General features: G+C 46.1%; 1 protein-coding gene and 1 pseudogene across 50 annotated transcripts; one reads left to right on the top strand and one right to left on the bottom strand.

Moving 5' to 3' along the window:
• Positions 1–41632: 41632 nt before the first annotated feature.
• On the bottom strand, positions 41633–43149 carry LOC111187513 (geranylgeranyl transferase type-2 subunit beta pseudogene; annotated as a pseudogene).
• Positions 43150–84175: 41026 nt separating this feature from the next.
• On the top strand, positions 84176–259963 carry MAP4K4 (mitogen-activated protein kinase kinase kinase kinase 4). 50 transcript variants are annotated; one of them, XM_089922579.1, is made up of 32 exons: positions 84176–84755; positions 85102–85167; positions 166502–166558; positions 197014–197139; positions 198409–198519; positions 202304–202394; positions 202822–202952; positions 205343–205397; positions 206823–206901; positions 210259–210434; positions 211656–211728; positions 213300–213510; positions 224811–224972; positions 227233–227319; positions 227785–227979; positions 228804–228965; positions 231225–231458; positions 232398–232504; positions 233867–234015; positions 234934–235031; positions 237081–237256; positions 237643–237763; positions 238782–238973; positions 241058–241175; positions 241490–241660; positions 245953–246096; positions 248886–249020; positions 251548–251648; positions 253082–253255; positions 253791–253950; positions 254750–254889; positions 256494–259963. In XM_089922579.1, the coding sequence occupies exons 1-32, from the start codon at positions 84699–84701 to the stop codon at positions 256575–256577; spliced, it is 4143 nt and encodes a 1380-aa protein (XP_089778705.1). In that variant the 5' UTR covers positions 84176–84698; the 3' UTR covers positions 256578–259963. The 50 variants fall into 50 exon arrangements, with proteins under 50 accessions (XP_089778705.1, XP_089778707.1, XP_089778717.1 ...); XM_089922581.1 differs by having other exon boundaries at positions 84177–84755; positions 227878–227979; positions 233864–234015; XM_022598966.3 differs by having other exon boundaries at positions 84178–84755; positions 233864–234015.
• The last annotated feature ends 27719 nt before the right edge of the window (positions 259964–287682 follow it).

Below are 287682 nucleotides of genomic sequence, written 5' to 3'. Positions count from 1 at the left end.
CTGCAACTGAAATGTTTTCTGGGACTGCCAAAGTTTTCACGATTCATGGACTAAAACCCAGAGGTAAAGTTATTGCATAATATCTTTCAGATTTGGTAAAAACTATTTTTATCAAGTATTATAAAATATTACTGAAATTATGTGACTCTTTAACTTTATTTTATAAAATTATTACATTTTTAACCTCCTAATAGCAAGAAATGAGCAATATGATAGCTCTTGGCGTAGTTTACCTTTCATTAAATGCCTAGGAGATGTTTGATCCTGATGTATCTGACTTTATATGCCTTTTATGCTTCATTACGTTTTAAAATTGATGATATATTTATGTTGTTTTGTTCAGTCATGTTCTAGGATAGTAATTATAATGAAAACTCATCCTGGAAGAAAAGTTAATGTGTAGACTATTATGATCATACTGAAATGTAAAATTTCAATTTCCATATGTTTGTTTTGTTTAGTGGGATAACCAATAAGTCACTTTCAAGCAAAATGATATAGTACGAGGGTAAGAATTGTGGGGAAAGTGAATTGGAAGTACAGGTTCAAGAGGAAAAAACTACCTTAGTTCATTTTTTTAATGGATGTTGATGAATATCAAATGGTCATGGTTTTGAAATTCTATTGTAAACTTACTGAAGATGGATAAGTTTTATTTTTGATGTTCAATATTTGCATCAATGCAACTATCTAAACTTATGTGAAAATTTTGTGTGTTACACTTTTTAATTAGAAAAAATTTTTTAATTGAAGTACAGTTGATTTGCAATATTTCAGGTGTATAGCAAAGTGATTTGTGCATATAAGTATACACACACACACCCCCATATATATATACACACACAAAATATATATATTCTTTTTCAGATTCTTTTCCATTATAGGCTGTTAAAAGATATTGAATATAGTTCCATTTTCCATTATAGGTTGTTAAAAGATATTGAATATAGTTCCCTGTGCTATACAGTAGGCCCTATTGTTTATCTATTTTATATATCGTAGTGTGTATCTCTTAATCCCAAATTCCTGATTTTTCCCTCCCCGCCACACCACCCCCTGTTCCTGCTTTCCCCTCTGGTAACCATGTTTGTTTTCTATGTCTATTTCTGAGTCTATTTCTGTTTTGTAAATAAGTTCATTTGTATCATTTTCTCAGATTCCACACATAAGTGATATCCTATGATATTTGTCTTTGTCTGACTTACTTTGCTTATGACAATCTCTAGGTCCATCCATGTTGCAGCAAATGGCATTATTTCTTTCTTGTTTATGGGTGAGTAATAGTCCATTGTATATATGGCCTCCTGGCCACCTGTATGTCTTCTTTGGAGAAATGTCTGTTTAGGTCTTCTGCCCATTTTTTTTATTGGGTTGTTTGTTTTTTTGTTATTGAGTTGTATGACCTGTTTGCGTACTTTGGAAATTAATCCCTTGTCGGTCCCATAATTTGCAAATATTTTCTCCCATTCCATAGGTTTTTTCGTTTTGTTTATGGTTTCCTTTGCTGTGCAAATAAACTTATGTGAAATTTTAAAATATCGGCTTAAAACAGGCAATGGAGTGAACAGTTTCAAAATTCTTTTAAGGAGTATGTAACAAAAATCTTTGCAGACTACTGTTTTTTCAAAGGTAGCCCTCTAGAAATGCCTCACAAAAAAAGAGTATCTTGATCAAATAAATTTGAGGAATGCTTCAAATCCCCATTTTGAAAACTTACCACGCATATCGAATACCCTGAGAAATCCTATGTAAAGAAGCATGTTTAACTTGGTTGAATTCAGTGTCTCCCAAACTTACTTGCTCATTGAGGCATAGTTTCTCAAATATCCCTTTTAATATCCATAGGATAGTTTTGGGGAAAGCTGCCCTGTCACATCCCCCCAGTAAAGTAAATGAATGTCCTGATAAAAAAAATTGTGAATGAAAAGAAAAATTTGTGAATGAAATAGTGAGGACCGTAGGACAAAATAAGCCACGCATTACCACTATGCGATACTGTTTACTGGTTGAAACAATTTTGGGATCAATGTAAACAGCTTAGCACTTCCTGTTCTGTTATAAAGTTGTTTAAGACAAAGACGATAAGTAGGAAGAGAAAGCAGGGAGGGAGGGAGAGCCTGCCTGGATTGGAATGGTAGCCGGTTGACTGACGGATTCAGAAGAATGTCCTGAGAACAAAATAGGGTTCTGGGCCCCAAGGGTCATATGGGTCCTGGAAGATGTACTGGATCCACACCAAACACCAGTCTCTGGGGAACTGTCTCAACAAGCAAGGAGGTTGTTTTAACCTGTAGAGCTCAGCTCTTGAGAATAATTACTCAGCGCAAGCTGGCGGACACGGCAAGCTTTACGTTGCGCAAGCTTCAAATTTGGATGTGACCATTTTATGCCACTTGGATAAACCATCTCCAGTTCATGCCATTTCTCTAAGAAAACGTGTTGGGAAGAACTGGAGCAGCTGGCTGGGTTGGATGCTTTCCGGGGGATCTATGTTGCTTCTTCCCAGAGAATTTATCTCTTGCAGGTACTGGCACTTCTGCGGCAGACTCGGCTTGTCACATCTTAGGGACAACATCGAAGCTTCTGTAAAACAAAGCTTCCCAGCTTTAAAAGGAAGAAGGGATCTTGGGGGAACAATGCCATGGAAAATCCAACATGAGGCCCTTTGACACCCACGGGGTGGGAGCCCATCTGGCAGAGAGCCACGTGTCCCAGTCTTCCAAATGGACCAGTCTCCCAGATGAGGACGGTCCTACTGACAGAGGACCATGTTCACTCTAAGAATTGGTCCGCTTAGCTCCCAAAGAAAGCTGTGACTCCTTAAATGACAAAGTCGGAAGTAATCTACACTCGACTATCTGAGGGTTTATCTAATTGCAGAGTATCTATATCAATCGTGTGTGTGTGTGTGTGTGTGGATTCTGAAAATAGCCACAATTATCTACTATCCTAGATTTATATTTTTATTGAGGTGAGATTTACATAACATACAATTAACCACGTTAAAGTGTACAGTTCAGCGGTATTTAGGATATTCACAAAGTTGCGGAAGCATCAGCTCCAGTTAGTTTCAAAATTTTTCTCATTATCCTGTTAAAAACACCTCATAGCCGTTAAGGAATCACTCCCCACTTCCCCCTTGCCTCAAAGCCTGGTAACCTCTAATTTGCTTTCTGTCTCTGTGGATTTGCCTATGCTGGATTTCTTTTTTTAGTCTAAAATCATAAAGAACATTGGCCTGTAGTTTTCTTATGGTGTCTGTGTCTGGCTTTGGCATCAGGATAACTCTGGCATCATAGACTGTAGAAAGCGTTCCCTTTTCTTCTAGTTTTTTTGGAAGATTAAGATTGGTGTTAATTCTTTTTGAAATGTTTAGTAGAATTCAGCAGGGAAGCTATGCGGTTCTGGATTTTTCTTTGTTGGGAGGTTTCTGATTACTGATTCAATCTCCCTACGTGTTATAAATCTGCTGAGATTTTCTGTTTCTTCTTGAGTCGGTTTTGGTCATTTGTGTGTTTCTAGGTATTTGTCTATTTCCTCTAGGTTATCTAATTTGTTGGCATACAGCTGTTCACAGTGCTCTCTTTTCGTTCTTTTAATTTCTGTAAGGTCAGTAGTAATGTCTCAATTTCTTCTCTGATTTTAGTTTTGTCTTCTCTCTTTTTTTTCTTAGTTTAGCTAAAGGTTTGTCGATTTTGTCAGTCTTTTCAAATAACTCACCCTTGGTTTTGCTGGTTCTTTCTATTGTTTTTCTACTCCCTGTTTCATTTGTCTCTGTACTCGCCTTTATTATTTTGTTCCTTCTGTTGGCTTAAGGTTTAGTTTGTTTTGTTTTTCTAGTTCTTTAATAAGTTCATGTTCTGTGCAATGAGCATCACTGTCCCTTCATCAAGATGCGGGGTCTGTTCCTTCTCATCTTGCATCTGGGTAGGCTGTGCTAGTGAGTCATAGAAGTTCAGAAGTGAGAAAGCTGCCTCTGTCCTGTGTCTGCCATGCTCTCAGCATACAACCTTTATAGCAGCTGTCACTGGGGTGCCAGCACAGCTCACAATAGTTCTGTCCCTTTTTGTGGACTATTCCCTTCTCCTCCCATTGCCACATGCAGCCAAGCTTCTGTTGCAGGAGGCCCTGCCCAACAGCTACAGCTAATTCTACTAAGTTGGATAACTGACCCACAGTGGACCAATCAGATTCTTTCCCCCAGAAACTTGGATTAGGGATCGGAGATAGCCAGCCAATTTCTTCATAAGACTGGGATCGGAATGTGAGTGCGTGTACTCTCTGAGCAGCAGAGAACCAGGGCCCCGAACACCAAGCAAACACTAAGAAATGGTGCAAAGAAAGAATTCCTGAGCTCTCCATAAAGCCTGATATCTAGCCCAGCTCTATCTTTCCCTTTGGATTCCATGGAATATCCCTGAATCCATATAATAAATTCAATTTATTTGTCTGTTTGTGGAAGTAACTGAGATCGGTTGCTGCTTCTAACCAAGCATTTCTTCCTAGGCCCTCTTGGACAGGTCACTTACGTTCACTATGGTTCCATTTCTTCACCTACAAAACAAGGAAATTTGACCAGATACCTTCCTAGCTTTAATTTGCATTAGATGGCATCTTCCTGGAGCCTGGCTCCAAGATGAGGCTAGGGTTTTGCTTACCCTTGGCAGAGAGACGGGAAAGTACCACAGCAATCTTCTACTATGTAAGTCAGCTCTCTAGAAGTTACACAAAGGTAGAATCTCACTTCTTCCAGAGCATGCCAGCTCCAGAGAGTTCATCTTTACATGTATCAGATAAGGGCTAAACTCACCAATAGCAATAAAAAGGTCGGGACTTCCCTGGTGGCGCAGTGGTTAAGGATCCGCCTGCCAATGCAGGGGACACGGGTTCTAACACTGGTCAGGGAAGATCCCACATGCCACGGAGCAACTCAGCCCGGGTGCCACAACTACTGAGCCTGAGCTCTAGAGCCCAGAAGCCACAACTACTGGAGCCCACGTGCCTAGAGCCCGTGCTCCACAACAAGAGAAGCCACCACAATGAGAGACCCGCGCACTGCAGCCCGCTCACTGCCACTAGAGAAAACCCGCACACAGCAATGAAGACCCAATGCAGCCAAAAATAAAAATAATAAAATAAAAAGAAATTAAAATGTCTGAGTAGGCAGGAGTCTTTGCAAACAGATCTGGATAGAATTTTTTTTTTCCAGATGGGAATTTGGGGTTTGACCCCATAAACATGGAAACACTCTGATCTCTAGGTCCATTCTCTATGTTTAGTCAGTCCCATAAGTTATATATTACATCCTGAATTGTATACATTCTTATATTACTAAGTATGGTTTAGTGATCATAAATCTTGTCTTCCTAATTAGATTAAATATTCCTCCAGAGTAGAGGTCAAAATCGTATACTGCCTGTTCTGAATCCCTACTGTGCCCAGCCCCACTTTTGGTATGCGGTAATTATTCTTGAAAAACGTGCAGTTAAATTACATTCAGCATCCAAACAGAGCATTGCTTACAGATGTTCTTACCTCATCAAGATGCTTAAGAGAGGTGTATGCCGTTTCCCGGCTGAAGGGATAATTGATTGAATAAATGAACGATGCCAACAAGTATCCACCGAATTCTTGCTGAGCACCAGAAAAAGTGCACCCACCCCTACGTACCCACAGGTCAGCTCTCCATGAGCGAGGAGCAAGGAGACAGGTGGGTGGTTCTTCCATTCCCACTGACAGAGGTTTATCGAATGTGTCACAGAAGAATACTTGGCTTGCAAAGCAGAAATAGAGACATGGATGTAGAGAACAAATGTATGGACACCAAGGGGGAAAGGGGGTGGTGGTGGGATGAATTGGGAGATGGGGACTGACGTATATACACTACTATGTATACAATAGGTAACTAATGAGAACCTGCTGTATAGCACAGGGAACTCTACTCAGTGCTCTGTGGTGACCTAAAAGGGAAGGAAATCCAAAAGAGAGGGGCTATATGGATACGTATAGCTGATTTTGCCATATAGTAGAAACTAACACAACATTGTAAAGCAACTGTACTCCAATAAAAATTAATTTTTTAAAAAATTTAAAAAAAGAATACTTTGCACACAGTAGATGCTGAGTTAATCCAGGTCATTGGAGAAACAGATGGGGTTAAATGTGCAAGGATATATTGGGGGAAATGCCTGTGTGAGAGAAAATAGGAAAGAAGCTGAAGACGGCTCGAGAGTGATCCTGGTTTGACTTCAAGTGGGGGAAACATTGGGTGAGAGTCTCCTGGGCTGCCGTGCAGGGAGGATGCTCCCAAGAAGCCAGAGGAGTCCTGTGGCTCTGAGGCACAGACCTGCCTTAATATTCCGTCCAGCTCAGTCACTGACCCAGAGCAGCCCATGGGACTCGTGGTCCTGATGCAAACATGGATGATGGATATCGGTGGAGCAGCTGGGTCCCTGATCAATCACACCTCCTGTACTTGGCAATCTGCAAGGCATGACCATCACAGATGTTTGTATTTTTGCTTCATTGAATTGATGATTTTACCTGAAAGAGCCACACGCCTCTTCTCTTACCATGTCCGTTCTCACCATGACAGAAGGGGCTACAGATCTTGGGATGTAAGCGGCCTTAGCCATTGTACACGTTGGGCAAATCCCCGTTAGGAAGTCCATGAGGAAGTTTGCAGGATCCATGCTTTCTTCCTTTATTTTTTATTGAAATATAGTTGATTTACAATGTTTCAGGTGTACAGCAAAGTGATTCAGTCATATATATATTTATATATATACATATATATGTATATATATATATTTCTTCTTCAGGTTCTTTTCCATTATAGGTTATTACAATATATTGAATATAGTTCCCTTAGTTCCCTGTGCTATACAGTAGGTCCTTGTTGTTTATCTATTTTATATACAGTAGTGTGTGTCTGTTAACATGCTTTTTTCAATAGCAGAGAGTTCAGATCCCCTGATAAACATCTTATTTCTTTGGTATAGCCCAAGATTTGGTCTCCAAAAAATATAGGGTGCAATAGGAGTATATGTATGTGAGAGACAGACGGATGGCAGACACCTGGCCTGTTCAAAATTTGTTCCAGCTAAGCTTTGAATCTGAATATTTCAGTACTTACCCTCCTTTGACTAAAATGATAAAGTAGAGATAATGCAGCCAAATCCACTTAATATCAAGTCATTAATAAAGAATCTGTTTCATGGATTTTTTTCTTTCTTCAGACTCCAGGCAATTTGGCAAAATTGCAAACCAACTAGCCAAATACTCACTGACGTCAAAACACCCTCAAGGTTAGTATTAAGTAAAAAACATTGCTTTCTGGGACTAAAACTTACTTGCCATCAACCAAAGCAAAAAAACAATTATTTTAATGGATTAAAACTTGCCATTTTGTTCCTCCTCTATAGGTGTTCTGGTTACACACAACAGAACCATTTGAGCAGACCAGAGTAATTTCAATTGTGTAGAATTAAAAGGCTGAGAACTTACCCCTGCTTTGATGATATCGTTTTCTTCCACTTTTACTTTTAGAAAACCTTATTTACATCGCTCTGGGAGAAGGAATCTAATCACATTAGAATCACGTTTTCTAGTAGTTCCTAGCAGATTAAACCAGACTTGCAAATGGTCTAGAAATAAAAGTTTAATAATATTTGCAAAAGACCTATCTTTGACTGGAAAGCTAGACTCATTTTGTGTTCATGTCTAATCTTCCTACATAGCCATGGCAAGAAAAATAAATTTTGCTCAGGAAAAAGTCACTTGGCTATCTTCCATGGACCCCCATGCTCAGGTCAAACTTGGTCGAAACCAAAGGCCACAGGAAACCAAAGGTAAATTTATACATAGCACCTGGATCAGCTTCAAAAATGACCTTTTGTTCAGAATTCTCACTGAAAACAGGGAAATACCTTCTACCAAGTTGTATGATTGTTCTCCTATTAGCATTTTGTTCTAGGAACATATTCTTTCATTCAGCTGTTCCTTCCAACATTTGCTGGTTGGTATGTGCCTATCATTCTATTAGGGTCTAACAGGAAGATATAAAATATATGAAACACATCTTTACTATCACAAGACTTTCAATTTAGTTGGAGAAATAAGACATGTATAAATTCCTACAGCATGTGACCATAGGCAATCAGTGAAATGGAAGTTTAAGGTTGAGAGATAGAAATTTTGATCCAGTTCTTAGGTGGCATTAGAGATGGAGGCTGTGTAAGATGTGTCTGAGATGAAAGGAGGCAAAGAATACACCAGATGATGAGAAAACTACGGGGAGAGACAGAGAGGAAAGACAACATAAAGCTCGATCAGTTTTGTTGAAGGCGAGGCCATGTTAGAGGAGCAGTGAGTCATTGGACTGGAAAGGTAGGCAGGGCCTGACTGTGGAGCATTTTAAATTTCAGCTGGAGAGTTTAGCCCTTAGTAGGAAGGCAGCAAGGAACCATTAATGGCTTTTAACAGAGGAGTGAGATAAAGAAATGTGTAGGAAGATTTTAAACCAGTGGTAATGTGCAAATTCCTGGAAGAGGCAAAAATAAGAGGAAGGAAACTAGGATGGTAGCACAAGAATCAGAGCATGACAAAAGGGGACCAATTAAGATTGTGGTGGTGGAAATGGAAAAGTAGCGTCAGAAGGAAAAGCCAGTAGAAAAGAATTGACAGGAAGTGGCCACCCAAAGAGATGATGATGGCAAGACAGATGAACCCAAAGGTGATCCCAATCTAAGCCCGGGTGATGGAAATGGCTGTGCAACCAGCACAAATAAAAATAGTAAAGACAGGGAGATGCTGGTATGGCCGGAAAGGATGTACGGGTGTTCCTCACTATGGTGTCACGACATCCCAATAAACCCATCTTAAGTTGAAAATATCCTAAGTTGAAATGCATTTAATTCACCTATCGGACATCATAGCGTAGCCTCGCCCACCTTAAATGTGCTCAGAACACTCATATTAGCCTACAGTCGGGCAAAGTCATCTAACACAAAGCCTGTTTTATCATAAAGTGTTGAATAGCTCACGTAATTGATGGAATACTGTACCGAAAGCGAAAAACAGAATGATCGTCTGGGAGAATGGCTGTTAAGTGTGTCAGTTGTTTACCCTCGCGATCGCCTGTCTCACCTGGAGCTGCGGCCCACTGCCCAGCATCACTGAGAGAGGACTGTTCTGCATATCACTAGCCCAGGACGAGATCAAAATTCAAAATTCAAAGCACGGTTTCTACTGAATGCATATGGCTTCCACACCATCGTAAAGTCAAAAACTCGTAAGTCAAACCATCTTAAGTCAGGGACCAGGTATAGAGGAAGAGTGAAGACAGGAAGTTTAACCTTCATCACGTGCGTTTGCAGAGTGAACAGTAGTCCCTTGGCAGGAAATATGGGAGTAAAATTCAGGAGAGAAGCTATGGGCTTGTGGTTAAAACTTAGGGGTGAAAAGACTGAGGGGGAGGTTGAATCCATAGATGTATAATCAGCCCAAGGAAGTAGGTAACTCGGCGAGAAGAGCACAGGAGTCTGGGGGTGAGGGCAGCGGGGAGCGAGAGAAGGACAGAAAAGAGACTTTAAGGTAGAACGTTGCGAAGTCTGCCTCCGCCCTGACCCGTGCGGGTGTACCTTCCTCTGATTTCTTTGGGGGAGGGAGTGCGTGAGGCGCGGCTGGCCCTCGATCGTCCTATGTCCCCCTGACCCCCTCTCAGCACCGCCTTGGGCTGCTCACGCCACTCTTCCTCACCTGGACTCTGGGTCCTGTCCTCCCTCAAGGGATACACCTGAGTGGGGTGGGACAGTGCAGGGCTGTCAGCGTGTCTCCTTCCTGGGCCGCCCCTTATTTATCCAAGAACCACTCAAGCGAGGCTCTGGGGCATGCTGAAACCTTTTTTAAAGCTTTGGAAATAACTACAGGAAATGGCAATGTAGGAAAGAAGAAAACTTAAGTCTGTTTGCAAAGTAGATGATTATAGCCCAGAATCCTAGAGAAAAGGAAAGACGTCACCCCTTCCCCAGGGCCTGTTTGCTTCCTAATCTTGCTTCATGACGTGAAGCCCATCCTTCTCTCTCTCTCTCTCTCTCCTTAAAGAAAAGCCCATCTTACCTTTTTTTTAATTTCTGTGCAAATCTCCATACCTCTACTCTGGACCCAGTGGATTATCTAACACTGCTCCACACTGACACAACCCAGGGCACACAGGAAGCTGCTGGGACATTCCCCAGAACGTGAGCTGATCAGTTTAGAATGACAGTGCAGGTGGCTTCGGAACAGCCCACAGAGGGCTTTCCTATTCCGAGTTCCGTCCCTTTTCAAACATATTTAGGGGGAGGCGAGAAGCCCTCTGAATTGTCTCGCAGGTAACATGAAAACACAGTCTCACACACCCTTTTCAAGGACAAACAATAATTCCCAGAGACCATGTAGTAGTCTAAATACACGTTAAGGAAGAGAAATATTTTCCTGAAGGCAATATAGCCTATAAAAATTTCCCCAGTCTATCACTGAAACTGCTCTTTACAGCACAACAATTTTTCCCCCTTTTTTTATTCTCCTGTTCTAGGATGTGCCTAGGGCCCACCTGTGAGACGCTCGACTTTCCAACAACAGAACCATTCATCTGCCCCAAAGACCCTGCAGAAACTCTAAAATTATAGTTGTTTTATAAGGAACGTGAGAAAGGCCGCCAGCTGCAGCGGCAGAGACATAATGGTCAGAAAGGTAGAATAATAAGGGGAATAGAGTTACGCTTTAGGTCTAGGAAAAAAGAAATTTAAGAAAAAGTAGGTCACAGTTTCATGTGCTCCAAAGAAATCAACATAGAAGAAAATGACAAAAATTCATTGCCTACTTAGATGTCATTGGTGACCGTCTAACAAAGGAGCGTCCATAGAACAGGGTGAAGGTGGAATAGAAACCAGAGTGGTTTTCTCTTCAGGGAAGGATATCCATGTCAAGAAGAGAAAGGAGGAGCTGACAGCCTGAGATGGTAGGAAATTTGAGGTAAGGTTTTATTTCGGCTTTATTTGGGGGTAACGTTCCTAGAGATGGTTGGAAGCAGCTGGACGAGAGAGATTGAAGACAGACTGTCCTTAGATGGTGAAGCAAGATGAGATAGGACAGAGAAAGCTGAGACCACGCTAACAAGAGTCCAACCATTTTATTTTGAGAAAGGGAGAAAGTAGACAAAAACATAGGAAGGTACAGAAACACACAATCAAATAATAATTTCAAAACCAATACCGAGGCAGAGAGGAGGGCTTTGAGAAAGATTTGCCTCCGCAGTTGAGCGAAAAGCTAAACATTGAGACAGAAGAACGGACGTTGACTTAGAAGCTTGAAGGTTGTGGTGAAGGACACTGGCTCCCATGTGGAACCTGAGAGGCGGCAACAAAAAGGGCAGAATTAAAAAACCCATGGAAAAGAATATGAAAAAGAATATATATGTGTGTGTAACTGAGTCATTTCGCTGTACAGCAGAAATTAACACAATATTGGAAATCAACTATACTTCAATAAAATTAGAAAACAAGCAAACAAAAACAAAAAGAAACTCACTCAGCTTCCTTTCCAGATAGTTCAGACCAAACCTCACAATGAATACAACTAGAAAAGCAATCAAAATAGAAGAAGCAACTATGTGAAGGTGGTAAAAGTCTGTAAGAATTACTCAGCTAGAGTCAGGAGATAATAATCCAGACAGGTGAGCCTGGCATTTGGATTCCTTTCCCCTTGAGGGTGTTTGCTAATTCCTGCAGAGGCGTCCGAGCAGTGCTTTGGGCCTCATGGAGTTAGAAGGCAGACATAAACTCAAGTAGTCAAATGCCCTAGGAGGATGTAAGGCTGCAGGACCAAAGACCACAGTGAGGGAGAAGGGTGGGTTCATGGTTGTGAGAGTCTGGAAGAAGTAAGCGGTGTTACACACCAAGGAGAGCACTAATATACACTCCAATGCAATGCAGTGTATTGATAATACCACGAACACAAAACAAGCATCTTTTAGCCTAGTATTCACTCATTCATTCAACAAGTATTTACAGTAAGTCCCTTACATACGAACGAGTGCCTTTCCGAGAGCACATAACTCCAATTTGTTCGTAAGTCCAAGAAAGTTAGCCTACGCACCCAACTAACACAATCGGCTGTATAGTACTGTACTGTAATAGGTTTATAATACTTTTCACACAAATAATACATAAAAAGCAAACAAAACACAAAAATAAAGAAAACATTTTTAATCTTATAGTACAGTATGACAATGGTATACAGGGGCTAGCATCGAGTGAACAGGCAAGAAATAAAGATACTGAACTACTGTCCTCGATACAGTCCTGTACAGTAAAGTACACAAAAGCACACCACTTGTAGAGGATGCACGCACGTGACATGTACGCCAGACACGTGAACTAACTTACGCGATTGGACAAATGAACACGTGTTTGCATATTTGAAAGTTTGCAGCTTGAAAGTTTGTATGTAGGGGACTTACCGTAATGAGTATCAGGAACGGTTCTAGGTGCTGTAGAGGATTCAAAACAGGTATAAGACAATTCTTCTCTTTTAACTAAGATAAAACATACTCTCATGAACATTTTAGTAATAATTTGAGATTCCAATGCCCAAAAGATAAAACTCAAACTCAATCCCGCTCATAGTATATAAACTCCACCCTATTTGGACCCCATCCAGTGGTATTGTTGCCGACCCAGGCCCTTGGATTCTTTAATCAATAGAAATTGACAAGAGGCCAGACGAGAAATTCAAGCAAGGCTTTACTGGGACTCGTGCTGCAGCAGGGGGGAGCGAAAACAAGGAACAGGTACCCTTGCTTTCTCTTCAAGGAGGGTGACCTGGTTCCTTAAAGGGGTGAGGGTAGGGGCAGATGGGTAAGTCAGGCCGGAGGGGGCGCTGAGGTGGTCTGCCCGCCCCCTTGGTGGTGCCGTGTGCAGGGATCATGCGTAGTTCCCTGCTTTTGCTCCTGGCACCTCAGAAATGGCAACTGGTTTGTGGCCTTTTGTATAATATCTTATTGTTCATAATTGCCCTGACTGCTCTTGCATGCAGTTATTTTTAGCCCCTTATAGTTTCTTTGTATTCTGCTGCTCCGAGAGACCTTTGCCCAGATGCATGCGCAAGCACTCCGATAGAGGGTCCCAGGTCCCAGCCTGTCTCCCTATTTCTCCCTGGGCATCTGCTCTTCCCCAGAGTGGTTCATTTTCACTGAGCCTGTGACCACCCGGCAGGCACAGTTCTATGCACTTTACATCTATTCACCTCACTTTGGGAGGTACGTCCTGCTGTTATTCACTGTCTGAGTGAGGTAACAGGCCCAGAGAAGTTAAGTAACTTGTTCATGGTCACACAGCTTGTAGGTGCTGGGGCCAGGACTCCAACCCTGGGAGTCTGGCTCCAGTGGATGTGCTCTTAACAACCACGATTGAACCACAGCCATCCTTCTCTTCCCTGACAAGTCCAAACCCTTTCATCGCACTGTGGCTTTGGGTTGCTCCCTGCTGGTTTCTCCACGGAGAGAAGTCTGTTCACCTCCCCAAACCCAGCTTGAAGGCTGCCTTCCCGTGTAGCCTTCCACGGCCTTCTCCTCAGGGTCAGGCTCTCCCTTGATCTTTCATGGGCCTCTCCTAACTCTGAACAAGTCCCTGGATGTCCTCAAGGGCAGAAACTTTGACTTCTTTGTCTATCCATCTTCTCCAGAATCTGTCATACCTGAGATCACTGGCAATGTTGAATTGGATCTGAAGAAGACTGTAAACCCTAAATAAGTGTTGTCAACATTGACAGTCGTTAACGTTAGAAGAGAGCGGCTTCTGAACCTTAAGGAATGAGCAAAACATGAGTAGCTAAGGGTGATGGAGAGAGTGACCAAGACAGGAAAGGCTGTGTACACAGGCCTGGAGGCTGCAACGCACAGCTGTCTCTAGAGGTCGGTCTTCAAACGAAACCCACCAGAGCAGAGGCTGCTGGCAAAGCAATCAGGGTTCTGGAAGCAAGCAACTCCTGATACAAATACCTACCCCGGGAACCCTCAAAAAGTTCTGCTCCTTAAGTAAATCCAGAAAGCTGGACTACTTCTAAGTACAAGAGACCTGGGGCACGGCGGGGGGTGGGGCGGGGACAGATTCCAATTTAATCAGATTTAGATTTTTTGGATACTTTTTATTGGATAATATGGTACACAATTAACTGCAGGGTTGGAACTGCCCTGAATTAGGCACTGTGTTAAGTAAATCAATGCCAGTGTGTGGAGATTTTACTGCAACCTGGCAGGCTGAGCTGTTGCCATCAATCAGGGTTCAGCCCGAGATGCACACGGCGCCCACGTGATGCCCACCCAAGCCGAGAGCAAGCTTCACGTAGTCGTGGTACAAACAGTCCTGCCATATACAGGCTCCAGCCAGGTAAGGGGGCACTGGCCATTCAAAAGGGGTATTTCTTTTTTTTTTTTTTGCGTTACGTGGGCCTCTCACTGTTGTGGGCTCTCCCGTTGCGGAGCACAGGCTCCGGACGCGCACGCTCAGTGGCCATGGCTCACGGGCCCAGCTGCTCCGCGGCATGTGGGATCTTCCCGGACCGGGGCACGAACCCGCGTCCCCTGCATCGGCAGGCGGACTCTCAACCACTGCGCCACCAGGGAAGCCCCAAAAGGGGTATTTCTTGAGAGGGACTTGGTGTGGACTTCTTGTGGTTTCTTTTGAGGGGCCTGGAAAATACATGCCACTGGGTTTGGGTATGTGTTTACTGAGGGATAGCTCTGCAAAGCAGACTGAATGGACTGGGAGAGTTGATCTCTACTAGATGGATGGTACCTCCTGTCCTGTTTAGCCCTTGCTCTTATGATCACCTTTCTTCTAGGTGAAAGTTAGGAACATAAGGAATATATTAATATTATTTTCAGCAGATGTCTAAAAAAGAAAAGCTCTCTGCTATTCCACAGAAGACCCCAGACCCATCACAACTTCCTTAAAGTATGTGAGAGAAGCCCCGGTCCCCAACTAAATGAGGATCAAATAGATTCAGTAAGGTTATCATCACATGAGAAAATCTCTCCTTTTACTTCTACATATTTGCCTGAGATCCTTCACAAATCGTAACAATACATTTCACTGGCTCTCCTACATCTACGAATTATCTCAATGACCTTGATCTCATTTAAACTCATTGTGCAAACAAGCAAAAGTTTTATTGGTTGCCTAAGACTGCCAAGTTACCAAGCCATGGAGTCAGGCCCAAGCCTAGGACCTGTGTCCAACTCTGTTTCACTTGAGAGTAAACACATTACAACATATTCCCATCCCACAGAATACATAAATTTTTGCTGTATAATTTTTATAATTCCAATTTGGAGTTTTCTTATAACATAAATGTTTTCTCATGATTCAAATGCTTCCATTTTTAGGTAATCACACAGGGTTTGAGTTGAGTAGCAGCTGACACTGATATCACGTTACATTTCACAGACTCCTAATTAAATATTTATTCCAATTTCAACGTTCTATTTTCATGTTCAGGAGCCAGTACATTATTTCCAGGTCTGAAATATCGCCGTGGGTCCTGGAAAGGTCACAGGGCACCCAGCCAAGAATGCCTCATGGCAGAAAGAGCCCTACTCTGGCTGCCACACCACCCGGCCCCCAGCACGGGGGTGTGATGGGAGCAAAGGCTTTGGAGGCTGGGATATAGAAGGCAGGAAAAGGTGGCTGTCACAGCCTCAGCGGGCAGCTGCAGAAAGGACAGGCTCCAGTCACAGGCTGACCTTCTAACAGCAGTGTCTCTCTCTGTGGATCTTCTGGGACAGTCTGCTGCCTACCATCAGGGACAGGCTGTGCCCTTATGTTAACCAGGCTATTAACCCACAGAGTTAAGCCAGCACCCAGAAAAACTTCAAACGTGATCAAAGGGAGAGTTTATTCTAGATGTAGAGTTCTCCCTACAGCAAACCGCAAGGGATTCAGGGATGCTAGTCTAGACTGACCTTGTCACCCAGAACCCCCAACCCCAGAGAGCGCTGGGATTGGAGAGGAACCCAGAGCAGGAGGGAGCCCCTTCTTCTATTGCCATGGAGACACGCAGACCCCTCCCACCGAGCCGGGGAATTAAAGCTGTTTCCACTGCACCTCCCATGGCCCCGGCCTTGCTCTATAGGCAGCACATTCCCAATAATTCTGAGTAAGCTGAGATTTTGTAAGATCCATTTTAAAGGCACAGGCCAGGGAAACCTAACTATTTAAAGGTATACTGCTCCAAATTTGTTTAGGAAAAAAAAAACCCAGAAATCTTGGATAGCGTAAGCCATCACTCCCTGAATTCTCTCTTTGGATGTCCATATTGTTATGTTCTGCAGAGCTTCAATAAATTAGAACACATGACCACAGTACTTGCTAAAAACCTATTGCGTCAGGCCCTGGAATTTAGAAAGAGAAGCGAGTTGTTGTTTATGCCGCTTCTCTTCAGTAACTGAAACAAATTTGAAGATAGAGAGAAACCTGGGGATTTGGGCAAAGCTCTGTACTCATCTATGCTTCTAGTTGCCATGGAGAATAACAGTTTTAAAGGCATCTTTAAATAAAGTCAGCCCCGAGCTGAAACCTCTCTTCTTGAGTGAGGTAGGCAGGGGGAGACAAGGGTCTTTGTGCTCCGAACAGCAAAATTATCCCAGGAAGACACTCCTGAAACTTACACTTATTCAGAAGAGGAATTCATGTGAAAGACAAAGCCTGCTCCCGGGGCAGTGCACCAGTCAGAACTTTCCAGTGCCACCCTCTCACCTTCAGTATCCAGTTTCTGTTCCTCAGAGCTACAGGCTTCCTTCTGAGAGCTGGTTCTCCCCACGTTCACGAGGCTTCATTTACCAAACCTTCTGTTTCTGCGGCCCGTTGTCCTGGGACTCCCGAGAACACGGTCCACCCCATCGCCTTGCCTACAGATAACTTTCTTTGCCCATCTTCCAAACTCTCCCCCTCCTCCTTCAAATTTCCCCTCCGATCCTTCATTCCCGGGGGGGCCTCTTTTGTTCTGTTTACCTTAAGGAAGGAGGGGGCTAGCTAACCATAATCACAATTATAATAATAGACATTGATTAAGCGCCTATGAAGACCTTAACGTGGATTTTTATTTTATTTATTTATTTCACTGTGTCACATGGCATGTGGGATCTTACTTCCTTGACCAGGGATCGAACCCATACCCCCTGCAGTGGAAGCACCGAGTCCTAACCATTGGACCACCAGGGAATTCCCTGGATTTTTAAGCCATGGATTTTTCTTGATGGATTTAAATTTTTTTACCTCATTTTAATCTTCCAGCAATCTTAAAATAGGTCCTAATTCTACCCCATTTTACAGAAGAGGAAACAGTTTTAGGAAGCGTGACCAGCTTGGCCACACTGTTGGCAGGCAGCAGAGCTGGGGTTCAGCCCAGACTGTCCAACTGCAAAGTCTCCACTCGTATTTTCTCTCCATCGAATCATTCATTCATTTATGCACCCAAAATTGATCAAGCCCTCACTGTGGGCCAGACGCTGGTCGGGGTATATACAGCAGTGATCAAGGCAAAAGAGGATTCCAGCCTCATTAGGGTTCTTTGATTCTAGTAAGGGGAAACAGACAAGAAATGAACAAATAAATAATTTCAGAGTGATAGGAGCTGTGGGGAAAATACTTGAAGGAATGGGACAGAGCAGTGGTCCTCAAACTTGAGCGTGCATGAGCTCCCCCAGGGGGCTTTGCTGAATCGCAAATTGCTGGGCCAGCCTCTCAGAGTTCCTGGTCCAGGTTGGCGGTGGGGCCTGGGAACTTGCATTTCTAACAAGCTCCCAGCTGAGGCTGATAGCGCTGTTCTGGGTCCAAGCTTGGAGAATCACTGGGATAGAGAGTCACTAGGGTTGGAGTGGAGAGTGGGGAAAGCCCTCTACGGGTGTGTGCTTCTCAGCTGAGACCTGACTGAGGAAGATGAGGAAGCCACCTGGAGACGTGAGGAAGGGTTCCAAGCAGAGGGTCCAGGAAGTACAATAAAGTCCTCATGGTGGAAATGAGCCCGGGCATTGGAGAGACAAAACCAAGATTTGCGGGGAGTTGAATGAGAGAAAGAAGAGAGACAGACGAGGGCCAGCTTAGGCCCAACACAGCTTCATTGTTTCTTTTCCTTCGAGGCTGTGTTCTCGTAACATGAAAACCAGACCGTCTTTTTGTTTTTTCTTTTTGGCTGCATTGGGTCTTCGTTGCTGTGCGTGGGCTTTCTCTAGTTGTGGCAAGCGGGGGCTACTCTTCGTTGCGGTGCGCGGGCTTCTCACTGTGGTGGCTTCTCGTGTTGCGGAGCACGGGCTCTAGGTGCGCGGGCTTCAGTAGTTGTGGCACGTGGGCTCCGTATTTGTGGCTCACGGGCTCTGGAGTGCAGGCTCAGTAGTTGTGGAGCACGGGCTTAGTTGCTCTGCGGCATGTGGAATCTTCCCAGTCCAGGGCTCATACCCGTGTCCCCTGCATTGGCAGGTGGATTCTTAACCACTGCACCACCAGGGAAGCCCAAGCAGACCATCTTTAACCCACGAAATAGTTGCAGTTAGGTGACTTAAAATATAAAGATCCCAGGTAAGATTACTTTAAGTGGGCTCCCCCTATGGCATGTTTAAAATATGATTTAAGGGCTTCCCTGGTGGTGCAGTGGTTGAGGGTCCGCCTGCCGATGCGGAGGACGTGAGTTCGTGCCCCGGCCTGGGGGGGTCCCGCGTGCCGCGGAGCGGCTGGGCCCGTGGGCCATGGCTGCTGGGCCTGCGCGTCCGGAGCCTGTGCTTCGCGGCAGGAGAGGCCACGGCAGTGAGAGGCCCGCGTACCGCAAAAAAAAAAAAAAAAAAAAAAGGAAAAAAAAAAAATATGATTTCAGTTGCTCTCCACTCCAGTGCCATTTTCAATTGTAATTTTTCAAGTAAAAATAATCTATCATGTTCTATGCAATGTACACCAGCATTATATATATTTTAATTTTATTTTAAAAATCTGGGCCATTTGTCAAATCTGCAAGTTGTTGCAAAAGATCAAAGAGGGATCCATGCCTTTTTTTCCCCTCACTCTTCCACCTTAGTGCTTTCCAAACACAAATATACCTAGAATTGAACTCACCTACCCGGCGCCCTGGAAAGGGGCGTTTAGGAAGGAAAAGTGACCTGGGTGAAGCTCGCTCTTCCCAGAGCCCCTTGTCTCCAGACCCTCCCCCTACCCGCCCCTGAGGTGCAGGAGCGCATAGCTGGGAAAGGGTGAGGTCCCGGCTTCCGCTGGGGTCTCAGCCAGGGTGAGCCTGCCTGCATCAGGATCTCTGTCTCTGCTCTCTCAGCAAACACACCTGAGGCTCCTTCTGCAGCCAGGGCTTTATTAACTTCCTTTGCTTTGATCTGTTCTGATGAAGCAATGATGTTCTGCATGATTGATAAAGAGAGCCTGTTTGTCTCATTCCTGAAAGAAATCGGGGCAATCTATCCAGCATTGGGAATTTCCCAAACATGGCGCAATGGATGGTTGGAGCTCCCAGAAGTTTACTGTTGGTGAGTGCAATGGGCTGAAATGGGCTGAATTGTGCCCTAAGCCCTAGGACCTCAGAATGTGACTGTATTTGGAGGCTTTAAGGTTAAATGAGGTCAGGGGGTTGGGCCCTCTGTATGACCGTGTGACTGGGGTCCTTATAAGAAGAGGAGATTAGGACGCAGACACTCACAGAGGTAAAACCACGTGAACATGCAGTAAGAAGAAGTCTATCCACAAGCCAAGGACAGAGGCCTTAGAAGAAGCCAACCCTGCTGACACTTTGATCTTGGACTTCTGACCTCCAGAACGATGAGAAAATACACTCCTGTTGTTTAAGCCCCCCAGTCTATGGTACTTTGTTATGACAGCCAGAGCAAACTAATATAGTGAGTGTTTGTGTCTTAGGTTTTTATAAAAACTTTGTTATCTTTTTCATTCCGTGCTGTAAATTGTTTTGCCTTTTATAAAATAAAAGTTAAGAAAACCAGGCCCCTCCTCTGAGCGTATCTTGAAGGTTTCAGTTCAGCAGGAAGCCTGTGGACCAGAATTAGCGGGAGAAACTCCCCTCCCTGGTCCTCCCCTCCCTGGGGCAGGGGGGTGGGTCTCTTGCCTCTGCTACAGCCCACAGTGTTCATCTCTTTAGCCCTAAGACAGCACCATCCCTTGCCCTCAGTTTTACTGACAGGCCTAGCCAGCAGACAGGGCATTTCTGGGGTATTGCTTCTGCTTCGTATTTCACATTTGGTTGAAATATAGCCTGACCAGATTAGCCCACTTAGTTCAGGAGAAACACCCAGGAGGGGCTGAGGAGGGCCTTTGCCTCTGAGGGTTGGGGAGTGCTGACAATGCGTAGCCCTTCTCTATGCTGACAATGACAGAGTGTTGGGGATCTGGGAGAGGAGGGGCAGCCAGGGTGTGGAGGGGACACCAAAGTTAGCCCCAGGGTCCTGTTGGGGGAACTTCCTGTCTGGATAAGTCAGGTGACAGAAAACCAACTCAAAGTAGCTTAAAACAGAAAAGGGTTGTGGGTGGATTTAGGCCTGTACAACTGGGATGTTCAAGACATGATTGTTTCGGGTACAGTTTGCTCCTGGGTTCACATTCTGTCATCAGGAAGCTGTCTACCTCTCTCTAACTGGAGACTCTGCTTCCCTATGTTGAGATCTATCCTTAGGCAAGAACTCCTGGTGTGTTAGCAAGGATGGCACAGGCTTATTAGCCATAGAGACAGTGATCACAAAGAAAAGAACATGTCTCTTTCCCCAGAATTAGAGCAAAATTCTAGGGGAGGCTCCCGCGCGGTCCAGCTTGGGTGGTCGGCTAGTTTCTAAATCCATCATTGTAGCCGGGATGGTAGAGGACTCTGGGCCACATGACCCTCGTTTTGGGACTGAGAAGCGGGGTGGAGGTGGTTGGCCCCCACTGAGCCACTGAGAATTCGGAGGGTTGGTTCTTCGGAGAGGTGCCAGGAAGAGAAAGTAAACCTACAAAACATTAATCTAGCGCTACATTAGGCTGGCTTATATAAAGTGCTTAAGGGACAAATTAATTTAAAAAAAGGGAAGTGTGCTGTTTCAAAAATCTGGAAGATTCCACCGTCACGTGGAAGAGAGTGGAGTGGAAAGAGGATGAGGCTCAAAATTACACGTGAAAGTTATACAAGAGGCAGATTTCAGCCCAATGCAAGGAAAAGCCCTTGTAGAAGTGAGGACAACAGAAAGGGGTGCTCAGGAAGTGGTGGGCTCCCCTTTTCTGGACGATCCCAATGGGGATGAACGGCCATCCACCAGTGAGGCAGAAGAGGGGGTTCGAAGTCAGGTGCGTTGGGGAACAAATGATCCCCAAGACCTCACCCAACCTCGAGGTCCAGTGATGCTCGAACTACTTGGGCATCAAGTAGCAAACACTGAAGCAGTGAGGAAGGTGCAGCCCAGGGCGCACAGCAAGCAGCCCTGAGGTTTGGGGATATTTTTAAAGTTAACATTTGCTGAGGCCTCACTGGGTACCAGGCACTGGCTATGTGCTTGCATCCCTCACCCCATTTCATCCTCGCAGCCAATCTTGAAATAAGTTTTAGTGACCCCCATTAAATGAATGAAGAAACTGGGGTACGGAGAGGTTGAGTAACTTGCCAAAAATGACACAGTAAGTAGTGGAGCCCAGGTCCAATTTAATTTAATTTAAGCCCAAGCTCTTACCCTCTTTGGTCTTGGGGCACAGGCAGGCCTGCTCCTTTCCAGAGCATCATACCCCTCCCTCCGTTCACCTACTCCCTCCTGCCCGCTCGGGATCAAGGTCGACAGGATCCAGATGGCAGCAGGCGGGTCTAATGAGCTGTGAAGGGTATACTCACTGGGAGCCAGGAGTGGTTGGGAGAGAATCCCAGATTCCCGTCTCCCCACTTGAGATGTCAGGAACACATGTTACAGCCATGCATTAAAAATGAGCCCAGCTACAGAGCCAGCATCGTCGCGGAACCCTTTCCAGCTCCCGTCCCTCTGGTCGCTGTGGTAGGTGCATCAGGTAAGCCAGGCCCCTCAACTCCATCACCCTTCTGGGTTTTCAGAGCAAGTAATTTAGTTTTTCAACACTTTCTCCTTTCTCCACCCCTTTAAAAAAATTGATTTCAGTGCAAACTTAAAGAGCTATCGGGAAAAAAAAAAAGGTATCAGGAAGGGAGCAGATTATTTTCTGTTTTCATTGACCTCTTTGCTTACCAAGCAAGTATTTATTTGGCACCTACTGTGTGCCAGACCCTGGGTTTTGCAGCAAAGACAGATCATTGTTTCACTTAGCAGTTGAAAACACACGTTTTCTTGAGTAAATAATAAAAGAATCCATAATCAAAAGCAACATTATCTACCTTGACAACTCCTGGTGGCATCAGTAGTTGAACTATGAGAATTCACATGAAAAGCTGTGATGGATGGCCTGCGCTGTTGGAAGGAGCCTTCCCAGGAAATACTCAGCTGGGAACTGGACAACTGCTTCCTCAAACTGCAGACAGAGATGAAGGGTCTTGTGCTGCCTCAGACCTCACGACATTCCAGATTTCTATGAGATTCTTCTACACACTCTCCACACAGGTCGGTAGCTTGCTGTAGAGAAAAACAGAGCAAGCAAGACAGCCTCCACGTTCAACACTCAAGCGGCTCCAGTCCAGGCTTTCCCTAGAGAGCGCGAGAATGAAGCTCTCAGACCCAGACGGCGGCTGAGGAGGGTCGAGTCCACCTGGACCCTCACTCCCGTCTCACACCCCCTGTGCCTGAGCCCCAGTGCCTATTAGGTCCTTTCCCTTTGTGGCCGCAGGATTACTGACCAGCCAAACTCTTTAAAAACATCATTTCATACACCAAAAGTAAGAGAGATGAAGAAGTAAATAGACAAAGAAAATACACGAAGCATAAAAGCGTCCAAGCTTAGAGAGAGCCACTTCCTGTCCTACTGCGAGGACCTACACTCATGGACCAGGTTCAGAAGCTCTATCCCAATCGTTCTCAACCCTGGATGCAGGTTAGGAGTACCTGGAGAGTTGTGTGTGTGTGTGAGAGAGAGAGAGAGAGAGAGAGATACCAGTCTCCTGGGTCTTACTCTCCAGTGGTTTGGGAACTTGGTTGGCTGCCCTACAGACTTGTGGACCTCCCACAGACTCTGATTTGCTTGTTCAGGTATGACCTCACCACAGGCTTTTTTTTTTTTTTTTTTTCTTTTTTGTGGTATGAGGGCCTCTCACTGTTGTGGCCTCTCCCATTGCGGAGCACAGGCTCCGGACGCGCAGGCTCAGCGGCCATGGCTCACGGGCCCAGCCGCTCCGCGGTATGTGCGATCTTCCTAGACCCGGGCACGAACCTGTGTCCCCTGCATCGGCAGGTGGACTCTCAACCACTGCGCCACCAGGGAAGCCCCTCACCACAGGTATTTTTAAAAGCTCCCAGGTGATCTAGCATCCTGCCAGGTTGGAAACCCTGCCTTAGACCGAATGAAACAGAATGAACTGGACACTTAAAAAGCTCCCCAGGCATAGCTGACTGTCCTTCTAAAGATGGTGTAACCTTTCCTCCTGGCTCTTCTACACTGTGCCCTTGATACTGCTCTCCTTTAAAGGAGGAGTCTAATCCCCACCCCCCCTTCCCTCGGCCGGGTTGTGAGCTTCAGCCTATAGAGTGCGTGCGGCACAGGTAAGGCTGTGCGCCTTCCAAGGCTGGAGCATAAGGACCACGCGCTCCCACCTGCTTTGCCTGGGACGCTGACTGCCCTGCTGGAGACTCCAATTCCTCATGGGGTAACATAGTAAAAACAGAAACTAGATCTTCTCAAGCCTGAGCCCTCCGTGACGCTCACCCTTCAGCTCCTCGAGGCCCGTTTGGAATAGTTTTACCCATTCTTTAGAGCCTTTTTCTGGATAGCACTTGTCATTTCCTCTCAAACTGGTGGGAAATCTCTGCTAGGAGACCCACCTGGGAATTACTATTGCCCTTTCTAAGAGAAGGCAAATCTAGAAATAAGACAGAGACAATATGACGGCCTCAAGGAGTGTGGTCCCAAGTGTGTATTGTTAGTCAGTAGGGATTGAAAAGAGCTGGAGGTAAACAGTTCACACCCAGGCTGCGCTCTGGGAGGCCCAGGTGTTGGTTTTCCCCACCCCTCCTGTGTCTCTTCCCCTCTGGGCCTGACGCTCATAACCAGGTTTCCAGGTTGGCCGCAGCTCCAGAAGTTTCGCTGAGACATGGGGGGATCTGAGCTTGTGGCCTTTGTTCTTTCTTCATCGGAAAGCTCTGAAGTCAACGACGAACAATCTAGCGGCCACCTCGTCAGGTCCTTGCTTCTGAAAGGCCACCCGTGACTGAAAGGAGAGCTCAGCAGAGGCCAAGGCCACGGACTTCTTACGGTAAGCGTGGGGCGGCTTTATCAGGAGTATGTTCTGAGTGGTTAACATTGCACCAAAGACAGAGACGGACAGGTCTTAACTCAGGCCCACCAGCTTGGCGACCTGAATTTGACAAAAGGCAAAGTGAGTTTTGATCTAACAAGAGCCATTGAAACATTCTTCTTCCTGTAAATGCGAAAGCCTTAAAGGGAGGGTTCTGAAGAGAAAACATCCCAGTACTGTGTTGGGGAAAATTATGCAGGTGCATTATTAGAATACATCAATTAAATGTAATCACATCAAAACTAGATTTAAAATGAAATTCAAGTTTCTTGTTGGTAACAATGGCAATGACTCATCTTCTATGTCTTGAATAAGAGTTCTATTTCAGGAACACTTTACTTTAAAATCACAGATTTGAGGATTTGACTTCCACTCAGTCACCTAAACAGTACACACTGCCCAGAAAGAATGAAATTGCATCTCAGAGACCTACATGATACGGTTAGAGCCGGTAAGGGGAGGGTGTGGGTTTTAATGGCTTCTTCTGGTTTGTTCTTTCCTCAAAGCTGTTCCCAATAAGCTACTCCTGGGGGACACAGAAAGGCCCTTTTCCATTTTGAAAAAAACTAACACTTTTATAAAGAATTATTGTGAATATTTGAAGGAAACTTTACTGCAGCCTCTCCATCTTTTTTCCCCTCATTTTTCCCAGGGGGAAAAAGGAATTTCTGTTATTCAAAATCTAGTCACAAGAAAGGACGCACCTAAGATCGATCTGGTGGTTCCAGCAATCAGGCACATAGATATAACGCTCTTTCGATTTCCTAAGGTTGGTTCAATTAAAGAATAAAACTGTCAGGTAACATTCACAGGACCCCTAAGGTGTGAACAAGGTGTGATCCCTAAGTGAGTCTAACGTTTTAAAGATTTAAAAAAAAAAGATAAAATAATTCCTAGGTTCTTTCTCCAGCGATTACTCTGCCTTAGAAGAAACAGCTGTGTATCTTCATAGGTTAAATAGAGCCAAGAAATGGAGGTATCAGAATGCACCTGGACAAAGCCAGCTCCATCAGTTCTGGCTTAAAAAAATGTTTTTTTCATTGAAGATAACATACATACCGAAAAGTGCCCATACACTATGTGTCCAGCTGAGCGAATTTTCACAAACTGAACACATGTGTTTAACCAGCACTCAGATGTAAGAAACAGAATATAACTAGAAGTGCCCTCATTCTCCCGCTCCAGGGGGAACCGGCATCCTACTTCTGAAACCATTGATGAGTTTCGCCTGTGTTTGTGCTTTTCATACGTGGAATCCCATGGTGTGTCCTCTTTTGTGCCTGCTTTCCTTCACACATTTCATGGCTGTGACAGTTATCCAAGTAGTTAGAGGTGGTTGACTCTCTTTGTTGGCGGGTATTCCATCGTGTGAATACGCTGCAGTTTATTTCTCCATTCTACAGCTGATGGACATTTGGGTAGCTTCCAATCTGGGGCTGTTATAATGAGGCAGCTGCGTGGGTTTTTACACTGGTTGCAATGTGCTGGCGTCCAGGCCGCTGCCTCAAGTGAATGCTTCGTGAGGCCATTTGGAAACAGCACTGGCCCCCGAGCCCTGGACGGCATTGTCAGTTGGGTCCTTCTGCTAGCAGATGCAGACCTGAGAAGAGAAAGGCCGCAGCTCTCCACCTGTGAAAACTGCTTCTTGTTTTCACGGAAAAAAGGTTTTAAAAGAGATCAGCAGCTGAGAACAGAAGTAAGCATTGTTTGCATTATCGTAGAGACTCAAGCAGCTGGCCACGGGGAATTTGGATCAGAGATAATAAGGTAACTTATCTTATTGAAACAGGATACAGCCTAACAATCTTGAACAAGGACCGGGGCATGCCCAGGGAACTGGGGGATCGTATAAGCTGGGAGGGGAAATGTTGCCAAGAAAACTTAACTGAACCATCTCCTCTCAATGGGTTATGGGTTTAAAATGAGGGCCAAAAGCCAAGATTCTTCATATGCAAAATCAAGAGCTTAAGTCTTCCCTGAGAGAGGAGAGTTCACGTCGCCACTCTGGACCGCCCAGGGGATGTTGCCCGAACTTTCCATAAAGCTCTGCTTCTCATCTCCAAAATGGGGGTGATAAGAGCACACTTGCGGGACTTTAGGGTCAAAGAGACACCAAAGGTGGAAGTACAGGGAACAACGAATAGAGGCTGGTCAAATGCTGTGTCCTCCACAAGGGTCGTGATTTAGGTGGAACAGAAACCCATTTGTTTCAATGGGCTATAATGTGGGAATTAGAGGAAAGTCAGAAGATCGACTGCTTGTTCCTTTTGAAAATGCGAAAGAAAATATGTGAAAAGACCTCATTGGTGCCAGCCCAGGGCAGAAGGGTGGGCGGGGAGGGGATCTCAGTTCTCCAAAGGGAGCAAATGGTAGCTGGGGAGGCACGATGGGGGCGGGAGAGGGCCGTGCATGGAGCTGCCCGCCTGTCCGTCCTGCTGGGCTCTGCTCTCTGCCAGTCAGACTCTGGTTGCCAAGAGAGAAGCCTCTATTGTTATTTGCATCTTCAAGTATTCTCGCCTGTCAGGACAAACCCTTCTTAAGCACTCCACCACCTGGCTTGGTTAACAGAGGGAGGCCTGAGGTCTCAGGATTTAGGTGGCGCCTCCCCAGAGCTTCTCTGTGTGGTCCCCAAGGCGGTGGATCCAAGACAGTCCTCTATTTTTCTGCTGCAGGTGGTGATGACAAGTTTGGCTTTTATGCAAAAGACAGTATTAGCTTTGGAAATAAATGGCAGGCAACACAATGATGCTGAGGTCCTGCAGCCTGAAGCATCTCTATTGCAGCTCTAGCTGAGCACTGGTTTCCACTGGGCCTGGAGATGCTTCACTGAGGTTTGCAGCTGGGCGTCAGCCCTGCCCTGTGAAGAGGCTACAGCAAACAGAAAGAGCTAGAGCTCTGCAATCGGTTGGGGAAATCACTCCAGCTCAGCTGAGGAGCCTGAGGTTGGAATCCCAGCCGCAGTCATAACAATACTTCACACTCACTCAATGGATGGGATGTTTTCTGGTCCTCAAAGCTACTAATTGTATCCCAACGTGAAAGATAAGGTGCATCTCATTACAACCCATTTTACAAATAAGCTCATGCAAACCCAGAGAGAGTAGATGATTGGCTCTTGTAGGAAGAGCCAGAGGCCGTAGGTCCAGGTTTCCTGGCCGTGCCCACCAGACCACACCTTCCAGAAGGACAGACGTGAGTCTCTGACACAGGCGGTGCGGCCACCTTTCAGGTTCCGCATGATCAGACCCCAGATTTAGGGGTCAGACGGTGGCGACTGACGCCCGTGTGGGGAAGATTAGCTAGTTACTTCCTATCTAAGAAAGTGAGGGGAACGGATTTGAGGGATGCTCGCGTGGCAGAGCAAACAAGAGTCAGTGACAAACTGCTGGGGAGGCGGGAAGTCGAGATGGCCCTAGGTTTCCAGTCTGGCTCTGCACAGTCAGGGCACCCGCCGGCGCTGGGGGTCACCCTTGATCGTAGCGAATAACCAACTGGATCTCGGCAGCCATCTTTCGTCTATTTCACGACAGACCTCAAGAGCTCTAAGTGGCAAGCCCTCTATCCGAGGCAGAATCACATGGGGCTGGAGGAATTGGTATCAGGAACCATTCCCCCGAGAGCTGACAGATGTGCTCAGAAGTCATCCCTGGCTGCCCGCTGCATTTACGTAAAACTGGGGCTCCTCCCCCAAGTCCCCCAAACCACACGGGAACCAGCCTCTGCAGACCGTCCCACCTCCTCTCCCTATTCTCCCTCTGACCTCCAGCCTGGGGTCACCTCCAACCCTGGAACCCTTTGAGCTTGTTCCCATCTCTGGGCCTGTGGATGTGAGGCAGGCCTGGAATCTTCTTCGACATCCTCAAATATCACCTCCTCAGAGAGGCACACCCACCCCCCCACCTCCCTCTTGGATCACCCTCTAGCCGGTTTCTCTGGTAGGCTTTTCTTCATAGCACTCAACAGTCTAAGAAACTTCCTAATTTATTTGTCAGCCTGCCTGTTAACTACTTCCCCAACCAGGTGGTTTTGTTTTTTTAATTGAAGTATAGTTGATTTACAATGTGTTAGTTTCAGGTGTACAGCAAAGTCATTCAGTTATACATACATATGTATCCATTCTTTTTCAGATTCTTTCCCCATATAGGTTATTACAGAGTACTGAGCAGAGTTCCCTGTGCTCTACAGCAGGTCCTTGTTGGTTATCCGTTTTGCATAAAGCAGTGTGTCCCAGCCATGCTTCATGTTGCATGTCAGAAGACAGCAGTAGAGCAAGGTTATGGGCCCATGGTCACCCTGGCAGAGATGGAGAGAAGTGAGCAGGGTCATTGAGGTGACGTGTGGAGGCACAGCTGACGGGGTCTGTGGGCCAACCTTTGAGGTCTGCGTGGATGACGGTACCCGTCACTCACCGGCTTGCCGCAGCAGGGGATGAGGTGTGGGTTTCAAAAGGTCTGAGTCAGGCTTTCCGCTTACTGATCCTGCAGCACTTGAGGCATCCGGGGGGGCCTGCCAGGTATGCAGGGGCTCCCTGGGTCTGGAGCTCAGCGGAGAGCTCTGGGCTGGAGTGTAATTGTGTGAGTTGCTGTGTACGGCTGCGGATGGGCACAGGGACCGTGGATGACGGGGCTGTGTGAGGGCAGGAGAGGGAGCGGGTGGCGGGGACGGCCCTTGGGCTTGAAAAGGGATCGGGGAGGTAGAGGAAGAAAAGCAGGCACGATGGCCAAAGACAGAAGAGTGTACTGGGGTGTGGACGGACTCTTGGGGCTCCCAAGTTGGGCCCCTCAGGAAGGTCATCTCCAGCCCTGACAGCGGGGCACTGGGGCTTTCCAAGGGATGGATGACATGGCCTTTACAAGTGCTAACTCACTAAGGCCTCACAAGGACCCTGCCCATTACTTTCCCCTAGTCTTCAGGGGGGAAAGCCAAAGCACACGGAGAGTGAAAGACTTGCCCAAGTCACCAGCCAGTGAGTAGAGGTCTCAGGATTCAGCCCAGACTCCACAGTCTTTGTCACCACACTTGCTAACATCCCACCCCCCCTTTTTGCAGGCTCCCCGTTTGACTGGGCTGATCCAATATCAGACAATTTACAATTGCCGAACTTCATCTTAGTCATCAGAAGAGCTCTGACTGCAAACACAAGGTATGAGCCAATCTTCTCTTAAGCCTTTGGTTAAGACTATGATGCAATCTTGGTCCCCCTTTTTTTTTTTTTTTTTGAATTGCTTTGTCACCATCTGGGATCGTTCCTGAGCTCTGGGAGGCTTTGAAGAAGCTTCTGAGGACCCTGCACAAGGACCCTGGGTCCTCCTTTCCCTCCCAGGTGGTGACAGGAACACCAGAGCCAGACCCACTGGCGCTATTCATGGTGAAAGTGGCTGCCCTGTGCTGGCCACCCCTGCACACGGAAGCTGGGCTTCTTGACCAGCCTCATTGGACTTGTTTCAGTAACGGCCTGGGTGAAAAGGCATTAACTCAGGGAGCACCTCTGATTTTGTATGACTCTTCTTAACAAGCTGTCCTTCAGCATTCTTCAAAGAATTCTCCTTTCATGTGACATTGATGACCAACCTCTCTTTGCTGCCACTCCCCTCACAATTTCAAGAGAGTGTCTTTGAAAGTTTGAAAACTTTGCATTGTAAACGAAAAAAAAATCCCGATGGGCAACCAATCTTGTCTTTCACCAGAGTAAACAGGAGTTTCCCTTTGGCTTCACCATATCCCAGAACAGCCAACCTTCGGGTATATTTTAGTCCCTTTGTATCCAAATAACACTGTGTGATTTGGCGAAAAGCTGTGTGTTTATTATCATGAAACATAAATGTGTTGAAAACATCAAGTTGCTATTGTGCAGGCTCTCCTAATAGCCTATTAGAACCTCCTTCACTTCAGAAATGACACACTTTGGGGTAGAACTTCCCTTTTTAAAAACCACATAAATTCCCCGCCCGTTCCCCTTCCAACACTTCAGCAGTCAGATTATGTAGTATTTTTCTTTCCCACTTCAATTGACGCTTTACATCAAACATTACCAAGCTCTGCAAAATGCACAGGGATGCAGTCACATTACGGTAGAGTCACTTTGGTGTTTTTTTTGTTTTTTGCTCTTAAGGTCACCTATTCACTATTTCCACCATTCGGCACAAAAGTCAGGATCTGTCTGGAAAATGTGTTACTGCCCCATGACCAGAACCCAGAGAGAAACATGTTTGTCTTTAGATGGATGCGATGATTATGTGGATTGTGTTGTTTAAAAAGAAAGCAACTCGGGCTTCCCTGGTGACGCAGTGGTTGAGAGGCCGCCTGCCGATGCAGGGGACACGGGTTCGTGCCCCGGTCCGGGAGGATCCCACATGCCGCGGAGCGGCTGGGCCCGTGAGCCATGGCCGCTGAGCCTGTGCGTCCGGAGCCTGTGCTCTGCAACGGGAGAGGCCACAACAGTGAGAGGCCCGCGTACCGCAAAAAAAAAAAAAAAAAAGAAAGCAACTCAATTTTGCAACTGCATTCTTTGTAGAAATCTGGCCTTTGGTTGACTAATCTCATCAACCAATTCATCCCACACTGATTACCCTGCTCATTCATTCTCAGCAACAAAATGTAAGCAAAACTCCCCTGAAGTCTCACCTGGGCCCTGTCTGGCTTCTGACACTTCCTCTGGATTTATGTTCATCATGGTGATTCTCAACCACAAGTGATTGGCTGGCCCCTCCTCTCGTGGTATCAGTCTCAAGGGCTGTGGAAGCAGAGGACCTGAGTGCACATTCTTGCTATACAGTCAACCGTCTAAGCCAGAAACCTGTGGCAGGTCTTCCTTGACCTATCCCTCCCCCTCCTCCCTCCACAGCCGGTCAGTCACCAAGTCCTGTCCATTCTGTATCTTGAATCACTTGCCTCCCCTGCTTCTCTCCACGGCCACATCCTGGCTCAGCCGCCATCACCCATAGCCTCATACTAGCCTCCCAAGGGGTCTCCCTGCCTCCATATATGGGGTCAATCCATATACAGTAAGTCCCTTACATACAAACCTTCAAGTTGTGAACTTTCAAAGATGCGAACATGCCTTTGAACGTCCAATCGTGTAAGTTAGTTCATGCGTCTGCGTACATTGTCACGTGCGTGCATCCTTTACGAGTGGTTGTGCTTTTGTGTACTTTATTGTATAGCGTGCAGTAGTACCGTATCTTTATTTCAAGCCCAGGATGTCCGGAAGCAAGCGTAAAAGCAGCAGTGAGGGCTTCCCTGGTGGCGCAGTGGTTGAGAGTCCGCCTGCCGAGGCGGGGGACATGGGTTCGTGCCCCGGTCTGGGAAGATCCCACATGCCGCGGAGCGGCTGGGCCCGTGAGCCATGGCTGCTGAGGCTGCGCGTCCGGAGCCTGTGCTCTGCAACGGGAGAGGCCACAACATTGAGAGGCCCGCGTACCGCCAAAAAAAAAAAAAAAAAAAAGCAGCAGTGATGTAGCTGGTGTGCACTACTGTACTTTTCAAGGTACTGTGCTGTGAGATTAAAAATGTTTTCTTTATTTTTTGTTTGTTTTTTATGTATTATTTGTGTGAAAGGTATTAGAAACCTATTACAGCACAGTACTATATAGCCGATTGTGTTGGTTGGGTACCTAGGCTAACTTTGTGGGACTTGCGGACGTGCTGTCCGAACAGAACTCATTCAGAGGTAGGGAACTTACTGTAAGGGCTCCTTTGAAACTGCAGATTTGACTATACAGCCCTCCTGTTTAACACTCCACAAGGCCTTCCATCACCTGTAGGTTATAGCAGAGGCCCCTCTTCATCACCCTGCAGCCACCTCCATGACGTAACCTGGTTATCCCAGCTCAGAGCTTATGGCCTCTAGAAACCTGCTCTGCATCCTTGCTCTGCAATCCACCCCAGCCCCACTCACTCCTCCAGGCCCCCCGAGCGCCTGTCTCCCGAGCTTCCTGGATACCCCTCAGTTGATGGAATTTCTCTCTAGGTCTACCTCATCTTCCAGGCTGACCTCGTTGTGGATGAGGGCAAGCTCTGGTTTTTTTCCTTTATTTCCAGCCCAGGACAGAATCTGTCACAAAACAGGCATTCACTAAATGCTTGTTCCTTGGTGACATGGCTGGGGCTCAAGGTGGTTCTAAGGGTACTGGACTTCCATCTATGCCCCATAAAAAGCTCCATTTAGGTTTCCGTAAGTATCTGATTCAGATTTCATGCTTTAAGGATTGTTAAATTATTTTGCTTATTGTAGTGTAGAATAGATTCAAATGTGTTGCTGACAAACGTGACACACTGCCGATCGGCAAGCTAAGTGTGTGGCAAAGAAAAATTATCTTCGTGAAGACTCTGAGTAAATCTGTCATTTGTTGGTTCCTTAAATCCCAAGGTTATAAGGCTGGTTATTTTTAAAAATTGTTACAGTGTACTGCCATTTATCTGTGTGAATTAGGAATTTCTTATTACAATATGACCAAAGCAAACGGCGGAAATAAACTAGGCTGAGACTGACTTCAGATGGCAGTGGTTTCCCACAGCTACAGTTCCGATATTTTCTCATTTATTAAAACGGCCTGTAATCCTCGCTGGCTGGTGTGTGAGTACCAGAGGTCTGAGGTTATGGTGGAAATGTATACCGATGAAATGTACCGTCAGCCCCGGGATATTTTAGGGCTTCCTCTAAGGTGTTGTTTGAAAGATGGGCTTAGCCATTTTTTTTAAAGTTTGGAAACTACTGGCCAAGGGGAAGCAGGGTGCTGGGCTGAGGCTGCTCAGAGATTCAGCTCTCAGTTCCCAAGGAAATGAGGCGCCTGCCCAGGACTGGGCCGGGAGGGCAATGTAAGAGCTGAGGGAACTGGGAAGAACTTAGAGATCTGCGGAGGATCGGGGAAGATCGGGGAGCAGCTCTGCGTCCCCTCTAGGGGATCCCTAACCTCCTCCAGCACCCTTAACCTCGAAGGTCTGTAGGTCGGCTCAGTGCCTGCTTCACAGCGCCGGCTGCTCTGCTGGAGGGCAAGTGATGGGGGAACAGATGCTCACAACCTGTGTGCTGCCTGCTGGGAGGCCAGTCCCCGTCCCTCCAAATCTGCAAGGGGACTTCTGAAGGGACGGGGGGAGAGGAAGCCAGGCCTCAGGCTCTTTACGGGAACCTGTTGGAGCTAAGTGGAGTTCAGTGGCTGCCAGCACTTGGAAGAGCCCTTCCTCCCTAGACGTCAGGCCAAGCCACTGCTGTGGGCTAGCTGTCCACCTGGGCTTGGTGCCCTTCCCCCGGTCCCGGGAGTTCCCTTCTCACTCATTTAACAAATGGAGATTTGTTCCCTGTCTGGGGTTTCTACAGCCATGCTCGTCCAGGACTCCCTACATACCACCCTAAAAAAGGCCTTCCCTTGGTTCTGGTTCCCCTCAAGCTACTGTCCTATCTGTCCCTGCCCTTCATACTGAAACTTCTTGAAAATAAGGATTCTCCATCCCTCCATCGTGTCACCTTCCCCCCAACCTAACTGCGCCTGGTTTTCCCCTGCTGCACCAACGACATTTTCCTCAAAGGTCACCAGTGACTTCCTGGTGTTAAAGCCCAGCAGCTTTCCGTAAGCCCTGCATCCCCACTGACAACTGGCATCCACCGCCCACCGCCATCGCGCAGACACTGTTTATGTTGTGACCTGTCCTCCTGCTTCCCCCTCTTCCTCCCTGACCACTTCTAGCCAGTCTCCAAGGACTTTTCTGCCTCTTGTTCTTCTCAGGGAAGGTGGCTGTTTGCTAGGACCTGCTGGAAGGAGGTACCACAGGCCAGGGGCTTAAACAGCAGAAGTTTATGTTCTCAGACCTGGAGGCTGGAAGTCTGAGGCCACAGTGGCAGCAGGGTGGGTTTCTCCTGAGACCTCCCTCCTTGGTGTGTAGACGGCCATCTTCTCCCTGTGTCTTCACATGGTCTCTCCTATGTGTGTCTGTGTCCTGATCTCGTCCTCTTATAAGGACCCTAGTCTTATTGGATTGGGTCTCCCCTTCATGACCTCATTTTAACTTAATTACCTCTGTAAAGGCCTTATTTCCAAATACAGTCACAGTTTGAGGTTCTGAGGGTTAAGACTTCAACATAGAGCATTTGGGGCGGGGGACATAATTGAGACAGTGACAGTGATCTTGCAGATTAGCTTCTTGACCCTTTATAACGTTACTTCCTACACCCATTTCTGAAGCGCGTGTATTATTATTGACTAAATGCTTTTGTCAATTTCATTTTTTTAAATTTGTTTTGCAATTTCTTTTTTTTTTTTTTTTGCGGTACGCAGGCCTCTCACTGCTGTGGCCTCTCCCGTTGCAGAGCACAGGCTCCGGAAGCGCAGGCCCAGCAGCCATGGCTCACAGGCCCAGCTGCTCCGCGGCATGTGGGATCTTCCCGGACCGGGGCACGAACCCGTGTCCCCTGCATCAGCAGGCAGACTCTCAACCACTGCGCCACCAGGGAAGCCCTGCAATTTCATTTTTTAAATTACGAAAGTAATGCCTCTCGTGAAAATAAAGTGGAGCAATTCTCGAGTGTTTGAAGAAAATGTTAATCAGAGGATATGATTTCCACGTAAATAACTATGTCTCAAAGTTCTTTTCTGAGCTTTAGGGTCAAATTCCCAACTTGTTTTCAAGCGCCTCCCTGGGACGGCTGGACCGTCACACATACAAGCACCATCGTACTCCCCATCTCTTCACCCAAATCCCCAACTCTTTCAATCACTTCTCCCCTCAGCCCCACTCCCTGTCCAAACACTTTCTGGAGCCCAAATGTCTGCCTCTCAAGCATATTTTGTGAGACTCAGTTCAAAATCGGTGGGGCTCTTTGTCAAAAGCTATTAAGAATTTCAAGACAGTGACAGCAGAGCACTTGTTTTTTATTGACATAGAGTTGATTTGCAAAGTTTCAGGTGTACAGCAAAGTAATTTGGTTATATATATATATATTCTTTTTCAGATTCTTTTCCATTATAGGTTATTAAAAGATATTGAATAGAGTTCCCCGTGCTATACAGTAGGACCTTGTTGTTTATCTGTTTTATATACAGTAGTTTATATCTGCTAATCCCAAACCCCTAATTTATCCCTCCCCCACTCCCTTTCCCCTCTGGTAACCATAAATTTGTTTTCTATGTCTGTGAGTCTGTTTTGTAAATAAGTTCATTTGTATCATTTTTTTCCCAGTTTCCACATATAATTGATATTATATTGTCTTTCTCTGTCTGACTTACTTCACTCAGTATGATCATCTCTAGGTCCATCCATGTTGCTGCAGATGGCATTATTTCATTCATTTTTATGGCTGAGTAATATTTAAAACCGAGCCCAGGGCCCCTCAGAGAAGGTCACATATCCTAAAGGGGGCCAGCCCCCCTCCATTATCCCCTCCATATCCCGCTGAGCCCCACCCCCATCAATGCCCTGGGTTTCCACCAGGGCCTCCTGGGACCTCACATCCATCCCCCTTCCCCTCCCACCCATCTGCCCGGTGACGCCTACTGTCACGGTCTGCATATGGTATACTTTGCTCAAAGCCTTTGGCGTGTCCTCACCTCCACACTGGGCACAGCTCTCCAGGACAGCACTTTAGGCCCTGATTTCCTGACTTAACTCCTTCTCATGCCTCATCCGGACACACAGCGTGGCGTGAACGTTCTGGTCTCTCCCCTGACTGTCCTCTGTGCAGCTCGCCCTCCAAGCCCTGTCTCTCTGAAATCTTACCCTCACCATCTGTGTCAGTGGAAACTCTCCAAACGCCAGGGCCTCCCTCTTCCAAGTGTTTCCTGGCCTCTGACCTCGGTCTGATGGCTTCTTTCTGGTCAGCCCACACGTCCTGCAAGGGCTGGTGTGCCTTCATCCTTTAAACCTCCCACTCGCCCAGGGCCAGGCTCTATTTCTGTCGCCTGAGGCTCAGCGGGGCTGGTAACCTCGCACAGGGTTACTTGCACTGGCAAGCGGTGGCCTAGGGCTGCACCCGCTCCACCTCCACAGTCTGGCTCAGAGGCCGTGCCTGTCCCTTGCCTTGTGCTGCCCCTGGTCCTCTTGCGTTTCTCCTGAACCCACACTAGACAACGAGCTCTTTGAAGAAAATGCATTTTTCTCATCTTCGTTTTCTTTGAGGTGCTTTGTGTGTCTCTACCTTCAGCCCGTATGTTGCTGTGACGGAACAGGAAGTTTTGGAACACTGGGTTAGCTCAGGAAGATGCAGTGACCAGATATATTAGCTTACATTTCCGAAAACTCAAGCAGTTAGGGATTCTTTGGTGTGACAACAGCCCTTTTCGAAAGCAATGTCCTTTGGGGACCATTTAGGGAATGTGAATTCGTCAGTCACACCTAGGAATCAGTAGATTCAACTCTGTGCTGGTTGCCGGCCTTCCTTCCAAATGAGAGCCCTGCCGGGGGGATCTCTGGTCCGGGTCCCGCCACTCTTACCCTTTTGTTGGGTTTTGCGTTAAGCACTGTCTGTACCTCACACTCCCCCTCCCCCGAGGCTAGGCTCTCAAGGCTGAGGGAGAAAGCCAGCTTCTTAGTCTCCTGATACTTCCTTTCTTCTCCCTGGATCCGGGGCAGCCAGCTTCTTCCAGAGCTTCTGTGAGGCCCAGAGGGGAGTGGTTCTCATCTCTCTTCCTTTGTCCCTTAGGACCAGTGATGCAGAGTGAAAACTGAGGGGGGTGAGACAGAGGGCAAGTGGTCAACAGGAATTTAGAGGGTATGGGACTTTCCTGGTGGTCTAGTGGTTAAGACTCCACGCTTCCAATGCAGAGGACACGGGTTCGATACCCGATGGGAGAGCTAAGGTCCCACATGCCGCGCAGCCAAAAAAAAAAAAAAAAAAAAAAAAGAGATGTGCAACAATTAAATACATTGTAAAATAATATTTAATGACATGGAAGATGTTCATCATATATTATTGAGCGAGGGAAAAAATGGATTACAAAGCAGAATGTGTAATAGAGTTCCGTTCTTATATTTTTATATTTAGATAAATATGTGAGTACTGTACTTTACCCATAGACATTTGGGAAAATACTTATTGTGAAAAGGACAACAAACTTTCCAGAGATATTCACCAAAATGTTTTCAGTATCTGGGTAGCAAGTTTTGAATGAAACTGTCTTCCCTTTTTAAAAATTTTCTCCGCTTACGGTGTGTTACTTTGGGACATGCGTGTTTTGCATGGAGCTGGAAACTTACAAGCAAATCTGCATCTGACACACGGGCTTCCTCGGCTGGCATCCTCTCCTCACCTCACCGCTCACAATCCCCACCCCCCATGCTGTCCAGAGAAAGAAGAGGAAGTAGGTGCCACCAAAGGCCCTTCCCTGTGGTCTGCAGGCATGTGATTGCCTTGCAGGCGGGAGCTTAGTCAGGAGTGCACCACCTCCCCTCCTGGCGGGAATTCCAGGGCTGAGGTGGTGATGTGATTTGACCTGTGAGGGTGTGACCACCGGGAGGAAAAGGGAACTGAGCTGAGCTGTCCTGATCCCCCCGTCTGGTGTGGTCACCGCAGTGCCCTACTTACTGGAGTTGCCTTTTGCCATGCTTGGGGCTGGATGACAGCCCAGGGCTTCCTGGCGGTTCCCTTCCTGGGACCCTGTGAGGTAGGGGCAGGGAGTGATGGCTCGGGGGGGGGCCCACCACCCTGCCAGCCAAGGCTCCTCCCTGGCCCTCTAGCTCTCCTACTCCAAAAGTCCACCAGCCACCCTGCTCCCTACCTCTTCTCTGCCCACCCGGAGCTAGCCCACGGTGAGCATTCTAGAAATGCTGGCTCCAAGCTCCACCCTGATTCCACACTGCTCATCACACCTCTGCTGGGACAGAGATCTCTCCCTAACTCCGGCCCTCTCCCTCCCGCCTTGCTGGAAATCCAGCCTAAGGGACAAGAAGGGAGCTCACTTCAAAGAACACCCCATCCTCACATCTCCACATACCCCAGCTTCAGATAAAAGGAATGGGGAGAGAAAGCATGAACACGATGAAACCAAACCCAGAGCATCTGAGGAGGTGGACACTGCGTCCTACTTGCCCCTGACGGGCCCATCGGAACTGAGACCTGCCCGGGTCCGTGCTTGTGCCCCTCATCCTGCCTGGACGGCCACCCCCCTGACTTCCTCTGTCCCCTTTCTGCACAAAGCTTCCCAGCCCACGTCAACTCATGATAGCTGGGCTTATACTACGATTTCACTGTTCATCTGTTTATATCTCCTCTCCTCCCAGATGTAAAGCACTTGGAGGATTGAAAGCAATTTCTGGACGCAGTGAAATGCACTGGTCTTGGGACTGAGACTGGGGCAAACGCCTGGCTCAGCCCCGTGGTGGTTCTAAGACCCTGGGTAAGTCGCTGCGTCCAGGCTTGGTTACCTCATCTGTCAATCAGGCAGCAATCATCTCTACCTGGTGGAAAGATGAAATGAGACAACAGGTGTAAGCGTTCTGGTCATTTAGTTATTTCCTGAACGTCTGACACCTTGCCATCCTTCCCAATACCTTCCCTAGTGCGGGGCCTTTCATGTCGTAAATGTTCAATACGTGTTTGCTGATTGAGTGACAGATCATGAATTCCACTCCATTCCTCCCTGCATCTTATCTGCATATCTCAGAGAGTTGGCCCTTAGGACTGTGTCACAGAAGGGTTTGGATGTATACCTCGATAGCCACCAGAAATTGGAGTTAAATATTACTGATTTTTACTTAATCCATCTATAAAGTGGTCTAAGGGTTTTTTGTTCCATAAGTTTATTACACCCAGAGAAAAATATCATGAAAATAACATGTTCGAGAGAAACTCTATACCATCCAGTCCTAATGGAGTAGGACTTGTATGACCGACCAGTAGTCTCTTCCACAAAAGAGATTTAAGACAATGGGATCTATTCAATGGAAAGTAGTGTGCGGGTCAGGGGGTTGTCCAGAAACAGATGGCATACCCAAAAGGGGTACCTGGAAAAGAGTTTGTTAAAACGCTTTTTATTTACAAAGGGTAGTGAGAGACTAAAAAGCAATGTGAACTACTCTGTTACAATGATGGGGAGTTTTAGCTCTCCCAGACCTGAAGGGGCCAAGGAAAGGAGTGATTTGTACCCAGCAGGACCTGTGCCTGCCAGAGGGCCACCGACATGAGCTGCTCTCTCCATCAGAGGAACGCAGACCTGCAGAGAGGGAGCTGGTGGAACCGATGGCCCGACTTTCCTCTCCACTTGTCCTCCAGTACCTGCTGGGGTTTCCATTGGCTCGATGCAGCCAAAAGCCGAAAGGAAGTGGGCTACGTTGGTAATCCACGGAGGTTAGTCCCTAGGGCACAAGAGTTGGGTGGACATTGAATCTGAAAGGCAAAGCAAGAATATCCAGCATGATAGGAAAAGAGAAAGAAAAGTCAAAAGAAATTATAGTAAATAAGAAAACCGCCACAAAATAGATGCTAGAAATGAATCCAAGTATTTTAGTAATCATAATATAAGTAAACAGATTAAAGAGACGCTCAGATTGAAAAAAACAAAATCACAGACTATCACAATGTCCATTTAAAGGAGATAAGCCTCCAGCATAGAGATATCAATAGGAGGAAAATAACTAGAAAAAGGTATAGCATGTAAATATTAACAAAAGGAAGGCTTCTCTTGTAATATTAGTATCAAACCTGAGAGAATTGAAGGTGGAAATTTTTCATGTAAATGAAGAAACAAATACACCAAAAAGATATAAAAATCATGAAATCATACCTATTTAATAGTATAATCTTAAAATTACAAAGCTAAAATTGATGGATTTACATGGGAAAATTGACAAATCTATAATCACAGCAGGAGGTTTTAAAGCATATCTCTCAGAAACTGAACAGATAAAGCAGACCCGAAATTAAGGCCCTCCAAATTTGAAAAAAACAAACAAACATTTAAAACAGACTAACTCTAGGGGGTAACATTTAGGCTCCTGCACTTGTCAAATAGATGACACACATTTTTTCCAAGCACAGATGGAACATTGTCACAACTTGATCACGCTACAGGCCACAAAGGAAGTCTCAACAAATTTAACGATTCAATATCATAAAGGCCCATGTTCTCTGAAAGCAATGCAGGATTAGTGATTAGTAGAAATCACCAATAAAAAGATAGCCAAACCACTTCTCCCATGTATATTGAAACTAAATGGCACAGTTCTAAATATGTCCTAATTTAAAGAGAAAATTCAATGGAAATTATAAAACATTTAAAACTAGTAGTTATGAAAATTCAACATATAACTCTTGGAACGCAGCTAAAGAAGCGGTTATGGGGAAAATCAGAGCCTTTAACATGTATATTAGAAAACAAAAAAACTAAATTAATGAGCTGGGAGTTAAGCTCACAGAGCTAGGAAACAACAATAGTGAATTTAGGATTTGTCTTAAGGAGTGTTACATTTCAATGGGATGACATGTATATACGTATGTTTTTCTATCCAACACGCAGCAAATTTATAAGGTGCTCTTTTCTGTTGCTGTAGCTGTTATGCTTACTTTGACTTAGCACATAATAGATGCTCAATACATTCCTTTTTTTTTTTTTAGCATCTTGATTGGAGTATAATTGCTTTACAATGGTGTGTTATCTTCTGCTTTATAACAAAGTGAATCAGCTAAACATATACATATATCGCCATATCTCCTCCCTCTTGCGTCTCCCTCCCACCCTCCCCATCCCACCCCTCTAGGTGGTCGCAAAGCACGGAGCTGATCTCCCTGTGCTATGCAGCTGCTTCCCACTAGCTAGCTATTTTATGTTTGGTAGTGTATATATGTCCATGCCACTCTCTCACTTCGTCCCAGCTTACCCTTCCCCCCTCCCCGTGTCCTCAAGTCCGTTCTCTACGTCTGCGTCTTTATTCCTGTCCTGCCCCTAGGTTCTTCAGAACCTTTTTTTTTTTTTAGATTCCATATATATGTGTTAGCATACGGTATTTATTTTTCTCTTTCCTTTTTTTTTCATCTTTTAATTCCTATGGGGTTGATCAATTCTTTATCAGTTAACATTCTCACTGACAAAAATCAATTTATATTAACTATAGTTATATATAACATATCAAGGGAGTACATGGGAAAGTCAGAACACAAGACTTCATCAGCTAAATAGAGTTCAACTCAGTTTGCTGTTATGGGGACAAATAAGATAACAAATACACTGAAGTATAAACAAAATATTACACTCAGAATAACAGCATTCCAGAAGAAAACAGAAAGCTGAGATACAATAAAGGTCTTTAATTCACAATATGTATAATTATATAATTTATTAAAATCAACATAATTCATGTACAAAATATTAACATGGCAGTCATGAAGTTTGTTAAGCGCTTCAAATACTGAAATGTTAAAACAGTAAAACTACACTAAATGACTTTTGCGTCAAGGGGTGTAATCTAGCTCACTAGCTCAGGCCGAACATTCACTCAGGCATCAGGCATGCAAAACACAGGGCTAACAGGTTTAATCTGTTCTTCACCCAAAAGTGACAATCCAGCAATTCCAAATAGAGTATGAAAAGGAACTACCATATCTCCTGGCCTGTCCGCAGATCCTCCCGTTTCTTCATCTTGACATGCTAAAATGAAACTGGGCAGTTTCTCTCTGTCAATCCAATGAAGCCTTCCAATTATCTTTAGGGAAGCCAACGCCCGCCAAGAATAGCACGCACCTGGTAACTTCTCTGGCCTTCCGTTGAGTCCACCTGATGGAAGCTGTCATTCACAAAGCCACCAACCAAGTAAGTCAGAATTTACTCGCTGCAACTGACTAGTAATAGCCAGGAATCCTGCCCAGCATGGGATTCAGAACCTGGCCTGCAGCCAAATCCACCATCAAAGTTCATACGTGATAAAACAAATTCGATTGCCTTTTCCACATGAATAGCATCCAGCTTCCCCAATAGAGCCAAAGTTGCCACCGCACAAAAAGAGAATCTTGTATCAATTTCTCCCCAAAAACTCCAGCAAAAGAACCATCTTCTTTCTGTAGACTCTGAATATATTCTACAACTTTATTTACATCAATAACATTAATACTATCATAGAGAGTAAGAATCTGGACAGCACTAAGAGTGTACAAAAGATGAGGATCGTGTCCAATACTAGCACTTATTCCACCACACTCGTGTTGACAAGACTTAATAAATGTCAGAATTTCTTCTCTATTCATGCAGTGTGGCTGTCCCATGAGATCCATTACAGTCAGACCCCAATAGATGCCACTCATTCTCAAATATTCAGATATACAGTATTCGTAATCATCTTTCTTTGAGCCATAGGGTGCTATATAATCTGGATGCTTCTGCACTAAAAATAGGGTGTCGGGTGCATCTGACTTGATAATAACATCCTTCTGTGGTGTGCCCATGTCTGAGAGTGAAAAGAGCTATTTTTCTCTTTCTGATTTACTTCATTCTGTATGACAGTCTCTAGGTCCATCCACCTCACTACAAATAATTCAATTTCATTTCTTTTATGGCTGAGTAATATTCCATTGTATATATGTGTCACATCTTCTTTATCCATTCATCTGTTGATGGACACTTAGGTTGGTTCCATGTCCTGGCTATTGTAAACAGACCTGCAATGAACATTGTGGTGCATGACTCTTTCTGAATTATGGTTTTCTCAGGGTATATGTCCAGTAGTGGGATTGCTGGGACGTATGGTACTTCTACTTTTAGTTTTTTGGGTTTTCTTTTTTGCGGTATGTTGGCCTCTCACTGTTGTGGCCTCTCCCGTTGCGGAGCACAGGCTCCGGACGCGCAGGCTCAACGGCCATGGCTCACGGGCCCAGCCGCTCCGCAACATGTGGGATCTTCCCGGACTGGGGCACGAACCCGTGTCCCCTGCATCGGCAGGTGGACTCTCAACCACTGCACCACCAGGGAAGCCCTATTTTTAGTTTTTAAAGGAACCTCCATACTGTTCTCCATAGTGGCTGTATCAATTTACATTCCCACCAGCAGTGCAAAAGGGTTCCCTTTTCTCCACAGCCTCTCCAATATTTATTGTTTGTAGATTTTTTGATGATGGCCATTCTGACTGGTGTGAGGTGTTACCTCATTGTAGTTTCATTTCTCTAATGATTTTCATTTCTCTAATGATTAGTGATGTTGAGCATCCTTTCATGTGTTTGTTGGCAATCTGTATATCTTCTTTGGAGAAATGTCTATTTAGGTCTTTTACCCATTTTTGGATTGGGTTGTTTGTTTTTTTGATATTGAGCTGCATGAGTTGCTTGTAAATTTTGGAGGTTAATCCTTTGTCAGCTGCTTCATTTGCAAATATTTTCTCTTATTCTGAGGGTTGTCTTTTCGTCTTGTTTATGGTTTCCTTTGCTGTGCAAAAGCTTTGAAGTTTCATTAGGTCCCATTTGTTTATTTTTGTTTTTATTTCCATTTCTCTAGGAGGTGGGTCAAAAAGGATCTTGCTGTGATTTATGTCATAGAGTGTTCTGCCTATGGTTTCCTCTAAGAGTTTTATAGTGTCTGGACTTACATTTAGGTCTTTAATCCATTTTGAGTTTATTTTTGTGTATGGTGTTAGAGAGTGTTCTAATTTCATTCTTTTACATGTAGCTGTCCAGTTTTCCCAGCACCACTTATTGAAGAGGCTGTCTTTTCTTCATTGTATATTCTTGCCTCCCTTATCAAAAATAAGGTGACCATATGTGCGTGGGTTTATCTCTGGGCTTTCTATCCTGTTCCATTGATCTATATTTCTGTTTTTGTGCCAGTACCATACTGTCCTTATTACTGTAGCTTTGTAGTATAGTCTGAAGTCAGGGAGCCCAATTCCTCCAGCTCTGTTTTTCTTTCTTAAGATTGCTTTGGCTATGCGGGGTCTTTTGTGTTTCCATACAAATTTTTTGTTCTAGCTCTGTAAAAAGTGCCATTGGTAGTTTGATAGGGATTGCATTGAATCTGTAGATTGCTTTGGGTAGTATAGTCATTTTCACAATGTTGATTCTTCCAATCCAAGAACATGGTATATCTCTCCATATGTTTGTGTCATCTTTGATTTTTTTCATCAGTATCTTATAGTTTTCTGCATACAGGTCTTTTGTCTCCTTAGGTAGGTTTATTCCTAGATATTTTATTCTTTTTGTTGCAGTGGTAAATGGGAGTGTTTCCTTAATTTTTCTTTCAGATTTTTCATCATTAGTGTATAGGAATGCAAGAGATTTCTGTGCATTAATTTTGTATCCTGCTACTTTACCAAACTCATTGATTGGCTCTAGTAGTTTTCTGGTAGCATCTTTAGGATTCTCTATGTATAGTATCATGTCATCTGCAAACAGTGACAGCTTTACTTCTTCTTTTCTGATTTGGATTCCTTTTATTTCTTTTTCTTCTCTGATTGCTGTGGCTAAAACTTCCAAAACTGTGTTGAATAATAGTGGTGAGAGTGGACAACCTTGTCTTAGTAAATACTTTCTTTTTTTTTTTTTGTGGTACGTGGGCCTCTCACTGTTGTGGCCTCTCCCATTGTGGAGCACAGGCTCCGGACGCACAGGCTCAGCGGCCATGGCTCATGGGCCTAGCCGCTCCGCGGCATGTGGGACCTTCCCGGACTGGGGCACGAACCCGTGTCCCCTGCATCGGCAGGCAGACTCTCAACCACTGTGCCACCAGGGAAGCCCCTAAATACATTCTTGATGCATTAACGAATGGGTGAATGCCCAAGAAATTTCCTATTTTCTAGCAGCCATGTTAAAAAAAATGTAAAAACAAAAAACAGGTAAAATTAATTTTAATATTATATTTTATTTAATTCACTATTTCCAACATATGATCACTTCAACATATAATCCATATAAAAAAATCATGGAGACATTTTATGTTCTCTTTTTCATACTAAGCCTTAGAAAGCCAGTGTGTATTTCATGCTTAAAACCTACCTCAGTTCAGGTGCTAAATTTTCATCAGAAACACTTGACTGGTTTTTAGATTTCATAAAATTTACCATTGAAAAGTATTTTCACATGCCCAAGTTGTTTAAAAATGACTTCAAAATTTTCTAGTAACTGAATTGTCAGTTTTTAAATTTAAATACTAAAACTAAATCAAATTAAAAATTCAGTCCTTGACTCATACTGGGCACATTTTACATACTCAGTAGCCACAGGTGCCAGAGGCTACGCTACTGAACAGTGTAGGTCTAGTCCACATAGACATTCATGCAGCTAGGAATTGCCCTTTCCAAAGATTGCCACCTTCCCTTGTCCACTGTCCTATGTTGGGATCTGGAACTTTCCATTCCAACTTCAATATAAAGAAACTTTCCTGCCTAAGCTACTATGTAGAAGTGAGGTATCCTGGGACTATCAAAGCCCTTCCTCCCCCAATAGCCAGTGAAAATTTCTGTTTAACAATAGCACTGATTGATGCTATTTTCTTTCTTTGCCAAGGATCAGTGGACTACACTTCCAAAAAATATTAAAAACCTTAACTAAGGGAAGCAGAAAGCAGTGAGAATTCCCTGGGTCAGCTCTCTCCCCAGCCTCTAAATTGAGAGCTTCTGAGAATGACATAGAAGGAGAGCTCCACACACCCCTCCTCCCAGAGCCAGGCCACCTGTCTCCTCCTCCCTCTGCTAGGCTCAGTCAGAAAAGAGGATTTATTTCAGCTAAGAAACTGAACACCACAATCAGGGCATTCTTTACACTTTGGCATAAACTCAAGACTTGCAGAAGCCTTGGAGTCTCCTCACCTCCAGGCCATGCCCTCCTAGCCTCTCAAGGCTGGTCCTTCCAGCTTGTGGGAAGAGAAACAGGATCAGTTCCAGGGCTCTGCCTCAGGGAGACCACTGCCTTGCAGTGAACCCAGGGCCAGTCTTTTTGGCTGAGATTCTAAAACAGGAATCAGAAGGGAATCGGGTCTTCCCTACTTATATCATGGACTCCTGTGAAGGTCAAAGGAGAATACATATTCCATGTAAAAATACCTGGAAAAATGTAGAGTATTTTGTGCACCTAAAGTATCATTTTTTTTGAATTTTATGTTATTTAGTTATTTTTTATACAGCAGGTACTTATTAGCTATCTATTTTATGCATATTAGTGTATATATGTCAATCCCAGTCTCCCTAAATTATCATTTTAAAATCATATTGGGGTTTCCCTGGTGGTGCAGTGGTTAAGAGTCCACCTGCCAACGCAGGAGACATGGGTTTGAGCCCTCGTCCAGGAGGATTCCACATGCTGTGGAGCAACTAAGCCCGTGCACCACAGCTACTGAGCCTGTGTGCCACAACTACTGAAGCCCGCGCACCTACAGCCCATGTTCCGCAACATGTCACCTCAATGAGAAGCCCGTGCACTGCAATGAAGAGTAGCCCCCGCTCACCGCAACTAGAGAAAAGCCTGCGCACAGCAACAAAGACCCAATGCAGCCAAAATTGAATGAATAAATAAATAAATTAATTAATTAATAATAATAATAAAAATATCATGTTGGCTGCAAGTTTTCCAACATACGCCCAGGAAAGACTTAAAAGCTAAGCCCAACAGGTTTTCTCAGTTCTCGTTGGGGATATAAATTGGAAAAAAAAACTTTTTGGAGGGAAATTTGTCGGTATCTACCAAAATGTTAAATGTCCATACCCTGGGAACCATAAATCCCACATTTGCGGGTAACCAGAGAAAGACTCTGTTGAAAAAGATGTATATACAAGGGTTTTACTGCAGCGTAGTTTGTAATAGCAAAAATGAAAACCTGCCTCAATTTCCAACTGTAAAACAGTTAATAAAGAAATCTATGGAATGACGGAGACCTGTGTGTTCCGTGCAAATGAGGCCATAACATTTTGATGGTTTATAAAAGCAGATTACAGATAGAATGAATAAATATGTTATTCATATTGCACTAAAACTGTGGGCAACGTCAGTAAATAACCTCTTAGGTGATGGACCTAGTTAGACCTTTCACTTTTTACTTTTTGTTTCTATATTGTTTAAATTTTACTTTGAGCGTATGCCACGTTTTGATAAGCAAAAGAAGTAAAGATGTTTCCACCGTTAAAACAACGAAAGAGAAAAAATTAGGCCAAAATTGTGCTAGCCAGTGGGGATTCAAAATGATTTTAAAATATGGTCCGTTCCTTGAGGGAGTCACAAATTAGCCAGGCATATTTAAAGAAAAGAACACTTCTGACCTTCCAAAATCATTATCTCGGCTTTCCAAATCACTTTGTAAATTTTATTTTTAAATGATTACATGAGACCTTCCTTCCACAATTTTTTAAGCTGTTGATGTTTCAAGATATACTTTACTTCAGTTTTTCCTTTGTTATTCATTCAGGAAATATTTATCATACACCTCACAGCCAGCTACAGCCAAGGCACTGTCCTGTGTGCCATGGTAGAACCAAAGGATTTCATCTTCTGATGTTGGGGAGTTTGCAGTCTGATGGGAAACACAGAGATTTATGTACAGAATAATAATGCAAGTCAGAAAAGGATAAGTACCCAAAGAGATGAACCAGGTTAAGAATTCCAGGGCCTCAGAGAGCATGTCCCGGGGACTGTAACAGGCAGGAGGATGGCCAAGGCTTTGAGAAAGGGGGTGGGAAGGAGTGGTAGGATCTGCAAAAGCCAACAGCACTTTCCAGATTTAGAGCTGAACTGAGAAATGTATAGTAGTTACAGCAAGTGCTGAAGCTTACTGCTGTTGTTTTCATTTCTAGTGACTAAACCCGACCATCCTGCACACACCCACTCCTCTGTGTCGTTAACCAAAACCGGAGCACAGGGACTGGGTGCCACTGTTGGTCTACACTCCCCTGCCTCCAGGAGCATGACCCAGGGGTGGGCTCGGGGAGCCGTGGCTGAGTTTTGGCAGTGCTGTTTCAGTGTTACCACCCGTCGTACCATAAAAGCGGCTCTTGGATAGACTTTTCTGGTAATTGGAAACCCCTCAGCAAACCTGATCTCTGAACTGAGTCAAAAGTCACATGTGTGTGAAACCCACACTCCACCTCCTGCACATCTGAAAAGAGCTCAAGTTCACCGGGGCCCTGACACCAGCAGCATGAGTGGAACCAGGCCCTTGCGCAAACGTCTCTCTGTGAAACAGCAACTCTAACAATTTCCTTCTAAATCCTTATTTCAACATTCTAGAATGTCCCTCAGTAAAGATGCTTATTGTCTCCTTTTTAATTTGTTCTCACCGTGGTTTAAGGAAAGCTTGCATGAAGGTCACCCCTTCCTCTCCCTATAACCAAGGGGAGCTGAGACATGCAGCTGGTGGCTGTGATGGAATAGACACTCTAGCAAACATCTGGGAGCCACTGAGACTCTCAGCACAGATGTTCCAGGGCACAGTTGCCAGGATGGTTCCCTTGCATCCTGTTCTGTAGACATTTGTTAAGCGGTGAACATGTACCAGGCACGGGGGATGCAAAAATGATTGACCTGGTCCTTAACCTCCAGGCAGCTGTGGGCTGGTGACAGAGACATGGCACATCAGATTAACAACTGCCATTACCTGGGGCTTCCTCTGGGTCAGATGCTGTGCCAGTGTGGGCTCAGTCCTACTCTACAACCCTGCAAGGTTGGTTTTGTTAGATTCTTTCCACCAGTGAAGCAGTAGAGGGCTCACGGGGCCCAGGGCAGGTGAGCAGAGCACGGGAGCGCGAGGTAGAGGCTGGGGGAGAAGGGGTCTGTCCCACAGACAGCAGAGGGGCACCCAAGGCCTGCAGTGAACAGCAGGAGAGCACACAGAGCCTGGGGATTCTGATAAAGCAGACAGGACTGTATGAGGCAGGTGGACAGGTGCGCAAGCAGCCCTGAGACCAGCGAGGTCTACAGGGACACAGTCCCAAATCCAGGAGGCTGGGGAGAAATGGCCACGCTCGTGACCAGGAAACATGCAAGGGCCCTGCCTCCAGAGCAGAAGTGGCTTGAGCTCTGTCTTCTTTTCATCCAAGAATTTTCTTCCCCTCGGTAGCCTGCTTACCTCGCGCATTGTGTGTTCGCCACAGACCAGATTCTCCAGTGGGAAGGAGTGGACCCTTGGGCTGGTCGGCTGTGCCCTGGTCCCAGAGGTTTATTTACCTTTTCCCCCATCTCCCAAAAGCTCTGCTGGTAGTGGTCAAACTCGACCTGTGACACCGGGCAAGACACACTTCCTGTAGAGGCTTGTTGACTCATTTGTATAATGTTCAGGGTTGGACTCAATGATTTCCAAGGTCCCTCCCTGCTGTCAATATCCACAGGCCTCAGTCAGCATTTTGAGACGCAAGATGCATTCTCACACATCTTCACCGCTATTTGATGAGCTATTTTATTGCAATAATCAAACCTTACACATGAAAAAAAGGTATCCTAAGCCCTAGTGTATTGACAGAATATGGAAATGTAATTTTTGAAGATTTTAAACGTAGCTGGTAGGACTTCCCTGGTGGTCCAGTGGTTAAGACTCCACGCTCCCAATGCAGGGGGCCCGGGGTTCAATCCCTGGTCAGGGAACTAGATCCCAAATGCCGCAACGAAGATCCCACATGCTGCAATTAAGACCTGGTGCAGCCAAATAAATAAATTTAAAAATATTAAAAAAAAAAAAAAAAGAAAAGTAACTGGTGTCAGAGAATGCAGGTTTTAATCTAGGTCCTATCACCTATTGGCTACTGAACTTTAGACTCTGCCCGAACCCCAGTTTCTATATCTTTCAGTTCTAGGAAAGCATCTTACCGTGTAGAGCTGTTGCAAAGATGAGATAAGATGATGGATAGAGAAGAGTTTTTGGAAAGATAAGAATCTAGACAAGTGTGTGTTAGGAATGGAATTTCCGGCATTAAATTCTTGATGGCCCATGATTTGGCTGGCACGCAAACAACAAGAGGAAATGTACTATGGGTGAACACAGGCAATTATGGATCAGGACCTAGTAAAGCGGGGGAAAGCTTTCTGACAACGTGAGAATTGGGAAAAGGTGATTGGATTTCAGCTGAGGAGAAGGATGGAAGCACTGGTGAGCGTACGGAGAATTTTAGAGGAAAGATAGGAATTCATGAAGCAGGTGCTTCTTTATGTAAACATATCTCCTGCTACGGGAAACCAAGCACGGGGGTCAGAGAGTGCTGGAGTTCGCGGTGCTTCTCAGATTGCTCTCCTTGGGATCATATGACCACCCCAATCACAGCGTTTAAGGATGAGGAAACAGACCAGGGAAGGTGAGGTGACTTACCCGGGGTCACAGGAGTGGGAGCAAACTCAAGGGACCCAGGAAAGGAAACATGGAAGAGTGAGGGGGGCAGTCAGCACTTGAGCCGGCATCTGGGGTTAGACAGAGGGCAGATCTCACCTCATTCCAAGGGGTTGTCCAGGATCCCACCAGGAAAGGATTCTGACATCACATATTAAACTTAGGAGGCGACCTCCTCCGGTGTAAGAAGCAGGCTAGACCCAACAGGACACAGGTGTATGCCTTAAGCTCTATCAAACTAGGTTCCATGACGAAAATGTAAGCTTATACATTACCCACCTCTATACAGCATCAATAGATTCCTCACATCACGGCGAAGTAACTTCGCACGCTGTGTGGCTTCCCTGGGCACAGGATGTGTAAATGAACCACTGACAATTGGTTTGTTGTGGTCATGGTCATCCCCATTAAAATGGTGGAAATTGGGACTTCCCTGGTGGCGCAGCGGCTAAGACCCTGCGCTCCCAATGCAGGGGGCCGGAGTTTGATCCCTGGCCAGGGAACTAGATCCCACACGCGTGCCGCAACTAAGAGTTCACATGCCGCAACTAGGGAGCCCACATGCAGCAACTAAGACCCGGCACAACCAAATAAATAAATAAATATTTTTAAAAATCATGAAGAAAAAGAGAGGAGCTTAAATACGAATTGAGAGGGGGAAAAATGGTGGAAATGATTATTGGGTTATAACTATTATGTACTCAGGGCCTTCGATGTGCCATGTGCTGCACTATTATCTATATATAACCCCTAGTCTGCACAGGGACCCGTTGACATAGATATTTGCAGACGAGGAAACTGATGCTCAGAAAAGTTAGGTAATTTGCCTGAGGTCACACAGCTGTTAAGTGGCAGAGCCCAGGTTTAAACCCAGTCATGCCTGGTTCCAAAGCCCAGCCACTGTTCCTCCCACCAGTGCCTGATGCTCTAGGTCATGGTGATGGCCGAGCCGCAAATGCAAGGGCCAAAACTCTGGACGGTCCTTGTATCAAAATCATTAAACCGATCAAATGTTTCAACTTAAATCAGCAATGAAAATCATCATTTCCTGGACTGGGAGTTTGGGATTAGCAGATGCAAACATATATAAGATGGATAAACAACAAGGTCCTACTGTAGAGCACAGGGAACTACATTCAATTTCCTGTGATAAACCATAATGGAAAAGAATATGTATAACTGAATCACTCTGCTGTACAGCAGAAATTAACACAACATTGTAAATCAACTAGACTTCAATAAAATAAATTTTTTAACAATCACTATTTCCACACTGTATCTAACTACTGTTCTGTTTCTTTCAGGACATTACTTCCTAAGTTTGGTGTCGAGAGCAAGTGCCAAGGTAGCAAGTAGTCCATTAACATAGGACCTCAACGTAGATGAGGACCCATTTTGGGGGGTACTGTTCGTTGGACAGGAAAATATTTATCCTCAGATAACATTAGCCGAGTAATTCAACAGACACTTTTTGAGCATCAGCAATTCCTAAATCCCATGTACACTGCCTGGGAAGGAGTGGTTTCTTCATAAGACCTACAGGTGACACTTAAGAAGACAGCACCAGTATATTTGACTAATGTCTACGAAGTGTCTTGGGACTCTTTTTAGAGATCATCTGTATTAGCTGACTCAATAATTTCATCCAGCTGGGCCATGGAAGAGGACCGATGAAAAGATGCCCTATTTTCGTAGCATGATTTAGAAGTCTAGAAGAAAAATAAACAAAGAATTAAATCCAAAGCGATAAGTTTGGAGACAAGAATAAGTGTCTTAGGCAAGATGAAGGGAAGTGTCCCCAAGTTGCTACTGTGCGGATGGCCAGAGGCGCTGGCCATGGAAGTGCCCGCATCCCTGGCTGCTCCAAGGCCACTCTTGTTATCCTTTCACAAATGTCAGGGACCTGGAAAGAGAGGGGCAGCAAACCAAGCTGGAAACATTCTTGTGAGGGTAGTACTGGGTCTTAGGGGTCCCTGACGTTATTTCAGGAAACTCCCCCTTTTAAAATATCCATCAATAAAAATAATTACATTTATTAAATATCTACTAAGAGCTAGCCCCTACAGCAATGTCCTCAGATGCTATTTCCTTTTTTTACCCACTACCTTGTGAAGTAGGTTTTGATATCTGATTTTTGGACATGAAGAAAACAAATTCAGTGAGGCTAACTTGACCAAGTTTACATATCCAGGATTTTCACCCTTGCTTTTCCAAATCTAGGACCCAAGCATTTCCCTCCGTTTCATGCAAACTTCCTCTCTTTAAGCCAACCAACATTTACTGAAAGTTCTCTCTGAGTAGTCGCAAACTGTTGTGGAATTCAAGAAAGCAAAAAACATACTTCTGGACAGCAGGGAGCTTAAAATCTAGAAGAGCAGATTTTAAGATTATAAGACAATACCTAACACTATTAGAGGCAATAAAGAGAATTAAATGAATGAATGATATTGGCCTATAATTTTCTTTTTTTTGTAGTATCTTTGTCTGGTTTTGGTATCAGGGTGATGGTGGCTTCATAGAATGAGTTCGGGAGTATTCCTTCCTCTGCAATTTTTTGGAATAGTTTCAGAAGGATGCGACCGACAAGGGATTAGCCTGTAAAATTTACAAGCAGCTCATGTGGCTCAATATCAAAAAAACAAACAACCCAACCCCAAAATGGGCAGAAGACCTAAATAGACATTTCTCCAAGGAAGACATACAGATGGCCAAGAGGCACATGAAAAAATGCTCAACATTGCTAATTATTAGAGAAATGCAAATCAAAACTACAGTGAGGTATCACCTCACACCAGTCAGAACGGCCATCATCAAAAAATCTACAAACAGAAAGTGCTGGAGAGGGTGTGGAGAAAAGGGAACCCTCCTGCACTGTTGGTGGGAATGTAAACTGGTGCAGCCACTATGGAGAACAGCATGGAGGTTCCTTAAAAAACTAAAAATAGAACTACCATATGACCCAGCAATCCCACTACTGGGCAAATATCGGGAGAAAAACATGGTTTGAAAGGATACATGCACCCCAATGTTCATTGTAGCACTGTTTACAATAGCCAAGATGTGTAAGCAACCTAAACATCCATCGACAAACGAATGGATAAAGAAGATGTAGTAGATACACACAATGGAATATTACTCAGCCGTAAAAAAGAATGAAATAATGCCATTTGCAGCAACATGGATGGACCTAGAGATGATCATACTAGGTGAAGTAAGTCAGACAGAGAAAGACAAATCTCATGTGATATTGCTTATATGCAGAATCTAAAAAAAAATGATACAAATGAACTTATTTACAAAACTGAAACAGACTCACAAACTTATGGTTACCGGGGGGAAGGGTGGGGGTCAGGGATAAATTAGGAGTTTGGGATTGACATGTACACACTGCTATATTTAAAATAGATAACAAACAAGGACCTACTATATGGCACAGGGAACTCTGCTCAATATTCTGTAGTAACCTAAATGGGAAAAGAATCTGAGAAAGAATAGATACGTGTATGTGTAGAACTGAATCACTTTGCTGTACACCTGAAACTAACAACATTGTTAATCCACTATGCTCGAATACAAAATATAAATTTAAATAAGTAAGTGCATGAAAAGAGGGGTTGGCAGCTTACAGATGAGCAGTGTCGCCCCACACAGAGGAGGAGTTGGGCAGGTCCCGGAATTGGTCTTTGAGGAATGAGTGGAAATTAGATAGGAACAGGAACAGAGGCGGGCTTGTATGTTCTAGCAGGAAATACCTCCACAGTGAGCTTCCCTGCTTCAAAGGAAGCAAGGGCTAAAATCTTGGTACTTTTGAAAGTTTTTGCTCATAGCATGAGCATTCTGAAGATACTTTTGAAAGTCTTGCTAATTTTCTTTTTTTCAGTTAAAAAGACTATGGAGGGGGCTTCCCTGGTGGCACAGTGGTTGAGAGTCCGCCTGCCGATGCAGGGGACACGGGTTCGTGTCCCGGTGCGGGAAGATCCCACATGCCGCGGAGTGGCTGGGCCCGTGAGCCATGGCCGCTGAGCCTGCGCGTCCGGAGCCTGCGCTCCGCAACGGGAGAGACCACAGCAGTGAGAGGCCCGCAAAAAAAAAAAAAAAGACTATGGAGGATAAAATTCACATAGAGTGAAATGCATAGATCTTAAGTATAAATAAATTCTATGATTTTGATAAAAGTACATACACTTGCGTAATCACCACTCCAATAAGATTTAGAACACGTGTGTTACCCTAGAAAGTTCCTTCCTACCCCTTCTCAGCCAATCCTCACTACCTCATCACCACCCACAACAGGCAACCATTGTTCTGATTTCTTTTTTTTTTTTTTTTTTTTTGCGGTACGCGGGCCTCTCACTGCTGTGGCCTCTCCCGTTGTGGAGCACAGGCTCCGGACGCGCAGGCTCAGCGGCCATGGCTCACGGGTCCAACCACTCCGCGGCACGTGGGGTCTTCCCGGACCGGGGCACGAACCCACGTCCCCTGCATCGGCAGGCGGACTCTCAACCACTGCGCCACCAGGGAAGCCCAGTCCTGATTTCTATATCCATAGATTAGAACTTAAATGAAAAGAGTCACATAGTCTGCGTTATTTTGTGTCTGGCTTCTTTTGTGCTGCACAGTGCTTTTGAGGTTAGCTCGTGTTGTTGCATGTATTAGCAGTTCATTTCTTTTTATTTCTGAGTAGTGTTCCATTGTATGGATGCTTTCTTTATTCATTGTTCTTCTGTTGATGGACATTTGTGTTGTTTCCAGTTTGGGCTACTGTGAATGATGTTGCTATGAACATGGTTTCCCCTAGTATCATTTTAAAATCCATGTTCTAGACTCTTCTTTTTCCCTCCTTTATTTTCCGAGAATTCAGATGACGTCCTGCGTAGACACCAAAAGATCTGGAGCTGAAGCCCCTTTCCTGTTAAGAGTAATTACACCCATGAAAGCCTTTATGTCCAGACCTATCCATACAAAATAAGAAAAATCAATAATTTATATGTACTTTATTGTTTTTGTAATGAGTTTTGATGAACTTGGAGGAAATTATTTGCAAGTTTTGGAAGAGTAGATCAGAGTCCTTTATAGGGACATTCGAAACTAGAAGGCCTTCAAAATTCTAGGGGAAATTATTTCAAAACCAAAATTCTACCAAACGCCAGTTGAGGGTGAGGGTAGAAGGAAATTTCTGAAACTTAACCTCACCTGTCACCTCCCATGTTTTTTCTTAAAGAATGCTGTGCTATGCCAAAATGAGGGAGCGATCCAAGCTGAGGATCCAGGAATAGGCACCCTGACCCAGGTGAGAGGGAGGGGCGGCCCCATACTGACAGTGGGGTTGCCCTGCTTGCTGTAGCCATGGAGCAGCAGGCCGGCAGGCCACCAGTGCCAGTAGGAACAGGAGGACAGAGGGTTGCAGAAGGGCTGGCCTCAAGGGAAAAAATGATATTGGTAAATGACCTGCTGTATTTGAACATATTGAGGGGCAATGTACATATTGGGAGATTTATAAGAATTGAGATAAATTAGTCATTGGCACAGCGAAATCTAAAGAGAAAAATTAAAACTGCCATTATTCTCTTAAGAAAGCAAAAGCAAAAAAAAAAAAAGTCGGACAAGAAAGAAAATGTAGTTAATTTTAGTTAATTATAGTACACCACATGGCTAAGCTTTGAGTAATATTTCCATAGCCGTAGTAATATAAATACAAGATACTGATTTCTACTTAGAATATATTTATTGTTATTGGGAGGGAAAGTATAACGTATGAGACCTAATTCTTTTCTTCTACAGAAGGAAGACAAAGGATAGTATCAAAGCAGAAAAAAAATCAAGAAATAGCAGCATAAGCAAGTTATTTTCAACATATGGAGGCAAAAGTCAAAATAAACAACTAAACTAGTTGGAACTAGGAACCTCTTGAAATGAGAATCCAGGGTGGGCAGGCTGGCATGTGGGCTGCTGCTTTTGTTACAAGCTTATACAGCGATTTCCCTTTCTGGGACTTCCCTTGGCGGTCCAGTGGTTAAGACTGTGTGCTTCCAATGTAGGGGACACAGGTTTGATCCCTGGTCAGAGAACTAAGATCCCACGTGCTGTGCAGCGTAGCGAAAAAAAATAAATAAATAAAGATTTCGCTTTCTAATGTATGTGTATAACTTTAAAAATTAGAATTTTCTAAAGAAAAGGTAAAAGATAGGTTTCCAGGCATCTTTAAGTGTCTAGAGGCACGAGCACATTAAATGATGCAGGATATGACACATTTCAAAACCCCTGTCCTGCAGGACTCAGCCACTCACAAGTCCTCAGGGTGACATCCCAGCCTATTCAGACCCTCCTCTGGTTCCTCCTTCCAAGCTGGTCTTTAGGTCACTAAAGACGGATGGATTTGTCTTTGGAGGTTTATACCCAGTGACCAGGATGCATGCTCTAGCGACAGTCCTCTGTTTATTTTTAGCATGAGAAAGAAATGCATAGGTTGCCGGCGAATGAACTAAATGTTATATTTAGCTGGGAAGATAACATATCCCTAACGTCTGGATTTATCAAAACAAATTCCAGATGGCAGGCAAGCCATAGAGAGGGGCCATCTGCTAAGTTACAGCAGGGCTCATTTTTTTTAAAGGTGATAAGTAGTAAATGTCAAAACTTCTGGTGGTGAAAATATATCTATCTATTGCTACTACTAGAGTAGCCATCCTGAGCCATGCACCCTATATGTGCTAATTTAAATATCTGTCACATTATGCTCTGTCAAATAACTGAATGATGAATTATGTTTTTAAAAAAAACAAAAAAACAAAAAACACAGTGGGGACTTCCCTGGTGGTGCAGTGGTTAAGACTCCACCTGCCAATGCAGGGTACCCGGGTTCTAACCCTGGCCCGGGAAGGTCCCACATGCCGAGGAGCAACTAAGCCTGTGCGTCACAACTACTGAGCCTGCGCTCTAGAGCCTGCGAGCCACAACTACTGAGCCCACGTGCCACAACTACTGAAGCCCACGCGCCTAGAGCCCGTGCTCCTCAACAAGAGAAGTCACCGCAATGAGAAGCCGCGCACCGCAACGAAGAGTAGCCCCCGCTCGCCACAACTAGAGGAAGCCCGCACGCAGCAACGAAGACCCAACGCAGCCAAAAATACATTAAAAAAACCCAAAACCACACAGTGAACATAGTAAGGTCTTAATGTATACCTGCTAAACATATATTGTATGGCGACAGCCATCACCATTTCACAGGCTACAATTACACAAATTGAGAGTAGAAACCAGTAAAAACCAAAATTTTTTCCAAAATGATTTAAGATGTTGCTGCCATTTTTGATGTAGTGGAGCAGTGCTATTTTTAGTGCATTTTCTGTTTGACAGGATGTCTCTTGCACATGTTTTCTGCTCTCCCCACTCCTACTGCTCCCTCTGAAACTGATCATTACGTGCCTGTGTTTATTCACCCCCTCACCCCCAGCCCCCGGCCCTGCTTGCGCACAACTGCTAGCTTAATCTTCTTTAAACACCGCCCTGTTTATATAACTTCCCAGCTCGGAAAAGTCAATACCTCCCCAACGTCCCGAAGATAATGTGCAGGCTTCTACTCACTGACACCCCACTTTCCCACCCTGCGCCTCATGTAAATCCCCCATCTCCCCAGGCTGCGGCCAGGCTCTCCTCCCCAAGAACTGGATGGAGCTCTGTCTCCAACCTCAGGGCGTTTGGCAGGGACCCTGATTCTCTCTGATGGGCCCAGCAGCCTTCTCTCCAAGGAGTTTGGATGTTGGTCCCTCTACCATGAGCTGAATCCAACACGCCATATCTAGCATGAAGTCAAGAATTCCTCCAACACAGAGGCTTCTGTGGCTGAGGCCACCTCCAGGTCAGCTTCCAAGGGTGATGTCAATATCCCAGATTTAATGTGATGGAAAATGTTGGTCACCCCCACTGGTAGCCTCAGTAATGGCCTCCCAAAGAGGTCTATGTCCTAATTCCTGGAACCTGTGGACATGTTACCTTACACGGAAAAAGAGCCTTTGCTGGTGTGATTAAATTAAGGATCTTAGGACGAGGAGATGATCCTGGGTTATCTCAGGTGGACCCAATGTAATCACATGGGTCTTTATAAGAGGGAGTCAGGAGGGTCAGAGTCAGAGAAGGTGGTGTGATGACAGAGGCACAGGTCAGAGAGAAAGAGAAATTTTGAAGAGGCTAAACTGTTGGCTTTGATGATGAAAGGAAGGGACCACAAACCAAGGAATGGAGGCACCTCTCGAAGTTGGAAAAGGCAAGGAATTGATTCTCCCCTAGATCCTCTGGAAGGAGCCACTCCTGCCTACACCTTAACTTTAGCCTAATAAGACCGACTTGGACTTCTGACTTCCAGAACTGTAAGGTAATAACTCTGTGTTGTTTCAGGCCATTAAGTTTGCGGTCATTTGTTTTGGCATCAATAGGAAGTTAACACAGCCTCTGCTGGCTCTCCTTCTTCCAGCCCTAATAATCCTGGCCTGTGCTCATCTCTCTGCGGCCCTAGTGAGGTCCCAGCAGGCTTAGGTTGAGATTGGTTAAAAGCTGCCTGGGCGCTTCCCTGCTGGTCCAGTGGTTAAGACTCTGCCCTTCCACTGCAGGGTGCACAGGTTTGATCCCTGGTCCTTGGTCGGGGAACTAAGATCCCACCTGCTGCACAGCCCAAAAAAAAACCCAAAAACCAAAAAAATCTGCCTGGTCCAGATACAGTAACCGCTAGTCTCATGTGGCTCTTTATATTTAAATCTCACTTAATTAAAATAAAATAAGACATTCAGTTCCTCAGTTATACTAGCTACATTTTAAAGTGTTCAATAATAGCATGTGGCTAGTGGCTCCTGGATAGTGAAGACACAGAATGATTCCTTCACCACAGCAAGATCTACGGGACAGTGCTGGTTACAATGGTGCCCTGTGCGCCACTAGTTTTTCATAAGCCACGGAACCCTTTAACCAATCTGGTTTTATCTTTCTCCCAGTGGGCTATGGGGTACATGGTGTAAGTTTCCTGGGGGACATTCCAGGCTGGGGAAACAGGTCTTAGAAGTGGCTGAAGGGAGCACACCTGGGTGAGTGCACCTCCTGAAATGCTCAAGCCCACCCGCCTACCCCCCACTGCTGGGGGGTGGGGTCTTGAACAAAGCTGAGGAGGTCCCTCCAGGGCATCTCCCAGTGCTGGGTCTTGGCCAGGGGCCTGCCACCTGCCTCCAGGGACCCCATCTGGTTTTTTGAATTGCTTAGGAAATCCGTCCTCATTGTTAAGATGATAAAAACATTCGTCACTATTTCCTTCTAATAAGCTCAGAAGTTTTTACTTTAAAACATTTTTTAATTCATCTGAAATTTATGTGTGTATGATATCAGATAGTGGATCTCTAAGTTATTTTCCCCCTTGGAGAGCAAATGTCTTATCATTCTTTCCCCACAATTTGAAATGCCACTTTGGTGGTGTAATAAATTCCCACGGATAAACAGATGTTTTTCTACTTATCTGCCCCTGCGTGACTAGCATCCCACTTTACCTGCAAGAGCTTTGCAGTTTATTTTGTCACCTAACAGGGCAATTCCCTCTCATTGTCCTTGTCCTTCAATATTTTATTTGTTCTTGTTGGTTCCTCTTCCTGAGGCACTTCAGAGTCAATTTGCCAAGTTTCACCTAAATATCCTAAATATCACCTAAAATTTTAGCATCATTTTGGATTTAGACTCATGAGCTCATTGACATCTTAAGAGCATTGAGCCTCTCAGTTTAAGAACAAGATCTGCTGTTCATTTATTTAGGTGTTTCTTTTGGTACTTCTTGAAGGTTTTGTATGTGTCTCCATTTCACTGGAAGTCAACTTAACAATGCAATAATAAGGTGTTTGTTGTTGCTAATGTGAAAGGGCTTTTTCCCCCGTGGGTTTTTTAATTACTTATTATTAGTGTGTAGGAACTGCTGATTTTTGTGTATGGCTCACTTACTGAACCCTTTTTCCATTTTCATAGTGTTTCTGTTGATTCTCTGGGGTTTTCTAGATAGATTATCATCCCATCTACAAACCAAGGCAGTTTTCCAACTTTTGTCCCTGCAATCTTTATCTCTCACTTCTTTTTCTTGGCTTGACTTATAGGAATATCCAGTGTGCTGTTGAATAGGAATGGTAACAGTTAGAGTTCCTGTATCTTCCTGGCTTTCTAACTGGAATATTTTTATTATCTCACCACTAAATGTAATGTTGATTGAAGAAAATTTCTTTCTTTCTTTTTCTAATTTGCTCAGAAAGAGATGTTGAAATTTAACCAGGAGAAAAGGGAACCCTCTTACACTGTTGGTGGGAATGTAAATTGATACAGCCACTAAGGAGAACTGTATGGAGGTTCCTTAAAAAACTACAAATAGAACTACCTTATAACCCAGCAATACTACTACTGGGCATATACCTGGAGATACATGCGCCCCAGTGTTCACTGTGGCTCTATTTACAATAGCCAGGACATGGAAGCAACCTAAATGCCCATCTACAGTGGAATGGTTAAAGAAGATGTGGTACATATATACAATGGAATATTACTCAGCTGTAAAAAGGAATGAAACTGTGTTATTTGCAGAGATGTGGATGGACCTAGAGACTGTCATACAGAGTGAAGTAAGTCAGAAAGAAAAACAAATATCGTATATTAACACATATATGTGGAATCTACAAAAACGGTACAGATGAACTTATTTGCAGGGCAGGAGTAAGATGTAGACATAGAGGACAAACGTATGGGCACCAAGGGGGAAAGGGGGGAGTGGGATGAATTGGGAGATTGGGATTGACATATATACACTACTATGTATGAAATAGGTAACTAATGAGAACCTACTGTATAGCACAGGGAACCCTACTCGGTGCTCTGTGGTGACCTAAATGGGAAGGAAGTCCAAAAAAGAGGGTATATGTGCATACATATGACTGATTCACTTTGTTGTACAGCGGAAACTGACATAGCAGTGTAAAGCAACTATACTCCAATAAAAAGAAAAGAAATTTAACCAAAATATTATTTTACATTTGAGATGATTACATGGTTTTTTCTCCTTTAAACTGTAAATGTTGAATTACAATAACAGATTTCCTAATATCGAACTAGCCTTATATTTCTGGAATAAACCCTATTTGGCCAATCACATTAGAATTAGCCTTTAAAGACACATAAACTTCTTTGAGTTTTGTCCAGTCCAGTTTATCTTAGCCTTGTACAATGATTTGGGAAAGTTCCACTTTTTTCTAGCCTCCAGAACCTTTATATGTCCTAAACTTCTGGGAGAACTTTGCTGTAATTGTCTGGGACAAATAGCTTTTTAAAGGTAAAGCTTTCACCAGTTTAACTTCCATAGTGATTGGTCTATTCTGTTTTCCTGCTTCTTTAAAAGTCACTTTGACTCTCGTGTTCATTGTACCATTATTCCCAGTAGCCAAAATGTAGAAACAACTCACGTGTCTACCAACAAATGAATGGATAAACGAAATGTGGTCTATACATACAATGGGATATTATTCACCCAGGAAAAGGAATACGTTTGTGATATATGCTGCAACATGGATGAACTTGAAAACGTGCTATGTGAATAAGGCAGTGACAAAAAGACAAATATTGTATGCTTCTATTTATATGAAATATCTAGATAGGCAAATTCATAGAGACAGAAAGTATAGTAGAGGTTCCCAGTGGCTGGGAGAAGAGGGCAATGGGAGATACTGTCTAATATTTACAGTCTCTTTTTGGAGTAAAATGGAAAAGATTTGGAAACACAGAGCAGTGACTGTTGTACAGCAGTGTGAGTGTAATTAATACACTGAAATGTACACTGAAAATGATCACAATGACATATTTTATGTCATATATATTTTATCACAATAAAAAATTTTAACCCACATAAAGTGCTTTTTTTTTAGCCCCCAGGAAACAGCTTTTTGTTTTATTGATGAAAAACATACTGTTTCTTTTTCTTTTCAATTACTTCTTCCTATTATCTTTATAAATTTCTTTTTTAGGAGTAATTTCATTGTCTTTTTTAGCTTCCTATTTTGTTTTTTTTGTTTTTTTGCGGTACGCGGGCCTCTCACCGTTGTGGCCTCTCCCGCCGCGGAGCACAGGCTCCGGACGTGCAGGCTCAGCGGCCGTGGCTCACGGGTGCAGCCGCTCCACGGCATGTGGGATCCTCCCGGACCGGGGCAAGAACCCGTGTCCCCTGCATCGGCAGGCGGACTCCCAACCACTGCGCCACCAGGGAAGCCCTAGCTTCCTATTTTGGAAGCTAGTCCCTCACTGTCCTTTATTTCAAAATAACTCACAATTTTAGTTAAAATTTCTTTTTTTACCCTAGGGGTTAAACATTTTCAAAAATTTATAAGCAAATTGATTTTTTTTTTCTACCTTTTTGTTGTTGCGTATTTCTAATTTTACTGCCTTATGGCCAGATGATGTATCCTGATTATATACTTTGAATTTTTGAACTATATTGAGATTTTCTGTGTAGTCTAATTCATAGTGGCTTTTATGAGTGTTCTGAGGTCAACTGAAAAGAATATATGTGAATATATGTATGTATGTATTTGTAAATATATGTACGTATGCGTGTGTGTGATTCAGTAGTTAATTATATTATTCAAATATTCCACGTACATTCAGAAGTAATTTTTTTGCCTGTTTAATCTTTCAATTTGGGGGGAAAGTATGTTAAAATGCCCCCCTAAGATTTTTGATTGTCATCTCTTTGTGTATTTGCATATATATTAAAGCTATGTCGTTAAGAGGGCAGCAGTTCACGACAATGTGTTTTCTTGGCAGATAGTAGCTTTTACAATTACGAAATATCTTTTCTCATTCTATCTCATACTTTACTCTTAAATCCTGCTTTGTCTGATATTAATATTGCCATACTTACTCTTTAAATTATTTTTTAATCTCCAGAAATTTTAATTTATATGGGTGCATGGTTTTAAAAATAATTTTACAAAACATGTAACGAAATGAACTTCTTGCCTCACCCCTCCCACTCTGATTTTTCTCTCCCTAGAGACAACCACTTACTACCCTTTTCATTGTTTCTTCGATTAATTGCTTCCACATTTCTAAGTAATAATCTTCCTGCTGCGATCTCTTGATTTTTCCGTTTTAGGTTTTACCCATTTCCTGTGATGGAACATTAGTATTTAGCTCTCTTAAATGAGTCCATTCCCCTTTCCGTTCCCAAATCCTCCCCAAATAGTTATAATTTGGGGTTAGATCGGTATTCAATATTCATTATTATATTTATGAAAATATGATTCACAGCCGAGTTCTTTACTGTATTATGATTATATATCATTTTAGGTATAACTTTCTATTTTCCCTGGAGTTAATATATCTCCCCCTTCGTGTGGTTGTTTTAAGTATCTATCATTATTTCATCCTCAATTTTTCAGCAGAAGTTAAACCTGTGTCCGCATTACACAGTCTGTTCTCTGCCCTCTTGTGACGTTGGTGGGTCTCGAGGCCCGTTGCATTGCTGGTCTCCTGAGACTCTCTGTACCCTCACCTCTGGCATTCCCTTGATCAGTCTCCTGTGTCTCCACTCCCTAACCCCATGGTGGACCCTCTCCAAAGCCTCTTAGGACAGGGTACATGAGGGTGGCCTGTCTGAACTGTTTTTATTGTACGCTTACATTTGGTTGATTGTTTGGGGGTCATGTGTAGGAATTCTAGGTTGGAAATCATTTTGCCCTCGAGATTTTGAAGACATCGCTAGTTTCTAGTCTTGCTGTTGGGATGTGTTGCCAATCTGATTCCCGCTCCTTTGTCTGTGGCCTGTTTTGTGTCCTGGAAGCTTTTGGGATCTTTCCTCTGTCCCGAGTGCTCTGAAATTTCACAAGGAGTTGCCTTGGTCTGCATTTCTTTTCATCCACGGTGCTAGGCACTAGTCGGTGCTTTCCTTCTAGAAACTCATGTCTCTTAATTCTGGGATTTTTCTTGAGTTGATGACTTGATAGCTTCTCTTCTCATTGATTTTCTCCCTGGAACTCCAATTTCTCAGGATTATGAGCCTGTTAGACAGATGCACTGATTCCCTGTATTTTTAAATCCATTTTCACTCTCTTTCTTATGCTCTCCATTTCTTAATTTTTGGGAAGCTTTCTCAAATTTAACTTCTTATCCTTTCTTTGAATTTGTCGTATGTGCTATTGTTTTTTATTTCCAAGGCAACTTTTGAATGTTCCTTTGTTTGTAGCCTACTGGTCTCTTTTTTCGTAGATACAATTATGTACAAATTCTACTGCTCTGAAAATATTCCTTTGTTTGGCTTTCTAAGTTTCTTATACTTCTGCTTTGTTTCTGTCTCCCCCAGATTTCGTTTTTCTCTTTTGTTGAGTTTTTGTTTTGTTTTCTGCCTTTGTGTGGAAGCTTTCTTCAAATATCTGGTGGTCCTGAGACGATTTTTCAAGGTCAAGAGGGAGTCACTTAAAAGCTTATTGGAAACTCTCTGAGTGGGTGTGGCTTGTTTCCTAGTGGGTCCACTTTAAGGACATCTGGCTGGGCAGTGTAGCTAGAGAACCCTAACCACCAATATTTGAAGGTCTTTTCGCTTAGGTTAATCAGATTCCTGGGAGAGATTATCTCTAATGCCTGGGAGTAAAAGTTCACACTACCAGCATTTTTGGATCCAGATGGAGGAGGGAGACTAGGGGTTTTACACTTTATACTATGTGGCATTTCCTTTACCCCTGCTGTGTTCAGTATGGTCCCTCATTCTTCACCTAAGCCCTGAGTCAGTGTAACTCTAGTTCATTATCTTTCTAGTGTTCTGTAGAGGTGGGGAGGATGGTTGGAGATCTAAGTACATCCTATATGGACTTCAGTCAATAATCCCATCTTTAGCCGCACATAGACCCCAACGACCATATTCAGTGCTACCTCCTACTCGTGAGACTTTCTGATAATTTGTGGCACAAAGCTGCCTACTTCTGGGTTTCCCATGGCCCAACAGGCGTTAGCTTTTTCTGTTTTGTTTTGTTTTTTCTATCATTTACTAATTGGTTGTCTAACCGCTTTCCTTTTCCAAGACGTTGTTGCATCTCTTGGTCCTTATTGGTCTATTCCTATATAAGACCGTTCCTCTTACGGCATCTTCAGTGGGTTTTCAGATGGGAGTGGGAGCTCCTTCAATCTATCATACTTAACTCAGTGCTCCCTGTTTATTTTCATTAGTAGTTGCTTGCTCTATCGTTTCTGTATTTTCAAACTTTAAACCTGTCATTCTGTTTCAGGTGCCTCTTACAGCAACAAGATGTGACATTTATTGACACTATTTGCTAGGCACTTTACATGTACTGTACATGCATGATCTCATTTATGACTCATGACAACACTCTGAAGTAAGTACTCCATACGACTCTTATTCTCACTTTACGTGCACCTAGTAAACAGTGGTGTGCTCAAGGTGGGAGCCCAGAGCTGGCACCACTGTACTAATCAGTGCTGTAACAGTAACGGCACCTGGATTTCTTTTTTAATACATTAGAGTCTTTGTCCTTTAATAGGGGAATTTCAACCCCTCACATTTATTGGGCTAAATGATATGTATGAGTGTATTCTTATTATCTGTGGTGAATTATGTCATTACTAGTAATTATTCTCTCTCTTTTCCATCTGAGAGATGATTATACTTCAGTAAGCCCTCTGATGTTGGGTTTAGATGTCTTTGTTTTAGTCAACTGAATGTAGGTGTGACTCTCCTTTCCCCTCTGCCTTGAACACAGGCGTATCTCAGATAAGGATGCTCCTTCGTTCCCAGAGTAAGAAAACAAAGGAAGAGACCCATAGCCTGAAGCGGAGCCATAGCCAAGCCATGGGTATCATGCATTGTGAGCTGGAAATAAGTATTTACTGTCATAAGGTACTGAACTTTTTGAATTATTTAATATGGCATCTCATCTTCTAATTTCTATAAAAACTTCTTTTCTTTTGCTGAAGTACACTCTTGAATAGTATCTTTCTAAGAGGTCCTATGGAATATAAACTTTCTTAATCTTTGAATGTCTAAAAGCGTCTTTGTTTTGACCTCCCACTTGAATGTTAATTTGGCTGGGTATAAAATTTGAAGTTTGAAGTAATTCTCACTTGGGATTTTGATGTTATTTTTTTTCTTTTTTCTTTTTTCAAGTCTATTGTTTCTAATGCCACCTGAATATCATTCCTTTCTGGATAACCTGTTTTTGTCTTCTGGAAGTTTTAGGAATTTCTCTTTATCCTTACAGCTTTAACATTTTAAGAAGACATTTCTGGATCATTTTTCCTTTCTTTCTTGCTCAACACACAGTGGACTCTTGAATCTGAAAATTCATATTGTCCATCAGTTCTGGGAAATTTTCTTCAATTATTTATTTGAATATTTCTTCCCTTCTTTTGTCTCTCTTACTTTAGAATTCCTGTAGGAAAAAATGTTCAATTCTCTCTCTTCCATGTCTTGTATTTTCTATCTCATAATTGATAATTATCATTACTTCAGCACTATATTGAGGGAGAATTTCTTGGGTTGATCAGATATTTTCAGCTGAATTTCAGGATTTCAGCTGAATCCATCCATTTAAGTTTTTAGTTCATAAATCATTAGTAAGTGTTAGAGCCAGGATTCAAATTCAGAGCCTGTGTTATTAATTACTACACTATTAGTAAATGGTATAAAGACTTTTATTTAGCCCAAATAGAGTTTTTGTCCTTTAATAAAGAAATTTTAACCCACCTACATTTATTGGAATAATTGATATTTATGAATGTACTTTTACCGTCTTGATTTAAGGACATGAAAACCTTTAAAATTTCTCTGAGGATATCATTTATAAAGATTTTCTCCCTTTCCTCTATTGAGGCTGTTTACTCAGGGTTTTAATTTTTTTTCCAATGGGATGATTTTGATGCATTTCTTTTCTCAGGGTTGCTTTTCCACAAATACTAGAGTGTTCATATTTGAGATTACCTCTTCATCTGTCATTTTTTAAAAATTTATTTATTTTATTTTTGGCTGTATTGGGTCTTTGTTGCTGTGTGCAGGCTTTCTCTAGTTGTGGTGAGCAGGGGCTACTCTCTGTTGTGGTGCGCGGGCTTCTCATTGCGGTGGCTTCTCTTGTTGTGGAGCACAGGCTCTAGGTGTGTGGGCTTCAGAAGTTGTGGCTCGCAGGCTCTAGAGCACAGGCTCAGTAGTTGTGGTGCACGGGCTTAGCTGCTCTGTGGCACGTGGGATCTTCCTGGGCCAGGGCTCGAATCCGTGTCCCCTGCATTGGCAGGTGGATTCTTAACCACTGCGCCACCAGGGAAGCCCTCATTGAGTGTTTTGATTAAGATAGTCTGCCTCCTTCTGATTGCAGAGAAGGATCAGGATTTGGGATTCACTGGGTGTGGGAAGCTTGTCTTCTGGGTTCTCCCTCCCTCCTATAGTTTGCTAATTCTCTGGAGCCTTAGCCCCATTACCTATTCTGTGGGTCTCCTGTGCCAGATTGCCCACTTAGTAGAAGTACTCTTGTACTTTGGAAACAAATACTGAGTCAGCATTTTCCATCTCTTTCTTCTGTCCTCCAATGTTCCTGTGAGGATCTGGAGGTCCATCAGAGTCCACCTGTATCCTTCCTTAATTAACCCCAACATAATAAACATTTCTCTTTTGAAAACGGTTCTAAGGGCTTTAACCTGGGGACACATGGTGCACTGGATGTGCACAGTGAAAGAAGGGGAAGAGAAAGGACTGCTCCAATTAAATTTAACGAATTGCCCTGCCAATTGCTGGAGAGTCCAGGCCTGTTCATTGTAATCATTTATGCTGAGTGTGGAGAAATTTCAGAATTGCTTTTGTGGCCCTGAGTTTTAAACAAGATTTTCCTGTTCTTGGTTTGCCACCAATGCAGCCTTATTCATCCTTTGTCCACTAGGAATTCCTAAAATTTCTGGACTACGGAAATTTCTTTCTTGTGTTTTCTTGTGCTGCTGTTGTTCTATTTTAGTTACTTCTTTAATGGAGAGAGGGATAAAACATGTCTTCTGTTCTTCTGTTGGCCGACTTGATTCAGTACTCTCCACTTCATTTTAAAAACACATTCTTTGTCTCCGAAACAAAGTAAATAGGGAATGGGAAAGAGGGTACATTTGTGGGTAAATTGCCTCCTCATGGCCACTCCCAACAGGCTTAACTGAGGGCCCTTTTTCATTAGCCTCATAGCCCACACCCAGTGGAGACTCTGGTGCTTGGTCAAACCAGTTAACTAGCTTTCTGATCACTTAGCATATGCTCCCTTTTTGTTTGAACTTTTAACTCGCTCTCCTCTGTCCACCTGCCTCTCACTTAACTTGAACATCAGAGTTGTCAAGTAGCTTACCTTCTCCTGTACAGAAAATCAACCAGGACACTAATTTGCATTAAAATGTTAGGAATTTAATATATTTTCCCTACTTTAAAACTGGTGAAAGAAGGAAAGCAGTGCTCACCCTAAGGGGTTGCTATGGACTGAATGTTTGTGTCCCTGCAAAATTCACATGTTGAAATCCTAACGCCAGAGTGATGGTTTTGGGGGGCAATACCTTTGGAAGGCAACTAGGTCACAAAGGTGGAGCCTCGTGGATAGGGTTAGCGCCCTAATGAAAAGACATGAGAGCCCTTGCTTCTGCTCTCTCTGCTCTTTCTGCCTTGGGGACACAGTAAGTCAGCAGTTTGCAACCTGGAAAGAGGCCCTCATCAGAACCTTGATCTGACTTCCAGCCTCCAGCACCGTAAGAAATAAATTTCTGCTGGTTATAAGCTATCCAACCTATGGTATTCGGTTATAGCCGCAGAGGTAAGACAGGGATAAATAGGTAATAGTGGCACTAGAGATCATCAATGCATAATTTTCAGGCCACTGTCCCTTTGCCTGTTCATAAAGGTAGCCCTGCCTTCTAGAAATGGGATCCGCCTCTGTGTTAGCCATACTTTATTACCTGCCCCGCCCCCCCCAGCCCCACTGTCCTGTCAGAATCAGAGGCAGTGTCAGGGGTCAACACGCACTTTTCCCCTCCTGGGTGCCACCACAGTTACTTCAGAGGCACCAAAACCCAAGCAGCATCCAAGTCCCTGCAGAGCTGCGGCTACAACTCACTTCTTTTATCAACTGTCTCTTGCACTTTAATACCGTGTAAGGGAAGCAGGTGTTTGGTAAAGTTTGGATCATGTGGGGTGTGTGTGTGTGTGTGTGTGTGTGTGTGTGTGTGTAACATATTAAATACATCTGAAATGAGCAGGCAAATCTGGGAATACTCTCCAAGGTTTTCTTTTTCTTCGTCTTGAATGAATTTAAGTGCACATCACACACAATGATCCCTGACATTCCAAAATGGCGCACAGAGTCACACTTGGGGTTGAGCCTGTTTGCCTTTGTTTGGACCAACAAACTGGGCATTGTCTTTGCAAAGGCGGTCAGAGCTCTAAATAGCCGTCAAGAATGTGTAACCAGACATGTAATTACCCAAAGTGCCCCTTTTTCAGACAGCATTGTAACTGAGTGCATTCCCCTCATTTCTCATGTTTGCCGGGCTTGTTGGCTTCTCAAGATTGAAAGCCCAAAGATCTAGAACCATCTGTATCTAGGACAGCACCTATTATGTGGCTGGAATTCAGCAAATGTTGATAATTACGCGCACAGCAAGTTCAATGCTTCCTTACGATAATGCCGAGTATTTCACCTGTCAACTGACAGAGTCGCTGACATTGAGGCTTTCTTCTTGAGGAGAGGCAGCCTGATGGAGCAGAGCAGGACAAGCCAGCTGTGGTCCAGGTGCCTCTGCAGAGAGAGGTGTGATGTGTTTTTTTAATTTTTATTTTTTTATTGAAGTATAGTTGATTTACAATATTTTGGACAAACAGCAAAGTGATTCAGTGATATGTATACATTATATGCTTTTTCATATCCTTTTCCATTTTGGTTTATTACAGGATATTGAATATAGTCCCCTGTGCTATACAGTAGGACCTTGTTTTTTATCCATCCTATATATAATATTTTGCATCTGCTAACCCCAAACTCCCAGTCCAGGAAATGATGATTTTCATTGCCGATTTAAGTTGAAATGTTTGATTGGTTTAACGATTTTGATACGAGCACTGTCCAGAGTTTTGGCCCTTGCATTGGCTTTCTGCTGTCCCTGTGGCCTAGAGCAGCATGCACCGGTCGGGGGAAGAGCGGCCAGGCTTTGGAACCAGGCGTGACTGGATTTAAACCTGGGCTCTGCCACTGAGCAGCTGTGTGACCTCAGGCAAATTACCTAACTTTTCTGAGCATCAGTTACTTCACCTGCATATATCTATATATTAATACAGTCTTTTTCAGGTTCTTTTCCATTATAGGTTATTACAAGATATTGAATAAGTTCCCTGTGCTATACAGCAGGTCCCTGTTGTTTATCTATCTTATATACATACAGTAGTACATGTATGTTAATCCCAAACTCCTAATTTACCCCTCCCCTGCCCCTTTCCCCTTTGGTAGCCATAAGTTTGTTTTCTGTGTCTGTGAGTCTACTTCTATTTTGTAAATAAGTTCATTTGTATCAGTTTTTAAGATTCCACATATTAGTGATACATATGATATCGGCCTTTCTCTGTCTGACTTACAGAGAGGTGTGATCTAAGTCAGTCATGTACCTCACCTAAATCTGACCATCATTCTCTGCAAAATGTCAATGGTCATAAAGCTGCATGGACAGCTGCAGCTTCCGGGGCTGCAATGAGGACCAGTGGAAACAGTGGGCAGGAAAACCCCCTGTAAATGAGTAAATGTCCCGCCATCTTCACTCACTGAGGAGCAGCCGTCCCAGGCTTCTCAGGGACCACTGAACTCACAGCCGTGAGCTGGGTGGGCAGTGCAGAGCCCTGGTATAACACCCTTTGTTCCAACTCTTCTCCACTGGACCAAGGGTCCTTATTGGACCCCACTGGGAGACATCAGGTGGCTGCCCATAAGGTACTGAGAAGTGGTGGATGATCTACATTCCCCATGGTGTTATGGAGTCCAAACTCGTTCAGCTCACCGCAGGAGAGGCCGATAAATTGGGAGACAGAGGTGCTGGGACAAGGAAAAGAGACTTTAGTCGGAACGGCTGGAGTCTGAGAAGGTGGAGGACTAATGTCCTAGAGAACCATCTTACCTGAGTTAGAATTCAGGCTTCTTTTATATTAAAAGGGGAGGGTGTGTGACTGGTTGTCGCAGACTTCTTGTTGCTGGAATCCTTTGTTCTTGCAGTCATCCACGTGGGTCAGGTGATGATATTCCTGTAAACCTCCAACAAAAAAAAGTTATTCTCTGTTCTGCAACTTTTTTATCTCTATATGAATGGAAAAGTGTCATACCCTGAAAGTTCAGAGCCTTGAGAATGGGCTCTCCTATATATTTCAGGCTATAGGCAACATTCTGAACTTGAAGCAACAGCAATTGAATACAAAGGTTAAGGTAAAAGAAACAGATCTAATAGGAACACGGATTTGTTCTTCCCTGTTACAATGATATCTCCCTGGAAAGCCTGTACTAGAACTTGAAACACCCATCTTTAAACCTCCCCCTCTCTTAAATCGGCAGAGCCATTTTGGAGGGAGTTTGACAAAATATACCAAGAACCTTACAAATGCTCATAGACTTTGATTTTGTAATTCCACTTCTAGGAATTTGTCTTAAGGAAATTACTAGCATATGTGGTATTTAAAACAGTGACTGATTAGACACAACCGAACTATCCAACACCATAAGATTGGTTAAATAAATTACATGGTAGTAAATACTGCCATCAAAAATTAGCTTGTAACACGATATTTAATGACGGTAAATATTTGTAACACATGAAGTGAAAAGAAGGAGGTAACCATACAATTCTGATTACATTAAACACACACAGGCTTAAGAAAAAGGACAAAGGAACTATATCAAGAATTAATGATTGTTGGTGAGGACTATAGGTGAAGTTTTTATTCTTCTCTGTATTTTCTTTATACTCTGTATTCTTTTATACTTCTCTCTTTTCTTCAATGAATATGCATTATATTTACCATCAGAAGAATGTAATTTTTCTTTAAAAGTCCCTCTGTTGTGTTTGGAAATTGGCTTTTCCAAGACTTGGTTAAAATGCATCAGTTGGGGCTTCCCTGGTGGCGCAGTGGTTGAGAATCAGCCTGCCAACGCAGGGGACACAGGTTCGAGCCCTGGTCCGGGAAGACCTCACATGCAGTGGAGCAACTAAGCCCGTGCGCCCACAACTACTGAACCTGCGCTCTAGAGCCCGCGAGCCACAACTACTGATCCCATGTGCCACAACTACTGAAGCCCGCGCACCTAGAGCCCGTGCTCCACAACAAGAGAAGCCACGGCAATGAGAAGCCCGCGCACCGCAACGAAGAGTAGCCACCGCTCACCGCAACCAGAGAAAAGCCTGCGCGCAGCAACGAAGACCCAACGCAGCCAAAAATAAAATAAATTAAAGAATAATTTAAAAAATGCATCAGTTACCTAAAATTTACTGGTCAGAAGTAGGGGTTGTCCACGTGAATCTGGCTTTTAAACCTGGATTTGCTACTTTCTGAAGGTGCAATCATGGCCAAATGACTTCATGCCTCTAGGTCTTGGTTTTCTCGCCTGTGAAATTAGGAAAACGGGAGGGCTGGCTACATGGGGTTGCATGAGGCTTAAATGAAATAAGTCAGCGAAAGTGCTGAGCAGAGCACGTGGCCCAGCACCCAACAAGGGGGGTAGCACATAGGAACGGTGCCAGTGCTGGGAGAGCCACCCTCGTCCCAGTAGCACACAGGTAGTTTGTCAGTTTAACCGTGGCCCTTCTTGCAGAGCCGAGAAGGGTTAGGAGTGGAAGAGGCTGAGGACCCGGGAGATCCTGAGCTGGTGGTAGATCCCGAGCTAATCCTGGCCCCATAGTCCTGTGCACAGAGTGGGAAGAACGGATATTCTTTGTATCCCAACAGAATTCCTTTGAGGAAAACTGCCCCACATTAACTTTTCTGGACATATCATGTTCAGAGTAGCCAAACACCAGCTGCTGGGAGAACAAATCCTAATTTCCTGATGTGTACAGTGAAGTTACATTGTACTGACATAGTTTTGCATTTAATTTCCTTAGCGTTTTAGACACAAAGCATTCACCACAGGAAAATAGAAATAAAAGGGAATAACTGCACAATGGGGTACACGTGCTGATCTGAAGATGTCACTGAGAGTCTCATAAATACTCTATATAAATGCGTGTGTGTAACAAGTGAAATAAGTATTTTTGCTTCCTAAGGCGTGCATCAGCAGTGTAATTGTCATTAGAAAATATAAAGCGCTTTATCCATGCCACACTATAGTCCCTTATTTATATTTTTATGTCAAGCAATTCTGCCAACCTTAGCAAAAGATGGCATTCTTTCAAAAAATTAAATAAGCATGGTTAAATTTCTATTTAAAACAATGAACATATTTCCAGCCACGCTGGGGGTAAAAGTCCCAAAGAATAGTTCAAAGCCAGTAAGACAATATTTTAAAACATTTAGCTAATTCCTAAATATCCCAACCAAACCAGAGATTACTGAATGCTGAAAAAATAGTCTTTCTGTCTTTAGAACAAGCAAAATTAATTTCTCTTTGGACCTATTTCTACTTTAGTTTTCTTCCTTCTTTTTCCCATATCATCCCATATTTGTAAGAAGGTCCAAGAAATTTTTTTTTACAAGTCTAACCTGAAGGTAATTCTTTATAGTGATTTGCAGACTGAAGTCATTGATTATAAAGTCAGTCTGTTTTCAAATTACAGTGTGGATGAAAGCAGCTTGTTAGAAAAGAGTTTTGTGTGATTTTTTTTATTTTGATAGATCAACACAGTGCTATGAACTCAGTATGTGCCTAATAAATACGTGTTAGAAAATGAGAGGGGTGACAAGAAAGAAGGTGAGGAAGTCTTAGCAAAAACTATCAAAGTGACCATGTTCCTACACTTACCCATGTGCTAAAATGTGGAAACCGTTACATCAGAATGAGGAAGAATAACGGTCTTCAACTTCTGTAAAAACATCAAAGTTGTTAAATTACTGTTATAGATTGAATGGTGCCACCCTCACCAAAAAAAATGGCATATTGAATTCCTAACCCCTAGTATCTCAGAATGAGCCCTTATTTGGAAATAAAGTCATTGCAGGTGTAATTAGTTAAGTATAGACAGCGTGGAGTAGGCTGGGCCCTTAATCCAGTACGACTGGGGTCCTTATAAGAAGACTTAACACACAAGGAGAAAGCCCTGGGACTGGAACTAAGTAGCTGTCAGCCAAGGAACACTGAAGATGGGCAGCCACCATTAATTACCTAGAGGAGGCGAGGAAGGCGCGACTCCCCTCCAGGTTTCAGAGGAAGTGTGGCCTGCCAACACCTGATTCCAGACTTCCGGCCTCCAGAACCGCGGGACGGTACACTTCTGTTGTCTTAAGCCACCCAGATTGTGGTCCTTTGTTAGGTCAGTCCTCGGAAACGAATGCGATTAGTTTTACTTATTTAAATAGTAGTTTCTTTTATTTATTTAAAATTTCATTTTATTTTAAAATTTATGTTTATATTCTTTTTTTTTTTTTTTTTTTTGCGGTACGCGGGCCTCTCACTGTCGTGGCCTCTCCCGTTGCGGAGCACAGGCTCTGGACGCGCAGGCTCAGCGGCCATGGCTCACGGGCCCAGCCGCTCCGCGGCATGTGGGGTCCTCCCAGACGGGGGCACGAACCCATGTCGCCTGCATCGGCAGGCGGACTCTCAACCACTGCGCTACCAGGGAAGCCCCTATATCCTTTTTAAAAAATTTTTATTGAAGTATAGTTGACTTACAATGTTGTATTAATTTCTTCTGTTGTATCAACTTCTTTCTTTTCCACGATGGTTTATCCCAGGATATTGAATAGAGCTCCCCGTGCTCTACAGTAGGGCCTTGTTGTTTATGCATCCTATATATAATAGTTTGCTTCTGCTTATATTCTTTGTCATAAAATATCACATGCTCATAGAAGAAATCTGTACGATCACATGTCCCGAAAGAAGGAAAAAAAAAATCACTCACTGTTTCCATCCATTGAAAACGACTAAAATTTGATGTATTTCTTCCCAGTGTTTCTTATGCATAGTTTTAAATTTTTATGCAGCTATGACTATAATGTCTCACCAGTTTTGTATAGTGATATTTCCGATTAACATGACAACATACATTTCTACATTACTACAAACTTTTTGTGAGTATCCTTTAAGTTTTTCGATATAAGCAATGCTGCCCAGGTTATTGTTGGGCAACCCTACTATCTCCATCATTTCGGTCAGTCTTTTGGTGTTCATGAATGAAAAATGTTTTTGATTATCTCATCAATTCTCTCTAGAGTGTGCTGTGTGAGAGACAGGAGGTAGGTTATTTCATAAAAAAACAGGTCATCAAATAGACCCTAAAAGGCCGTGGTCACACTCACATAGTCGGGAACGGGGACACAGGTGTTCCTCACATCTGTGTATGAGATCTTCTTTGAGAGTGAAGCTTGTGCTACTTAATGAACGAGCAGCTCGTGAATACTTGGTCCCATGACATCAGGCTGGGTGTTCTAACCACCGTGACAGTGGAGATTCCGGTAGAACACATCCAGGGCCTAGGTTCCTAATTTCTCCTCCTGTATCTTCTCTACTGCTCTGCTCAGGTCATGGCAATGATTTAGAGAGTGCCTCAAGTGCTTAGTTTTGAACTCAGCAGAACTAGATCTCCTAGATACCTGCCATGTGATCATGGAAATCTTGGTGCCAAGTATACTTTAGCTTGTGATTTGCAAACTTTTCTTAGCAGTGAAAATCTTGTCTTAATAAACGATTACTCATATTCCCAATGTCTAAAACCTATAAAGGCGGAACTGGGGTGGTGGAAGGAGGAAGGGCCGGGCAGTGCGAGCTCAGGGGTCCCCTTACAAACTCCTCCACCTCCCTTGGGAAATCCAGGGAGACCCTGGGAACACAGTTTGCAGAACAGAATGCATACTCCAGCTCTTTATCCACTCTGCGTGGAATGGCCACACAGAAAGGGACTTTCTTAAGGTCCAAGGTATGTAAAGAATTACTAGTTATCAAACATCGCTTTTCAATTTTTCCGAGGCCACTGGTTCCCTCTTCTGAGTGACTGCCTCATTCCCAGTTCCTGGAAATTTCAAAAGTGGGTGTATGTTGAGTCCATACCCAGATCACTCCCTTTTCAATTCCTCTTGCCAGTTGCTGGCATCCCACATCCTCTACATTTTCTCCTCTCTGTAGAGCTAAAAAGCTAAGCTGTGATTTTAAAGGCCACTTTTGTGTAGCACTTCTCCGTGAGTACTGTTTGAACGCTGAATACATTTTTTACAAGCAAGGCGGCTAATAATAATAAGTTCTAAAGCAATAAAAGATGCAATTCTATAAGAATAAGTGGTCTTTCCTTTTTGTGACTCTGAGGTGCATTTCCAGGAGACCTCAAGACTCCATGCTGATCCAGACATATTTTCTTGTTCAACTCTTCCCCTCCCCCGCCCCTCAACCTCCATCTAACCTCAAGGAGTTGTCTGCAGTCGAGAATTAGGACAAACCCAGGTGATCCAAGTCAGTCAGTCATGGCTGGCCTCTTGACCTGGCCCTGACTACATTTTCTAAACTAGCTGGCCACCGAATATGGAATGCAGACAGGGAAAAGGAGATGAAGGTGATAATTACGTTTATTTAAGAGAACAGGACAGGCCTCACATTTTGTAATTCATCCATGGCCTTTGCAGTTCATAGTTTCTCACTGGCATGTCACCACTTAATCTTTTATCATAGGGCGTATTTTAGGAGATTTTGAGGCTGGAGTCACTATAATTAACTTAGAACTACAAATCAATAGGCTGGACCAGCTTGCAGGATCCCTAATGGAGACTTGTGGTTCATTCGTTGTTTTTTTAAAAATTTTATTTATTTATTTTATACATTTTTATTGGAATATAATTGCTTCACAATACTGTGTTAGTTTCTGTTGTACAACGAAGCGAATCAGCCATAAGCACACACATGTCCCCATATCCCCTCCCTCTGGAGCCTCCCTCCCACCCTCCCTATCCCACCCCTCTAGGTCATCACAAAGCACCGAGCTGATCTCCCTGTGCTATGTGGCTGCTTCCCACTAGCTACTTATTTTACATCTGGTAGTGTATATATGTCCATGCTACTCTCACTTCGCCCCAGCTTCCCCCTCCCACCCCGTGTCCTCAAGTCCATTCTCTATGTCTACGTCTTTATTCCTGCCCCTAGGTTCATCAGTACTATTTTTTTTTTTTAGATTCTATATATATATGCGTTAGCATACGGTGTTTGTTTTTCTCTTTCTGACGTACTTCAATCTGTATGACAGACTCTAGGTCCATCCACCTCACTACAAATAACTCAATTTCATTTCTTCTTATGGCTGATAACATTCCATTGTATATATGTGCCACATCTTCTTTATCCATTCATCTGTCGATGGACACTTCGGTTGCTTCCATGTCCTGGCTATTGTGATGCTACAAAGGGATAAACTTGATTATGACTGACTCCTTTCTAATGGCGCTTCTGATACACGTTGATGCACCTTGGCCAGAATCTGATACATCATATTCAGACTCCAGATTCTAACATTTCAGTTGTGACCTATTCAATGGGTGAGCATCAGAGAAGCCTGCTGCTCTGGTCACTTTCTAAGATTTAGCTGCAGAGGCTCAGGACACAAGTATGGGCTCAGGTATAAATAAGCCTGTTGTCTCTTCAGCTAGCAGGCCTGGCTTGTCCTTCCCTCAAAGCCCCTGATTCCTGTTGCCGGACCACCTATCAAAACCCGACATACCTGATAACTGTTTAATGTCCCCATCTGGCTTCTCCCAACCACTTCCTATGGCTCCCATCTTGATTTCTAAAGCTGTCAGGCTACCTCTGACCTCATTTTTGAGGTCCCTTGTGGAGTTTTGCAGGTTAAGGACTTTTCGTGGCTGAACTTGATTTAAACAATCCTTACATATAAAATATAAATTTACAAAAAGAATAAGTTAAGGGAAGTAATTCTTTTTATAAAAGATTTCAAATAGGTCTCTAAATAGCAAGTTCGTCTGCATTTAAAATATTACTTTTTAAAAAATGTTGACAGGGCTTCCCTGGTGGCGCAGCGGTCGAGAGTCCGCCTGCCGATGCAGGGGACGTGGGTTCGTGCCCCGGTCCGGGAGGATCCCACATGCAGTGGAGCGGCTGGGCCCGTGAGCCATGGCTGCGAGCCTGCACGTCCGGAGCCTGTGCTCCGCAACGGGAGAGGCCACAAAAGTGAGAGGCCCGTGTACCGCAAAAAAAAAAAAAAATGTTGACAAAAACCTTTACTGTGATCACAGGTACACATAAAGTAAGGTCAGTCTGCATTGTCTAATTTCCCTACCATCTAGGTACATCTGGCCCAGCTGCCCAGTGAACACTCTGCTCACTGGCACATCTCCATCCCACGTTCCTTTTTTCGTTTTGTTTTGAGGGTCTTTTTTGGCCGCACCCTGCGGCATGCAGGATCGACCAGGGATTGAATCTGTGCCCCCCTGCATTGAGAGCACGGAGTCCTAACCACTGGACCGCCAGGGAAGTCCCATCCCATGTTTCTTTTTCCCTTTTCGTTCACTTGTGATTCCCGGGACCATCTCCCAAATAAACTACCGGCACCCAAACCTTTGTCTCCAGATCTGCTTTTGGGAGAGATCTGAGCTCACACAACTTCCTCATCACAGCAGTGGCAACTGCACGGCCCTGGTAGCTGGGGTACAATGTCTGTCTCGCCTCTGGTCTGCTTCATCTTCTTCTTCTTCCTTTTTTTTTTTTTAATTAATTAATTTTATTTATTTATTTTTGGCTGCGCTGGGTCTTCGTTGCTGTGCACGGGCTTTCTCTAGTTGTGGTGAGCAGGGGCTACTCTTTGCTGAGGTGTCAGGGCTTCTCATTGCGGTGGCTTCTCTTGTTGCGGAGCACAGGCTCTAGGCGCACAGGCTTTGGTAGCTGTGGTGCACGGGCGCAGTAGTTGTGGCTCGCAGGCTCTAGAGCGCAGGCTCAGTAGTTGTGGCACACGGGCTTAGTTGCTCCGCGGCATGTGGGATCTTCCTGGACCAGGGCTTGGACTTGTGTCCCCTGCATCGGCAGGCGGATTCTTAACCACTGCACCACCAGGGAAGCCCTGCTTCTTCTTCTTTTGTTGCCCTTTGATCTGCTTCTGCACCCCAAGCCCTCCATCCTGTTGTGCACTAGAGGAGTTACCTCCTTTTAATTCAACTGATAGACTAGTTTAAAAAGATTCTCTCCCAGTGCTCAAAGATGGCCTTTAAAGGGCTGAGCTTGGCTGCTGAATCTCCAGCATGCCACATGTTCTACTAACTTCCATTGCTCATGTCAACCCTCTTCTACTCGGCTAGGAGGTGTGAACAGTTCCAGGGCTGAGGCCAGGTTTCTATAAATCTGAGTCTCTAACATCCCAGGAGGACTTTTCAATCATTTCCACCCAATCCCGGGTGTTAGGAAACTGAGGGGCAGGGAGGGTGAGCATTTGAACACTTTGTCCATCAGAACTCAGATCTCTGACTCCCAAACCTCTGCTTTTCCCTTTCTGAGCTTCTGAACATACCTCACCCTCGCTTCCTTGTTCGACTCAATTCCCCTTGCTGATCACTACTTCCATCGTTTATTTCCAGTTGCTCTAAGTCTTCAATGACCCTGAACCCTTGAATTACATTCACGCAGTCCAGTTTCATGGCTCTGCGGCCCCCCCCCTTCCCGTGCCCCATTCTGAGGTTGAAAATCAACTTCTACCAACGTTTTTGCAACAAAGAAAACCGAGGAAATAAGTAAAGTGATGTCTGGGGGACTGTCAGTGTCCGCCTCTTGCATAATTAAGCTTCCTCTGGAATTTCTGTGACTGGAGGGGAGATGACTGCCAGTGTACACTGGGAAGATGCATATTTGTATCCATGGCTTGCTGAACTCAAGAGCCTCTCACCTGCCATCTGAGCTCTCAAAGGCCAAGGCTTTACACATTTCCTAATGTGTAAAGTTCTTGACTTGACTGATAATCCGGGTTCTGCCCAGGCCTCGGTTTTGTCCTCTGGTCCTACCTAACCTGCCTGGCTTTCTCCGAACTGAGTCCTCTTGCCCAGTGTGGCCGGTTTCCTCATTCTCTCAACTCCTCATTCTTTGACCAAGCAAGCTATTTTTTCCTCCAGCCTAAAATGACAGATTGGTATTTATTTTCCAAATTATGAACTTGATAATCTTTTTGGGTGGTGGATGCTGGGGGACAAGGCCCTGACAAATCTGCTTCCCGGCGTCACGTAGGACACATGGCTTGTTATGGACTGAATGTGTCTCCCCCTCCTCCAACCCTGTATGTTGAAACCCTAACCTCCAGTGTGGCTGTATTTGGAGATGGGGCCACTAGGGAAATAATTAAGGTTAAATTCATAAGGTCATAGGGGTGGGACCCTGATCTGATAGGATGGATGTCCTTATGAGAAGAAATACCAGAGAGCTTAGCGTTCTGTCTGTGACACTAGCACTGAGGACATAGCTGGAAGGCAGTCTTCTGCAAGCCAGGAAGAGAGCTCTCACCGGGAACCAAATCAGCTGGAACCTTGATCTTGGACTTCTAGTCTTCAGAACTATGAGAAAAGAAATTTCTGTTATTTAAGCCACCCCATCTGTGTAATTTGTTATGGCGGCCTGAACTAATATATGGCTGTTGACTGAGAACATGGTCCCCAGCCTCCGAGCTGGGCAGGTGTACACTGCTTCTGCATGAAAAGTTAATGATCTTTGCAGAGTCCAAAACCAAACCTTCCTTTGCTACCACGATTCAGGAACTCCCATCCTTTCCTCTGTTTGTGACAGCATCCTCACAAGCGTGAACAAGGCTCTGAACCACAAGCAAATCTTTTAACTCTTCGTCTATTTTGCCTCTGGCCTTCCATTAGATGCCAAGTCTTAAGAGCATCTCCTGGCCGAACACTTCTTGTATCTCCTCTCTCCAGGCCTTAGTACCCTGGCCTGTGCTCTTGAGATGGCCTTCTAACTGTCCTTACCCCTGTCTTTATCTAGTGTACAGAAGAGGAAACGACGGAGGCTCAGAACTTAAGTAACAGGTGCCAGCTTGCATAACTGGTAAATAACAGAACTAGGTTCGGTTTTGCCCCCAATACAGCATACTTTCCACTAGACCTGTTTGGTGCTCTTTCCAGCTAGCTAGAATTTATAATGTTCCAACTTTAACAACAGCGATTTATGAAACTGTCCTACGCCAATTAGCAGATTGTAAGCTCTGTCCTGATCTTCCTGATATCCCGGGCAAGGGCTAAGCCAGTGCCTTGCCCTGGGTAGGGACTTAAGAAAAGGTACTAAATTGAAAGTAAGAAATTATTGTCACAATGGTAATATGGGAAAGAGCAGCTTAGGAGAGAGATTTAGAGAAAGCTGGTAGAAAGAGGAGTTGGTTTCTGAATTGAGCTTGAGGTGATGAAGAGAATTTGGCTAGGCAAAGAAGGGGCTGGTCTGGGGTTGGTCTCAGTGTCATGAAGTTAGAGTTGAGGCTGTGAACGCGTGGAAGGAGGCTGGCTTGGAGGGTCCTGGCGTTTCTGCATCGGGTTCAGCTGTAAACACCGAGCAAGTCAATTAATTTCTTTAGACGTTGGTTTCCTAATGTGTAAACTGGGAAAAGTAAGAGTACCTACCGTCTGGGGTTAATGTGAAGAATAAGGAGATAGTATATGTAAAGGATTTAGCACATTGTTTGGACCCAATACCTGTTACCTATTATTAATAATAAATACTACTAAAATATTATTACTAGCACTGTGGTCTGAAAGTTCACACGTGCACCAATCTAACTCTCTGAGTAAATTATTTACTTTATACTCATAGATAATTCCATTGCTGTTGGTAGATTAAAAACAGAATTATTTAAAGGTACCACTAAATCCATAGGAACGCTTTGGTTACTATGACTTTCCTAATCAATGGACTTCAGGAGTCCATGAATATATTTTAGCCTTATGAGAGATTCCCACAGTCGAAAATTTTGGAGGGACTTCCCTGGTGGTCCAGTGGTTAAGGCTTTGCCTTCCAGTTCAGGGGGTGCGGGTTCAATCCCTGGTTGGGGAGCTAAGATCCCACATGCCTTGGGGCCAAACAACCAAAACGTAAAACAGAAGCAATATAGTAACAAATTCAATAAAGTCTTTAAAAATGGTCCACATCAAAAAAAAAAAAAAAAAAAGAAGAAAATCTTGGAAACCAAACTTTCGGGAGGCAGGAGAGTGCTAAACATATTCTGGGTAGAAGACTTAACTTGGCCGAATCAGAGACTTGGATTTTGGGACTAGGCTGACCTGGTGAGAATCCCTCCTCCACTTCCAGGCTATGCCTTTAAAGAATTTAGGAAAATTCCTCAGCTTTCAGTACTTTGGTTTCCTCATCCCTAAAATGAGGATAACATCACCCTAAGGCTAAAGGAGGGGTTAAATTGATACTGTAAGTAAACCAAGAATTGGTAGACAATGATGATGGTGTTTGTGAAGCCCAACTAGAAGGGCCTTGGATTTTCATGAGGCCCCTGTTCTCAAAGTGTGATCCCTGTAACAGCAACTCAGCATCGTCTGAGAACTTGTTAGAAATTCAAGTTCTCAGGCCTACCCAACACTTGCTGAATCACAAAGTCTGGAGGTGGGGTCGGCAATCCATGCTTTTACAATCTCTCTCGGTGATTCCCTAGCGGGCACTCACATTTGGGAACCCGCTGTGAGGGAATAGGGAGCCATTGAAAGTTTTGGACAGTGGAGTGATAGCGATAACAATGACTGTTGTGCAGACCATATATTCTTGTTTAACAGGATGAAGCTACCTAACTGCTGACTAGCTTCCAGAGTTGCCGTAAGAAGCCCGTCTGTAGGTCCTCAGGGATCTCTAGGCACAAAACTCGGGTTAGGACTCCTGGCCCCTGACACAGTGCGCAGCTACTGAGTGAGGTGCTCCTCGGCACAAGGCGGTTGGAGGAGCTGCTCTGGATTCAGTTTCCGCTGAAAGTCTCGGGCGGGACCCGGCAGCCGAGTGATGCTCAGCGAAGCCCCAACCTAATCAGGCCACCGGTTTAGCCCGGAAAAGAAGAGAAAGGACAAGAAAACCAGGTAGGGAAACCGGAAGCGAGGGTCTTAAGGGGCCAGAATCTGGCGATGGGGGATGGGACGGGATGGGAAGAGCGGGGGCGGGGGCGGGGCCGGGAGGACCCTCCTCCTCGGGGATGCTGGCGGAGCCGGGCGCGGCGGGCGGGGCGGGGCTCCGGGAGGGAGGGGTCGGCCCGCCCCTCCGCCCGGGGGTCCGGCCCGGTTTCCCTTTGTCGCGGGCGCTCCCCACGCTCCCCCCGCTGCCCCTCCCCGCGCACCCGGCCCCGCGCGCGGCCGCCGTCCGGGCCCCCCCCCTGCTGAATATTCACGCCGCGCCGCGCCCCTCGCCCCCAGCCCGGGCCGGCTCCGGGCGCGAGCGCGCTTCCGCCCGCTTTTCCTGCCGGAGGAGGAAAGGGGGAGCTGTTTGCTCTCCTCAGAATACATTTTCGGTGTCCCGTGTCTCCTCCTCCCGCGCCGCCGCCCCCCGCCGCGCGCCCGCCTCCGCCTCCGCCTCCCGGTCATCTTTGTCTGGCGGCCTCGCGCTCCGGGCTCCACTCTCGGTGGCGCCGCGGCCCCTGCTCCGGGCCGCTCGTGCAGGCGCGCGGCGGGGCGCGGGGCCGGGGCCTGAGGCACGGGCAACGCCCGGGGTCCTGCCGGCCGCCCCGGCCATGGAGTGAGCGCCGCCGCCCGCCCGACCGCCGCCCCCCGGCCTCGCCCGCGGGCCCGCGCCGCCCTCCGGGCCTCCGACTCCCAGAAACACACCAGAGACCGATTGATTGTGGCCGGGTTTTGGGTGGCAAAGAGGGAAAATGGCGAACGACTCCCCTGCAAAAAGTCTGGTGGACATCGACCTGTCTTCCCTGCGGGTAAGTGGCGGCCGCGGGGCGCGGGGAGCCGGGAGCGGGGAGCCGGGGCCGCGCCCTGGCCGGCCGGGTGCTTGGGCGCCGCCGCGGGCAGAGCCGCGGGCGCGGCGGTCCCTTTGTCTGCCCGCGTCCGCGGGTGCGGGGCCCGGGGCGCGACCCTCCGCCGGAGCCGCCGCCCGGGACCCCGACCCCGCGTGCCCCGACCCCCATCGCGGCTCTCGGGCGCCGGCGACCGCGCCAGGCGAAGCCCACCTCTGTGGTCGCCGCCCTTTCTCTCCAGCTGCCCCGCTTCTTTTATTCATTGTTGTGCTGCTTTCCGATGCTCACCCCTCCCCTCCTTCTCCTCCAGGATCCGGCTGGGATTTTCGAGCTGGTGGAAGTGGTGGGAAATGGCACCTACGGACAAGTCTATAAGGTCGGTGTGGGCGCCTCCTTTGTTTCCCGGGGACGGGTTGAAACTTCTGGTCCGGGGGCGACGGGGAGGCTGATGGATACGCCGCCGCCCGGCGGCCACGCCGCTCGGCTGAAGTTGGGAGAGGGGTCTCGCCTCGCTGTCCCGCTGTTTTTCAGCAGAGTTTATATGCACACTGGCCTGAAAAGACCTCATTTCCTGGCTCTCAGTTAAGGAAATAAGCTCCACTCTTAGGCATGCACTTTTCTCCCATAAAACGGACAAGCATTTTTGCATCAGACAACCTACATTTTTCCCCGTCTTTCCCAGATCTGGCCTTCGGAGTTGGTGTGTTAATTAAAATTCAGTAGAGGCAGGCCTTGCTTGTGATTATCCCAAAACACTGCCTTGGCTTCCTTGAGAATTGTCTTCGTGTTCCCTCGTTTGAATGCTCGCCAGGCGCCCAGGGAGCGTAGTTCGGTGCTACTTGCTTCTCCTTTATAAGCAGCGTGCATTCTACTGATGGGTACATGTTTTGGGGAACCGGGGAACGGTGTGTGTTTGGGCAACAGGAGCAGGAAGAATTACAGTGTGACGATTATACGGTCTGAATTCCAGGAATAACCTGTTTGACAGGTGTGTAATTGAAACAGAAATGAGGCAAAGCCCAGGAGTGGAGAGGGTGCCCAGATTTTACACCCACCCCAGGTCTTTCTCTTTTTTTTAATACCTGCCCCCTCGCCCCCAACAGTAAATGAAACTAACAAATCTGGAGACTCTGAGTCGGCTCTGAGTAGCTGACACCTCGTGAGACTAACCCGTGCTGCGCATTTTATCCAGTGCACATTCTAGAGTTTATGAGCAGCTCTAGGTAATGGAGGCGCAGGCCTTGAACGTTTGAAACAGAATGTGAAATTCTCCCTCTCCTGATTTGTTTCTTATTACTGAATGCTTTCTCAAAGTTATCTGCACCGGGGGTGTTTGGTAGCTGTTAGTGTTTTCTAGCTGGGTACAAGGTTGGGATAGAATAAAAAAAAAAAAAAATCTTATGAAGCAGGGCTTTGTGGTTCGCTGTGAAGCATTGTTATTGTCTCATTAAAAATGGAGGGGGGGGTTGGAAGCTGACTGTAGACATTTTCTTCGCCCAAATTAAGTGTGGATCCCATTGTCTGTTTTCTGCTCTGAGAATAGGGTTTATCTATCTCTTGAAAGCCTCTCCCCAGCCCTGACTTCCCCTGGCCTGGGCTGTGTCCCGGCCTGTGGCCTGAACTGGATGGAGTCAGTATTCTGAGGTGATCTCAAGTGAATCAGCATGTGTTTTGTTGGTTAACTGTTGGGGCCAGGGCCAGATTTTTGAATTTGAAAGAGAGCCCTGTGAGCTCAGCCTGCCGGGCTCCACTGAATTTGGAAGCTTTTGGAAAGTTTTGGAGAAGATTGTGTTGCAACTCCCTGAGTGGCCTGCTAACTGGCTGAAAGATGTTCTTTCCCGAGCCCCAGTGTTTGTTTAAGCACCAGTCGGTTTTTTCTAACCCAGTTTTTCTGGCCAGATTCGAGTAGTGAGTGTGCCCTCGTCCAAGTGAACTAGCCAGAGCTTGTTTTTGACCTGGTTACACAGTAGTTGGATTGTTTGCATCTTCTTTGGTCAGCGTGGATGTGAAGGCTGGTGAAGTAAACCGGAAGCCAGTGAAACCTGAACGGGTCTTAAAGGGTTTAAGAGCTGGGGGTTCTTTATAGGAGCAGGTGGGGCCGGTTCACTGCTGAGGGTTTCCCCTCCTCCTTCCCCCTTTGGTTCCATCCCCTCTTACCCCAATCTTTTGAGATAGATTTGCTGAGCACAACATTTGGGGGAAGTTGGGATCCCCAGCATTTGGGGATCGTGGCAGTGACCCGGCTCTCTGGCTCTCTCCCTATAAAGTCAGTACAGTTGAGGAGAAATTCTCAAATTATGCAAACCCGAGGAATTAAGCAATCTGTGCAACCGTGCCATACAATCACGAGCAAGAGTGCTTGAGATTTTGCTCGCCTGCCGTTGTTTTATTATTATGGAGAATTTGAACCAGACACTAGGGAGAGAGAGAGCACCAGTTTAACAGTTACCAGCACGTGACTAATCTGGTTTTGTCTGTAGTCTTCCCTCCATCCGTTATCTTCACATAAAACCCAGATGCCATTTCACCCATAAATGCTTCAGTATGTATCTTTTTTTGTTTTTTAGATAGTCTCAGTGCTGTTCTCACACCAAAAAACCTAATTCCTTCCTGTCAAATATTCAGTTTTTTTAAAAAATTGAAGTATAGTTGACTTACAATGTGTTAGCAAGGTGTACAGCAAAGTGATTCAGTTATATATATATATAGACACATATGTATGTGTGTGTGTATATATATATATTTATATATATGTATATGTTTTTCAGAGTCTTTTCCCTTACATGTTATTACAGAATATTGAGTAGTGTTCCCTGTGCTACACAGTAGGCCCTTGTTGGTTATCTATTTTATGTAGAGTCGTTTGTATATGTTCATCCCGAACTCCTAATTCATCCCCCCCACTTCCCCCTTCGGTGACCATAAGCTTGCTTCAGATGTTCAGTGTGAACATTTTCCTGATTATCTCATACATATTCTCTTACTATCACGAGAAGCTCTTTCATATTTATGAACTGATCCTGGGAAGTTTAGTCTTAGAGATGGTGGAAATAGCAGAGACAGTCAACGTTTCCATTCTCTCTTCTCTTTAAATGTGTACTTTCTAGAACCGTTTACATCATGCCTAGGAGTTTAGCAATTTTGTTGGTACGATTTGCATATGGTGGTTTTGGGATTAGATTATTGACACTGTAGCAGTTGTTTACCGTTGCTAAACATCCATTAGTGTGACTAGCATCAGAGTTTGGAAAGTACTTGTGTCTAATTTGTTTTTTATAGAGAAGCTTTTTTTTTTTTAAACATAACTTTAGGTGAAACACCTGTAAGCTGAACAACCTGTAGTCCTAATTTATTTCATTGTTATATTTTCTATTTTTTGTTTTTTCTGTGAACTTTTTTAGTGATAATGGTTGCTTGTTTTTAGAAGACTATGTTTACATGAAGTGAATGAGTCGAGAGGGAGTTTTCGGAGCTTTGATATGTTCTATGAAAATGGCTTTCTTGGGGATAGTTTATAATTTTCTCTATCTGACAAAAATGGTAAATAGTCTGGGTATAGTTGAACAGTATGTAACTTTACCTTTAAAAAAGGAGCTGAGACACAGGCTGTATTCTATTTAGAGAAATTTATTTTTTGCTTTAGGTTTCTGAGAGATCATAGGGAAGGATACTCATAAAATGTGAAAAAAATTGTGAATTTCTGTTCACAGGGTTTCATTCAGAGTACCATATATTTATAAAAGAAGTGTCTGTAAGGTGATCTTGTGCATGTTGAGTAGATACAGTGAATTTTAATTATTTTCATCAAAGGGAGAAACGATAATGTGAAAAGTCCAAACCAGAAATGATAGATCAAAGTTTGTTTTTGTGTTTTTGGAGTTTGTTATTTTTAATGTTTATTTGGCCATTTTTGTTTTTTTCTTGGGGTGGCTACTGTTATTTTGCATCTTGCAAGCGTCCAGTGGCCATTGTTCCAAAATGTCTTGGCTAAAGGCAGGAAAATCCTGCATCTGGAATGGCATGGTAGGGGCCCAAGGGGAAGTTAGGGAGTTGAGAATCCAGCAGGCTCACTGCCTGGAGTCAGGGCTTACTCACAGGCCAGATGGAGAGAGCATCTTGACTCTGACCCTGTCTGACCCTGTCCTTGGAGGAGAGGGCCTTGGTGGACTGGACACCTTGAAGGTTGAGGACGAGGCTACGCTAGGCCCGAAGATGGTAAGCAGAGCTAACCTGAGAGTCGGCCACCTGTTAGGCGCTGTGCTAATGCTGTCCCCCTCTTTTATTGAAGAAAGGGGGGTATGTGTGGCCAAAGGGCTGAGGGTGACCTTTGGGAATGGTAGTAGGGCTTGGGGGTAGTGGGCATCTCGGGGAGGGGTTATTCGTGTTGGCATTGAGGAGGTCCATCATTCCCTGGCATTGAGGTGCCATTGAAAGTTTTGTTGGGATTGGGGATGCCTGGGAGTAGGAGCCTTGGTCAGGTGAACTTTGGGGAAGGAGCAGGTACGGTGGTTGGCCTGGGGCAGTGGTCTAGGAGAGAGGAGGGGAAGGAAGGCCAGGGCAGGGCAGTAGAGAGAAGAGTGTTGGGGTGAATTCTTGGGCTTTGCTCCTTGCTAAATCCACTCCTTCTCTGCAGGCTTTGGTGTGACCCTTTAAACGGGTCCACTGTTTGCCTGCTAGATTAGGAGGAGCCTTGGGATTTGTGAAAGTGCTAAAATTGCTTTCGATTGCTCAGCAATAAAGTGCCATGTAAATTGTGTAGCTTTTAAAGATCATCTTCGTAACGTTTTGGAGCAAGCACTTAAACTTTAGGGAGGGGCGTTCCGCAAATGTTGCTTTGTCAGGGTGACATCTCTTGTTCTTAAATGGAGGTAAAGACATCCACTGGGGCAAAATAAATTTTGTAGAACTAGATGTTTTCCCTAGGAGGAGGGTTGATCGGCCTCTGAGTGGCATGTACGGACTTGTTCTGAGACACAGAGTCCCTTCGCGCTGGAAGGATTCTGGCCCTGGGTTAAGGGAGGGGGGATGAACCAACCCTGTTGAACACACATAGGTGTGTGGCTCTCTTAAAAAATATCAACCCAAACTTCCAAAAACTGTTTTGGCCCTAAACTAAATCAGGAACGTCAGAAGCCTTGCAGAAAAACCAACCAGCAGATAAAACCCTGCTCGTGATAGTTTTTTAACTCCTTATTGCTTGAAACTCTGTAATACAGTGTTTATTTGCATAGCTTGCAAGCCTGTATTTTGCCTTTTTTCTTGACCAATTTTGGATCTATGTCTGTTTCTACATATTGACATTATCTGGGGGCACTTTTGGTACAGTGTGTGTGTTCATAGATTTTTTGTGGATTGGCCTTTGAAAAGCAAAGATGATTTCTGAAAAAATATATCCTACTCTGGAGATAATGAATCCCTGAGCAGGTGTGCTAAGCCAAGGAATAATCTAAGGAGTTTCATTCCCAGGGAACTAAAAATATTATAAACTAAAATACATTTTAACCTAGAGATGGGTGCTTTGACACATGCATTTCATACATGGTCTTTTGTTTCTTTGCTGTTTTAGTAAGTAAATACTTGCACCTGGTTGTGAACAGCGTCTTGAGCCAAGACATTGCCCACCCTCAGAGCATCAGGTGCTTTCCATCTCTCAGCGGCACTAAGTTTAGATGCCTGTGCTTCTTATCATTAGTAACAGTGCTTTCACTTTTCCTCTATTCTAATGATTTAAATTGGCAGACAGCAGTGCATGTAAATGATCGTGTAAGTGCACTGCTTTCAGACCCAGGTGGTTCCGGTGCCGAAGCAGGACTGTTGCCCAGAGGGCAGCACTGATACGTGATACCCTGGAAACTTCACTCTCATCTTATAAAGGAAAATGTACAAAAGTTGACTGTGTGGCCATTCACTGTATTGGAGTCAAGAACTTAATTTACAGTGAGTTCTCAGGATCAAACACTACCTATTTAGAATTTGTGATAATTTTACGGGTCAAAACAATATTAGGTCACCACCTCACCTTTTAAAAATCACTGTTTTAAAAACTTTGTTTCTCGCACAAGTAGCTAGATATATAGCTAGCGGCTTGTGGGTCATCCTGTAAAGTACTTGCAAATAATTTCTTTGAATATTTACTACAAACAGATTTTTTGTGAATTCAAGTTGGCTTTAATACTACTCTGAATTACCAGTGTTAAAATATTAAGATATATTTAGTATGTAATTTGGGACCTGATTACATAGTCACTGGGACGTGATTATCAGAGGGTAGAGATTACCTAGTACTTTTGGAAGATTTGATTGACAGTTATTTTGCTGTAATAATATGGTAACACAAGAATTGAATCAGGATACATTTTTTGGACTTAGGGAGGGATGGCCAGGAAGAGAACGGAGACCAGGGCAATGTTATATTACCAGTGACCAGCGTGGCAGCCAAAGTCTTAGGTTTTTATGATATTCTGTTAGGAGGCTGGCTCAGTGATAGAAGTCCGCTGGCATCATTCAGAAGAGAAGTGAGTGATGTGTTGGCAGGGATAGAGTTGCGAGGCCCTGTTTTCTGTCAGAATTTCAAAGGGAGGACAGAATGATAAGTTTTAGGACTTCTCAAAAGTTTGAAAAACTGGGATCTTAGAAACTCTGACATCTGCTAGCATTGTGAGGAACTTAGAACTAATTTGGGGACACCAGTTAACCATACAGGGCTGGTTTCCTGCCACTTACAGTACTCACTGTGCTGCTACCGGAGCTGGGCCCTGCCTGCCTGGTCACACAACGGTGCGGGAAGCAGGCAGTGTGTTTACCCTCCAGGAGTGCAGGGAAGACGGGGTGGACACAGCGTGCCAGATGTGTACCACCCTTTGAAGGCGCTGTCTCCCCAGGCCCTCCACCCAGACGCAGCCCATGTGCCCGACCCCAGAGAGCTTTCCAGCCTCCGCAGGGCTGAAATAGTTCAAACACGTGACCAGAAAAGGGAGGTGAAAAAATAGACACAGAAAATGCCAGCCTGAATCTTTTTTTTTAATATTTATTTTATTGAAGTGCAGTTGACCTACAATGTTGTGTTAATTTCTGCTGTACAGCAAAGTGATTCAGTTATATATATTACATTCTTTTCATATTATATACACATTCTTTTTCATATTCTCTTCCATTACGGTTTATCACAGGTTATTGAATGTAGTTCCCTGAGCCATACAGTAGGACCTTGTGGGGTTTTTTTTCTTTTTTTTGGCCGCATCGCGTGGCATGCGGGATCTTCGATTCCTGACCAGGGATTGAACCCGGGCCCCCTGCAGTGGAAGCTTGGAGTCCTAACCACTGGACTGGCAGGGAATTCCCAGGACCTTGTTGTTTATCCATTTCTATGTACAGCATCTTTTTGTTATTAGAATCAAAGGACATCATGTCACCCTGTCAACTTGATATAAAAGTTTTTCCGCAGTCGTCAGTTTCTGAATTTACCTGGTCGTACCCCAGTCAGCAGAGCAGACCTGCGGGAGACCTGAACTGGCAGGGTCGAGTCTGCACAGGGCTCTCTGTGAGCCCTTGGGCTGATGTGTTGCATTAGCAAGAGAACTGGGGGCCTCCTCCACGAGGAGGAGGGAGCTGGAGCCCAGGCTGCTTCCCTCTTTCTGCGGAATTGGCCTTCCGTCCCTGGGACATTGCAAGTATCTCAGATATGGCCAAGTGTTGACAGGTTTTGCTATTCAATTTTTAATCTTAACTAATTATTAAATTATTAGAAAGGAAAAAGCCCCCACTTTTGTGCTATGACTTAAAAACTTTCTTTTCATTATATGGCAGATAGGACCTTCAAACACTTGCCAAAGTTAGGAATGCACATAGTTGCAATCAGGTGACAAACTAAAGTTCTCTTATCAAAACTTGGAGTTGTCCTATTCCCAAGGGACATCTATTTTCTTTTTTTAATGTCTTTTTAAAAAAAAATAATTAATTAATTTATGGCTGTGTTGGGTCTTCCTTTCTGTGCAAGGGCTTTCTCTAGTTGTGGCAAGCGGGGGACACTCTTCGTCGCGGGGCGTGGGCCTCTCACTATCGCGGCCTCTCTTGTTGCGGAGCACAGGCCCCAGACGCGCAGGCTCAGTAGTTGTGGCTCACGGGCCCAGTTGCTCTGCGGCATGTGGGATCTTCCCAGACCAGGGCTCGAATCCGTGCCGCCTGCATTGGCAGGCAGATTCTGAACCACTGCGTCACCAGGGAAGCCCGACATCTATTTTCAGTGCTTTTAGTTGCTCCATTTGAAATTGACTGCTGTATTTCTAAATTATACGCTTACATGGCTTTTTCTTGATTTATCAGTTTTGTACACTTACTGACTTCTTGGGACGGTGGTTACAGTTCTTGAACTACTGGTGTGGTCCCACGTGAAGAATCAGTTATTATACTTGTCCCCCTCCCTTAAATGAGTATATCATAATTTGGGGTTAAAATGATAATTGTTTGTATTATACTGTTTATCTCTGAGCCAAGCAATCTAATATGATGACATTTTCTTTTTTAAACACTCCTTCCCCCTTGCGTTGCCATTTTCGTTTGCTTAGTTTTCCATGTACTTGTCATTACCTTCCACCTCAAACGCCCTGAAAGTTAGTATCAAGTACCTAGCAAAGTTCAGCCTTTATCAACAGTTTTTCTAAACACTTAAACACGTTAGATGACTCATTGTTTCAGATAACCTGTAGATTCTGCTTTTTTCTCCCTGGAGGGGAGCTGGCCAGGTATGCTTGGCCTCCCACCTTGGTGCATAGCTCTGCTCCTGGACCATCTGTTTCCTGGATGCCACAGTCTTTTTTTTTTTTTTGGTGTACTGCCTTTCTTGCCTGAAGCACATCCTCCAGTTGGTTTGTAAGTAAGGGTGCCTGGGGTGTAAAGGTTTTAAGTCTTTGGATGACCCAGAATGCTTTTGTTCTTCCTTTACGTGGGATTTATATGTTAGCAGGTGGAAAATATTCTAGGGTGAATATTCATTTTTCTCTTGGAATTTTGAAGTCATTGGACTTTTGAGTGTGACCTGTTTTAAACTTCTTTGGGGAAGCTTTTAGGATATTCTCTTTATTCCTGGTGTTCTTAGATTTTATGAGTGTCTTGTGTTGTCATTCGCTGTTCCAGGTGCTTGGTTAATTCTTTTTCTTAGGAGCTGCCCTTTTTTTCTGGGAAATTTTTTTTTCTTCCCCCCCAAATTCCCTGCCTTCTCTTTCTGAAAGTCTTGTGAGTCACCTCTTTGATTTATTTTCTTATCTTTTCCTCTATTTTTGTCTTTTTGTTCTACTGTTATGAAATGTCTTTGACTTTCCATTTCAATATTTCTATTGAATTTTTAGCTTTGTCATATTTTTAATTTATAAGAGAAGCCCTCTTTCTCAGTTTTTTTATTAAAAAAACGTGTCTATTCTTTCCTGAATTTATCTAATCTCTCTGAGGATACTGAGTGTAGATACAGGTATTTTCTTTTGGTTAGTATTCTTGTGTCTCCGGCATTCCCCGCCCCCCCCCCATTTCCTCCAGATTTCAGTTTTCCTGTTTGTTTATTTGGGTTATTTATTTTTTTATTATTTGGCCATGCCATGTGGCATGCGGGATCTTAGTTTCCCAGCCAGGGATTGAACCTGGGCCCTCGGCAGTGAAAGCCTGGAATCCTAACCACTGGACCGCCAGGGAAGTCCTGGGTCTTTGTCTTTAACGCTGAAGATTGTCCTTAAATACTTGGAGATGGGTGACTCTGCTCGTATTTGACTGAGGCACTAGCAGTGACTTGGAGGCTGCTGACTGCTGGTAATTCAGTTTAGGGAGTGCAGATGGGCCCAGTATATTCTCGTGGATGGGGAGCCCCAGTGCTGAACATCTGAAGGGCTTTTCTTTGGGGTTTCTCTAAGAAGAACACCCAGAAGCTTTTCCTGCTTGGGGGCCGTGCATGTGTTTATTGGCCTGTGGGGCTCAGGTGGAGGAAGGAGGCTGGAGATGTACCGTCTGATATCTTAGCTTTGCAGCCCTGTGGCTTGCTGCTTTCCCTCCTGTCCTCACATCTGGAGCATTTCTCCTTCAGCTTCTTCAGGGCCTGAACCTCTGGTTTCCTAGTGGTGTGGAGTGACGTGGGGCAGCCACCAGACTGTGAGGTAGAGAAAGGGGGCCTGGGGCGCTGTGCCACTAAGTGTCCCCTCTCCTCATTTTAGCCTCATACTTCGTTTGGTATCAGTTGCTTCCAAATGAGGATCTCCTCAGGGTTCTGTGCAAGTTGCCTCACTTTTGGTGTCCCCTCAGTGGGCACTTAGATGACAACTTTTTTCTCTTTGCTCCATCCATTAAAAAAAATCTTTTATTTATTTATTTATTTATTTGGTTGCACCGCGTCTTAGTTGCGTCAGGTCGGCTCCTTAGTTGAGGCACATGGGCTCCTTAGTTGGGGCATGCAAACTCTTAGTTGCGGCACGCATGTGGGATCTAGTTCCCTTACCAGGGATCGAACCCGGGGCCCCTGCATTGGGAGTGCGGAGTCTTAACCACTGAGCCACCAGGGAAGTCCCTCCATTTTTTTTTTAAGTCGTTTGTTTTCTTGCATTTTATTTTATTATTTATTTTCTTTTGACCGCACCTTGGTGCGTGCAGGATCTTAGTTCCCCGACCAGGACCGAACCCGTGCCCGCTGCAGTGGAAGCATGGAGTCTTAACTGCTGGACCACCAGGGAAGTCCCTGCTCCATCCATATTTTAGCGGTCAAAACCTGATAGTAACAATCTGCGCTGTCATCTCTTCCCCTTGATCTCTTTATGCTTCTTATAATCAGTTTTATGGGAATAAACCCCTGTGACTCATGTGATCAGTCCCCCAGACCAGCAGTCAATTAGAAGTTGCATCTTTGATTTCACACCTGTGGTTTTGTTCAGGTGTGGGCTACTTTTCATCCGGAGCAGTAACCACAAAAACAGCAATGCCAACAACAAAAACGAAAACAGGAGTGGAGCAGCGCCTTAGTGCTGATACTTAAAGTGGGAGATGCAACCCAGGGATGGGTGCCGTGTGGGCGCGCTGGGTGGGCATCCCCAGGCTCACTGCTGTCCCACACCAGCCTCCAGGAGACACGGAAGTTTGTTCAACGGGTTTGTTTTTTTAAACAGCTTTATTGAGGTGTATTTTATATATCACGGAATTCACCCGCCTCAAGCCTGCATTTCAAGGGTTTTTAGTAGATGTACTGAGTGGCACAGCTGTCCCCACAGATCAGTGTCCAGCACTTCCATCACCCCAGCAAGATCCCTCCTACCCTTTCACAGTGAACCCCTGTTCCATCCCAGAGCTTCAGACAACCGCTGTCTATTTTCTGTCCCTATAAATTCGCCTTTTTGAACATTGCATATAAATAAAATCATGCCACGTGTGGTTGCTGGTGTGTGATTCCTCTCACTTTGCATAATGCTTCTGAGGTTTGTCCATGCCGCTGAGCCTGGTAGTTTGTTCCTTTTTATGTCTGGATGGTGTCCAGGGTATGGACGGGCTGTGTTTTGTCCACCAGTTCGCCAGCTGACGGACGTCACAGTTGTTCCTAGATTTTGGCTGTTGGGAGGAGTGCCTTCAGCAGGTGTTTGGGCCTCGCATCTCAGATGCTTTCAGAAGAGTTGCACCTGGGAGCCTTACATAGAAGGAGAAAAGAGGGGGCATGTGTCTGCTCGGGTCTACCCCTTTCTCGGCAGCATAACTCCACACCTCCCGGTTCTGATGACACGGCCGCCTGTCTCTGCTTCCCTGAAACCTTTACCTTCCCCACTCTTAGTATTAGTCATCACTGCATTTAGGTCATTTCTTGAAACATGAAAACAGTTTCTTATCGCCATAAAGACAAACTGTTCACTATCAGTGAGGTCATTGGTATCAGGAACTAGACCAAACCGGTTTTTCCTTCTCACATTTTATTGGGGGATTCCATTGTCAATAGTCAGCCCTTTGCCATGTGATGCTAAAGACTGGAGTTTTCCTTTATCTCAGACAGAAGCTATTGACTCACCGGGATTTGAAAAAACATAACAAAATCTAGTATCTTTGGTCAGAAGGACATATACCAAGTTAAATAAATGATTTGTTGTGTTACATGGGGGAATACAGTTGCTCATTTGATTTTTCTTCAGGTGTACCTTTTAGAGTATTTTTTTCATCTTACATTCTAAAGAAAATTTTTTTTGAATTTTATTTTATTTATTTTTTATACAGCACGTTCTTATTAGTTATCCATTTTATACATGTTAGGGTATATATGTCAATCCCAATCTCCCAGTTCATCATATCTTTTATTGGGGGCTTCAGTGCATTCAGATCAAATCTAAATTTAATGTTAGTATACTTCTGGAAAACTCTTATACTTAGAGCTATATTCTAACCTGTTTATGATACTAACTGAATACTGTTGACAGCCAGAACCGTTGCCCCAGCAGTAACTCTGGGACCCTCTATGTAGTTGCCGTGTAGTTTTGCTGACTATTCAGTTTGGAGATCTCAAGTCAAAGACTGAATATTACCCAAGTCAGGGTCGTGCATCCCAGGGACACACGGGTTATTCGGATCCGAGTCAGGCAGTGAGCGTGGCTCAGGTGGCACAGGATTCACTGAGTGTGTTCGTTCACCCGCGGGGCCTGCCTGCAGTGCTAGGGCCTCTCCTGTTTGAACTTGGCATCTCCGTGTGTCCACATGCTCCTCATACGCTCTTGTTGCCCCTTCCCTTAGTTGCCAGAAAAGACTTGTGAATGTTCAGCTCTTTACTCTTCAGTGACTTGGGGGCTTAGTATCTGGTTTGTGTGTCGCTGTTTGTGAGATATCTCAGCCTGCTCTGCTAGGCAGCTCTCCTCTCAGTCCTGTTACTCCAGAGCTCGCTGCGGACGTGCTGTGTGCCAGGCATCCCTCGAGGCTCCTTGTTGGTGGCAGTGGACAAGAAGAGCGGTCAGCGCGTGCCTTGTGCAGCGCGTAGCTTGAGGAGGAGGATATTGCAGATGGGGAAGAGCGGCCCGTGGGAGTGGATAGCTAAGCTGGACGTGATACAGTAGGCACGTGGTACACAGTGAAGCTTTATGGTTTAAATTCAGAGTCTCTGGTTGAGGCTGAGATGGGTGAGGAGCGTGGAGCTGATGGCTCATCATCTTGGTTAATAGAACTCTGAATAGAGATAGGAGGGGTGTGTTCCATTGATTATGGTAATTGCCTGCCCCTTTCAGTTGCCTGGAGCATCTGTCTCTTGGCAGGCCTTGCATCCTTTGTCTGCTGCTGGCGTGGTGCCCGGACTGTCCTGAGTTAGGAGTTAGCAGCTCTTGGTCGAGCACCCTCAGCATCCCCATAGAGAGTAGGGTGGGGAGTGCGCTCTCATCAAACCTCAGGGCGTCCTGTGAGCAACACCATCCCCATAGAGAGTAGGGTGGGGAGTGCGCTCTCACCAAACCTCAGGGCGTCCTGTGAGCAACACGTGGTGCTCATACTTGGAGACGGATGGCCTAGAGAGGGGGGAACACGTGGTGGGATGGTTACCCGCCGGACCCCCGACCTTAGGGCTGCAAGCGACCTCTGTGAAATGGGAACGCTGGTGTACAGACAGCCTTATGATACTCAGATAGCTTTTAATAAGTTTCTGGAGTTAGGTTATACAAGGAAATGATTTCAAAGATGAGGTTTTGCATTTCTTTTTAGGTGCTATGTATTTGCTTTTTGATAATACAGATAAAAGATAATTTTCTTTTCCTGAGCTTACTGAGTAAAATGGTCTTGTGGGCTTTTTTGAAAAAAATTTAATATCGAGTGAAATATTTCTAACCTTTCTCTAATCACACTGGAAAAGACCTTTTTAATTGCTAATGCCAGCCATCAAAATGTGAAAAAAAGTTTGTTTTATTTTGTTTAAACAAGGCCTCTGTCAGTCATCAACCCCAAGGTTGAATTAGACATTTCATCAGTTTGCTACTCAATTAGCTGAAAATATATATTCTCTTTTTTACTTATTATATGAAAAAAGTGATTTAAAATGTGCTAAATTTTACATAGGATGTTGATTTTTTTTCCCTTGACCTACCTTCTTTCATTTCTTTCTTTCTGGCTCTTTCTACAGAAGACTTTGTCTCTTTGGTAGTTTGTCTTTTTCCCTTTTTTCTTTCTTTTGAATTAAATAATTGAGCATTTTTTGTGATTCCATTTTCTGGCTTATTAGCTGTAACTTCTACTTTATTGTTTCATACATTACTTTAGGGTTTATAGTACATACTTGTAACCTATCACAGTTTAACTTCAAATCGTAAATACTTCATATGTAATATAACGACATTACAGTAGTATCACTTCTGTTTCTCCCTACCTCGCCTTATAGTATTTTGTTATATATTTTACTTTTATATATGTTATAAATCTCAAAATATATTGGTGCTATTTTTGCTCAGTCAGCTATCTTTAGCTGACCGCGATGCGGTACGCGGGCCTCTCACTGCTGTGGTCTCTCCCATTGCGGAGCACAGGCTCCGGACGCACATCCTCAGCGGCCATGGCCCATGAGCCCAACCGCTCCGCGGCATGTGGGATCCTCCCGGACAGGGGCACAGACCCGCGTCCCCTGCATTGGCAGGCGGACTCTCAACCACTTGCGCCACCAGGGAAGCCCAGTTAGCTATCTTTTAAAAAGATATAAATAGTAAGAAAAAACCCTAATACGTGTACCCATGTGGTTGTTAGCATTTCTGGTGCTTTTCATTCCTGGGTGTAAATCCATATTTCTATCAGGTACCATTTTCCTTCTGCCTGAAGGACTTATGTTATCATTTTTTGTAGTACAGGTCTGCTGGGTGATGAATTCTTTCCGTTTTCGTATGTCTGAAAATTTTTGTGCTTTTGTTTTTGAAAGATATTTTTGCTGAGTATAGAATTCTAGGTTGCTATTTTTTTCCCTTGTCTTAGAGATGTTACTCCACTGTTGTCTCACTTGAATTGTTTCTGCTGAGAAATTTGCTGTTCTTATTTTGTTCCTTTTTACGTCTTTTTTTTTTCCTTCTCCTGACTGCTTTTACGAGTCTCCGTTTATCCCTGGTGTTGAGCAATTTGATTATGGTGTGCCCTGGTGTACTTCTCCTCACGTTTCTTGTGCTTGGGGTTTGGGAGCTTGGATCTGTGCCTTTAGAAGTTTCAAAAAATTTGGAAGATTTTTGGCCACTGTTTCTTCAGTTCTTTTTTTTCTTCCCCCCTCACTTCTCTTCCCTCTTCTTGGTCTTGGGGACTCCCATTGAATGTTTTATTAAGCCACTTGAAGTTGTCTCGCAGCTCACTGATGTATCTTTTTTTTTTCTTTTTGTGCTTCATTTTGGTTAGTTTCTTTTGCTATGCATTCATGTTAACTTTCTTTTTCATTGTTGACTCTGCCCTTAATTCCATCCCATGTATTTTTCATCTCTGATGTTGTATTTGCATCTCTAGAAGATTTGGGTGTTTTAAAAATATTTTCTAGATCTCTGCTTTTGAACATATGAATACAGTTATAATAGCTGGTTTAGTGTCCTTGCCTATAATTTTAATATCTATGCCAGTATTGGGTTGGTTTCGATGGACTGTCGTCACTGTTGGTTATGTTTTCCTGTCTGGTAATCTTTGCGTGGATGTTAGACATGAATTTTACCTTGTTGGGTGCTTCCTATAAGTATTCTGGAGCTTTGTTCTGGGGTGCAGTTAAGTTACATGGAAATAACTTGATCCTTTTGTGTCTTGCTTTTATGGTTTTTGTTAAGGAGATCTGGATCAGTGCTCAGTCTAATGCTAGTTATATCCCACTGCTCAGGCAAGACCTCTCTGAGTTCTCAATTCCCCATGATTTATGAGTTTTTCCATTTGTTTAGTGGGAACAGGCACTATTTCCATCCGTGTGAGCACTTGCACTGTTCCTTCTAATCCTTTTGAATGTTTTTTCCCCCCAGCCTTGGTAGTTTCCTTTGCATGTGCTGATCGTTACTTGGTTGAACATACAGGGGACGCTTTGCAGAGCCTGGCGGTTCTTCTCTTTGTGTAGCTCTCATTTCTGGTATTCTCACCGGAGCTCTAGCTGTCTAGGTTTACCTGGACTCTTAGCTCCTGCTCCTTAACTAAGGGAGTCTGCTGAGCTCTGCTTGGGTTTCCTCTCCCTGTGCCGTGCCCAAAAACTTTGTAAAGGGAGTAAGTTCAGGCAGTCGTATGACTCGCTTCATTTGTTTCTTATCTCAGGGATCACTGTTCTTTATTGCTCGATGTCTAGTTTCTTATCTCAGGGATCACTGTTCTTCGTTGCTTGATGTCCAGTTTCTTGAAAACCTTTGTTTTGTAAATTTTGTATGGGTTTGTTTTGGTTGTTTCAAGTGCAAAGGTATATCCAGTCCCCGTTAACACCACCTTGGGCAGAAGTAGATGTTCAGCGGCATGTCCGCTCTGTCTCTGTATTCACCATTCATTCATTAGGAGGCATCAGCAACACGACAAACTGAAAACAACCCCCCCCCCCACTTCTTTGATGGGAATAGTAGTGAGTAGGAGGACAACCTTGGATTTCAAAAACACCACTTAAAAAAAAAAGATTTATTGAGACGTAATTCAAACACCACACTGTTCACCTATTTAAGGTGTCGAGTTCAGTGGCTTTTAGTATATTCCCAGAATCATGCAGTCGTAGCCACATTTTAGAACATATTTGTTGCTGCAGAGAAGAAACTGCATATCCCAGTCCTACCACTACCTTCCTCCCTTCCCCCACCTCAGCCCCAGGCTACTACTAATCTACTTTCTATCTCTATAGATTTACCAGTTCTGGACATTTCATATAAATGGAATCAAACAACTTGCGTTCTGTGAACACTTAGCATGTGTTCTGGGTTCTTCCATGTTGTAGTATGTATTGGTGCTTCATTTCTTTTTGTTGCAGAATAATATTGCATTGAATGGATATACTGATTTTACCTGTTACTCAGTTGATGGGCAGGTCGATTGTTTCTACTTTTGGACTATTAGGAATGATGCTGCTGTGAACATTTGTGTACAAGTTTTTGTATAGACTGTATTTTCATTTCTCTAGGATGTATATCTAGGCGTAGAATTACTTCTGTCATGTGGTAATGACAGAGGAACTCAGTTCCTTTGGAGGAACTGCTAAACTGTTTTCCAAAGCAGCTGGACCATTTTACATTCCCACCAGCAGTATATGAAGGATTTGGTTTCTCCACCTTCTTTTGCCAATACTTGTAATTATCTGTCTTTTTAAAATTACTGCCAACCTAGTCGTATCTCATTTTAGTGGTTTTCATTGCTTTTCTCTGATGACTAATGATGTTGAGTATCTTTTCATATGCTTGCTGGTTATTTGAATATCTTTGGAGAAATGGTGTTCAGATCCTTTGTACATTTTTAATTGTGTTATTTGTTTTTCAAACTTTTTGGTTTGTAAAAGTTCTTTATGTATTCTAGATCCAAGTCTTCTGCCAGATGTATGACTTGCAAAAATTTTCTCCCATTCTTTTGAGTTGACTTTTCACTTTCTTGATGGTGTACTTAGAGCACAGAAGTTTTTAATTTTGATAAAGTTCAATTTATTTCTTTTGTTGCTTGTGCTTTTGGTGTCATATCTAAGAAACTACTGCCTAAGCCAAGATTATGAAGATATAAAATTTAAAAGAAGATTTCTTTTAAATTTTAAAGTTTTAGCTCTTATGTTTAGCTCTTTGATCCACTTTGAGTTAATTTTTGTGTAAAATGTGAAGTAGGAGTGCAGCTCCATTCATTTGCATGTGGATATCCAGTGGCCCAGCACTGTTTGTTGAAAGGACCATTCCGTTCCCACTTAGTTGTTTTGGTACGCTTGCTTTGGTACACTTGTTTTGGTTTTCTTTTGCTTTCTTAAATTTCTGGACTCTAAATTCTATTCCATTGATCTCAGTATTTATCCTATGCTGCGTGTGGGCTTTCTCTGTTGTGGCGAGCAGGGGCTACTCTTCACGGTGGTGCACGGGCTTCTCATCGCGGTGGCTTCTCTTGTTGCGGAGCATGGGCTCTAGGCACGTGGGCTTCAGTAGTTGTGGCATGCGGACTCAGTAGTTATGGCGCATGGGCTTAGTTGCTCCACGGCATGTGCGATCTTCCTGGACCAGGGCTTGAACCTGTGTCCCCTGCATTGGCAGGCTCTCAACAACTGTGCCACCAGAGAAGCCCATACACTGTCTTGATTACTATAGATTTGCGGGAAGTTTGGAAATTGGGAAGAGCGAGTTCTCCAAATTTGTTCTTCAAAAGGACCTGCTGGGCTTCCCTGGTGGCGCAGTGGTTGAGAGTCCGCCTGCCGATGCAGCGGACACGGGTTCGTGCCCCGGTCCGGGAAGATCCCACATGCCGCGGAGCGGCTGCGCCCGTGAGCCATGGCCGCTGAGCCTGCGCGTCCAGAGCCTGTGCTGCGCAACAGGAGAGGCCACAGCAGTGAGAGGCCCGCATACCGCAAAAAAAAAAAAAAAAAGACCTGCTGATTTTGCTAATCTTTTTACTAATGACTGACCCTGGCACATACTTTCAAGACACTTTTTTGGCACTTGACACAAGCTTTGTGAATTGAGACTTACTCCTCTCATGATGAAAGATTTACTGTTTTGCAGACTAATGTCTTCATACGCATGTCCGTATCACACAGATGGTAGACCCCCCCCCCCGACTGCCCCCCTGCTATGTTTGTGAGAGAACAAATCTAGAGTGTCTCGATTCCTCTTCCTCTTGCAAATGCATTAAGGAATAATTTGATAATGTCACTGAATTCTTTCAAAATCTTTATAAATTAAGTACCATATAGCATAGAAGAGGAAAATATAAACCATGTAAGGAAATGGAACCAAGTCAAGCTATCTAGATATGAAACAACTCTACCTAGATTATTTTATCATTTCTTATGAAATTTTCACTGTAAAAAGTCTATTCCAGAATACGTACAAATGACATACCTAGATAACATACCGTCAGTATCAGAAAAGTATAAAGAAGTATGTTTCTTAAGGAAGATCAAAGACCCTGGCTCCGAACCACTAAGAAATAGTTTGCCTTGAACCTCAAGTGTTGATTAATCAAAAATTTCTGTTAAACCAAAGTCTTTGGTATGCTGAAAGTATTTCATCTAGGAGGAAAAATGTGCATCGTGAGCCCAGTATTTCAGTCTGACAACGATAAATGAAAAAGTTCCTACCTCTATCACCAGAAGTGACAAATACCCAAGGAGCTTTTCATTGCAATGACATTGAAACTCAGCTGGCCTTGGGACAGAGCAGTTGTTGAATATCTTTAGCAGCCTCACTCATACGATGCAGATGAATCTCAAATCCATCCCAGGGTGATGCTCTTAGAAACCATAGTGACTTCAAGGCACTTTGGAAATCTGATGGGGCTATGTGAACGTTAAATAATGGTCTTGTCAGATTTAGTTTAACACTTATTATTTGTATACTCTTAAAACATAGTTTTTATTTAACTTTTTAAACTGCTTGTTTATAAATATTAGCAAAAGAGGAACTACCCAGAACACAGGTTTCACCTGAGCAACTTGCTCAGAGTAAATTACAGGGAAGGAAGCTTTTGCTAAAATGCATTTCCTCTACTTGTGAAGAAACTGTTGAGAAATAAACTTTAACTCTGAGAAAATTATGCCATCTCTCTGCAACGTGTTTATACTTAAGGGACATAATTATCTTGTTTCAAATGAGGTTCTTTGAAGAAAGAACCCCCTCAAGAAAGCCCCTCTCCCCGCAAAAGACTGTAAGAAATATATTCCACAGCTGTCTTCTGTAGCTAATTGTAAGAGCTCTGATTTCATCAGCAAACTGTGGGAAAACTATGCTTCCTGTGAAGTTCATCACTGATATCAACCAACCCTGAATAAGAATGGGAATTAAAACTTTAAAAAATTTAATTAATTAATTATCGGCTGCATTGGGTCTTCATTGCTGTGCACGGGCTTCCTCTAGTTGCAGCGAGCGGGGGCTACTCTTTGTTGTGGTGTGCGGGCTTCTCATTGCGTTGGCTTCTCTTGTTGCGGAGCACGGGCTCTAGGCATGCGGGCTTCAGTAGCTGTGGCACGCGGGCTCAGTAGTTGTGGCTCGCGGGCTCTAGAGCGCAGGCTCCGTAGTTGCGGTGCGTGGGCTTAGTTGCTCTGCGGTATGTGGGGTCGTCCCAGACCAGGGATCGAACCTGTGTCCCCTGCACTGGCAGGCAGATTATTAACCACTGCGCCACCAGGGAAGTCTCAAAACTCCTTTTAAAAATCATTCGTGGAGTTCGTTTGACCATTCTGACAATTATTTCCACACGTACTTGTTGAATGTTAGGGCTCTAAGGAGGCTTGAAGATGATCTATTTCAAACTTTGGTAAAAGAATGGGTCTAAGATTTGTCCTAAGAGACTCCAGACCCCTCCCCAAATCAGAGGCCTCGTCAGTCACAGAGATGGGACCAGAACCCCTCCTCCCAGCTAAAAATCAGTTTGAAAAATTACTTGCCATCCAACGTTTCTTCTATAGGAATTCCTCAATAAGTTTTTCGTTTTTCGGAGAATGTGGTAAGAATATGGGGCCATGAGAACCATAAGAAGAAATGTAAGTGAACCCCATACCTGTACCTGTTTGCTTGGGGTCCCACATGAAAAGGCCATGGACTTGGTAGCTTAAACAACAGACATTTGTTTTCTCATGGTTCTAGAGTCTAGAAGTCCAAGATCATGGTGTTGGTAGGTTTGGTTTCTGCTGTCTGGCTCTGCCCTCACATGGTCTTTCCTCGTGTGGGTGCCTCCCTGGTGCCTCTTTGTGTGTCCACACCTCCTCTTAGAAGGAAGTAACTTTGTGCTCCTAAGTACTAATGGTTTATTAACTAATAAATTAGGAATTTCATTTTTTAAAACTAAGAAATACATGTGGTCTTCTATTCCGTTACGTAGCATATCCAACCCCCAGATCACTACAGACTCTGTTCTAGAGCATGGAGATACAGAATTGGCAAAAAAGACACAGTCCATGCTTCCATGGAGTTTAAGAAGACACAAAATAAATATATCAGGTGGTGAAAAATGCCTCTTTCAGTTGCCTTTACTGGGTAACAGGCCACCCCTGAAACTTAGTGGCTTAAAGCAACCATCATTCTATTTGCTTAGGATTCTGAGGGTCAGCACTTGGGGCTTGACCAGGCTCTGCACGGTGGTTCTTCTGCTGGTCTCTCCTCCAGCCCCTTAGGCCCCCAGGCAGCTGCGGTCAGCTCACCAGGGGCTGTGGAGTGTGAGTCCAGGGCTGGCAAACTTCTTAAGTGCCCTGTTGTTTTCTCTGTCGTGTCAATTCTCTCTCTCTTCCCTTTGTCCTTCATTAAGGAAGAGTCAAAAGGTTTTGGATATTGTGGAAGATTCCATTTTTCGGCATTGAGATGGAGAGATAACGCTGACCTTTTTAATATCTTCGTTTTACAGAAAAGTCTCATCGGGTGGGAGAGAGGGAGACGCAAGAGGGAAGAGATATGGGAACATATGTATATGTATAACTGATTCACTTTGTTATAAAGCAGAAACTAACCATTGTAAAGCAATTATACCCCAATAAAGATGTTAAAAAAAAAGTCTCATCACCCATTAATTGCAGTGTTACCACATGTCTTGTTCTACAGCTGGGAGTTAGGATTTTTTATCTGTGTGTTTGGATGGGATGATAATAGGAAAGGGATAAGTCCTATGTTGGCTATGGTTTTAGGAGCTCAAATGCCTCGATTCATGTGTGGCAACACTAGACCTGCTTTTCTTAGCTCAACAGGAAATGAGAGTCGGGCCCGGAGGAAGTCATGCATCCCCACCTTGTAGTTGGCAGGCTTCCCATTGGCTGTTTAGGAGAGTAAGTGAAGTTTACTTCCTTCCCCAAAATGCCGATTATGCGGGGGAAGTGCGATCCATCTACAGGTAAACGAACCAGATTGTGTCTGATGTGTTTACGTGTCAGAAGATGAAGTTTGAAGATGAGTTCAGTTCTTAGGAAGAATAAAACAAATGGTGGGATTTGAGGGTTAAGTGCCTGAGGTTAAGACTCTCTTACTATGATGCTTAATTTCTTTGCGTGAATTGATTTTTCACTTCAGTGGGTCAGACGTGGGGAGTGTCTGGGGTACGCCTTCTGCAGTGTTTGAGAGTTGATGGTATTCCGCAGACTGATTTTGGTGGCTTTAGAAAAGAATCAGGATGTGCTAAGCTCAGTGAGGGCTCATTAGCCTTTGATACAGTATACATTAATGGAAATGGACAGGTGGAGACTCACAAGAGAAGAAATGCTGACATTGCAGGCTGGACGGATTCGTGGGAGTTTTGGAACCAAAATGATTTATTTGAATTAGTAAAGAGGGGCCATCTTGACAGTGTGTTCAAAAAATAATAGCTATCTTGAGTACTGACTCCACGAGATTTTTGTGTATATGTTTCCTCATTTTTATCCTTATGTCACATACGAGTAATTTGTGAGGTTGAGTAACTTGCCTATAGTGACATAGCTAGTGGGCAGTGGGGAAACTGGGCTTTAAGGCCTTTCAGTCTTGACTTAAGTCTAGCACTTACCCGTTTGCTAGACTGTTTCCCAGGGTATTGGCAGGTTGGGTCCATAGGTGTGACCAGGCGGGAGGGCTTGGGGCCCTGGGTGATGCTGGGAAGAGGGGTGGGTGGGAGTAGGGGTGGGATCGAGGGGCAGAGGAGGGCAGACGTTACTGCCCTGAAAGTTTCCTTTCCCCCCGGTTTTCTGTGCCTCATTTGGTGCTTCTCAGCCTTCACTGTGCACTTGAGTCAACTGGGGAGCTTGTTAACATGTAGATGGTCGTTCCGCGGGTCTGTGATGGGGCCTGAGAGTCTACGTTTCTAATACGCTTCCTGGTGATGCTACAGCAGCTTCACACTTTGGATAGTTAGGACCTAGTACGAGGTTCCAGGAAGTGGTGGTGGTTGGCAGCTGATTTAGACATTACGTTGGAGCACAGCTGTTAGGGTGGCTTAGTCAGGCCAGGATTATGTTGGATCTGTGTGGTGTCAGGTGTTACTTGGGTCGATGATTCTGTGAAGGGACCGTAACATTCCGTTGGGATCCTAGTTGCTCTGAGCCACCACCACAGGATGTGGATGTAGGGAAGGCTTCTGGAGATTCCGTAGCCTGACCCTGTAGGTGACAGGGGAGCAGTGAGGGGCCTTGTGGCCTGGTCTGGACTAGGGTCCCAGAGAGCTGGGGTCTCCCCTGCCCCTATTCCCCCCGCCCCCCGCGCCCCCCCACCCCAGGTGCTTTCTTGCTCTCTGTCTGGATTGAAAGCAGTGCAGTGGGGCGCTCTCCCTCCCCCCTCCCCCCGTTTGGTGATATGGTGACGTGATAAAAGTCAGAATAGGAAGCCGATTACGATTCTCATTCCGTTTCAGTTTGCAGTGCCCTTCGTGGTACAACAGGAAGTGTCTCAGAGGATAAAGGAATGAGCGGAGTTCCTGGGTGAGGCGCTTGCGGAGTGGCTGGGGGCTGGGCACTGTGGCTGAGCCCCGGTGCAAGTTTCCAGTGAAGTAGACCCCGCCGGCGCGGTGCCCTGGGGGGCTGCAGACCGCTGCCGGAAGGCAGGTGGGCTTTGAGTTGGGGTTGGAGGGCGGGGAGGCAGGTGTGAATCTCATCAAGTGGAGAACTCCGGAGAGACTCGCCTTTTGGTTCTTGATCACCTGTTGTCTTGCAAAATTGGGAAGCAGGCAGTAGACAGTGTCACTGTTGAAATAGGAACATTCAAAGCCCTGGCTGCGAGCGAGCAGAGGGCAGCTCTGGAAGCGGGGCCACTGCATGGAGGGTGGGTACAGCCTGCAGATGTAGAGTCAGGGCTGTGGAGGAAGAAACGAGGGAAGAAATGGGTGTGGGCGGAGAGATGTGAGGCACAGTTGTCCTTAAGTGTGTGTCTTTTGTGGGGATAGTGGGTGAGGCCAGTGGTTTTTATGTTGATGTCTCAGAAACATAGGATGGTCGTTCTGGAAAGAACTGGAGAGAACCTCTAGTTCCCCCTCCCTCATTTGCCCAGAAAACCCCCAAAGGACCCAGAGAGCTGGAGGGAACAGTGGCTTACTTACGAGGTGAACCAGCCTTGGAGGAGATTGCCAAAAGGGCTTTGACGTTTTTGCCTAAAATGACCTGTTGACACTCTCGCTTTCTCTCATCTTACTCGTTAAAAGAAATACGCTTTTGCCCCGTGACTGTTACATGCAGGCACTGTGATAAACATGGTGCTTTCTGTCATGTTCCTTTGACTTTCCAGTGCTGCTTCCTGAAGGTTCAGCTGTTCGAGCTAATTACCTCGGTCACCTTTTGTCACTGCTTGCTTAATGTGAGAATAATTACCAGGCTTGTCTGTCTTGGGCTTTAATTGGGAAGGCAAGTGGAATTATTGCGGAATTTCTGGTTTTGGCAGAATTAATACGCTGTTTTGCAGTTTGTTGCATCAGGCCGGTCTTTAGAGAACAGCATTTTTAATACTCGATTTTTCTATGCGTCACATTAATAAAAACCATATTTAAAATTCCGTTCTTTGAAAGCTCTGTACTGTAGCTGGATTGCCTTTAGCACTAATCATTGGAGCTTTCCTACTAGGAATTCAGCTCTCCCAGCCATCTAAACAGTAGACAAGTAACACTCCCATCTTACAGATATGCTTTTGAAATTTAATTTCCACCTTAGAGCATGTCAGTAGGCTCTATGGTTAAAAAACAAAAAAGAGGAAAACCTAAATTGTCAATATTTCATGGGAGGCCCTGAGAGAAAGGTAACCCCTAAAGCAGCCTTGAGAATCCAGACCCTGCGTCTGAGCGGTGGCGTGGGAGAGGTGCGTTGTTTTCCTTCATGTCGGCGCAGGAGAGGGAGGCTGCCTGGACTCCGTGCGCGGGGCGGGGGTGGGGTGGGGGTGGGGCTGGGGCTGACTGCGTGAGAAGGCGCCGGGAGGCAATGTGTAGGGGAATGTCTTTGGTGTGTTAAGGATGGTGGAGGCAGGTTGTGTTAAGGATGGTGGAGGCAGGTTGTGTTAAGGATGGTGGAGGCAGGTTGCTTTTGTTTTTTTGTGATAATTCACATAGAGTAGGGTTGTTGTGAAGCTGCGGGATGCTTTCCTCCAATTTTCCCTGGCAGGTGCCCAGCGGGCAGAGCCCCTCTGCTCTTCTCCTCTTCCCTCAAAACTCAGTCAAAGTCAGCAAGACAGTAGGTCTAACTCCAGCTCACGGCAGCTTCTCTGGCTGGTTCATTCCCTAACTCCAGCTGTACCTGCTAAACAGAGGTCCTAACGAGACCACCTTCTTTTCTTTACTTTTAATTAAGGTATTTTTATGTATTTATTTATTAAAAAAACCTTTTTATTGGCGCATAGTTGATTTACAATGTTGTGTTCGTTTCAGGTGTCCGGTAAAGTGAATCAGTTATACGTATACAAATATCCAGTCTTTTTTCTTTTTAGATTCTTCTCCCATATAGGCCATTAGAGTACTGAGGAGGGTTCCCTGTGCTCTACAACAGGTGCTTATTAGTTAACCATTTTATGTATAGTAGTGTGTGTATGTCAGTCCCAATCTCCCAATTTATCCCCCCTCCCGCCTCCCCCATCCCCTGGTAACCGTAAGTTTGTTTTCTACATCCTAACGAGACCTCCTTGCCATGAAGCCCTGACCCTGGTTTTCCGCAGGGCGAGGCCGCCGCTGGGGAGTCTGAAGCAAAGGCTGTGGGCTCATGTTCTCACCCTCGCGCTCCTTGGGATTACGTTGCGCAGCTTCTGATCCTTGCTGTGAAGCAGCGGGTCCCGGCCTGGCCTGCGCAGTGCAGTCACCGGGAGCCTACACACCTGATAACTGTGCCGAATCCCCAGGGACTCAAGCTGGACTGTCCTGGGGATGCCCCCTGGGCGGGGTGGTCTGTCAGCGCTCCTAGGTTACCCTGAGGAGCGCCCGGTTCTAAGCTGAGGATCTGGGTCCACACCGGCTGCGGGGATTGGTCAGTTTCCGCCCCGGGCTCGCTCTGCTGGCTGTTGGATTTGGAAGTCCTTTGTGCCTTTTCCTCCCTTTACTAAGCATCGTTGTTCATAACTCAGTTTGGGGGAACACAGGTTCAGTTGATTGTGGAAATATGCTGCTTCGCTAGTTTGAAAGAAAAAGGTAAATCAAAGTCTGCTTTTTCCTTCCTTAAACCACCCCCACGCCCCCAGTCCCCTGGATGGCAAGATCATGAATTACTGTTAATTTTCTGACTGGTTTCACGTTTTCAACTCCGTGTTACATTGGACTTTCTTCCTTTGGGAGTTTGTTGTTAATTTTCGTGGTTTGTACGGACTTCTCATAGATGCGACTTTATATATACCTTTATCAGAGGGCATTTCCCAGGGGATGCCTGTACTGGTTTTGGAGGAAGAGGCTATGGAAGCTCAGGACTCAAAGGGTTTCAGAATCACCTTTTTCCTGCCCACCTCCTTCGCGATCTGCAGAATCATTCTTGGTGGAGTTGACCTTGCGAGTACTAAACACTGACACTGTGGTGGAAGTATACACGTCTTATTTGAGGATGTTTCCCCACATATTTTGCATGTAATGCAAACATCTTGTATAAACTAATACACTAGTAGTGTTTTCTTGTAAATACTTGTAGTAAACATAGGAGAGAATTACTGAAGGTGTCTGGTTGTATACAGCAGAGGTAAGAAAATAGGCTTTGGATAAGCACAGAATGTGGATCAGGCGGATTACGATCTGCTTTTTGCACAGCCTCTGAGGACTCCTGGAATCACCGTTTCTGTTTCACGAGGTTACGCCTGAGGCGGCCTCTGCCCCGTGTAGCTGGTGTGGCTTCTGTGCCGGGCCCCTCTCCCGGCGGGTCAAGGCTGCAGGCTTCCCATTACGAAATTTAAAAATGATCTTTCTTTGAAGGTTCACAGCATTAACGACTTACTTACTTTTAAATTCTTTGTTGCCAGCCTTGTTTTGTCCTCTCAACTTTGTTGGGAGGGGTCGAGAAGAAACCATAAATTGCCGTGGTGGTGTCAGGTAAGTTTGGTGGTGGAATGGAAGGAACTGGGCTAGTCTGTGCTTCCTCCTGCTGCCTTCAGGAAGCCCCTCCCCCAGCACAGCGTCTGGCCGGTCCTTGTCCTTGTCCCTTGCAGACTCGGGGACCAGAGCTCATGGCCGCCATCATTTATGTCGCTCACGGTTGGAGATGTCAGCCAATACTTTCGGCAGCTTCTGCCCCGGCAGGTGATGACTGGCCAGGTGATGGAGGCCTCACTCCTGTATCCCGAGGGCTCCTTAGCATTGGACCAGGCATCTTCAGTCCTTCCGATGGTCTTTGTATGTCTGACACGTCCCTTGTGTTTGAGATGATACCTCCGGATGTGTTCCAGTCGATCATGACCTCTGTGACAGCCGTGGTGCTCGGGAATGGACCCGTGTCGGTGCCGTGCCTCTGGTGTGCAGTGCAGGCTCTGGATGCCGGGGCGGTCCTGGAGGACTCGGGTAACAGGCAAAGCCCTGAGGTCAGAGAGTGACAGGGCCTCAAAGTCGGATTTCCTTCAGTGCTGCTGTGATAGGATCAGTGTCTTGAGCTGGTCATGTCACCTCTTTGGGCTTCAGGTTCCTTTTCTACGAAAGGAAGGGGTGGGCCAGCGTCGGGGCCCATTTTTCTCTAACATTTGGCGTGCTTTCAAAAGGCAGCCCTTTTGGAAACCTCTAGTACTAGCAGGCGAGACTTAGGGCACCTGGTTCCACTTTGCAGGAGGGCTGTGGGTAGTGTTTTAGGTCTGAGTTGGTTTCTTGGTTTGGTATTTTTGCCACGTTTTCTACATTCCAAAGATTCTCTCTTTGGAGGGAATGAAACAGAAATCGGCTTTGGGTCTAGAACTTAAGGAATGGTTCTCTCCCAGCTGTGGGAGATTGACCCTGAGCGATTACGAAACAGATTCCAGGACCCCACCCAGACCTGCTGATGCATTGGGGCCCAGAAGTGGGTATTTTTTATAAAGCTCTGTAAATGACTGCACAGCCAGGTTTGGGAAATACTAGCTTCAGAAGCGTTTGCTTCTTACAGATAGTGAAGTATTTGCATATGAAACGAAACATGTCTAGGATTGACTTCAGAATAGCCCATTGCAAGGAGGAGGTGGGTCAGAGTAAAGATGAAGCCAGCTTGGGTGCGTCTTGATGATTTTTAAAGCTGGAGGCACGGGGCTTTATTCTCCTACTCTCTCTACTTCTGTGGTGAGTTTGAAGTTTCCCAGGCTAAAAGGTAAGCTAAAAGAAAAGTGTTACTTTCTGGAACCATTTATACTCGCCTGTTGTGTTTATTCCGTAGTCACAAAAGGTAAGTGGTAAGGTGGGCCCCGGGCTCACCTCACCTGAGATGGACTTGAGTCAGATTCTGTGGGTCCAGGCCTTTCCCTCGGCCTCTGCGCACACACCTGGGATCTGTTAACCACTGCCAGGATGGGCCGGCCCATCGCCGTGCGGCTTCCGGTCTCCAAGATAGCAGGAGGAGAGACATCCTCTCACATGGGGCTCCTGTGCCGATGTCAGCATCGCAACACTGCTGGGTGTGAAAGGAGGGCGGGTGGGTGGCATGTGTGGTGGATGCCCTGGGGCGGGGCCAGGACACCTGCGGTCGCGTGACATTCACGCAGGGGCGTTTGGCGTCCTGTGGGACTCGGCTCGTCCCTCTCAAGCTTGTCTGCTCCTCGGAGCCCGTTTCTCGGTGGCCACCTCCTGTTTCTGTTGGTGGAAGCCTGGATAAAAGCCAAGTGTCTTCACGAGTCCCCTGCGTGTCCGGGGACCCACATGGGGAGTCATTGCCCTGCTGTTTCAGCTTCACAGCTTCCTTGGGTTTGGGTGCTGCTGCGGGAATGAACTTGGACTTGGCTGGGGTGACGCTTTCATCTCTTACACTTTGTGGAGAGAAGCCAGGCAGATCGATTTATATGTTAGAGTTGCAAACTTCAGAGTTTTGAAACAGCTTTATTATCTCTGAGTGAGGATTCAGAATTATAAAGGGTCTTTGGGGCTTGCGTTGTTTTCTGGTGATTCAAGGACTTTGGAGGAATTGCCATGGAAATTGCCTTTGAGTAAGAGCAGGTTTTTGTTTTTGGTTTTTTTTGCCGTATGCGGGCCTCTCACTGCTGTGGCCTCTCCCGTTGCGGAGCACAGGCTCCGGACGCGCAGGTTCAGCGGCCATGGCTCACGGGCCCAGCCGCTCCGCGGCACGTGGGATCTTCCCGGACCGGGGCACGAACCCGCGTCCCTTGCATCGGCAGGCGGACTCTCAACCACTGCGCCACCAGGGAAGCCCAAGAGCAGGTTTGAAACCATCACTTGGCCATCACAGGTCAGTCGGTCTGTGTTAGGTAGGCAGGTAGACATGCGTGCTGTGCCACAGAGAAGTGCCAGTAATTAGCTAATTTATGAGCCATTCTCTTTTGCATTTAGTTTTGATTTTATTGTTGACTGAAAATCCATTAGCTTTATTAGCCGAGCATCTTGGAGTTAACTGTGGGGTTTTACCGGTTGTTGGTAAATAGTTTTCTGTTCAGTTTTCTACTCTGCAGTTGGCCTGGCTGATGCTTTCATACACCATTATCAAGGCTTCAAGTCTTACTTAGAACATAAATAACTTTATTTTGGAATGAAAGGGCCTTCGTTGATAGGATTATAGAACATGTTCCTTAAACCAGATAGGAAAGAGCAGGATGTTCTCGTGATTTGTTTGGCCAGCTCTACGTGAGATAGAGGAGGAATTCAGTTCCACCCTCTCGTAACTTTCTCATGCTATCTGTTTCAATAGTCTGCATATGATCTATAGAAACACAAGTAGAACGCTTAGCATTTACTCATGTAGCTGCCATTTTCCAAAAGGAAAGGATTTATTTCTCTCAAACTCTGGAGTGTACTTTAAAGGTCCTCTGAGAATTTAGGGAAAAAAATATTATTTCAACAAACACTGTTATCTCAAAATATCCAGCAGTATAAAGAACCTTGTATAGTCAGCGAGATTGTCTTTTGATTGTAATTGCGGAACTCCTTAAAGATAAAGCCAGTTTTATTTATTTTATCTGAAAGAAAACCCATTTTTTGTCAGATGTAGCTTTTTACCAAATAACTGGCCTCCATCTTAGACCCTGTAAGCTCTCTTCTGCAAGTACAGATTAATATGGAATGAAAGAGAAATAAGAAGCACGCACTTGTTTGTTGATTTGGCAGTTTGCTCTTGTGTTGAAAATTGTAAAACAGAATGACAGTGGGGAGACCACAAAAGGAGCACATTTAGGACTCCACGTAGGAAACGTGTGGAACCAAAGAGCTAGGAGATTATCGGTTCAGTCTGCTGTCATGAAATAACTGAGGAAACACCCAGAGTTGGTGACATTAAGATTACGGCCCCCATCATTTCCCCGTCTAGACATTGCTGGGGTTTGGATGGAGCCTGGTCTGTGTAGCACGCCGGCACCGTCTCCACCGCTGCCCCCCTTCCCTGGGTGCTTGTTGGACACAGATGGCTGGGTCCCGCCTCACAGATCCTGGTGCAGTCAGCCTGGAGTGGGACGGAGAATCTGAGTTTCTAACAAGTTACTGGGTGCCGTGGAAGGGGCTGGTCTGGGGACTACACTTAGAGGAAGTGTCTGAGCATAATCGTCTGGGGGAGCTTTCTTCCCAACAGTTTATTAAGAAAAAATGGAAACCTACATAAAAGTTAATAACTATAAAGTGAATACCCATACCTATCTACCTCCTAGATTTTATAACTAATGTTTTATTACATTTGCTTTCTCACAGTTATCCACCTGTCCATCCATCAGTCTATCCTTTTTTGTTTTTTTAAAGACTTAATTTTCTTACAGCAGTTTCAGGTTCACAGCAGAATTAAAAGAGGGCGCAGAGATTTCCCGTATAGCTCCTGCCTCACCCCACCACATCCAGAGCCTCCCCCATTATCAGCACCCTCTCCCAGATGGTACCTTTGTCACAATTGATGAACCGGCATGGATGCGTTACTGTCACCCGGAGTCCAGCGTTTACATTAGGGTTCACTCTTGGTGGTGTGCATTCTGTGGGTTTAGAAAAATGTATAAGACGCGCATCCACCATTAGGGCATCATACAGAGTGGTTTTACTGCCCTGAAAAGTCTTCTGTGCTGCACCTGTTCCCCGCCCCCCACCACAAAGCCCTGACAGCCACTGATCTGTTCACTTTTTTCAGGTTTTGCCTCTTCCAGAATGTCATATAGTGGGAATCCTACAGTATGAGCTATTTCTTTCTTTCTTTTTTTAAAATTAATTAATTAATTTATTTTTGGCTGCGTTGGCTCTTCGTTGATGCCTGGGGGCTTTCTCCAGTTGCGGCGAGCGGGGGCTGCTCTTAGTTGCGGTGCGCGGGCTTCTCACTGCGGTGGTCTCCCCTGCTGCGGAGCATGGGCTGTAGGTGCGCGGGCCTCAGTAGTTGTGGCGCACAGGCTTAGTTGCTCCGCAGCACGTGGGATCTTCCCCGACCAGGGCTCAAACCCATGTTCCCTGCATTGGCAGGTGGATTCTTAACCACTGTGCCACCAAGGGAAGTCCTGAGCTATTTCTTTAAAGGCATTTCAAAATAACTTGCTGAAATCAGTAGCTTTACTCTGAAACATTTCAGCTTGCATATCATTACATGGAGTGCAGTGTTTATATACAGTTTTTCTTAATGAAATGCGCAGATCTTAATGAGTTTTGAGGACAGTGCAAGCAGTAGTTTAACCCAGCCTCCCCATCAAAATATAGAGCATCACCATCACAGCAGGAGGCTTTAAAATCTTAGCTGGTCCATGGCCCCGTTGACTAATCCGGGATGGGGCCCAGGGTGATATTTTTACAAACAAATCCCCCAGTTGATTTTACTGTGCAGCCCCGTTTGGAGACCACTGCTCTGGAGTCTTCTATTTCTTGTAGTCTGTGAAAGAAATTGGTTTATATTTGGAAATCTGGCAAAGTTAAGAAGTCAGTCTGTGACATGAAGAAAACAGGTAAGTGTTGCACAGATGTTCAGTCCTCAGGAATCTGTGAAGGTGCTAAAAACGAAACAACAGATGAAGGCAGAAGCAGCCGAGTTACGGCTCAGAAAGTGATTGGGTGCTTGTGTGTCGCGGCCCTTCCGCCCCGTCCTTTTTTCTTTAGGATTGCCTCTGAAAACAGTCCGCTTGACGTTGCACTCAGACAATGGAATTCTTGTTTAATATTAGGCGTATAATCTCTTGTCCTCGATTTTTGCCTGCTTTTCATAAAGTGACAAAGTAGGACCGTGTTTCTCTGGTTGGGGGTGCAGTCCATTAGTGGGTAGTGCAGCCAGATAGTTGGTCAGAACTATCATCTTTCTCTTAACTGAGTAGAAAATAGAGTGTATCAGATGTACGCAGGGTGGGTGTTTTGCAGAACTTTCAGAAATGCTCATTTTGCTGAAAAATATGTATTATATGTGTATTGGGTGGTGGTTTGAAATGTATTTTTTATTAGGTTGCACTCCAGATAGTTTGAAAGCAAATGAACTGAGAGATGCTAGGTTTCTTTTAGCAAAAGGAAGGAATGATTAAAAAGGATACACTTTTATTAACTGAGTAGACATTTCTTCTGGATTGAAACCAGCCACGTAGCCCACCGTTCGCTGCACTTCGGTCCTCGTTCTGTTTTGTCCCCTCTGGCCTGGGGCTTCACCGTGAGGACACCTACCAAGAGAATCCCTCCACTCGCCCTCCGGGAGCAGCGCTCACTCTAGGGCCCTCATGAAGTCCTGCTCCGTCTCTGCCTCGCCTCGCTCTCTTTTGGAACTCGAGGCGTTTCCTGGCTCGAGGGTGGTCCTAACTAGTGCGGGGATGACTCAGATGCCCAGCTGTCCTGTTTCTCCTCCCACAGCCCCCCGGGACCTCGTGGAGGTCCCGCACGAGACGTCACATCTTCCCTGAGAGATGCAGACTGGGAGCTCGAGTGGGTCCAGGGGACAGAGGAAAGGCTTATTTGCTTTGGGTTCTGTTTTTTTCATGTATTTTGTATCTGAAACAATTTTTTTCACATTTCTAACCAGCCTTCCTAATCATTGGAAATGGCTCATGGCTTTCTTCAGAGTTCTACTGTTGTGACATCATAGGACAGTTTGCTACATGGTTTATTTGCAGGTTATAGTCACAGCCTGAAGCTACTTTTCCGCTTTTCCTCTGGCGGTGGGAGCTTTTGTGGGGATGTAGCGTCGAGTCTGGGGTGGGGGAGGTGTGTGAAGCTGGGTGGGAGGCCCGCCCTCCGTGACCGAGGGGCCCACTCTTCTCGCGCACCCCCTTTCTGATGGCGGGGGGGGGGCAGTTGTTCAGATCATGTGTTGGTTATAGCAGAAGAGAGCAGAGGTTACCCTCTGGCGAGTTGGTTTAACTGCAGAGAAGCCTGCTGAAGCAGGTTGGGTGGGAGGAGCTGGTCCTGCCAGCTCGTCCCCTGTGGTCCCAGGGGTCATGGTCACGTGTCACACACACCGGATCACTGACTCCGGGGCTCTCGTGGGATGAACGCCCGTGAGCTCTGGACGTGTCTTCTGCAGGGGCTGTTCCAGTAACATCCAGAATGACGTGAACTGGTTTTAGCATGGTTGAGGGTACTTTTTTCTTGAGGATATCACAGCTTCTTAACGTCTAATTCTCGTCCGTCCCTTCAACTCGGAAATATGTCAGAGAGAACATTTATGGCGGTGATTTGAATGGGACAGTACATCTTAAAAAATTACAAAGCCAAGAGCAGGAAATCATCTCTTTTACAAATGAAGTGATGTGTGGAACCTGAAGGAAAGGAGAGGATTTTGAGCAGGAACCTGACATCACACCCTGTTTTTTATCCACTCGAGATTCCTTTTATTTATTTATTTATTTTTAAAATATTTCTTTTTTGATGAGAACTGTCTTAGCAGCTTACAAATGTATGATACAGTGCTATCGACTGTAGTCACCATGCTGTACATTACATTTCTAGGACTTATTTATTTTATAACTGGAAGTTCGTACCTCCCCCTCCAACCCCCGCCGAGCGGCATGCAGAATCTTAGTTCCCCGACCAGGGATCGAACCTGGGCCCCTGCAGTGAAAGCTTGGAGTCCTAACCACTGGACTGCCAGGGAATTCCCAAGGTTTCTTTTATTTATTTATTTATTTATTTATGGCTGTGCTGGGTCTTCGTTTCTGTGCGAGGGCTTTCTCTAGTTGTGGCAAGCGGGGGCCACTCTTCATCACGGTGTGCGGGCCTCTCACTATTGCGGCCTCTCTTGTAGCGGAGCACAGGCTCCAGACGCGCAGGCTCAGTAGTTGTGGCTCACGGGCCCCGTTGCTCCGCGGCATGTGGTATCTTCCCAGACCAGGGCTCGAACCCGTGTCCCCTGCGTTGGCAGGCAGATTCTCAACCACTGCGCCACCAGGGAAGCCCCCAAGATTCCTTTTAAATGAATTAAGTTTTGCTTCCTGTTGGTGGATTTTTCCCTTTCTTCTCACCCTCCAGAAATGACTAGGAAAATTATTAAAAGTCCCATAATCTTGTGTGGACTTACCCGATATAGTGACTGCTTCCCTTAATTTTGAATTCTTCTTCAGAATTGGGGAAGGGAAGCTGGTTCCGCAAGTTTCTGTGGTAACGTGTATAGTCAGCCCAGCACTGAGGAGTAGGTGTGGATTTTAATATAATTTATGATTCATTTTAAAGTCAGTGGGAGATGAAATGGGCTCAGAACGCCCACACAAGTAGCTGGTGTGTGACTTCCTGGGGTCCTGGGCTGAGGTAGCCCACACGCCCTCGCGTCATAAGCTTTCCGGAACGGACTGATTTTACTCCTTTGGGAATTGCTTACCCCTCGGGTGCGTCATCACTTGCGGGGGGCCGGGCCGGAGAGAAATGGCAGTAACCAGCTCAGAAAAAGTGCTTTTACCATCTTGCGATTAGTACTGTTTGAAGGCTAGCTCCTCCGAAATGGGGAGTGACAGGGTCCAGGGGGTGTGCTGTCTCTCCCACCCCCCTGGCCTCCTCGCCCCTCGGGGCTGCCGGCTGGGAGGAGGGGGGTGATTCCCACCAGCTGGCAGCAGGATCGCCGTCCCGACCCCAGCTGTGTGCTGGTGAACTTGGACAGTCCACAGCGTGGTCTCTCGGAGCTGCTGCCCTTGTCCTGGGCTGGGCCTCGGATCCCTCGGCCTCTGAGCCAGAGCTCCAGCTTCCCCGGGGGAGCTTTTTGGGTAACTTTGGGGCTCTGGCTTGAAGCTGATGGGATCCCGAATTTGAACGAAACACCCCACCTGGTGATCTTGAAGCCAGACTGCCGTCCGCAGGCTTTCCCGATGCCCGTGGCCCTGGGCGGGGTCCTCACGTCTGCAGGAGCACGGAAGCCCGGACCTGACCCTGTGTGATTGGTGAGGAGGTGACAACTCAGGGACCTTCGGTCAGGGATTCTCCAGGGCAGGGACGAAGGGGAGGTCAGGAGACACTGAGCACAGGGCTTGTGCAGGCTTGCATGCCCTCTGGCCCGCTAACCTCGTGGGGCCCAGAGAAGTTCAGCTCCTTTCACGAGGTCACCCAGCAAGTTGGTGTCAAGTCTAGAACTGAGAACTTGGGTCTCTGAAAGCTGGAGGTGGGGAGGTGAGGGGGTGCGTGTGACGTGTGGTGGCTGATGCAGGAGCAGCCGCAGATGCTCTGGTGTGGAGGGGACGGGAGGTGCAGGTGGCGGGCCTGTGCTCTCCCCTGGTCAGGCCGCAGGGCAGAAGGTTTGGTGAGCGCGTGGGGCCGTGGGAAGAACAGGAGTTGTGGAGCCAGACAGACTGAGGCTTTAAACACTCCTTCCACCGCTTGCTAGCTTGCAAACCTCGGCCTGGCTGACGTATACTCTCCTTGGAGTCTACTTTTTCTTACCTGAGAAACAGGGGTCGTGTCACCTGCCCGTCAAGCTTCACCCTGCCGGTGAAACGCCCTGAGCGCGTTCTTTATCTTTTTTCCTTCCGTTATCGGGTCTGTTGATGGAAAGAGATCCCATGCGCGAGTTGATTCATTATCCGTTATACAGGGAATCATACTACAGTTTCTTTAATAATAGAGAAATTTAACGTTTTGAAATGACTTTTGTTTGAAAATCTGTGTGAAATCAAACATTATGAAAATATAACGAAAACAGTGACCTGGTAAACGCGGTGCCCACTCGCACCCCCTTAATTTTTCTTTTATGTTCTAGCAGCTGATTGCGACACGCACAGAGTTTACTATTGTATTTAAACAAAAAAAGACCCGAAAACTCACAAGATGAGTCTGAAGCACGTAATTATCTATATGATGGCTACTATACTGAGTGGTAATTTAGTACAACTATCAGGTAGTTTACTTAAAACATTATAATTAACCTTATTACACAGTAAAGCAAAATTTATAAATACACACACACATATATATATTTTTTCCTTCGCATTTCCATTCCGTTGTGTCTGCGCTCACACACCAGCTCAGCCATCACTAGTTTGCCTGATGCACAGAGTGTGAGGAACTCGGGGGCCTGGGCGTTGCCGTCAGGACTGGCCTGCCTCCCCCACGCTCCCGTGGCCTCGCCTGCAGAGGGTCAGCTGCTTGGACCCGGGCAGCCTTCTCCCCTGCTTCCTGGCCTGCCTTCTGGGGCTGCTTAGGGAGCGCGGTTCTGGGTCTGTGCACCGGTCACGCTGTCCAGGGGACAGAATGGTCACCACGCTGTGTCTGGCCGGAGCCGAATGAAGCCTGGGGTGGCTGTGGAGGAGAGAAGCCTCCTGAGAAATGGGCTTGGGGGGGGTCCTCGGCATCCGAGACTCTTAGGGTGTTGCTGGTGAGACTTGAGCATCTGTGGACCTGCGGGAAAGGGATGGGGGTCAGAAGGGTCCAGGCCCAGTCAGCTTAGGTTTTGACTTGTGTTTGTGGCCAGGATGGTGTCTAGAGACAGAGAGAAGGCATCAGACTAAAACGCCACCTCCCCTGTCACTGGCCAGAACCAGAATTTCTTTGTCCAGCACTGAAGCCCTCTGTTTTCCCTTTATATACAGTAAAAGGCTTACCATGCAGATGTACGATGTAGTGGCTGAGTTTCAGTTGCTGTATAAACGAGATCCCTGTTAAGGTGGCAAGGGGGGGTTAGGCTGGAAAGCAGGAAGGTTGTAGGGTCATTCTTGCAGGCACAAGTGGGATCATCCGTGGCAAACTTCCAGACTAATCGTTTTGCCAAGGCTGGCCCTGTTTATCTTCATCTCTGTGTCAGACCAGGGAAAGTCGTCAGTGGGCAAGAGTCTTTATCTCGAAGACAGTGGCCCAGCAGGAGGCTTCCTGCATAGCCCGGCCAGGGCACCGCCTAGGCACCACCTGCATTATTTTTGTACTAGAGTTTCCTGCTGAGAGCAAATGAAGAATCTGTAGTTTTTGGAGTAAGCACTTCCCAGATTACCCTAAGTCACTCTTCTTAGGCATTTGTTGGCGGGTGGGGCAGGGCCGTGGCAGAGAGGCAGACAGGGGCCAGCTGGCCCACGGGAGGCCCTGTGCGTTCAGCCGGGGAGCTGGGCTTCATCCTGAAGTTGAAGGCTGAAGGGTTTGAAGCAGGAGAGAGGGCAGTCAGGTTTGTACTTGGAAGGAGCGCTCCATCGGCAGTGGGGAGGGTGGCGTGGAGCGGAGCGCGGCTCAAGGCAGGGACACCAGTTTGCACGCTGTTGGAACAGGTGCTGGAGACGGACCAGAGATGGGGTGGGTGGAAGGGTGTAAATTCCGGAGTTGCGTGAACGCGGTGGGGGAGTTCTGGCTGACAGCTCGCCTCATGAGAGCGACACAGAATTCTCAGAAAGCGCCACTTTAGATGGCTGCCTACAGATGCTCTCGGGATGAGTGATGCTTTCTCTGCAGGCGGGAAGTTCACTTCTCCAGCCGCCCCCTTACTAATGCTGCTCTTCCGGTTGCACCTTCTGGAAGTCTACTGTTGGCAGCCGTGTGATTCCCCCAAAAGCAAGTTGATATCAACTGCTTTCAAAGCTGAAAATCCTGGCGCCGCTTTTTTTTTTTTTTTTACATCTTTATTGGAGTGTAATTGCTTTACAATGGTGTGTTAGTTTCTGCTTTATAACAAAGTGAATCAGTTATACATATACATATGTTCCCATATCTCTTCCCTCCCTAGAGCCGCTCTTGCTGACGAGGTCAGAATTCCTTCCCGCTTGTTTTCACACAGTTGCCGGCTACGGGAGCCTTCATCCGCGCTGGCCTCTCCGCATCTGACCTGTTCCCTGCCGCTCAGCTGTAAGCATCTATTCCAGACAAGACCTGGATGGTGTCGCCCTCTTTCAGTGGCTGCCCATCGCTCATAGGATAAAGGCCAGACTCTAATGTGACTCCTGGCCCAGGCTGGTCCAGGCCCCGGCCGGACGCCGTGGTCCCTCTTCATCTTTGTGCTGCCACCGCACTGGCCTTTCGTCCCGCTCCCGCCTGTCTGCCAGGCACTTAGGAGTGCTGCCAGGCGGCCCCCGATGCCCGCAGCTGGGTCCTGCTCACAGACCTGGCGCTTCGAGAGCCGCCTCTTGCTGTCACAGCACTTGGCTCAGTTGCCTTTTCACATTTGTCCGTGGAATCATTGATTAGTGTTAGAGAGGGATCACTGCCCCTTGCCAGTCACATAACTGGTCCTTATGTATTTTGAATTCAGCTCTGGCACATTAGCTAACTCATTCTGTTCATTGCAGGCCCTCAGTTATTCAGAAAGCTTACGTTAAGTAACTTCTTTCTGGTTGAAACTCCTTTGCAGTGTGTCCCCTCGTGCCTGGCCTAACTTGGTACCACTCCTCACGCTGTACTGCATTGTTGATCCCTCCCGCCAAGGTGTAAGGTCGCTGAGGGCCTCAGAGTTGGTGCTGGACACTTGCAGTACTCGGTCTCTGGTGGGGACTTAATAAAGGTTTGTTGGCTGAAAGAGCACTTTAGAATGATATCCAATAAAATGAAAGGAAGGAGAGCTCTGGCATCAAAAAGGTTAATCAGTCCCTCTCTCCCTCCCCCCTCCCTCCCCCTCCCTCCCCCTCCCTCCCTCCCCCTCCCTCCCCCTCCCCCCTCCCTCCCCCTCCCTCCCCCTCCCTCCCCCTCCCTCCTCCCTCCCCCTCCCTCCCCCCTCCCTCCCCCCTCCCTCCCCCCTCCCTCCCCCCTCCCTCCCCCCTCCCTCCCCCTCCCTCCCCCCTCCCCCCTCCCTCCCCCTCCCTCCCCCCTCCCCCCTCCCTCCCCCCTCCCTCCCCCTCCCTCCCCCCTCCCTCCCCCCTCCCTCCCCCCTCCTTCTCTCTGACAGCTCATTTTTACTATCACAGTTCTGCGTGCTTGGCTGTGCTATCATGAGCTGTCCACGCTCGGGAAGAAGGGTCTGTTGGGCAATTTGGAGTCTTGATTATGAGAAGTTAGTCATTGTGACAAACCCGTGAAACACAGATGATAAAGCCACTAATAAAATTTAATCTTGTGAAATTTATGTGTCACCTGGAAGGTACTCGGGGCCTTTTCTTTCCGTGGAGGTGTGTGTTTCCGTTGGTCGTGAACGGTGTTCGGCTCCCGGGAGACGTGAAGTGGGACAGGGCTGGGCGTTACTGTGACGAGCTGCCGCCCTCCCTGGAATGGTGAGCACCAGGCCTCTGTTTAATTCCTGGATTAAGTTAAGTTGGTTACGTGGTTCCAGAGAATTTACAGATACACCTTATTGCTCCAAACGACCTAAGTTGGCTAGGACTTAATGTGAGCGGTCCCCCGCCGCCATTACGAATATTTTCTATATTTCCTGTTACTCATATGTCTCTCTGATGGATCTGAGTGTGGGACTGTAAAGTGTTCAGGAGTAGTCTCTGACAGGGCTGCTTGGTGTGCCATGAAGCACGCTGGTGAGTGCGCACATTGAAGACCACGGGCGAGCCTTTTCCCTTCTCTGCCGCTCCTTTGGAACTGCTCAAGGCCGGGAGCCTGTGTCTCAGACAGGTGACTCAGATGAAAGAAAGTTTGAAAAGGAAAAAAGGTTTTATTTTCTGGTTACTCACTGTCATCGTTCAGGCCCCAGTTAGGCCTTTTCTCTCTCCTCTCTCCGCCCTTGCTCCTTCATTTAGGTTCCTGTCTCCTTGAACCTTCTCTGCACTTTTGTAAAAGTTTGCCAGGAATGAATGGAAATGGAAAGGAATGCCGTGAATTCGTATTTGTTGATCCCCTGCTCATTGGCTGGCTCTGGAAACACGAAATTCAGAGAGGTCACCCGCCACGCCAGTGTCACACAGCTTGTAGGTGGCCGAGGGAGCTGGCCGGGACTGGGGTTGGCTCAGAGCTCACCTCTGGACCATGTGCCGGGGAAAATCCATCCACTTACAAGTCAACAGTGACCACTGCCCGCCCCGCTCCTTTTTACTGCTACTTCTCTGAAGTCACTAAAATACATTCCCAGATAAAGACTGGGATACTTCAGACACCGAGGAATATCTGCGTAAACCTGGACCCTCTCTTAATCCACTGAACCAAAGGAATTAGGACATCAGCTTCTGACCAGAAACTCACTTGGACTCCTAATAAACACAGGCCAGCATCCTGTGAGGAATAAAAACATCCTAGGCACAGAATTCTGGGAAAGAAGTGCCTTCGGTCTGTAATAGAAGTAACATATGCAGACTGAAAAAAAGCAGTAGGATGTCTTCTTTTTATACAGGGCAGTTAAAGTCAGCTTCAGTTGAACAAAATTGGTAGTAGTTGCCTCTGGGAAGCGATTTAGTGCTTTGAGGTTCATGGAGTGAAAGAAATAGGGTAAGGATCTACAGAAGATTTTTTCAGCTCAGTGATTTTTTTTCTAGACGTCTCGAATCTATCTTACCCCCACATCCTTCTGTGCTGTTGGAGTGTGTTAGGGACCTAGATCCCATGCCCCATGTCTTTTGCAGAGTCTGAGGACCTTCTTTCCTGGCTCGGCCCCTCTCGCTCTGCTCTGCTCCCTGTCCTTGGGCTGATAATAGTTTAAAGGACCAGTGGTGGAAAGGTCAGCCTGGGCTGCCACCAAACAGGCGGTGACCTAGGGAAAGTGAGTGAACCCAAGAACCGCTCTTTCAGCTGTAAATTAGGGCTCATCACAGTAGTGCCTGTTTTATGAGGTGGTGGTGAGGACTGTGAAGGATGGATGGAACCAGACGCCGAAGTGGTCAGGACAGACTCTGATCTGTAATAACCGTTACAGACCTTCAGTTTGTACAGAGGTGACCAGGCGTTTTAAAGGGAGAGTGAGGATGTAGGGAGGGGTGAGTGGGTCCCCTGTCGTGTCCAGCAGGTGGGGGTAGGTCCATGTGAAGTCCGTCTGGGGCTGCTGACCAGCGCTTTCTGAACTCGGCTCCCAGCCCCCCTCCCCTAGCCCCCCCGCCATGGAGACTGAGATGGGCCTGATCTCCAGGCATTGGCTGAACAGTCAGTTCTTCTGGCAGCTGGAGTTTTCTGAGGCAGCAGCTTTTAGCGGGGGCCAGGGTCCTCCTAGGGATGCGACCTTGAGCCGTGAGAAACGATGCTAAGTGTTTGTTCACGTCTCGATAGGTCTAGTCGAGAAGAGGCTCAGAGGAGGCTGGCTGCAGTTCAGTCCAGGAGGGGATCTTTGTCAGCATAGATGAGGGCATGTCCAGATGTGCGACGCATGTCCGTGTGGTGGCCACCGGCCGTCGTGTCTGGGAGGACGTCTGCCTTGCTGTGCTTTTCTCATGGTTGTGTCCAGGTGCGCTGTGACTCCTCATGGGCAGATTCCATGGCTTAGAAGATGGTGCATGGCCTGGGGGGAGGCAAGAGGGGAAGCTGCTCTCGTGGCCCCGTGACGGGTTCCACCAGTGACTCTGCAGTTGACTCTCAAATCAGCTGGCAGTCCGCACAGGATTTCCTTCCCTGCACGTAGCTGGCATTCAATAAACAGAAATATTCAGTCAGGACTGTGGGCCTCTCAGTGCATAGATTTCTGTGTGGCCCCAGATTCCTGCTGTACATGAGCTCCAGCCCCCAGAACTGTGTCCCCTTGTGTCTCGGTGCTGCTGGCTCTGTTGGGAAGGTGCTACTTCTGTCACCTTTGGTTGACAGCATGGACGACCCAAAGGGAAATGCATTTATGAAGACATTTTATATAGGCTATAAATGAACATATTTATCTTCTTCATTGGAGGAGTCCTAATGATTTTTCCCCTGAAATAGCATTTGATTCTGAAGGTTTTTTTTTTTTCTCCTGGTTTTTGGTCTTTCGCTATTTACTTTTGTAATAATTCAGTACAATTTAAGAAACGTAAAGCAGAGGATACTTCTGTAATAGTGGGTGCACTGAGCTTCGGGGTCTCAGTCGTTGAAATTTAAGTTCCCTGGAGGGTGCCAGCTACTTTCTCAGTCTGAACACCCTGTGCTTTACTGAATTCGGGTTTATTATGTAGATTTACTTTTCATAAGCTCTGTTGACTAAAGGTTAAAAAAATAACTAAATAAACCTGACTCTGAAAACTTGTTTGCTTTGCAACATGGCAGATAAGAGAATTTCCAGTGAATCTCTAAACTCCAGAAATGAATTCAGAATGCACTCAGACAGATAATAAGAGTTGCTAATTACTTCCAGCTTTATTGGAGAAGTCAGCTGTAGAAGTGTTGGGGGACCAGCCTTGGGACTATCAGAGTGGCTGCTGCCTCTTACCCTGTAAATGAAGAGGGCCCCGTAAATCTCTGTTAGCAAAGGTCTTCCCCCTCCATGTGCCTGAGCCTCTGACCCGCCCTGTGCTCTCTGTGGATGCCCGGCCCCGGGACATCGAGCGGCCTGAGTGCTCAGCCTTCAACAGAGTGTGTCCCATGTTTTTGGCTTCGAGTGATTTATATCATCACCTTGATTTACTTTCCCCTGGCCGTCCTAATCAGAATGCCAACCTGTTGTCTTGAGCCTCTAATTTCTTCCATAAATCGGAGCCCCACACAGTCAAGGTCCTTTGCGACGTCCAGCAGCCCGGGACTTGAAGCAGCGCGGGACTCTTTGACCGCGATGCCTGCAGTAAATGCTCTTTCCAGGCTTGCTGCGAAAACGGGAAGGAGTGTTGACATCAAATGGGAAAATAAATATTTGCAGATAAGGGTTACTTTTTCTCCCTTTGCACTGTCAGCATAAGCAAAGCCCCATCCCTTATTTCCTTTGAAAAGAACCTTATTTTTAGAGGAAGGGGAAGGAAACACGTCTGTTGAGAAAACCTTGCTGTTTTGTGGAAGTGGACAATTCTGTCCTTAGCCCGTCTCTCCTTTCCTATGGCTGATAACCATAGCAGTGATTACAGTCAGCATCTGAGTGTCTATGAGCCAGAGGCTGTGGTGAGAGTTCTGCCCCGAAAATACGCCATTAGCTGTTATTCCCATAGTACAGATGAGGAGACTGCGGCCTGTGGAGGTTATTGCTCTCACCTAAGGCCATAAAGAGTCTAAGGGAAAACGGAAGAGTGAGAGTCAAATCCAACTTTGTGATGCTCATGGACTCTTAACACTGTTTTAGTGTAAACTTTGCAGTTTCGACTCTTTCGTTTTATATGGGGCGGTGCGGCGGGCGATAGATCTTTCCCCTTGGGCATGTCACAGACTCCATGTTAATAGGGATTCCTTATCAAGGGAGTTTTGCTCTGGTTCCCCCCTTTAATTACTGATTTTTAATTTCTAATGTGGTAGATATTGATATAACCCACCTAAACGAAAAGCTCTTTGGAATTTTCTTGAGTGTACGGAGATCCTGAGACTAAAAGGTTTGAGAACCACTGGCCTAGTGGTTAAGGGTAGGCTTTGGGCTCAGCTGTCCCTGTTCTAGCATTTTCTAGCCATGGGCTGTTGAACCTCAGTGTCCTTAGTTGAAAGATGGGGCCCATGGTAGTAGTGGATCAGGCCGTGAGGATTCAGTGCAGTGACGCCTGCCACGGGGGTCTGTCTTGGGGGGGTTACCGGCTTCTGAGACAGACAGGGCACATGTGTCGGTGGGTGGGAGGGTGGTGGCCCTCAGGGGAGAGCGTGCTGTCTGTGCTCGTCCGGGGCTTGGGGGAGAGATGGTGGCCGTAGGCCTGGGAGGGGCCTCGCTGCCTGGGGGCCGTCCGTGTGGCAGCGGGGAGAGAGGGAAGGATCCTCTGGAGTCCCGCAGCCCGGGCTGGGGCCGCTGGCCTGAAGAGGGAATGTGGATTCCGGGATGCAGGATCGCAGGCCGGCCCCCCGGGCAGATGGAGGAAGAGCTGGGGAGCCTGGGGCCCTGGGCCCTGCTGTGGTCCCTTTGGACCAGCTGTCTCCTTAAGCCTTTGGAGTGGAGTGCTTCTCTCCTGCCCCCGCCCCCTGCCCCTCTCTGTCTGTCTCTTTGTCTGCTGCCTCCCCTGGAGGTTTGTGGTGGAGAGGGAAGCCCCCTTTGCTCGAGCACCAGCTTGGCCTGACTGAAAGGAATGAGCCAGGCTAAGCTGTTTTGCCCTGCGTCCCCCTCCCCCGCCCGATCTTCTTAAGGAAAGAGTAGTTGTTCAGCAGCCTCCTCCCCACTGGGGCTCTGACTGGCGCCTGAGGGAATGCTCTGAGCACCGGGACGCGGGCCAGGAGGAGGCTGGTGGGTCATCGCTGCCTCCACGGGCGGGGTGGGGCACCAGCCTCACCTCTCCCCGTGTATGTGTGCTGTAATCTAGAAGCCTGAAAGAACGAGCCCATTTGTCTCCAGGTTTTAAATCTGAAATGAAATGAGATGCTTTCATCTGGTCCAACACCCACCCCGACTTTTTAAAAAGGGTTTACTGACTTAAATAGATCTTAAAACCAGGAATCTGTTTCCATTCAGTTCTAACTTGGAGTCAAGCGTTCTGCTCGAGGGGGCTGGTGAGCCTAGAGCAAGGTGAACCCAGACTCTCTGAAGACAGAATCGGAGTCGTGTGTGAGAGGGATCCCTGCTCTCCCCGCCTTAGGGTGTCTTGGGGGCAGCTGTGAAGGGGAGGCGGCCTTAAGCTTTAGGGCTGTAACATCCAGTGCTTCCAAAACGCACAGGGCTTGCATTTGGTCCCTGAGGTGGGGAAAGTGACAAAGCAGAGCTCTTCCTAGCAGAGCTGTGACCCGGCTGTGTCTCAGGCGGCGACTCTGAGGAGGGGCAGGCTGACTGGGTCGTCTCTGCACCGAACGTGTCAAGGCCAGCTCTGAATGGCGGCGACCCTCCCCGATGTGCCGTCTGCACCCCTCCCCCAGGTCGCGGGGAGCTCCCGACAGGGTGCTGCTTCCCTTCATCTCCGCTCCACCCTCCCACCCAGACCGCACCGCCGATTTTACCAGGCGTAAAAACACCCCACACTGTAAACCACTCTCAGAATCAGGTAGCATTTGAAAGAGGAAACCCATGAGGGTCGTGGACTGCCTGATTTTCTAAGGGTGTTTCTGGCACTATTTTCTTTGCTGCTCTGAGAACAGTGGGCATCTGGCTGGTAAAGACAGTGTGATATTTATCAGTGGGATTTGTTGTAACATGTTTAAAACCCAAGAACACGGAGGACTTGAAGGGGCTCCTGAAAACGGACAGGGCAGATTTAGAGAACTCCATCTCTTTATTACTCAGTTCCCCTGCAGAGCCTCCCCTCTGACCACCAGCACAGGGTTCTGACACTCCTGAGCTTTCTGTGGGGTTGTAAGGAGGCCTGAGCCGACCGGCGGCCTTTCCCTTGGGCCCCCGTGCACCTCGCGGCTGATCCTGGCCCCCGGGGCTCCGGCCTCACCCGAGGACACAGGGGTGCAGGCAGTGTCTTCTGACCATCTGCTCTTTGCGGACCTCTTGTTCCTAAGAACAAAGTTGGGTGTCTTGAAACTGCAGTGCAGTTAGCATATGGTTCTGAATCTCTGAAACCTCTGTTATTTGAAAAAGGCAGGAAATGAGTTATTCTGAGTAGTCAGTTTCCCGGAGAGCAGCAGGTTTATTTAGTAACTTTTATGGTAGGAAGAGTTCTAGGTTCTTTTGTCACCTATAATGGGGTAGAAGATTTTAATTTCACTACTTTTAAATACTTGTAAAATTGTCTAGTATTTTTAAATAGTCTAGTATTTAAATAGTCTAGTATTTCACCAGATGAGTAGCTAGTATAGCAGATTTAAATAGTGGGGACTTGCTTTGTGAAAAAAGTGTTTGATGGTGTGTTCCTTTAGTTTATTTGCATCTTTTTCGAATATGAAGCGTAGCATACGCAGCCTGGGAAGATACGTGGTTTCAGATTCGGTGTCGCAAGATTTTTCCTGTAATAAGATTTCATGTCATAAAATAGGTTGAGTTGGAGGAATAGTAAAAGATGGAAAAAAGTGGAAATATACCCCCCTCCCCAATAATACTGCTCCCCTCTCCCCTCCCAAACAGACAGTGCTGCTAAGCAGATTGCCGGTTTCTTGTTTCTCACACATGATGCCCAGTGTGGTGTCATTCGCCCCCAGGTAAAATCAAAAGTAATAGAACCTGTAACTATGAATCCTGAATTTCTGCTGTGTTAACATAGCTACCTTTAGGCTGTTGTGTATGTAACTCTCTGATGCGTCTATATTTGAAGTGCCAGACACACACACACACACACACATTCTCTCTCTCTCTCTCTCTCTCTCTCTCTCACTCACTCACTCACTCACTCACTCACTCATAGGGGCTTCTTAGAGCCTTGGTCTGAAGCACATTCCAGATGGGAGCGTGGGGTGTGTGCAGACCTGAGCACCCATGTGTGAGGGTGGTTAGAACTGCCTTTCCGGTTGTGAGCTACTTACTACTTGATTTCTGGAGCCGTTAGCTTGGGAAACAGAGCCCTAGGGTGTAAGCGCACCCCCTGTCCACTTTTGTTGCCGGCCCTTTTCCTTCTAAGTGGGTCTATTCCTCAGATTCTTAACCTGTGATGCCCCCAGGAAGCCGGCTTCCCTGCTGTTGCTGCTGCCTGACATTCATACTCATGCCAAATTAGTTGAAATACTATTTTCATGTGTCCTTTGATTTTTTGGAATAAAATATGCTGGTATTTTTACTGTTGGTATGATGAATGAATAGTACTTTCATCGTGAGAAACATATTAAACTTCATATTTTCTAAGTTTAAGAAGTGGCTTTACTTGTGGCTTTATTCTCATTGAGCTGCCACAATAATGGATATTATATTCAAGAGGATTGACTGCTTCTCACAGCTAAATCACGGGCAAGGAGCTGATTTCTACATCCTGTCCTTTGGAATTTAATTTTGTGGGATAGCTTTTCTTATTGCAAGATGAGAGCTTACTATAAAAATGCTGTTTTGGGGGTCTTGTATTATACATTTCAGACTATGCCTTTAACTATAAATGTTTATTTAAGGAAATTTAAACTTTAACCTACATTTCACTTCTGAGGACAGGACAGACCTTTGGAAAAAAAATGTTTTTAGGCCAGATGTGGACCAGTTGCCTTAACTTCCCCCCTTCTCTCAATTTAGCTAGTTTCAATTTTTAGATCCATCCTTTCTTCTTTAACTTTTTTTTTCCTTTCCTGAATTCTTTACAGGATGTACTGTTGCTAAAACATAGGCAATATTGAAGAACCCGGGTTTTACTTGAAGGGTTAATACCTAAACATTTTGTCCTTATGTCGCCACCCTTTTCTCTTGAACACATTTTGACGTTAGCATCTGAAGATCCAGTTACTGTGAGCGTTTAGGATGAGGCCAGGAGAGTAGTCTGAAGGCCCGTCCCAGGGCTGTTTTTGTGCACACACCCTTGCTCAGCATCGGTGTCTGCTTCTGCTGGGTTTGAGAAGGGAGAGCCAGGAGTTAGGTGCCCGTAGCAGGAGTAGACATTTCAAGGGTGGCCTAATTAAAGACTTCTGTAAAGGAACAGTTAGTCCCACCTTCTAATTAGGGATGGTCTGCACCGCAGGGGCTCACAGATGAACACAGCTCAGTTGGGACAGGAGTTTGGATGCTGTCTTCCAGCAACCTTGTCCACCTCGTCTTCCTTCCAGGAGAGTTTTTTTTTTTCCTTCTAAGCCTCGATAAGGGACTGGAAAAGTTGTCTGAGGAAGCGAACAAATTAAACAACAAACAAAAAAAGTCCCTGAATGTCATTTCATTACTAGATGTGTCCGATTTGGAACAAGAAGTGGTCTTGGTTGCTCTCTGCAGCAGCCTTTGGAAATGACTGGAAACACTAAGGAGGGACTTGCTTGCACAGTGGGCCCTCGTCTTGTGGCTCTAGCGGGAAATGCTTTGGGGGCACCTGGAAACCGGAGGGGATCATAGCTCTGTTCAACTCAGGGTGGAGTTAGTTCCTTTGGAGAAGAGGAGGGACTTTTGATGTCTTTCTAGCACGTTGATATGTTGGGTGTTTTGTGGTATGTTTTTTACATCATATAGTTCAAAGGAGCAGCCACAAACCGAGTCTGTGGTGTGAAGCAGAGCGTCTTAGTGTTCTGTGGGGTTTTCCAGAGAAAGCTGGTGGTACTATATGTAAATAACACACGTATCTTGCTTTTTGGCTTCTGAAGAAGAGAGTCTAGAGTCCACCAAGTGAAGCTGTTCAAAGCAGGGCAGCCCGAGGAGTAGATTCCCATTTGCACACCCACCTTAAAGAGCTTGTGCTCACAGGAGCGCGCCTGTGTGTGCACCTGTGTGCCTGTGTGTGCATGGGAGTGACGCACGCTCTGGTGTTTGCCTCGTAAAAGTACGCAAGCATAACAGCGAAAACCATTCACCACTGTTGTGCTTTGGGATTGAAATCAGAGTTGTTTACTGTCAGATGAGGAATTTATGGAAGAGCTTTCCTGGGTCCGCTTTATGTTTACCATTTCTTGATGCTGAACTTGGACTGTGAATTGGGGGCTGCTTTTAGAAACGAGGAGTGAGGGCAACTGTCCTGGGTCTGCAGGATGACCTCACAAAGGGGGTTGGATCTGCTGGCAGCCCCTGCCCTCCTATCCTTTCAAATCACTTCCTCAGGGCCCTCCCCTCGGCAGCTGCCCCCATGGGCCGCCCCTGCTCCCGGGCGAAGTGTGCTCTCCTGTCGTGTTTGTGTGCCACTTCCACTGCCCTGCTGGTGTGTTGGCAAGTGTGGCAGGGTTTTAATAACAGCTTTTCTGCAGGGAATTCTGTCTTCCACAGGAGCACGAAGTCACATTCTCATCAGGTGACAGAGCGTGAAGTCAGCAGGAAAGGAGAGGAGACAGCAGACTTTAGGAGTTAGTAGATTTCAGTAGAATATATTAAAACGGATACCAGCTTTGTATAAAAGGAGGGCTCCCCCCTTTTATTTTTATAAATAAACTGGGAGGCAGAATACCTGGACAAGAGACTGGCGCTCTCCATGTGGCCAGTGCTGCATCCCAGTCCCAGCCTGGGGATCGGGAGACCGCGTGGGTTAGCGCGAGTCTAAGTGTCTCATCTGCAGAATGGGGCTCGGACCAAAGACCAGAGCAGGTGATTCCTTAAGTCCCTTTGGTCATTCAGCAGGAATTTATCGGGTCCCTGCCGAGTGAGGCACTGCGTCTCCAGGTGTTCAGATCTCAGGAGATAAAGGGAGCAGGTAGTGGGAAGTGGGCATTAAACAGTCAGTGGTGATGTGAGGTCGGCGCGGGGCTGCTCGGAGGTCCTGGAACTGCCCCGGGACTGGCTTGTATTATTACAAGACAGGCGACCCCTCCTTAGTGAGGGAGGGGCCTGACCACAGGCAGCTGCATGTGGAGTAGAAGCCGAGTCTGGATTTGCGGAGCATCAGTTCCCTTGGGACATGTGCGATCCTGGTTGGCCGCCCGGGGTTTGCCTGCTTCTGAAGTGTCCATGTGTGCTGCTGTCACGACAGAAGTGTTGGGGGACTCTCAGGGTAGGTCAGCCCTGGTCAGTCTGTCACTTCTATCCAGGTCACTTCGGAAGGTCCCTCTTTTCCTGAGTGGCAGGCCTGCTAGTTTGTAGCTGATGGGGTGTGTGTTTCTTTTGGTTTGCTTTTGTTTTTGAATTTGAGGCTTGACATACTGCTTGGGGAAAAACATTCACAGCTTCAAGCATAGTTCTACCCAGAGAGAATGATCTGGAGGTCTTAAAAGTGGAGGTGCTTGTATTGAAATTTGCTTTGCAGTGAAAATGGCACAATCTCTGCATCCTCATGGGTTAAAGGGACAGGTCTGCAGACAGCGGTGTGAAGTGTGGCCTGTGTTGGTGACCTGTGGGCAGGCCCCATAGTGAGACAGGGCTGGAGCAGGCGCCTGCAGGCCAGGGCCTGTCTTGGGAGTTTTTGGTAAGTGACCACCTCTTACGTTTCTGCATCGGATGCAGTGAAGATGAAGCACTTGACCTGCGCCCTCCTGGGAGGAGGGCCTTTGTGAGCAGTGTCTGTGGTGTCCGGATGGTGGTCTCGTCATTGCCCTCATGGTCATCAAAGCACAGCCATGTCTGGGTCTCTTGAGGTCCATGTGTGACTGATTTTAAGTCTTTAGATAGCACAGGCTCAAAGCATATTTCTGGGGGATAACCTGTGGTTTGGTGGGGCTGGGGGCAGATGCCTTTTGTCAGGTTTGAGTGGCCTGTGGTTGGGACACCAGAGCACTGTCCTCCTGGCTCCTGTCCCTGTAGACCAGCTCCCTGGCCTGGTGTTTCTGTGATGGACACTCTTCAGAGCACCTGCCTTTCTCTTGTCCCTGCTTGGACAACAAGGGAGGGATGGGCAAAGGAGTAGGCAAGGCATCTCTTTCCTCCCAGAGTCTTTTGTTTTTCAAATCTTCTTTCTTATGTAGCTTCCCCAGAATGGGGTAGGAGGGACTTGGGTGCAGTTTGGGCAATGAGCGGGTAGAGTGGAGTGGGGGGGGGCACACGCATAACTGATTCAACAGGTGCCCTTTAAACTGCCTTTTGTACACCTTGAGCGCCCGCAGTCCGACCTGTGGAGCACGCTCACTTACGCACTTTCCACGTGCGCCGGCCTCCACCTCCGTGTGGTCTCGGGGGCTGGCGGGGCAGGTGTCAGCTGTCCTTACCAGGGTGGTGGCTCCTGCCCTCTCCCAGGACAAGGGACCTGGGGTCTGGAAAGCCAGCCCGCGTCTGTCCCCGAAGAGAATAGCACTTCCCAGACTCTGCAGTGTGCAGTTCCCTATTTGTTTTTTGTTATCTTTTTATTCTGAACCTCCCTCCTTTCCAGGGTTATAAAGTGGATTAAAATTAATTTTCTCTTGGAATTGAAAGTTTTATGACACGCCCTAAGATAAATGCGGTCACCCCAAGGTATCGAAAGCCTGGTCTGTGAACGAAAGATTACTCGACTGTCATTGATAATAAAACAGCCCTGGAACCACATGGCTGCACAGGTTTAAAGTTCTCGGGCTGTGTTCACAGTGCGCCAGCTCAGCTGTTATTGAACAGTTAGTTTCTCAGTGATTCATGTTCTTATCTGACAGGTGGCTTTATCTCCTTCGACCGTGTTGGTTCATTCTTGGCTCAGGAGAGAATGCCACGCCCTACATCAACCTGCGTTTTCTCAGGTCCTTTTCATATAACAACACCCAGCCCATGTTCTGATTATCACGGTGGACGAGCTCATGCCTTATGCCAGAGGCACTTTGCATCAGGAAGTTTCAGGGAGAAGGAGGAGGAGGAAAGAGGAAAGAAAGAGGATGCTGTGCTGGTGCTGTCACCTGGGGGGATTCGCTTAAATCAGTGGTCTCCAACCTTTCTGGCACCAGGCACGGGTTTTGTGGAAGACGGTTTTTTCATGGCCGGGGGCGGCAGGGTTGGGGGAGACGGTCCAGGCGGTAACGCGAGCTCCAGGCAGTAACGCGAGCGACGGGGAGCCGCAGACGAAGCTTCCCTCGCGCACCACCACTCACCTCCTGCTGTGCGGCCCCGTCCCTAACAGGCCTCGGACCGGTACTGGGGGTCGGGGACCCCTGGCTTAGATGATGTGATAAGTATCCCCATGTAGCCGAAGAGAAGACCGGAGGCTTAGCCAGGTTAAGTTAGCTGTTTGTGGTCACGGAGCTTGAAGGTTCAGAGGTGGCGTTCAAGTTCATCCCCTAAGCTGCACCAAGAGTTTTACGTAGTTATCGCTGCCCTGCTTCCGACCGTGAAGCCACGTGAATCCCAGTCCTCTTTCAGTGGGTTCCAGGCCCCCGCTGCAGGGTACATCAGCAGACACTCCAGCTCTGTGCCTGCTGCTGGGTAAATGATGCCAGTGACCAGCATTTACTGCACGTGTTGTGCCTGCCAGCGGTTACTTAGCTCCAGAAGTGGAGCGTCCTTGTACACATGCTATCTGATCTGATGCTTCCAGCCAACACCAGGAGGCGGACACCGTATCTCCATCTTTTAGATGATGGAACTGAGGCTTGGAGAAGTTTTTGCGATTTGCCTGAGATTCTGTAGAGCCGGTCAGTGGCAGAGCTATGATTTGACTTGCTTGTTAAGCTTAAACAAGCCTTCCCAAATTGGCCTTTGATTGAAACAGTTTCTACAGCGCACACTCCCCCCAGCACCCCATGGTTTTTCAGAGAAAGTCTTTGTTTGAAATAAACGGTTTTGAAATGTGCCTTTGGCATTTTGAACGGAAACATTCTCACTGTGCTGTTCACAGAAGACCGTGGAAACACATTCCCTGAGGACTTGGCAAAATAGGGTAGATAGCCATCTTTTCTGTTGAGGTCCTGGATCCTGGGAAATCAAGTCATTGGCATCCTGGGGTTAACAAAGCAGGAATGTAGATTTTAACAAGTAGGTGTGTCACTTTTAGCATTTTTATGTGTTATACTTCCAGAGAGTTTCGTCTGCAAGGATCCACTGAGGTTTGTTTAATCTAAACTTGCAACTGTAGGACACCCGGTGAAAACATTTCCAAGGTCCAGTCTAGAAGGCAATTCATTTGTTTCAAGCAGTACTCGTTATAGAAATTGCCAACACATTAAGGGATTTTGGTGATTGCTTTGGATTTAATCAGTTATGCACCTTTTAGACAGTTGCTGCAACCTTTTGTGGTTTAAAGAGTTAAGGGCCAGTCACACCAAGATGCTTAAACTCTTTTTTTTTTTGCGGTATGCGGGCCTCTCACTGCTGTGGCCTCCCCCGTTGCGGAGCACAGGCTCCGGATGCGCAGGCTCAGCAGCCATGGCTCATGGGCCCAGCCGCTCCGCGGCACGTGGGATCTTCCCGGACCAGGGCACGAACCCATGTCCCCTGCATCGGCAGGCGGACTCTCAACCACTGCGCCACCAGGGAAGCCCAGATGCTTTCACTCTTTAAACCACAGAAGGTTGAGGCAGTAGTGGCTCGTGGGCATCTTAGCTCCTGCTGCTTGGGGATTTCTCTGTGGACCTTGTAGGAGCCACTGAAGTACAGCCCCCAGGAGGGAGGACGGCCAGCCTTGGGAGGCGCAGGGGCAGGGGTGGGCTTTTATTGTTGGTCCCTATTTTTCCGGTGAAACGAAGGGAGGGATGATTGACCAGCCAGGTGTGTTTGGCACTTTGTTTTCTTTCTGTTAGTTGCAGAGATTCAGTCAGAGAATTGCTTTTGTTTTCCAGTGTTAGATTAACATCCGACGCCATCTGCATCTTCTGTTGGTGTGAATGTGAGATGCTCTCAAGGGTGGAGAGAATCTGCAGGTCGACTGTCAGATTCAGGCACTGGCCACTGCCCAGCTCTGTGGGAAATCGCTTTCAAGTGTGGGTTCTGACGTTGTCCTGCTCACAGTGTAAAATTGGAGGCTCCGAGTTGGGGAAAGCATTGTTGTTTTCACTAAGCAGAGTGAGTAAAACCAAGCCCTAGAGTGTATGGGGGCCTGCTGGCTGGTCCCAAAGGGAGCAGCATCTCCTCAGTCCTCACCAGCTCATCGCTGGGGAGGTTGAGCCTGATGACTTTGGTTTCTGATGGTTTGGCAGGGAAAAGTGTGGAGATGGAAGGCGGGGTGGTGGTTTGACAACGGGGTGGGGCGGGGGTCCAGGGCAGCGTTTGTAACGGCTGCAGAGACCCGGCTTGGATGCTGCCTCCAGACAGTGAGCAGATGTGCGGTGGTTAAGTGTGTTTCTCTTTATTTATTGACGCCTTGCTCCGGAAGGAATTAAAGGTGACCATTAGCTGTCCAGAGAACCTGTTCAGGTGAAACATTCGTGGATGGGAACCGCTGCTTCCTTAGGAATATTACGTTTGCCAGGAAAACCCAGTGAGGTGTGGACCTTGTTGGCTAGATTTGGTAATCACTAACGAGTAAGGCAGTGACATGGTTTGTCAGAAGCTTTTTTAAATTTTAATTTGCTGTTTTGATGTCTTTTTTTTTTTAAGCAGACCGAAAAATTCTCTATTCTAGGCTAACATTCTTAAAGCTTCCCTTGTGGACTTCCTAGTAAAGGCCCTTTGTGTGTCACGCAGACTCTGAGTTCACATGACCGGTGCTGGGAATGAATAACCCTCAGAGGCAGGGAAGGGAGAGGCTGGCCCGTCTTCTGCTCCTTTCATACTTGTTTACTCCCATCAGCACCCGGCGCACATCTCCCATTATCCCTGTCCCCAGGGGAGATGCTTCTGGAAGAAAACCCTTACTGAGAATCTAGGCGCCTGGGACAGCTGTCGAAGGAACAGAAACTCCAGAAGATGACACTTGGCGTACCATCCCTGTGTCTGCACAGATGACAAGTTTTTGGTCTCTGTTTTTCTCTCCCTGCTTCCCACTTTTTGTTGCTGCATGAATCCTTTCTTCCTCGGCGTGTTCCCATCTGCCTGTTAACATTTCCTAATTAAACAGAGGCGCCTGTTCAGTGGCGAGCACCCTGCCTTGGTGCAGAGTCCTGCAGAGTGGTCTTCTGCCTTGAAGGGGGAGCCCATGGGGGCTGGGCTCGGGCTCCTGCGGGTGCTGGACAAGGCGGTTTGCTGCCCGCCTTCTCGTTGCCTGGTGACGTTACTAAGGGCACATCTGTCTGTAGTAACTTCCTCCTGTTTCTGTGTGTGGCAGGGCAGCTTTATTCATAGTGTGATTCTCACATTTCAGGTGCTCTGAGTCGGTTTCCTATTGGCCCTTCTTCTGACCAGTTTATCCAGGTTGTCGATTAGCAAAGTCAGTTGCTCCGGGACCAGAAATTTCAGCCTAGGAATTCTCCGCATCACCCTTCTGCTTTTCCTTCTCAAAAGTTTTAAAGTGCTTTCTTCTAAATAGGAAGTAAAGCGTTTATTTCTAATTTAGACCTTCTTATAGATCAGTTTGCATTTTTTGAGGGGGATTCTTTAAATTTATCATGAGAATTCCGTGAAAGGACTTAAAACTTAATTGTGTACCTTAAATCAGGTAGTGAATCTCTGAGCCTTGTCACTGATCTCTGAGAAGGATTTGATTGCAGCACGCTCTTACTGAGGCCCCTTTTCTTTAGCAAGAAAGCAGTATTGATGTACAATTCAACGTGTTTTGTTGGAGGGGAACATTTGCCCTTAAGAACACTTCGGTGCTTTGAGCCATAGGCACAGGCGTGAGGCGACGGCTCCTGGCCCCTTTCCTTAGTTCACCGCCCGGGGTGGACCTGAGCGGGTCCACACGGTGTGGTGCTGCCTCCTCCTTGCTTCACAGGGCTCGGGGGGCAGCTGAGGGCCGCCTTGCTTTCAGTGCTGGACCTACACGGTGGGACTTGCTGAGCTGGGATTTTGTGCCCAGGCTTTCTGGGCACGTAAAAGTAATTTCCTGGGCTCTGCTTGCCTGGGAGACTTGGTTTCGTTTTGTCTTTGGTTGAGATGAGGTGAGGAGAGGTCGTTTCATTGTGTTGACGAGGTTTAAAGTAAGCTCACTACAGTGAAGAATTTGGAGTAGAAATGTCCGCTCACTTGCAGTTTAAGTTAAAGGCAGAATCAAGTGCATCACCTCTGCCTTTTCCTGGGTCAGCTGTGTTTCAGGAAGTCATGAAGACACCTTGACCATAATGAACTCATGGGGTCTCAGTGCTCCTTCTTAGACTTGCTGTAAAATTTTAGTGTGAGCCTTAACACAGACCTGCTTAAGCTGAGCCGGAATCTGGACGCTGACGCCATCTTGTCCAGACTCTTCTTGTCTTGCTGCCGGGAGCACCAGCACCTGCCTTCTAGCAGTTGAGAAATACTGTTGAAGTAGTGTTGAAAGTCAGGGGTAAAGTGGTCGGTGGTGATGGCCTGGAGTCTAACCCGTGTCACTTTTACCACGTGCGTTTGATCATCGCACGGCCTCCCTCACTTACAGACTATTCTGCTGTGCTCTGAAGAATGTTCACGTTAATATTTACTTGGTGGGTTGTTTTGGGGGAAGATCCTTAACGCTGTTGCTGTTCTTCCGTTGTACTTCATGCAGAGTGCAGTGGGTTTGTTGGACTTCTAAAAAGTATCTGTGTGTCCTTTTGGGGTCAGGAGTAATAACAGGAGGGAAACTTCTTTCATGTAAAAAGCTTGGCACATAAAGAGCCTTGGGACTTTGCTTTATATAATTACAGAGCTATAAGAAAGTCATTGAAATAATTACAGTTTGACAAGTGCTTTTGCAAATAATGATATATTAACTTAATTTTTTTAGATCATCCTCTGCTGATAGCCTCCGAATACTTTGTACAGGATGTAGAAAGTACTGTGTATATAATCTCTCTTTCTGTCTCTCTGTCTCTCTATAAAATTCGAGAATGCCTTCCTGGTCAATAATAACAGTAAGTGAATAGATTGGATCTATAGAAAAGTAATCGGTAGTCTGCTAGCGGTGAAAATCAAGACTCGAACACAGTCCAAATTCTTTTTTTTCAGTAAACATAGTAGTGATAGGTCATTTAATAGAGCCTCCATGGAAAAACAAAACTTTTAAAATAGTTTTTATAGTAATGAATGTAGTCATGGAACCCTCTATTCTTGGAAGATGATAAATCAGAGATATCTGTGTGTCAGAACTGTTGTAACAGTAGCTATTTCACATCCTTTCTCTGAAAAGAGGTGCCACAGAGGGGTTTGAGGACGCGCTGGATGCTGTCAGGGTTGTGCCGTTCTGCATTTATTTATGGTTCGGATCAGGTCGGTATCAAGGGTGATAAGTTTCATTATTTACTCAAGTTCTCCCAGGACTGGGGTTTTCCACCCACTCTCCTGTGATCACCTTCACCCTGCCTGATGCCACAGCTTTGCTGTAGACACTCGTCCTCTTAAGATGAAACGTGTGACCTGAAGGAAGGAGAGAAAACACTTGGGAAACCTGGCAGAGGTCGGCAATATAGACGTTAGAGATGATCGCGCTCACACCTCAGGAGGTACGCTCTCTTGGGGTTAGATTGATCTCCTGGGAGTTGGACACTATGAACGTGGATTTGCCGTTTTAACTTCACATATTTTAGCGTTCTGGTTTTCCTTGTCATTAGCCTGCAGAGGCTCATTAAGTCAGGCTAGACTTTGCTCTATTTGAATAAAGTTTGCTTCCTTGGGTTTCCTTGGGCATTTTTCTCCTAGAAAGAGGTCTTATCTATTTCCCTTTTCCGTAAGGAGTCTTGTGTGACACCATCTCCTCGGCATTTCCTCCGAGTTTGCTGTCCGGAATTCTCCAACCTAGAGGAAGGCGGTTGGTTTGTGAAGGGGAGCGGTAATAATACAAATGAAAATTAACCGAGCTTTTCCTTTAATTCCTGAAAAAAATTTTTTTAGCCTCTATTTCACTTAAGCCTTTAAAATATTTCTGGGTTTTCAGTGCTCTCTAGTTTCTTAAAGAGTTGGCTCCCAGACCCACTGAGACATCTGTATACGAACTAGATGAAAAAGAAAAAAAAAAAGCAGTGGAGAGGCAGCCGTTAAATACTGTTGGTTAGAATAATACAGTTTTTTTTTTTTAAAAATAGCTCAAAACTGAGCCTTTTAACTTGTTGGCACTTAGATAAAGAAAGACTAGATTGAGTCCAAAGAATCACCTTTAAATCTTTGGAATTGTAAGAACTCTGGGAACAAAGTCATGTTTAAGCAATAGTAACTAGAGTTTTAAAGGGAAGCATTTGTTTTACGAACTTGCTATAGAAGGTAGGATACCATTGTGACAATACGGGTTTCTTTTCACTTGGTCTGGGTGTAGATGTGGTACTTGAAGACGATGTAAAGTAAGGTTTGGGGGGTTTGTTGTCATTAGGCCTTTCTTCTCGTAATTTTTTATGGTTGTGTAGATCTTGGAGCTGGTGGCGCTTGATCGTTTGCAGTGATTCGCCTGAGGGGTGACATCCAGCAGAATGGCTGCAGCATCTCTGTGTGGCTGTCGCCTGGGTGCCGGCGTACAGGCGTGAGTGGGAGAGTCAGCCCCTCTTCCCGAGACTTCTCACCTTGTAGTCAGGCAGTTAGATTCCAGTGAGGGTGGGAGCTCGGAGGAGAAAGGGACACTGAACCCCTCTTCAGCCGCCGCTTCCCCGTCGCGGCACCTGGACAGAGGTAGAGGTAGGTGACCACACCTGGGCTGACTCCTGGTGGGTCTGTCAGAGTGGGCGAGTTAACTAACCCTCTCCATCTGCTCATTTGTCTGGAAAACTAGGGCTGGGGGTTCCCTGCCAAATAGGGTTGTTTTTAGGACTAGAAGGTGTGTGGAAGGTGAGTTGACTTTTAGTTTAGTGTCCAGTAAATGGTGTCATGATTCAGGTGATGACCTTTGGCATCAGGAACTGTGAATCCCACATTCTGAGGGATTAAAAATCTGGAAGAAGTCCTCATGGAGAGAAGGTGGAATCTGGGAATTGCCACCCCTTGATAAAAGTCTGCGTGTGGCCTGGCCTCGCTGTGTGTGTTGGGTGCACGGCCAGCCCAGGTAGCACAGGGGTTGTGTCCCCTGCCCCGTCCCCTCTGGGCAGAGAAGGCCCCCCCCTGGCAGTGACTCGAGTTCCTGGGGTTTGGAAGGCCAGGGGAGCTGTCAAAGGCGGTCCTTCTGAATAGAACCTCTGTCCGGCCCTGGGCCTTCATACTCCCGTTCAGGCCTGAGTACAGAAGCACTTTTGATACCATCTGCTGAGTTGTCAGCTCTTGTGGAGGTAAAATGGCTAGAGTGGCACAGGGGGAGACTAGGAGGGGCACGGCCGTCTAAATGGGAGCCCTTTAACAAAAGTCTGGCAGTAGACGGGATTTCCTCATTCCAGATCGCTGTGAAGAGCCCCCCGAGCATGTGGTGGACAGAGCTGCTCTGTGGTCCACTGGGGGCTGGCAGAGGGCTGGATGCCTCTGAGTTGACACGCTACCCCCCTGAGCACTGGCCCTCCCTGGGTGGGTGTGCGTGGAGCTGGGGGAAGAGAGGGTGATGGGAAGCCGAGGTCTGCTTCCTGCTAGTTTGCAGCTGCTGGTGGGGGCCGGGCTGTCGTGCTGCCTGCGGTGGAAATGTGACTTCTGCAGCACCCGCTAGGCAGCTCCTGGGGATGCTGACCAGAGTAGGGTGGTGGCCGAGCACCCCGTGCTGGGTTCCCCACTCCGTCACTGCCTGGTTGTGTCGCCGGGGCTGCCTGCAGTGCAGGCAGCAGTAGGGCCTCAGACTCGGTTCCCGCAGAGCTCCAGGGAGAGGCCCATCCAGAGGGGCTGCAGAAGGAGGCCCTCGGGGACCCCCGTTCTTACCTTCCTGTTCTCACCCGCCAGCGGGCGAAGGCTCCGCTCTCAGGCTGCCAGGGGCTGGACCGGAGCGGGTTCCCAGCCGAGCCACTGGGCACCGCCGGGTATTAGTACAAGTCTTGACACGGTTGGACGACTTTGGGTGCTGTGTTTATATCATTTTCTCTGGATTTTCTCTTGATGGTTGTGATTTTCCTAGGGTTTTGGTGGCCAAGTCGGTAGGCTTAGAAAATCAAATTTCAATTCGTTTCTTCCCAATTGAAGTATGACCATAGTTGTTAACAAGAATGGCAAACAAAGCGGGGAAGTCCTTCTTTGCATCTTCTAGCTAAAGAAACCGTGAGCAGAGTAGTGGTTTTCAGAAGATACTAAATCCACCCATAGTTCTGGCAAAGAAGCCCCAGAGTTTGTGGATTTGAGACTCCACAGCAGCGCAGTGAGATGAGTAACTGGGAAATTCAAAAGAACTCTCCTGGTGCATTTAAAACAGGACCTGACTTGAATAGGTCAGTGCCGGGCACAGGGCGCCTACGCGGGACTGTGGGTGGAGAGAGGTGGACCCGGAGGCCAGTCACACACGGTGGGGCGCTGAGAGCTCCTGCCTGAGCACACAGGCACTGATGGCAGCAGTGCTGTCACATCTGTCATCGCCACAGCTTTACTTAGGTGGGAAGTCTGTGTGGGATTGATGTTCCTGAAGGAGGATTTATTTAACATACTTATAAATATTGTTTACTCAGAGGAACAGTGAGATTAAAAGACCTATGTATTGCATATGTATATTTGTGCATGCATAAAACCGTCCCTTACGGAAATAAAATATGAACGCCACACCCATATAGCTTTGTACTGCACTACCACACATAAAGGTGTCTCTGGAGAACTGTATCCACATTGCACCTTGCCGTGAAATCATGACTCATTTTATTGGAAAAGTCGTTACCCTGAGCGTCAGGTGACTTGGAATCTAACCTCCTTTTGACGCTGTGATCTTGTCTGATCCTGCCTTCCGGCTCAGATTCCCATTGGTCAGACGAGGACAAGGACATCCTTGCCCTGCTTGCCTCCCGGGGGTTGTTGGCATGGCCCATTTTGTGAATATCCAGATGGGAAGGCATGTTTGGGAAGTAGGTAATGACTTGGAAGATGGTGTGCCGTGCGTGCTGCATGCAAACATGTTTTAATGGTACCTGGGGAATGAGTTAGTTCTGTGGTGTTATTAACCACCTAGCAGGTGTGTGTGCGCTAAAGTGCTGAGATTTTTGTGAAGCTGATTATGCCTGAATACTACAGACCCCTGACCTCCTGGTCATACTTGTTGCTCAGAATTTGGCTAATTTAGTTGACGCAAACCAGGACCCTGACTTCTTCCGTATTTTGGCTCGTTTGCTTCCCTTATTAATTATTCCTCTTTTCTTTCTCCTGCATTCTCCCTTCTTTATAAACATCCCTAGAAATCCTAAATGCTTTTAATTGAAATAATATCAGATTGAAATGTTTATTTCACTTAAGTGACCAACTTTAGGATCACGGATAGTCGGGCAGGCTGACATGGTGTATAATCTCTTTCAATGCTGTAGAAATATGCGGTGTTATCCATGAAATACCGTTCCAAAAGTGTTAACCAGAATCTAAGGTGAAATTGGGGCTAGAGGAACAGGTTAACAACACAAGTGATATAAAGGAATCATCAGATAAATCCAAAACGTGAGCCCTCCTATGAGGCAGCTGGCCCTGTTTCTTCAAAAAGTCAGCACCGTGGCTTCAGAGGTGCTGGGGGGATTGACATGGAAACAAGCTCAAAGCGGCGTAGGGGCGTCGGGTACATTTGAACGTGGGCCGGGTGTTGGATAATCTGGGGATTGTTGTTTTTCTTCGCTGTGACAATGGTCTGTGGTGCTGGCACGAGGATACTCTCCTCTGTGCTTAGGATTGAGGTCTCTTGATGTTTATGGCCTATTTTGAAATGGTTCAGTGGGGAAATCTATCTTGTTAAGAGAAATGGATAACTATGTGAAAATGTTAATAAATGTTGACTGTAGGTATTCAATAATTGGATATTCATTATATTTAGGATCATTCCTTCCACTTTTCTGTGTGTTTAGAAATCTCACAATGAAAAGTTAAGCAGTATTTCCATTTTGGAGGCGGTTACTCTGCAGGTTGTATTTTAAAATGTAGACTCAACATGAATTCTTCTAAAGGTCTTTCTTTGCCACCCTGACGTTCGGCCTCTTTTCAGCTTACTTGTTTAATCTTTAACAGTTAAAGATTGTACCCCTTACTCCAAGGTGTGGGTGGTAGGGGGATGCTCTGAACAGCCCCCCTGACCCCCCATGGCTCTCTTCACCTGGGGCCATGGACCCTTCTTATCCTCCACTGCTGCTGGGAAAACTTCCTCCTTTACCCCATAAATTAGGGTGAGCCTCTATGCTATAGAAGTCTTTGGAATGAAAAAAAACTGAGGTTATTGGCCTTGACCGTCCCTTCTCTTTCTGAGTGGCGGGGTGGTGGATGGCAGGGAAGCTGGTGGCTGTACAAGGGGTCCTGGGAGGGAGGATGAGGGGTTTGTGAATCAGGGAACTTGATTTGATTTTTGTGCGAGGGGAGCATCACCACGTCTTAAGGGTGGGCTGTGAGGGCTCTCAGTCTTTGTGGTGTCACCCAGGTCTCTCTAAAGTGACTTCTCAGCAGTAGAAACAAGCAGTGATTTGAATCGAGTGGGTAGTTTTTTTTTTTTTTTTTTTTTTTTGCGGTACGCGGGCCTCTCACTACTGTGGCCTCTCCCATTGTGGAGCACAGGCTCCCGCCGCGCAGGCTCAGCGGCCATGGCTCACGGGCCCAGCCCCTCCGCGGCATGTGGGATCTTCCAGGACCGGGGCACGAACCCGCGTCCCCTACATCGGCAGGCGGACTCTCAACCGCTGCGCCACCAGGGAAGCCCCGAGTGGGTAGTTTTGAAGGAGATTAATCTTAAGCCTTTGATCTCCAGCCCCGACCAGATTTAGAGCTTTATCGTCTAAGAGTTGGGTGTTTCTTTTTCATTTTAAAGTTTTCTTAAAACTAAAACGTTGTGTGTTTTTTCCTAACGTGTTTCCGGCTTCAGGATCTCCAAGCTCATTTCCCTTTGTGTTTCCTGTGCTCGGAAATAATTCTTGCAAAGCTCTGTCTGGTTGCAGAGGTTGAGGCGACTTCTTTCCCCTGGAGAGATTTTGTTGATGGTCAGTCAGAGGGGATGGCTGGGTGGGACCATGGGCAGGGGACCCCGTCTGGTGAGGAAAACCTCAGGGACGTGTTTGAGACTCTTCTTCAGGAAGAGTAAACCAACAGCAAACGTGAACCCTCACTGGAGGTTGGTTGGAGAGGTCCTATAATTTACCCTGGTTTTTATTAGAAATTAAAAAGAAATTAAATTGTAAAGAGCTTCTCTCTTCTCCCACAAGTAAGGCTTTTCAGAAGCTCTTCAGTTTGGAGTTTAGGAAGGTTCTCCTCGTGGCAGCCTGCGTTGGCGTTTCTTTGGCTTTGGTTGTGCTGAAATCTGTTGTCTCCAGCTTGGCCTTGTCCTTGAACTCTCAGACCCCAGGAAAGAACACCAATACTGAGCATTTGGTGTGAACAAATGTCTCAGCCTTCGGAGATGCTTCTGCCTGTTTTTTTCCAAACCAGAGTTCTTGGGCTGTGGCTCCAGACGGGTCTCCTAGACAGAGATGTCCCCTCTAAGGGACACTCGCTGTATGCGGGCTGTATGGCAGGAGATGTGCTTTAATAAGTGCTGTGACAGCTTGACTTACTGATAACCAGGCTAGAATGAGCTGTAATATTCTGTTGCTTGTCCTCAGACCTGTTATTTTTCTTTCCCTTTTTCTTACTTTCCCACAAATAAAACTGGCTTTTGGATTTGGTGCCTTACTAGAAAGCGGTACTCTTGTTCCAATAAAAGATTGGCTTTCAGACATTTTTGGAGGAGCTAACTGAAACACAGATTTTCTTTCTTTTTTTCTTAATTGTTACTTATTTGTATGTTTCCTCTTTACACGTGGCTTATTACTGCAGTTACTTAAGCTGCCTTTCTAAGTATATGATTATCTTGCATCATAATCACAGTAATATTTTAATATCATAACGATTTGGGGGCAGTGAAGTGACTTTGTGTTTCCACATCCAGTTAGGGGGTACACGTTCTCCTTTTCAGTAAGATTTCGACCTGTTTCCTCTGTAACTGACCAGTGGGCTTAGGAGATAGAGAACATTATTTAGTACAGGCTGCTTTCCTTTTAAGAGTTGAAACTGCTTTAACAAAGGATAAAGTGTCGGATTAGAAAAGACAAAGCTAGCTTCTCAAGGAGCCAAATTTGTGCTTGTGTTGTGACCGGCCACGCAGTGGCCAGGTTTTGGCTTAGCCTTGGTGCTTCTGGTTAAAGGCCCCATTTTAGACATTGCCTGCTTTCCTTAGCGTTAGTCTGCGTGTGTCTAGAGATAATGTGGCGACGCCTCTGTCCCCCGCGCCCCAGACCCTGTGTGTGTCTTCCCTGGTGGAGGAGGTGAGGGCCGGTGGAAGAGGTGTTTGCGGCCAGTGGCAGTCTAAACTGAGGGTTTTAGGAGCGGCTGGGTTGAGTGTGTGACACAAGACGCCCTCTCCCGGCCTGTCCGCATTGCTGCTGCTTCTCAGCAGAAGGCACAGAAGCCTTTTGTTTGCTCTGTGGTGAGAAATGCTCCCTTCTCGGGGAGGCACAGGGCGCCAGTGCCACAGCTGGTGGCAGCCTGTCCAGACCCTTCCAGTTAAAAACTGTGGCGGTGTTTGGTTAGAAAGCTAAAAGGAGAAGAAGCTGGAATTTTATTTATTATGTGCTAGTTTTGTAATTTTAGATGAGAAAGAACATCTTTGCTTTTTGCTTTTGCCAGAATCTTGTGCCTATGTTTGCTACATGGCTTCTTGGAAATAACTGTAGTTCACTGAATCTTAAGTGGTGTTATTTGACTTGGTTTTTTCCTTTTTCTTAAAAAATATTTTTTTTTTAAATTGCAGTATAGTTGGTTTACAGTGTTTCAGGTGTACAGCAAAGTGATTCAGTTTTACATATATTCTTTTTTGGATTCTTTTAAAAAATTTTATTGGAGTATAGTTGATTTACAGTGTGTTAGTTTCAGGTGTACAGCAAAGTGATTCAGTTATACATATACACATATTCATTCTTTTTCAGATTTTTTTCTCAGGCTCTTTTTACTGGGAAATTTTTTTTTTTTTTAACATCTTTATTGGAGTATAATTGCTTTACAGTGGTGTGGTAGTTTCTGCTGTATAACAAAGTGAGTCAGCTATACATATACATAAATCCCCATATCCTCTCCCTCTTGCGTCTCCCTCCCACCCTCCCTATCCCACCCCTCTAGGTGGTGGACACAAAGCACCGAGCTGATCTCCCTGTGCTATGCGGCTGCTTTACTGGGAAATTTTTAAACTGCTTGATTAATTTAGTCTCATTTGTTCTTGTGTGATCATTTAAACAAAAAAGTAGAGTGAGTTTCAGCTCCTCGTAACAAATATGTACCATCAGCTCGGTGCTAGAGTTGTGATGGTGAAAAGCCAGCAGGGTAAGGTCCCTGCCCTCTGCTTCCAGACATGCGAGTTTGTTCTTAATTGGAGGGAAGGGTCGTCATGGTGGATGGAATTTTGAGAAGAAATAAGTTAATGGGAGTAGGGTTTTTGTGGTATGTACTTCTGCATTATATTAGAAATGAATTGAGTTCTCATGTTTGCATATTAATGATATAATAAGATTGTGGTATTGTGACGCTCATCCAGAAATGTCTTGAGATTTTGAGTCATGATTTTGAGCCATTTGTTGGGGGTTGTATATTTAAAAGAATATCTGAAGGAAATAGGGGTGACTGACAACTCTAACAGCTAATTGATGTCAGTGAGATAGTTCTCTGGCTTTTATTAATTTGTTATAAGCAAAATTATATTTGTAAAAAAATGTCCTAAGAGGATGAGCTAGCTTCATTCACATCTCTTGGTTACTGTTGATTTATCATATTCCCCCTTCAGTAAATAAGCTCTGTTCTTTAGAAAGTTGCTGGTAGTTTATTTCCTGTTAACAACATGGTAACACAGTGTAGTCGGAGCCCTCAAAGGGGATCTTTTAAAAACATGTTTTTGGTCTACATTACACAAAACGTTATATTTTTGTTGTAATTTTTGTAGAATAACAATATTATACTGTAAAACTCAGTGGTCATGCAGATTTAATTCGATTAGTAGCAACTGCTCGTCTTCTTTCCGGCCTCATTTCTAAGTGGAGGGTGGGTCTTCACGCCCCCGTGGTCCTCCTGGCCCAGTCTCCATGGATTCGACTAAGGTGCCCAAGCTGGGCTTCCCAGCATTGCCTGGCCGCCAGCCACAGGACCCAGAGCAGACAGCTGTGGTCAGGTCCTGCCAAATGGTGGCGGTGACACAGGTAGCCCCTCTCCCCGCCAGGGAGGAGATGCTGGTGCTTCATGGAGGGAGCAGCGCAGGGGAAGGAGCCAGAGCAGACCTTCCTGCACCTTCCCGAGGTCATGATTCACTTATGGGGAGAACTCTTCCTAGAGCAGAGGCTGCAGCGGGACGAGAGGATGGCCTGGCCATCCTGGAGAGTCCCGGCCCCTTCGCTGTATCCCTTACACTCAGGCCCCCGTCTTCCTGAAGCCTGTGGGCCCCGCCCCTTCGTCTAGTCCCCTTTCGAGGCGTCCTCTTCTTAGGCTCCTCTCAGTACCTGCTGGAAGGAAGGGGAGCATTTCCCCACTGAACGTGGCTTCTGGCGCGCCCCCCTCCCCCCCATGGCTGAACTTCATTCCTCCCATTGTATCCGGAACTGCACGGAGGCCGTGCAGACGGCAGACGAGCAGTGTTGCTCTGCCGGGGCCCCAGTAAATGAGGCCAGACCCTGGGTCACACGATGGTCTGATGCACGGTGCTCCAGGGTGGGCGCCGTTGCCTGAAGACTTGGAAACTGCAGTGAGAAGATGTCCAGTTGCCCAGCGCACGGTCAACCTTTAAATAGAAGCAAAACCCCTCCATCATCTACTAGAGGCCTAAGAGTGACACACGGTGTCTGGAGGCCTTGTGATTGATTGATGGTTTGGAAACCTGATTGCTGGTGGTCCTGACGCTGCAGTCCATGAGGGGTCACAGGACTCTCTCTGGGCCTCTCGGGTATCCCTCACGTGGTGAGACCTGCCGTCCTTGTGCTATGCGATTGCTGTGCTAGAGTTCAGAATTCTGTTGGCCGAGAGTGTGTTGAACGGACATTGTCCAAATAACATTGCTGCCCTTGGCCTCTACTTGGGTGTGGCCCCCGACGGGGAGGACTGGGGAAGAGCCCCACAGATCTGTACCCAGCATCTCAGCCGCCTGAAAATCACTCACACAGGTTCCTTGTTTGTTTGTTTGTTTTTTATCCCCTAAAAGGGCAAATTGTCTCCCCAGGGCGTACAGTCAGGTGTCCCGATCCATTTTAAACAAACCCTATATGTGAAGTTGTAGCTCACATCCCCAAATTTCTTCAAACTTGGACTTTGATGACTATTGCAAAAAAATTCTAAGTCCTGCTTTAGGGAATGCACCTACTCATTGAGAGGAGGCATAACTGTAGAAATATTTGTCTCTATACAAGTTTTGTTCCTTGTGAGTTGTTGTGACTCCCTTTCTAGAGATCCAGATGAGACTATTCTGTCCAGGAAAGGATGAGAAAGAGAAGTTGCTGTGGTGTTTTCTTAGTTATCCCCCAGTCTGGAGGAATCGCATGAGATGGGAAAAGTAGGGCAGAGAGCAAAACTCAGTGAGTGAAGGCCTCTGGCATTCGTGTTGCAGTGTTTCATCAGTTTCATACAAAGTAAGGAATTACTTGTGCGTTTCCGTATGGTGACCTGTGCTGGGCTTTCCACAGGCATCCTTGGAGGTGCAGGTGCCCGCAGGGGGACTGTACCGCTGCATCTGGTTGGCACCATTCAGTTTCGTTGCCTTGGGTTTTCATAAAGTGGGCACCCCTCAGATGGCGTAAATGCTGCACAATCTCTGGGCCCTAAGGGGCCCTCGGGGGCCAGCGCTTCCCCCTCGAAGGTAGCGCCTGGGGCAGGAGTTAGACCTGCCCTGGCTTCCCTGTTTTACCCGGAAGTGTAACTTTGTTGCATGGCGATGTCATTAGAATAGGAAGAAAAGTGAGAGGCAGGAGGGGAGAGGAAGTGAGGACTTTTGCTAACAAAGCAAAAGCCTTCAGCGGATGTGTCTGTCTGCCCGCCTGCCCCCCTGCCAGCGGGCGGCCCCCTGAGTAAACAGGAAAGAGGCCCGAGGTCCGGAGGTGCCCTGGGTTTTGAACTATTCCTGCTTCCCTTTAGCATTTAAATTTTATTTCACACCTTGTCATAAAGTAAAGTTGACTTTTGTTTTCTTTTGGTGTGTGCGCCACTGTGAGTTGATTCTCGTGACCATGGGCAGGACACAGGACTGGCCCTCAGCAGAACCCTTGTGATGTTCCCTTGGGTTCAGAGTTGTAGGCACTTGGGGATTTACAGGACTCCCTCCCCCACCAGGCTCCCCCTCGAGCTTCCTGCACAGGCCACGCCAGAGGCAGGTGGCCAGAGCCCTGCAGCTTGCAGTGGGTCAGCTCATGGTCACGTTGGCCCCCGCCCCCCCCCCCCCCCAATTGTATGTCCTGTGAAGGGCTTGTATCTCACGGTTTATCCCTGGAGGGTCTGTTGAGGTGGGGACAGCCATGGTGGACTTGCCGGGAAGCTCTCAGAGGACATAGCCTGAGGGACTCCAAGGATGTACACCCCCCCACCACCACCCCCCCCCCCCCGTTGGAGGCGGTGGTTTGTGAAGGTCGTGTCTGTGCATCACCAAGTGAGCCATCACACAGGTGTCCACCGCCCACGACGCTTCCTTGGCCACTGGCTGGGGCTGGCGGTGTGCAGGCCCTGGGCGAGGGCCAGGCAGGGGATGGTTTATGTTCCTGGTCTCTGACTTAGTGATTCACCATCTGGGTGCCTCCTTTTCCCCCTTAAAACAAAACTTCTTGAAGCACGTCGGGGAGGGTGTGCAGACTGTCTGCCGGCCCGAGGCGGTCCTGGGCAGTGCCATGCTCCTCTCCCAGGGTCCTGTTGGATTGATGAATCAGGTGGTGGCCCCGGCAGAGGGGGACAGGGGGCAGGCGCTGCCCGGTGGTCAGCAGCCGGTGTTTCTGCCTGACTGTTCTTGTGTGGTATCTGGGGCTGGTGCTTCCCCCGCTGTCACGCTGTCACGCTGTGTGTTTCCCACGTCCGGGAGGTGACAGCCATGCATTCACGAGCTACGGCGTGAGGCTGAACCTATTATAGCACGTGATCCAGGGTGAGGGGGGTTTTGGGGGCCTTTTAATTTTTTATTGAGAACGTGGGTTTTGGTGGTGCCTGCTGGCGTCTTTCTGACATTATTCCTGCCGTCATGAGGCCACGGTTGCAGTGATTCTGAATTATTTAGGGGAGATTACAAGGTACAGATGCTCAGGCCCTACTCCTTAGGGACTTTGATCCAATAGATGTGGATGAGGCCCAAGCATGTACAATTACAAGCAAAACAGAAAACATGCAGCAGCAGCAACAGAACTCTCCCCTGGTGACCAGTTGTCAGCTAGGGGTCTGCTGCTGTAGCCTCTGACGGAGGGCACTTGGTCCGCGGTGCACGCTCGTACATGCATGAGGGTCCGGGTGGGTGGGAGCTGTGGGAATGGCTGGAGAGCCGCTGCTGGCCCAAGGGGGCTGCCTCAGCCCAGCCTAGCTCTGCACATCATCTCCCTGGGCCTCGGGACCCAGCTTTAACGTATCTGATTTTCAAGAGAAACTGAAAATCTGGGTTTTAGAAATGTGCAGCCTCTTAACTTTTGGGACGTTCAGTTAAAAAACACAAAAAGCAGCCATATCCAACCCCATCCCATCCCCCAAACCCACTAAGAGAAATGTGATGCCCACTTTAGTCATGAATTATCAGGGAGAACCTGCTGTTAGCGTCTGGGGAGCGGTTTCTGGCTGTAGACCCCCAAAGAATTGCCTTCGTAAGTTGCCAGGATAGTCTGAAATGGTAGAAGTGCAGCCATAATAAGACAGCACGCAGGCTGTGTTTCATGTGACTGTGTTCATTGGCTTTTGTTACTGTTCAGTAATTAAATTTTTAACCTCACAGCCCAGGCAGCCACATACCAAATATTAACATGCAGTGATGTGCACCGTAAATTTAGGGATTTATTTTTCAATCCGAAACATGATTCTCTGACTGTTGTCCTTAGAGAAAGAAGGGAGACTTTGCTTTCGATGTTTGGTTGGAGAATCATAGCCAGGCTCTGCCAGTAGAGGCCTCGCACCTCAACCTTGAGGCTGAGTTTTGCTGAAGAGAAGCGGTGTAGTCAGGTGGTCAGTGGAGAAATCTTGAAGCTTCTTTTGGCCGGAGCCTGTGGTCCTGCCTCTCGCCGCCCTCTCTCCATAGTCCAGGCTCAGCTTTGCAGGGGGGAGTGGCAGTGCTGGTCTGGCTTGGCTTGCCCGGAGAGGGTCCTGCCCTCCTGTGTGCTGGGCGGGCCCGTTTCACAGGCACGCTGCCGTGGGACGTCCTTGGGGCTGTGTGTGCTGCTGACGAGAGGGAGCCGAGGGTGTCACCACTGTGGCAGCTGGCATAGGACCTGCACGTCGCCTGCAAGCCACCGAGGACGCCGCCTTGGTCGAGGGAGGGCTGGCGGCCCAGCCTGCGCGCCTGTGTGGTTGTTTTCTTTGTGTAGGTTAGTTCTGGCTCTCGAGGTCCTGCAGGGCAAGTCATTCATCACCAAATGACAGGGTACCGGAGGGAGAGGCCTCCCTGCCCACCAGCTATGAAATAGCACTCCTTCCCACCCCCCACCCCCCACTGCCCTGGGCACGCCCTCTCCTCACTCGGCTAGGTTTTCCCCTAGAGCCCTTTTTTTTTTTGGTCCAAGGGGACTGCCATCATCGGATTCACTTTTGTATGGCTTGTGTCCCCTCTTAGAATGAGGGCACAGACCTCACCTGCTTGGTTCATGGTGTGTCTCTGGTGTGTAACCCAGTGCCTGGTGAACCATAGTGTCGGCCTGGGGAGCAGCTCAGAGCCATCGACATTTCATGGTGAGATGGCCATGCTTCTGGGAAGTTAAGGGACTCATTCAAGGTCATAAATCTGTTTAGTGCCTGAGCGAGCAGTTGGCTCAGGTGATCAAAATTTCTTTTTACTTTTAAGGTCATGGGTTTAAAGCAAAACTTGGTGTATTTGTGGGTTGAAGAGTTTCAGTTCAGCGTTCCCTTTCAGTTCTGTAGGTTAATTTTGGATGCTTGTGGCTGTAGGTTGAAGACAGAACCAGCTCTGGAGCAGCAGGCCCTTTCACGGGGGTCTCACCAAGGGGTTGATGAAAGGGAAGGTGGGCTTGGGCTGAACCACGGGCAGAGCTCTGTATCCCAGGGAGGAAAGAGTGGCGCTTGAGTTGATGGCGTGGGTGCATCATTTCTGGTGAGGGATCCTGTCAAGTGGAACCTCAAAGGGAAACTTTATAAAGGTGGGTTTTCTCTTTTACCTCTTTTTAAAGGAGGAACAGGGGAATTAGGAATAATGAATGAAGTATCTAATGCATATTCAGTGCAGGCAAATTAGGAGTTGTGTGTAGAACAAACCTTTATCTCTTTTTAGGAAGAATAGTGGAGTTATGAATATGTATGAAATATCATGAATTTTTAGCACAAGCAAATTAAGTTGTATACAGACTTTGAAAACCAGAAGGAAAACAAACACTGCCCTTAGAGACCACATGCCAGGGAAGAATTATGCCTTCTAACTGTGCCAGTGCCGAAGACACAGCAGCGGAAGTGGTTCAGGTTCAGAAACCAGGTTATTCTTGTATTTAGAAGTTGTTCAGTGAGACACAAAGCTGCATATAGTCTGACTTTATATAAATACTGGAAATATATCCAGATTCAAGGGCAGTGTTATTTTAGAGTCAGCTTCTTGAAGGGCTGAGAAGAAGTAAGGCACAATTTGAAAACCTTAATTGCAGGTTGGGTTGGTGATGACTAGGAAGGGCCGTGGGTGGGTCGGGAGCCCAGAAGGGAACAGGACCCCTCGCATCACTTAACCTCTTGCCTTCCGACTTGTGTCCGAAACCTTTAACCTTTTACTCAGCCAGTGAGAAGAGTTCAGTTTGAGTGCCTTAACGATGCTTGAAGTGATATTTCAATATTGAAGTTACCCTGTGGGGATAATTCTAAACATTGAGTGTGTTGTGAAGTCACGGGGAGAAATGTAGGAAAGCTTCTTGAAGTGGGAGGAGCGTAGCCCTGGGAAGAGGAGGAAGGTGGCACCCAGAATTCTGTGCCTCGTCTTTTGTTCTGGGTAAATGGTCAGCCGCTGTGACGAGCAGACTTCTCATTAAAAGTCCACCGTCTTGTGTATGCTTCCTCCTGGAACCCTGGCGCTGTGTCTGCTCTGGCCTCACCCTGGTTGGGGCCCGTTCAGCCCCCATTGGTTATGTTTCGGTGTAACACGTGCTTCCCCAGCTGGTCAGACATGCGGCCCAGCTCCTTTCCCTGATTCTTACCTCCTCATTTGAGCAATTCAAGAATTAAAACTATATAAAACAGTAAAGACAGGATTCCCTAGTTTGAAATAGGGGACTGTGGTCACCCTGCCTGTTGCCGAGGGGAGGCTGAAGAGAGAGGAGTTCAGACTGAGAATTATATTATAGATAAACATGGATCGTTACTTTTGCAATAATTAAAGTAATGGGACGTGGTATGTGACTTGAAGTGAGTAAGAAAATATATCAATATCTAATTTTATATGTGTATACATACTTGATATACATATATATCAAGTGCTATTAATTTTTATGGGTCTCAAGAGAAAAATTCTGGTTATATATTTTGTTTGAAGTCTGAACGAATAAACACATGTAGTATTTTGTGGTAGAGTCTGTATAGCTAGGTTTGTCTTTTCCGCCCTGGAAGGTATCTCACATTGGAGGGAAACATCTAGCGACCTGTGGTTCTTTAGAGGACTCTCCTGCTTTTAAAGCTGGTCTCTCAGATGCTGTGACAGGTGATGCTGGTCCCTTCTGTGGTCCCATTGCAGTCCCTCCACTCCAGTCACGGTGCTGTCCACCAGGACCAGGCCTGCTACCAGGTGTTCATTTTTTATAGTTAACAGGCCCTCCTGCAGAAAGTTGTCTTTACCCCCGTTTTACAGAGGAAGACAGCGGTGTCCAGAAAAGGTTGAGGAACTGGCCTGAGGTCACCCTTGGTGTGCGCTGGAGTGAGTGGCACTTCCCTCCTGGGCTGCTGACTCCAATGTCTGCTTTGGGCACTATTATGCAGTGTTTACACATCTTAATATGTGATATAAAGGAACTAATGAAAAAAATAGTTTCTTATTTTTCTCCTTGAAAAGTATTAACAGAAGTTTTAATCGTAAAAATATTGATAACATAGAAAAGAAAAAGGTGAACTCATTATTTTTAGTAGGTTCAGATAGTCAGCAAATATGAAAAGAATGTATTTTATGCGCAGCTCTTGCTGTGAGAGCCCGTGAGTAGGTAGTGTGTGTTTTGCGGGTCGTGTGTGTGTCTCCCTTGGTCAGCTTTCCTTTATCCAGTGCTGAATCACATCGCCTTCAGGAGGACAGTGTTCGAATTTATCTTGTCCTCATCACATTGTTGGTTTCAGGTCTAGACTGCTCAGCTGTGGAATGTGGTGCCTTATCTCTTAGTGCCTAAGGTAGAATAGCTTCACACATAGGTTTACCTCTGGTAGAGGGTTTGGAGGTTTTTTCGTGCTGTTAAACCTTCTTTTGTTATTTTAAACTAAAATTGCTCAATCTGAGGTCAGTTGGGTTTTTCTGGTGAGTAGAGGAGAAGGCAATTGCAAGTGTGTAATAAGTGTTAGCAATAGATGCTTGCAGAATCCAAGATCTCCATTGTTTTTCCATGCTTTGATAGGAAGACTTGCCAGTGCCTTTTCTTTTACTATCAGTGTGAGAATGGATATGCTAAGTTTTTGTCCTTCCTTGTGTTTGTGGGCCCTTTACTATTGGTGCTTTTTAATTTGCTGGTCTCCCTCTTACAACGTAATTCCTCACACTTGACGCCATAGCCCAGACACTGGCTCGCATCTGTGCTGCACTGCAGGGCTGCTCCCTCCTTGGAAGGGGCACTGTCTCTTTTAATGCAGCTGCACCAGGTGTTTTTATAAAGCAGCTGCCCACCCACTGCCCAGGCGTGCGGGCGCGCGCGCGCGCTCACACACAGACACACACACACAACTTTGAGGGAATCACTCCTAAGCGCTCGCGGTAGTGCCTCTTCCTCAGGCCCTTTCATTCACGCGCCCATCCAGGTTGTCTCCACTCTGCAACAGGAGGGGGTGTTTGCTGCAGTGATCGCTCACCTAACTGGAACTTAGCTTGCTGTCTGGTCAGCCTACCTGGCGGCCCCCCCCCCCCATATCTGTTCTAGAACACAACCGAAAGTGACAGAACAGGCATGCGGAGCCCAGATGACTGGGCGCTTTCTTTGTTGGAGTCAGAATGTTGCTGCCTGACGTAATGTTCCCTGCGGCTGTCACTTAATTGCAAGGACAGGATGGTAGTTGATGTTCATGATGTTTTCCCTGAGCCATTAAGAAAAGCATCTTTAATGTCCTCAAGATTTCAGGCTTTAGAAAGATTTCCATCCAGATTGGTCTCTTAAAGAAAAAAAAAGATGTATTGCATAAATTATTTCACTTTTACTACCTACTAACTCAGCTGTGCAACAAAAAAGACTCGTTCACTGGGGGTGGGCGCGGGGTAGTGGGGGTCTTAACCCTGCTATTGGTTTTGGCTGTTTCGTTCTTCGTAGAAGTTAAAAGTCTGCACATTCTCTGCTACTGAGGCATAAATTTCTTTAAAGGGAGTGTTGGTGTAGGGTGAGGCAGCTCCAACCTAAGAAAGGCAGAATTCTACACGGAGGTCTTAGTTTTAAACACTTCAGGGAATAGAAGCGTGGTTCTCTGACTAAATCACGAGTCTTGATCTCATAACACTCACATATTCCTGTGGTTTCTCTCTCTCCCTGCTCATCCACAGCCCTGAACGTGGAACGGAGGGAGAGGCAGATGAACAGATCTTGATTATAATAATAAATAGTAGTTACAAGGATAAAGTGCCTGCCTCGCACTGGGTCTGGGCTTGGGAGGAGGAGTGTGATCAGAAAGTGTGTCACTGGTATCCTGTCGCCCTTATTCCTACTCTGGCGTCAGGAGGTGGTTAGGAGACCGAGTTCCTTCCCGAAGTGCTCTAAGCTGTCTCTCTCCCGCGTTAATTACATGGCTCGTGGGGTGCTGTCTGGGTAACACACCCTCTCCCTCTGGTTACATTTTGGATTTTTTTGCGGACATTTCCTGGAAAAGAACACTCATGAGTGGGGTCCGTGGTCTTGGGATTTACAGTGCAGAACCAGATAAGCTGGTCTTTGCCGTTGGGGTGGATGGACGTGGAGCCTTAGAAAGTGGTCAGTGCATCTCCTGGTGCTGAGCTCATGCTGTCCCTCACGTGGTCAGGTCGGTTTCATGTTTGCCCTTTAAAACAAGGACATTATAAGGGGGAATTATAATTGGAATTAAAACATTTTTAAAGACTTAATTTGTAAAGAGCAGTTTTAGGTTCCCAGCAAAATTGAGAGGAAGGTACAGAGATTTCCTCTACAGCCCTGTTCCCACATTTGCATAACCCTCCCCCATTATTAGCACCCCTCCCCCCCACGGTACAGGTGTTGAAGCTGATGAACCTGCACTGACGCGTCGTATTCATTCGCTTTACATTAGGGTTCACTCTCGGTGTTGTACGTTCTGTGAGTTTGGACAACATATGATGACGTAAATCCATCATTGTAGTATTGTATGGAGCATTTTCACTGCCCTGAAAATCCTTTGTGCTCTGTCATCTCCCTTCCCCACTGGAATTTTTAAGTTAAACTGTCAGTGATGTGAGTGAGCCATCTGGGGAGAGAATCGACAGACCAGGTTTGGCTGAGCCACTAAATGGTCTCCTTTCTGCTCCCTGGGTTTACTTTCTCATCTGGAAAATCAACCATTTCGATGAACTGGGCTTGCCTGTTCTTTGAGCTTTCGGACATTTCAGAACATAGCTACATGTTTTTGTGACACACATAATTGACATTTGTTAGAACATGTTTGTTACGAGCCTGACCTTTGCACACCGAAACCCCAGCTAAGACAATGAGTGCATATCTTCATGGTAACAAATACTATGTAGTCCAGAAACGATATGAGAACTTGAATTTGGGCTTTCTCATACAAGCGTGGAGAAGCGGTTTTCAAAATTCAGAATGCATAGGAATCACTAGAGATGGGATTAAAAAGTCATGGATTCCTGCACTCCACTTACAGAAGTCTCACGTTTGGGTCTGAATCATTGGGTTCCCCCCTTCCCCTGGCCTGGCGACGCCTGCACACGTGTCCCTTTCTGGGATTTGGTGAGGATGCTTTCCAGTTCAGATCTCAAGGGGTCCACCTCCTGCCCCCTGCAGTCTCTGGGGCTACCGGGCAGTCCTTGCAGACCCCCTGCGGCCCTCACAGTGGTGTCTTTCTGACGACACCTTTAAAGGCACCTCGTGTCACCCAGAGCCGTTGGCTTCACCCTGTCCTGTTTCCTGAGTGTCCTGCTACAGAGTAGTGTTTTTCTGTCACCATGTAACGCTCCTTCTCGTGGACTGTTTTGCAACCTTCAGCCACCAGCTCCCTGAAGGCAGGGGCGGGGGGGGGGGGTGGGCTCTCCCTTCACCGGTTAAGTGCAGCCCGCCCTCTGCTTACTGAGGTTGGCCTTGATGGGCTTTGCTCTTAAGCAAATAGAAAGCCAACTTCAGGCAGCTAATCTGAAAAGTTTTCTTTCAGATTAAACTCAGCAGAGAGCAAAGGCATTGTGATCACCAATGCTGTGCTCACATACCTTCAGATTCCCTAGAGAATTCCCTTCGGGATGTTCTTTCATTGGCTTTTACTGGTTTCTCATGAGAGAGAAAGGCCAGGGATTGAAAATCAGTTTTTATTATTGGCTACTGCATTGCCATGTTTGGTTATAATCACTTAAGGTATTTAAGCTGCAGAACACTAGCCTTGGCAGCCCCCTCTGGAAGTTGGTTCAGTAGGACACTTGCGGTCCTTTCTCTCTGAAGGTCTACAGCCTGGTGTAGGGAACAGGTCTGCGTGTGAGTCCTGAGCTGGTTAACTTAATCCTCTCCAAGCCTCACTTTTTCCATCTGTAAAACGGGGATAACGGTACCCATGCTGGGTTGTGTGAGGAGTAAAGGATAACGCACACAAAGCTCTTTGTTCACTAAATGTTGCAAGAGTGGGGACATCTTGGTGCCCCGTGTCCTGTCCTCACGGCCTGTCTCCAGGTGTCCTTGCTGGAGTTCAGGCTGTGAGTGCACACACACAAGTTCAGGCTTGTGGAGGCAAGAAAATACCTGTCATCCCTAAGGTGTGTTTCCCTACCGCTCATAGTGTCACAGACTCAAGAGATCCCCTTCTTTGACTTTCCTGCCTGAGTTTCCTCTTGTGGATGAGACCCCGGAATATTTGCCTCCCAGTGAGCATACTTTTTTTTTTTTTTTTTGGTCCAGCAAAGCGCTTGCAACGTTAACAGTTATTCAATAAATATTTGTGGAACAAAGGAAGTTCCAAGAACTGTAGTAAGAAAAGATGAATCATGATCCCTGACCAGAAGAAAATGAAATTAATATTTGCAAACCAGTTAGACACCATGATAATTGAGAAGTGCTGGGTCTGAATTTCAGTTTCCCTAACCTAGACTTTTATGCACTACAAAATATCAAAAATAGTTTTTCTTTCAGGACCAATATTAGGCATATTTTAAGTTTTAGGGGCAATAAGAATGTACCGCTGAACTCTTTGCAAAAGGTTTCTCCCTTCTCAGTTGTTTTCTGGAAAAAAATTTTTTTTAAGGAGTTCACAATTTCAGTCATAGAGATAAAGAGCTTAAATGCTTTGTTTTGCTAATTGGAAGAGTTAAGATAAAAAAGGTTTACTAGTTCCTTTCTTGTTTCTCTGGGTCAGGGATAGGAGGGCTCTGGGTGCCTAAAGGAAGTAACATAAATATCACTGAAATAATGCAAGAGTACAGAAAGGGTACATTACATTGTAGACTTCTTCTGCGTGAAAAAGTAAACATAGAAGTTGTGTTCAGTCATTTCAAACAATCACGAGCACCATCGCAGCGAGCATACTTATTCATCAAATGCATTTTAATGGAGTTATTGGGGTTCTAGGTAAAGATTATGCAGCGTGAGGTAGCTTCCTAGTACTTGGCGATAGTGGAAAATTAGGAAGATAGGAACCTCACCATCTTTTTCGCTTGGGATTTAAAAGCTTCCCTTGAATGCTGTTCCTTCTGCCGTTGGCTCCTCTCTGTGGCTTACAGACAGACTTCATTAGAGGCAGACAGACAGGCTGCCACAGTGTCCGCATCTTAAAACCATGTGGTGGTGTGTGTTTTCCTTTCTTTTCCTTCTTGGAACTTGTGTCATAAATGTAATACGTATTTGCAAATGCAAGGTGGCAGTTTCGACTCAGGAACATGCAGGAGAGTTGACAATTAGGGCATTTTCCTCAGCTTGGACGCCTGCTGAGGGTAGTTTGAGTTTTCCTTTTAGAAAGAGAAACACGCGTTTTCCTCATTTTAAAGACTAGAAAGGAATCAGGTGCCACGAAGTTTGTTCCTTTGCACATGATCACACACATATTAACACTCGGTGCATTCGGCTGGAGCTTTCCTCCTCAGGCTATTTTGTTGGCCCTTTTGGTTCCTTGACCCAAAGATGGCCCAACTCAGCACATAGGCTATGACTTCTGTTAGTTTCACATTTGGAGGTATTCTTTTTTTCTTCTTCTTTAAAAAAAAAATAAAAACAATTAGAGAAGTGCATTATTTTAGCACCCCACTGTATTGGCCAGCCTTTTGAAAATAGAAATGGGCCGACATTGGCTGGGTTTGAGATGGTTGCAGGTGTAACTAGGGAGCAGGGTCAGGGACTCGGCGTGGCTCTCTGGTTGTGGGGAGAGGAAGGCCGTCCCCTGGGTGCTCCCTGGGTGCCAGGGGTGATGTCTGGGTGGAGACGCCGTGCACTTTATTTATAGCCTGCCTTATTCTAGAAGGGGCTTTAGGTCCCTTAGCACACTGGATCCCACAGGAAGCTTGTAGAAGTTATAAGCAGCTTTTCCAAGGAAATTACAGCAGTTGAGGTAGCAGAGGAATGAGAGTCCAAGGCTGCCTAGTCCCAGATTTGTTTCTTCCAGCATGTTGTCTTGATTCTTGGGAGGGAAGCAGAATTCTTAGTTTCCTGATTTAAATTTAAACTCAAATGGACCTAATTCTGAAAGACCTGGTGTGTGTTAGCGAAGGCTACTGCCTTTGCGTGGGCTGTCCTTCAACACAAAAATAATGGTTTGCTGTTAGGTCCTAATTCCATCCTCCCTCGGTGAGGGAGTCTCATTCTACGTGAACAAATAGAGTGAACCCACGACCCTCAGCTGTCACACCATCGTCATACTGCTGAGGCTGAAGGATACACGGTGGCTTTGAGTTCAGGCGTTGAGGGAGAAAAGGAAGATGCCTCTAATTTAGAAACATCTGGGGAGGTTTTTCTATCGGCCTGTGGGTTTTCCTGAGGATCAGATGCTCAGAAGGCCCTCCTTCCTCCCCATCTCACCGACACACTTCTGTCTCACCACCTGCCCTCTTGAAAAGCGGGGAAGCTGGACAACTCTCTGGGCGTTCCCTCTCATCGCTTGGTTCCATCCGCGAGAAGTCTGCTGCGGTAATTTGGACATGACCCCACTGCAGGAAGAGTAACGGGCATTTGTTTTCAGATGTGAGGGCTGACCAGGGGTGAAGGAACTGGTCTTCGTGTCCCTTACGTGGAAAGGCCTGAAGGGTTACTTTGTTCTCTTAAGTTCTCCTCTTTGTTCGTGGATTCTTGGAAGCTATACCTTGGCTTCAGGACTGTGTTGCCCGTCTGTGCTAATAAATCCACCTCCTGCCATCGATGGAGGGAAACAAGGTGCAGCCTTATTTTATCACCAGGGTTGCACTTGACCCTGTGCCATGTGCTGTCCTTTGCCCCTCGGTTGTTCTTACTGACACCCCTGTGACGTGGACAGTGCTGTCACCCCACTGACAGGGGACGAAGGTCCCCGAGTGGAGGAGATGCCGGGTGGGCACAGCCGTGGTGCCCGAGCCGGGCCGGGAGCTCTGTCCTGCAGCTGCAGAGGGTCATCGGCTCCGTGTGTCCGTGTGAGCACAGCTGTGGGTACCGCGCTCAGGACGGTGAGCTTCCAGAGCCTGGAACCCACGGGTGGAAACTTGAAACGAGCGAGTCAGAGGTGGACACATCCACGGACGCTGGCTGTTAGACGGACAGGGAGTAAGTAAACCGTGGCCGTTCGAGTCGGACATGTGGGCCCGGGTGCCGTGAGCAGATGGCTATTTCCTGACACAGCGTTGGTCTCCCCCCCGCCGTCTCCACGGTGGGGCTGTTCCCCGTGCCAGGTGGCCCCTCGGGCCACGTCATGTGCCGAGTGAGGACCGACAGACAGGGTGACGTTCCTTTCAGGATCGTGAGTCACCCAGCTGTGAACAGAGCCGCGGTGCAGGCTGTGCCCTGGGCTCTGGGGATGCAGGGGAGTGTGACGTGGGCTCGAGGGCCAGTGGGCCTGGGGACGCTGGGTGGCTGGAAGGGCATTTGGGGACTGGCATTGGGGCCGGTGACCAGGCAGGAGGCGGGGCTCCTGGGACGGGCCCGCGTGGGACCCCGCACCGCCTGCTGCAGAGGCAGAGCTTCTTCAGATGTCTGACTGTGGATGCCGGGATGGGGCCACCCTTCTGAGCCCGAGGACGGGGGCTCTGCAGGTGGGTGATGCTGGAACGAGGTTCCGGGCCTGTGGGCTTTATTTGCCCTGCTTTCCCCTGTCTAGGCTGTCGCCCAACCCTGCTTGGTGAGCTCCTGGGCCGGCGCTGGACCCCATCCCGCTGTGACCGCAGAGAGTTGAGAGAGAGTTGTAATTCAGTGTCATTTTCATGGAACTGTTTTGTCCAAGTTGTGATTTGAGTCCCTGCCCCAAGCTTTCCAGAATAAGTGGAGAGCTTTCCTCAGGTTTCAGGTTCTAAAGTTCACAGCTCTTTCCATCACGAGGCCACAAGTGAGGCCGGCTCTCGGAGACTGTGGGGACGTGCCTGCTGTTTCACGTTGGCGGCAGCAGGAGCGTATTCCCCAAAGCCCTTGAGGAGCCGGTGCTCACGATGTCAGGGTAGCTCTTTGTTGCTCTCCTGAGATATGCCCAGCAGAGCGTTGCAAGATGGGTAGGGATTAAGTCCCTCCCTCCTGGTCTGGGGGAGGGGACAGGAGAGCTGCATCAGGCTTGTTTGAAATGCTCGTGATATAAATGGATAACAAACGTTTAGGTTCTAGACTGGGAATTACGACACAGCTGTAAGACCGCGCTCTCTCTGTGCCCCCCATCTCTTTGTGTACCCGCTTTATTCCGAGTAATTATGCTCCAGCCTCCCTGCATTGGGATCACAGGAAAGCTTCGAAGAAGACTCTCAGTATAACTTGTAAAATCAAGTAATGGGTATTGGGGGTATATACGAGCGGAAAATGACTGTTACCCATTTTTGACAATAAATGATATCCAGACTTTTTTGGTCATTTCCTTCATGTGGAATGTTGAGAAGGGAAGGCTGGTCAACCTGATGTATGGAAGAAAACATTATTTAAGTTGTTCAGATTGAGAAGTAATGATGCGTAAATGAAGCCCGGGAAAGAAAGAGGGAAGTGATTCTTTATCAAAACTCCTTTGTTCTACTGATGGTTTGGTTTATTAAGTGGGGTTCACGAGTCTTACAAACCAACAGAACCATCCTGTTCTATTGGAGAGCATAGGACTCCCATCATCAGTTTTGGGGAAAAAGTACAGAAGAGGTGACTTGCCGAAACGTCAGCCATTCTGTACTAATGACTGTGCAGAACAGCCGTGCCCATTCTCTTTTCTTTTTTCTGTTTTTCAGGGTCGACATGTTAAAACAGGTCAGCTGGCAGCCATCAAAGTTATGGATGTTACTGAGGTAAGCTTGGGTCACAAGTGTTTTTAAAGAAATCGTTAGATAAAAAACAAGGATCCCCCTGTCTCTCCAGCCCACCATTTAAAAGGAATTGTTGTGTTTGGAGAATCGATCTTAAGCAAATTGCATTCATGTGACACCATGGGTTCAGAAGGGCCAGCAGATGAGCTGGCTGGGGTTGTTGCAGATGGGTCCCAAGTAACTAAGAATCAGTAGCATTTTCTTTAAAAAAAAAAAAAAAAAAAAAAGCACATCTGAGTGATGTCATCCTTGACAATATAATGGACCATAATTGGAAACATCTTCTCTAATGGCAAAGAAAAGATTTGAGAAGGGATCACAGAGGTCACCTGAGTAGGGAGGTTGAGGTTGGTCGGTGGGAAAAGCTTCTCTGGGGTATTAGGGCCACATTTGGGCCATTTCTTTTATTTTTAACATGGGGAAGGAAAACAGATACAGCCAAGTTCCCAGAGGTTTGAAAACAGAAACATCTGCTAGAATGCTGAGCAGATTATTGGCAAAATTTAGTAGCAAAAAATAGTCCTTGAAATGGTCACATGAGGATTTACTGTGTAGCTTTAGATGGGAAAGAGGAGAAATTAACTCTAATGAAAGGTAAGTGTGTGTGAGCCCGTGTGTGTGCGTGTACCTATACTCATGGGTACACATTTAATTAAAAAAAAAATAGCCATGGGTTATAATGAGCCAAATCCATCTTACTTTAAATTATTTTCATCTGAAACTTTATCCGCTCATGGTTGCTTCTAACTTGCCTAATTATGAATAAGATTTACATCATATATCACAGATTCTAGAGTGGGTTAACCAGAAACCGTGAGGATTTGGGATGCCTTTAAATCAAGCCCTGATCTCCTAAGCCTGGGGTCCATGGAGGGCGAAAATGGCTAAACCGGTCTCAGGTGTGCGATTGATCATCTCGAGGGGCGGCTCCCCCACCCTCTTCTCCCCTCGGTCTCTAGTAACACGCTCATCACCAGCATGCATATTGTTTTAGTAAGAGTTAGAAATGTTGTCTCTGGACCACGGGGCAACTGCTAGAAGCTTATACAGATATTTGAAGATGTGACATTTTATGCCGTGACTGCTCTCTTTCCTCTGTCATTTTTTAATAATGGAAAAGTACCATTGCTTGGCTGGCCAGAAGATTCTTGTAACCTCCTGGGCTATTCTGTTGCGTGCTAGTGATCCTGTTGGATTCTTTCCAGTGAAATGCTAATTTTAAGATTACAGAGCAGTGAAGGAGCCGCCAATTCTGACTTCCTGTGACTTAAATACCACAGTCAGTTATTGATAAGTGCCCTGTGCGTGTACCGATCGGGGCCTTTCCCACCGGGCCTCTGTTCACGCTTCCGTACAGGTGGCCGGTGGTATAGTTGGAGCCTGTGTCGTCTGACAGTTATCCGCACCCTCCTGACTCGGTTACTGCCAGACTTGGGGTACTATTTTTAACGTAATCTTTGGGAATTCTATGACGCATTTGCCAGCCCTGAGAGTTGAGGTTCTTTCCTGGCTTCAGCCCATGCTGCCCTGGCTGACACGCTCCTGACATCTCCAAGGGCATCGAAGTGAGCTTGTCAGCTCTGTGGATGTCCTGTGCAACGTATGATCATTGCTTTAAAGTAAAAAGGCACGTTAAATCCTCATTCTTCCCCCACTTAGAGTCATCACTGTTGGTGCCCTGGTGCGTTTCCTCACCATCATCTCTCTGTGAGCACGGCTGTAAAACACGTACCCGTGTGTGTAATAGACACTTTTGGTGAGCTGCATACAAGAGGTGTTTCCTTGCCTGAAAAAAATCAGGCAGTGTTGGACAAGTGCATTTTCAAGATTCCTTTAAAAATAATTACGCAGAACCCCTGTGTTCAGGTAAAATGAAAACCAGACGGTGAGTCTTCAGAACAAAATACAAACCCAATCAGCCATTTACTGTGTTGGCCTCTCAGTACTGTTTCTTGTGTGCCATTTTCATGCAGTGACCTCACTAGAGAGTGACCTTGGTGCTGTAGCTTGGGGCACACTCAGCGCCCCGAGCAAGTGTGATTGCGGGTGGAGAGCTTGTGTAGCCGGGCTCCTGGAGAGCAGGCCTCCCACCCTCCACATCAAGGGCCTGCCCCTCGGCTCTTCTTGCAGAGTTGAGGGCAGTGGCCGGCGTGGGACCTGGGAGCAGGCGGCAGGAGGGAGGATTTGCAGCTGATGTTTCTTGTTGCAGCTCCAGCAGGGGGCGCTGTTGCAGAGGGTTCTGTGGCTGAGAGCGGGGTCCTGCGTGGGTTCAGACTCGACTCAGTTTCATCTCGGGAGCAAAAAGGTGTGGATGCGTATCCTTAGGAAGCATCACAGACTCGTCCTGCTGGTTGAGCCTATTCCTTAGGTGAAATTGAGAGGCAGTTCCCAGGCTACCGGTTATTCCTCAGGTTCCGAAGGCCAGAGGGGAGCAGGTGTGGGGAGGGAGGTGGCCCGGCTGCTCTGCCCCCAGCTGTGAGCTCTCTGCAGCCCTGAATAAACGCACTCCAGGCCGGCTGCCCCGAGTCCGCAGTCACCTGCCGCGCTTGATTATGTGACCCTGGAAAACAAAGCAGACCGAGAATTCACGTTTCACCCTGGGGTGAGGTGCCAGGGGCTGTCTGGGAAACTGAGGGGTCTGGAAAGGGGGCATTTATTTGCTCGAGATGGACAAATGTCTTTATGTTTCTTCTTGGGCTTGAACTATTTTAAGAATCGATTTTCTTTAGGATTTTGAAGGGTTCTTTTTAAAGAAAGCGTGTCACTTATCTGATTGGTGGTGGGAAGGGTTGAAGGACGTGTTCAAACTGGACAAGACCAGGACATGAGATCTATAATGTGTTGTTTTTGTTTTTTAGATAATTATAGATTCACAAGAATTTGCAGGAAAGTATACAGGGAAGCTCCTTGTACCCTGCACCCAGTTTCCCCCAGGGGTAACATCTTGTATAACTGTAATACAGTGTCACAACTGAAGTCCTGCACAAAACAAAGCCAGCTAAGGATTTGACCAGGACTCCAGTGTTTGTTAGATTATAGCAGATATGTCTGCCTGCATGGCTTAGAACCAAGGCAGCCGCGGAGAGTCGGCACTGATACAGTCCACAGAGCTTCTTCAGACTTCCCCAGTTTGACATGCGCATGTGCGTGCCTGGTGTGATGCGTTTCGAGGGATACTTGAGTTGGTTGTTTGAATTCTTGATAGCCCCTTCATTTCAGTCTTTGTGTCTCAGTGTCAAACTTGTATTATTCCCATCACGCATAAGGGACTGAGTTTGTTTCTTGCAGTTGGGGTATCACATTGTTTCTGTTTAACACTCTGGAAGGTAAAAAAAACCAAAAAAAAGAATTATCTAGATCAGTAATTCTCAACTCGAGGTCCACAAACTCTTTAGGATTTGTTTCTGAGAGTTGAATTTTGTGTTTTCATTTTAATAATTCCCACCCAACTTTTTTTTTAATGAAAATGTTCATAATTACAGAACTGTTCAGAAAACGAACATTCTCTACCCTTCGCTAGATTCAACAACTGAACATTTCATTTGTGTGTGTGGTACATGCGTATTGCTGTGATACCAAGACGCTTCACTTGTAAATACTTGAGCACACTTCTCTTAAAATGCAGTCATAATCATAATACCACCTGAGAGGATGAATGATTTCAGATTGTCACCTAATGTTGTCAATTTCAGTAGCCTCAGTTGTGGCGAGAAAGGTTTTCTAACCATTTTTCCCCAGCCATAGTCTGGTGGAGGTTTATGCATTATATTTGGTTATCTTCTCTCCCTTTTTTTAAGATCTTCTTTAAAGAATTGAAGCATAGTTAATTTACAGTGTTGTGTTAGTTTTAAGTGAACAGCAGAGTGATTCAGTTACACATACACGTACGTATATATACTCCCTTTCAGGTTCTTTTCCATTATAGGTGATTCCAGGGTACTGAGTGCAGTTCCCTGTGCTCTGCGGTAGGTCCTTGTTGTTTACCTGTTTTATATATAGTAGTGTGTTTATGCCAACCCCCCCCAGCCTAATTTATCATCCTCCACCCCACCCCCCGTTATCCCCTTTGGTAACCATGTTTGTTTTTTATGTCTGTGAGTCTGTTTCTGTTTTGTAAATAAGTTAATTTTTTTAGATTCCACATATGCGTGATACCATATGATATTTGTCTTTCTCTGACTTACTTCACTCAGTCTCTGTGTCCTTCCACATTGCTGCAAATGGCATTAGTCTGTTCTTTTTAATGGCTGAGTAATATTCCATTATATATATATCCATTGACATAACTGGGTGGACAACATGAGGTACATATATATATATGACAGTTAGCTTATCTCTTAAGTCACTTTTGCTCTAGATCAGTTCCTCTGCACCTCCATGTCCCTCCTACTCTTTTTTTTTTTAAAGAGAAATTGACTTTTGGAAGAGCTCAGCCAGTTGTTTGGTAAAATACCCCACATTCTGGATTTGTCTGATAGTTTCCTCACGTTGTGCTTTAACTTGTTCCTCCTCCTGTCTTTCCTGTAAACTGGAAATTAGGTCGAGGCTTGAATAGACACAGAATAAGAATTTTTTGGCAAGAACACCTCATTGGTGGCATTGGGCTCTTCCTGTTGCGTGACCTCAGGGGGCATGCCCATCCTGGTTGTCCCAGTGTTAGTGAAGCCAGTTAGACCTCTTGATGGAGGAGGCGACTGCAGAGTTCCCCACCGTCGAGGGGCGCCCTCAGCTCTGCACTGGGAAGTCATCTGCAGGCGATGCTGTGTGAATAGTTACGATTGCAAGGTGGTGGTTTTCAGAGTCTGTCTTCTAGGCTTGTTAGCTTGCATCAGTCTGTAAAGAAGAGTTTCCTTTCTTACCCACTCCCACCCTTTCTTGTCTTCTTTCTTATTCTAGATACTGCTGTAGACATGGGCAGTTTTATTTATTCAATGTGTTTCCATCAGTTGTAGCTGCCATTAGTATTATTTAATGGAATCATGCCAGATCTGGCCATGGGAGCTCTTTCAGGACCGCCTTCTGTAGCCCTTTGATATGACCCCATTAGTTTTTGAGTATTTCCTTGTTTTTTTGGCACAAGTAGATATTTGAGGCTCATCTTCCAGAATCTGGATCCCTTCCTCTGAGGAGCCTTAGTTCTTTTCAGTGGGAAATGCATTTAGAAACCAATATCTGGACGCTAAGTGTGCTCACCGCTGATGAGGTTTTCTGCTTCCAGGCCCTTTTAGTAGATAGAGCTTGGGAATATATTTTTCAAAATCAGTTTTTCCTTAATTTTTAAAATCTTGTGTATTTTGTATTTCTTTCCCTTTTCTCCTAGCCTGAAAAGTTTCGGTTCCTAATAAAATAATATATATGTTTGCTTTATCCTTTTTTTTTTTTTTTGCACGGTACGCAGGCCTGTTACTGTTGTGCCCTCTCCCATTGCGGAGCATAGGCTCCAGACGTGCAGGCTCAGCGGCCGTGGCTCACGGGCCCAGCCGCTCCGGGGCACGAACCGGTGTCCCCTGCATCGGCAGGCGGACTCTCAACCACTCCGCCACCAGGGAAGCCCTGCTTTATCCTTTGATAAACATAAAATCATTTCAGAATTACAATAACAATGGTACTACTTATCAATAGGCATGGAGTGAAGTTTGCTTTCTCTGAAGCCGTTTTTGTCCTTAGGCTATATCTGTGACGGATTTACAGAGTGCTATATTCAGAAGTTACTTGAAATACTAATTTCTCTGTATGGCTTATCAATTTGATATGTAGCTACTGGCTGCAGTTTCTATTTTAATTCATTTATAGAGGGTTTCCTTTTTCTCCTGATTTAATTTTTGAATGTGTGAATCATTTACATGTTTCACAAGTCAAAACTCTATAAAAAGGCACATATTTCAAAATATAACTTTAAAAAGCTTAGGCTTGACCGTCTGGATGATGGGCCACCGTATACCCAAATACTGCCATGCAGCTCCGTGCCCTTATTTGTGTTTGATAATTGCTTTGGGCAAAGGAGGGCTCATCCTCTTGGGGTGATGCAGAGAGAACAGAGGCAGACAGTACGTAGTACTTCATGGCAGACAGAGATGAAATGGTGCTCTGTGGGCTGATGTTTCGCTGCAGCCCATCACTGCCCCCAGTCCAGTCTTCGGGCTGGACTGGCCCCATGGTCCTTCCTTCACTAGGCCTTCCTGGCGTAGGATGGGGTCAAAGTGGTAGATTCTCAAAGTGTGGTCTCCCAGCAGGCGCGCCTGGGAATTTGTTAGAAACGCAGTGTCTCGGGCTCCATCCCAGACTCCTGCATCAGAAATGCTGGATCGGGGCCCCAAGTTCTGGGTTTTAGTAAGCCCACTAGGGGATTCGGAGGCACCCTCAAGTTTGAAAACCCTTGTTCTAATGGACCATAAGGAAAGAAGCCGCCCCCTCACACCTGCAAGTTGAAGGATTCCAGCTTAGAGACACTGAGCCTCCGTGCCGAGGAGCACATTGCTAGTCGGATTTCAGGGACTAGAACTCAGATCTCTGATTCCCAACTGACAGAGCCTTTGAAAGTATTAACAATTTTAAATGTCAGGTGTTCAGTAGGCTTGTTGATAGAGCTGATATGGTCTGGACCCTAAGGGATGGGTGGATATTGCCCATCAGATCAGCCAGAGCAGCCTGTCTTTCAGTCCTAACAGCTGAAGTGTTAGTGATTGGTGATTGAGGCATATTCCTTGGAGGATGGGAAGATGCTGGGCCTGATGCCCACTGGGGTGCAGGACACTGGTCGGCAGGTTTTGGTGGGTGCCCTCCCTGCTCCTGGCACAACGCTCCTAGTGATGGGAGAGTGAGAGCTGTGTAAAACCTAGCCTCTGCTCGTGGTCAGCCTGGGGAGGCAGGTGCCACAGAAGAAGCGGCCCGATGTAGGGCATGTCTGATGGGCTCTGATGGGCTTTGAGTGCCACCTGAGCTGGGTCCACGGAGGAGGAGACGGATGCTCGCTCGCGGGGCGTCCACGCTCAGGCAGGAAGGAGCAAACCCGCTCACCGCGGTGACAGGGCAAGGCCCTGTGAGCCTAACAGCTTTACCACTGTTCAGCTGCAGGGGGCACGATGTACTGAACGTGCTGCTCTTGTCTGGACAGAGGTGAGAGCAGAAGGAAGGGAGGGAGAGGTCTCTGTGGACTGTGACCTATTGTCCCTTCCTTCTGGCCCTCAGAGGCCAGTTAGATGCTGCAGGCCTGAGAGCTTGGTCCTGGCTCCTGGCCCCCAGCCTCCTGTGGCTCCGGCAGGCTGGCCACGGGGCTGACCCCATCGTCAGGGGCGCGGTCAGTGCATCAGTGTCAGCTGTCAGCTTCAGCGGCAGGCTGTGTGCCCCCTCTTCCAGATACTCTTTCCTTATCTTCTGTTTCTTAGCTGCCTTAACGAACTACCTTCTCTCTCTTAGCCGCTGGGAGAGAAATGATGCACAGGTTTGTGGGATGCTAAATTTTATCTGGCATTTTCTTACCTTCAGTAACTTCTAACTTAATTCAAATGATCTTGATATTAGATTTCAGCTTCCTAATTTGGATTGTCTTCCTCAGCCTTCCTGTAGATAAAGGTCACAAGTTGTACCTCTTTATTATTATTGTAATATTGGTATAAGGCAAGTCCTTGAAGAAAAGTTCTTAAAGTTCATTAGAAATTGATTAAGCTTTGATTTATTATAATTAAAAAATATGGCAGTAATTTTGAGAACCAGTAGTCCCACTGTGTCCCCACCAATCACACCCTTATTTTCACAATCACCTCCCCAAGAAGACTTCTAAGATCTTGTTTTTTCCTAATCACCCCAATGAAAATTTACAGTCTGCACACATCTGCTCATGTACTGTACGTGTATCTTTATACATAAAAGTGGTAGGTTTTTTTCCTACACCTCTTAGAACCACTTTTCATCCCCTTAGAGGGCGATGTCACCCCATTGAGAACACCTGGTGTAGAGCAAATAAGCATGGACCTTTTACAAAAGAGCTAGGGTGCATTTTGTGCTATTTCTAATACTTCCTTCTTTAAAAAGTCCACTAGATACTAGAATTCATCTTCAGTGATCAAGTGTAGAGTGGATGAAGTGAACTGATAGTTTTTAAGGACTTGTGCCAGGCGTTGCATTGGGTGTGGTACAGGCTCGGCTGGAATTCATGGATGTCCTTCTCCCCTGCATCTACAGCAGATGGAAGAACAAAGGTGGGACTTGGGCCGCAAGAACAGACTGACTGGAAAGCCTGCTCCTCTTCTGTTTTTTTATTTTACGTTTAAATTTTCTTGAAGTATTGATTTACAATGTTGTGTTAATTTCTGCTGTACAGCAAAGTGACTCAGTTATACACGTGTACATTCTTTTTCACGTTCTTTTCCATGATGGTTTATCACAGGATATTGGATATAGTTCCCTGTGCTCCACAGTAGGACCCTGCTGTTTATCCAGCCTGTTTATACTAGTTTGCATCTGCTAAGCCCACACTGCCAGTCCTTCCCGCCCCCAAACTTACTCCCCTTCCACTATCCTTCTTTCTCTAAAAGTAATGTGAAGTTAACTTAGGGTTAAGCCAAACCGCTCAGCAAATAGGTACCTGTGGATGTGTTTTAAAGATAACTCTGCTGGTGAGGATGTGACAGTGAGATTTTGTAAAGGATTAGATTTTTTGTTTTTGTCAAGGATAGAATGTGTTGCTATTTGGGATTGATTTCTTCTAATTTAAGAATGTAGGGCTTCCCTGGTGGCGCGGTGGTTGAGAGTCCGCCTGCCGATGCAGGGGACGCGGGTTCGTGCCCCGGTCCAGGGGGATCCCGCATGCCACGGAGCTGCTGGGCCCGTGAGCCATGGCCGCTGAGCCTGCGCATCCGGAGCCTGTGCTCCGCAACGGGAGAAGCCACAACAGTGAGAGACCCGCGTACCGCAAAAAAAAAAAAAAAAAAAAAAAAAAGAAAGAAAAGAATGTAACTGGGAACTTACAAAATTCTCCTGTTCTTGCCTATTTCATAAGTAAATAAGTAGAGGCAGGTTAAGATTAGGTGTTGTATGTTTTTCACACTGAAAAGCCTTCATTTTATGTACCGATGACAGCACGATGTTACGAAGGTGATTGATTGACCTGCCCGGAGTTCCATAGCTCGCTGCAGAATAGCACCCCGATCTTCTTTTATTGCACGGTGACATCTCCTGCTTCACTCGGGGAGCACAGCTCTGTGTCCTGTACTTGGGGCCTAACTAGCACCAGGTAACTAGTCACAATGCCCAGTAAGTTGTAGGTACTCGAATCTTTGATGAATTGAACAGGGTGTTCTGGTTTTGATGGGCACTTGGAGAAACACGTCATAGTTGTACAGTATTGGTTTCATCGTCCAAGAAAATTACAGTCATGTATTGTTGCAACAGAGAACTCTTGGAGGTATGACCGTGTTTTATAGCCTTCTCATTTTTTGTAATAAAAATATTAAAAATAACTGTAGGTGTTACACATTAATCATAAATAAATAATAGTAAAACCTGCTCTTCGCACTTGGACTACGTTCCTCTAGGAAAGAAGATAAAGGAGTCTCTTAAAATCACCAGTGGTTAGAAAGAGTGAGTACATTTCTGGCTTTTGTTTTTAGAACGGTCACTGAACTAATAAAAATGATTTATTTACTTTTCTCCTTTTTCCTGTGAACATAAGTTTGAGGCCTATAAATATTTTTCAGAGTGAATTTATAGTTTATGAGCCTCGTCGAAAGTCGGCCGCATTTATTTAATAGTCACGTCCTGGCTTTTACTGTAAGACAGTGTTAACACCTTTGGTAGACTAGGGCCTGAAGTTCAATTTAATAAAGCTTCAGCTTCCCTACCTGTAAAATGGAATACTAATTCCTACTTCACAGGCTTTTGTCGGAATTAAAATTATATAATAGATGTCAAGTGTCTAGCATATAATTTTTACATGGTGAATGAGGGTTCCTTTGTTCCCTTCTCATTAAAGATACTAAAACAATATAACTCATCACTTTTGCTGAAGACGTTTTAACACACACACCTGCCCTCCTGAGCAGCTGTTCTCTGACCTCTCCAGAGGTCAGACCTCTCCTCCTCCTCTGTGTCCATCCTCTCTGCAGGCTCCTGCCTCAGGTGGCTTCTTTGTCCCCTGGCGTAGTCATACTGTCTGGTTCTTCGGGACCACTTTTGTCTGGCCCTGTGAGCTGTCTGCTAGGGCTGTTTTAATGGTACCTGGAGAGCCACATGATCGTTGCATGCTTATGTTAATTCTGTACTGGGTTATAAACTCTGTGGGGAGCTAACTGTTTTAGGATTCTCATAGCATTTCCAGGCTTTGGACAGAGCCCATCACATGGGTGGCGCTCAGCTCCTGTTTGCTGCTTCTGAACAATGTCCTGGCAATTTTAAAGGAGAATTTCCAAAGTGTTTTGAGTGTTGGCAAAAAAAATATCTATATCTATATCTATCTATCTATATCTGTCTATCTATACACCCTTTTATAACAATAGAGACAGCCCTTATTTTAATATGTATGTATTTTTTCTGTTGCTTTGTGGTTTACAAAAAAGAAAGAAAATTAAATCGGAAAAGAAAAAATATTACCATCCATTCTTACTGGAAATAAGAAAAAGTACTCATGGCTTTGGTCAGATGCAGTTTGTGTTCATTGGGACCGGAAAGGGCATATGTCAGCCATGGTTTGCGGGCTTTTGTTTTCGTGCCCTGAAATGCTGTTCATGAAGTTGCACTAACTCATTCATTTAAACAATTACTGAACACTTCGTCTTTTTAATGCAGACTCTTCTCCGATGTAGGGTGGAATAGAAAGATTAATTTTGCTCCAGAAGGAGCTGTTCTTAATCTCTTGGTAAAATAGAACTTGCCGTGAAAAGGAGCTCTTTGTAATCGTTGATGAGCCCTGCTCTCCAGGCAGATGCAGCTTCCCTGTCACTTCATGAATCAAAGGCATTTTTCTAAGGAAAACAAATAGTTGAATTTAAAGAAAACGCCCAGCAATTTTTGTACAACCTGAATTGCTGTTTTTAAAAATACGGACACTGTACTTTAACAATCCCATCCTCCCTCCCCACCAGCTGCTTTTTTTTTTTTTAATTTGGGGGCTCTAAATGCAAAATTTGATTTTAAAATCTTGATACTTCCCTTCTTCCATTCCTAGCAAACTTATTAAAAAAGTTGTGCATTGGAGGTCTTCAAGACCATCTTCAGGCTTAGTGATTCCCTAGAAGGACTCACAGGGCTCCGTCTATAACTGCGCCCTCAGCTGTGATTTACAACCAAGGAAGGACACAGAGCAAAGTCAGCAGGGGGAAGAGGCGCATGGGATGAGGTCCAAAGGAATCCACGCACAAACTTCCAGGAGTCCTGTCGCAGTAGAGTCAGGTACGTGATTCCTCCAGCAGTGAGCTGTCCTAACACGCGTGCAGTGCTCTCCACCAGGGAAGCTCCTCAGAGACGCAGGGCCTGGAGTTTTATCTGGAGCTGGTCACGTAAGCACCCTCTGCCTGGCATGTGCCTGAAATTTCAGACTCCCTGCCGGGAAGTAGGTGTTCAGCATAAACCGTATTGTCTGTTCAAACACCCCAGGAACAGGGAGGCACCCTTCTCAATCCAGGGGATGTTGGGAACCCTCCCAGATCCAAGCTCCGGGTGCCAGCGTAGGCCGCAGCTTTGCACACAGGCCTCTGCAGGGGTAGCAGCCTCAGGCCTGGGGATCAGACTCTTCTCCTGGACTCTGTGCAGCATCTCATTGGATGCCTGGTCTCCTGTGAGTCCCTCATCTTCCCCCGAAGCCTGTTCCACCCACAGCCGTTTCCTTTCTCCGTCGGGGGGGCGTCCTGCCTTCTGCTCAGGGCACAGAAGCCCTGGCGTCCTGCGACCGCTGCCTTCCTGCCACGTACCGCTCACCCCGTCTGTTAGGAAATCCTGTCGGTGCTGCCTTCAAACAGTATCCAGTTTGGCTCAAAATCGTTGTGGCCGGTGGTGGCCTGTGGGACGGCTGGGCCATGGGTCAGTAACTGTTGACTCCGGATTAGAGGTACAAGAGGGTTTGTAAGCTATTTTTTCTGCTTCTGTGTATTTGAAATTCATAAGAAGTTAGCATAGTTTGTGGGTCTGTAAGAAAATCTTATGCATGTGAATCTTGCCTCTCTGTGTGTGTGTGTGTGTGTGTGTGTGAAGTGTGACATGCATACAAAAAAGTGCACAAATGACAAATCCAGGACATTTCTGAAAACTGAACTCACCCCACTCACGAATCAGCAAGAAACAGAGCGTAGCTGGCAGCCCAGGAGCGCCTGGTGGCCCTTGCGGTCACCACTCCACCCCCAAGAGTAACTACCCTCCCGACTTCTAACACGATCCATTATGTTTGCTGTGTTTGTGGTTGATGTGCACGGAACCATAAGGTACTGCTGTGTCTGCTTCTTTGACTTGACCTTACTGATTGCGAGAGCCATTCACGCTGCTGCACGTAGAGAGCGTTTGTTTATTCTCTCTGCTCTTAGTATTCTGCGACGTCACACGAGCTTCCAAGAGAACGGTCTCCTCCGGGGGGCGTGGAGCTCGCTGAGTAGCCTGGTGCCAGTCGTGCATGTAGCAGGTGCTGAACTGAATTGCTACAGAAACAAGGAAATTGACCTGGTGGAGGAAGTTCTCCTTGAACGGATAAGAGATGCTCAGGTGCACATTATAGGGAAAACAGACCTTCGCTTCTTAACTTCTTGCGTTTTGGGCATGATTAAATATTTCTTTTCTGGTTTAATTTTATCTGCTTAACTGCAAGAGTTCAGAGAAAAGTCGGCGTCGCTAACTTCCGATGATCAGGGATAAAGTGGGAACTTCTCTCTGAACTCCATCTGCCTTGGCTTTGAGTTTCCCTGCTGTGACAGGTCTCCAGCAGAGTTCTTACCCAGCGCCCTCGAGGAGTCTCCACGTTCACACCGCTGCTGACTGTTCACCCTCTTTGAGCCGCTGGTCATTTTTCTGCTGACCCTGCGATCTTGGCAGGGGTCCTCCCCTCCCCGCTTCAGGGATAGAGGCTTGGGGTGACATGCAGACGGGGAGACGGACCCTGACAAATGGGATTCCAGCCCATTCCATGGGGGCCAGCCTGAGTTCTTGCCCCCGCCCACCCCTGCCCTGTCCAGTCCCCCTCCCCCTGCCACGGTCCCTCCCAGACCTTCACAGGAGACCCTCTCAGCGCTTGCTCTCTCTCCTTTCTGACCACAAGGGTATTTTAAGACAACACACAGCAAAGCCTTTGGTGAGGCATTTTGTTGTAGCCTTAGGGCAGCAGGAACAGGCGTAACTGTTAGGTCGAGGGACTGTGTGGCCATGCGGTGGGCCCCTGGGTGACCTCTTCTGTGAGTGAGAGAGAGAGAGAAGGTGTTTATACCAGGAAAGAGCTGGCACCCTCCTTGTTGTGGTTTCATTTCAAGGAAACATCTAGTCTCCTCTCACTTTTGTTCACTTACTGGAGAGGCTGGATGTGTTTTTGCCTGAGGCTAGAACTAAAGAAGACCCCGTAGTTATTGTTTCTCCTTAAGTAGTTTAGAAAGAAGAAAACAGTTTATTTGGAAAATAGCTGCAGAGATGGTTTTGTTCAAAAGGTGCAAGGAAAAGAAGACCCTTGAGAGAGAGGAGGTTAAAATTTGGAATCACGAGGTCCGGCAGCAGTGTCTCTTTGGACCTTTGCGAGAGCAGGGACGGACTGGACTCGACTGTCACATACGATGTGGTGCTTGCGGACCTGACTGTTTTGATGATGTGATAAATGTGGACCTGATACTCTGGAGGAGGCACGTGGTCCTGACCCTCTGAATGATGTCCCCGTGCACGTGGTCCTGACTCTTCCGAATGATGAGGGTGGTGTGGGTGATACTGCTCACCCAGTTCCAGCGGTTTTTTTTTTCCCCTCTCATCTCCCCTACCTTCTTTTACCTAACCCGACACGTCTTTATGCTGGTTTGAGGAAGTACAGCGACATGTCTTGCTGTGCTTGTGTAAGTGCTTCGTGATGATACCATGGTTCACGTGGGGTGTGTGGTGGCGGGGAGGTTTAGGGTACCTGCCGTCTTCGCTTAGTTCACAGACAGAAGGGGCAGAAGGTGGAACATCAAAGATGCTTCTTCACGGTCAAGTCTAACAGAGTGAGTGGTTATTTCTTCAAGAGAAGCCCCACGCCTTACCAGTAACCACCAGTCCTAGTTATTTGCCTCTGTGTTAGTGTTTTCCCCTAGGGGAGGATGGAGAACAGATGCGCATTGCTCCTTTCTTTGCTGGTCGGGCTGGAGATAACCGGACCCGAGTGCTGGATGGTGTGGGTGCGCCGTGCGTGGGGTGGTGGCCTGGAGCTCGTGGAGAGGGCTGGCTGGCACTGTGCAAGTACGAGGACTCTGCCTCTTCCTCTTCCCCCACAGTGCCCGTGCCTGTGACCCTACCCCGGCTCTGATACAGCAGAGTTCACAGCCGAGGCTGCTTCAGTAAAGCTGAGGTCATCACAGGCGGAGAATGTTTTCTTAACTGCTCTGGTCATGGGAGCTTAGAGGTTTAAGGTCTTCTGGGCCTGTGAATGTTGCTGCTTAGTTCTGTTTATCCTCTCCTTCCCCCAAGGAAAGTTTAGTACACTTAACAGTGGTGAGTTTTATGGTCTATGAATTCTGGCTCTATAAAGCAGTTGGAACCAAAAGTTTAAATGACTTCTAGATTACTGTTTTTGTTTTTATTTTTATTTATGAAATGTAGATATTCTAGGGAGAAGATCCAGAGAAAAAGAAAGATGAAAAAAAGCATTTCATAATTCTGTCCCCTTGGTTTGTTTACTGTTAACATGTTAATATGAGTATTTTTCTAGTTTCATATATAGAGAGATATGTATATACGCATATACATGTAAAATTGTTCTTTAAATGGTGAAATAGCCTTTTCGCTAACATTAAAAGTAACATACGCATCTAGAAAATAGGAAGATGGAAACATGTTTTCCCTCGCCCCCGCGCGCCCGCCTCCACCAGGGTGAGTGCGGCTGACTTTCTGGCGTGTTTCCAGTCTTTTCTGGGATTGGAGCTGTTTCTTAGTGCTGCCGATCACTCAGAGTTTCCAGTTGAACATGTGTGTTTATCTGTGTGGCTGCATTTAGTTTAAAAATAAGTTTGTGCCTATCCTAGGAAGATTTCTCCTAAATAATTTAGAAGGTGAATTCCTTAGCCTTGTCTAGTCTCAAACATACACTTCATATAACTTTTTTTCAGTCGCCACCTCACAGTAAACTGCTTCCTGTAAGCTTGTTGATAGTGCGCGTTTACTCTCTATATTCACGTAGTGGCTACTTCTGTGCGTGTACTGTGTTTGGGCGGTGTGTCCTTTAGATTGTGAACTCCGTCAGAATAGGCCAGTTTGAGTAATTTCATAACACCATGTGATGAGAAGCACTTTGTAGTTTTTACTAAGATCTTGAAAAGTGGGCACTCATTGCCACTGTACATACTGGTTACTTAATATACTTTTCCTTAACAGATGCTCCTTAAATGACAAGGTGTTTGCCATAGTCTTTATTCTTTTAACTTATCTGAATACAAGGAAAAGCAAAGTTAGGGAAAGGAAGCAGCATATGACTTAAAAAAGCCTGACTGTTCGAAACCTCTTTGGTAGATTCTGTGTATTTCTATTGACACTTGACTTACACCTTCCCTCCGTTGAATAGTTGAGGTGGTTCAGTCCCAATGTTTGTTTCTGTATCATCTCCAGCATCTGTTGCTTCCTTTGTGTGGGAGGGAGATGCCGGCTGCCAGGCTGTCTCTAAGTGGGGCTGTGACATCACGCCTGATGGATGGGCACAGCCGTGGGGTCTCCAAGTGTGCTTTGGCAGCAGGCACACCAGGCACAGCTGGTCTGACAATGTACTTATCTTCTCCTGCAACTCCATGAAAATTATTTGGTGTACAGTGGAATGATGCCAGTGGGTACTCACTTGATGGAGAAGGCACGAGTGACTCAAGAAGAGCCCAAGAATGGTTTTCAGTGCAGACTTGAAGATTTCAGTGAATTCAAAGTACCATCGTCTTACTGAGTTTTTGCCTCTAAATCATTTCGTGCAGCGCTGATGGAGACATGCTAACTTTCTTCATTCGAAGTTTAAGAAATGGTCATTTTGGTAGAGCAGGTGGTTGAAACAGCAGGGAAGACTGTGGACAACCAATCAGAGCGAATTTACTTTGATTCAAATCTCAGAAGGTTTGCTGTGTCTGAGACGCATTTCGTAGCAGCTTGTGTACATTTTTAGTTTTTTTTTTTTTTTTTTTTTTTTTTTTTTGCGGTACGCGGGCCTCTCACTGCTGTGGCCTCTCCCGTTGCGGAGCACAGGTTCCAGATGCGCAGGCTCAGCAGCCATGGCTCACGGGCCCAACTGCTCTGCGGCATGTGGGATCTTCCCGGACCGGGGCACGAACCCGCGTCCCCTGCATCGGCAGGCAGACTCTCAACCACTGTGCCACCAGGGAAGCCCTCGTGTACATTTTTAGATGGAATGTTTAGGGGAGATTCCATGGTACCACTGGGTTTTTTCCTTTATATATCTCTTTAATGTGTATATATTAACTTAATTATATTTATATTATATATTATGAATTACTACATACTATAATTTATTTACGTAATTAAAGTTTAATCACTTGTGCGGAAGCCTTTTCCCTGAATTGACACTGGTTTTTATAATATTTGAAAAAGTTCAACATGCTATTTAAAAACACATGGGTCTCTAGAATTTGTTACTTATTATATCTCTAAGGTTTTATGACTCTCCCCCCCCCCCCCCCACCAAATAGTTAAGGATGTCCTTGTCTTCAGTTAAAATTAGCCACTGAGGGGCTCTTAGCTCTGAACAGCGAGCTTCAAATTAACCCTTTATTTACTCTGGACTCTTAACTCCAGAGGCATTTCTTTCTTCCTTTTAAAAGCCCTAGAGAACCTTAAATTTTAAACTCAGTCTTAACCCCTCCTGCATCTGTGCTTAGTTAGATAAGCCGATCAATCTAATGAATTCTGCAGACAGAGGCTACAGCGCTCTGTGTGCCTGTTTTAGCCCAAGGCTCAGTATTCCACAGACAGACAGCTAGCGAGTATACACACGTGTAAACATCCATGCACAGACGCGAGGTCGCCAGCTTATCCTGAGCCTGGCAGGAAAAGAGGGTGTTTTCTGATTTCTCCTACAGATGTGTTTAGTTTCATTGCTCACTCAGTCCAGGCTCTGGTGCTGTGGACGTGCTTTTGCGTCCTGTGAGCGTCCTTGCTTCATCCTGTGTTCTGTGATCCCTCTGGTCTGGGTCCCTCCTGTGCTGGCTCTTCCAGCCCCTCAACTCTCTCTGGAAGGTCTGCCCGCCTGCACCTTGGCAGGGCTCCCCTCCCCCGGGGGCAGCCTGATGCCCTTTCCTGGTGTGTCTCTCCATCTCTGCATCCTGCCCCTGGCTGCCATCTGTGCAGAAGTGGCCTTCAGCCAGCTGACTGAATGCACGTGTTCCTTGGAGGAGCCTACACAGGGACATGGTTCTTGCTAAAAGGCCGTCAGGAAATGTGACATCTCGAACTCTCGGCCTTCGCGTTTGGAGTCCCGGCAGATGGTGAATTTGGTGGTTTGTGCTGGTTGCAGGTGGACGGCAGGGGCTGGTCCCACCGGGATGACACCCTTCTTCGTGCGTGGCAGTTTGGGTTGGTGAGTGACCTTTCCGGGTTTCCACTGGAGAAATGTATTTGAAGACGGAACTAACTGGTTTGCATTTCGGTGGAGACGCCATTGAGGTAGTGACTTTGTACGTTGTGTTGGTGGTGACGGCCCTGGTTTCCTCCCCTCCCCTCCCCTTCCCTTCCCTTCTCCAGCCTCATCGCCTTGAGGGCAGAACAGGGTCTCTGTGGCCCGACTCTTGGCCTCTCTGAGAGTTCGTTTTAACACACCCACTCCGAGGTGGCCAGCCTGACCCCAGGGCCGCGCGGACTCTCACTGTGTGTGTTGCTTCGCAGACACTCAGCACATAGGGCGGCGCTTGGTGGTCCGGGGGTCGGTGGGGGGCGTGCTGGGTGCTCTTTAGGGAGCGTCTGGGTGACCGTTGCGTCTGTGATGTCCCAGGCCGGCTTTTCCGGTCCCTCTCCAGCAGTTCCAGCCTGCAGCTTACTCTCTGCAGTGTGTGCGTGTGTGTGTGTGTGTGTGTGTGTGTGCGCGCGCGCGTGTAAAAGGAGGAAAGATGTATTAGGTACCGTGATCTCACGGAGCTAGTTTTAGACCAGCATGACTTATTACAGCTTTGTGAACTGTGCATGTAGTACCCTGCCCTGAAGTTCTATATAAAGTGATAAATAACAAAAAGTTTGCTGATCGCTTATCTTTCCGGTGATGTAGAAACAAAGGAATCTACACCTTTCCTTTGCTTTAAATAACTGCTGGTTGAGGGGATAGGGGACTATCTGAGGTAAAAGAAGTGAGGTTAAGATACGATATTGAAGTTGCATCTTCAAAATTTGTGGAAACTTTTTGTTTGCCTCTTTATATCGGAGAGCCTTAATCCTGTATTATTGTCTTCCACTCTTAAAATTAAAAATTTGTTTTCTGGAAAACAGTTTTTATTCCTGTATGCGATAAAATTCACGTTTTAAACAGTAACTCTGTATATCTTTTAAAGTCACCGTCAAAAGAAAAATTCTTTTCTGATAAAATACAAATAGTACTCACCATCAGCAGTGCCGTTTATTGTGATCACAACATGTCTCAGAATGAAAATACTGGGAATGAAGCTGTAGCAGGGTTTGTCCCCCTCGTAGCTGTGACGCTCCTTAAAAGCTTCAGAATACAGTTGATTAATACCAGTCTCAGCACTGAGTCATCTTCTTTCTAAATGAATCACATAATGAAGATAATTGGTTCTCTCTCTCCTCCCATCTTTTTGGTATCTGGAGTTTTGGCATCTCTCCACATTTTCCCAAGAGGAGCCCCTGTAGTTCATCGGTGCGTCCTCGTATGAGCAGGTGACACGTGGTTGAAGACGCACGTCGCTAACTGTTCTCTAGCGGGAGGCCTGAGCAGACCGTGCAGTCAGCTTACGGTGGGACGACCGTTTCAGGATCTGGCTGTTGCTCTTGTTGGGGGCCGGCGCCCTCGCTTGGCCTCTCAGCCGTCACAGCAGGGAGTCGATAAGCCTGGCAAGTGTCCACGTACCTGCTGCCCGAGGGCGGGTGACGCCGAGTTCGCTGGTCTGGGTTCACCGGGGTCGCTCTTGACAGGCTGCCGCAGGCACGCTTCGTGTTCGGAGTTGTATTATATCAGTTTATAGAGCAAAAAAAGATCATTGTAGTTCGTTTTCCGAACCTCACGTTTGAGTACCTGCCGTGTGCCGGGCGCCATGGGGGTCTTTGCATGTTACCTGACTTTCCTATTCCTCCACCCTGGGGTGTGACTCCCCAGCCAAGAATGGAGTAGAGTTTCCTCCTCTTGCATGCAGGGAAACTGAGGCTCAGAGTTTACTCCTTTTAACTTATTATTTCTTACTTTAAAGATCACCTGTCTCAGCTCCAGCTGTACACAGTGCACACATTCAGTCTGACAGGGCCTGTCAGGGGCCTGGACGTGAGCAGGGTGGAGTCCCTGCCTTCCTGGAGCTTACGTCCTCACAGAGGAGGTAGATTTTTTTTTTTTTTTTTTTTGCGGTACGTGGGCCTCTCACTGTTGTGAAAGCAGGGAGGGTGGGCCGGGTGGGGTGCGAGGTGCCAGGCACCGTCGTCAGCTTTGTGACCCATCCCTGGGACGTGAGCCTGGTTCAGAAGACGGAGCTGGCAGCTTGCGGGAGGAGAAGCCTTCCAGGACTAGGGTCCTCAGTGAGAAAGCCTTTGCACCAGCAAACCTTATTGCAGCAGGCTTATATATGATGCCGTAACAGGGACCTCTCCCTCTGTGCTGGATGGGTGAGCACACCCAAGCACTGCGCCACCAGGGAAGCCCAGGAGGTAGATTTTAAGCGGGGTTTTGTGGGGCTGAGTGCTGAGACAGATGACGACCTGTCTGTCCCCAGATGCATGGTTTTTATGCTACTGGATGTTTTCGTTGCCTTTCTAGGTTCTGCAGCTTGAGCCGTGCAGCTGGTGTGACTGTGGTGCAGAGCTGGGGGGGAGGTGGCTGTTCTGGGGGGAAGGGTGTCTCCAGCTGGGAGGCTCGGGGACACATTGTATAAATTTCTGACGGAGTATAAAGCATCCATCAAGACTTTTCCCAAGAAGGACCAGCTGTACCGTGGGCTGTACCTGAATGGATTGGTCTGGTTCACAGCAGAACTTCCCTTTGGGTTTTATTAAGACTCGAGGTCAGTCCCCCATCTAGTCTAGGGGAGGGGGTGGATCCTACAGGGTCAGACCCCCCCGTCGGCTGCTCAGGTGCATGTCTGGGGCTCAGGGTTAGGGTTCTGTATTCCTCCCATTTTCTCTCTTCACGTGATTTGGTATGTTTCTAAAAAGTAGAAGAAAGTAGGGCTTCCCTGATGGCGCAGTGGTTGAGAGTCCGCCTGCCGATGCAGGGTACGCGGGTTCGTGCCCCGGTCCGGGAAGATCCCACGTGCTGCGGAGCGGCTGGGCCTGTGAGCCATGGCCGCTGAGAGGGAGAGGCCACAGCAGTGAGAGGCCCGTGTACCACAAAAAAAAAAAAAAAAAAAAAAGTAGGGGAAAGTAGAAGGGAGAGGCGTTTTAGATTATTTTCCTAGTTGGAATTGGAAAATAAGGAGACGAGGTTTAATCACTGAGGCTATCCTGTAGCTTTTCTCCACCCGCGGTCGTGAGGCACCATCACTCACAAGCAAGGAGGTTTTTTGTTTTTAAAGGGGTGGGGGGCAGCCAAGTAAACTTTAAAATAAATATATATATATATATATATATATATATATATATATATATATATATATATATATGGGTTTTTTTTGGCTGCGTTGGGTCTTCGTTGCTGCACGCGGGCTTTCTCTAGTTGCGTTGACCAGGGCCTACTCTTCGTTGTAGTGCGCGGGCTTCTCACTGCGGTGGCTTCTCTTGTTGCGGAGCATGGGCTCTAGGTGCACGGGCTTCAGTAGTTGTGGCACGCGGGCTCAGTAGTTGTGGCTCACGGGCTTAGTTGCTTCGCGGCATGTGAGGTCTTCCCGGACCAGGGCTCGAACCCGTGTCCCCTGCACTGGCAGGCAGATTCTTAACCACTGCGCCACCAGGAGGCCCAAGTAAGGAGTTTTGAGAAGCACTGGGGCGGTCCACATCCGCGCAAGTCCCCCTGGATGAGCGCGGATGCCGTGTAATGTTGCCCGTGATGCACTTACCTGAATTTTGTTGCCTAAAAGCTTTTGGAAAGGGGGTGTCTGTCAGGAGTTAGACTATCTCGTTTCTGTTTTCTGTTTGCCCCAAAGACTTGTGGAACTCGGTCCTTGTCTTCTTGAGTCACTTCTGTGGAAGCATCCTCAGAGCTGAGGGAACGGCTCTTCACACGTGGTTTCCATGAAAATCCCCCAGACACTTCTCCAGGCTGTAAAGTTGTGTCAGGCCAGTCCATGGTATTTGAGTGGAAACTGCCATTTCAGAGCAAAGAGGGAATCCCTTTCCAGATACGCAGATTACCCACAGTGAAGAGAATTATTTGAAAGTAACAAAACACACCTTTACACTAAGGCTTATTTCCTTGTTGCCACGATTGGCACACGATTGCAGATTTCTCTTATCCGGGAAGCGCCAGGAGCCAGGTTGGAGGTATTTACTTCCTATTTTGGCTTAACACCATGACACTTGCAAGATAGCTGACCGAAGGAAGATCTGATTACTTTTCTCTAGACTGTCCTTGCTTCTTTCTCCTCTTGCACTCACCTGCTGTGGTATATCATGACACAGATCATATAAGCAGGAATTAGGGTAGCTCGTGAGGGTGGGAGGTGAGGGAGACAGGAAGGGTGAGGGAAAAGTCAAGGTAAAACCATGAAACATGCCCCAAAATCTTTGCTTGGCCACTGTGATGCTCGAGGCCAGAATTAGAAGATCACTGAGCTTTGTAAATACTGGCCATTGGACACCGTCCACCACCAGTCACTACCCATCCCGACCCTGGCAGAGAGTATGGTCTATTACTTGCTTGATTTTGGCAATTTCTATACTTTTGATTCAGGCATGAACTAAATAGCTTGCTTATAGCAATTGAGATCAAACAAAAGTTACTTTAACGATCTCATCGAAAGCATATTTTGCACATTAATTTTGTTCAGTTGATTTCCTATGTGTGACTTAAATTTTTCAAAATTATGATGATATTCCTTTAGTGGTGGGAAAGTGGGACCAGATGGTCTCTGTGTTGTTGGGAGGTGAGGGTCTTTAGCCTTCCACCCTGGTAGAGGAATCAAAACATCTGTAAATCCAAGTTGTTGTGTTCTGAACACCCTGGGTTCTAATTTAATGAGCCATATAAAACAAATTGAGTCTCAGATTCCTTCACCGGCAGATGCCCCGAAAGGCTTAGTGGTTATTACCTGCAAGGGTGTAGGTTGTAGGTGGTGTGGTGTTTTTGTCCACTGATTCCATTACCTGGGTTCATTTCAGTTGACCCCCTTCCACCCCCACCCCCCCATGGGCATTTGTTCCCACTTCTTTGCACACTGGTAATTTTTAATTGGATGCCAGCCATGTGATTTGTACCTTATTGGGTATTTGGACATTTTATATTCTTGTAATATTCTTGAGCTTTCGCCTGGGATGCAGTTAGTTACTTGGAATCCGTCTGAGCCTTTTAAGGTCCGTTGCTTGGGGTCAGATCAGCATTTAGTCTAGAGCTAGTTTTACCGCACTGCTGAGGCAGGAGCCTCCTCAATGCCGTGCCCAAGTTCCTGTGAATGCGGAGATTTTCCAGTCTGGACAGTGGCAGCAGGCACTGTTCCCCGATCCTCTGGGGGTCCTCCCCTGACCTCAGGAGGATGTGTTGGGTGCTCTGCTCAGATCTCCTGCCCCGTCTCTGCATCTCTCCTCCCTGACCTCTGTCCTGCACGCTCCAGCTGCCCTCAGCTCTGTGTCCTCAGCTCGGCATCCTCTGGGCTTCGGTGGGGTTTCCTCTCGCTTTGCTGCAGCCTGGAATCTCCCGGGGCAGCAGCTCGGCATTTGTAGGTCTTTCCTCGTGTTCCCGTCTCTCAGAGCTCACTGTCCTTCAATCCCTGGTGTGCAGGGTCCTAAAACTCGTTCATTCGTTTTATCTATTGTAGTTGTTCAAGTGGGAGTACATCTGGCCCTTGACCCTCCTTCTTAGCCAGGAACAGAAGTTTGGCCTTTGTCCTTTTCACTTGCAGACTATTTTCAGAGCCAGCCTTTGACTGACTTGCCGTGTCAGTTGTGTAAGCAGGGGCTCTGTGCGTGTGAGTGCGCGATGGGGCCAGTCAGAAGCACACAGACGTGTGATGTTGTCCACACTCATAGCTCCTCCAGAGCTGTGCCCCTTCTTGCCACCGCTTACTAGGGCCTGGCTTTCAGGTTTTAACATGTGCGCAGTGCCCTTGGTGGAGTTCGCCCCTGGCTTAGGGAAGGGCGTGGGCACAGAGGCAAGACTCTGTCCAGGGCCCTCGGGCAGGTCAGGAAGGTGAAGCTGGCGCGATGGTTGATCCCGGGCGCCAGGTACCTCTCCTCTGCTCCGGAAACAACTTGAGCTTGGAAATTTCTGATCTCAGAAAGTCATGGGCCTGGATTGGTACCATTGGAACCAACAGGAAGATGTGACCGTGGAGGTCCGAGCTCTGGGTGTCGCTGACCCAGCGGGAGGCAGGTTAACCAGCAAGGTTCCCGTTCTTCAAACTCCCCTCGCCCTCCCCGTACAGCTGAGCGCTGGAGTGAGTGGCCGGAGCGGGGAGCTTGGCGGTGACTCGGGACCAGCAAGGGGGGCGTGAGGGCCCCCTGTCCAGGGAGGGCGGGGGAGCTGGACATGCGAACGGCCAGAAGGAAACTCATTTGGATGCTTATGGAGTTAACGCCTCTACTCGAAACTCTTAACTTTCCCCCACGTAGGAAAATAGCATTGTTGAAAATTGGGCAAGTTAAAGAAGAAAACCTCTGTAATCCAGAGGTAATCTTTGGGCACAGTTCTTCTTTTTTCTTTCTGTGTACACATCGAAACGTGTGGAGTTATCTAAATATACTTGTACACTGGTGTTGCCAATGGCAAAATGCTGATGTTAAGAATATATTATTTTGTCATCTTCTGAGCATTTTGGATTACTGATCTCTTTCTGGTCTCATAATATAATTACAAGTTTGGTTATGTAGGGGAGGAAAAAAACCCTTGCCTTCTACCCTTCTAGGTTCTTGATCATGTAATAAAAGATTAACAAGACGAAAACAAACAGGTTTGCTAACTTGTCTATCTCGTATATACATGGGAGCCTTCACAAGGAAAATGAAGACTCAAAGAAGACTCTGTCTGTGTACCAGGTTGAACAGAGAGATGCCATTGTGGACCAGTAACTAAACCATATGGGACAGCTAACAGAAGATAAGAGGCTTGCTTGTACAGAATTCTTTGGGCCTCAATCCCCTGGCTCTGGTGATAAGAATGTTTTTTCCAGTTGGTATAGGAAGGATGCCTTTCATATGGGAGTTTTATCGCTTGCTTTCAGGGAGAAAAGGGGAGGTCAGAGCACCTTTTTTGTCCCTGCTGCTTTTCAAGTCCCTTTAGCTTAAAATAATCCCATGTCCAAGAGCATATTTTGGGGTGACAATCAAGTGTTTTGGTGGCGGATTTGATTTTGGTCACTCTGGGCCTTACCCAGGAGATCTGCTTTCCATCTCTGTGGGGACCTAGGTTTCAGCTCTTCCTTTAGGGGCCATACTAAAGGGTCCCCAATGGAGGAGGAAAATGGATGGGTTCTAAAATCAAGTATTGATGTGACTTATTTCAAGTTAGACTATCGAAGCAACTTGTATCCTGGGGAATTGTGTCCTGTAAATTGGGGCTTGACACTTTGGAAAGTTCTCATAGTTTCGTTTAGATCCTGGAGAAAATAGCGATGGGTCTTACCTGACTTTGTGACTTGAGTTAGCTCACCGTGTTCATTCGCCATGCTGTGCTTGTTGGTAAGGGGTCATCCCAGAGGTGTGTCTTGGCCTCCTTGCAAGCACCAGCCTCCCCAGGTTTCTCGTGAGTGAGTGATGTTGAGGAAAATGGGTTGTACCTGCCGTCCTGCACCGTCTCGTCACAGTCTGAAGTTACCACCCTGCCATGCCCCTCCCGGTGGACGGTGCAGCTCTGTAGTTCTCTTCTTTACCACGCTGCTCTTAGAGCCCAGTCGAGTGACACAGCCTCGCTGAAGTATAGCAGATTTCATAGAACCCTTCGCTGAGTCAAGTAAAGTCCTACGTGGTGGTGTCCGTCGACAGAAAGAGCAGGTTAAGTGCTTCAGGGCCGTTAGGGTTGGACTTTGGGGTCTCAGAAGTCCATTGGCTCAGTAGCGAAACTAGGGAGCATGTCTTTTTGTCTGAAATGTGTTCAAGGCAGTATTCCTTGTAGAGTAAGATGTCACGAGTGCAGCTATGTTAATTTTGTCATTTTTCTGTTGGGGTTTTTGTTCTGGAGCTGATGGGTCTTCTGAGATGGACGCGGATTAATTTTAAAGAACGTTCCATTCCTTCCTTCGACCAGATCCTGGACCTTCATTTTGCTCTAGAAGCTTCCCTGCAGAGTCGTGTTCGCCTCTGTCTGGTTGAATTATCAGTGAAGTTAAGTTGCAGAACTTTTCATATGTCTGAGTCATAAAAATTAATTTTGGTTAATTCAGCTTGGTGTGATAATAACACTCTCAGATGTCGCTGGGGTTTGCCAAGTGAAAGGTGATCTGCCCTCATTTCTCTGCCAGTTCACAGTCCCGTAAAGAAGGGGTTGGTAGTCGTTAACTAAAACAAACTTGTAAACTTTTTTCTAAAATGGATATTCAATGGCTATTTTCGTTCTAAGTATATACCTTTTGGCGGTGAAATCTGCCAGAGATACCCGTGTATTTCATTTTATTAGTATCCTCTCCATCTAGTAAAGATAGAGTGACTAATGAATGGCCCTTCCTGTTTTTGTTCAGCTCTTAATGAGTAGGCCTAATTCTGTAAGGAGGGGCTGCTGGGGAGAGCACCCCCCAGACCTCCTGGGTCCTCCCAATCGGGCTCATTGGAGGTCTGCCTGCTGGCAGTGGAAGGAGACAGAATTTTGGTATCAAGAGAGTTTAAACAACATTTTAAGGAGTCATTAAGAAACCCTACTAGTCCTATGCACTGCTCTGTGCTCAGACTGTGGAGTGGACAGGGCTTTTCCTATGACTCCCAAACCCACAGCGGCTTTTGAAGATGACCACGATTCAGATGTACACTCCCCGTCCGCCCCCCCCCCCCGCCCTCCCCCCCCCCCATCCTCTAGCAGCCAAGGAAGGCAAAGGAAAACTCCTCCCTAGTCTTAGCCTGAGACAAAGACCTTTTCTGTCGGAGTTTGCTCCCACTGGGGAGAGTCCAGAATGCTAATTGGCCTCAGCTGCCTTAGATCACCAGGGGACTGGCAGCTGCCTCATCCCTGGAGGAGACCCAGAGGGGGGCCTGCTCTCCTCCCCAAATGTCCGCTCTCCTCTCTCAAGTGACCCTTAATCTTTTTTTTTTCCATCTGTACGTGACTGTGGCCTCCTAAAGGGGAGGATGAAGGGCAGAGGCGTTTGGACTCGGCCGGGATACTTGGATATATCACTTCCCCATGGAGCTTTGCTACATCCACTTTCTTTGCAAATGTGGGATTTGTCATCGTTTTGAAAATGCAGTTAGTCTGTTCTAAGTCTGTTTTCCGCTGTATCTTTTCTGGCAAAATGAGGTGTTTGTTTTTGGTGGTGGTGTGCATGCATTTAAATACTGGAATGAGGACACCAAACTTGTTTTCACCTAATGACTGAAGGGAGATTCGAACTCAGAAGTTGGTTCGTTATTACCCTAAAGACGCCGTATAAGACACTATATTATAAGCATTAGTCGTGATTAGGATTCCAGCTGCAGTTGGCTCCAAACTGATGGTGGATTCTGCGTTTCTGATGCTTTTCCTCCAAGGTGGGCACTCATAATTAGACAGTGAATGACAGTTAGTGGTGCTGAGTGCCTTTTTATTTTAGAAACTGTGCAGTAGCCATCTATTTGAAAATCAGAGAAGCCAGAGAAGGAACGTTTCAAAGTGTATATAATCCTTATTCTGAAATGATGATTTGAGAGGACAGTATGTTCTCCTCTCGGTATTTGTAGTTCGGTTTCGTCTGCTTTCAGGGTTTGACTACTTAAGACCCCGGAAGTATTCTGGCAAGAGACAGCGATCTGATTACTGTATTTTCGCAAAATATTTGGATGTTTCAGTCATACTAGAAAAGCTGTTACCAAACTGTGTTTAAGCTGTTCTTATGTCATATTTCATTGTTTGTAACTTGCAGCCCAGTTTCAAAGATGTTACAGCCTGCGTCTTATGGTTGATGGTGAATCATAGTTTCGTTATGAAAAGTGATTGGGTGTCTGTCTAGCAGCATCTTAGGTTCAGGGAGATGCGTTGTGCCGTGATGGTCCTCCAGCAGTATTACCCGTGTGCATATTAAGTGCTTTTCACACCGGTGAGCAGTACCGCATTTAAGCCTATGGGGATCTTTAAGCTTGTAAGATGTGTGAGGATTTTAACTCAGTGGGCTCCAAAAACATCAGGTGCCGGTGGAGGGTCTTGGTTGTTCTTAACACAGAGCGGTGAACGAGTTAGATCCTGGAAGACACTGGTTTTTGTCACTAAAAGAAGAAATATGTCAAAACCAGCCACAGTATGTCAAGACCCTTAATTATTGCTCAGGAAGCTTCTTGTGGGAGAACTGCAGGTAGCGTTTGCTTTCTGTCCAGAAGGGAAACCTACTGGCAGAGCATCACAGGGACTAAAGACCCTGGGGTGACTTAGGCAGCGTGGGGGGCGGGTGGAGGCCCCTAGGAAGGGTTAGGGATGGAGCGATGAAGTCCCGCCTTCCGTCCGGGAAGGCACACATTGCTGCATGAAGTGAGTGGCTGCGCTCTTAGCACAGAAAATTAAAATCAGTAGTGTGTTGATTTTTCCCTATTCTAGTTCAGCATTGTTCCTTTCGTTTTTGTTTAGTCTTTGTACCCCAGATCCTTACAGGTTTACTGGTTTTGGATAAGAGGAAAAAAATCAAACCTTTAGTTGACTTTCTAATCCTGGAGTAACACCACCTCCTTTCCAGCAGGAGCGAGGCTATGGCCAGACTCGCGCTCATTTTTGTTAGGAACGTGTCAGTCTCAACAGGCCTCGTTGGGGTGTCCTGGCTGCCCAGGAACCCAGAGACTGTGGGCGGCGAGTCGTGAGCTGCGATCCAGAGAGAGCAGGGCCCCTGTGCCGGCAGGTGGTGGTCCTTCCACAGCATGGGCGCGAACGTGAGCGTAAGATAAAGCTGTGGATGGATGGGGCTTCCTAATTCTGCTTGGGGCGTGCTTCCTTGTGCCCAGTATGAACAAAAGCTGTTGCCCCTTTATGTTTTATAGTATAAAGTTTCTGTACTATAAAGGTCCCAGATAGAGGTGTGTGATTGTGTAATAGTAGCCAGGCTAAGCCCTGGTTTTGTTTAGAATTAAGCTAGTTAATTATCCTAGTTGTTCAGCCTCTTACTGTTCATTGCAGCTTTAACCATGGCCATTGAAACTCATATGCATTCGGCGTGATTTACATATATGTGGGTTTTGAATGAGGATTATTACACAGACTAGTGTCTAGACTGTGCTTAGCCATGTGACTCTGCTTCATATTTATGTCACCACCTGCCAAAGTCACATGGCAGCCGTGCCTGTCTCCTGTACGCGGCAGTAGTCTCATACTTACGTCTCTGGACCGAGCTGGAAGCCACTGCCATGAGAATCACCGGTGTTGGATGACTACGTGTTTTCGTGGGTATTGGGTTTATTAAGCAGTAATGACCAACTGAAAGTTGCTTTTAAAAAGACATTTTCTTTTTTCATTTGGTCTCACTGTTAATATCTAATTAATGATGTTGCCCGAAGAGCAGTGTTTGCAAACCAAACTTACTTTAGGTCTGTGAGGCCTTAGGAAAGGTTCTTGGAGATGCTAGGCTGCAACAGTAGGTTTTGTGTGTGTGTGTGTGTGTGTGTGTGTATGTGTGTGTGTGTGTGTGCGCGCGCGCTCACGTGTGCATATACACGTACCTATGCGGCTCAGAATCCCTGAGTCTTCCCTGGAGACGGAAGGATATCAGCTGAAGTGGAAGGAGTGTGTCAGTGTAGAAAAGTCAGGAGGTTTTAGGGAACCACTCATCATTTCCTGTTGAAAATACATGAAATAAAGGGAATTCTAGAGATCTGGTTATGAGGCTTTGCTCAAAGATCTTCTTTATCTTCCCTCAAACACCCCTTTTCTAACCAAGGCAGATTTTCTCTATTCCTGCACATTCTCTCTTTTTTCTCACTTTAATTCTGCTTTCCTCTCGTTCTCGTGCTACCTGTAAACCTTTCTTTGGATGACTCTTTGCAGGTGGTTTGGCGTTACCCTCTCCCGGTGTCCATGTGTGCAGCAGGGCACAGGACGCCCCCGATGACGCGGTTTCCCCTGGGGCGGGGGGGGGGCGGTGTTGGTGTGGGAGAAGGCGGAGACCTCAACATTCACAAGAGCAACTTATTTTTATTTTCTGGACCTTTGTCACCATCTGTCCCCTTCATTCTCCCTCTAATCTTCTCATACAGACTCTTCATTTCTTCCTCTGCTCCTCTTATTTTAGTAAAGCAAGAGGCGGGGGGATGAGCCCAGTCTAGGGACAACCTGCCGCCACTGAGTGGTGTTTATGTTTCTGGGCTCCTGGACTGGCCCGAGTGTCTTGGGGGCGCTGTCCGTCCAGGACCACAGGGCCCCTGAGCTTGGCCCCTGCCCCCGACCCAGGGTGATGGTGCTGTGTGATGCTCTCAGAGGTGAACCTTAAGTGCGTCGGACGATTTATACTCACAAATGTTCTCTAGAAAAGAAGCAGCCCTTCCTAGTCATTTGAAGTAGTATCAGCCAGTTTCCTTTTTCCTCCCATTTTTACAGATGAGCCAGCTGAGGCCCAGAGCAGTGGAGTGAATTGCCTGGGGTCACGTGGCCCGTGGAAGAGCCAGGCCACGCGTGCCCTCTGCCCCTGCTGCTTCCTGTTTCATCTTTACCTTTTGTGCTTGTATTTCTTCTTGCAGAGCTTGTAATCACATTTCAAAGGATGCGTCGCCGAAAGTCCCCGATTACTGGCACAAGAGTAAAGTGTCTCTCCCTTGCTGGAGGGGCTGGGAACGTCTGACTGCCTGCGTGTGGAGAAAGTAAAATCCTGCATGTCATTCAAAAGCTGCACATTTTATTTCTGTTTTTTCTTAAGGATGAAGAGGAGGAAATCAAGCTGGAGATAAATATGCTGAAGAAATATTCTCATCATAGAAATATTGCAACGTATTACGGTGCTTTCATTAAAAAGAGCCCCCCAGGACACGATGACCAACTCTGGGTAGGCAGACGTTTCCTGAGCATTCTGTGGGGTTTCCTCTTTGATTGTATTTAAAAGGGCATTAAGAACCTTCCAGAGGGAGGAGGGGAGAGAAAAGCAAAGAAAAAGGGGTAACATCTGGTATCTTCCCTGGCCTTCTCAGTGGAAGGTGTCCTGAATGTTTATTTTGGTGTTGATTTCACATTGCAGGAAAAAGAGTTAACTTGTGTTTTGGGAATAAAATGGCACATTAAAAAAAAAAAAAGTAACAAAATAGCAAGGAAATTAGCTTGAAAATGAAAGCAATGTGATAAAAACTTTATGGAAATTAATTAGTGTGGAATATCAACTAAATGCATCTTTCTTTACTATGTTGGAATGAGAGACAAATTGCAAGAAAACAAACTTAGTTCAGTAATTTATTAAGAACAGTGGACTCCAGGGAAATTTCTAGAATTTATACATATTCAACCGTATCTCTTATTGAATACATTTCTATTCAAGGTGATGACACCGAGATAGTGTCAGATCTGTGGTTATCACGTTATGTCAAAGGTACTGGGCTTATAGGGCAGGAAGATAGATGAATGCTCTTCTGATTTTTCAAAAAGCCATTAGAGACTGTTTGCAAAGTTAGCATAGTAAAAGGGAAACAGTTACCTTTATTTCCACTGCCCGTCTCCAAACACAGTTAAATTTTTAGAATAGTTCAACTCAATTTATTTTCTAAGTACTTTGGAAATATACTTGTGTTCGTATTGTGGAAACATTTAGGTATTGTAAATAGTGTCTTTTAAAAAATGATGTGCTGCTTAAAAATAGTATTTCTCTTTTTAAAGAGAAATTTTTAAACTGTACTAAACGCAGTTAATATAAAATAGTTTGAGAATCACGATGTGTGGAAAATAGAACAGTTTAGACACTGGCAAGTTGGAAAGCCTGTTAAGGGGTATTTAGATCAGATTTCTGATGAGTGGGCGTTGATTAGGAGCAAGCGGTCCACTTGCATCTGTGCTCAGGAGAGAAGGGGGGCTTCAGGGCCTCTGCACGGGCTGCGCCGTGGAACATGCAGACGCCGATCTCTTGGACCGGATGTCCGTGCCGAATAGATGGGGTGTGATGAGATATGCTCTCAGGAGTTCGGTGCCTCCACAGTGGTCGTGTGCCCAGACCTTTAGGAAAGGAGGGGGGTTAGACTGCCCCCCGGCCTACCCGGGTGTGTGCTGACATCTGTGATGCTCTGGCCACTGGGGGGACGTGTTGGCCGCAGCGTGTCTTGTCTCTCTCCAGCTTGTTATGGAGTTCTGCGGGGCCGGGTCCATCACAGACCTCGTGAAGAACACCAAGGGCAACACGCTCAAGGAAGACTGGATAGCCTACATCTCCAGGGAGATCCTGAGGGTAAGTGGGGCACAGCTGAGGCAGCCAGGCGTGGGCTTGTGTTTCCATTTCCACTTGCCCGGCCCCGAGGGTTTCTGCGCATTAGCTGCGACCTGAACAGGTTATTCTTTTTGTGACAGCCAAGGGTTCTGTATCACCAGCTGGCTTTGATAGTTTAAGCCACATCATGGTTTTGAGCCTGGCAAGTATCCAAAGAAACTAGACTTACAATAGCTTTTTTTTTTTTTTTTTTTTTTTTGGTATTTCCCTGAATTCATCCTGCAGTTATGAAGAAGAAAATCAGAGTGGAGAGGAGGAGAAATAATCCGTAACTCTTGTGTTTATGGGAATCGTGTGTCTAAGCTTATAAAGCAATATTAATGGTGCTGAATGCTGGCTTTCAAAATCATCTTGTGGACTTCGGCATTAACTGTTAGAATCTGTGACAGTGTTTATGAGGAGAAGCTCTAATGTTTAATGTTATTTACAGCCAACTGGAAAGCTGGTTTATGTCAGAGCAAGTTCTTGGCTACCGTTTTAGCAGCTTCTAGACGATCCCTTTCAGTAGTAGAGCTGTCCTGACAGCACAGGCAGAGTGTGCGAAAATTTCGTATTGGAAAACTGCATGTGAGTTGCCAGTGGGCCTCTTTCCTCTGGTCAGCCGGTGCAGTTTTTCTCTCTACTTTACCCCTCAATTACACACTTAAGTTACTTGGTTGGATTTCATTTACCGACCACATTTTAAAAATAAAGACTATGGAGTTGAACTGGAATCTAATTCTTACGTTTCTGTCACTAATAAAAAAAAATGGTACTTTATTTTTTATTTATAGATAAATTTACTCCACTTTTTACGTTTAAGTTTCACAGAGGACTGCAGGTTTTCAAAAATGCCGTCTAGAATTCAGAGGTAGTCTGAATTTCTTTTTATTTAGAAAGTTTACAGAGCCCTTGACAATAGACAATTCCCCTAGGAAAACCAGTTGTAGAGGGTGAAATGGGAGACCCCGTCCTCTTATCATCACATACAAGTTTCATTATAAAAATATCAAGATTCTTTTATGGTTATTATAGGAGCCTTAACATGGGAAACTAAGCCTCCTGCCCTATACTGCTGTGAGGGAGTTCAGTGAGTGGGCAGGTGTATTTATTATCTTGATAACGAAAACTCAGGGTGGGCAGGAGAGAGCAGTGGCTAAGAGCATGGGCCTCAAGTGAGGTAGACTTGGGTTCAAGTCCTGTGGGCAGGAGAGAGCAGTGGCTAAGAGCGTGGGCCTCAAGTGAGGTAGACTTGGATTCTAGTCCTGCCTCTGTTGCTTACCTTTTGCACATCCCCTGCCAAGTTAGTCAACTTTCCAAGACTTACTTTCTTCATGTGTAAAATCTAGGTCCCAGTCCTATGAAGGAAGTACCATTATTATGAGAAGTAAATGAGTTTTAGTGTCAGGAATCAGTTAATATAACATGTGGGTAGGTAACTAAGTGTATGCAACTGTTTTTCCACCATTGAACTCAAGACAGCATTTTTTGAAAGAAGCCCAGGTTGCTTGAGGCCCCAGATCAACCTGAACATAGTAGCTCAATGAACATCTTTTCAAGATGCAGCAGGTGTTTTCCGCCCCCGTGGGCACCTGAAACGAGAGTTTCCTTCACGTCACTTCATCTAGGATGGGAATTTTTCCTACGACGAACGTCTAAATGGACTAACCTCAAACAGAAGCTTCTGGAAGAGTCAGTGTCATGTACTCATGTGTGTTCGTCACGGGTCACGGGAGTCAGTGTTGGGAAAGAGAGAGCAGAGTGGTGAGAAGGCCGCTCATGGGGAAGGAAAGCAGGGCATCCCAGAGGCATGCCGGAGGCTGATTTCTGTGGTGACAGACGTCCTCATTCCTTGGTGGACGGTAGAGTCAGTTGCTGTGGAGTGAAGATCTCAGCAGGTTGAGAGTTGTGGGCACGTGGGCCTCAGACGGCAGTAGAAAAGCTCTCCTGGGCCCACCGAGAGCCTCGAGACATGAAGCCGCGTGTTCCTTCCGGCCCGTTTCCATGGTCACCATCCACACGGCAGCCTCGCGTTTTCATAGAAACCAGCATAGATCATCCTGAGTGTGGGCAGTTACAGCTTCTCCCAACCAGCACCGAAGACGGCCTTTGGCTGCTGCTTCATTCTGTGAATGCGACGGACTTACAGGACCGTGTTTCCGAGTTGTGGACCTTGATTCATTTGCTCTTGGACAGACGCTGACTGTGTACTGGACTTGCCATCTCTGCTGAAGAGGAAGGACTGTAGCTCACCATGGCGGGGGCGGTGGAACACGCCCTCCCTCCCAGGCCCTTCATTCAGGAAGACTGTGTCCGCTGCGCAGATTCTCGCGGCTCGGGCTCATGCGCTGTACGAGCTGGCAGACACACCAGCAGCGGGCCCTCCCAGAGGCAGTAACCGCAGCCCTAGGACAGGGGGATTGCTCGACAGGACCCAGAATGCAGGCAGGCCACGTTCGTCTGAGAAGATGTGGCTGCTTGACGTCTGCTGCTAAGATAATTCTGGAGAAGTGTGAGGAGGGGGGTTTGTGAACATTAAGAGAATAAAAAATGAACTGAAGTAATAAAAGTAGGAATTACGAAAGAGGGAAGCTGCAGTTTTTCATCTGTTCTTCCGCTGTTCAAAGGTACACCTTTGAACTGGGCTGAAAGGAGGGAGTTTCTTCCTAACGATACCATGAAGATGCCGTATGCTTTTAGTGCTTTCCCCTCTACTTGGTGCTTTGTGGCGTAACACTGCACATCCTGAGTGCTGGAGAAACACACAGAGCCATGACATAAGCTCTCTTCTGTTTCACAGGCAGACTGGTAAATGATTTTAGAAACCCCCATGTTAGAAAAATTAATGTTCTAGGGCAGCTGTTACATTTAATTCATAACCTACAAGGTAATGATGACGATAAAACCCCACAAAGAAGTTAAACAGGACAAATCAAATGAGTCGTTACTTCTCATCTGCCCTTTTTGAATTGAGACGTTTGGGAGTTAATAGGTTGCTTGTAGCTTACGGAGGCAGGCTGTAGATTTGGCTTCTCTAGCTAAAGTCAGGACAAGTAAATGAGTTGTGAGAATGATGCCTTTTGGTCTTTCTGACCATATTTGGATGAAAACCGTATTTTTGTTCTCCCACCACCTCTCATCAGAGGCATTCTCTGGGCTTCGTTCCAGATGCGAGGTCATCAAAAAGTGCTGTGTGCCCAGTAGGATTTATTTCCTTGGGAAAGAAAGATGCTTGAACATAAAGCTCTTTTGATGGCAGAGTTGTTTTGCACGTGGGGTGGAGGTCGGGTCGATCAGTAGTTAGCAGTTTGTCGCTCTTTGGTGGGAAAACCAGGCTGGATTCAAGGGCCAGACCTTAAAGCCCACTCTCGCCCTTTGCTTTTCCCCTGGGATGCGTGTAGTTCAGATCTGCCCCCAGGGTCGGCCATTGCAAGATAGGCGTGCAGCGTGGGAAAGGAACCACCCTGCACACAAATAGCACAAATGACAGCAGAGACACTGCGGATGGTCCTCGAAAGCGTGCCGCTGGGGAGCAGCTGGAAGGTGGTAACCCTGCCCCTCCCCCCCCGGCCCTGACCCATTGGGATTGTGGGTGCCTCTCTCTGTGTGGTGTCATTGGTGATTTCTTGCTGGAAATGCACTGAGGTTGAATCTTATGTTCCCAGAAACTTCTGGCCTGTGTGCACACTTTATTACAAAGGGTATGTTCTGGGCTAGTCACTTATAGCGACAGAGAACTAAATCCAGACCTGACTTTCCTGCTTAGGGACTGGCGCATCTCCACATCCATCACGTGATTCACCGGGACATCAAGGGCCAGAATGTATTGCTGACCGAGAACGCAGAGGTGAAGCTTGGTATGTGATGGGCGTGCCACATGATCTGATACCCTGCCCCAGCGCAGTTAGCTGAAAACGTTACCCCGTTTCTCCTTCTGTCTTATTTAAGGCTTGGGAGCTGGGCTTACTGCTTAGCCTGGCTCCTGACTCCCTTACCCCGTGCTCCTGGCTCATCCGGAAGTCCCTCTGGCGGTCGCTGTTGGGATGCTCAGGGAGGTGGCGGGTCCAGCGTCCCAGGGAGCTCCCAGGCTGGTCGAGCGTCTTGCCGCCTTGGTGGCTTGGCCCTGGAGAGGGTGCCCCTTATCCCTGTTGGTGGGAGGTTGCAGTCTGTGCAGTGTTTCTGTGTCGTTTACTCTGAAGGCCTCTGGTCCTCCCATTCTTCGCCTTGCCGTCGGCTGGTTTGCTAATTGTGTTCTCCTCCCCCTCCTTCCTCTTCCTGCCACAGTGGATTTCGGTGTGAGCGCTCAGCTGGACAGGACCGTGGGGAGGAGGAACACCTTCATAGGCACCCCGTACTGGATGGCTCCCGAGGTCATCGCCTGTGACGAGAACCCCGACGCCACCTATGATTACAGGGTGAGGCGCCGGCCCTGCCTTCCTGCGGGTGGGGCTCCGCCTCCAGTCCCCCTTCCTGCTGCTTCACTGAGGACCACATGGACCCCTGCTGCAGGGGCACATCTGCTGGGACAGTATTTTGAGGCTGTTTTTTTTTCAGTCCATTCTGCATCACCCCTGTTCTGTTACTAAGTACGATGCTGCTTTCAAGGTGGGGTGCGGCTGTGTGTCACTCGGTTGTCGGTAGAAATTTTTTTTGTCCTGAGTAAATTCAGTGCTTCTGCCCTGTTTGCCGTTCTTTTTAACTTGAAGAATATATTATAATCAGATATTTATTATTTTAAAAATACTGGCAATATATAGCAATAGCTTCGTCTGTGTGAAATTTTAGAGTGTTGTTAAAGAGCTTTGCAGCTTTGCTTTGGTCACAAATATATGTAAACTATTAGAGTGACCTCTAGGGACTTGTATCAATAATGCACCTTTTGATCCTGATGTAAAACCCATATTTGATCATCAGACTCGGGTTGAATACGTTTGTAAAAACTACTTAAAAATTCTGTTGCCTTAAGTAAATGAGTCAGAGTGGTTGATGTACGTGTTAATGATACTCACAATTGAGTTCCTATCTTACGGCACGCCAGTGTATTTAGTATTTATTACAAATAGCCAACTACTGGAACTCAATGTGAGCCTGTGGTGGAGAGGAATATTTATTTTATGTTTTTATATGCTGAAATATTTTCAAATAGATTATAGACTTTAGGAGTTTTCACTCTTTGTTATGTCATCATGTATCTCTAACATTTGAAAACATTTCTAACGCATCCAAAATATTATCATACCTAAGTAAATTAAAAATGATTCCTTAATGCAGAGTCCATAATTAGACCCAGCTCGTCTACACCTGGTTTGTCCAAACCAGTATTCAGTATGGGACAAGACGTTGTATTGGTTGGTTGGTGGTTGAGTATCTTTCAGTGAAGACTGTCACACCCTCTCCCCCAGCTCCCGCTTTCTGCATGACACCAGCCTGCTGAAGAGGCAGTGTTCCACCCTTTAGATGTATCTTACCATTTCTGAATTGTAACTTGCCAGTCTTTGTAATGCCATTTACCTTGTTTTCTGTGAACTGGAGAGGCTCCATTAGTATCGAGAAAAGCCTTCCGGGATCCCCTGAGAGGAGATGGATGTCGTTTGTCTGCATCACCCTAGGGAGCGTCAACACCTGGTGGTCCCACCACTGATGCTGCCCATATTAGTTTCTGGTTAAGGTGGTGAATTGCTCTTTGTACCTGAGGGTGTAGAAAACTCCGTAAAAACAAGGGAGCAGTTCATGGGCCTCTTTATTCTTGTAATAAAACATATGTGCTTGAGCCTCCATAGCATAGTTATAGGTTATTGAGGAAAACCCTTCAACGGAGCAACTTTAAGTAAACTTCTTTATTAGGATAGCGTCTAAACAAAAGAAGGCTAATGATGAAAAAACATCTGTTATCTGCTTTTAGAAAATCTTGTTTGGATTTTAAGAAATTAGCTGATAAAACCTCATCTGTCATCCAGTGTATATTGAATGCCTACCACATGGTAGTCACAACTCTGGGGATACAAAGGTGAATAACAGACAAAAATACCTGTCCCCATGGAACTTGTATTTGAGTAGGGGAGAAAGCTAAAATTCAAATTTTAGGGAATTCCCTGGTGGTCCAGTGGTTAGGACGCCACGCTTCCACTGCAGGGGGTACGGGTTTGATCCCTGGTGGGGGAACTAAGATCCTTCAAGCCGCATGGCGTAGCCTAAAAAAAAAGGAGTATGATTCAAATTTTAAAGTTAATATTTTGGGGAATCGGAAGGGAAAGACTGCATGCACTTAACTTATCTCACACCCCTAAGTTTGAAGGAAGAGTAGGGAGACATGACAGCATGATTCCGTTTAGTGAGCGAGGGTGGATTTTATTAATTCTTCTGAGGACCTTTCATAAACAGTACTTTCTAGCCTTTAAACGTTTAACATCACAGTTAAGTTTGAGATATTGTCATAAAACATAAGAGTAAACATCTATCTAGGCTGGGAGTCTAAATCATCAAATGCTTGGAAAGAAATGAAGAAATGATGAACTGCAGAGCCTGCAGTGGGCGGGTAGGGAGAAGAAGTAATGGGGAACCAACTTTGTTCGGTCATAGATACGAGCGGTTCTAATTAACAATCAGTGTTATCTTTATTGTATCTTTCATTCATTCTTTTGGAAGGTGTTCTTCCAGATGTGTTTGTGCTTTTAATTTCCTGGCGAACTTCCTTTTGGTTCGTACCCCAAAGAATGCAAGTGCGTCATTTGTGTGAATGATCAGCAGTGGTGAGTTGGTGGCCTCACAGCAAGGACGGTGTCCTAACTTCCCGCTTTGTTTGCAGAGTGACCTGTGGTCCTGCGGCATCACAGCCATTGAGATGGCAGAAGGCGCTCCCCGTAAGTAGCTTGCGTTCCTTTTCAGCCCAGTTCTGTGTAACTTAAACCTAGTCTCAAGGCTTCAAAGAGAGTGGCTGCATGGATGAAACTGTTCCTGATGGGGCGTTCAGATGAAGGAATCATAAACACAGTGGAGTTTTCGATGTGAAAGGAATTCTTGGCATGCATTAGTCCTTTTGAAGATCTCCCTGAGGTCCGTGGGCTATGTTATCTTTTATTTAAGTTGTAATCAGACGTGTGTGACCTGAAATTATTCTGATGTCAGATAGTACACAGTAATTTTTCTTTTTACAGTTTGAACTTAATATTCCGTGAAACTGGTCCTACCACAGGAAATTTCAGTATTTCTTACATTTTAACTTTACAAATAGAGGCACAGCCTTTTATCTGTGGAATAACTTTTTTCAGTATTATGTGTGAAGTTTTGCTTCTGCTTTGGATTAAATCAATGACAACTTCATGAAATTGATTTTTAATCAGGAACAGGGTAGAGTTTCAGAGAGCAAAGGGAAAAACAGCATTTTCTGCCAGTCCCCCTTTCAAAAAAAGTGTATACAAAGAATGTATAACTTCCTGATACATAGTCGCTGCTGAATAAATATTTGTTGAATGAATGATAAAAGACTGCCCACAGCTAAGGATGAGTTTGCACTGCAGAAGCGGCCGTCCGTCTTGATCACCACGTGCTCCCTTAACCGAGACGGGGAAGGACTGCCTGGACCTTTGTCTCGGTTCTCTTTCACGGCAGGAACAGTAGTACCCTCCTTTTCTTTGGCCCCCATTTCCCAGCTGCCTTGTAAGAGTCTTGTGAAGGTGAATAAACACTCGGAAATACCTGACGTGACATACTCGTGTGTACACGTGCACCTAACACGCCTTCGTTGGGCAAGTGATCGGAGAACAGGCAGTCATTGCACAGAATTAAACAGTCCCATCTGGCCCCCGTTTTTGCTCTTCCACAGGCACACTCGCTCTAACAGTCAGCAGCGAGCGTTCCTGGAGGGCTTAACGCATCTGTGTTACAGGTGTTGGGTGAAGGCCTTTACGACCGAGTCTAATTTAATCCTCACAACAACCCTAGGAAAATAAAGTTATCTTATTGTCATCTGATAGATGGTGTAGAAACTTAAGCTGTTAACTCCTTTAGGACGTTGAATCAATATTTATCTTTGATTTATGAAAACTTTCCAATGTCTGTTTGAAATTGTATGTTCTTCTCGTTGCGCTTTCCCTCCTCGTATTTTGCTGTGTTTAAGTGGGGTATTCAGGGTACGCCCTCAGCTGTATAACTAGATGTGCAGACTGCCTGACGTAAAGCATGCCGATCAGACGATGGGCAGATCAGACGATGGGCAGAGCGCGTGCCCCTAGAGGTCAAGAATGAGTAACCTGAGTACGTACTGACACGCCCTCTCCTCTCCCCAGCTCTCTGTGACATGCATCCCATGAGAGCACTGTTTCTCATCCCCAGAAACCCTCCTCCCCGGCTGAAGTCCAAAAAATGGTAAGCTGTGTGTGCTTTGTTGTTGCTGTTCTTTTCCTTTTTTTTTTTTTAAAAAAAAATCGTTCCTTTTTCTAGTTTGACTTCAAGGCAAAACTCTGGCCATTCTGAGTCCAAAAGAACACAAGAGCCAGTGCCCCCAGAACACCAGTTAAAAAGTGTTGTATCGCTTTATTTTTTAATGTTTCTTTTTCTTGATCAGTTGTCCTTGAATGATACAATAGTGACAAGCCACCCTATGAAACACCAACACGTTAAAGAAAAAGGTTCCATTTTAATACTTAAACATACCTCTCAGTGTAATATATTTCTAACCATCTTTTCATTAAGAAGCAAAGCTGTGTTGACTTGTAGTTCCTCAGTTGAAGTAATATCTTAAAATTCATGGAAGGGTTTACTGTAGTTACTGCAGAACTTTGAAGTCAGATGGGCCCCTGTCGTCCCAGCAGCCTGCGTTGGAGGAGGGGTCCTCTCCCTGGGCCACCCCCTTCCTTCTCCCTCCTTGCGCATCTGCTAAACAGAATTGATGCCAGGGAGGGAGACGGTGACGACCTCCGTGCAGGAAAGCGTTAAGTGCAGCCGTGTGGGGTGAAGCTGGTTTGGTGTAGTTTTAAAATCTCGGAGGGAAAGGGCAGTGCTTTGTTTTCTCACTTGAGCATTCTGCCCACTTGTTTCCTCCCAAGGGTTCCTTTGAGTCCTTTCCTGTCGATTCCCGTCTGCACTCAGGCTCTCATGCACTCGGGCCCTTCCTCCCTCCCTCCCTCCTTTGCCATTCCTGTTTCCTGGGCTCTGCTGTTGGTCTTACCTACTGTGGGTTTTTTTTTTTTCCTTTCTGAAACTGTTCTCATGAGTTTTCCAGGTGGTGTTGTCTCCTCTTAGGTTCTTGATTCTGATTCTGAAATAGGCCAGAGATCTCCATTTCAGCCTCCTTCTCTCCTGGCCTCGGTCTTCCGGCTGTCAGGGCGTCATGGAGCCTCTCTTCCCATCGCGGGTGTGGACACGCACATGTACCGCCACTCGTTTCTTTCCTGCTTCTCCCTGCCCTCCCCACCTTTGTTTGCTGGTGGGGTTTCCTCCTTTATACCGTCTTTCACCACATTCAGCTCTGGGGAACTGAGGCCATCTTGTTCCACTTAACCAGTTCTTGGCGAGGTTCTTTAAGGCGGGACGGGTGCAAAGATTTAGCCCCGGTTGGCCTCCTGTGTTAAAACATGATAACCGGGGGCGTCCGTGGGTGGCCAGTAGATGTCACCAGGGAGTAAGCTGCGGGGCTGGGTGCCACTTCGTCCGGCACCTGCTGAACTGAACGATGCTCACTTTCCCCTTTCTTTTTCTCTGTCAGGTTTTATTAAAGCGAGTTGATGCTTCACCTTCGGGGTATTTCACAGTTTTGTCAGTCGGCCCCCACTCTGTCCATGACTTGCAGGTTTGCATTAACCACTGTGTGTATATAGTGCAGAGAGATAAAGAGACGGATGTAGATGACAGTAGATTCTGCCTGTGCTCTCCCACCAAACTTCCTCTACCTGAGCTTGATCGGATGCATTCTCAGGAGTTTATGTCGCTGCCTCATTTCACCCAAGTGTTCTAAGGGGGGAGAGGGTTACAGACAGGAAGTCCTAGTTCCTTTATGGTTGCTGTCTTCCTGTCCACCAGATGTAAACTTCCACGACTGTTTTTGGAGAAGCGGCCTTTAAAAGATGATTAGTGAACTCTCTTTCAGCAGAACCTGGTCATCGACTTTCAAGAATACATTGCAGATCATCGATTCTCAGATGTTAATCTGTACACAGCACATGAGAATCCCTTTGGAATTTTTTAACTTAGGGCTCCAACCTCAAAGTTTCTAGTTTCTTAAGTTTGAGGAGTGACCCAGGCATTTGTATTTTTAATAAACTCCCAAAATGATCTTTGTGGGCAGTGGGGTTTGGGAATCTCTGTGCTAAGAGCATTCCATCACTGCTGTGTCGAATCTTCTGCATTCTTCCTTAACCATAGAATAAAGTCACAACTTTAGGGCCCTTCTCTGAGCTGACCCTGGCCTATCTCTTTGACCCTTTTCCACTTTTCATACTAGTGTCAGAAAACAATCCACTGTTCCCTGTAGTACTCTGCTACCTTGTTCATGTGGTTTCTGTCCCTCTGGAACGGTGGCTTTTCTCTCCCATCTTTGGAATGTCAGAAATCCTCCTTTTTCTTGATGTCTGACCCACTCCACTGTCGGCAGTAGTTCTTTTTTCCTCCTCGCAGTTTGAGTATACATCCGCTATTGTGTGTACATACATTATTTCCTATGTGTATCTCTTACAGAGCCTAGCATAAATAAATGTATGTCGTTGACACATAAATATTTGTTGAATTGAACAAAAATAGTAAGTTTGAGTAGAAACAGAAGACAATACAAATGATTCTTAAAAGCAGTGAAATAACTGGAAAGGACTGAACTGATTTTTTCTCAACCACATTTTTAAAGACTGAATAACTCATTCATTCAACAAAAATTTATTACATACCTATTGTAGTCTACATGCTCAGAGTTGGGCATTGCTGACAAATGGAGAAGTTAGGAACCAGTCCTGACCTGTACCGTTTTAAACCAGGAGGGGAGACAGAAACATAAATGTGAAGTGTGCAGTGTGTTACGTGCAGACAACCCCAAAGGAAAGGCTCCTGACCTGGGGAGGGCGGGGTGCAGTGTTGCCGGGAAAGGCTTACCGGCGGGAGGGTGTCTGAGCTGAGTCTCGAAGGACAGGGTGGGTAAGAGTGCGTCAGCCGAGGCTAGGGAGGGGGTCACTGTGGGCCAGAAATGGAGAAACAGGCAGAAATAAAGTGGCTGGTGGGGTAGACGTTAACGGCAGGGTCGTTCCCCCCCTCAGCACTATTATTTCTGCCTCTGAACGTTAAGCGTAGAGAACTGATACGTAAACCAGCCTGAAACTGATGGCAACGTCGCAGTGACAGGATCAAGCCCCGAGTCACTTACTCGGCTCCCTTTCTTACTCTGTGTCTGTCCTTGTCTTAGAGGATCCCGCCGTCTCTCCTCTGCCATCTTTACGTTAGCAAAGACCTCCCTTTACTCCCTGGCCTCCTCTACCCCGTGACGACACGGTCAGAAAGCAGCAGTAACTCCAGCTGCCTCCGAGGCCCCCCGTGTGTGGTGCGACTCCTAAACCGTGTTTAAGTGACAGTCCGGGCCCCGTGGTCCCTGCTTTGTTCCTTGTTTTATCCCTGTGCCTTTGCAGCGTTGTTCACAGTGAGTTCTGGAGCCCTACTCTGTCTGCAAGCTTGTAAGTTACTGGTAGTTTGGAGCTTTGCCCTTTGTGGTAGAAATTTGATGATCTTTTTTACTTCCTCTTCTAGGTCAAAGAAATTTTTTAGTTTTATAGAAGGGTGCCTGGTGAAGAATTACATGCAGCGGCCCTCCACAGAGCAGCTTCTGAAGCATCCTTTTATCAGGGACCAGCCGAATGAAAGGCAGGTTAGAATCCAGCTTAAGGACCATATAGACCGGACCAGGAAGAAGAGAGGAGAGAAAGGTATTAAACCTGTTTTTATTTTCATCTTAAAAAACAGTTGTTTAGGTTTTTGCCAACCAGAACAGGTTATTATTCCTTTCCCACCCGCGTTTGTGCCCACCTGGCCGGGGCTTGAGTGGTCTGTCTCTGCTCTGCGCCCAGGGACGGGCCGAGGGGGCAGCTTGGCTCCAGCACAGGGGACTGGCGCTGTGCAGTGCATTGCCAGGCTGACACGGGGTAGTGGGCACTGTGGCCAGTCAGCGCTCGATGCCGTCCTGCTCCTCGGGGGCACATCTTTGTGGCCGTGCTTTTTAACTTCATCGTGGACCTTGTGTTCTGTCTGCGTCAGGCGGGGCTCCAAGCGTCAGCTGGGAACATCACCGTCCATGTGCTGTCCCGTTCCTCTCCTGCTCAGGAGCCCCAGGGTTTCCTGCACTTTATGGGGGTGGTGTGGTGAGGCCTGACTGCTTTTCTGTCTTCACTGCACAGCATGAACATTTGCTTTGCTGATTACGTAAGGTTCCATTTGGTCCCCAGTGCCTGGGTTTCCTATCCTGACGTGTTCTGTGTCCACCTGCCTGGATTCAGCGGTGCCTCCTGCCCAGCAACGCGCAGGCCAGGCTTCACCACCGTCTTCTCTAAACCTTCTTCTCTGGGGCCTCTGGCTCCCATTGACCTTCCTGTTCTGTGAGTTCTTAACGGGAACTTTAGAGAAGGACGCTGGATAACAGGCAACCCGTTGCTGAATTTTTTTTTTGACACTCCAAGTTCAAGGCCAAAGAAGAAACTAACAAAGAGCAAGTTCAGGGCAATCCCCGAGTGCTGAAAGTCACCAGACACATTCCTTATTGCCTTGGTTTGGGCAGTTCATCTCTTTCTTTCGAGTTTTGGCATCAGAGTGGACTTTGTGAATTTGCTGATGCTCCGGGACCACTTTTCTTAGGGCTCTGGGGCCCCTCTCACAGCCCTGCCCCCGCATGGCTGTGCATCCCACAGGGGACTGTCTGGAATACAAGAGGATCTGCTCTTCTGTGGGAAGTACGGCCGGCCCAGGGCACGAGCACCGTTCACGGCGGGAACCGGTGTCACGCCCCTACTACCCCCACGTCCTGCACACACTCTACTATCTTCTCAAAGCATATGCGGTTTTCATTGGGCGGTGACGCCCCCGGAGGCGCTCACCTGCACACGCGCTGTCGCGCCTCGTGAACCGACTCGTCTATCTTGTCCTTTTCTTTACAGATGAAACGGAGTACGAGTACAGCGGGAGTGAGGAGGAGGAGGAGGAGGTGCCAGAGCAGGAGGGGGAGCCCAGGTAGAGGCGGGGCGCTCGCGACCCTGCTCCTCGGGGGTGCCGGGGCTGCAGGGGATGCCCGGGCAGCGGGAGGGAGTCGGCAGCTACTCTGAAAGTGCCGTAGTATCTTGCATTCTTCTGTTCTTTCAAAGACTCCTATAAACATTCTCGGCCTCTGGAGCCCTGACCCCGTGGTTCTTTACCGAGGCTGCATTGCTTCCTCTTCCCCCGGTCGATTGGAAACATGCAGGTTGTGTCTGGTCCTGGGGAAGGGGAGCTCGCCACTGGCGTTTCTTGCTCCAGCAGGTGTGGATGGAAGACATCTTGTAGCGTATGAAGCAGGCCTGCACACACACAGTTTCCTGCTCATGGGCTCGCAGGGCCCCCTTTGAAAACACTGGAGTCTTTCCCAAGACTTGTTGGTTGGTTGGTTGGTTTTGTTCTTCCCACCGGTGTGGTCGTCGGCATTTCATTGCCTCTATTGGGCGTGCATTCTGTCCTGATCCATTTTGTAGTCGCTTCGGTCATCTCTGGCTCCCCAAGGTACAGTGAAGCAGAAGCTTGAAGATGTGGTCGCATGAACCTCACAGCGACTCATCAACCAGGGAAGAGAGGATTTAAAGTCTTTGATAATGGTCTTGCCTGCCTGGTGTTCAAGCTGCAGCTACACGTAGCTGACTAGCTAGACAGAAGGAGGGTAGGGACGGTGGTTCGAGAGACCTGGGGGGACCTGTGTGCAGAGAATGGGAGTTTGAAGAGAGCATATCAAGAGAGAAGAGAATTTATTGAAAAAAACTCCATAGTTACATAAAAGATTTGAATCCATCAGAGGCTAAAACTTCTAGAGTAATTTGAGCTGATTGCAGGAGCAGTAATATAATTGTTTAGGGTTAGGGACGCGACCTGATTGCAGGAGCAGTAATATAATTGTTTAGGGTTAGGGACGCGACCTGATTGCAGGAGCAGTAATATAATTGTTTAGGGTTAGGGACGCGACACAGTGAAAGAAGCAGTTTAGGAAGATTGATTTGCCCTTCGTTCTGGGAGTTTTGAAAGCGGAGAAGTGACTCTCAGCCGGGAGACCACCTAGGAGTGATGCTAATTTTTCTGTGTGATGGCTCATGCTCGGGACCCACCTGGGCTCAGCCGCCGGCCTTGCAAGTAGAGAGAGTGGGAGGGGAGAGCTGACAAGGCATGCTGGACCGCGTGGAGAAGGCGAGGGGACGGCCAGTGCTGGAGATTGTTCTGGTATTACCGCCCAGGCAATCCCGGAACGTGATGCTGCTGTTTCTGGTGGGAAGCAGGGCGGTCACGGAGGGTCTAACGACGTGTGGCAGGAGGTGGTTTCAGCTCTTCATCGCAGTTTGAGTTGATGTGAGAGTCCCATGTGGAGATGTCCTGTCAAACGTCCAGGACAGAGTTTTAAGATATTTATGAGACAGGTGAAAGAAGGGGTGATGCTACTGAGCCGAAGGCTCGTTACCCCCGTGGATTTGTTAGTTCGTTGGGTCCTGGGCTGGGAGGAGCTCGGGAGAGGCGGGGCGTGGGCGTGGAGTGGCCCGCGCCCCTTAGAGCCCCGCTTCCTCCTGCAGCTCCATCGTCAACGTGCCTGGCGAGTCCACGCTGCGCCGGGACTTCCTGAGGCTGCAGCAGGAGAACAAGGAGCGCTCCGAGGCCCTGAGGCGGCAGCAGCTCCTGCAGGAGCAGCAGCTCCGGGAGCAGGAGGAATACAAGAGGCAGCTGCTGGCGGAGAGACAGAAGCGGATCGAGCAGCAGAAGGAGCAGCGGCGACGGCTGGAAGAGGTGGGGGCACGTGGGCCAGAGCCGGGGTCCCGGTCTTTGTTCACAGGCATGGCCAGATGCCCAAAGGACCATTCTCTGTGGCCTCGTGAGGCAGGTCGTGCCTCTCGCCGGCCTGGCCAGTGAGGTCCCCTCTGAAGGGAAGATGTGCTCGCGCACCGGCGGGACCTTGCGCTCCCGGAGGCCCGAGACCTGTTTTCCCCCCTTTTGTAAACGTCAGGGACCTGCCCCCAGTCACTCATCCTGTTTGTGTGGGACGCAGGGCCCAGAGGTGGCGTCGCCCCGGCTCCGTGGAGGCCGTGTACGCTACGGTCTGAGTTGGCCAGCTCATTTCCATCCCACCCTTGGCCTCTGGGTCCCAGTTGGGGTGTACATATTTTTCTGAAAACATACGTACACAGGAAAAACACTTTTCTACAAATTCCTTAACTTTAGATACCTTTAAGAGTAAGGGTTGAAGAAGAGAATTATATCGGGCATGATACAAATGCTGTTCTGTAATCCAGCCATAGTGCTGGCGTTAGTTACTTGTTGGGGCGGGGGACACATCTTGTACCACCTGCTCGTTGTTTTTCTTTGTTTTTGTTTTTGGCTGTGTTGGGTCTTCGTGGGCTTCGTGGCTGCGAGGGCTTTCTCTAGTTGCGGCGAGTGGGGGTTGCTCTTTGTTGTGGTGCGCGGGCTTCTCATTGCGGTGGCTTCTCTTGTCGCGGAGCACGGGCTCTAGGCACGTGGGCTCAGTAGTTGTGGCTCACGGGCTCTAGAGCACAGGCTCAGTAGTTGTGGCGCACGGGCTTAGTTGCTCCGCAGCACATGGCATCTTCCTGGACCAGGGCTCGAACCTGTGTCTCCTGCATTGGCAGGCGGATTCTTAACCGCTGCGCCACCAGGGAAGTCCCCCACCTGCTCGTTTAATTCATTAATACTATCAACGTTGGTAATATGGTTACCCACAGCTTTTCCACTTTTAATTCACAAAGACATTATTTCCCTACGTTTCACCTGGGGCTCAAAAGAGTCTTTTTTCGTTTCCTGGTTGCCTTTCACTATATATATCACAGCTTCAGATTTCCCATTCATAGTAGTTTGTTTCCGTTTAATTCATACATCTTATTGTTTCACCTTTATCCTTCATGCCAGAAAAAGAACCCCAAACAACAGTAAAGCGGTGTGTTGATACTATACAGTGGAGTTTAATTTAAACGACGACACATGCTTTTTCCCAAGTTACTTAAGGGTACATTTTGTGGGGAGAATCTTTGCTTCGTTTTGTGTGTTTATGGTCTGAATTCTGAAACTTCACAGTCTGCCCTGGTTTAGAAAACCAGTGTCTGTCTAACTAAGGAGACTGGAAGCATCCGGCCAGCGCTTTGGAAGAAAACACAGGGCACAACCTTGCTCTGTGGGAGGGGCAGCGTTGCTATTTATGTAACTTTTTGCAGTTTATTTGCAAACTCTCTTCTAATGTTTTAAGACTCAGTGCTCTGTGAACATAACAGAAACCTTGAGTGGTTCCGAGGTTTTTCAGGCTGTACGTGGACCGTGTGTGCTCAGTACACAAGAGTGCTTGAGCTCTGAGGCTGTGGCTGTTTCTAGCTGCTGCTTTATGCGGTATCCTCCACTGTCCTTTCTAACCCTGGGCTGTACTTCCTTCAGCTCAGTGATGCAGGGGAGTTTGGTGGTTTATACCTTGAAGGATCAAGGACTGGGTCAGCTGGAGCCCCTTTCTAACACAGGCCCTGGAAACTGCTTTCAGGCCTAGTGACAGTGAGATAGGTGTCCATCATCCAGGCCCTGGACATGATAGGGAGTGAGGATTATGGGGTTAGGCCAGCGATCGCTCAAGGAGAGGAACTGAGGTTTTAAAGCGATTTGTTCTGTCAGCTAAATAGAGGCTAGAGAATCAGGGTTGTCAGCTAAGTGAGAACGTGGCACTTTACTGGCTTGAGTTAGCCCTGTAATTTCAGCTTCTCAGTGAAAGTTCAAACGCGCAGTCACCTCTTTAAACCTCTTAATCAGGGCAGATGGAGCCAGGGTCTTCTTGGTGATCCAGCACCTTTTTGTCAGCCTGGTAATTAAGGCCCCAGGAAGTGGTTTGGGAATATTTGTGCCATAAATGATTTGTAGCCCTTTACTGGCATTAAAGGTATGAGGAATAGGGATTCCTTTTGTTATTATTAACAAAGTAGATAAAGATGGTCATCTTCACTCAAAAGATAAATGATGCTTAAAACTGAAAGGTGATCACTTTCTATCAGCGACTGGCAAAAAATGGTCCCAAAGTCGAGGCTGTAGGGAAACAGTGGAGATGTTCCTTTCTCTGAAAGTGCCATCAGATCCGGTGTATGGGGGCTAAGGGCTTCTCCGCAGCCCCTACTGTCTCAGAACCTCGCCGCAGGTAGGGGGAGCGGTCCGCCCCTCGTAGGCCCTTCGTCTGTAAGAAGTCCGTGTGGTACATACATCCTCCGCCCTTGCTTGGTGCCCGTTGAGAGTTGCTGCTGCCGGGATCTCTCTGCTTTGTTTCTCTTGCTTTCTCTTCCTTGGCTCCTGTGTGAACTGGAGATCTTGGAAGTCCTCGTAGATATTTTCAAGTCTGTCTGCCAGTTTTGCTGAAAATGATGTTTCTGATTTTTCTTGTTGCTTTTGGATGGTCCCAGGAGGAAAGTGGGAGCGTGCTGAGCTCACGCGGCTGAGTTCACACTGGTGGCTTCGTCCCCTCCTCTCCTGCCCCTGACACTTGTCCTCCTCTTCTGGGTGCTCAGTGTTTTCTCAGCTTACTCGAAGTTTGTTACCCAGATTCATTGCCCCGTGTGATAATGATCTCCCTCTATCGAAAAGTTTTAATATTACTCTATTACCTTTTATAGGTAGATGCATCATCACATCTTTGGATCACTTTGGTAGAGCTTTGCCTCTAGCTAATTTTTTTCCCCCACCCTGGCCAGCTTTTTCTCCCAGTCTTTTCTGCTTTCTGTTCTTTTTTTTTTTTTTTTGAGCAGAAGTGAAGATTATTTCATCATGCTGTCATTTTATCCTAATGGTTTTGTGCTCTTTCTTTTCATTGACTCTTGCCTTGGTACCTGCTACCGACTCCTCCCATTCCTGTGACATCCACACATGGATCACATCTGCTCATTCCTCGTCTAAGTTTAATAGAAATATTATACAAGACGTCCTGGAGAAAACCCCATTAGTGATCTAAGTTAAGGTGACTTTGTTAGCTGCTGTACTTTGGATATGTTTTTGAACCTGTTACATATTGAAGTCACTTATGTCCTAGTTCATAATTTTTCAGTTTTGACCTCGTGGAGACTGTCAGATTATTAGTAAAAAGCAAGATACAATTTGTCTGTGGTTTGGTGTGCTACTTCATTCAAAAAAGAGAAAGAACATTTCTTAGGGAAGATTTGTTTTTAGCAAACCTATGATACTATTATAACAACAGCACATTAAAAAAAACTGCATAATCTTTTTATTAGAGATAAGAGACAAAAACTTTTCATTTGAGGTTAGAACTTACCCTTTTCTTAAAAACAAAAGACGAAAAAAGGGAGAGCTGCAGTTCCCTGTGTGTTCCCCATCTCACCCATTTGTGAAGATGACTGTGGGTTCTGCAGACTTAGAACCCGGCCAAGGACTTCACTTAGAGGGCCGAGTCCTCTTTTCTGCTGCTTGCCTCTCCCTTTCTGTTCTTGAACTGCTGGTAGGATGTTCCAGACTCCCCACTGTCGGAATTTTTCTGCAGGTATTTAAAACAATAATCCCTTCTCTTTACGATCTGCCCAAGTTTTCAGCCCCGGAGATGCCATAGTCCCTGTGCTCTGGGTCTCAGCTTCCCGCAGAGAGGGGCGCGCGTTTGGGTGTGCGACCAGCACCTCCTCCCTCTGCTTTTCTTCCACCAAGAGGACACATGCTTACATTCGTCTCTCTTGTTTCTGCAGATCCCATAGTGACCCCGGTTTTAGAGAGGTGGGTGAAAGTGGAAGAAATTAAAAACAAAGTAAAGCAAGAGAAAAAATTTTGTCTGACACCCCAGGCTTCGCACTTTAGACGTGCACCAAGCTCAGCTCAACACGGCGGAGGTGTGGGTGGTCGTGTGTGTGTATGCCCCCCCCCCCCCGTGAGCGGGACGGTGTGGGGCAGGGCAGCCCTGAAGGCGATACTGCTCCTGCCCTGGGCTAATGGCGTGGAGCTGTCCCGACTTCCCAGCCTACCCTCCTTGGCTCGTGAGGAGCCTGTTTGTGTTGGCCTTGGACAGATGTCGGCCGTTCTACGTGGGCGGGCTTAATGGAGGCCCTGGGGCTGCTGCGGATGCTGAACACAAACCTTCAGGCTCAGTCAGGGGAAGTCTGCACCTCTGTAGGGGGAGCCATGTTTGAGCCCTGACCCGGAAGGCCTCACTTGCTTCCTTTTTTCTTTGCCGTACGTGGCTGTCTTTTGGTCTCCGCACTTGCAGGAGCGCTTTCACCTGTTAAATGAGCCCATCTGGCCCAGTGGAGGTGCGATGCCTTTTTTAAAAAAAAAGAGCGATGCCTTTTAAGAAAAAAAAAGAGAGAGAGAGAAAAGAACATTTGCGTGGAGTGGGATTCGTCTTGAAGCTAAATTGTAACACTAGGAAAGCCTGGAGCGTTCTAAGAAAAATGGAGCGAGCTGTGGCAGGCACCTGTGTCTGTCTCTTGGCTGTGAGATCTCAGAAGGACAGTGCGGGGACCCGCTTCCCCCCAGCGTGTCCTCACCCCTCTGCCCACACAGAGGCCCCTGCTGGGCGCCTCACTCGTGTCTGACGGCGAGTGCCTGTGAGCACAGGGTGTGGCTTCCACCCTCAGCTCCAACCGTGCTGTGCACGGGGGGCCTTGCTTTTGCCAGAGGGCCACTGTCTCGCCTCTCAGAAGTCCTCAGCTCTTAAATGTTCTTTTGGCATCCCAGTCTAGTGTTTTTTTTCTAGTTAAATTTTGTAAGCGTTATTTTAATTCAGCAAATGTTATTTGTTGCCTAAAGATGGGGAAGAGTTGTCTTTGGGGAGAAGCAAAGTAGTTTAGTAGTTTCTCTACTAAAGTTCATCAGAACTTGCACTTAACAAACTCGGGGGTTGCTGGTACACGTGCAGCCACATGACCTCCAAAGCTCTTGGAAATAGTCGAACCTGAAGAATAGATTGGTTTATTAAAGTTTAGTTTCTGTTAAAGCCCGTAAGTCCAGTGGAGTGTCTGTAAATGGACCCCACTATTATCAGCATGACCTGTTTAGAAAAGTTCGAATTGTGAGATGAAAGCATTGCTTTTAAATACCAATCTAGAAAGAGAACTTAAATGTAATTAAAGCATAGTTTGAAAAGTATATATTTACTCAGGCATGCTTGGAAAAATTGAAGTAATAAGGAAATCGCTATAATTTGAGCGATTTGGAAATCACTCTACAGCATCATGCAGTTTTTCAGTTTGTTTGATTTTGTTTTTAAAGAAAGAATGGTTTAAAAAAATAAGAATGACAGTTTGAAAATGCCTTGAAGGATTTATGTTTGCTGCTCTTAATGGGGTTAACCTGAGCAGGCATGTTCGTTAGCGTCTCCTGGGTTTTGTTGCTTGAAATCACAGGCGGAAGGTTAATCTAGTGTGGATTGATGTTGCTTAGCTGATGGCTGATGATATATATGTTCAATTTTTGACCATTTTCTTTTGAAGTTCTGTTGCAAGAGGCCAGCTTTTCACATCAGTAATCTATTAAGGTATTTACTAAGGGCTTTCTTTAATCTTTAATTACCCCCGAACACACACACATACACACACACCCCGGTTAAGGGCCTGTTCTGACTGTAGTGGTTTGTATGGTTGGAGTTTACATTTCTGCTCTTGGTCCAATTTACAGCTTCAAGTATTACAGCATAATGTGGAAGAGGACTCGGTAACTACATCGTTCTTGGCCTTGGCCATCAGTCTCCCGACCAGGACTTTGCTGAGTGGGCAAGTCCAGGGAAATTTACCACGTTCCACGTTGTCTTGTGGATTTTTTAAAAGTGTGTGACTTGCCTTACCTATAAGACTCGGAGGAGAGGGGCTGTGTCTGATTCACCTTTGTGTACCCATGGCGCTTCATGAATATTTCTCAAATGGGTGAATCAGCATTTGTGTCCTTGTTGTATCTCTGAAAAGAAAGGAGTTGTTCTGTACACTTACAGCCATTCTTGGGCTTGAGAGCTCTGATTTGAGTTCCAGAGCCACCGTAAAGGGCCTGGTAGAACATCCTGAGGCACAAAGCGTGTGTTGTGTAAAGTGTGAGGCTCTGTCCAGATTAACAGTGACTATTCAAGCCCGCTGTGCAACTTACTAGGTGATCCTGAAAAGATGGCTTTAGGATTTGGTTGGACCTGGAGATATGGATGGATTCTTTAGGCTTATTCTAGATGCTAAATATTAGAAACTCACGGCATCTTGGATATTTACAGGGAGCGGGGTGGAGATGAGCGAAACACGCTCCCTACTTTGAAGGAGCTTATGGTCTTTGTTTGTGTGTTGATGGTGGTAACCAAGAGTATGATACTTCCACAGGACCAAAGAAGAAAAAGCCTTTCAGAGGCTTTCACTTGACGATTGAGATCGTTAGTTGTAGCCTGTCCCTGTTTGTAAGGTGTTTGCTTACTGTTATTTTAAGACATGCGTTTTGAATTAAACTTAATATAATAATTTTAAATTATTTTAATTAAGGAATTACGTAGTGACTTTATTATATCGACTTTGGTAAAGAGTTGAACAGAAACAACTTGATGTTTGCCACACTTTCATTGAGAAATCCCAGTGCAATGACTGCGAAGAACTGAAGATGTCCTAAACAAGGAGAACAAGAATGGAAGCCCAGTTGTGGACGTGAGTCTGTGGTAGAGCGTAGACCATGGGAAGGTTGATGCTGCCAGTGCTGGAAGAGAGTCCAACATGGGAGGTGGCGAGGGGGCCAGAAGCAGGTATATGTGAGCAGTGGGCCCTCATCCCCTGCAGCAGGCTGCTCTGCTCCCCCTTCTCAGCCGACACCTGCCACCTGGAACAGGCGAGCAGCGGAGATTCGGGCACAGCTGAGGCCGTGGAGAGGGAAGCTGACACGAGGGCATCCGTGGAGAGCTAAGTGCTGTTGAGCATGACGGTAAGCGCGCCCACCTTGTCTGGAGTCCGTCCTCTGGTGCCACGCGCGTTCCAGGCGCCCCCATCCACTGCACCCTCTCCTCACCTGAGGACTCAGTACTACACAGATCCCTCTCTTCAGAGACTCACCCGCCCAAGGGAAGAGGTCACGCTGCCTCACAGTCACCTGACTTGGAAGCTTCACAGCCACCGCTTGACAGCTTGCTTTTCACTGCCTTGCGTGTCACTAGATGGCCCGAGATTGAGGACGCAGAAAAATCTTTAACTCGAAAGATTCCAAGACACACAGCAAAAGGAGGGTGAAGGAAATAGAGACAATGTAGGGAACAGAGAAAATATCTCACACACATACGTGTACACGTGCACAGAAATCTTAATATCCTTACAGAGAGAAGATATAAAAATCATGAAACAAGACTATTCAGAAAAAAGTTTTAAAAATTTTTAATAAGTTCAAACTCCCAGAAAGTGGGGAGAGAAGGTAAGTTTAGGGGGACTAGAACAGAAGAAAAACAGAATCAGTCCAGGTGGGTTGACTCCCATTTAACAAATGGTCCAGGAAGTGAACACCAGAGGGAGAATATGCAGCAGGAATTCAAGACAAGTTTCCAGAACTAAGAAATAATTTCTGAATTGAAAGGCTTACTGAGTACCCAGCCCAGCGAATGAGAAAAGACGCCGTTCAGAGGCACATACATCATCTTGAAAGTTTAGAAACTCAAGGATGAAAAGAGGATGGTAAAAGCTGCTGTCAGGGGAGCACATAGAGGGGTGTGGGTGTGGCTGGTACTAAGTGTCAAGGATCCACATGGGCTCGGATTCTCCAGAGCAACATCAGAAAGTAGGAGGTGACACACCAACCAGTGCTTTTGCAACTCTGAAGGGAAGTTATTGCCCCCGGCCAGAAGTATATGCACAGCATAGGAGCAGAGCTTTTGTGACCTACAGAGTCTCTCAAGTCCTCTACTTGTCTTCACGCTTCCTCAGGAAACGACTAGAGGATGTGTTCCAGCAAATAAGAGAGAAGTTGACAGGGGATCCTGTACAGGAGAGGGTCCAGAAGTATTCCTAGGAAGCAGGTGGGCAGAAGGATGGGATGCCTGGAGAGCAGCCTGTTTAGGTTGGCCCAGGAGAAGAGAAAGGGCTGTGAGAGGGTTAATCTCTAGAAGAAAGAAAGAATACCTGACCCATTTGACCATATGGAAAGGAGTCTTATGGTGTAGACTTTACAGATGATGCTATGATGGGCCCATGAAAAAACAGGCAAACAAACAAGAATAAGGCAATTTTTTTACTGTTTATGCATGTATGTATGTATGTATGTATGTATTTTGGAGAAAATAACATAGATTTATTTACTCTTTTAAATATAAATTTTATTCTTTTAAATTTTTAAAAATTGGCCTCAGATTTTTATTCTCCAGGTAGTCACTAGTTAACAACAATCAAAAAGGCACCATGGCATTTTAGATATAAGTGATCATGGGGCGGCAACATAGCAAATGTTAATAAATAAAAGAAAGGGTGTTAACAAAGATGTATATCTTATGGCTTGAGGATGGTTAAAGTCTAGTACTTTGATTAACAATTTTTAAACACAAATGAAAATGGAACAGGCTACCTGTAAGGGCATTTGAAATTGAAAGTTAAAAATTCTTAGTAGCATTTAGTTAGATGAAGTCAAGGTTTCCCACCGGCCTGGGAGCCCTGCCCTCAATGTAGTTGGAAATAACCCCCCGAAATGGATTCTGCACATTTCACCATGTTGGAGCTTCCTGCCTGGTGTAAGAATGAGTGCTTTCACTGAGGCGCCAGAGGATGTGCACGGGGTCCCGTCACTCCCCGGGACTCCGGGTGACCACAGCTCAGGGGTGCAAGGCAGGGGGTGAGCTGAGAAGGCTCCTGGGCGTGGGCTGGACCAGGGTCAGCCCTGCGCTCGGTAGGCCGAGGCAGCTGGAGTTGCTGGTGAGGGGCCAGTGTGTGGGAAGCCAGCTCCCGCGCTGCTTCACTCCCTCCCTCTGCTCTTCCTTTGCAATCTCCCGTTGTCTCCTCTGGAGACAGAAATTTGAACCTCGAGGCTGGTGTGAGGTGGACACTTGGCCGCATCTGGACTTAACGGCTGTGTGGCGGCCAGAGTGCAGCCCTGCTTCCAGGGCAGCGTGGCAGCTTCCAGGACTCTCACTGCAGTTTTTCTCCTTGTCTGGCTCTTTCTGGAAGAGTCCTTGCTGATAACAGCCAAGGCGTCAGCTCTGCTTTTTTTGAACTAAAGAATTTTTCAAGATTCTGTAAATAACAGGACAGGAGAAAGCAAGTGAAGCCACGGCTTTTCTTTTTGTTTTGTGATCCCAGGGGGCTGAGTGGCACCCTTCCTTCAGCATCGTTCCTAAAAATTAAAGAATTTTGGTAGCCTGTGTGGTCTGTAAGGACAGGGCAGCGGGTGCATCTCTGAGGCTGTTGCGGCGGTGTCTGTGGTCACGTGGCGTTGTTTAGCGCAGTGCAGCGGCCCAGAAAGGTTTTGAATCTTGCATTCCATCAGTTAAAAAAAAAAATTGAGCATGTATCTGATAGAGATATATCTAGTAATTCTGTATTGTACTGATACGTACATTATGAAACATGCAAAAGTAGCTATCTTAAAGAATGAGCTGGGAGTATAAGAACATAAAAGTTCTGGGTGTGTTTTTTTGTTTTTTCCCCTCAACTCCGGTTGCCTTGCTGGCCTGTAGAGCCTGCTGGCAAACATATCATCTCCCCCGGGAGGTGGGGAGGGAAAGGGAAAGCCCAGACCTTTCCGAGGGGGACGGTCCTCTGACAGTTCACTGCTTGTGAGACCTTGGCTCATAAGCAAGTCATGTTGTTACCTAAAGGTGGTAAAATTCAGTGTATGGTACTCTTTGCCTCTTTTGACCTGTTCGCTTGAATCTGATCGGCTTGAAAAGCTAAGGGGGAGTTTTGAGTGGTCGACACTGGTTGCCTTTCTTCTCTCTTCTGTTTTCCTTTTGTCTGACTGACTTTGAGGGGAATTGTTAGTCTCCACCTGCCTTCCTCTCTTGTGGTTGTGGTTCTAGAGCTGTGCTAGAGACAATTTAAATGTAAATTAACTTTAGTAAAATAAAACGAAAAACTCAGTTCCTCCCTCATGTGCTGGGCACATTTCAGGTGCTGAGTAGCAGTCTGCAGCCAGCGGCCGCTGTGCTGAGATGGGGCACCTCTCCATCCCAGGGGGGCTGCAAAGTGGCTGCATCACTTTGCAGGCCAGCACTCTGCACATTTGTGGGAGGAGTTGGTTGATTTATACTCTGCGCGGTGGCAGTGCTTTACTGACAGATAGATGTCTGGGGCTGGATGAGAAGGGGCCAGACGTGTGCCCAGGGTCACGCTGCCAGGTACCGAGGGGTTGACAGATGGTCTGCGTTAGGAAAGGCTGTCGGAGCGAGTCTGGTGACTCAACAGCACCTTCTGCACTTGCTGATGGGATGCAGGATGCTGTCTGATTGACGTTGGGAGGCACAGTGGCCCTCGACCTGGGGGCTTACCGCCCAGGTGACTCTGGACAAGTCACTTCTCTCTTCTTGAATCTGTTTCCTCCTCTGTGGAGTAGGAGTGAAGTGCTTCCTAGGTTTGTCATGAGAATCGTATTAGGTAAAGGACATGGAAGGAAGACCGTTAGATACTTAGCACCATGCGAGACACAGAGTGAGCTTGTGCTCATGGCAGTCTATACATTCATGGTAATAATAATAGCGTCTCTTATTCTCGTTGGTGTCACTTCTTCTCTCCCTGATGTGTGCTGCCTTTTTCCTCTTTTAAGTATTTCTCTCCTTTCTCTGCGCTATTTCTGTTTTCCTGTATTCATTTCTCTTCTCTTTCTTCTGACTTAAGGGCCTGGGGTAACCCTGTTAGTGATACTGAAGGATACAGCATTCCCTGTCCCCTCACTGCTGTGCTTCAGCGAAGAACGGGGAAGAACTGATAGCACGTGAAACCCGGCTCTGACGGGTACTTCCGAGGAGGCTGGTGTGTGTGAGCGGAGGGGCAGTGTGCAAGTAGGTGGCCGGTGCAGGTGGAGTCCACGAGCTCTCCCTCTTGGCCTCTCCCCGTAACTGGTCAGCAGACCATCCTGCGTGCCGTGCCGTGGCTGCAGAGTCCGCTGACTGGGTCGTTTTACTTCCGTAGCAACAAAGGAGAGAGCGGGAGGCCAGGAGGCAGCAGGAGCGGGAGCAGCGGAGGCGGGAACAGGAGGAGAAGAGGCGGCTGGAGGAGCTGGAGAGACGGCGGCAGGAGGAAGAGGAGCGCAGGCGGGCGGAGGAGGACAAGAGGAGAGTCGACAGGGAGCAGGTGGGTCCGCAGGGGGCGCTCCGGCCGGGACCGTGGGGGCTGGCACCGTGCGGAGCTGGGGGAGCCGGGGCAAAAAGCATGCACGCGTGTGCACACGTGTTCAGGACTTTAGTCTGAAAATGCAGAAGCACGGTTGGAAGCATATTCACTTCAACAAACTGAATCTCTTGTCTCTACCGGCAGATACAGAAATCGGTACACTTTAGAAAGCTCTTGAAACCAGCAGGGTGGTCTCCACTAGTATGAGGCCTGAAAGATTTCCGAATGTGTCTAATGAAATTTAAAACCAACTGTAAGACACTTCCTACGAGAAGTGTTGGAAGTATCCAGCGACTAACTGAATATTTTAAGATGTATTTGCATATAATTCAGCACGTACATGCGTGACGTTAGAACAGCCGATAACATTAGCCCAAAGCGATCAGATTTTAGCCATATTTGCAGCATGTTATTAACATCACATAAAGTTGCCTTTAGGAGTCTGATTCCTGAACCACCTGTGCAAGCAGAAGTTGTGCTTTTTGTTGTCTGCGTTGTCCGTGTGAATCCCATCATAGCCTCTCTGCCCGTCATGTCTTTGAATTGATCACTCTTTGTTATGAGCTTTGAACAAGGAAAAAATATATGAAGGGGGGGGACCAATTTAAATGATAGCTGAAGTTCATACTTAAAATGCTTGTAAACAATGGTATTAGCTTCCAAATTTGGTCATTCCGCTACTCTCCTTCGCCTCGGGTTTCCCAGTGTCGGATCTACATACTATTTTTCTGTTGAAATTTAAGTGATTCTCTTGATCTCTTACTTTACTGACGTTGTTGGCCTGTTAACTGTGGTGCGTTTAGTTTAGTTTTCATGTTCTGATTTATACTTGGGGACTACAAAGAGGAGAAAACATAAACTTGAAACAGTTAAGTCACGGAGGGATAATTCTCTGACCTTGATTGGGAGAAGAGGGTGTGAATGTAATACTAACCTTCAGTGTTCTAAGGGAGTCATTGGCTTTTGTGTATAGCAAGTATTCTTCACCTCTTCTTTTATAAAAATAGCATCAAAAGTCAGTTTTATTCCAAAATACTCCCCGTGTCAGCCGTGCTGTAGGAACCTGTCATTTCTGCATGAATGTGCATGTTTGTGTACATGTGTCATTGTCTGGTTGTCCCTGTGATGTGAAGGCAGAAAACCAGTGATATAGTGACCTGAGCTCGCAGCTGTGGTTCAGCTCTGTCTGCCTCGGGAAGAGGGGAGCTGGGAGTCGGAGTCCTCTCGGTCGTCGGGGTTGGGGTGGGGCTTCCAGGCCCGGGATTGGAGCCTGGGTTGGAACTGGGGTGGGGGGGGGGCTTTGCCAGTGGCCCTGTGGATACACTTTACCCCAGATTGGCGTTTTTGGGCTAAATTTGCTTTGTAAGATAAAAAGTTCCTGAGGAAATTTGTCATGATTTCTGCCCAGCATTCTCTCTGCCAGGACGAGTGGTTAACTAAAACTCCTGTTCGGCCCAGATGTATGACTGCTTTTATCTTAAGGTGTGCACCTCAGTCGGCGGTAGACACTGTAAATGAATAATCTGAATTTCAAAATAAAATTTCTCCTCCCAGACCCCTCGATCTACTCCTCTTCCAGAGTAGTGAGCTTTTCCCCTGTTGACAAAGAAGGAGATAGATGTCTTTTATTTGTAAAATGTTCCTACTTTTCGAAGTGATTTCACGCCTATTTCATACTTGAGCCTCCCCCAAAATCCTGAGAGTTGGGAGAGAATATTCTTGATACGGGCTTGCTAGAGACTAATCTGTTGTCGTAGCTTAAGGTCTCCAGCCCATCAAATACGCATGCACCTTCAAGGTTGGGATTTTCCTCTTTATGTAACGTCCTTTGGATGTGTTTTTGTTGTTACAGAGCTTTATCGTTCTCTTCCCGTTGAAAACGTGTCACCTCACGCCTGTCTCCCCTTTCTCTCTCTCTCTCTGTCTCTCCCTTTATCTCTCTTATAGACACACACACACACACACACGCACACGCACACACACACACACACACACACACACACACCATCGCTGAGTGCGTGTCATCATTTATTAGACTCTTTAGATCTTAGAGACTAATTCCAAGCTCTTGGGGAAATCCTCGGCAGTAGGCTTGTCTGAGCCATTGATCGCTCAGTGGATTACCCCAGATGATCGGGCGGACGGCTCTGGGCGCCCCAGCAGGTGGCTCTGGTGCTTTGCTCTGGGCTCCGTTGATTGCCGGCTGGTTTCTGTGTGACAGGAGTATATCAGGCGGCAGCTGGAAGAGGAGCAGCGGCACCTGGAACTCCTTCAGCAGCAGCTGCTCCAGGAGCAGGCCATGCTACTGGTAACGCCCCGCGCTGGCCCCGTCCCGTAGCTAGGCCCCCACGCTGGGCAGGGCCGGGCCCACGTCGGGGCGGCTTCTGTTTACCTCTTTATTTCCCGTTGCTGAGCTAACTGTTCTCGTTTGGTAGATAGACGAGGTTTTGCACAGCACCTGGCATTCGGTGAACAGGCTAGAATGCCAAGAGCTGGCGGTTCAAGGCGCGTGCCGTAGGACCCGTACCTAGAGTACTCCAAGTGTCCTTTGAAACCGCCGAGACCAGCGTTTCCTTGGGTTCTCTCTTACTCTGTCCAGTGACAGTATGCTTAGCGACAAGCTGTCAGGTTTTCCCACAGGTAACCTGCCATTTCACAGCCCGGCCGTTGTGCTCTGTCACCAAACAAGCGTCGGTGAATGCCGGGCTGGGGAGAAGTGAGCCGGGGCGAGGCGGGCGCCGGGCCCCGGACTGAGTGTCCCTCTCCCCCCAAGGAGTGCCGCTGGCGGGAGCTGGAGGAGCAGCGGCAGACGGAGCGGCTCCAGAGGCAGCTGCAGCAGGAGCAAGCCTATCTCCTGTCTCTGCAGCATGAGCCCCGGAGGCCGCCCCCGCCGCCGGACAGGAGCAAGGCCGGCCTGCACGGCGCCGAGCCCAAGGCCCAGCACGAGCCCGCCGACCGGGCCCGCGAGGTACGGCCCCCGCCGTTCCGGGCGCGCTCCCAGGGCACAGGGCGGGGCCTCTTCTCTGCTTAGTGTCTGTCTAGAGGGGAACGGAGCGCCTCAGAGCTTTGCAGATCTCGGGGGACCTGGACGCTGACCAAGAGACGGAAAGAGAGGAGGCTGTGTGGCAGCATTTTTCCTTGTGCTGTAAATGATGGGCAGGGTGGCCTGTCGTCCGTTTTTCCAAAACTGCTGCGAGGATGGAGCCTGCCTGGGCCCGATTCACTGGCTTTTCGGTGATCAGGGTTTGCTACTGAACTGGGGCGTCTGGGCTCCCAGAGCTTCCCAGGGAGGATGCGATGAAGCAGGACCGCTCCTCGGACCCTGGCAGGGTGGGCCGGGCGGGCTGCAGAGTGTGGGACGCTGGCCCGGGCGGGGGCGTCCTCCCGCCATGCCGGCCCTCACACGGCACATTCTGGGAGCAAGTGTCCTGCTTGTTCTGCAGTGCCTTTATTTTTCGTGGAATGAAACGTGTGTTAGATTCCTGGCGACGCTCTTTTAATCCGTGGGCTTAGTTGGTTGCGACAGATTAATTCTTTTCCTAGTTTATCTTCACGTGCAATCCTAGACTTCTTGCCGGGGGAGATTTTAAAGGCTGCCTCTCTAAATTTTTATCTTCATGAATATTCCGTCTTCTGCATCAGATCCTAGTCTAGTGTTACATGCCTCCTCTCTTTTCTTAGTTGAGGAAAACAGAAGACTTCTTTTTAGACTCCTTCCACTTTCAGGCTTTCTTCGGTATCTCTGCTTTTTTCTACTAACCCTGAGTTATGTCTTCTAATTCTCTGACGCAGGTGGAAGATAGATTTAGGAAAACTAACCACAGCTCCCCTGAAGCCCAGTCTAAGCAGACAGGCAGAGTATTGGAGCCACCAGTGCCTTCCAGATCAGAATCTTTTTCCAATGGCAACTCCGAGTCTGTGCACCCTGCCCTGCAGAGACCAGCCGAGCCACAGGTAGAACGGCCAGTTGGCTGGGGGTCAAGGAGACGCACACAGAGGCTCACTGAGCCACCAGCCTGCTTGAACCGCTCAGTTTGGTTTGTTACCGCATTTAGAGAGAGAGGAGTTTAGCAGAGGGAGTTTAGACTAAAGAGGACGTAGCCTCAGTTGATAGGGAAAAACAGGATTTTCTTTTTAAAGATTGTTGTACTTATTAAGAATATCTGGATTCGGTGATTTCTTCTTTCTGTCTGACTTTTTGCCTTCCCTGACTCAGATGTTCGTAAACAAGTGCCTCCTTACTCAAATACAGAGACTTTTCAGTTTAGTTTTTAGAAAGTTAGTGTCGTAAGTACATAGAGGGAGACTTTTTCTTAACCTGGGGTCCTTGGCTCCCAGCCAGTTCTACGAGTGGGCGGCCCTGAAATTCCACGTAAAATATTTTTGATTTGTCCAAATGTACATATATTTTTGGGAAGAGGGCCTTTTATCAGATTCTCAAAGGTTCAACATCCAAAAAAAGGTTACGGCCCGGTGGGTTGGGTGTGGGTTTTCCTGAAGTAGGTCAGGATAGAGGCCACTGGGTCGGCCTCAGCATTCGGCCTCGCCCAGGTCGGGGACCTCCGTGCTGTCTGGCAGAGAAAGCAGACAGCAGAGATGACGCATGTCGGAGATCCCAGAGATCCTTAAGACGCTGGTTCCCACTCTTGCTGAAAATCATTGACTTTCAGGCATTTTGCTCCCTGCAGCCGTGTCATCCGGAGTACTGGGCACAAGTCCTTGAGCCCGAGTTTACCTGTCACTGATGTTTGCATGTATTGGGGGACGGTAGTGGTAGCGGTGGTGTTCACACAAACCCAGATGAGGACTTGAATGCACTTTACAATAAAGATCCTTGGTATGGAGCAGTTTTACAGTAAAAAGAAGACCCAGGATTAAGCTCGGCAGGGCGGCGGGTGTTGGGAGGTTGGTGTTTACGTGAGACCAGCAGCGTCTTGATTCACAGAAGAGCTGACGCACAAGCCACTGGGCAACTCCAGAGAGTGAGGAATGGAAAGAAGAAGGATGCAGAAGAAAGCAGGACAGGATGAAGGGGGAAAGGGAGGGGAATGGGGACAAGGAAAATAGGTTTGATGAACGTTATACTTACCGTAAATAGAAAATCTTTATGTGGCCACTAACAGTTTAGAAAATAGGAGTTCATGAATTGTGTAGACTGCTTTTTATACTGCTGATTAATTAACGTAGGGCCAGGAAAAAGAGTCCCTTTTCTATCTAAAGTTGCTTTTGGCCAAAAGCTGTACTTACGAAAACATTCTTTCGGAACCAATTCTGGATCTTAACGCTTGGCAAGGTTGAGCCAATCCTGATTTGGTATTTCCTGTTTTTATTAAATGTGATGATGTAATAGATGTATAGCTAGAATTATGTAAATTTCCACATTGAACAGTTATTTTAAAACAAAAAGTATAATTTCCAGAAAATGCAGATTGTTTCAGAGATTGCTTTTCCAACTTGGAAGTGACCAGATGAACTCAGCTGCCAAGGACCTGTCTTATTTCTTCAGTTGTCAAGTAGAAGGAATACCCCCCTCAGCAGTCCTTTTAGGGAATCCTAGCGCTGAATAGGATACAAAGAAATCAAAGTTCTTTTTTTTTTCTAACTAATACAAAGACATGTGGAGTTCTGTGGGGTTGGAGTGTTTTAAGACTTGGGACAAGAAAGAAGGAAAATCGGTGGTGTATCTGGAAAGCTGGCTGTTTTTAAGTTACACTCTTAGAATCTGTCCAAACGTGCGGGGTTGGTCTTCGCACAGTAAACACGTGGCTCTGTTGTTACTTGGTCAGACGTCTTGCCCTGCCAGGTAACGGGAGGGTGGGTAGAGAGGTTTGCACGTGTGGCGATGTCCGTCCTGCGGTCTCCTCCCTCTCTGCCTGTCCACGCTGCTTTGACGCAGAAATGCATGCCGCACATGGCCCCTCCGACAGGAGCGCTGTGAGGCTTTTTCTTTTTTTTTTAATCTTCACGTTTACTGCTCTCTAACATTTGTCTGGATATTAAGAGTTTTCCTTATAAATGTACATTTGTTCTTTTCTACATATTGTGCTCCCCAGACCACCTCTCCACTTAGAGCATAACTGTCGTACTGCTTGGCTGACCTAGTCCTGACTGCCTCCTGTGCGTTGCCCCGGCTCCCGCTTTGGATTTGGTATTGACCAGAAAAGCGTTTTCTGCAGAACGCATTGAATGTTTTGTGTTTTGTTTTCTTGTAAGGTACAGTGGTCCCACCTGGCATCTCTCAAGAACAGTGTTTCCCCTGTCTCGCGATCCCATTCCTTCAGTGACCCTTCTCCTCCCAAATTTGCACACCACCATCTTCGCTCTCAGGACCCATGTCCACCTTCCCGCAGTGAGGTGCTAAGTCAGAGTTCTGACTCTAAGTCGGAGGTACCCGACCCCGCCCAAAAGGCTTGGTCTAGATCAGACAGTGACGAGGTGCCTCCAAGGGTAAGAAGCAGGAAGACAGATGTGTGCTTCTTTTTCCTTTTTGTTATTTTTTAAAAATTATTTATTTCAATTAAGGGTGTGGTGACGTCACCAGAATTAAGGGGCAATGGCAGAGGAACTTTTGACGGTGGGGAGAAAATTCCATAGTGAGGCAGTTAGGTTCAGCCATCGGCCAGTTACCTTTTCATTGCTGTCGCTGACTCTGTACTTAAGCACAAGGTACCAGAATAACTTAAGAGTACATCTATAAAGGGTGCGCTTCTAGAACAGACCGAATCAAAATTTGTTTTAGCAGCTGTCGTGTTAGGTTTATACAAAAGCTGTCAATTACTTTGCACCATTAATTAATATCAAAATTTTCAGAAAAGGTATTATAAGGGAAAAAATTAACATAAATGTTTCAAAAAATGATTTTTTTTAATTGAGGGATTTTTGTTTTTGTTTGGGTGTTTTTTTTTAATTCCATGTTTTTACAATTTTTGGTTTGGTAATTACTTAACGCTGAAATTAAACAAAAAGACACATTTTATTTTTCCTCCACTTGGAATTTGCTTCCTCTGAGTATTTTCTTGCTTCCTACATTCTTCGTTTCTCGCTGATCCATTTGTAGGCCATTGTTTGGTTTCTTTGAGCTTGTTTTCCTGATTCTCACATTATCTCAGTAAGACGCTTTGTACGTGCCCTGCCACCAAGCTTCAGTGCCAACATCATTTAAATGTGGTTAGGAGCATAGAAAGGTTGTCCCAGTGCCTTTGATGGCTTGGACTACTCTTCTGTTGTATCACTGGAGGGCAGAGAAGGATCAGGGGTTGGGGGTAGGTCGGTGATAGCAAGGCTAAGGTAACTAGGACTGCCTTAGAGACATGTGTGGTAGGGAGTAGTCTTTTCTTCTCCTCCTCATGTTTTCAGTAATTTAATTGCTGTATTTTGTACCCAAAGGTTCCTGTGAGAACGACGTCCCGGTCCCCCGTCCTGTCCCGTCGGGATTCCCCGCTGCAGGGCAGTGGGCAGCAAAACAGCCAAGCAGGTCAGAGAAACTCCACCAGGTAAGAGAAGAGCGAAGCTTAGGGGCAGATTTACTACACAGTGTCCGCAGTCTTATACCGTCTGCTTGCGTAAAAATGCTCATAAACGTGGAAGTTCTGGGGCAAAGAGGTGATCCGTGTATAAAGGAAATGCCGTGAAGTCCATTCACATGAATGACATCAAATTGATCTGCGGTGAGAAGAGAGATTAAATCCGACTGTGTATTGCAGCAGCTTTAAGGTGAAAACTGCCTGCCTCAGTGAGAGTAACAGGAAGGAACAGCAGGGAAGGGGGGATTCTAAGGGAATTGTAACCCGAGAGGGCTTGCTACGCAAAGGATGTTTGGGGGCTCTGGGAGTGTACGGAAATCACACACAGGCTACGGAAGAAAGGGAGTGGTTGACTCAGAGTTGGCAAGAAACTCGTGAATTAACCACAAAGTATTTTTCAGGTTCTGGAGCCATTCGGTTTTATATGGGAGCTGTTAGCCACATGAGGCTACTTATATTTGAATTGAAGTTAATTAAAATTACATAAAATTAAAACTTAATTTCCTTAGCTGAGCTAGCCACATTCCAGGGGCTCCTTACCTCACGTAGCCGGTGGCGACCGTATTCCCAGCGGTAGCATATTGTCATCACCTCCGTTCCGTCGACCAGCAAGCACCGTTTCAGAGGAAGGAAAGGCCGTCTTGAGTGTTTTGTACTCTGGTCATCGCTGAACCTCTGTACTTGGTGTCTCGGTATATAACATGAGGAAGTGGAGTGGGTGACAGCCCAGAAGCTGCAGAGAGAGAGCTTTCTGAGCCTTTAGTGGTCAGGGTGGGCTGCGGGGTTCTCCTGTGCCCGAGTCCGTGTGTTAATTCTTACCTAGAAAACTCATGCTGTGGTGTGTCGACGGCAGGGATACACCGTGGCCCATGTGGGGTCACATTTCCAGCCCAGAGCACGAAAGAACGAGCATACTGCCTAAGTGTCAGTTCTTGAGAGCCGTGAGGGGTGGTGGTCAGTACTGGGAATTTGTGTGTAGTTTGATTTTGTGTGTAATTATGTAAGTGGAATTTTTCATAGTAAGAAACTGAGTTTGTAGCTGAGACAGAACTAGTGACACTTCTAGACCAAACAGTAGCGTTTCCTCTCACACCCAGAGAAGATTCGTCTGCTAATGGTAGAATGTCTTTTAGCATTTTGGGTTTGTTAAGATATCTGAGATAAAACCAATGAATAATGCCACTGTAACTTTTGGTGAATTTCACGTTAAATGCTGTTGGTAGGCTGATTTTCTCATTATCCCTGCGTTCGAATGACACGGTGTGCATGTTTATGATTTGACCCTGCGTCTTGGGATAATGCATCAGCTGTTCTCGTCTTCTCCAACAGCAGCATCGAGCCCAGGCTGCTATGGGAGAGAGTGGAGAAGCTGGTGCCCAGGCCTGGCAGCGGCAGCTCCTCGGGGTCCAGCAACTCAGGATCCCAGCCCGGCTCCCACCCTGGGTCTCAGAGCGGCTCCGGGGAGCGCTTCAGAGTGAGATGTAGGATGCCTACCTTTCCTTTTCCCTGTGCCTGTTCACCGTATCGGGCTCCAGTCAGTACAGTTGACCCTTGAACACCCAGGGGTTAGGGGTACCCCCCACCAGTTGAAAATCCACATCTGTATTCGGCCCGGTTCCTCTGCATCCGTGGTTACACGCCCAGGGATCCAACCAGCTGTAGCTGTGGATCCTGTAGTACGGAATTATTTACCGTTGAAAAAACCACACGTGAGTGGACCTTCGAAATTCCAGCCCGTGTTGTTCAAGGGTTGGCTGTATTTTGGAAATCCTTTTCAGTCATGGAAAAGACCTGTGATTTTTCACAGCTGCATATTATGAATACAAAACAGTGTCTCAGTGTAGGTTTGCTAGTGGCGCTAATAATAGTCGTCATAATTTTAATAGGAAAGAGTGAGGCTTTGAGAGCTTACGCATGCTGAGTACTGTCCGTGCACTGCCTCATTTAATCCTTACAGTAACCCCAGGAGATGGGTATATACTGTCTCCATTTTACACATTCAAGCAACTGTAGATCAGTGAGTTTACGTAACTCATCCAAGGTGATTAGCGAAATATCCAAGCTGAGATTTGAACCCACTCTTCTGAGTCTAGACTCCATCGATATTGTCATCAGTATTGGTTGTCTTAACCTACTCATAAGAATAGATTAGTGGAAATTCCCTCTACTGTGTTATTGATGTAACGTCACAAGGAGTTGTGAACACGTGTTAGTGCAGTGTGACAGTCGAGGGTTCTCGGGAAGGAGTCACAAACCCCGGGGTTCAGACCAGCGCGTGGAGACCTTGCTGTGAGCAAGGCTAATGAGGGGAGAGGACGGGGGCCGGGGGGCTGGGTGGCTTCGTGGCCCACACTCAGATGTTTACGTGACTCGGCCTTTCTTGTCTCTGAACTTCACAGCGTCATCCAAATCTGAGGGCTCGCCGTCTCAGCGCCTCGAAAATGCAGCAAAAAAACCTGAAGATAAAAAGGAAGTTTTTAGACCTCTCAAGCCCGCTGTAAGAATTGCACAAAATCCATTTTACTCATTTCAGACTCGAGTGAGATCTTTCTATTAAAGCCTTCTCCTTGCGCGGCCTGCAGGCCTCCCTGTGGGGTCTCGCAGGTTTGAGGGGTTATAAGGAAAGCGGTAAACCTTGGCCCACTTGTGCCGCTGCCCCCCATCCCCCCGCCACTTAGTCATTTAAAAAATACAAAAGAAAGAAAAGCCTTCTATCTGTTTTCTTGGCATCAACCTTTACATGCTCTTGATGAGTGGGCATCTAAAATACTGGCTTTTGGAAGAGACGTTTTTCCACCACCTTCTTAAACTCTCCCATGGTTTAAATGCTGCCCTTTGGTACGTGGGGCGGCGGCGTGGCTGTTCCTCTTCTCCTTAGTCCTCGACGCAGTAGCTGCCCGTCACTGGGCGCACTGGGGGTTTGAGCCTGCTGGGGTGGTTTTGTCTCCCGCTTGCATTGATTTCTGTGCCCCCCTCCCCCCTTCTTTCCTCCCTGCTTCCTGTGCTGTGGGTTCCTCCTCACCGATGGCTTCTCTGGCTCGATGGGACCCCGCTGACCGAAGGGCGAAGTGGTAAGCCCCGTCTGAACACCTCAGCGTCGGAGCAGCATTCTAACTTTAGCCTGCATTCGACCTGCATGCCTCTTCCTTCCTCAGCTTGCTCTCTTCTAGAATTAGAAACCCTGAATGTTGGCTGCATGTTTTTTAACACCCCAAATTTGCTGCATGCGTTCATTCTTATTATTAAATACGGCCCTTTAGAGTCACTTTAACAAAAAGCCGTAGCTGTTCTCGGGAAGTCGCGAGCAGGACTCAAGGCCAGTCCCTGCTCGCTTGTCTCAGAGGCTCAGGCTCCAAGGAAAGAAGCGTGTTCTTAACTGGTGAGAAGGAGCGACGCCAGAAGGAGAAGGAAGAGTGGCCACATAGCCTGCCTTCCAAAAAACCACTACTTTTTAAGTGAAAATTTTAAGTGGAAAGATACGTACGTTGAACTTCTGTATGAAAATGTAGAATAGAGATCACAGTCAAGCTCGGAAGTTATATTTGGATAGTCGATCGGGTCTCACAGTGTCTGCATGTAGAAGAGGAAAGGGAACTGAAGCCCTCGTGAACAGCGGCGCTGACCCTGGGCCGCTTCCCCCTCCAGCGTGCATGCTCGAGGCAGCGGCAGGGTAGCCTGCCCAGCTGCCTTCCCATGGCCAGACACACGGCAGTGCTTTCTCACAGCACACGTCAGGAACTTTGTTCATGCACGTGGCAAGTTGTTGGCCCTCGGTTGAGCCAGATGTGAGCCGTACCCTGTGCTCACTTCACTCTCATTTTTCTGCGAGTTGGAAATTTTTAAAAATAAAAGTTGGAGTTAAAAACCTCACCCAATAAGGACTTGAAATCACCCCTGTTTAACTAAAATCTTGCCTTCTGCAAAATCTCCTCAAAAGAAGACTTTGTCACGGGGCGGGCGTCTTTATAACACACTACCAAGGTCTGTGTGCACACAGCTGTTGATCCAGAGTTTTATAGCCGGAGAAGAATGCTCTCGGCTCTTGTTTTTTTTTTACGGCTGTGAGGTTTGCACTGTGTACAGCACCTTGGACTTTTTTTTTTTTTTTTTTGCGGTACGCGGGCCTCTCACTGTCGTGGCCTCTCCCGTTGCGGAGCATAGGCTCCGGACGCGCAGGCCCAGCGGCCATGGCTCACGGGCCCAGCCGCTCCGCGGCACGTGGGATCCTCCCGGACCGGGACACGAACCCGTGTCCCCTGCATCGGCAGGCGGACTCTCTACCACTGCGCCACCAGGGAAGCCCCACCGCCTTGGACTTTTAAAAAAATCTTTTCTGTCTTTTGTTTTATCTTTTTGACTTTTCTTGGTCTCGTCTTTTCTATCGAAAGCTTTGAGAGCTCCCCTCCATGATACCGGTAAACATCCCGCAAGGCAGTTTGGCAAAGCTGGCGCGGCCGTTTGATGGATAGTGAGAACGAAGCGCTTGGCCCTGCGCTGTTTCCCCGTCGCTCTCCCGCCTGACCCTCTCTTCTGTCTCCTGCACTAGGACCTGACGGCCCTGGCCAGAGAGCTCCGAGCGGCGGAAGACGTGCGGCCGCCGCACAAGGTGACAGACTACTCGTCGTCCAGCGAGGAGTCCGGGACGACGGATGAGGAGGACGACGACGTGGAGCAGGAAGGCCCCGAGGAGCCCACCTCGGGGCCGGAGGACGCCCGAGCCGCGTCAGTCCCGCCCTGCTTCAGGGGGGATGTGTGTCCCCACCGGGCCTTCTGTCCACTTGGGGCCAGTTGTTGAAAACCTGTCCTCTGATCCTGTGAACAGTTAACGTTTCCCCGTCGTGCAGTCAGCAGCAGACGGCCTTTCTGTTTTCCCCCTTCTCTTCGTTGGTGTGTGTGCATGTCAGGGCCTCTCCCAGTACTCCGTGTGTTTCATTTCTTCCTCTTAATTTGAGGCTGTGAAAAAAGGGAAACGGCAGTTCATTTCCCTAGAGGAAACTTTATGCCTGTAGCCCGATCTCATCTTAGGACTCCGAGAAGGTGAAAAATCTCAACGGTATATCCTCGGCTCGTGGGTTATGGCCCTTCACGTCTGGATTTTGTCTCAATAGGTCATCTCTGAACTTGAGCAACGGTGAGACGGAGTCCGTGAAAACGATGATTGTCCACGACGACGTGGAGAGTGAACCAGCCATGACCCCGTCCAAGGAGGGCACCCTGATTGTCCGCCAGGTACCCGCGTCCTCTCTCCTCGTTGGAGGCTAGCTTCTCCTGTAGTCATTAACCCACTTGCTCATTCACTCACTCATGCTGTTTCTACATCATCGTCTGTTCTCACCTAACAAGAGACCCGGAGGGTAGCGTCGTGTGCTGCATGCCCCGAGGTGGCCAGCGGGGACCCCCCCCCGCCCCGCTCGCCTGCATGTCACGCGGCAGCCCTCATTCCAGCAGCCCGCGGGCCCCACGGTCTGCATCTGAGCACAGAGAAGCCGCAGGGGGCACGCCACGGCCTGCAGCGGGTCTGCAGCCGGGCAGCGGGGGTCTGCGCGGAGCTCTCGGCTCCGAGGCCGGGGGTCTGTGGCGGGAGCCGGCTAGGCAGGCAGGAAGGAGCTGCCCGGGGGCCGGGAGCCGGAGCAGGGGGGGGCGCCTCTCTTCTATGCTCCGGGCGTTAGGCTCCTCCCTCGTTGAATATTAAATGGTGTGCCACCCAGGTGTGCTCCGTTTGGATTACCAAGTTTTACAAGGGTCTGTTCATTTCTTAGCTCAGATGGAAGGAAGGGATGTGCTTCTCATTTAAGTGGAGCAGGGCACCTGTGTAGCACTTTGGACTTTTCCCTGAGTGTGTTTCATGCTCTGGCAGTGCATTCGTATGGAAAGCGGGAAGGGCCTGGTCCGGACAAGACCAGGATTCAAAGAAGTGACGGGTACTTTCTAGAGCTTTAGACAGATTTAAAAAGGAAAGAGAAAAGCCAGTGGTTTTGGTAACAGCAGCTCCTGTGGCAGGTAAACCAGATGAAACACCCGCTGTTTGGGTTCTGCGGTCACCAGATGCGGTGCCGTGAATTCTGTTGGCTCAGCCTAGGCATTTGGCGAGGAAGCGTGAGCAGCTCAGGCTGATTTCCTCCAGTCGTCCCTTGATGACGTAACAGAGTTGAGAGTCACACAGCACCGCCAGCAGTCAGGTATCAGTAGGGTCTTCGGCAATGCCAGCGGCGCGCGAGCGAGACCAGTGTGCCTGTTTTCTCTGCAGAGCGCAGTTGACCAAAAGCGCGCCAGCCATCATGAGAGCAATGGCTTTGCCGGTCGCGTTCACCTCTTGCCAGATCTCTTACAGCAAAGCCATTCCTCCTCCACTTCCTCCACCTCCTCCTCCCCATCCTCCAGCCAGCCGACACCCACCATGTCCCCACAGACACCCCAGGACAAGCTCACTCCTAACGAGGTATGTCTCGCACCACAGCTGGCTGCTCTCCCAGGGTTAGACCAGCACTGCCTAGGAGCTAGTTTGCAGAGCCCTTCCCACACCCTCCCCTCCCCTCCCCGCCCCGCCTTCTTCTGTCACCTCCCCTTCTCTCCCCCACCCCCCACCCCCACCCCCCCAGTAACAAGTTTCAGATCTGCATACAAACCCCTTAACCCTGGAGCGATCTCCCCCCAAACTTGCCAGTTCACTGTTTACCTTTCTCTAGATAAGTGTAGTTGCATGGCTTTCCTCATTCAGTTTATTTTTCAAAAAAAAGTCTAAAACGATTGCTGTGTTCTCAGATGCATTATGTATTTGGCATGAAATTCTGGTAGTCATTTGTGGAATCTGCCTTTTTCATTCTTTTTATCCAGTACATCAAATATAGAAACATTTGATTAAGCAGACTTGGCCTTATCGGGATAAATGCGTTGCTCTGTACAGGGCCCTCCTTCCAAAAGGGCTGGATCTTTTTTGTTTGTTTGTTTCGGGGGGGTGTGGGGAGAGGGTGGGCGTTGTTGGTTGGTTACTCTTATTTATTTTTGCCAACCTCTTTGAAGGATTTTTCTCCTTGAAATTTACCATCACTCAGAGTTTAAGAGGCCAAATTGCTTTTGGGGGAAACCTAGAAAATTAGGATGTTAAACAAGAAGGGCAAAGAACTGAGCGTGCTTTTAATTTCACATTTTGAATGGGAAATCCTGTGTGCTTGTTCGAAGGCGTGGCTGTGTGCTCTCAGTCTGGGTGCCGGTTGGGTGATTCTTGCTGTTTGGAACAGGGTTATGCCCCAAGCGCAGGGACAGTCCACCATGGGCACCCTGTCCTTAGTTAAGCAAGTGATCGTTTTTGTGGGAGGTTTGGTTTCAATGCCTTTGTCTAACAGTTGAAGGAGGTTGCAAGTGGCACGTAGCTTCAGCCAGTCATGTCATTGTAAGCACTGAACTGCCGGCCTGCCCACCTGGTCCTATTTTGGTTCCCTCATTAGAAAGAGTCAGAATAATCCTCTCCCCTTGAGGAGCCAGGGGCAAGTTGACTGCCAAGGCAGGCTCGGCATCCCATTGGCCGCCATCGGCCGGATGGGCCCCAGATCGTGGGCCTGGGCAGGAAGCCTGCCAGCAGGCCAGCTGTGTCAGGTGGGAGGGGAGAGCTGAGGAGGGGGTGGGCTGCAGGACTTGTGACTTCAGCTGCCCAGGGGGGTGCAACGGTACAGGACAAAAGCACGTGGTCAGACATGGTATTTTTCCTCCGTTTATATATCCCACCTACACTTACATCCCTTCTTATATTTACACTTGGCTCCATTTTGCTCTAATGTGTAGTATTTACAATAACCCTTAACTCACTAAACTGGCAAGTTTATTTTTCTGTTTGTTTTGTTTTTAATTGTCATTACATTTCCACTTAACAATTTGTTTCACTTCCTTTGTGCCGTTTTTTTTTTTTCTTCTGTCTTAAGTTACATTATTAACCAAAGCACTCCTATTCCTAAAAGAGCAAAAGGATATGCCTTACTCTGTATTTGCACCTTTCACTAATGAGCCCCTATTTGATGTGGATTTTATGATGATGCACCTAAAATGATGGTGGCCAAAGCTTCTGTAGCTTTCTGGCAAGAGGCTCACTTTAAAAGAAACGGTATAAAATTAAGATTTGCCAGTATTCCAACATAGATTCATTGGACTTTTGGGGGGGCAGGAGAGTAAATTCAAAAATGGATGAATTGAGATCAAGACATTTCAAACTTCCTTTAGGAGTTTTCATTATAATTATTTATTAAAAACCGGAGGAGCGTGAAGTATAGATTTTGCTGGTAGCTTGCGTGTTCCGTCTTAGAGGAGCGATATTTCTGAAAAGAGGGGTAGCCCTCTTTGGCTCCCGGTTAAACAGCCTGTACTGGGGGGTGTGGGGTACACATGCAGAAGCACCTCCGGAGCATTTTGGGGGAGGAAGCGGGGGGATAGGGCTTTTGTATTGGGAAGCAGTGCATTGTAGAGGTGGATTGAAGTGTTCTATGTTTGTTCCTTTACTGTCATTGTATTAATACGACTGAATTTACATTGCAGACTCAGTCCGCTAGTAGCACACTCCAGAAACACAAATCTTCCTCCTCCTTTACACCTTTTATAGACCCCAGATTACTACAGATTTCTCCATCTAGTGGGACAACAGTGACTTCTGTGGGTAAGTAAAGCAGCAACAAGAAAGCAGCTGACGAGCGGGCTTGGGTGCCTTGCGCCGCTCTTTCTGGTGGCTTGGGCACGCATGCTGGTGGCCGGCAGGCGCAGACCTCGGACCGGATGCCCAGCCCGCTTGCACTGCCTTATGTGCAATGAGCTGCAGAGTCAGTTTCCTTTTTCCATGTACATTCCTTACAGAGTTCTCTTCCTGGGCCAAGGGTTGGTTGTGACGTGAACGTCTGCTTGAGGCGTAGCAGGGAAGGGAGCAGGCCCAGTGCCCGTGGAGACACAAAATAACTCCAGTGTCCTGTGTTTCAGTGGGATTTTCCTGTGATGGAATGAGATCGGAGGCCATAAGGCAAGATCCTACCCGGAAGGGCTCAGTGGTCAATGTGAACCCCACCAACACTAGGCCACAGAGCGACACCCCAGAGATTCGCAAATACAAGAAGAGGTTTAACTCCGAGATTCTGTGCGCTGCCTTGTGGGGTAGGTATCTCACTGTGACTCTGACCCTTTCGCTTTTAGTCTCAAGGGCGGACCGGTCGTTTATAGGTAGTGCAGGTGTTTTTGGAGGCGTCACTGGCAGGTGAGATGGAAGACTCCTGACGTCCGTCCCCGTCCCCTGTCCCTGCAGGAATCCTGCAGGGACACACACAGGCCTGCCCTTGTTTCAGCCGTCGGGTGTTGCAAAGACTGACTCATCTCCGTTTCTTCATATAAAGAAGAAAAGGGAAAAATGAGAAAGACATTTGATTTGGCCCGTATTTATAGGGAGAATGAAGAAATTTGTCGAATTTGCTTTTCTTTAAATGTTTCAGTTTATCATTTTTCCCTTGCTCTTTGTGACTTGGGCCTAACATCTGAGTGGAGCTCTTAGAAGCAGTCTGCCCGGGCCGAGAGTCTGCGGGAGGGGGCCGTGAGCCGCCTCACCATGCAGGCTTGTGTGGACACCGCGAGAGGGGTTCTCCGAGTCTGCGGCGTGCACGGCTCTGCCACCTCCTGGCTGTCACCCCCGTCCACCGCCTCCCCCAGCCCCGCAGGTGCGCCTGCTCTTGCGTTAACCGCACCTTCCAGTGCCACACCTGTTAACACTCCCGGAATCCTGCCATGGGCTGTTTGAAACAGGGAGGAGCCCTGCCACTGTATTCAGAAAAGTTTCCTGCTCCTTGGACGTTGCCGTGTAAACGCATGAGGACACAGCACATCCTCTCACGGGCTCTCCTGGCGTGTCCATGACAGCTCTGCCTTTCCCCTGTGACCCCATCAGCTCTTCTCACTCCCGGCCCCTCGCCTGGCCCAGGGCGATGGAAGCAGCCACGAGGGCCTCAGGGTTCCCCTGCTGAACCTCGAGATGGTCCTCCCTCCTGGTGTTCCGGAAGGGCCCGTAACTTGATAGACTGTCCTCCTCTTCCACACTCTGGGCCTTGGTCTGTCCTGGCTTCCCTTGCCCCTTCCGTGAGCCCCTACCCCGGCTCCCCCGAGGGCTTTGGAAGAGCCGTCTCTGCCCATTGCAGGCACGGTTTTCTTCATATTAAAGGCCTTCTTGGGGGTGTTTATATCATCAAAATGATGACGTTATGTTCAGCGTAGAAGTAATGTTAAATATGTTAGTTCTTTCCAAATTGGCGAAGTAGTTTGTGCCTAGGATGTTTGCCCTTGGTAGCTGTGTCACACTTAATTTATAGTCCTCTAATGTCCTGCGAAGTGCTGGGCCCCGTTCTGTGTGCCATTATCTGATTTTTTTGTTTTAAACTAAAATCCTTCTTTTTCCTAATTAACTTCTTCACTACCTCTGAGAAAAATAGGTGACTCTCTCAAGACTGTGTCTTTTAAAATGCAGTAGAACTCTCTGTTTCATCATGTTAAGAGAGAGGGAGGTGACTTCTATATCCGAGTGTGTTTGAGCTGCCCCGTGTCTGGGTCACATCACTGGTGGATTTCCTTAAACTGCTTGGGATAGCTGTCATGAGTTACCTTTTAAGTGAAGTTAAAAATAAGTCTCTCAAAGACATAGACCCAGAAAAGTTAAAGCATGTGCTATGAGAGCTGTAGCCTGACAAGAGGAGGAGGTCCAGACGAGGCTGCAGTGCTCTTGAAATGGTGAAATTGACGCATTTGTGTTTTGCTGACCCGCGTTAGGTTAGTTTTTTGTGTACCTTCCTAGAAAACGCTTGCAGGGAGCATCCTTCATCTTACTGAACTGACTTTTGTTTTGTAAATTACTGCATATTTACTTAATTTTTTAGTAAGGCAATTTCTCCTTATTTACAGCCAGAATTATTTTAACACATCTTTTGGATGTGACAGTAGTTTCCATTCTTATGATCATGAAGAATTGTGTGCACTTACTTTGCTGCTTTGACTACAGTGTAATTCATCGTAGAATTGAAAGGAAATTTTAAATCACATGTTATAGAGCTCTTAGCCATTTCTTCCATCACCCTGCACTAGATTCCTGCGGATACAATTGCAGTTCCTAGCCCTGCTTACCTTTGAACAATTAGCATTATAAAGTTTAATGATAACTAACAGTTGTAAGGTTAAAAAAAGTACATTTATAAAAACAGTTGGTGCAGCAGGCCACAGTTTTTTTTCATAGGCCCATAATTTCCAAGGTTGCTATTTTCCAGTGACTGTCTGTATTCTTTTGACTGCTAGCGCTCAGTATTTTACAAAATGACACAGTTCTTGGAGAATTGGAAAATATGGTAAGTGCTAAAATAGCTACAGTTTTTGTGTATATGAAGACTTTTTTCAGCTCGTTTGAATCTTTCTTGCCGTAAACCCTTGATGGAGGTTTGAATGGTGTTTGTTTTTGGAAACCACAAATAATAGATTTCACAATGCTCGTCGTATTTGGTGTAGCTATTACACATTTGGGTAGTTGACGTAGATTCTTTTTAGCTTCTCAATATGGAAGGTCGACCAGGAAAATGCTGAAATATCGTATGAACTGGGACCTTCGGAGTGAACTCCTTGGCTGTCGGCTAAAGTTGGACAGCAGCTTAGCTTGCAGTGTACAGCGCTCCAGCGTCTTGGTAACCGCGTCCACGCATGCCTGGCTCTCTGTTAGTTGCTAAAGTAGCGGTGATGTGAGTACATGTGTAAATGCCAGGTTCCCCGCTGTCCCCCAGGACCCAAAAGGTGTTTCTGGTTTCCTCACAAGGTGTTCTTGGGTAGATGCTGTCCTCCTGGTGCTAGGGTTCCCCCACTCAATGCCAAATAGGCATGGAGCTGAGGAGGGGGCGGGGAGGGTGTTTTCCTGTTGCCTTCACAATTGTTCTTTTGAAGTTTTCTGGAAAAGTGTGTGTGTGTGTGTGTGTGTGTGTGTGTGTGTGTGTGTGTGTCTGAGTAAATATGGATGACGTGGTTCAAGAAATATACGCTGTTCTCCCCTGTCATTCCATCTGCCTGAAAATACCGATGGAGCGATTACTTTGTAAAAGCACACATACTTCGTTCCTTCACTCAGCGAGTTTATTATCCAGTTCAGGGACTCAGTGCAAACACAGAAGTGCCCGATCCCCTAGGAGTACAAGGTGCTCTGTGCTACCAGTTACCAAGTTAGTTACAGACCAAGGAAATCAGTGTAACTGGGGAGATAAGTGAGTGATAAAGTCGGCTTGAGGGGCAGAGAGTTCTGAATGCTGGATGGGTGCTTCTGTACCCTCTCGGAGAGAGAGGGAGCCGTTTCTGAGGGCACGGTGTGGCCCGAGGAGTGTTGCAGGAAGGTTAGGGCTTGTTTGCGGTACAGTCGCGAGAAAGTAGAGGGAGGGAGGGGGTCGCAGCAGCCTCACCTCAGGCCCCTACCCGTCTGCGGTCGGTGTGAGGCGGCCGGAGCCTGAAGTGGGGAGAGCGGAGGAACAGGAACGTGAGGGGGGTCTTCTCGGGCGGGGTCAGCTTGGCTAGTTTCATGGAGCAGCTGTGCTGGCGCTGCTGCTGATAGAAACGTCAGGGCTCGAGGGGCTGGTCTCGGTAGGACTGGAAGTGGATGGAGACGAGCCGGGAGTTGGGGGTGGAACCAGGAGTTTCTGGTTCTGAGATCCTGCTCCAGCAGACAGACAGACAGCAAGGGAGACGCCCGCGCTTAGGAAGCAGAGAAGGTGCGTGGAGACCAGGGGGAGACCGCACGAGGCTGGAGAGGGTGGAGCCGGGATGGGCCCGCGGCCGGGAGGCACGCCCCGCCCCCAGCCTGCGCAGGTGCACTGCTGGTGAGAAACCGTAGGACCGAATGCAGCTGTTCCTTTCTTAAGGATGATGGAGGGTGGTCTTTAAGAAAACCTTAAACTGAGTGATAGACGCCGGAGCAGTCACAAACTGTTAAGGACTAAGGGGGCTGTGTATGGCTTGTTCTAGAAGTTTTCCCGTGCAAAGACAGGTGAAGGAAGCAGGCGGGGATCGTGACATCAGATGAAGGTTTGTTCGGGTGTCTGATGTGACGGATGAGATGGAGAGTCTGTGGTACCCAGGAGACGGTGGGCTGGGACGTCCTGGGGCAACTGAGGAAGAACCGGAAACTGGAGGGTGGTGAAGGTAATCAGGGGGATGAGGCGGGCTCGTGCCCCCCCCCCCGCCCCCCCGTAGATCCTTTTTTACATGTAAGTGAGTATTTCATCCTCTCTCTTCTGTGATGATTTGTTGCAGTTTGGGTACTTTACGCTCTGTTTGTGGGTGGCTTGAGGAAACCACTCTTCCAGATAAGCTTTGCTGTACGCTCCATACGAGGCTGTTTGTCAAGCACAGTGTAAAATTGTGGGCTTTCTGTGTCCTTGAAATAGGAGTGAACTTGCTGGTGGGTACAGAGAGTGGCCTGATGCTGCTGGACAGAAGTGGCCAAGGGAAGGTGTATCCTCTGATCAACAGAAGACGATTTCAACAGATGGACGTCCTGGAAGGCTTGAATGTCTTGGTGACAATATCCGGTGAGCGTGTGTTCGGGGAAAGCAGGCCCCCAGCACTGTTTAAAAACGTGGTACTCGCTGGCACAGAACTCGAGTGAGTTCCTTTTCTGAAGTAATAGCTAAATGACCTAGAACCGTAGCGTGATTTTACAGTAACATGGTAGGAAAATGTATTCAGAGGGGACCCACGTGTACACATTTGCCTGGGGCTCTGCTGAGAGGTCCCGGGGAGCACAGGAACCCGCACTTCCTACTTCACACTGCCCGCCACCCTGCCGCCACCCTCTGCGGCCTGTCCCGTTCAGAGTGTGGGTTTATGTCCACTTCCTTCCACAGGGCTCTCTCACGCACAAGGAACTGTTCTTTGCCATCGATGGTAAAAGTATCGTGGGTTTTTTTTTAATGTCAGTCAACACTTACTATAAGTGTCTTTTTAGAAAGAGCATTTTTCTTAGTATAAATTATATGTGTTCATTGTAGAAAGTAAGAAACTACTGCAGAAAAGCAAATGGGAGAAATAAATAGTAAAATTATCCGAAGATAACATCTGTTAACTTCAGTTTTTAATTTCCAGTCTTTTAAGCATACACACACTCAGAATACACACTTAGGGGGTAGAAATCTCCATAAAAATAGTTATGCGACATTTCAAACACTGAGAGAATAATACGACACCCATATACTGACAGGATAGTTTTTAACAGATGTTAGAATACACTGCTATGCGTACATTTGGCGTCTACTTGCCCTTGGTAGCCACTGCCCTGAAGTTTAAGTGTATCCCGTCCTTTCTTGTTTGACCAAACCTTGTGACCAAACCTCTCCTGTCCCTGAATGTTCCTTCCTGGTACCCATTCTGCACGGCTACAGGATGTTTCTTTGCATAGACGTACTATAGTTTGTTTCCTGTTTTCTGTTGTTAGTCTTTCCATTTATTCCTTTTTTTCCCTCTCATGTAAACATTTTTCACAAGTATCTTTGCAGCTCACTTAACCATCGGGCATGTGAATCCATGTTGCCTAGATCATAATCTCCTAATAATTTGTGGTTTTGCTGGGGTCAAAGAGTATGTAGGAGTGTAAGACCTGTCCTCTGATAACAGCAGTGATTTTCATTTAATTACCTGCTGACTCAAACTTGTTACATTTATTTATGTGTAACAAATTTCTGGCGGTTATTTTAGTTTTCAAATAGGCTTTTGGTTTAAGTAAAGATGTTCATTGAAATGCAGAAATTTCACCGTCCGCCGTCCGTCTCTTACTTAAATGAGAAAACAGCCGTTTAAAACTTGAGCTTTAAAAAGTGATGGAAGATAAGTTTTAGAATCGTAGGAAAAATAAATCCGCTAAAAAATGGTTTAAACTTCATTTTGTGATCCAGTGAGCAAGATGATTCATGGGGATCAGTAATCAACTGATAACCATTTTTTTGGCCGACTTTTCTGTATTCTTTTCCTCTTTATAGCTTTCAGTGGTTTTCAGAATCATAAAAGTAATTAATACATGTCAGTTGTAGGCAACTTCGAAAACAGAAAAAAACTTAGGAAGAATAAAATAAAATGTAACCCCCATCTCAGAGATACCTCTTGTTAACATTTTATTGTATTTCCCCCTCCTCGTTTCTGTAAATATGTCTCATAGTGTGGGAATAAAACACTGTACATAAAACGATGTCATCTTTGTTTCACTTAATACATTGAGTATTTTCCCACATTCAAAAATTCTTCAAAACTTGATAAGGTTGTGTTGAAGTATAAGACATGACACAGAAAGTGCGCAGACGTATAAGTGGTGTACAGCTCCGTGAAGAGTCACAGTTAGAACCCATGCACGTAGCGCCCCACCCTGGGGACGAGGGGAGCCATCCCAGCCCCCCGGTGGCTCCCCTGCACTGCCCCTCCTCCCCAGAGGGAAGCCCTGTCCTGACTTTGAACACCTTAGAACACGCTAGATACTCTTTTGTGTCTGGCTCTTTTCCTAGAGCAGTTTTACGTTTACACAGAAATTGAACAGAAAGTGTAGACGGTCCCCATATTGGCCCTCTCCAGTTTCCCCTATTCTCTCGCATTAATGTGGTACATTTGTTACAGTGGATGAACCAATATTAATACTTTAGCTAACAGGTGAGCTGAAGTCCACGGTTTGCGTTAGCGTTCTCTGTGTGTGTGTGTGCTCTGGGTTCGACCCACGCATAATTTTACCCACCGTTACAGCTTCATACAGACTAGTTCCACTGCCCTAAAAACCCTCTGGTTCTCCACCTCCTCCCTCCTCCCTCAAAGCCTCTGGCACCCGCTGGTCTTCTTTTACTGTCTCGATATTGCCTTTTCCAGAATGTCATAGGTGGGCTTACGCAGTCTGTATCCTTTTCAGACTGTTGAGAGCAAGTACCTTTTTATGAATCTATGCGATAACATCTTTTGTCTGTTCTAGGCGCTTGCTCAATATTTCTGCTAGGTTATCTCTCTTCGAATTGATTTATAGGAGTTCTTTACGTGTTCTGGGTGTGGGTCTTCTGTTAGCTCAGTAAGTTGTGCCCATCTCCAGTTTATGGCTGGGTTCAAGTCCCCAAGTTGGGTGATCTGTGAAACCCTTTGGTGCTCTCAAATGGGAAATCATAGTTACACTAGGGGGTTTTGAGAATCAGATGACATAATAGCTTGAATTGAGTTGCTAGTGAAACTGATACAAAACGGTTCCCTGGGGGGATGACATTTATTGTTTATTGCAGTTTCTTTTGGTTACTCTTGTTGTTAATGATGGTATCTTCTTTTGAATATGCATGTAAAGTACTTACATTTGTTTTGCTAGGCAAAAAGGATAAGTTACGTGTCTACTATTTGTCCTGGTTAAGAAATAAAATACTTCACAACGATCCGGAAGTTGAGAAGAAGCAGGGTTGGACGACCGTGGGAGATCTGGAAGGATGCGTCCACTATAAAGTCGGTAAGTCCCACGACGGGCGTAAGGGTTTTGTTTTGCCAAGGTTTAATTAATCTTCCATTTAAAATCCATGTGTTTTTGAAGCTTTCAGTAATGAACTTGTCTCTGAGACTTGTAACTCATTTCTGTATCAGGGCGTTTCTGAGGCACCTTCTAATCCTGAGGCCTGCAGGCCTGCAGTTAATCTTAACTCCGCTGTCCCTCCCGTCCGTCGTGAGCCTCTTCTCACCCTTTCCTTGGACAATCCAAACTCTGTAAGATGTGGCTCACATCTTGGCAGAGAAGAAGGGAGCGTCGCCAGAGGAGAGACGTTTGGACCCCTCCTCTGCGCTGTAGGCTTGTCCTCACTTGGAGGACTCTGGGTCCTTGGCAGTCACTGATTGAACGTTTGAGAGTTTGCCCAAGTAGCTGTGGCCTGTTGGTTTGAATTAAATGCGCTGTGCAGAGCTACCCTGCTCATCACTAAGAAATGAATCTTGCTGGCCAGTCAGTGTTTCATGGCAACCGTTTTGTTCTTTTCTCCTCAACATGCCTGCCGTGCTTCTCATGAAATAAGATCTCGCAAGAACAAAACCAAAATAAGTTTTTTCGTGTTGGGGAAGAAAATCGAAATATAGGTACTAGTGTTGGAAATAAAGGGGAAATAATGGAGCTTAGCGCAGTTACAGTTTTATGGGCGAGATGATGTGTTCTAATTGAATTTGAAATGGGAGGTTCAGAAGGTTAGCAAATGGTATAAGTCTTAAGTATACAGAGACTGTATACTTAAGACTGAGTAACGTAAGGGGTGTATTGAATGTTGATTTCTGCTTGTGTGTTTTCTTTTACTCTGTGTTTATGAAACTACATACTGTAGTCAGTGCCTCTGCTCCCAGGGATATTACATCCTTGGCGTTGTCGTCTTGTTTATGTAACCTGTCCACGGCCCTCAGCTCATTGGTTACTAATGAGTGCGGCTGCCACCCCGATAGTGGACTGACTCTGAATGATCCTGCAGGGCTCTATCACCTCGGTATAGATTTCGGGATTAGAATTTTCTGTGTTGTGTTTTTGTGTACTGTTTTTTGTCTGTTTGTTTGTTCGTTTGTTTTGCGGTACGCGGGCCTCTCACTGTTGCGGCCTCTCCCGTTGCGGAGCACAGGCTCCGGACGCGCAGGCTCAGCGGACATGGCTCACAGGCCCAGCCGCTCCCCGGCATGTGGGATCCTCCCGGACCGGGGCACGAACCTGCGTCCCCTGCATCGGCAGGCGGACTCTCAACCACTGTGCCACCAGGGAAGCCCCTGTGTACTGTTTTTATTTGTTGATAAGTAACTGAAATCGTCTAAGGCTAAATGTAATGAAATGGCTCTGAATAGATGACCCTACAGGAGAGTGGGAGGCAGATGTGTTAACCTGAGCCGGGCTCATAAGGCGGGGTGGGGGGTGGGTATTTAAATTTATATGTAAATTAATTATCATGAAATAAACGTTACAGTTTCTTTCTTCAGTGACATGAGTACATTCCAGGTGCTCAGTGGCCCCATGTAACTAGTGGCTGTCGTATCAGCAGGGTGGACATAAACCCTTTCCATCACAGAAAATTCTATCCCATCAGCACTGCTTTCGACCGCCTCTTATAATCCTTTGTATCTTAATAGTCATGTGATTCACTTGAATAGTGACAATACATGAAATAACAAGGAGAGTTATCGAGTCTCATGGTCAAAGGCGGAGTGCTGCGGTTTAGAGAGCCCATGAGAACACCGGGAGTCTGCACCAGCCAGTAAGTCAGGTGTGGCCAGGGCCCCTCCGGGTATCTGCTCTAAGCGGAGTTGCTGGCTGTGAAGAGGACTGAAACAGCTGCGTAAACGAGGCCCATATATATATATATATATATATATATATATATATATATATATAGAAAGTTAAAGAGAGATTTTCTTTACTTTTAGTACACAACTTTAGCTAAAATCCTAGCAATTACTATTGTCTCTATAGCTCAGGAAGTGGTTTGAAATGATACTTGATCTTGTACACAGAAATAGATAGAACTCAAACTCAGTTGATGAGTATTTTGTCGTAGCCTTCTGTGTTCCTCCATCTGTAAGCCCCACGCAGGACTCAGGAAAGGCCACGTGGAAGATCTGACCTCTTGCTGGGATCCAGGACCCTCTTGTCTGATAAATCACATCATTATCCTTTTGAACTAGTACTGAGCCCTCAAGGTGGTAGGGTGGAAAGGCTGACATTGTCCTTGATTATTAAGTACTTACAGCCTAAGAAGGTTAGGGACATCAGCGAAAGTGCTCATCGATGGCAACCAGGGTATGGCGTTGAGTCCAACACAACATGGAGGAGGATGGGGACAGCCTGAATTGTACATTAAAGAATCGGAAAAGTGAACCACGAGGCTTGACCTCTCAGCATTTTTCTCTTGTTGGTTTGGTGGCTCAGCAGAAGGCATATTTAGAGAGTTTGCAGAGGACAGCTGAAAGAATTTAGAGTCCACATTGATACTGACCTGTGCTCCTCTTATTTGTTGTTGCAGTAAAATATGAAAGAATCAAGTTTCTGGTCATTGCTTTGAAGAGTTCTGTGGAAGTGTATGCGTGGGCACCCAAGCCATATCACAAATTTATGGCCTTTAAGGTAACAACATCAAGTGCACTTAAAAGTAGCATCAGCCGTGCACGCTGTGGCCGAGAGCCAGGGAATATTGTCTGACAACCCCGAATGGTTACAACTGATCGTTTAAAAGCATGTGCTGATATTGGTATAACTTTATCACGCGAGAGGCCATTGCTGATGGAACAAGCCGAGCTATCGGCTTTCTAAGTCCTCGGAGTGTGAGAGAGGAGTGGAATGTTGGGCAGACACGTGGATTGAAAGGACAGACTGACACCACCTCCATTTAAAAAGCAGACCTTGACTTTCCACCTAAAGTCATGGACGTGTATAAAGATGTAGATGTTTATGTTTTTGACAGGTATCCAGCAACAGGCAGCTTTAAGGTATATCTATTCAGTAGAGGACTAATTAGAAATGAAGTTGCAGAAACTCTTGATGACACAAGGAATGCATTATTACGCATTAAATAGAACAAGTATTAAAATATGTATAATATACCATTTTTGTTCAAAGAAAGATACTGTAGAAAAATATTAGCAGTTATTTTTGTGGATATTTTTAATATTTCTTTTTTATACTTCTAGAGTTTGCACTAGATACAAATTTATAAAATTCTTAATTGAAAATGATATTACTATAACATTAGATATGATGAATCACTTAATAACATCATTTCTGATATTAGACAAAAAACCTTAAGCATTGTCCCCCGGGGCTGTTTTAGGGCAGGGGAAGAAGTTAAGAATTTTGTATCCAAAAAGATTCTATTTACTTATGTTTTTAAACAGTTTTGACATATTTTATTAAGGGGCGGCTTCCATTATTTGGAAGATGGACATATTTAGATTGCTTGATTCCCCAGTAAAGCAGTATAAATGGGGTTATCATATTTGCTTTAAAAAATAAATAAAGCCACATATCACTGACTAAAAGCTGTCGATTGTGTAGTTACAATTATCTTCTGAGATCTGGTCTTAATTACCTTCATGTACCAGGTACCAGGAACTGTACTAGTTGTTCTTATAAATAAATACCTTATTCAAATCTGCCTTATGAGCTATACGTGTTGACGTTAATGAAAAACTGAGGCCACCCAGGCTGTTACGGTACATGGTAGCCTCTCGTTAGCTTTATCACTCTAGCTGGAAAATTAAAGTGGAGGTTTGAGTAGCTCAGCAGAGACTGTGATGATCACACTGATAAAATTCTCCTTACGTGTATCGTGCGGCAGCTCTCTCTCCTCACTGTCTGCGTTGGAGCAGCTGGTGCTGACTGACAGATAAGAGCAAAATAACTTAAAGAACTTACTGTACAGAGTAGTTTTGCTTACGGTTTTTGCCAGGGTGGTTCAGTAATTGAGTAACGGCGTGCCTGGGTCTAGCTCCTCCAGTTTGAACCGTCAGAAATAAGTTCTGCTTCGTCTCACGGCTGCTCTCTCCGTTGCTTCTTTGTAGTCATTTGGAGATTTGGTGCATAAGCCATTACTGGTGGATCTCACTGTTGAGGAAGGCCAGAGGTTGAAAGTGATCTATGGATCCTGTGCTGGATTCCATGCTGTTGACGTGGATTCAGGATCAGTCTATGACATTTATCTACCAACACACGTAAGAAAGAACCCACACTCTATGGTTGGTTGACAGGCTTCATTTTACTTTGACTTTTTTCTTGACTCTGCTTAGGGAACTAACACAAGCAGGGATCCCTTGCTTTCCCTGTGCTGTGGGGGTGAGTATTTAAATGGCGCCCCTGTTCAGTAGCGCTCCGCTCCGAGCCAAGTGGAGACCCACTCTCCTGGCTCTGAAGCTCTCCTGAAAACCTCCTCGCCCTGCTTTCACTAACACGGGAGGGTTGGGCAGCTGCTGTCAGGTCAGAACCTCCGTGGGTCGGGACTGGTTAGAGGAACATAATTGATTAAATGGAGCCCCCAATCCAAATGTGTTCCAGGGGCTCCGAAAACGTGAACTGGTAGATTATAGGACCTATCAAAGGTGGACTTTTAGATACATATGTATATCACATGGGTTTTCCACAGTGTTATCCAGTGTTGTGTTTATCACCAGGCATCTGAACCAGCGCATGCCCCAAGACATTCTTATTGAGCCCTTTTGCAGGGGTAGAAGTAGCCACAGACATGCTTGCCTGTACTTTGTCCCTCTTCTCCAGATCCAGTGCAGCATCAAACCCCACGCGATCATCATCCTCCCCAACACGGATGGAATGGAGCTTCTGGTGTGCTATGAAGACGAAGGCGTCTATGTGAACACCTACGGGAGGATTACCAAGGATGTGGTTCTGCAGTGGGGAGAGATGCCGACGTCTGTAGGTGCGCGTCCCTGACAGGAAGAGGCCTTTCCTAAAGAGGCGTGTGGTTTGCGTACTGATTTTACGTGTTCTTCAGACCCTCTGGCCACTTAACAGAGTGGCTGGCAGTAGATGGTGGAAAGTTAGATTGTAGACCGTGACAACACGTAATAGTCTTAGGACAAAATCCAAGTAATTATTTTTTAAAACTCTGTTGTTCACAGTCCTTCATTTAATCTTTAAGACAGCCAGGGGAAGTAGGGCAGGTGTAGTTGTTGACTGATGTGTGGGAAGTGAGGGGAGACAGAAGGGTAAGTGATCACTCTTGCCATTCCGTGGCCCAGCCGCAGTCGACACTCAGCCTCCTGACCGTCCCTGTGCGTTCAGCGGCGAAGGCTGACCTCTGGAACCCTCACGGCTCCAAGTTTATATCCCCAAACTGTTGTGGTTTAATTGCAGTTACGTCACTGGTTCTGTCCGCTTGGCTTTCCTTCTCGCTGCCTCCCTGGTAACTAGTGTGATGAAAATACGAGCTAAGCTATGGGGTGGGGGTGGGGGGGGGCGGGTGATGCTCTGGCGTGAACTGCCTCAACTGTTGATTCAAAATACGGCCTCCCAGGATGGACCACGAGGGTGCACATGCAGAGTTGCTTGCAAACAAAACCCCCAAATACTAGCTGTTTAGAGGGTGTGTGTGTGTGTGTGTGTGTGTGTGTGTGTGTGTGTGTGAGAGAGAGAGAGAGAGAGAGACCGACCTGAGCAGTTTCTTTCCACGGCCGTTTTCTTACCTTTAACAATATGTGTTTTCTCCTCTCAAAAAGCGTATATTCGATCCAATCAGACGATGGGCTGGGGAGAAAAGGCCATAGAGATCCGGTCTGTGGAGACCGGCCACTTGGACGGTGTGTTTATGCACAAAAGGGCTCAAAGACTGAAATTCTTATGTGAACGCAACGACAAGGTAATGGCTTCCTTAGAGATTCTTTTTAGTTTGCTACTATCTTTTAGCAATGGTTTATTTTCCATGAAGTTTGGTGAAGCCTTTCCTTGGGATTTTGATGGATTCTGAAATAAATTTATCAAGGAACTTTTCAGCAGTGACTTTTTAGGCCTGTTTATGGAGGTCATGATATATTTTATTTTGTTTTTGTTGAGGGGGTGGAGATGTTTCTCTCTGCAGAAATCATCCTATGTTGGGTGTTTGTTTTTTGTCTTTCGGGGTTCTTTTTCCCATTAGGTGGCCTGCCTAGGCTACGTTTGGTTTAGGGATAGAGGAGGTTAAAGCTACCAGTTTAGATGGATGGAATTCTTTTGTGTTTAGAAGGAACCCTCGCGAAAATTTAAGTAACAGGGTAAAACTTCCTCTCCCCTGATACGTACCAGAAATACACCACTTGTTGGTCTACCTTTTGAGTAGTGAAATAACTTCATTGTTTGTGTGGCATAAATGCCTAAGAGGGGAGATCATTTTATGCAGAAGTAGGCGTACTTCCTGCAGGTGAGACCCCGGGGCATCAAAGCCCCAGTTAAAACCTTTGCTTTTTGAAACGGGCTGCATCCTTGTCTTCTCTGGGATTGACTCCCTCCCTCCCCAAATCAGCCTTGGAGTCGAACAGACACTGGCCAAGGGTGTTGACCCCTCGGGCCTTTTCTAAGCCCAAATTTCTCTGTCTTCCATCACTTGGATAAAAATATGTCTGACCACCTGGGGCCGCCCACTGCAGCCTTAGAAACATTTCCCCCTTTTGCTTCACGTTAAAACATATTAAACCTCCTAGCAAGCAGACCTCAGGTTGACCTCTCAGAGGAAGAGAGCTGTCACTTCTCCTTGTCAGCTGGGCCTCCTGCCCGGCCACGTGCTCTCCTACTCAAGAGCTGCATCACCACCAGCCCACTTCCTCCTGCCGTCCTCTAGCCCATTTGCCGGTGTACTTGGCCTTTGTTTTCCTACGTAATACCTCCTAGATCTTTTACCTTGAAAATCCATACAGCCTCAGACCTAACCCAGGATTCTGCCAGCTTTTTGGCTTACGCTTTCCTGAGTATGTTCAGTGGAGCCATAACCATGATATTCTTTGAACTTCAGGCATTTAAATATCTTTATCATTCATGATGTCACATCCATCGGGGTTTATTAATAAAAGGCACAAAACTAAATTATATTACTTTGACTGTAGAGTCATATGAAATGACTAATACATCTCAGCTTCATTTTCTAAAAGAGAGAAACGAGGTAGCTGAGGAGCCTCTCCTCTGCGCACTGAGTTTGCCAAAATCCCATTCATCTTTCAGAAGGTATTAGCCGTGGAGGTGAACACAGATGATCCCGTTTCGGGAACACCGCCTTTGTTCCTCTGCGTTCTCACAATAGGGCACGACGTACGAGGAGTCATCCGTTGGCTAAGGAGCCTTCCTGGTCAAGATGAAAACTGGCTCCTTCACAGACGAATGGACGTCACCCCAGATTTCCTTTGGGAGGGGCCCCTGGGGTTGTGGGACCAGGGTCCTGCTGACCCCTCTCCTCTCCTCCCCTCTCCTCCCCTCTCCTCCCCTCTCCTCCTACAGGTGTTTTTCGCCTCGGTCCGGTCCGGGGGCAGCAGCCAGGTGTACTTCATGACGCTGGGCAGGACCTCTCTTCTGAGCTGGTAGGAGTGGCGGGCGGGGATGCCGGCCCCGGAGTCATCGAGATGAGAACCTGGAATTCCTGGCAACTGGAGCTCGGAGCCGCCCAGGCCGCGTGGGCGGGGGTCTCCTCTCCCCTCCCGCCCGCCCTTACCAGTTCATCCCCACTCTCTTCTTGTCCTGTTCGAAATAAATCAAGGCTGCAACGCAGCTGGTGCTGTTGAGACTCTACCATCAGGTGCTATCGGTGTTGGAATCAAGCATCAGGCAGAACGCAAACGCCTTCCCTCCAGCTCCAGAATTCCTCGTCTGTGACTCTGTCCCGGGGTGTCTGCAGGTGGAGAACAGACACGCCGGCGGGTGGTTAGAAGTGGGCACAGCGGGTGTAAAGTGTGCTCGGACGAGCAGGTCACTGAAGCCAAGAGCAGATTTAATATAGTAACATTAACAATGTATTTAATTGACATTTCTTTTTTGTAATGTGACCATATGTGGACAAAGAAGAAGGTGCAGGTTTAAGAAGTTAATATTTATAAAATGTGAAAGACACAGTTACTAGGATAACTTTTTTGTGGGTGGGGCTTGGGAGGTGGGGTGGGTGGGTTAGGGACCCATTTGGCATTTGGTTTCTTGGGAATTCTTTTTTTTTTTTTTGGCCAAGAACTCAGTCATTTTCTGTGTACCAGGTTTTGCCTAAATCATGTGCAGATAATTCTTCAAAAAAAGAGAAAAAAAAAAAAAAGGAAAAGGTGTGCATTTGTATCCTGGCCAGAACCTTGTTGTGTGACAGTATTAGCACTGCCTCAGTCAAAGGTTTAATTTTTGTTTAAACCTAGAAGTGCAACAGCAGTTTCACCACGGTCTGCACTTGCGGAGGGAAAAAAAATTTTTTTTCAGCCACGTGTTTATTTTTTCGCCTACCTCATTGTTTTTAATGCATTAAGAGGTGGTTTAGTTTATATGTTTTTGGAGGAAAACATTAATGTTTAATTTAATCTTAATACCAAAACTATCCAATTGAAGTTTGACTGTTATTTCGTCACAGGTCTCAGTAGGCACAAGAGAAATTGTCCCTGGAGATGGGAAACAGCCACGAGGCTTGTCTCGCTGGGCGCGTCTGCTTTCTCAGTTGAGAGAGCAGATCGCGCTGTTTCCACCAGATTCACCCGTGGTGGTGGACGGGCGGCCATCACCCAGAGCACGAGGGGCCTCAGTGTTCTCAAATCGGGGTTTGCAGACAGGTGGTCATATGGGGACAGCCCCACAAACTGTTAACAGTGTTGCAGGAACCTTTCCTTGGGGCCAGGGGTATTTCCCTTTTTCTAAAAAATGCAACGCACTAGAACTATTTTAAGAATGTCGTTAATACTGCTCATTCGTAAGATAGCATCTTCCTGTGTTTTGGGTGTGATATCAAAGCCCTGGCTTTTCTCGTTCTCTCCCTTGCTCTCCCGTTCTCTCTCTGTTTTTTAAACCAGTTTTACTTTATGAATATGTTCATGACATTTGTAATAAATGTCTTGGGTAATAATTGGTTTCATGGCTTCTGGTCACTCGCTTCCTCTGAGGATTTAATTGCTTGGTAAAGGAGCAGCGCTCCACACCATGGCTCTGCCGTCCGCCTTTCCTGTTGTTGAGTTCTGATGGGAGTGTTGCATCCACCAAACAAAAGCTCGGTGTTTCATAGGCTTACTCCTCCTCCGTGGCGAATTTTCTTTTGTGACGTGTAAATGGAGGTTTTCCTCCAACAATCACCTGCACCTGTTTGCTGAGGCTTGGCCCGGCATTCGCATCCCATTTGGCATCCATTTTGACTCGTCATTCTCTTCCTCCTGGGTCAGCATTTTTGCCAGAGGCTCTCCTGTGAATTTCAAACCCTAGTGAAAAGTACATACACTCGCAAACGCAGAAACAACAGCTGGTCGCGTACACGCGCCACAACAGGACCCACTGAGAAAACCCGCCTCCGTATTGGAAGGATAAGGCGGGGGAAACAGGTTGTCCGTGTGTGAGACTTTGGTGTGGTGCTGATGTCTAAGGCAGAAAGATAGTTGTTTTCTACTAATTCATACTGAACATAGAGAAGATTGGGGAGTTCATCCCACCCTCGGAAGGGACTTCTGAGACAGGCCAGACTCGGTCGCCACGGACTGCAGTCACAGTCACTTCACTGCTGGCGCTTCCCTACTCGGTTTGGCTTTTGACCCAAGACGAAATGTGCCTCAGTGAACACGTGCACCAGGAGGAGAAAGGACCACGTGGCGGGGTCAGTTGTAGCCCCCTCCCATGACTTTAGCGAAAGGTAAAAGTTGGGCAGGTGTCTTTGAAAAAAGAAATACTAAACTTCTGATACCGACATGGAAGATACAAAAAGGGATGAGGCCTCATGGTCTGCATCATCCAGACTTGAAGCTCAGTGTCTGTAAGTCAAGGGCTGTGACACAGGCCATGCAAATGGTGTTCCCTTGGAATTGCTGAGTACTGAGAACTTGAAGAAACCACATTTCCCTCAGGGGCGATGGGCTCCGAGCTCAGGTCAGGGTGGGCCTGTCCTAGTTGGGCAGCACCTGGTGGTGTTGGAGTTGAACGTGATTGAATCCATCGCCGGGCTTAGCTGACCGAGGTCAGCCGGCCACTGGTCCCCTGGGTGGGTGCCTGCGGTGTGCTTTCCTCGGCCGTGGTATCCCGCCCTCCGTGGCCTCCCCCGCCTTGTAGATCAGACTGTGTTGCCACAGCTTCAAGCAGGCGCCCGGTTAGGTTTCTCCATGAAAGATGGCGAGCTGTCGCGATGTCTTGCTCCTAGAGAAAGGGATGATCTTTCTCCTTTAACAGGGTAGTGACTTCAGAGAAGTGCAAGGATGGCAGAATCAACAGAAGAAGATAGTATTATGCTGATACCGTTAAATGTGGAACGCGGAAAACTATGACAACTCTTCCAAACAAAATACCAATATTGGCTCTAGGTTTAGTCAGAGCTTTAATAAGTGACACCCTTCTGTGTTTAAAGCAGAGTCTCTCTGTATCGAGCGCAGTGTTTTTACTTTTTCTCACGCCCATGTTGTGTTGAAGAAAATGTTTACAAAAAAATGGTTTTGTTACACTAAGGTGCATCACGTATTTATGGTTTATCCTTAAGTGATTTTTTTGTGGGTTATTTAGGCTTTTGTCTTCGTTGTAGTCCACTTACGGTGATTCATAATCCCCAGTTTTGCCAATTATAAATTTGCTAAACAGTAATGCAAATGACAAGCTGCATTGTTTACTAATGAGAACTGCAAAGCAGACTGGTGGCAAGTACACACACAGCCTTCTTTTTCCAGTGCTAACTCGTCTTCTGTGTATTATGAAAATTACTGTTGTCCCTCTTCTCCCCTCTTTTGTCCTTAAATAAAGATGACACCTATTTCACGTGGCATGAGTTTCAAATATATTCTCTTCCTTCAGAATGTTTCCTCCCTCTAAGGATCCTCCTTCCCCCGTGCCACCCCTGGCCTGAGCGGGCGGCTGCTAGATTCTGCCATCTCCCTAACAGGGATGGCCCAGGGGCTCACCTGGCACAGGTTACGAAAGCAGCAAACACTTGTTCAAAGATCTTAGAATGAAATTGATGGGTGAGCTCTTGATCGCCGTGTTCCTGAAGCCAAAAACGGAGTAAGGCTCGTTTTACATGCATGCTGTCTGTTCTGTAGCCAACAGGACGATGAAAGGGACGCTGTCTCAAATTGGCACATAAATGTGACCTTAGGCCTAATCACTGGAGCTCCTTCAGTGCAAGGTCATCAGCCCCACCCACGGGTGTGCCCCATCAACCCCCCATAGCCTGGCAGGAACATGCCTCATTGGATAGATGCCAGGTCACGCCATGGGTGTCCGCACCCTGCCCGAGCCCCCTCCTCGGTTGCATGGGTTAGTCAGCTAGCTCCTCTGCTTCGTACTGGAAACGCGTTCTTTCTCTGAGGTGAAAATAAACTCGTAGATACCTAGGCCCCCACAAGGAGCAAGTTAGTTCCCTTCCTACTTGTTTGTTGCAGCTGGTGTGGGTGACAGGGAATAAACATGTGGTGACCCCGTCATTCATGGCCCCCATTCCAACTTCACTTCCTCGGTGGAGGTATCACTTACAGGAGGCCACCAGGGTCAAGTCAGCCCCTGTAAGGGGTGCCAGCCCGCTGATCTGGTGTCACATTCAAGGGTGCGGTGACGTTGCTGCTTTATCTGCCATCTAGGACTTAAACAATGCCCATGCTTCGTTTTAGGAGAAGTAGGTACTGTGTTTTGTGAAGGAAAATGGCTAAGGAATTAAGTTGGGCACAATAGTTATTACATTTTCTTATGGGAGAAGTAACGTGTGTTCAGACAGGAGAGTCTCACACCCGGTCTGCCTCGCCCTTCACTATAAGATGATCTTGTCGTTATCTGCATTTCAGAATCTTGCTGGAACTCTTGCAGCTTTGCCTCTGCCTCTCCTAACTTCCCTGTGCTCATACTTCACCTCATTTATCCTCTCTGATACGCTGATGACAACACGGTGCTCTCTGGTTCAATCTGTTTCTGCCTGAATACAGAGCCTGCATATGAGCTCAGATTGGTTCTAACTGCTCTGCTCCTCAGAGAATTTCCTGGTGGTTTGCTTCAGTAGCCTGAAATAAAAACCCTGATGTTAATCTAAGGATGAAACCAGCCCCCTGTGCAGCGTGGGGCTGGTGAGGAAGTGCACTGGGGTAGCCAGGCCCCGGGAGGGCTGTGAGAGTCTCACATGCTGGGCGTGGGCCACGCGGGTCCTGTAACAGACTCACCAGTCCCCCGGCTGCAACTTGGCTTCCTGTAAGAAGAGCACGGTTCCTTGATGCTAAGTCTCATCTCCTAGTTTGCTTGGTTACAGGAAATTTGAATTAGATGGTCCAGCACAAAATGATACAAAATTATTCTTTTTATTTTGGTCTGAGTTGTGAAATTCTGGCAGCGTGCCCCCCAGGAGTCTTGCAAAGGGCTGACGTGGATACAGCTTGAGCAAAGCAATGCCGTTCTTTCTGACGTAACACAGACCTTAGAAAACAGTACTAAACAACTTTTCTACAATAAAGATATTAAATCCTGCCTTGATTCTTTTATTAACAGCTTTATTGAGATAATCCATGCCACACCATTTAAAGTGTACAGACTGGGATTTCCCTGGCGGTCCAGTGGTTAAGAGTTCGCCTTCCAATGCGGGGGGTGTGCTTTCGATCCCTGGTCTGGGAGCTAAGATCCCACATGCTTCGCGGCCAAAAAACCAAAACAAAACAGAAGCGATAGTGTTAACAAATTCAATAAAGACTTTAAAATTGGTCCACATCCAATAAAAAATCTTAAAAAAATAGAAATAAAGTGTACGGACTGTTTGGTGGCCTTTAGTCCTTCAGAGCTGTGGCTGCATCACCACAATCCATGTTTAAACGGTTATCACCCCAAGAAGACAGCCCACACCCCTTTGCTGCTGTCCCTCAGTCCCCTCCCCTCCCATCCCCCTAAACTTCATGCAACCCCTCACCACTTTCTCTCCACGTGGACGTGCCTCTCCTAGACGTTCTGTGTCAGTGGAATCCTGCAGTGTGTGTCCTTTGTCACTGGCCCCTTCGGTTTCAGAGTGTCTGGAGGTTCATCCTGTTGTAGCTTGTGCTTTGTTCTCTCTGTCTTTTTATTCTTTTCTTTCTATCGACATCCTTGGTTCTTCATCTTTGACCCTGATGCCTTCAGCTCTAGGACAGATGGACCACGTCACTGCCAGCCAGCTGGGTCCCAGCCCCCAGTGAGAGCTGCAGGGCTAACGTTTCACCCCTTGGGGGAAGCAGCCTGACAAGCTGCCCCGGAGACGGATTCCTGCTGCTGAGACGCGCTTCCACTGCCAGCTCTTAGAAACCCAGAGATCCCCTCCCCGCGAGACGTTGATGCTAAACGTCATGCACTTCACAGGTCAGGTGGTGCAGGGTGGTCACGTTTGGGACTGGGGGGAACCTTCCAGAAGTACAGCTGCCTAAAGACCCAGTACCAACCTGCCCACGGAGGGCCAGCCTCCAACCCTGGGAAGCTGGGGTCTGGATCGGGTCCTCGGGTCATCCCCCTGGCTTGCGTGCTTGCCCCTAGGAAGGGCCGTGAGAGCCGTCCTGCTGAGCCCGATCCCTTTCTCGTCCTGAGCAGGTGGGCTCAACTGTCCCATTTCCAAAGGGCCTTGTCCTGTTGGGGCCTCATGTCTCTTACTGGCATCGAGGACATTTCCTCAGTGCTGCCTGCTGGAAGGCCTTCTAATTGTCCCTGAACCTGCCCTGCCAGGGTACCTCGTTGAGTAGGTGTGGATGCTCGTAAACTTCTGGGAGCTTGGTGGCATTTGGGTGAGTCTGGTGGGTTGTGCGTCATTGGGTGCTGTGTGTCTGGAGGTGTGGTCCTCCTGGGGGAAGTGCGGGGCGCTGTCTGCAGGGGCAGCTCCAGAGCCAGTGATCAGTGTTCTCTGGATGTTAAAGCAGAGCCTTCAGTAACAGTGCAACCGGAAAGGTTTCTACTTTTTAGCAAAAACAGCAATGTGGCTGCCAAGAGCCAGTGTGTGTTTGGACTGATTGGAGAAAGCGGTGAAGTGGGAGAAGAGGATGTCCCTGTTCTGGTCAGGTCACACCTGGCTGGATGCACCCATCGTGGGATCCAGACCAACCGCAGCCTTGGCACAGGTGAGGGACCGACTGGGAAGGGCCCCAGACCAGTTCCCGAGAAGACTGGTTTAAAGAAAAGGTACCAGAGATAATTAGGAGAAGTCATTATAAACCTCTGATCAATCCAGTTTGGAGTCGTTAAGAACAATGATGACAGCAAACACTGTGTGTGTGTCTGCTAGGCCCCAGGCATGTACTAAGGGCTTTTACACATGTCTGCTTGGCCTGTAGAAGAGAAGACGGGGCACCGCTTGTTGACTTTATTTGGAGAGATAATTAGAGGCAGGAGGGGTAGCTCTGTGAGGTGCCAAGTGGTAGATCTAGGAAAAGTGGGTTGAACCCATAGACAGACTCTGCTTTCAGTATGGAAGGGACCAGAAGAAGGAAATGGGCAACTTCCATGGCTGGTCAGGCCCATGCCCTTGAGGCTGACCTTGTTGGGATGTAGAGGAGGTCCCTTGAGGTTCGTTAGGATGTAGGGGAGGACCTTTGAGGTTTGTTGGGACTGGATATAAACAAGGCTGGTAAACAGTCCATGGGCCATTTGAGAACATTGTTGAGCCCAAGTGCAAAATGGCCTTGGTATTCCTTGTAAACAGGAATGAACCTCTGAGCAAGTAGGTGTTTAGGCAACAATCTAGAGGTAACTGTCTGCAGCAGGAACGGATGGGCAAGGGCGTGGATGGGAACTTTCTCCAGGACACACCGAGGTGCTCACTGCACTGCAGAGCTCCCCTCATGCCCCACCCAGGGCCCCTCTGGAAGCCTCACTCCCTTTGATTCCTCTTTCCCAGTACCATGGCTGACTCCCCAGGGAACCCTGCAGCTACCAAGTAGGAATCCTGGGACTTTCCCATCACAGGAAATGAGCAGGTCCTCCTGGACCTGAGACCATTTGGTTCTGGGGGGCTTTCTGCCTTTAGTCAATCCTCTTGGTTGCAAAAGAGGACTGATTGCATTTTCCCAGATCCAGAACTGTCTCAGATTTCCAGCCTTGTTTAAACAATGGGATGCTAGTGTATAAAGCAGAGAAAAGAGGTATTGGTGTAGATACTAAGTTCAAATGTATAATGTTCTCCAAAGATCAACAGTGAGAACCGATACTGCTTTGCTCTTGGGGTTTATGAGTAATATATGTCAGTGTCAATATCAGATTTATTTTTCTTTTTTCTAGTATGGTGATAATTCTGACAGGTGAATAATGGCAATTTTTAAACAGTTAACCTTGCAAGAAAAGAACCCCCAAAGTAAATGATGTCAACAATCTTGGGATACTTTTTAATGACCTGGGTAGTTGCGGCGACAGCAGCTTTTAAGATGTGAACACGAGCAAGTTCAGCTGGCAACATAAACCATCACTTTGTCAGTCTCTAGTGTAAGACACAACATATACTTAATTGTGCCCATTTTAATATGGTTTTAGTTAACTCAATATATTCCAAAATATAATTTCAACGTGTAATCAGGACTTTAAACAACAGGATAGTTTACATTCTTTTTTCCACACTACGACTGAAATTGTGGGTTTCACACAGCACATCTCAGTTCTGAGCCACTTTTTAAGTTCTCCGTCACCACTCGGGAAGCATCCACTAGGGAATTAATCCACTCTAGAATCATCTGAAGTAAATATTATTGGTACATTCTACTGAAGAAGTTACTGAAGCTCCTAAAAGGTGAAATAACCTGCTAGGGGGTAGTCCTAGGGAGGCTTAGGACCTGGTCCGTTCATCTCCGGGGTCTGGTTTTTCTACACCGTAGTGCACATTATTTTGATTGGTGTTTTAAAATAGTTTTTAAAAACACTTCAATTTTTTTACGACAGCGTTCTACCAGAATGTTACCTGGGGTGGGGAGGCAAAGGAGGTACAGATTCTGCTCTATTTTAGCTTGTTCATATTTTCATCAAGAAACCTGGATTTTAGAATTTTTGATTGTTTTCGTTAAAACAGAAACGTGAGAGAGTCCAGGATAGGCAGACCACATAATTGGCAGATATCACGGGCCGATTTGGCAGTGCCTGATGGGTAAGAAGCCCTTGCTGTTCCCCGTGAGACTGATGTGGTGCCCTTGGTAACTCTGTCTTCCCTCCTCGGTGAGCCCTTCATTGCCCCAAGGCCAGGAGGAAGGAAGGGCAGCAGCCCTGCGATTTCACATGCCCCACAAGAAGTCACAGGTTCTGTGCAGCTTGTGGTCAGTGTTTAGACAGAAGGCCCCGTCCAGTGCCGGGGAGTGAGTTCAGCCGGGACCTCTGAGTCACGGGGTGGGAGCTGAGCATGAAGTGGTCAGAGGTTCTCGTACTTGTGGGGAGAACCCATCCCACCTTTATATCCAGATGCTGATTCCTGCCACTGTGCGATCCATACGAGCATGGGACCTGTGCCGAAACTGAGAAACACGATGGTAGCTCTGGGACGTGTGCATCATGGCATATCCACGTATATAACCCAGTGACTGACAAGAGCTGAGTATTGCATTCCTCTTGACTCACCCTGTACTGTGGCCAAAATGCAGGGCAGGTAGCTATCGCCTAAGAGTCCGGGTCATAATCTCCCTTGTGTTGAAGTACAACACCCTTGTTTTAATTTATGCTCCCAATCCTTTGACATGATTCTGGAGAACCAGATGCAGGAGTTTCCACCCCACTGTTTGTGTTGAAGCCATTGTTGTGAATTGGGTGTAGCCTAAGAGAATGCTCCTCCTGGAATCTGCCAGAAGTAGGACCAGACTCTTGTCTTAGACAGTAATCCGCCAGGATCAGATCATCAAGTTCAGCCATCTGAGAGCATATGTGTGACCTCCATAAAACTGATCATGAAGCGTCTGCATCAAGGTGTTTTTTTTGTCTGTTTGTTTGTTTTAAGGCCTCTGTAAGGCGATTGAGAAAGATAGCTGGATTTTCGTTAGGTTCTTGGGTTATCTCTTTTAGTTTTTCAAAATTGAGTACCTTATGAGCGGCGGCCTGCATGCCAGCCAGGAAGGCATTGGATCATGAGGTCGCGTTTACGATGGCCATCGTGGCCATCCGGATAAGTCCAGCCTGGATCGGTGCCGGGTACGGCAGTCGCTCCGACAGGCATGGAGTTGTCGGTAAGGTGAACCTGATCTGCATGGTTTCGGGCAGCAGTTTGAATTCTTCCCCTCTCGTCAGGGGTCAGAGTAGAAGATAGGATCACAAAGATATCGTGCCAGGTCAGATCGTAAGCTTGAGGGAGATAGCGAAATTCTTTGATGTAGCGGGAAGAGTCGGCAGAAAAGGAGCCTAATGGCTTTTCTATTTGAGAGAGATCTTGGAGGGAAGAGGGAACATGAACTCTAACTAATCCTTCCGCTCCTGCTACCTCCCTCAGAGGGCAGAAGAGATTTGCATCTTGGGAGTCGTGAGAGCGTGTATGTGCGCTAATTGGCGAAGCAAGGGGCGTGGGAGGAGAAACCGTCGACGGAGGCGGGGGAACGGTTTGGAGGGGCCGGAGCGGGTTCAGGAGGAGGAGGGACCGCTTCAGAGTAGGGTGGAGGTTGGAGAGGAGCTCTGGAGCAGGGAGAGGCGAGAGATTCGGGTGGGTCGGCTAGTGGAGAGGGGTCATCGTCAAAGGAAATTAAGGGCTTGAATGTAGGAGATGTCTGTTTGGCCAGAAGGATCTGGGAAGTGGAACAATTGACGCAGAGGGAAGGGCGGGAGCGCAAATACCAGAAGGCCTGGACATAGGGAACCTCGGACCATTTGCCCGTCCTGCGGCAGTAATTATCTAGATCACGGAGGATGTTAAAATCTAAAGTCCCTTCAGAATTGATTGTCTAGAGGATATTGTGGCCAGGCCACAGTGGAATAGAAAATAAGCCGTCGGCGACGGAGATCTTGGGAGAAACCGAGGGCTGTAAAATTGGCTAGGAGGCACCCCAGGGGCGTCTTAGGATCTGGTTTCGATTGTGAGGTTCCCATGACCCCCAGTCTGTCCCTGAGTGAATGGAGAGGGAGAGAGGCGTCCATGGTCTCAGTCTCCAATTCACGGCAGGTCGGAGGGCGGTCAGGCGATTGGGACGTCTCCACAATCACCCGAGGCCCGGCGGGTCGGAGAGCGGTCAGGCGATTGGGACGTCTCCACAGTTGCCCAAGGCCCGGAGAGAGGACGGAGGAGTCCCTCACGCGGCCACGATTAAGGACAGGGAGTCCGGTGGGCAGGGACTCTGAGGGTCAGAGGGAACAAGGGAGGGGGACTTACCCCGTTTTCTGCCGGATTGGGTGGATGAGTAGAGGTTCCCTGGTTGTCTCCTGGGGGAGGGGAGGAGCGGTCCGCACGGTAACCCGCGGAGCTTGGTACCCCTCCCGGGTTTCGGCACCAAATGTAAGGAACGGCACCAAGAAACGGAGGAGAGCTTAAACAAGCTTTATTTGGGGACGATCCCGGGCGAGGTTCACTGGTGCGAGAGAAAGGGGCCAGAGAAGTCGCCAAGGTAAGTGTCTTTATAGTTTTATGCATGAAATAGTTTATCCATTCAATCAATATTTGTGAAGTACCATACTATGTATGAGCCACTGTGTTGCATGCTGAGATTATTGTATAACGTAAAGGAAAAGGATCTAATTGTAGCTCAGACTCCAAAAGCAAGTTCATTATAAGGAGTTGAAAAGACATGCCAGCCTTCCCGCAGTTGTGGCGAGCCCCAGGGCACCCCGAGGAGAGCGCTGGGGCTCAGGAGAGAAGAAGGAGCCGTGAGGCTGCACAGCCCTTCCAAGTGTAGATACCTCAGTGGTCTAGCAAATCCCGAACATGTGTCACATCACCTAGAGGGTTTGTTAAAAACTGTTTGCCGAGCCCGATCCCAGAGTTTCTGGTTCAGGAGCTCTGAGGTAGGGCCAGAGAGTTTGCATTTCTAACGGATAGGCAGGTGGTTTGGGACCATGCTTGAGAACCACTCTTCTAGAGAAGTTAGTAAAAACAGGAAGAGTAAGGACGTTGGAAAATGCGTAAGTTTAGCATAGTCATTTGAGCCAAGTTCCACAATCATACAGAAGTACAAAGAACTCCCAGGGGGGAGAGAGCCTGTCACTTGCCCACACCTCTTATCCCTTATTAGAAGGTTCCTTAGCCCCACACCTCTTATCCCTTATTAGAAGGTTCCTTAGCGAGAACGAATCAGAGACTCTCACCCCTGTGGCATAGTTGGCATATGTACATTTATTGATATAGTGTATGTTTTGCTCTTGAAACCGTGAGAAATCCCAGAAGGGCTCATATTGGTTCTTCGCACCCCAAGGCAGCCAGGCCTTCGCCTCTCTTATCCCTGCAGAGTCAGTGATGGGTTTGCACTTCAGGCCAGATGGAGGTGCCGGGCACCCGGAAGGCATGTTCACTGCAGAGACCTCTGTTTTAAGAGTCCAGGCCCACTGGGGAGGAGCAAAAGGGGGCCTGTTGTGGACTGAATTGTGTCCCTTCAAAATTCATATGTTGGACCCCTAACCCCCTACATGATTCTATGTGGAGTTAAAGCCTTTTTAGAGGCAGTGGAGGTTAAATGAGGTCATAAGGATGGGTCCCTGATGCAGTAAGACTGGTGTCTTTATAAGAAGAGGAAGAGACATCGTGAGTGTCCACACAGAGAGAAAGGCCACGTGAGGACACAGAAAGAAGGCGGCTGTCTGCACGCCATGGAGGGAGGCCTCAGGAGAACCCCAATGTGCCGGCACCTTGATCTTGGACTTCAAGCCTCGAGAACGATGAGAAAATAAATCTCTGTTGTGTAAGCCACCCAGTCTGTGGTCTTTCGTTATGACAGCCCGAGCAGGGTCCAACGAAGGGGAGAGGTGATGGCACCCCTGAAGAGGAGAAGTGTCACAGGAAATGAGTGCAAAAACCTGGGGGCAGAACCAAAGATCCCCGGGTGACGGACAGACTCCACAGGCTTGAACGGTGAATGTTTCCACGGGCTGAAGAATTGAGACCTATCTGCTGTTTTCAGATGACATGTAAGCTCCAAAGATTCTGATATGATCCTCCAGAGAAGCACCATCCTCCAGACACAATTTTGTTTGAATTTCTTAACATTTTAACCAGTGGAATCTTAGAGGATTGGATCTGATTTACAAAAGAAATCATGCATCACTTCTGGCGCTGAATGTTGCTGATTGATTAAATTCATATCTACTATGCAGTGTATCAATAAATAACCAGCAGAGCTTATAACACCTTTTAAAGCCTTATATGGAAGAATGTAAATGCATACAAAAATAATAGAAGATGGACCCCTGTGTATCCATTACCCTGCCTCAGCTATTACCCATGGATGGCCATTTCTTTCATCTATCTTCCCACCCCATTCTCCTCATGGAGTATTTTGAAGCAGTTCCCAGACACTGGATCATTTGGTCCTTAAATATTTCAGTACCACTTCCAAATTGACGAAATCGTTATCACACCTAAAAAACTAACAGAAATTCCTAATTTCTGCAAATGTCATTCAGTATTCAAATTTCCCTCGTTGTCTCAGGGATTTTTTAACAGTGGGTTTGAATCAGGATCTACTTAACACATTGTAATTGATATATTTTTTTAAAAGTCAGAATTGTCAATGTTCCAGCGGTTCTGCTTTGGCCAGTAGGGGCCTCCTCAAGTTGGCTCCTTGGTATTTTAGACATGAGCTTAGTGGTCTTTAATTTTGAGTCAGGAAAACTTCCCCGATCCTGGTTATAGAGTAATTGGCTCACGTTTGCTTTTAGTATTGGTATGGTTTCTTTTTTAAAAAAACGTTTTATGTCTGATTTGTCTGGATTTATTCTGACGTGCAGTGTGAGGAATAAATCTGCTTTTTATCTTTTTCCATATGGTTATCCTGACACTTTATAACACATTAAGAAACCCAGCTTATCCCCTCTGGTTTGAGATGACGTCTTTATCATATGCTAAGTTTGTGTACGCAATGGGGACTATTTATAGATTTTCTGTTTTGTTCTATTAGTCCTCCTATGCACAAAATGGCACACTGTTTTAACGGGAGAGACTTTCTAGTTTGTTAAGATGCCTCTTTTCTTGATTTACCAACTTTAAATATTTATTAACTCCCTGTTGAGAAAAACAAGGCTTTGACTAATTTATCCCTCATTTCTTATTCCTCTCCTCCACAGCTTTTCAGAATTATGTATTTTTATTCTTCTACTTGTTATATTTTTAATTTAACGTTTAATTCCGAAATATCTACTGAGATATAATTTACATACAATAAAATGTGACCATTAAAAATGTACATTTTGATGAGTCTTGACAAAATTGTATACCCAGTAACTACTAGCACAGTCCAGAGGGGGAGAAGAAAACACGTAAACATCAATTTTTTGCTTGTACCAAATTTAGTCAGGATGTGTTACTTCCTTACGGAGTAAGATGAGAGCACTAGCCCCATGCCCTGCCCTGTACCACATCTTCTATCTTCTACCTCTCACGTTTTGCTTTATAATTTTTTTTACTATTTCATACTGAATAACACGTTTTACTATATTTAAGTCTTCCATGCTTTGTCTATGGGTTGATTATGAAATTTGAAAATAGATGTATAGTGTTTACATTAGTCCAACTCTAAATATTGATACTATTCTCTGCCTAGTCAAGAGGTTGCTAGAACTACCCTTCCCTCTTTACAGTCAAATGTTATGACCTCTATTCCACTGAAAGGAAGGTAGTTCTGGTATCTGGATCAAACTGATGACCTTTCTCTGTACTCTATTAATTACTCAAACCATGGTTTATGTTTTAACCATGATTTTCCTAAACAGAAGTTTTTTCCTAGAATCCTGAAGTACCTTTGAAGAAAGATGTCTTCATCTTATCTTTCAAGTCACCCAGGCTTTCATTGATACCACCTACAGAATGCAATCCACCTTTCTCAGAGACATCCCTGAGGACCATCGCAACTTCCTGGTCTAGCCTGGACCAGTTGCTGTCTATGAGAGCTGGCCAGTTCTCATTCCGGAACTTCCCTTTACTGATCACTGCCCCTTTCCCTACCTGGGTTATACTAACTGCTTTCTGGATTTCATTTCCTTCCCTGGCTTGTTTTCCTTCCTTATTCTCTTGAAGCATATCCTTGAGTAACTTCCTCAGAAAGGGTACATGGGAAGAAAACTTTAGGTCTTTGTCTTTCTGAAAATGTTTATGTTCATTCCATGTCTCATATTTGATTGATAGTTTGCCTGTGAATAAAATTCTCTATTAACATAAATTTCCCTCAGAATTATGAAGGTATTGTTCCTTTGTCATATCATTTGATTATTGCTGATGTGAGGACTTGTATTCAGTATGATTCTCATTCCTTGGTACTTGAAAGTTTCCCCTTCTGGAAGCATCTAGGATTTTTTCCTTTACCTTTGGTATTCTGAATACTCATGAGTCTTCTTTCATTTACTGGATTTTTTCCCCAACTATTCCTTTAGTGGTCCCTTTCAATCTGAAGTCTGGTGAGTTTATTTGATGCTGGGACCATTTTTTCAATTTTCCCCCACTTTCACTAGCTCTGACATCACAGGAACTCCTATCACTTGGATGTTCTAGCTGGTGGATTGGCTCTCATTTTCTCTCTGTCTTTTTTATTAAAGTTTTTAGCATTGTCTTTCAGCTTGCTTACAAATTTTTCCTGACTTTGGCCTTCAGCCTGTGTACTGATTTCTTTTTCTTTTTTTTTTTAAGATTTTTCATTTTAACAATCATGTTGTTATTTTTAAGTGCAGGTAAAGGTATCAGGCAATGATAGAATAGCATGTTCCAGACCACTGAGAACAACTAAAATGCCATAGAAGGTAGAAGTCAAATCAGTTTGAAAGCATTGGAGAGCTATTAATGCAGACAGGACTTAAGGGGCCTTGATGCTATAGAGAAGGAATTATATGCAGGTGAATCTAATATTCTTCAGTGCTTCTACCCTTGAGAGATTTGCTAATTCGAAAGTGGCATGGGTCCAAGAGCAGGAAATAGCAGCAAAAAGGCTGGGAAATTGAGTTGAACTTTCAGCAATCTCATAGTGACTGGAGAGACAAAATGTAGACGTCAGGGCTACCAGAGCAGCCAAGACTTAAGAGTGTAAAATCCCAGAGATAAAAGCCACATTGAGCTGAACTCAGCATTCTGCTCCACTTCTCCCTTCGGACATTTGCTGATTCGAAAGCAGCACGGGTGCCAGAAGCTAAGAAGCTGGGAAACTAAGCGAGCTTTTGGCAGCCTCATGAGTCTGGGGAGGCAAACATTTCAGTTAATTGCCCACTAAGCAGGAGAAGCCCTGGGAAACACCCCAGGCTTCCTCTTGATGCCATGCGAGGGCTACACGTGAGTTAAGAGCAAACCAGAAAAAGACTAGCCTTTCCAAAAGACTGAAACTCAACTTTGAATCATTCAGACCCAGACTGGATAAGGTGATGTGTCCCTGTTCTAACTGCCTGACAGAAAGCAAAATATATTCTTTGTGGAGGAAGACAACGTTAGTGAACCTCAAATTTTGTCTACAATTTTTCATACACAATGTCCAGCATAAAAAAGTATCGGGCATTCTAAGAAGTCACAAAAAAGTTAACCAAACCAGGAAACAAATGTACTAGAGAAAGAACCTACAAGTGATGCAGGTATTGGAGTTACATTGGATCATTTCATTATCATGTTGAATAAAAGAGATGAAGAGATTGGAAATTTCTGCAGAGAACTAGAATGAATGAAATAGAATCAAATAAAAATTCAATAACAGAAACCACTGTTAAAAACCCCATGGATGTGAAAAGACAACCTACAGAATGTGAGAAAATATGTGCAAATCATTTATCTGATAAGGCAGCGGTCCCCGACCTTTTTGGCACCAGGGAACGGTTTCGTGGAAGAAAACTTTTCCATGGAAAGTGTGGGGGGGGGATTGTTCAGGCAGTAATGCGAGTGATGGGGGGTGACAGTGCAGGTGGTAATGTGAGCGATGGTTCAGGCGGTAACGCGAGCGATGTGGGGGATGGTTCAGATGGTAACGCAAGTGATGGGGAGCAGCAGGTGAAGCTTCACTTGCTCACCTGCCGCTCCCCTCCTGCTGTGCAGCCTGGTTCCAGTACCGGTCGCAGCCCGGGGGTTGGGGACCCCTGTGGTAAGGGGTTAATATCCAGAATATGTAAAGAACTCTTGTAACTCAAAAACAACAATCTTTTTAAAACCTCAATTAAAAAGTGGGCAAAATCTTGAATAGATATTTCTCCAAAGAATATACACAAATGGCCAGTAAATATATGAAAATGTGGTCAACATCACTATTCATAAGGGAATCACAAGTTGAATCACAAGTCAATCCACAATGAGATACCACTTCACACCTATTAGGATGGCTATTATTTTTTTAAAAAGCCAAAAACACCCACCAAAACCCAATAAACCCCCAGAAAATAACAAGTTTTGGCAAGGATGTAGAGAAACTGGAACCCTTGTGTGCTGTTGCTGGGAATGTAAAATGATGCAGATGCTATGGAAAACAGTATGACAGTTCCTCTGCAAAGTTAAAACTTGAATTATCATAAGATCCAGCAATTCCACTTATGAGTATACACCCCCCAAAATTGAAAGCAAGGTCTCAAAGAGAGATTTGTATACCCATGTTCATAGCAATGAATTGGGAGATTAGGATTGACATATATACACTACCATGTGTAAAATAGATAGCTAGTGGGAACCTGCTGTATAGCACAGGGAGCTGAGCTCGGTGCTGTGTGATGAACTAGATGGGTGGGATGGGGGTGGGTGAGAGGGAGGTCCAAGAGAGAGGAGATATATGTATACATATAAGCTGATTCACTTCATTGTACAACAGAAACGAACACAACACTGTAAAGCAACTATACTCCAATTAAAAAAACAAATCTAATCTGCATGGCAGCATAATTCACAACAGCCAAAAGGTGGAAGCAACCCAGTGTCCATTGATGGATGAGCCAATAAGCAAATGTGGTCTATAATACAGCAGAATATTATTCAGCGTTAAAAAGAAAATTCCGATGTGTTACAACATGGATAAACCTTTAAAGACATTAAGCTAAGTGAAATAGTCATAAAAGACATATACTACACGATTTCACTTATGTGAGGAATCTAGCTGAGTCAGGTTCAGAGAGGCAGAAAGCAGAATGGTGGTTTCCAGGAGCTGGGGGTGTGGAGGGGTAGAATAGGAAGTTATTGGCTAATAGGTACAGTGCTTCGGTTTTGCAAGATGAAAAGAGTTCTGGAGATTGACTGACCAACAAAGTGAATGTACTTAACAGTACTGACCCGTACACGTAAAATGGTTGAGATGGTAAATTTTGTTCCATTTTTTAAAAAATAAAATAATTTTTAAAAATACAACAAAAAACTCCACAGATGAGTTTAACAGCAGGTTAGATACAGCAAAATACAAGATTAGTGATCTGGAAAGTAGGTCCATAGAAAATCTCCAGAATGAATCACGGAGAGAAAAAGCATGGGAAATACAGAAAAGAACATAAGAGACATAGGGAATGCAGTGTAAGAGTCTAACATATGTAGAGACTGGAGTCCCAGAAGAAGAGGAAAGTAAAAATGAAGCAATATTTGAAGAGATTGCAGGCAATGCTATTTCCAAGTTGACAAAAAAATACATTAAGTGAATAATTGAAGAAGCTCTGTAATCCCCAAGCAGGGAGAAAAGCACACCTAGATAACGTCATTATAAACCTGCTAAAAACCAGATAAAGAGGAAATCTTAAAAGCAGCCAGAAGACAAAGATAAATTACAGTCCCTCATTATTTTCAGTTTCCATATTTGTGAAGTTGCCTAATTGCTAAAATTCATCTGTAACCTTAAAAATGAATACTCATGGTGCTTTCACAGACATGCACAAAGGAGCAAAAAACTTGAGCCACCCACTGATTGAACCTCTGGCAACCAGTGATCTTTTTACTGTCACCGTAGTTTTCCTTTTCCAGAATCTCATAGAGTTGGAATCTTAGAGTATATATCCTTTCAAGACTGGCTTCTTTCATTTAACAATTTAAGATTCTTCCATGTCTTTTTTGTGGCTTGATGACCCATTTCCTTTTTTTTTTTTTTTTGCTGGAAAATTTACATTGTACGGATATACCACAGTTTCTTTATCCAGTCACCTATTGAGGGACATTTGGGTCCTTCCAATTATTGGCAATTACAAATAAAGTTGCTATAAACATTTGTGTGCAGGTTTTTGGGTGGAGATGAGTTTTCCTCTCATTCAGTTAAATATCAAGGAGAGTGATAGCTGGATGGTATGGTAAGAATTTGTTTAGCTTTGTAAAAGATTGCCAGAATATTTGCTAAAGTGACTGTGCCATTTTGCATTCCCACCAGTAATGAATGAAAGTTCCTGCTGTTTCACAACTTCATCAGCATTTGGTCTTATCAGTGTTTTGAACATTACCCATTCTAACAGGTGGATAGTAGCATCTCACTGTTAATGGTATTGTGGGTTTTTTTCATTGTTTGTTTTTGGTTATTGTGGGGTTTTTGTTTGTTTGTTTGTTTGTTTTGTTTTTGTTTTTTTTGCCACACTGAATGGCTTGTCTTGTGGGATCTTAGTTCCCTGACCAGGGATTGAACCCGGGACCATGGCAGTGAAAGCACCAAGTCTTAACTGCTGGACCACCAGGGAATTCCCAATGGTATTATGTTTTTATTTTTTATTTTTTTAAGATTTTTTTGACGTGGACCATTTTTAAAGTCTTTATTGAATTTGTTACAATATTGCTTCCATTTTAAGCTTTTTGGTTTTTTGGCCGTGAGGCACGTGGGATCTTATCTCCCTGACCAGGGATCAAACCCGCACCCCCAGCACTGGAAGGCAAAGTCTTAACCAATGGACCATCAGGGAAGTCAAGGTATTATGTTTTTAATTTTGGATTCCACATATTTACTTTTTGTACATAGAAATGTGATTGATATTTGTGTATTTATACTAGCAATGAACATGTGGAAACAAAATTAAAAACACAATACCATTTACAATCTCAAAAAAATAGAATTATTTAGGTATAAATTTAACAAGTCATGTAGAGAACTTGTATGCTGAAAACTACAGAGTACTAATAAAAGAAATCAAAGAAGATCTAAATAAATTAGATGTACCATGTTTAAGCATTAAAAGACATCAGTATTATACTACATCAATATAATTAAAAGACATCAATATAAAAGATGTTACTTTTCCTCAAATTTATTTATAGATTTAATGCAATTGCATAAAAATCCCAGAAAGAATTTTTTTGTAGATCTAGACAAGTTTATTCTAAGCTTATTATATGGAAGGTAAGGAGCTAGAACGGCAAAAACAGTTTTGGGGAAAAAAAAGTATAATGTGGGAAGAATCACTCTACTTGATTTTGAAACTTTCTTCATAGCTAGAGTCATCAAGACAGTGAGATGTTGGCGGAGGAATACACACACAGAAGAGTGGAACAGAATAGAGAACCCAGAAACTGATTCACACAATAATGCCCAGCTGATTTTTGACAAAGATGCAAAAGCAATGCAATGAAGGATAGACTTTTTCACAAATAGTGCTGGAGAAACACGACATCCGTAGATGGGAGAGAGAGAGAGAGAATCTTGGTCTCAACCACACTACTTGTACAAGATTTTAACTCAATATGTACCATGAACTTCCATGTAAAACGTAAACGATAACACTTGGAAGAAAACATAGGAGACAATCTTTGGGACTTAGGACTAGATGAAGAGTTCTTAGACAAAACACCAAAAGTGTGATTCAAAAAAGGAAGAATTCATAGATTAAACTTCATCAATATTAAAATCTTTTGCTCTGCAAAAGACACTCTTAGGAGGAAGAAAAGATAAGCTTCAGAATAAGAGATAATATTTGCAAACCTTATAGTTGACAAAGAACTCACATCTAGAATACATAAAGTACTCTCAACTGTAAAAACACATACCACCCAATTAGAAAATGGGCAGAAGACACGAAGTGATATTTCATCGAAGAAGATAAATGGCAAATAAGTACTTGAAATTATTTTTAACATCAGTAGCCACTAGGAAACACAAAACCAAAATGAGAGATCACTATAAATGAACCTATTAGAACTAAAATACAAAATAATGACAACATCAAATGCTGGTGAGAATGTGGAGAAACTGGATCGCTCATATATGACTGGTAGGAATGCAAGAAGTCTGTAGCCACTTTGGAAATGAGTTTGACCAATTCTTAAAAAACAAAATATGCATTCTGCATATGACCCAGCACTTGCACTTACTTATTCTGGGGAAATAAAAACTTATGTCGCAAAGAAACCTGAAAGTAAATGTTCATAGCAGTGTTTTATTTTATGTTTTGAAAAACATTTATTGAAATATATTGGGTTGGCCAAAAACTGCATTTGGTTTTTATGTACAAATAAAAGACACATTTTTCATTTTCACCAAGAACTGTATTGAACAATGCATTCCGCCTTTTGTTCCACTACCTTCTTCCATTTTTCAGGCAACTTCATAATTCCATCTTCCCAAAGCTTTTAATCTTTTTGAGCAAAGAACTGATCCAGGTGCCTTTAACAGTCTTCCAGGGAATTGAAATTTTTTCCATTAAGAGAATTTTGTAAAGGCCTAAATAAGTGGAAATCCGGAGATGCAGTGTCTGGTGAATACGATGGATGAATCAGAACTTCCCAGCCAAGGTGTAACAGTTTTTGCCTGGTCATCAAAGAAACATGCGGTCTACAAAATAGAGGACCTGGAAGTAGATCACTATACATACAACAGTGTTATATTTGAAAATTCAATTTAGGAGAATGAGGGTAGGTTATTTAATAACTAGTTGTGACACATCTGGCTATTCAATTTGGGGGAAATAAAATTGGATGCCTATCTTATACAATATATAAAAAATAAATTCTACATGGAAAGAATAATAAAGATTCTGCACTAAAAAAAAGAAAAAAAAAGAAGAAGAAACATGCGGTCTTGTGTTATCCTGATGAAAGATTATGTGTTTTCTGTTGACTAATTCTGGACGCTTTTTGTCGAGTGCTGCTTTCAGTTGGTCTAATTAGGAGCAGTACTTGTTGGAATTAATCGTTTGGCTTTCTGGAAGGAGCTCCTAATAGAGGACTCCCTTCCAATCCCACCATATACACAACATCACCTTCTTTGGATGAAGACTAGCCTTTGGTGTGGTTGCTGGTAGTTCATTTCGCTTGCCCTATGATCTCTTCCGTTCCACATTATTGTACAGTATCCACTTTTCATCGCCTGTCACAATTTGTTTTAAAATCAGAACTTTCTCATTATGTATAAGTAGAGAATCGGATGCAGAAATACGGTCAAAAAGGTTTTCTTCACTTATGTGGAACCCAAACATCAAAGCCATTAACATCACCAAGCTGGTGCAAATGATTTTCAACGCTTGATTTGGATATTTTGAGTATGTTGGCTGTCTCCCGCGTGGTATAACGTTGATTGTTCTCAACTAGTTTGATCGCTATCAACTTCAACTGGTCTGCCCGACCGTGGAGCATCGTACAGCGAGAAATCTCCAGCATGAAACTTCGCAAACCACTTTTGACGCGTTCAATCAGTCACAGCACCTCCATACACTGCACAAATCTTTTTTTGCTTTTCTGTTGCGTTTTAACCTTTCTTGAAATAATAAAACATAATATGCCGAAAATGTTGGTTTTTCTTCCATCTTCAATATTAAAATGGCTACACAAAAATTCACCAATTTTGATGTCTTTTTTTTTTTTTGAGCTCTTCTGACTTTTTTTTAAACATTTTTTATTGGAGTATAATTGCTTTACTATGGTGTGTTAGTTTCTGCTTTATAACAAAGTGAATCAGTTATACATATACATATATCCCCATATCTCTTCCCTCCCTCCCACCCTCCCTATCCCACCCTTCTAGCTGGTCACAAAGCACCAAGCTGATCTCCCTGTGCTATGCGACTGCTTCCCACTAGCTATCTATTTTACATTTGGTAGCGTATATATGTCCATATATATACTACCACTCTCTCACTTTGTCCCAGCTTACCCTTCCCCCTCCCTGTGTCCTCTAGTCCATTCTCTAGTAGGTCTGCGTCTTTATTCCCATCTTGCCCTTAGGTTCTTTATGACCTTTTTTTTTTTTCTTTAGATTCCATATATATGTGTTAGCATACGGTATTTGTTTTTCTCCTTCTGACTTATTTCACTCTGTATGACAGACTCTAGGTCCATCCACCTCACTACAAATAACTCAATTTCATTTCTTTTTATGGCTGAGTAATATTCCATTGTGTATATGTGCCACATCTTCTTTATCCATTCATCTGTCAATGGACACTTAGGTTGCTTCCATGTCCTGGCTATTGTAAATAGAGCTGCAATGAACATTGTGGTACATGAGTCTTTCTGGATTATGGTTTTCTCCGGGTATATGCCCAGTAGTGGGTTTGCTGGGTCGTATGGTAGTTCTATTTGTAGTTTTTTAAGGAATCTCCATACTGTTCTCCATAGTGGCTGTATCAATTTACATTCCCACCAACGGTGTATGAGGGTTCCCTTTTCTCCACACCCTCTCCAGCATTTATTGTTTGTAGATTTTTTGATGATGGCCATTCTGACCGGTGTGAGATGATATCGCATTGTACTTTTGATTTGCATTTCTCTAATGATTAATGATGTTGAGCATTCTTTCATGTGTTTGTTGGCAATCTGTATATCTTCATTGGAGAAATGTCTGTTTAGGTCTTGTGCCCATTTTTGGATTTGATGTCTTTTTTTAAATGCACGCTGATATGATAGCTGTCACATACAGTCTAACAAAATTGTTTTTAATGAAGTTAAAGACAGCTAAGTGCTCCTAGAGCCATCTTATGGAGAAAACCTGAACGAACATTTTGGCCAACCCAATAATTGGTTTACAATGTTGTGTTAGTTTCAGGTATATGGCAAATATATATGTTCTTTTCTAGATTCTTTTCCATTATAGGTTATTACAAAATATTGAGTATAGTTCCCTGTGCTGTACAGTAGATCCTTGTTGGTTCACTATTTTATATATAGTAGTGTGCATATTTTAATCCCAAACTGCTAATTTATCCTTCCCCCACCCCCTTTCCCCTTTTGTAACCATAAATTTGATTTCTGTGTCTGTAAGTCTATTTCTGTTTTGTGAATAAGTTCATTTGTGTCATTTTTTTAGATTCCACATATAAACGATATTCCATGATATTTGTCTTTGTCTGACTTACTTCTCTTAGTATGGTAATCTCTAAATCCGTCCATATTGCTGCAGATGGCATTATTTCACTCTTTTATGGCTGAGTAATATTCCATTGTGTGTATGGGTGTGTGTGTGTGTATATATACATATATATATATATATATATATATATATATACATACACCACATCTTTATCAACTCATCTGTTGATAGACACTTAGGTTGCTTCCATGTCTTGGCTATTGTAAATAGTGCTGTTATGAACATTGGGGTGCATGTATCTTTCCGAATTAGAAATTTCTCTGGATATATACCCAGGAGAGGGATTGCAGGATCATATGGGGACTCTATTTTTAGTTTTTTAAGGAACCTCCATACCGTTCCCCATTGTGGCTGCACCAATTTACATCCCCACAAACAGTGTAGGTGGGTTCCTTTTCTCCACACCCTCTCCAGCATTTACTATTTGTAGACTTTTTGATGATGGCCATTCTGGACGATGCGAGGTGGTACCTTATTGTAGTTTTGATTTTCATTTCTCTAGTAATTAGCGATGTTGAGCATCTTTTCATGTGCCTGTTGTCCATCTGTATGTCTTATCTGAAGAAATGTCTGTTTAGATCTTATGTCCATTTTTTGATTGGGTTGTTTGTTTTTTTTGATATCGGGCTGTGTGAGCTGTTTGTATGTTTTGAAAAGTAATCCCTTGTCAGTTGCATTGTTTGCAAATATTTTCTCCCATTCTGTAGGTTGTCTTTTCATTTTGTTTATGGTTTCCTTTGCTGTGCAAAATCTTCTAAGTTTAATTAGGTCCCGTTTGTATATGTTTGTTTTTATTTCCATTACTCTAGGAGATGGATCCAAAAAAATACTGGTGTGATTTATGTCAGAGAGAGTTCTGCCTATGTGTTCCTCTAGGAGTTTTATAGTATCTGGTCTTACATTTAGGTCTTTAATCCATTTTGAGTTTATTTTTGTATATGGTGTTAGAGAATGTTCTGATTTCATTCTATTACATGCAGTTGTCCAGTTTTCCCAGCACCATTTATTGAAGAGACTGCCTTTTCTCCATTGTATATTCTTGCCTCCTTTGTCATAGTTTAATTGACCATAAGTACGTGGATTTATTACTGGGCTTTCTGTCCTGTTCCATTGATCTATGGCAGCTTTGTTTATAATAGGTAAAAATAGAAAACAATCCAAATGTCCTTCAGTGGGTGAATGGTTGAAGTCTGATACATCCATACCGTGGAATGCTACTCAGCAATGGAAAGGAAGAAACTTGATACCAGCAACAATTTGTATGGATCTCAAAGGCATTACACTGAGTGAAAAGAGGATAATCTCAAAATATTATATACTGTATGATTCCATTTATTTGATGACGAAAATATAGAAATGTAGAGCAGAACAGTGGTTGCCAGTGTTTAGGGATGTCAGAGGTGGTGCTCATACTGTAATGGGACAGCTTGAGGGACATCTCTGTGGTTATGGCACAGTTCTTGTATCTTGATTGTGGTGGTGGTTACATGAATCTGCACATGTGATGAAATTCATAGAACTATAAACACACACATAAATAAGTGCATGGAAATCTGTGAAATCTAAGTAGCTTGTGTGATTTTCCCAGTTTTGATATTGCATTATAATTAGGTAAGGTGTTACCATTGGAAAAAACTGACCTGGAACCTCTCTGTACTATTTTTGCAACTTCTTGTGAAAGAACTTTACTTATAGTACTATAGTTATTTCAAAATAAAAAGGTTTTAAAGATCAATTACATTTCTATTCAGCAGCAAAAATTCCAAACTAAGAAACTTGAATTTACTATTTACAATAGCTTAAAAAATTAAAGTGCTAAGAATAATTTCAATGAAAATCATGCAAGTCCTCTACACAGAAAACATTTTAAGGAATTTAGAGAACTACACAAATGAATATGCTATGTGTTTGTTGATCAAAGGGTGAAAAAGATGTCAATTCATCCTAAATTAATCTATATGGATTTAATACAGTCTCAACCAAAATCCCAGCCGGTTTTTTCTTTTTCTCCTCTCCCTCCCCCTCCCCTCCCCTCCTCCTCCTCCTCCTTCTCCTTCTTCCTCTTCTTCTTCTTCTTCTCCTCCCTCCTCCTCCCCCTCCCCCTCCTCCTCCTACTCCTCCTTCTTCTTCTTTGTGGAAATAACAAATTGATGCTAAAATGTATATTGAAATGCAAATGGAAGATATATCCAAGACTATGATGGAAGGAGAAAAGCTGGAGTATTTCCACTCCTCATATCAAGGCTTACTACAAATTTACAAAGTGGTATTGAGACAAGAATAGGCAAATAAACCAATAAAGTAAAAGTTCAGAAATAAACTCACACATATGTGGATACTTACATTTATGATAGTCCAGAGTAGTTGGGAAAGAGTTCTTTTCAGTAAATAGATCTGGATCACTTTTACACTCACACCTCACCCAGTACACAAAATCAATTCTAGATGATTGTTCTACATGTGAAAGGTAAAACAATAACACTTCTAAAGCACAATATGGAAGAAGTTATTCTGAGTATGAGACAAAGATTTCTACAACAAAATACAAAAAGCAGTATGTATTGTTTTCTTAAGCTCTTTATGGATTTTATTCCTTTTTCATAGCACCCTCTTCTTGTTTTATGGTTGTAATATCTTCTCCATGGTGATATAAAGTAGAATCTTTTAACTTCTTGATTTTCCAAGTTCAGTTTTTTGCTTGTTTACTTTTTCACATTCCCGGTGTCCATGTACGTCTGATGATTCTGTTTTCCTAGGAGTAGATTGCTTTTAGGTGACCGATGTAAGTTTCCTCTGCTGTTGTGTGAGTAGGTTTGTTTCCTCATTAGGTCTGAATGGGAAAGCTGATGGGGAGCTCTGGGTACATGGCTGGATGGACAGCCTTTTCGCTGGGGATCTCCAAAATTTCAGGTTTCCTAAACCATTAGTCCATCCCCACCCAACCAGGTCAATTTCTCTAAGGAAAATCTCTCTGGCTTCTTTGCCTGGTGATTAACACTGGACTGCCAGCCTCTAGGAGCCTCACCATCTCTGGATATGAAGCCCCCTGAGTTTCTTCAGGAAGGATCTCTTCCCTGACCCCCTGTAGCCCTCTTTTGCATACAGCCTTGCCTCTGGCTTTCTCATTGTACCTTTGCCATAATACCTTCATCCACTTTCCTTCTCCCAGAAGTATGTTAAAATCTTTCATCCACTCAAGATCCTTCCTATTTATTTCATTATTATTGTTGTTCTTTAACAGTAACAAGTGGAGATGTTTTCAATCTATTCTTTTAAAATGGAAGCTTCTAACTTATCTTTCCTTTAACTAGCTTAACCTAGTATTTGGCAATATGACTTAGATATATTATCTTAACAACATCCAAACAGAATATATATTTAGAAACGTTGTATATAGGTGTGAGGGGATTATGGGAAGGTTGATCAATCTGCTTATGGGAATAAAAATTCTTGTGTCCTTTATGAAGAAAACTGGGTCAGCATCCCCAGTTGTAGACTTTTTGATTGTCCTACATGTTCCAGTAATGTGGCTTAGACATCCTCTAGAGTGAGAAATCTTAATAATTGAATACTTTTCCCGGGTGGTAAAGTGAATCTAAAACTGCTTCAAGGAAAACTCATGTTCTGTCCACTGGTACTCAGTTCTCTTTAGAGCAAGAAGACTGGTTAGGCTTCAGAACTTTCACAAAAGATCACCAAGTCACCTAGTCTCATATCACTGTTCTCCATCTGTCCCTCTGCCTTCAGCCATGTGGAAAATCAGAAGACTGACTTCTCCTCAGAGAATCTAATCTCAACCTGTCGGCTTTGCCGCTCTGATCAAAATCCAGGCTGAGGAAAAACATTTCAAGAAAGAACATCTAAAGAGTGTTTCCGAAACGCTGTTCTGCAGGACACCAGTTCTGCCAGATGTTAACAGATCTTCACAGACTAAAGTTCCATGATTAACCAAATACACAGGTGCATATTGAAGGGTCTGAAAGGAAAGCCTCACAGGAATCAGCCTGTTTAACTTGGTTTATACCAGACTTTGCCCACAATATCTGACTCTGGAACTTTCCTGGGAGGTTTTACCAGAAGCACACATAGGAAATCACTTCTCCATTTGTTACACAATGCTGTGGGAAAAAATCATCTTTTGTGATACTTACTGTCCAAAACACTCCACAAAACAATAGTCTTTCTGAATTTTGCAGAGGGGTGGGTGGGAGCGGGCACTTTTTTCTTTCTGGTGAGCAGAGCTAAGTAACTTCTGTTCCCCTTTTTGCTCAAGGAAACTCTGAGTCAAACTTGATATTTAGTGTTCATGAAGATATCAGGCTCTGTGATTAGCATACTTCCTTCCTCTTTCCATATTCTTATTGTTTTGATTTTAACACTGTTACTACTTCCTATGGTGAGCTCTCTCAAACACATTTTAGGAACAGTCAAGGTCACTTGACCAAACTATGACATTTTGTTGATATGTGATAATGGAATATCTATGATCATATATAGATCCAGCAGTACAATCATCATGGTATCACACATTGTGACAAGTTATTCAGACTTCAACTTTGTGTGTGTTTCCATTGTAAGAAAATATTTGGCTTTAAAAAGTAATCAGTACCATGTTCTTATGCCCTGGTGAAGTATTTGATGACAAAAAGAAAAACCTCAGGGAAGTGATAGTTTTACATTTCCATTTCATGGGGAAATGTGGACTACATTTAACTAAGGGTATCATTTAGACTTGTTTTATTATTTATTTATTTTTGAAATAGTTGATTTACAATGTTGTGTTAATTTCTGCTGTACAGCAAAGTGATTCATTTATATATATATATATTTACATATATATATATATATATATACACATGTACATACAGTCTTTTTCACATTCTTTTCCATTATGGTTTATCACAGGATATTGAATATAGTTCCCTGTGCTCTACAATAGGACCTTGTTGTTTACTCATTGTATATATAATAGTGTGCATCTGCTAATCCCAAACTCCCAATCCTTCCCTCCCCCACCCCCCTCTCTCTTGGCAACCACATAGACTTGTTTTATTTCAAAATTCAAATTCATCCTCCGTGGAGTGGGGGCCTGTTTCTCTAGGCTTCTCTTGCACATATTACCACACACAGTGCACTTGTCAAGCTTTTCTTAGGAAATATATTCAGTTAGCTTTAAAGTGACAACACACAATCCTGGCAAGTGGGGGAAGGGGAGCAAGGAGGTAAAAAGAGGATTGAGAGCCGAGGCCTTCAGTAACAAACATCAACAGATTAATTGACCCTAAGTTTGTGGGTTTATTTCTGGACTTTCTATCCTGTTTCATCAATCTATATGTCTTTGTGCCAGTACCATACTGTTTTGCTTATTGTAGCTTTGTAGTATAGTGTGAAGTCAGGGAGTGTGATTCCTTCAGCTCTGTTTTTCTTTCTCAAGATTGTTTTGGCTATTCAGGGTCTTTGTTGTTCCATACAAATTAAAAATTTTATTTTGCTCTAGTTCTGTGAAAAATGCCATTGGTAATTTGATAGGGATTACACTGAATCTGTAGATTGCCTTGGGTAGTATGGTCATTTTAACAACATTGATTCTTCCAATCCAAGAACATGGTATATCTTTCCATTTGTTTGTGTTGTCTTCAATTTCTTTCATCAGCGTCTTATGGTTTTCAGAGTACAGGTCTTTTGCTTTCTTAGGTAGGTTTATTCCTAGGTATTTTATTATTCCCCTCCCTAGAGTTCATATGGAGTTATAATTAAACCACTTTCTGCAGGACATTAAATCATGGGATATAGGGGGAGAAACCTAAACACTGTATAATACAATACTAGTTAAATAAATACGGGGCTGGCCAAAATGTTTGTTCAGGTTTTTTGTAACATCTTACAGAAAAACACAAATGAACTTTTTGGCCAACCCTATAATAGTGGAATGTTACAAAGTAATAAAACGGAATTATATAAAACTATTGAACAACAGTTTTTTTTTTTTTTTTTTGCAGTACACGGGCCTCTCACTGCTGTGATCCCCCCTGCCGCGGAGCACAGGCCCCAGACGCGCAGGCCCAGCGGCCACGACCCACGGGCCCAGCCGCTCCGCGGCACGCAGGATCCTCCCAGACTGGGGCACGAACCCGCGCCCCCTGCATCGGCAGGCGGACCCCCAACCACTGCGCCATCAGGGAAGCCCCTGAACAGCAGTTTTAATGCAGCTTTGAGCACTCGTGAATTTGGAATAATAAGTATTTAATCTTTTGATTTTTGTTTCAGTTCCCATTTGCCATATTTAGTCAGAGACACTGAAACAGAAAAGTTAAAATGTATTACTCTGACTTCAAGAAAATAAGTACAAAAGAAATGTAAATAAATGATGCTATTCTGTAAATTTGTAGATTTATACTTCTACCTTTATTAAAGCCAGCAACAGCAGTAAGACGTTGGAGACCCCCTGTATGATGGATTGAATAGTGCAGGCTATTAACAATGTGTGTCTTTTTCATGCCTTTCTGTGTTTTCCACATTTTGCATGGTCAACATGTAGAATTTTTAATAAGGAGAGAAAAACCTTGAAAATGTATGTGGTGTAATACATACATTCTGGTCATCTGCCCTTTCTCCTTCTGAACTGAAGTGCTTGGGTTCAGGTCTATGACCCCACGCTACCCACTGACTCAGCCAGGGCTTGATGGGGCAAGGGGCCCCCCTCGCCTGCAGGTGGATGATCAGGAATGGGTATGTACTTGACTTTGACCACAAAACAATGAGAAAGCTTGCTGGAAATTTCTGAGAAAAGTGTCCTCACTTTTGATCAAGAGCTGCAGGAAGAGATCAGCGCTTTCTGTTTCTCTGAAGTCTTTTAGCAGGTGGAGAGGCCTGGACTGGCTGCATCCCTGGGTGAAGCCAGCACTCAGGGGGAACAGCTGGGGACCTCAGGATCAGTCAGCATGGCGCCCAGGCCGGAGCCCCAGCACCAGTCCTCATATTCCAGCCAATTCAAACCAGGATTTCTGTCTCTTCCATCCTAAAGCATCCTGTCAGAGACAGGCTCCTTCTGAAATGCTTGCTGCTGTTGGCCATTGATTGTCAGCTCCAGCAAGTGACCAAAGCTTTGCTGATTTGAGGCCAGTAAGCAGATGGCGGCTCCCAGTTTTTCTTCCTGGAAAATATATTTACGACATGGAGCTTAAGGTTTTTCCTTT

The sequence above is a fragment of the Delphinapterus leucas genome, chromosome 13 (genome assembly GCF_059928025.1).
Source record: "Delphinapterus leucas isolate spDelLeu-1000000601 "Yukka" chromosome 13, BTC_Dleu_Yukka2, whole genome shotgun sequence".
Lineage (NCBI taxonomy): Eukaryota > Metazoa > Chordata > Mammalia > Artiodactyla > Monodontidae > Delphinapterus > Delphinapterus leucas.
This window is presented reverse-complemented; position numbering and strand designations above follow the sequence as displayed.

What these genes read in the sequence shown, in the direction of transcription:
- MAP4K4 (XM_022598966.3), top strand. Translation starts at nt 84,699, where the DNA reads ATGGCGAACGACTCCCCTGCAAAAAGTCTGGTGGACATCGACCTGTCT. An exon ending in TCGACCTGTCTTCCCTGCGG is followed by an intron (nt 84,756 to 85,101) that starts GTAAGTGGCGGC and finishes CTTCTCCTCCAG; the next exon opens with GATCCGGCTGGGATTTTCGA. An exon ending in GAAAGAACCCACACTCTATG is followed by an intron (nt 253,256 to 253,790) that starts GTTGGTTGACAG and finishes CCTCTTCTCCAG; the next exon opens with ATCCAGTGCAGCATCAAACC.